Source organism: Saccoglossus kowalevskii, chromosome 16, assembly GCF_978046115.1.
Source record: "Saccoglossus kowalevskii chromosome 16, keSacKowa6.1, whole genome shotgun sequence".
NCBI lineage: Eukaryota > Metazoa > Hemichordata > Enteropneusta > Harrimaniidae > Saccoglossus > Saccoglossus kowalevskii.
In genome coordinates, this window is record NC_140656.1 from 20,662,331 (window position 1) to 20,886,713 (window position 224,383).

The 224,383-nt window shown below is 36.0% G+C and overlaps 4 protein-coding genes across 6 annotated transcripts; 2 read left to right on the forward strand and 2 right to left on the reverse strand.

Moving 5' to 3' along the window:
• Window positions 1-71,634: 71,634 nt before the first annotated feature.
• Window positions 71,635-159,290, reverse strand: LOC100371574 (putative RNA-binding protein 19). Of its 2 annotated transcripts, none has more exons than XM_085491202.1 (27): window positions 159,138-159,290; window positions 157,365-157,547; window positions 156,663-156,803; window positions 155,781-155,816; window positions 155,492-155,672; window positions 154,773-154,852; window positions 154,311-154,433; window positions 151,488-151,571; window positions 147,612-147,690; window positions 145,683-145,754; window positions 141,271-141,365; window positions 140,378-140,422; window positions 139,454-139,529; window positions 138,645-138,775; window positions 137,232-137,353; window positions 136,043-136,139; window positions 134,836-134,946; window positions 134,166-134,366; window positions 132,858-132,977; window positions 132,508-132,636; window positions 129,481-129,547; window positions 128,522-128,660; window positions 128,093-128,209; window positions 127,083-127,182; window positions 126,095-126,221; window positions 125,795-125,883; window positions 71,635-71,994 (listed from the first exon to the last, which is right to left on the reverse strand). In XM_085491202.1, the coding sequence occupies exons 1-26, from the start codon at window positions 159,171-159,173 to the stop codon at window positions 125,804-125,806; spliced, it is 2,772 nt and encodes a 923-aa protein (XP_085347328.1). In that variant the 5' UTR covers window positions 159,174-159,290; the 3' UTR covers window positions 71,635-71,994; window positions 125,795-125,803. The 2 variants fall into 2 exon arrangements, with proteins under 2 accessions (XP_085347328.1, XP_085347329.1); XM_085491203.1 differs by lacking the exon at window positions 71,635-71,994 and adding an exon at window positions 107,289-108,486.
• Window positions 159,291-159,484: 194 nt separating this feature from the next.
• On the forward strand, window positions 159,485-199,534 carry LOC102802899 (ubiquitin-protein ligase E3B-like). The gene is made up of 29 exons (XM_085491204.1): window positions 159,485-159,622; window positions 167,975-168,120; window positions 168,881-169,004; window positions 169,359-169,423; window positions 174,017-174,076; window positions 179,458-179,562; window positions 180,539-180,638; window positions 181,243-181,411; window positions 182,393-182,498; window positions 182,721-182,841; window positions 183,557-183,591; window positions 184,011-184,040; window positions 184,883-184,995; window positions 187,095-187,270; window positions 187,816-187,980; window positions 188,172-188,337; window positions 189,200-189,318; window positions 189,412-189,523; window positions 189,820-189,919; window positions 190,167-190,286; window positions 190,590-190,667; window positions 191,596-191,694; window positions 192,018-192,128; window positions 193,239-193,376; window positions 193,833-193,957; window positions 194,915-195,097; window positions 195,262-195,373; window positions 195,928-196,020; window positions 197,473-199,534. Exons 2-29 carry the CDS (start codon window positions 168,007-168,009, stop codon window positions 197,662-197,664), a joined length of 3,231 nt encoding a protein of 1,076 aa, XP_085347330.1. The 5' UTR covers window positions 159,485-159,622; window positions 167,975-168,006; the 3' UTR covers window positions 197,665-199,534.
• Window positions 199,535-202,189: 2,655 nt separating this feature from the next.
• Window positions 202,190-208,222, reverse strand: LOC102807180 (coiled-coil domain-containing protein 86-like). Its single transcript, XM_078010300.2, has 4 exons — window positions 207,869-208,222; window positions 205,068-205,197; window positions 203,125-203,199; window positions 202,190-202,300 (listed from the first exon to the last, which is right to left on the reverse strand). The coding sequence occupies exons 1-4, from the start codon at window positions 208,120-208,122 to the stop codon at window positions 202,211-202,213; spliced, it is 549 nt and encodes a 182-aa protein (XP_077866426.1). The 5' UTR covers window positions 208,123-208,222; the 3' UTR covers window positions 202,190-202,210.
• A 217-nt stretch (window positions 208,223-208,439) lies between these two features.
• Window positions 208,440-224,039, forward strand: LOC100371416 (uncharacterized). Of its 2 annotated transcripts, XM_002735934.4 has the most exons (10): window positions 208,440-208,575; window positions 215,168-215,951; window positions 216,362-216,423; window positions 217,339-217,443; window positions 218,431-219,479; window positions 219,794-219,990; window positions 220,272-220,360; window positions 220,570-220,695; window positions 221,545-221,731; window positions 222,527-224,039. In XM_002735934.4, the coding sequence occupies exons 1-10, from the start codon at window positions 208,456-208,458 to the stop codon at window positions 222,676-222,678; spliced, it is 2,871 nt and encodes a 956-aa protein (XP_002735980.3). In that variant the 5' UTR covers window positions 208,440-208,455; the 3' UTR covers window positions 222,679-224,039. The 2 variants fall into 2 exon arrangements, with proteins under 2 accessions (XP_002735980.3, XP_085347332.1); XM_085491206.1 differs by lacking the exon at window positions 217,339-217,443 and having other exon boundaries at window positions 208,441-208,575.
• The last annotated feature ends 344 nt before the right edge of the window (window positions 224,040-224,383 follow it).

Genomic DNA, 224,383 nt, shown 5'->3' on the forward strand with positions numbered 1-224,383 from the left:
AGGGCGAATATTACGTAGCACGACTGGTGGCGGAAACAGTCGAATTGTGGCCACGCGAATGGCGTTATTGATGAGCACTGTCATAAAAAAGTAAAATGTATAAACAAAAATTAAAACGAGTCTTTGGTAGGGGTTCATCCCTTGCTGACTAGAACTTTATCTGATCTAGTTTCTTTTCTTTCTTTCTTTTAAAAAAAAATCCTCTTGAATATCGATAAAGGTTGATATTATTGGGGCATCTATCATTATAAGGAATACAATCTACATAGCATTATGTATGGGTAACGGCCAGCACTGTATCCACAAATTGCCTACTGCCCCCTCTTTTGTTCCCTCTAATGGCGCTGATAAATCATTCCTGTACGAAGGGGGTGTATTGGAGAGAGTTCGCTAACATGGAAACTCTGCTCTGCGTCCAACAGCCACTTGACAGGTATGCTGCGCACTGACGATTGGACCCCGATCACATTTAATATGTCCGACTTGACGGGTCATCCCAAAATTATGTATTAACATACATGGAGTTGGTTGGCAGACAATAGAAAGAACAAAAACGTATATAGTGTGTTATATTTAGTAGCGGGAAATTGTATGTTACTGCCGTCGGATTTCCTCGGAATGTTTTTTTTTTTTAGAATATATATGTGTTTTTTTTTTTCATTTTTGGCGGGAATGAATAACAGCTATACGTATGAGTGGTCACAGTGACCACAACTGTGTAACGAAAATATTGGTAAAATCTCGAGTATTGGTCGATTGAGGGCCTTTAGTGGTGAATAATGTTGAAAAACAATGCTCACGGTCACGGATAGTTCATATTGAAATACATTTGTTCAAAGCTGGTGTCCGTTCTGTCGTGAACCAGACTGCCTTGTTGTTCATACAAAATGACCACTAGATCGGGCAGCGGTACTATCGGGGAAAAAAGACGAATAAAACCTTATATATGTAAACCAGTGGGGCAATAAATAAATAAATAACTCTTCTGTTTAAACTGAAACGCAAGTGGGCGGAGGACTGAAGTGTCTAGCTTTTAAACAGTTCCCAATGCACCGCCAAGCGTGGTGAGGTGCCAAGTGTCGTTTTGAATGTCCCTGCGAACGGTGGTCGTTGTCACCTCGTCGGGTGTCAATCGGTGTCTGGCGAGATATTGGCGATACCCAGTTTAGTGTGAATTTGTTGGAAAACAATTCAAAACACGCATTCAACAATAAAAACAGAACTCGTGTCCATAACCGAATTTGTACTCCCACGTCATCAGGGGAACACTTGAGACGATGTTGAGACTCACGCTTAGGTGTATGCCCGACGACAGTAGCCGTTGGCCGCGATTGTTACATCGATCCGGTCGACTAAGACCGTAAGTAGGAATTAAAAGTCGAAGAAATATCAGTCCTTTGGTGCTCTGCCTTCACAATAAAAAGCGCCACTGACAGCACAAACAGCATTGTTCGTTTGTGGTATTAGCATTTGAGCGCGTTGTGAATGGCCTGTTATTTCGATACTGTTAAAGCAGCTTACGATCGTCGCTGTCAGCTATCAACGAAAGATACATACGATTGCGTAAACTGAATTACACATTTAAACATTTCGGTGCGAACTCCGTGCGCTGTGTTGAATAATAATATCTCCACTCAGCAAACATTTCTCTGTGCATCTGGAATGGCGACTCCATACCAATAAGAAACAAAGCAAAACAATAAACACGAGCGATTATTTAGTTTAAATACTACTGATAAGTGCCATTGAAATGCAATACCAAAACAACATTATTCGAAGCCAGACGTGCAGCAACGCGAAACCACCGTTTACGAAATCCTTTGGCATGCCCTGCAGGCTTGAACCTCAAGGTCGCGTTACGTTTGGGGGAAACCTTGGGCCAACGTGGTGGGTCCGTTCGTGGCGAGGGATCCTACCCAACGCATGCGAAACGGACGGACATTTTACATTCATATTCATACTATAGGTGCGCGCTTGAATTATCGTTGTATGTACCACGTACTCATTGCAGCTTTTTGTCAACTATTGTTGTAAACAATTTTCACTGGTATGTTACTTGTCTAAAGCAAACAGATCCAACTCGCTGTTGTTTTTGTTGTATCCATTATATAAGCCAGCGTTGTTTTTCTTGGTATCTCCTTTGAGTGACCGAATCTCCGCCAAGATGCGCATAACAGTGAGATGAAAATGATCATCTTCGCGGTTGTTTTGTACCACGTGATGTCACGCCTCTGTTCCACTCGTCCCGTCGCCCCCAGATTTCACCGCGCATAAATGCTAAAAATAATTTTAATAAGATCACGCATCGACCACGGACAGATTAACTACATCGCCGATTTACACGCGGTACAGATGAGAGATTATCCCCCCGCGAACAACATGTCGCTACTACGCTGTGGTACCGGGATTCGAGCTGGCTAATCCGGGGATGAATGCCAATATCACTGGGCAACCGGAGTGGGAGAGAGAGATAGAGCAGGGGTAGACTACCTCAGCGTCGCCATGCCAACCGTTTGCAAAACCCGGTTTTTTCATGTAAACACCCGTCACGAAAATACTGTGCATTTTAGTGACTCTTTCTGCCTAAGCAGCCACTCTAGAATATATGGACTTTAATAGTAATAGCAACTTTTTTTTTCACCGTCTCCCAGAATATGGCACAATTCATGTCCATGATATCCAGCTGGGCGATGTGTCTGGAAACTTCAGTGTGCAATTTTTATTACACTATGTATGTATCTTTTCCCAAACCTTGGAGAACCATCGCGTAATAATGTTCACTGAACTCGGGGTTATAAATGATCAAAATATTGTAACTTGCCTAATGACTGAAATGAAACATACTAGTAATTAAATTTAAAAAAAAATACATAGATGAATACAAAGATTGTGATTTATTCATACAATTGTGATTGTCGCCGAATATTGGATACTAGTATATTGTGTTGATGGTTGAACGCGGATTAAACAATAGAAACCAAGCAAGGTAAAAATCGCTCGTACATAAACACTTGACAGCACTAACTACGGTAAACATTCTAAACCAATGAAGGAAAAGCTGTAAACAATTTGCACCTTCTTAAAATGTTCTAAAACGGAGAGTATTGAATGCGTTTTGTTTTTGTTTTCTAGCATTTCGGATTTGAGAATTGCCTTGTTGATTGTAACTATATATTTTAATCGATCGTGTTTAACACCTCTGGATGTGACCAGCTGATTTATTTGTATGACTTCTCGGCAAATATTTCTCCACACGTCCTGGCTGTGCCACAAACATGATTATTTCACTGATGAAAAGGTATAAACATGTACATGTATTTTGAAAACGTAATTATAACATGAAAAAGTTTATTTTACGCACCTATCGGAGGCACGTTTCTTATTAGCATAATGGTAATCTTGACACAAGGTCCATGGTGTGTTCGCTTGGTCTGTACACAGTCCCTCTGTAGAGGGACTGTGGTCTGTACATAGTGATAGACTGGCAAAATCATACTCAACTACAGACGATTATGGGCCACGGGGAAGGTTTAATCAACGCGAATTATATACCACTCAATATTTGGCACGGGTAATCAGTGTAAGCTCACTTCTAAGAACACAGACCAGTTGCCTAGCACCAAAGCAACAGTGGACATAAAATGCAGGATCTTCCATCTGTTTTAATGTTCACAATCTCGGCGACAACGGGGTTGATTGACAGCTAGTGGATTTGACATGATGTTATTTATAACGTAAACACATTATAGCTAACAACAACACGGCGATAAGGCCCGACCAAAATGTTAAGGCAATGTTTCTCAAACTGGATGGACCAGACCAACTGGAGACGAGATGGTCAATGAATAGATCAAGTCTGGTAGTACACGCTAGTATGTGCCGTTTAATCGGGTTTAAATTTGTTTACCAAACACACGCAAGGTAGCCGGCGTAACTTTGTGTGATAACATGGTAAATATGGTGTGAAGGTTTTACATGGAATATGTGTCAATAATCCAACGCATTGCATTATGGGACATTGTCTACACTTATAATCGTGTTTTTCTCAAATCCTTTGTTTCGAGTTTGATACTAGTATTACACACATCTGAATACAAGACAGCAACACTTCTTTCCAACGGAAAATAATTTTTGATTGTTTTTGTTGTCATTGTTTTTTTCACTCGTTCTATTGTTCATCGCGGTATTATTAGAAGAGTTATGTATTTTGTTATTGTGTATATTTCACTGTGGTTTTTAACAGCTCAAATCACAGTTTAAAATTGTTATTATTATAAGTAGATAGCGAACTTGCACCTTTGAAAAAAAGTCTTCTTTTTATCAAAAACAAATATTCCATTTTAACGACGTATGGTTTCCCTGCATGTTTATTTCATGAAACCGACACGGGATTCGTGACAATAACCATGAAACTGAACAAAGGCAACCATGTGATGCAATATTGAAGCACGTGTCGTCGTTTTAAGTAATGCTGACCCAAGATAAAAAAAAATACCCGGACATCGTAATGAGATGGTTTGTCGAGCCATGGACGTACCAGCTCAACCCTGCTACTGCAACAAGTATTACTTTACCACACTACTAGAGTGGGTGTTTTACCTTCATACTATAGTTCGAAGATAGGTACATTGTTTTTAGCTCCGTGATATTACAATTCGTTAAAAACAAAATAACCAAAAATAGAAGACGATGATCCAAAACTTGACAATGAAGACGTAATGCAAGGTGTTGGTGTCTCAATAACATGTTTTTTTTGTGAATTCAGCCAGTGAAACGAGTAAATCAGTGTTATTGACTTTTATTGTCATTGCAAATTTTAATTGGTCGTTTAGATGTAAATCTGTATTGTATCAAGCTGTTTCGTCAAACAAATCTTTTTTTCTGCTTTTTGTAAAGGGGACATTACGTAACAAGTCAATATTAGTCATCAGCCTGGTCTCAGCAAAACGTGAATTATATGATTAGCGACAAGTGATAGGACAAGGTGAACTGCCAATCACGTGCCTAGGTTCGCAAGTCATCTATTCGATTTGCATACTGAACAAGTGCTACTCTCTTAAAGGCGCAAATGACTTCAAACTCACGTCGTGGTCTAGGTGGAAAAGTCAGAAATAGCATACCATTCCCGATATTAGATAACACTTACAATAAGCTCACTGTTCCTCTAGAGTCATAGTAGAGGGCGGTGATATTCCGAATGATTTACCCACTCGGTCGACTTCATGATAACACTCCTTCCCCATCCCGTAAAACGTAATACTATTGTCTGTCATCGTACTATTGACCATACAAAGTGTGTGTATTTAATGGCACTGTACGTACAACGCGTGGTAAGTGTTCTCAACTCATAAAAAAAACACACAAACTAACACATAAATTTAATTTCTATAAAACATTCTTATGATATGACCATAAACATAAAACTGAGACACAACTGTTATAGTTATAATATGTCTCCTCCCAATCTTCGCAATAAAAAAAAAAACAGACAAATAATGTTAACAATGTCGTCATTATGTGGTTCCTTGATGAGACCACGTGGTATGGGCACCAAGCACTTGAAGTTAAAACTACTGTCATAATTCCCTGGTTTTAGTGAGAAAAATGCAAACTAGACGGACGTATCTTCTATAAATACGAACAATATTTACTTTTTGGCGAGGTGCAAATAACCGAAAGTATAACCTAGTGGCCTTTGACTCAAGAGACATAAATACAAACTAAAGACAAAAATAAATTGTATTTACCACAATCCCTCAAGGTGTTAGTGTTAGTGTATATATTAATCTTAATTGTGGATTTCTACCAAAATTAACCTCAATTTTGATTCCCAAATGTGACAGTGGGTTAGGCGTTTGCAGTTTTAAAAAATTAGAAGAACAATAACGAAGCAGAGGGTAATGTTTTATTGACCAATATTGGCATTGAATTGGTGAAGGTATCTATGATGACGTAGATGCTCTAACAATAGCCATTGAGTGGTCGTAGTAATGAACGTGAATCCCACGCTCCGTGTGGAAATATTGTATTCGTCAAACAATAAAACAGTTGACACCAAATAAACTACGTCACATCCTACAACTTAACCGATACAACAAAGATCGGTATTAGCTGAAAAGACGGCTTTTTTGTAGTAATTAAGGTTCAAAGCACACCCGGGGTTTAGCCACGCGACTTGCCACGGTAAACAAAGAAAAATGACGCGTTTGTGTCGATGAAAAGAAATCGACAACGATTAAAACGAAATTAACAATGATTGTATAAATTACTTACATTCATGTTTTTTTTTTATTTACTGGTAAAGAGGGTCCATTAACTTCAGTCCAGAATAACCACGAACACTAATTAATGACAAGTCCCAGTAATTTATTCACAATCTCGACAATTTGACTGTTGGATAATGTTCATTTCGTTGGTAAAATTAAAATATCGTTTGTGGCGTTTTCCTTCCTCGCGCACAATTATTTTTATTCAATTTTGAGACAACCAACATCGATCACCATCACCGTCATAAACACTGACACACGTGACAATTATTTTCCAGTGCGGGTACATGCTGTTATCCGGCTATCAATAAAATACACATATCTTGACATTTTTAATTAAAGTTGTACTTTTTTGTATGATCCACTGAAAACCATTCTTTGAGAACTTTGAGTGCAGTTCATGGTGAATCAAATCTAAGAGAATCAAGTGTTTTCTATGATTATACAGGAATTACAAATGATGTATGATTTGGTGACACGTCCAGTGCAAGCTAGCTCCAGTGCTGCGATATTTAGGAATTTGTGGTCACATAAACTAATTTTATCATTTTTCATCGTGGTCAATATAATTGGGATTCTGCATATGATACAAAGGGTGAAGCCAATGTTACTATATAACTGTACTGTACTATAACTGTACTGTAGAACATGGCTTTTGCTTTTTTTGGAGATGAAGTTTTGAAGTAACGAGATCTAATTATATAGGAAATATTACACATTACAAGGCCTACTCCAAACCTTTCAGCGGGCAGATTGCCTGTTCAATAACGACAAACAACAAGAGAAACCATCGCTAATGAAGTACTGCCCCTCTTGTGAAATTTGGGCTTTTATTTGGCGTGGTGACACTGACATGGAGCTTTTCTCTATCCTAGACTATTCCAATAGCTAATTCTGTATGTAATTCGGTAAGCGTCACTTGGAATGGTACCAGGATGTATGCTCACTCGGGAAATGTTTTTACTAAAAACACAGTTTAAACTTGCAGTGGTTTGAGCGAAGAACAATGCCCCTATATCGGTTCAAGAGTTCACATTGCTTACGTTCATATTTAAACACAAGACACCCAGATTATGTGGTGTAATTGGTCAATTGTCATGATTTTTTTTTAATAAAATCAAATCAAATTTTAGTTTTATGGTACATTTTCATGTAGACACATAGTAGTTTTGATGGACTATTGCCATATCCTATCAAAGGAATGTTAATATTGAATCCCATCAACAGGCAATGGCTTTTTATAATGCTTAGTTTTAACCAATGTCAGCTGAGGGCATGTCCCATAAAACCGAAAATCGCGGTTCAGATTACTCGATAATTAGACTTATTACTCAGAGTCAATGATACAATCCACTTTGGGAGGATATTTTGTCTTTAGTTCTCCATGTCAAATTTACTAGAATTTTTTTCACGTGTAAAAAATGAAAGTCTGTGCAAAGTGTATTTAGCGTTACGCCAGCATCTTCTTGCTTTCTGTCAATAGTGAACGACTGACCTGCCAAATATGGTTTTTGAGGCAAATTTAACGATATATTTATTCCTGTCGTAAATTGTGTTTGATACACTTTTATCACGAGATTTTGTTGTCGAATGCGCGAATGTCCCAAACGTGTAATGATCTCGATAATTAATCAGTTACTAGTACTCCGAGATATATCAGCTAAGAACAAAAGAAAATTGTATACGATGATTGAAGTGACGTCATCATGATTGAACAAACAATGATATTCAATATATATTTCAATATGACGCCAGAGACAAATCATAGGTACGTGTGTCTTAAAGCGTCACCTGCGCATGCGTCAGATGGTCATAGCGCGTCACTGTTTACAAACAAGCGTCTACCCATGAGCCTTTGCGTTTTTAGCGTGTGTTGTTATCGTCGCTTGGGACTCAATTCCTGCGCGTAAAAACGGTGCCAGTCATAGCCGAGCTACTCACGTAAAACCCCTGCCCGGTGCATCCAACAGCACATTGAAAGATGTGTGTAAAAGTGTTGGGTAGAGGGCACCCAAGCACTGTGCCGTCACCAGTTGGTATTCTCAATGTGACGCCAAGATCTGCACAGGCGGTTATTATTTAAACGAAAACAAATCTACGATATTTCTGCAAAACAATGCCGTGTATCGTAGCAACCAAATGCACTCTCTCGGAGAGAGGGGAGAGGATATATAACACCCTTTCGTAAAGATTATTTGGCAATCTTCGAGACCGGTTTTTGCAGAAATTTCTATGAAATTGTATTCCATCAAAGTCGCCGAAAATATTATCGTTTTAAACAATACTATGGATTGGGATACACGGGGGAACGCGCTCTAAGAGATAGTCCAAGATATAGGAGACCTTTCACATATAGAAAAGCAATAAAAATATTTTCAACATGAATTATCGATCTATCGAGTATCTCGTTTTTTCATTTTTTATTTTTTTTTCATTCATGCATATCAAAAATTAGGTAATAACATCTCGAGCTTTTTTTTATTTAATTTAATTACATTTTATTGTGAATTCAAGTCGGAAGTGGAAGCCCAGTGGACTCGTTACCCGTGTAATATTGGCCAACCTAAGTCTTCCTATTGTACATGGGCCCACGTAGTATTCTCAGTTTTACCCGTGTATATACATAGGTTAATATATATGCATGTATATTGCGTTGCTTACTTTACACGGAAGTTGATCACGGCGCGATGCAACGCATGTGCTGACTTAGCTATACATCTTAGACATTTTCTGATTTACTGTTTACTCTAAAATCTAACTTCTAAGCAGTAAAACACATCCCTCTTTGCCCGCCTCTCTTCAAGCTACGATGTCGCATGCATTAGGATACGTACCTGTAAGCTCACCAAAGAGCATATATGTGATTACTGCGCATGCGCATAAACAGGCCTTAGAAATAAATGATCAACGAGATCTCGCTAAGTGCGAGAGAAACATGAATTTCACAATATGGTTTTATTCTATGCTCTTGCCCACAAAATGCAGATGAAATAGTTGGTCACCAAATTACTTTTTGTTCAAGACTCAGGAAAATTGTGATTTGTTTGTCATTTACCCTTGTCTGATACCTATGTCACAAAATTACGTTTTTGGTTACTTGTGTTTATTCATTCGGTAGCTCTGTATTAAAAAGAACAAGAACGGAAGCTAAATGTTCAGCTTTGATTGAACATATGGCACATTTTGTCCTTTTTATGTTTCTGTGTAGAAATATTTCAGTTTACCCAAACATGTTTACCAATTGTACGTGATAACCCGCACTGCTTTATGGGTAATCGAGGCTTATTGAACACTTGTTTTTATTTTAACTGGCGCTACCATAGTGTAAAATCGTATTGTTCTAAACGTATACAATGCAGTAACTGTAAGTTTGTTTTGTATTGAACATATCGGTATTCTGCGACTGAATTCAAATCGGCTTTTTGTCATTGGTCCTAATAAATAAGCGTAATACAATTTGGCAATACATATTGCAGGATTGAATTTGGCACACGGCCAATATGAACAATTGTTATTTTTTTTTCCTTTCAACAATGATTATTTTTATGGTTTATAAACTATTATTATTGTTCAATGAAATGAACTACGCGGTCACGTGTTTGGTAAAACAGTTAAGTACCAATTGTGTACATCTAACGTTTTATTGTGCGATACCAAAATAAACTGTTTAAACTTACGGAACAGCATAATCCAGTTAGCGTATTTACCCCCTCAAAACATTGTAACATTACCCGGGGTAATGACTTGTTTTGGTTCATAAGTGTCCACCCTCACATGAACAAAAATAGATTTATTAATAACCGATGTCTAATAATGAACTGGCAGACATAAATAGAACATGCGACAAATGTACACACAAAAATGTTGAAGATAAAACAAACATTTTGTTACGAGTTGCATAGCTTACAGGGAACACAGATTGTCATTACAAATCGGAATAACATTATAATAATAATAGTTTTGCGACCAGTAATGACAGTGATATCATTATTTCTATTATAAGCAGAAGACACATAACCCAATTCATTAAGCCCATCTTTCTTTGCTTACGAAGTTTTTATTAGTGTTTTTGCCATTTTTTGGTTCTGTTTTCAAGTTGTAAAAACTTTTTTATCTTATCCGGGAGATATTATGAGTTAATAAATAATTTTAATTAATATGTGACAGTAGAAAATGTCACGTAAAACAGAGAATTGTCACGAAAAAGCATAGTAAAAAAAAGGGACATAATGCTTCGTTTCTCTGTCTGTCCTTGAGAATGTAATCAGGAACATAAACAAGGGCACCATTACGTACATTCACGACAAAGTGACAATCAATGAACGCCACCAGCGCCTATAGCAACAAGGTATCAAGGTATGAAATGACAACCGGTGAAAATAATACTCCTACCTAACGTCAAATACAAAACTAGACACATCCGGTGCTTAACCGATGACATTTCACTGAGCGCCGATTTTTAAATTTCTATATCGAACAAACAAGCCCTAGTCACCAAATCATTAATATGACACCATCCCTGTAAATATAATCAGAATTTGACTGATCAATAACTTATTCTTATTAATAACTTCTTGATTTCTCCCTTTAAATATAGGCCATTTAGTTATCTTGAATTGGATCGCGAAGTAGAAATACAGATCTTGGACTGCAATCATTAAAAAACTGTGACAATGTCTGCCAGTCGGCCATTGTGAATCAGATCTGAATTCCAAAATGACGTGCTAGTACACTGAAGGCTTATATTATGTTCAATGTGTGTAACATTTTTGATAAAATCTGTTTCTGCATGACGGAGATTCGGTTCTAGGATTATGCCAGTAATGCTCGATTTGATATTCATTGAAGCCAAATGGCCACAAGTCGATAAATTTGAATCCGATCTGCAAATCAAGGTTTCATTCATCAAGGATCCATACTATCCTATGTGTGTACAACGTTTTAATGAAATCCATTCATGTACCGTACTACGGCAATAACAGAAACGATTTTGATGAATTGTTAGCATTAAAACTGATATCATTCGGTCATTTTGATTTGAAAAGTTTGAATGTGACCAGTCAGGACATGTCAGGCTCTGGCACATCACTTGTTAAAGAACGTGACCGCCAGTCGGCCATTATGAGTCAGATCTACAAAACAGAAGCAAGTGCAATCATGACCAATGTACTTTGAACAACATCCGTCCAAACTAAACCGAGATTGTTATCGCCAAAATTTTTATCACTATAATGGCCGCCATTAGGCTTTGAACCGGATCACTGAAAATAATACACGTGCATATGTATCCTAAGAAAAGTTCAGCGAGCAAAATCAGCTGTACGGTAAGTTAGGTTTTCTAATGAACCAGAATAATAGTTGACGTTATGTGATCGAGGAGGGGGGTTCACTTATACGTGCATCCACAACTTTTTGTTTGTAGGAGTAAAATTTAAAATTCCTGTTTCTTTTTTCTAGTATGTCAAAGAAAACAAACCATTGTAGACAAAATCGCATAAGCCAAGCGCGAGTTACACAGAATTGCTGTAACAAGAAATGTACGTATGTTTCTGGATACATTCCGGGAAATACTTACGCTGGGTACCACAGTGTAGCGTTTGCGTGTCGGCGCAGCTAGGTCGCCATTTTTTGTATTTCTTGGTTAGGTACACCCGGGGTGTTAGATATATGCTTCTAAACAAATTATGTTGTAACATTTATATACCGCGTCACCGACGCGGTCGAATTACCTAGCTCGTTATGCGATACGTATCTACTTATTCGACGAAATCATTATTAACCAGTATAAGCAGCTAGTGATTTCACAATATTAGATCGTATTGAATTTATATTCTGGAATTGCTCTCGTACGTAAGTGCATCCTCATCCATTTCCCATTTTGACGGTTCGCTACGATGTGCCAATTGATCAGTGGTGATTTATCGCTGTCAATAAAGTCGACAGTCTTTTGCCAATTACTATATAAATACAACATGAGAGGGGGCTTGATCGTTTCCCTCTGGTTTTCTCGCTGTGAAATAGCCTGCCGTTATTCGCTATGCATGGCCGCGTCTCTCAGTGCATCCCATTTCAGATCGGTGACGATCGGTCCTGTTTCAGTGGACACGACAGTCTCTTATCGGTAAAAAATTAATGATGTTCATGAAAGTTTTAATAACTATTAAGTGCTCTACTAGTGGCCCATAACAAGGAAATGCGCGTACTGATAGGTCTTTCGCGCCAGTCTGCCCATGCGTGACAACCCAGTTGTCGATTTCCCAGACATAGGTTCGTGTTACACGCTACAGTACACCGTCGGGGATACTCGGAATGTCAGCACGTTGAACACGACGAGAGGTCAGAGGTCAGCGTATTATGCAATATTTCCCCCCCCCCGGAAATATTTATTTAATGCGTTTGGCGCCCATACTGACTTCAGAAAGCGGGACGCAACAATATTTACTGACGAGGTGCGCATTTCAAACAATAATCACCCCCATTCCGCCAAATTACCACCTACATTCTGGACTATACAATTTGGTCATATAGTCGAATAATATGCAAAAGCTCACTTATATTATATTTTATCCGGCGAAATATGGTCTTTTGTGTTCTGCTTGTTTACGATTCTATGAAACAATACACACAACGCACGCATTCCGATAACCAAATATGGCACCGACCTATTTGTACAAACATCCGGTGTTGTAGTCTGCTGCAATCCGACGTGCCCTCACAACCTGCTTCCAGACGTTTACCCACAATGCTTTGTAAACATACGATACAGATATTCGGGGTATACAATTAGAGGGGCGGTCATATGGTTGAACACGGTTTGCGCCAATAACATCAAAAATATTATGCGCGTATTACCAAATCAGCAACGTTCGTTCCCATGGCAACGCATGTGTTTACGGTAGTGTTGAATGATACATGTATATTTGAAGAAGAAAAAAAACAAGCGCGGTGGCATCCGTATGGTGAGGTATTTGTGTGCGAGGGGGGGTTCTGTGGTGAGCAACGACACCTTATTTGTTGGTATGTAGTGAAGGTTAGAACTTATAACATTAGAATGAAATGCGATATTGTATTTAAAGTTCAATCGCCAGTAAATGAGTGTTTTGAGTCGAATTTGATGCATGAAATATGAGTATTTAGTCTTAGTAGTACGCCGGCAATGCTCTAAGTGCCGTTAACTGGATGCAGACATGAGCCCGAGAAAGCGAAATGTAGGAGTTGAATAAACGAATAATCTTAGAATTAACCCGTACAATTTGTTAAAAGATGCACGGAATCTCCGACCTTTTCTACTACTAATACTAATACTACCCCCCCTATCCCCAAGCTTTTCTACGTCGACTCTAATTGTGCCAAGAACATGCAATCAGTTTTTTCATCACAGTAGGAAACACAAAAAATCAGACTTTGAAGTTGGACTTTTTCGTGAAAAGTTCATCATGATGAAGCATCGTGGAACGGTCATGAACCAATCCGGTATTCTGTTGGCTGACACCATTTACGCTCGTTTGACCTAATTCAAAAAGATAAACAGTTACAAACCACGTAGAGAAAATAACCCTTTTTTTAGATTTTTATCTCAGTCAATAGGCTGCAGCCAACGGGGTTATGTAGGGAAGTCGGAAGTGATTTAGATACAAGATTGACTCTGATTGACAACAAGTTTGCCAAATAATCCTAATCAAAGTTGAACGTCCAATCAAAATCCAGCTAGAGTCATACAAAAACAATATTCCACATGTATCATCACTCCCGATATTTCTGAAATACAGGCAAGGTAGGTGCTCACAAGAAATAAATATTCAGTCACGTATACACGCGGTGCTTTGCTTTATTTCAGGGTTCCAAATAATGAAACAAAGTGGCTCAAAAGTCGCGATTTAGCTAGCGCTCACTATGTCTCAGCTTATTAAATCGTTCACAGAAACTTACATTTTCACAAATTTCGGCGAAGTGTTCTTTTCACCAAGCAACTTACAGTTGTGCGTCGCAACGCTAAAAACGCCCCGATATGATCGCCTGGACGAAGCCATCATTCAAGTTGTCACGATTGATCGTATCTCTTGACATGGGTGGATGACGTTGCAGACACAATAAAGGGGACAATAAAAAGCAACAACTATACAGAAAGCAGAAAACACTAATGGACCCCCACCGAGACGTCGAGGGACCTCTTCCCCCCTAGCTGGATTCGAACCACGTTTTTATTTCAATTTGGATAATCAACAAAAAAACTTATGTGCTTTTACTTTAGCGCGCGGTGAATCATTCAATCGCGTTTTGTTTTAGCGGCATCTTCCCAATGAGTGACGTCTACACGAACATTATGTAGTAAACCCTTGACTTTATATTCGCTATCCGCCCGGTGCTGATTTCTGGAGATTAGAAATTTATATTATAATTCATCTATTAAAGTATTATTTTATAATATCGAGGACAATACGTATCATATGCTTCGTGTGTATCGTATTTAACGCAATGCGGTGTCGGTTCCATTGATGTGCACCGTTAATACCGCTATCACCCGCAAGTAGTCCACATGCTTTCAATAAAAGGGAGGACGCTGACACCAAATACAGTCAACCGTTTCACTCTCTTTGCTGGTACGGTAGTAATTGTATAACCCATGTTTCGAAAATCTGTCTCATTGAAATATGTAGTGTTAAATTGGATTTGGATGTAATCGTTAGCGTCAACTGGAACCTCATTTGACCGTGAAGCCGGCGGGCTGCTGATTAGATTTATTTTTTTCTTTTGGTGTCCCGTTAGTCGTTTATTTTAGAACTAACATAGTAACGCATCTATCAGCGATTTCTACCTGGGGGAGAAAAAATGTGGAGCAACAGGGGAGGTTGACCACAAAGAGTACCCCCGCACTGAAGATTTTGATAACTTCGATATTCCCAGCATGGGGGATTTGCGCTCAATTTCTCAGATGTAGTACTGTATTTTGTGCTTTGCCTTCTGCTACCCGTGGATATATGGCGTGTTTTAGCCTGTGAAGGTGTTATTTGGCATGGTTATTATCCCGATGAGTGCGTATTTCCATGTAACTATAAATGGTTTATATGGTATTACATACCTGGTACGAGGGGGCACACTCGATACACTCGAAGAAAGTCGTACTGAAAGCTCTGAACTCTTTGGTCAATCACAGGCAGCAGTGAACGTTCTATCTGTGATGACTCTAATATTATAGTTGAGAAAATTACTGAAAAGGCTGTTTGAAAATGAAACCAAAAAATTGTAGGGAAACAAATCAAATAGTAGTAGTCCCCACTTAATAATACCCATAGAGATGGCCAGAAAACGGCAAAAGGCCGAGTTTGATAGCAAAGAATCGCTGCAGTCGTATGCCCCAAAGAAGATGAATGAATGCATGGATGCTGATACAAGCAAATGCTTATAACATAATCGTAGCATTGACTATCTGTGTTAGCTCAATGGTTCTGTGATGGCGGTCCAGATACGTCCACATCGAAGAACACCACATGTGTGTATTATTTGTATTTATTATCTACTGACGATGTTGAATTAAATTGATATTATCTACCGTACCAACGTGTCACGGCTGTCCTTTTCTATACAGACGATCCTATCAGAAGATTAAGAATACCTGTTTCATAAAAGGACATTTTCTTCTCCAAATCTCACTGCCTTCGTTTAAAATACATAAAAATATAAAGATATTATAAATATATTACTGTGACCGGGTGACTCGCTTCTAAACCATGAGTGGATGCCATTGTTGAGGACACGATGTACATCGTCGACGATTATTGCTAACAAATGGTAGGAGCGTGACATCGCAGCTGCACCTACACGTGCTGGGAGCAAAACGGTGTAGGGATAGCACAATAAGGTAAGTGGAATAAACAATGGGAGACCAGTGCCCCGACAAATGACAACACGTCGGATTTCTTGGCCGCTCTATTGACGTACTCGTACGACACTCTATTGGTGAGAATAACGTACCCGTCGTCTCTCTTCTTCGTCCGGCTACGCCAGCCAAATTGTGATATTGTTTTTGATCTCTACTAAAATTCATAACAAAAACGAAACGACTATTTTGATTTTGTGTGCATTAATTATTTTATTCAATTATTTACTTAACCTAACGGAAGAATGATTTATGAAATATTTTCAAAGTCTTTATAAACATGACTTTTGTTCATTTTTTTTTACAAAACAATGCAATCTCAATCCCATCATTATTTCTGTTATTAACCAGTGTTTTTTGTTTTTGAATTTGTTTAATTTCTTTTCGGTATTCCATGTTTCAACATCCCCGATTACCTACCAGGAAACCCCACAACGTCTTTGTTTTCATCTTTTTATTGTGACTTTTTTAAAAATAATTTATTATTATCACTATCACACGAGTAGTGGGATCTCAGTGCGTGTTTCCGGAATTCTAACAATGGAGTATTGGGGGAAATAAAACGACCAGTGAAGTGGTGTATGTGCATTGAACCATCGCATGCGTCCATGTTCCAAGTGCTACTGCGCTGACGGTGACATGCTGTCTTTGTGCCAATCACTAAAAGGGTCTAGTTGTCACAAAGCGCCGGCATGGGGACAAAAGGCAACGTAGAATGACACAATGGCTATTGTCATTACTGCCGAAACGGCCGGAATACAACATCCTTCCCAAAGGAACGCATATTATACGCCGTCGGTGGTGGTCTTTTTACAACATCGCGTCGAATGCCCCATGTCTCTCCGTATTTTGCGATATATCTCGCAACAAAACCACGAGCACACATGACACATGACACCAAGCTCGACTTGGATATTAAAAATGACATTTCACAGTTTCGCCGTTTTTTTTTTCACAATTATACTGGTAAGAACACTATATAATACACCAAAAACGCACTGATGAGAATGATCGCAAATAAAATTTGATATTTCCCAGTTTCAATTCCAGTATTTCCTTTAAATTGAAATTCAATAAATTCTCGTCTCAATATTACGACAATGTAATATCGGGTCTAGTAACAAGATGGAGGTTTTGTCAAGACGGACATGAAATCGACGTATAATAAATAATAATGTAAGCATGGGCGTGCATGATATATAATTAATGCGGAAGATTATTAATTAATGAACCGGAGATCATTATCAGTGTATACGAAATCAATGAACTCCAGTATCAGATCTTGTTTACCACCATGCAAGCGAGAATGGTATATTTTTTGTTCAATCTAACATACATATCCACAGAATGCAGGGGTAAATTGTCATGTGTGCTACGTATTTCAAATAGCACTGGAGAGAAAGTTATATATAAACCACGGTCAACACACCAATATGCTTCATATGGGAATTGTTGACTCGTAACAGCAACAATTTCCAAATATCACCGGGGTATATGTTAATATTTAAAAAGTTGGTGAACTTCGGTGACAACTGGGAAAATTGATAGTGAATCTGCCGTGGTCATATGTGACGTTTTGGATGCAATGCATACGGCTTATTGGACAGTAGAGGAATAACAAAAGACATCGATGTAACGTAGTGGCAGACGCAACCGTAAAACGATTCCTTACTTGACACAAGAAATATGGAAATATAATAACCATCAACAGACGATACAGCCGAGAGAGGCTGAAATTGCCTGCAGCGCGTATCATGTGGTTTTAAATGCGTATTTCTGTGTAGGTCATTCGTAGGTAAAATGAGGAAACAAATTTATAAAACTTCACAGTTTCCAAATTTCGTGATCTTTTTAAAATTCCAGAACAGTCAGGTCACCTTGAAAAAAAACGGGTTAATAGGCAAGCCTATACGACAAACAACCATAGGACCATCCGCTTAGTACTGCCATGTACGTATGCATATACGTAACTTATCCTCTTGTACTTAAGCGAATTGTCACTGATGGGCGCGGTATTAGTATTTATTTTCATTGTTTGTAAGTTTTCTATGGCAATAATATGAGACGACATTTCCTCTAACTGATCACCTGGTATACAGTAGCTTGATATGTTTGACATTTGTGTGGTACAAAATATTAACAAAGTTTAAAGGGTCGGGTTCGTCGCGCAGGGCGTCTTCGAATTTCATTCAAACAAAAAATGTATTTTACACGCGTTGTTTTCGACCACCGCCCTTCCTCAATGTATCTGGGTAAAGTTTTTTTCTATTGGAGGACGTGTAAATGACGGACAACTCCGTAGTCTGACATATATCTTAAAGTTTTCGCTGAAGACTAACTCGTCACATTTTTCGATATTTAAAAGTCTAACTTCCACCCATCCCACCTTCGATTATGAGGATCGACCATTTGCAATCATGGGGGTGGAAGATTTGTTGAAAAAAAGAAACACCGAAAGAAACAAAATTGCATCGCGGCGTATAAAAATGGACTCGTGATGGTCTTCCAGTCACCCCCATGACTCCATGTTTAACCCCTAAGACAAATAACTTGATTTTCTCCGGTCCATTCAGACCTACTCTTAGTGAAAACCATGCTAAACGAATGTGATTCCAACATTCACTCCCCTGAAAGTTGAAAACTAAATTGCCTCGGAATTTCGTTTGCTTACTTCTTTTAGACGTTCTGACTCAAGGCGAAGGCTTGTAGTAAATACATTTATAGAAGTTGCATCTTGGAACTTGACTATATAGTGTTTTAGCATTTTTGTTGTAAGTCTCTCAACTGTTTGGTGTTAAACGACAAAATATTACAGAAAGTGCTGAGTTACTCCTGCTGTCTTGTCTCAACGTAAAGTATTTTCATGCGACGCCATCTTGTTTTGTTTGTTTGTTTGTTTTCAGGATCTCTACCTTATTATTTCTAAACACCTGTATATGACCATTCACTACGATAAAACTCCTGTGTCCGACCAAAACAAATAAATGCCGTTTCATACTACATTTCCCTTCGAATTTTACTTGTGAATGAATGAACAGCAACGTGTCGCAAAAGGGCATGAAGCTGCAAAAAAGTTCATCAAATACGACGAAAACGCCGAAGGCACATTTGAGCTAGAGGTCAAACTTACAGCAAAACAATTTATATGCGGATAGATTAAATCAGATTCAGTTAACTTAATATTATCTTCGTGAAAAATCATTTTCAACATTACTTGTTTTAGGTGGTCGTGAAAAGATGACGATTCTAGCGCACGACAGACTAAGCAGGAAAATTAGCAGTTGTGTTCGTTAGAAAGACAAACATAATATCATGACTATAACATAATATATCACTAGTGATGTCGAGTTAAAACATGGTATCCAAAGCGGTGTTGCCTGGTTACGAGACGCATGCACAGTTTAGAGAAGATTCGTCTTAGAACTTTCCTAAAAACCTGGCCATATTTTCATCTGTTCAATAAAAGCAAGGTGACCCCTCAGTTTGGTATAAAATTGGCAGCACCGACAGTATAAATTCAGGTGCATGCACGAAACGGCGATGTGTGGAGTGTTTCCAATTACCAGTCAACTTTACACCTAAACAGCCATTGTCGAATTTACATGAATTTTTAATAAGCGTTTTCTCTCTCTTCGTTCCCTTTTAGTGGGCGGCTTCTCTGAAGTAGGCGAGGAACAAAAATATGACGAAGAAAGAAGCCCGGAAAAGGATCGCTTCTAGCTAGCCATGAGCACGTGACTTAGTAAATGTATCAAAGTGAGGCATGGAGTTTGTGTGCACTAAAAATGGACTAATTAACACGCGGTGCGTGCAATATATAGTGGTGATGATACGGGGCAGTAACCAAAGCTCTACGACAACGCACGATTTTTAACCGTGTTCCAATGTGAAATGTAGCTTGGTGTAATTCGGATTTAGTTGCGAACAAATAATAACTGTATGCAGATCAACTCAGTGTCGGCTAAAACACGACGACGCGTTCTGTTCGATGTGGGTCCCATGCGACGAAAACAAAATAAATTAAATTGTAAAATAAATTCGTTATTTACACAAAAGTCCGAACGCGCGCCTGGTAACTTGTCTTAGATGTTTTGATTGTTTCGAATTGTCCCACTAAAAGGTCGATTTCATCATGAACCCCGATCGAACCGACGTATCAGTTTCACGCGCACACTTACAACTGAAACTTTAGATTCTGTATTTTGAGCACAATGGCCATTACATCTCCGACGGAAACGCTTGTCCCCACTCTTAACACCTCCATTCTAAGATACTAACCCTATGTAACAGACAATACAGTGGCCCTGAACAATACTCTGGATGCTCTCTCACGTATTCTCTTTTTTTTTTTATAAGAAACACATCCACTGATGTCAAAGCGCTTCGCCCCATTACCCCAGATACTTGGGATTAGAGAGATACTTCACATATCCACTCAACAATGTGTATTACATATTTTATTGTGTGCGTGTTTTTGCGTGTAGTATTTCATCACTGTATCCACGTGGCTTCGGGGCATGTTGTGCGTCTTGCGCCATTCAGGGGAGGTCGTTGAACACCAGAAAGATAACAGTTTTTTTAGGAATACACAGGCAATTGCGGCCGTCGTGATTATTTATGTAACGGTGACATCGAAAGATTGATAAAGGTTAGATCACTCCGGCTAAACCAGACCCCATATCAAACTACGGATTATTTTACCTTCAGGTGACTGTGATATTCGACATGATAACGAATCAAACTTATTCAGGAATCATCTCATACTTATTCGATGTCTTCAATAAAACACGTATTCATTTCTTTGTATCAGTACTCGATCGCCATGCCTCGATCTGTTAAACCATTTTTTGTTTAGTCCTTTCAAGTTTTTCCTGCCATTAAATACCACAAGCAAAATTAAAATATGAATTTTAAATAGAGCGACCGCAAAATTAAACCTCCAGCGAAAAAAAAACTTAATCAACTTGTTCGTCATATGCATAGATTATATTTTTGCTTTCAAACGATTACCGGGACCGTGGCGTAGACATTGACACCATTAACAGAGCTGGTCACGCTTAATGGTCCCATTATACGAGTGTATCTAAAACCAGTGAATTACTGAGAATATATTTCTAATGTTTATGATTATTAATTACGACTGCGTACTAATCACATGTTTGGATCCAATTATTCAAGTTCATGTACCGATTACGGGATTTGTACTTCGACAATAACGCGTGGCCCGACACCTGCGAAAAACCGATAAAAGTTAAATTCATAGCAAAATCCGTTCCGAGTAAACGACATTGTTTTAACTGCCCAGTTAGCGTCTTGATGTCAAAAGAAGTCAAATCAAAATCGCAATTTACAAGAAAAATCTGATAAAAAAACTCTACCCAAAAACAAAGTAGTATACGACCGAGAAATAATGGTATGACGTCACTTGTACTTTTCGAATAAAATAAAATTATTTTAAGCACATCGACTGCCCCGAAATTGCCACAATATCAATACTATGCGTTAATTGCTTTAATATTTTTGTTTCCATCATAGACACTATAGGTCTATACCGTCTATATTCCCATCATAGACACTATAGGTCTATACCGTCTATATTCCCATCATAGACACTATAGGTCTATACAGTCTATATTCCCATCATAGACACTATAGGTCCATATCGTTTATAATTCCACCATAGACAATATATATGTAGGTCTATACCGTCTATATTCCCATCATAGACACTATAGGTCTATATCGTTTATAATTCCACCATAGACAATATATATGTAGGTCTATACCGTCTATATTCCCATCATAGACACTATAGGTCTATACCAACTATGTTTCTATCATACACACTATAGGTCTATACCGTTTATATTTCATTCATAGACACTATAGGTCTATACCGACTATGTTTCTATCATACACACTATAGGTCTATACCGTCTATATTCCCATCATAGACACTATAGGTCAATACCGTCTATATTTCCATCATAGACACTATAGGTCTATACCGTCTATATTCCCATCATAGACACTATAGGTCAATACCGTCTATATTTCCATCATAGACACTATAGGTCTATACCGTCTATATTTCCATCATAGACACTATAGGTCTATACCGACTATATTTCCATCATAGACACTATAGGTCTATACTGTCCACTTTTCCATCATAGACACTATAGGTCTATACTGACTTTATTTCCATCATAGACACTATAGGTCTATACCGTCTATATTTCCATCATAGACACTATAGGTCTATACTGTCCACTTTTCCATCATAGACACTATAGGTCTATACTGACTTTATTTCCATCATAGACACTATAGGTCTATACCGTCTATATTTCCATCATAGACACTATAGGTCAATACCGTCTATATTTCCATCATAGACACTATAGGTCTATACCGTCTATATTTCCATCATAGACACTATAGGTCTATACCGACTATATTTCCATCATAGACACTATAGGTCTATACTGTCCACTTTTCCATCATAGACACTATAGGTCTATACTGACTTTATTTCCATCATAGACACTATAGGTCTATACCGTCTATATTCCCATCATAGCCACTATAGGTCCATATCGTTTATAATTCCACCATAGACAATATATATGTAGGTCTATACTGTCTATATTTTCATTATAGACACTATAGATCTATACTGTCTATATTCAAACCATAGACACTATAGGTCTATACCGTCTATATTTCCATCATAGACACTATAGGCCTATACTGTCAATTTTTCCATCATAGACACTATAGGTCTATACTGACTTTATTTCCATCATAGACACTATAGGTCTATACCGTCTATATTTCCATCATAGACACTATAGGTCAATACCGTCTATATTTCCATCATAGACACTATAGGTCTATACCGTCTATATTTCCATCATAGACACTATAGGTCTATACCGTCTATATTCCCATCATAGACACTATAGGTCTATACCGTCTATATTTCAATCATAGACACTATAGGTCTATACTGTCCACTTTTCCATCATAGACACTATAGGTCTATACTGACTTTATTTCCATCATAGACACTATAGGTCTATACCGACTATGTTTCTATCGTACACATTATAGGTCTATACCGTTTATATTTCATTCATAGACACTATAGGTCTATACCGACTATGTTTCTATCATACACACTATAGGTCTATACCGTCTATATTCCCATCATAGACACTATAGGTCTATACCGACTATGTTTCTATCATACACACTATAGGTCTATACCGTCTATATTCCCATCATAGACACTATAGGTCTATACCGACTATGTTTCTATCATACACACTATAGGTCTATACCGTCTATATTCCCATCATAGACACTATAGGTCAATACCGTCTATATTTCCATCATAGACACTATAGGTCTATACCGTCTATATTCCCATCATAGACACTATAGGTCTATACCGTCTATATTTCCATCATAGACACTATAGGTCTATACCGTCTATATTCCCATCATAGACACTATAGGTCTATACCGTCTATATTTCAATCATAGACACTATAGGTCTATACTGTCCACTTTTCCATCATAGACACTATAGGTCTATACTGACTTTATTTCCATCATAGACACTATAGGTCTATACAGTCTATATTCCCATCATAGACACTATAGGTCTATATCGTTTATAATTCCACCATAGACAATATATATGTAGGTCTATACTGTCTATATTTTCATTATAGACACTATAGATCTATACTGTCTATATTCAAACCATAGACACTATAGGTCTATACCGTCTATATTTCCATCATAGACACTATAGGTCTATACTGTCAATTTTTCCATCATAGACACTATATGTCTATACTGACTTTATTTCCATCATAGACACTATAGGTCTATACCGACTACGTTTCTATCATGAACACTATAGGTCTATACCGACTATGTTTCTATCGTACACATTATAGGTCTATACCGTCTACATTCCCATCATAGACACTATAGGTCTATACCGGCTATATTTCCATCATAGACACTATAGGTCTATACTGTCCATTTTCCATCATACACACTATAGGTCTATACCGACTATATTCCCATCATAGACACTATAGGTCTATACCGACTATGTTTCTATCATACACACTATAGGTCTATACCGTCTATATTTCCATCATAGACACTATAGGTCTATACTGTCCACTTTTCCATCATAGACACTATAGGTCTATACTGACTTTATTTCCATCATAGACACTATAGGTCTATACCGTCTATATTCCCATCATAGCCACTATAGGTCTATATCGTTTATAATTCCACCATAGACAATATATATGTAGATCTATACTGTCTATATTTTCATTATAGACACTATAGATCTATACTGTCTATATTCAAACCATAGACACTATAGGTCTATACCGTCTATATTTCCATCATAGACACTATAGGTCTATACTGTCAATTTTTCCATCATAGACACTATAGGTCTATACTGACTTTATTTCCATCATAGACACTATAGGTCTATACCGACTATGTTTCTATCATGAACACTATAGGTCTATACCGACTATGTTTCTATCATACACACTATAGGTCTATACCGTCTATATTCCCATCATAGACACTATAGGTCTATACCGTCTATATTTCCATCATAGACACTATAGGTCTATACTGTCCATTTTCCACCATAGACACTATAGGTCTATACTGACTTTATTTCCATCATAGACACTATAGGTCTATACCGACTATATTCCCATCATAGCCACTATAGGTCTATAGCGACTATGTTTCTATCATACACACTATAGGTCTATACCGTCTATATTCCCATCATAGACACTATAGGTCTATACCGTCTATATTTCCATCATAGACACTATAGGTCTATACCGACTATGTTTCTATCATGAACACTATAGGTCTCTACCGTCTATATTCCCATCATAGACACTATAGGTCTATACCGTCTATATTTCCATCATAGCCATTATAGGTCTATACCGTCTAAAATTCCACCATAGACAATATAGGTCTATGCTGTCTATATTTCTATCATACACACTATAGGTCTATTCCGTCTATATTCCCATCATAGCCACTATAGGTCTATACCGTCTATATTTCCATCATAGACACTATAGGTCTATACCGTATATATTCCCATTATAGACACTATAGGTCTATACCGACTATGTTTCTATCATACACACTATAGGTCTATACCATCTTTAATTCCACCATAGACACTATAGGTCTATACCGTATTTATATTCCATCATAGACACTATAGGTCTATACCGTACATATATTCCATCATAGACAATATAGGTCTATACTTTATATATTTCCATCATAGACACTATATGTCTATACCGACTAAATTTCCGTCAAAAACACTATATGTCTATACCGCCTAAATTTCCATCATAGACACTATATGTCTATAGCGCCTAAATTTCCACCATAGACACTATATGTCTATAGCGCCTAAATTTCCGTCATAGACACTATATGTCTATACCGACTATATTTCCACCATAGACACTATATGTCTATACCGCCTATATTTCCACCATAGACACTATATGTCTATACCGCCTATATTTCCACCATAGACACTATATGTTTATTCAGAATAAGATACCAACAACCTGGCCTTAGCTTAGACACTTTTCAATTGTGAATGCGTTTTTGTGTTTTTTTTGGGGGGGGTATTGTAGAAATAACTACTAATTTTTATGTAAATCTTCTTTTTTCACGAGTCAAACAAGAAAAGGGATTAGTTACTACGTTTTGACATAAGCACTTTCGTAAAAACCCCACATGAAGCAGTAACATCACTTTGTAATGTATTCCACGAGCGATAACGTTTCACAGAGCACTTAAAATGTTTCCAAAACACGCGATAACATTTGCATAACAATGAGAGAAGGCAAACTTGCCTAAGAGATGATACGAGACACAACAATAGAAGAATGAGTCGCGCTGCCCGCCTTATCTCTGAAATACACATATACGATGGAAGGGAAATTCCATCTTTTATTATGGGTGTCACTGTTATCATCGGGTCTCACCATATGAAAACAGTGTTGACAGAACAAATCACAGGGCGTATATCAATGGACCGCAACTACAGCCTTCGTCCATAATATCGTCCCAATTTTTTCCCGACTTTCTTTTTCAAATCGACATGCCTTTTGACTTTTTCAAAATAACACACATTTCATTTTGATAACGAAATCTTAGACATGCTAATTATAGACAAAAAGTCCAGTAATCATATAATATTGCGAAAACTATGCACGTATATTTCCTCTCGCTACAACATGACGTTGGACTGCTGACGCCCCGCAACAACTGAGACTCCGACAAACCGTCGTTTATTGATCAACGAAAGTCTGAATCTACATTTTACAATAATCAACGTGACTGTACAATTCTAACTTTGCAACAATTTCAAAAAATAAGACAAAGTGCAAAATGGGTTAGATACTTTTGACTCGGTACCACCGCAGCATCACGTGACGTACATACTCCAATATACATACATAATCGTACCAGAACGTTGCTGGTTTCTACGGTATTTAAAAATAACACATAACACATAATTGCGTTACTGTATTATAATGCAAGTAATTAGCCAGTACGTAATCAGTGTGTAAGTAGACGTGTTTTATTCAGTACCGGTTTTGCGTCACCGAGCCGTGATTTGTCTGCACTGCTGCATTTTTCAAAAGCTCGCATATTTTTTTTCGCATTCACGGTTGTTTTATCTTTTTTCATCTATTGATTATACCCCTCTATTAACAAATGGTGTATTCCATTAAAGACTATGGCTGACTGAGCGGTATATTGCCCATGAAATATGACATCAATTATTCAGAAGAATTTTTAGAGTCGTAATACTTCACTAGAAATAGATTTACAAGTGTTCGTACCAAGAAGGAGAGTGGAGGGGCCCCGAGATACGTTTTTTTTGAAAAATACTGAAACGTTATAACATCAACAGAAAACGATTTCTCAGATTGGGCGGCTATTTAATTGATGGTAATTGAGTCAAGGAATTGGTCCGCTCTGCGTCCTGCGTGGGAGCTGTACGTGATCTCCATGCGGTTAAAGAAACTCGGAGGTCATTGTAACATCACTGCCATCGAGATTTGTCAGACCTATAGTCATAGTGTCACAGATGAAGTTCAAATCCTGTTTATATAAAGGCGTATTCTGGGCATTATTACGTGCACAAAATATTTAGGCGTTTTTTCTTTTACATTTTTATTCATGCTTTTGTCGGGTTATGTGTGTGAAAAGGGCACAACGTATGAATAAGTACTGTTGTTTCGTCATTGTGTTTCGTCGTTTTTTTAAAAACAAAAATTACCCGCTCGATATTCACGGTGTCATCGCCTGGTTCGGTGCGAACCACTTCTTCAACTTGCGCTTGCGCTAAAACTAGCCAGTAGCGAAAAAAAATAAATCCAATTCATAGAAAAGCGTTCAACAGAAAAGACATTTACAAGGCATGAAATGTTGTGTACTGAGGGAACGAGAGACTATAGAGCTCCGCAAAGTACTTTAATCGATCCTCTATTCAGAACTCCGGGGCGCGTGTATGTTTCTTTGAAATGTGCAAGAAAAGGGTGAAGGGTGTTACAGTGCGCTTAATAAGAGGATGAAATCTGACATCCATTAGAGTTTTGAAACACAACAACAACAACGATATGGACAATAGAGCCACTAATCCGTTCCTCTCACTGTTTAACACACACGCTGTAAGTGTACGCCTCGCAGCAGGCCAATGAAATCGAGCGTTGAGTTACATTTTTTTTGTTTGGTGCTGCGACAGATTTCGATGAAGTAAGAACAGGCATCGCCTCGCACAAACTGGAATGTGTGAGCATTGTAAGAGGGATAATAGCTCGACTCTTGCTATGAAAGCGCGTAATAGGAGTCGAAGTCGACGAGCTTTCAGTCCTGTGTCGCGGGGCACGCAACTTAAAGTGTGAGTTTATCGCAGTGACGCAGCCATTAAAATATCAAATATCCGATGGTACTAATTGTCTTCGAGGTGCTTATCACGGAGACAACGGCTCGATAGAACAATGTTTCACGAATACGTCACCGCCATGGGTACGTTGTGAATTGAACACTCGTGGCAATGCACTAGGGGGAGGGCTTCTCCGACGATGGAGTATCGTTGTTGAAATTTGATGGATAATACCATGGTCGTCATGACAACACCGAATTCGATCCCAAGATTCCAAGAAGATAATGGATTTATGACAAGTTTAATGCGTAACCTGGGCGTCTACGAGGCCCAGTCGGACAATATGTCCTGCGGATCTTTACCAAGCCCCCACCCCTAAAGTTCCATCTGTTACTGCCACCTCATTTAGTCTGGTTTATGCAGTTGGGTATTTTTTGTGTGTTTAACTCCAAGCAGGATTGAACTTCAACGGAATGTTAATGTTTTGCTTATAACTCTACTTTCAAAATAGAATTTGATAATTTATCTTCATCTCATTAGCCCCGGACTATATTCCCAAGATGCATCTGACTTCTGACGTGCATTTTTTTACTGTAGCGTCACCAACTGAACGATGCCTGGTAAACATCTCTTACAAATAGATTTCGATAAACAAGTTCGATTTTTATTCGTTCAACATATTTTGTAGCAATACGCAGTTTTTGAGCCAGAACTTTTTTTGCGCGCAGATGGACATTCATGGCGATGAATGGGTTACCGATACTGTGTCAAATATTGCGCGTGTGCGGTATATTCTCAAATACGTAAACAACAATTAGAACTTCAAAACTTGTTGTTCAAAATAGTTGTCATTTGGTCGTTAACGCCATGATAGGGGTGATATTAAAATGCAATTTCTTCTGTAAGGAATTTGGTGACCTATGTTTTTTTTCCTCAGTTCCAACCTGGTTAACATTTAAAGAAGAGGCAATGATGATAACGATGCGCATTGCTCGCACGCCCGGATTTACTTATGTGCACACGTGATTCAAAGCCTACATGAGCACGTTATTTTCATCATTTCAAATTTACTGCCAAAATAAGATAAATTATGCTCTTATGTTTTTATAAAAAAAAATAGTGACGATGATTTTCCCCGTGACATTTATAGTGTGTAAGCAGCTGGGTTAAAAGGCGGCAGTCGTCGCGCCGCGTCCTGTTTGATATGGGACTCATAGCGACGTATACAACGCGCGTAAAATACATTGTTTATTTACATGAAATTTGAACACGCGCTGCGCAACGACCACCGCGCTTTAACTAGTTCAGTTTTTCGAGAACCAATGTGAATTGGTTTCAATACGTGAGATTTTCAGCAGCTGAGATTATTTAATATATGATTTTTAAAAAAACTATACAAATATTGTTAATCATTTTAAAATCGGGGATACTTGACTCGTTGGCTATTTGTTATATATATTCTTTTCAAATTGTTACATTGTCGCCGACGGATAGTTTAATTGTAACCCATTCTGACATGTATGCGTAATATACCCACAATAAATGAATCAAATCGATATGATTGGAATTCGAGTTTTGTTTACATTGCATAATAATGGAAGCGTGGAAGTATTTCTAAAGTATGTACGTCCTGAAAAAAAGAACGATCGTGTGACAGTTGTTCAGCACGACCACAATCCTAGTCACGCTTCGGAAAAGGGTGAAAGGCCGCCGGCTCACTCGGGTGAAAGCACAAACTACGGGATTATATAAGTGAACACGTACAAGTAACACGTAAACATGTCCACGTTGTTAGTCTGTGTGAAAAGTAGGGGGTCTTTCAACAGTCGCATTTCCAGACACGTATAAGAGAATCACTCCCGTAACTCACAAAAGTAAAGCACCGCAGTCGTTTCACCGCAGTTTCGTAACAAGCGATACATACTAGTACCACGCATGCGTCATACATCGTTTGTTTACTCGAAATTGGAGCGCACGCCTGCGTGGTGAACGTGGCGTTTTGAAAGGGAGTCCCGATCATTGCTATGGTACCACAGTACAAGAAACGATGTTGCCAATACTATGTGTTATGACACGCGATTTCATTCAACAAACACGTGTTCACGTAGCTTCTCCGCGTGAATTATGTTTACTTTGTCATGCTTCATCGCATGTTTGTTGATCGTGTCTCCCATCATGCATCATTCAGTAATGTCTAAAGTGAGATATCAGCCTGCCATGGTCATAACTGGTGAAGTGTGGCTTTAATTGTGAACCAGGGGACATTCGGAAAGTACTAGTACATGTAAATGTGAACAAAAATAAAGTTGTTTCTTACTTCTTACTAACAATCATCTATTCGTTTAAGGTAGAGATGCAGGTTGGGAGACTATATTTTTAATTGGTTCTAGTTACTGTAATTACACGAGTAAAATATAATTTGTACCCATCAAGTTATATATTATTTTAAAGAGTTTTATTTAAACTTTCGGGTTTTATGGTTTACAAAGATGTACTATGATACCATATTAAGTGGTGTGAATTTTGGGTTAAAATCATGCATTTTAGGTGAAAGTGCACTTAAAACTATTTAACTTTTGAATGCATACCCTGATTTTGATTTCAAAACACTTATTTAAATCTTCTGTTTACTAGGAACATAATGGCATATTTATTAGTGTTTCCATTGTTTTTACATAGTGCTCTTTGAAACATTCAAATTTTATGAATGTTCACTATTAACAGAGCCGCTAATTGGCAGCTCTATTGTTTCTGTTCCAGTGAAGACAGTGAAACCATACGAAGCCATTTACTTAGGATAGACCTGAATAATCACAGAATGCTATTTGTGGGTACTTTTTGTTTATATTTTTGTTTATATTTTTGTTTATATTATAGCGCATATAGTAGCAGTGACAATATTTCATGTCAAAATCTGTCTACGATTATTTGTTTTACTATTAGTCAACAGTATGTGACTTGTTTGGTTGACTGTTAATCTGTTGTTTTTTTTTGTTGAGAAAAATGGTAAATATTATGCACACGGGCCACAACGAAACACGTTTTCTCGTTAAAACCCCACTATTTTTTTGTTATACTTTTAAGCATAAAAAAGTTCCTTTATCCTTTTTTCACCACGTGACACTGAGGAATATTTTGAAATATATCCTTGCCATAGAGAAAATGACCTAAAACAGACAAAAAAAAATATTTTCACTGTATTTTTTATCGATAATCACTGAATTGTATATTTTCAATTACCAGTAATTGTCTTCATTTTTGTAACATGATAGTAAATCAAATAAGTTACCGTGGTTACAGAACACAATATTGCATTGTTTAGTAGTAGCAAAAATCGGAATTCATTTTAGCCGCTTCCACCAAAAAAGCACAAACAATATGACCTACGAGCTTCGTAAATCAAAAATCGATATGGAGTACCACCATGCACACTCGACGATGTACGGGTAAAATTACTAATTTAATTTTTTTTACTGCAAAAATCAAATCAAGTTTACTCATGGGTAAATAAAGACGGCATTTCCAGGCCAAATCATTACGAAGACGACATACAAATGAATATTCACGAAGCAGAAAGGGGAAGTTGAGCGACTCAATATGGCAATGACATCGCAACCTCAAGTAGGCTCATGGAATTCGGGAAGTATCAGGTGCATTAGGATCGAGAGACTCACATGTTTTTATTCGCTCCACGGAACGAAAATAAAAGAAATCGCCAAAATCTTATACAGGCAAAAATCCCACGAGTTCTATTTAGTTTTTACGACATCGCATAAAGCGTAGAACACAGTCGCGCGAGTCATGCCGGTTTAACGGAATTATTAAGCTGATTTTGATAAAATGCATTTGTCGATAGATGCGATGAGCATGTGGATAATACTATTAGTAGTGTTTGTCGTCACAGACGCGTCTAATCTTTCATCATTGGCAAGCATCCTATTTTTTCCAGAAAATACTGAGTGTTTACATTTTAGGGAGTGGCAACCAGTTTGTCGGTATTATAAGCCCTTATACCATTATGTCATATCTCGAATTGTTGGCTAGTGACTTTTTGTTAAACAATTATATATCGTTACTTAGAGTGGACAAGTCGTCACCTGCGCACGCGAGGGAATTGAGTCCCAAGCGACAATAATAACGCACGCTAACAACGCAAAGACTCATGGGTAGACGCTTATTTGTAAACAACGACACGTTCGCTATATATGGCCGTCTGATTAGCCGGCGTCAGTTGGGCACGTTTTAAAATTGTCTTCTATAGAATTATACAAAAATTTGCAATTTTTTAATAATATTTTGCACATTTTCAGAAAACAGAGACAGAGAACCGTATGGCTCTTTATAAAATCATAAACCAACGAAAATTGTTATGCGATTGATGACCAATTCCCGAAAATTATAAGTAAGCTTCTACGTTGAAAATGTGTCTTCTGTTGCGGCTTCTTCCTTATTGAAAATCACGTGACATCAGTAATTTGTTTTATCGGAATGGAAGTTGTTATCACATTGATAATTTGGATGTGGGGTACCAGCTCTTCTACTTTGATTTTGAGGTATCAACATGAAAATACTTATTTGTACCAATTAGCGTTTCAATATATGAGTAAGCATGAAACTTTAGTTAGGCAACTTGTGCAACCTTCTTAAAGGTGTTATCCATCTAACAACAAACACATAGACTCACTACCATCTCAAAAACGACATGACTTCAACACAGGCGGCTTCGTGATTCATTTCGTATTCGCATTCGAAATATGATATTCATCATCAAATGGCTCATTCATTCGACGCTCGGAAGGGCGTATCTGCGTGCATGGGATATGGTTTCTCCGATAAAAAAAAAATGGCATATTTTGGCCCGTGAAGAGAGACAACGGCCCTGGTCGGTGTCGGTTTCAACTCGTATCTAATCTCCCATCTTTTGAAAGATTTCAAAAGAACACAATTTTAGAAGAGTCGTTGGAACCGATCGCCCTTCTGTTCTCGTGTGGCAGTGTGTCGAATTTCCTTAATTGACATCATATTTGTAATTATTCTCGCCCAATGTACCTGTCAGTTTCACTATAACAGTTGGGAGAGCTAAACGAGTTGACATATATAGATATACGGCGAGAAATAGACGAGCTGTATGTCACCTGATTTACATTGGCAGTGTCAATTCCTTCAGTTCATTCTGGGAGAAATGTGACAATACCCTATAAAAGAAGAAGATGATGATCGCTTCTTTTCCATCTCAACAGTCGTATATCAACGTAGGAACTTGCAATCATGAGGTGAACGAACAAAGAGGGATGTTGAAATTCTAATTACTGTATCCATCCATCCATGAAACGTCCCCTATTGTCCGTTTCGTGAAATGTACGATGCATCCCGTATGGGGAAGCGTAGAAGGGGGACACAAATTGACAACACTGTATTTTTTTTAGTTATATTTTGTTCGTATTGATATCACCTCTTAGACAGACCGGGCTGATCTGCTTCCCAAATTAAAAGTAATTTTTATTTCATTCCCCTGAAATAAACCGATAATTGAAACGTCTAATCCGTTTCTACTGGGAAGGCTTACTGAACACGTACACATGTTTTTCTTTTTTTTCTCTCTCTCTTTTTGTATTGAAAAAAACACACGAATGAAAAGGATTTATTTTTTATTTTTAGCAATTTGTACTGTTTCATTTGGCACGGACCTTATGTGCAATTACAGAAAAGAACATTTCCTTTTGTTCATGTGCAATATTTGTTTTCGTTTCCATCTGTACACTCATATTCAGGTGTTCAATATTCAAGCTAGTACGGAACTTCTTTTTAGGGATTGAGGTCTGGTATGATTTTATCAGTAGTGTGCACTGTTTTTTTGTTGGAAATATCTTAAACAATCAAAAAGTGGAATTTGAATCACCATAGTTACGTTGCGTGCGCGGACTTGGTTGTGGATGGATGGATGGATGGATGCTGATCCTGCCCTTAATGTTTCTCATAATTATGGATAAGGCTATATGTTCCAATGATGTCAGTATAGACACACTCCGCGACGATTCGAACGTTTCATAGATACACGGTCAACCCGCAGCTACACACTCATTAACGAGCAAAGAATCGCAGCGTCTGGAATAATGACTTTTAATGGATGTTTGGAGAGCCCCGGAACGGATCGGTACACATTCCCAGCTAGTGGGGCAACGTGGATTTGCAGCGATCGTAAACTCTTGATCTTTCCAATTCTCACTCCGGTCATTTATTTGCGTTAATGCATGACGAAAAACCCACTGTGAAGAAACTCTTAATTCCTCTGCTAACACACGAGTTTTTTTATGAGCCTATTGCACACAGTCCCTATCATCCTAACCAGATACCCGCACGTGTTCGGATGTTTCTGTAGTTGATTTTTAGAGTCTCGGCCGTGCAATTAATAATAATACTAGGCAATGATGACAAGCGATGATTACGTGTGTGATATAGAGGAAGAAATCCAATTCACATTTAATCAAACGTTATGCCCCGTACGTGATGTTCATTTCGTTCCTGGTGCTTATTTCGTAGTTATTGTTTTTTTATTATGTGTACCGAATATACCCGGATGTTCATTTCACCATCTTCATCATATCTGATTCAGTTAAGGCAGCTAGCTCCATCATTTTATGTCCGCCGATTTTTCCAAGTTTAATCTTTTTTTCTTCTAGAAATTATTCTCGCCACGCAGAATATTAGAAAAAAATGTTAAAATTAAAGATACAAAGTGATATCAAGAATGCGAAATAAATTCCATCTTCAGTTTATTGTCCGTACTGAAAAAACAAAACAAACAACACTTTTCGGTAATGAGATAGGTAAAAAACGGTTGAATTTTGCGATTACTGTACTTGATTCATTTCACGGCGTCGTCAGGGTTACGAAGTATTTGAAGTAACGGTGTCAGCGGATCCACTTCAGCGAAAATGCTCACTGGTAATTATTACTAATCAAATTGACAAGCTTGTACACTGTGGTGACGTGGCCGGTCGAGCGAGACAACAGCACAGGTACATCAGTAATGGGTCGGAATGGCACTCGGTGAGCACCACGTGTTTCACCTTAGATGTTATAGCCATATCTAAGTACGAAGCTCGAGTCGGGTGTGAAGCTCACTCACTGTCCACGCTCCATTAAAAACTACATGCGGGTTCGTTAAAATTAAATAACCCATAAATTACATTTGTGTAACATTTCTCCGATATCTATGCTCTACAAGTGTGATTAGCTGCGGGCAAACTTATATCCTGTTTTTTTGAAAAAGATCGCTTTGAGTGCCAGGTTTGATAGTGTATTATTGTGTAAGCGTTAACAACGGTGTTCTGAACGTACTCCGCGACCATCGACGTTGTTGCGCACATCAGCATTGTCATGCAAAGTTTGGAGGGACGCTGACGGGGCGTCTCGCATTGTTGATTTGTTTGTACGGATGTGTTCTCAGTTCTCTTTGAGAAACGAATAAAGACGGAAAAGGCACGTCCGAAGCCAGGGTGGCGAGGTGCGGAAATCGATTACTACGATCACTGATTCATCTCCCGATTCGGCTAAACACAATGTTTTCGAACAACATCATAATTTTCTATCAGAAAGGAATCTTTATAACATGATTCATTGCCACTCCCAAATTTTGCTAAATTTGTAAATTTTTAAATCATTCAAAATACCGAGTAGCGTGAACCGAATTCAACGTTTATGGTCATCAATGAAAAAAGACAAATAATAGGTGCATTGTTTAATTTAAAAAAGCGTGATCACTGTAATACAACCCATGATGAATTATTTCACGTAATGCCATTACAGAGCTCATGGTCAATAATAGTTTCAATCCGCTGATTTATGAACCAGATTATAAACACATCTCTAAAGATGCCTCATTTGTGAATCTCTTCTCCAACAAAGGAGGGTTTATTTATTATAAGGGCTGATATCGTTTTATTTCAATTGTTTTAGTGTACTTGGTATTGTTTTGTTGTGATTTTGATGTGTTTGTGCAAATTAAAAGCATTCTATTCTATTCTATTCTATTCTTGTCCAGTCTATGTTCCTCTAGAAAGCAGTATTTCGACATAATATCCACCGTGGCAGTATTCGAAACAGACGCGCCCCGTGTAACAACAAAATATAATACTATTTTCGTACGTACGAGAACGGAATTACGTTCAAATTACAATTTTAGAACCATTCAGTGATTTGGGACAATTTGGTCGTACATGGAAGCTAGTATATTTATATTTAAGTTTAACAAAATATTTTTCCTCAAAATAAATTTTCCATAAATATACTAAATAATCATCCATTTCAAAACAATTAACCCAAAACAACAGAATTCATTCTTCTTTTGAAACTGTCAATGCTTTTATAATGACCAGATATATGTTCAACTATATGCTTAACGTAATTTTAATTTTAATAGAAGACTATGCAGACATACATATTTTGCCAAAACTTACGAACTCTAGAGTTTGAAACGAGCTTTCCTTGTTGGTTACTAATGTTCTGAGACTCAACTGGAGACTTATATTGAAAAAAAATCAAGTGATTAACAAATTTAAAACTAGTAATTATGACAACCAAGTCTGTCGCCTACATGTTCAGAACAACGGAGGTAAATGACATAGAATCGTTGAGGGTCATGACATCGTCGACGACGTGCAGCGTGGATACGAGAGGGGGAGGGAAAACGCATATGGTGATAGAATACCTTTGAATCCACACACATCAAACCCCCATAAAGAGTTCCCCCGTACGCTGTACATCTGTTTGACCGAATCAACCGACGATGACTCTATAATCACCGTTGTGTTGCGAGTTTTCTATTTCAGTTGAAAGGTGAAACTGATCGTGGCATTTGTGGTGCATATTATATTTTATTTACATTGCGTAGAAATTGCACATATGTCCACACCAATAAGGTGTATATTTATTTAATAAGTAATAAAGCCAATTTTCATCAACACATTGCTCAAAAAACAATATTGTGGCAAATGATCGTACGAGTTCAAAGTTGGTCCTTATTTCCGTATTTTCGTTCACATATGGATATTGCTTACGGGCACACGGTGATGATCGATGGCGGGTGACACGTTTTTTTTTTGTTTTTTTTTTACGTTTTTTTTTTCATACTGAAACTCGTTACATTTAGGTAAAATTATTATATTTGTCCTTATGCGAAGATGGTGCGTTCATCGCATAGCTTATTTAAAGTATGACGACATATGCGTACACGCGTGAACCTTTCAGGTTCTAATGTCTTGTATTGTTTTCAGGGTAACGTTAATAGTTAAAGTTTTATCATCAAACCAAGACTTATGCCATGTCTACATTGGTTACATCCGCTATTTTGACCCGCAAAGAAAAAAATGAGATCCCTCCGGGGTCGAGTACTTTGCTGTCGCTGTTACTTTAGCTGGCATTGACGGCATCGGTTTACCGCCTATCTCTAACACAAAAACGTGTTTCTGTAACAATTACCAAGTCTATCCTAGAAACCCCTGGGCGAAAAACATTATAATTTGCAGAAAGTGGCGTATCGCGTGGTTTACTTAGGAATGTAGCCAGAACATCTGAGATACGGGCGCAACTTTCGGCCTTCTTTATACACTGAAACAGTATACGGCGCAAGTCGCTCTGCGATACTGTCTCCCGTCGAGAGAGAGCGAACCGATTACCAACTCTACGCACGTCGATCCCTGTAGTTTTTCGATCCATCAGAAAGTAGCCCAGTTACGCCGCGGGGTGCTCGAGTCTGATTACGCTATAAACTGATACATTTAAAGTGGAAAACAAAACGCAGCTGAAGCGAGGGGATGTTGGAAACGGACTTTCTAAAAGGCAGCAAAAAAATGGGAAAGGCTGGTCTGGTTGTGTCTGAGTACTGGGGCGACGATTCAGATAACAACGCGCCGAATCGCGCACATGTCGCATATTAAACAGGAACCTTTGAAAACTATAGTGGCTGGCCCTGTTCTCATAACGTATAAGTGAACCTGTCGAATTCTATCGACGGGTTTTCCGGCAAGGTTCTCGAGTGTCGTCTCACCTTGAATATATCGCAGTGCACCGGCGACATGTGTGCTCACATATAATCAGTTGGTCGGTCGAGGCGTGGATTGCGCTTACCTATACGTGAATACAGTATTATCGAGCCAACGCCCGAACGCTAGAAATACATGTACTAGTAATAACTCTTATTTCACTACGAATTTATTATACTGCATGGAAGGGAGGAGGGGGGTCAGGGGTAGTAGACAACATTATGCGCTGTTGAATATCGTCATTCCGTACCATGTGTACACGAAGCCCTATGTCGCAATGTTTGGTCAATGGAAATCACGTGCATTGTGGTCGGTGTGAAATCTATATTGGCAATACCTCAACAAGCTACGAATCGCCTAATCGGCAATTGTACATGAAAGAGTTATTATGTCAACGATTTGAACAAATCTGATTCCCCGTGTACACACATCTCCAGGTCAAATGTATAAGCCTTGTAAATTGCGACTTTTGAAAAACGCGAAAACACCCGTACCACTGGCATTCATCACTTCGTACGGTGTGTTTATTGATATTTGCCTTTCTCGAATTGAAGCCTTATTAGTCTTGTCCCCGACGTACGATTTTTCCCATATCGTAACACATTCACCTTGCATAATCGTGATGCACTGTGGGATGTTGGGATAACCGGACCCCCTCCCCCTCTCCAACTTGTCAGACATGATTGATGTTACGGAGGTGAAAGTTGACGGGAAATCACAAAAGCTTCAATCCTCAAAACGATATTTATTAAACACAGATTTACATCCGAGACGCTGAACGATTGCGACTTGAACGGTACAACAAGTTCTCCCGTAATGGGCAGTACATGGTCAAGTTCGGCGGGGGACTACGTTCATGTAGTAGCGTGAAATTAAAATTTTCAATTATAATACTTTTATCCGCTTCCGCAGCGAAGAAAAATTGTTTTATCGCCATACAAATTCATAGCAGACGCGACGGTTGAACCAGTTAAGGTATTGTGTTACCCAAGTATGATCACAAACCCCGGGAATCGGGAATAACTGGTGACCTTTAACCTCGGGTGTTGTGAAGGTTAATCAAGAATGTACGACGTTTGTTTATTTCATTTCCCAGTGCGATATGCAATATCGCGTCTTCAAGAGTGTGACGGATTTGCCGGCGTTTTCTCCCGCAGTTGGGAAATTGCGATTAGGCTATATTTCACCACATTATACCCGATATCACAAGTTCTCGTCATCTTGTATAGACTATTTGCAGATGCTATACATTTTTTTGAGTTGCCATGGCAATACGCCGCCGTTAACCGAACGCGTAAATCGGGACATTACATAAATTTCTGTTGATTTTTAATGCGAAAATTGTATGATGTACTGTGTATATCGGGGTCAGGTTTTCCAACCTAAAAATAAAGTTAACGGGGACATATTAAGATGAAACACGCGTTTATACAAATACATGTATGCATTGGAAAAGTCGAAAAAATGTTTGGTATTACTCTACTCCAGTACTTGACATCATGGACGGCATGTCCCCCCCCCCCCTTGTCTGTGTTGTTTATTGAATCTCTGCTGGATAGCCATTGAAACAACAAATACAATATTCAATACACATGCACATCGTAGCAGTGAATATTACGAGAAATATACATGTGCACTTATGGAGTACTTCATTTCGGAAGGCGCGCGGAACGACACCGGGGAACAACACGCTATGTTCCCAATGTCTTTGGGAATAAAGCGACATATTTGTTTCTCTTCTTATCCCTACATGTCGGCGAGGTGTTTGTGAATGAAATTAACTCAGGACATTTGAAAATGAACACACCGGCCACGCTCAGATGTGATGTAATAAACTCTATACCCCAACTGTATACGTGTACAACTTGACAACGGCAACTCAGGCGCGCGTGACATTGGTATGATCGGTTTCAGTAGTGCGTCACATACGGCTAGTTTAGCGCGAATAATCAGGCTAGTTGGAACCAGCGTAAACACCCTCTCCATATCGGCACGGTCTTTACACAGCGATAGAGTAGCTAACTACGCACCGTGCTTTGTTTTAAATTGGACTTATTTCTTTTCGTCAGGCGTGATGTTCGCTTGCTTGGGTCTGAATAAAGTTGGTCTGTTTGATGGTAGCCGCATTGTCGTACCAGTACCATGAGATGAAATCGGCTCTACGTAAAACCACTCGAGGCTGTTGTACGTATATCAAAACGAGAGTGACACCCCCAACTGAAAAAAGTCACACACCGTACTATTTCGTTGTGGCGTTGTATCGGATTAGATTGTGTGCGTGTTTTCAGTGAGCACATACGGTTGATTGCGGATGAAGGCAAGGGAGTGAGGTCATGTATGTGGGTGTGTAACGCCGCCTCATTCAAAACGTTTATATATTACCAAATGGTACAAGCGAAGCACACACACATACACTTCTAATGTGAACTCTTCAACTAGAAAGTGCATATTCCAAACCCCCGATTCAGTGGGCTTTCTCAGACGTTGTTGGACTATATGCGGAGAATTGGACAGAATTGTGCCAACAGGAAGCCCAAAAACGTATATTGTCCCGATATTAAGTTTTAACAGACTTTCGTTTTGAGCACGAGTTACATATATGGTATTATGATCATGGGTCATATTCTGTGAGTGAACCTAGCAACGCTCGTAACTAGGGTGCTGATGTATTACATCGCTATGAAATCTGTCGACGAACTTCAGCATAGTATCATCGCGGTGGCTGCTGGTTCAAGCACGATTCACGCTTCTTCTCACATCGTTCGACATGGCCAAGTGCTCCACCTATCATGATGAAAATTTGTTTTACTATTAATAGTATTGGTATAATTAACATATATGCAAATGACGTGTACGTGTGCGCGCGGTTATTCTTAGTTTAGTTTTAGGGTGAGTTTCCATGTAAACTGAGGATACGTAGTACCTGTGTTCGAATCTGCTGACTCGAGGGCATGGATAAAGAACGGGGCACTCAGACATCATTTCCTTGATTTCGTTCGCCCCTGGCAAAGAGTTCGGCTCTATCTTCGCTGATCTGCGACGGGGGCTCGGAACCAGTCGCCATTGAAAAACAAAAACGGGAACACGTAATAAAGACTATTAAAATGTAGCATATTTTGGTGCGCACGTGGGGAGGCAGGAGGAAGGAGGAGGGGAATTAACCCGGGTATCAGGGCACTAAAATATCTGAGTCAATCGAAAAGGAATTTCATTTCACTCCACAAGTCATGTAATTAACTGAAAGCTTTAACGTACCGTGATTTTTTTTTATTGGGAATTGATTTTTTTTCACGAAGACAACGCCGTTTGCAAAACTGATCGTGTTTTTTATTGCCACTATAAAAGCCGCCTCTGTATTCGAAATGATCACAGGTGTAGGCAACTTAATCGAGCAGAAACGAAAACTGGCGGGGCGCTTCCCTTTAAAATGCATGAAGACAATTCTGTCATAAACTGCATCACAAACATATAGATTCTATTTTAATCGGAGAGTTTCTTCTTTCGGGAATTTGTTTTGCTTGCCATGGACCCCCAGTGTGACAATACATCTCTCACGCGTTTTCCGTTTTTCAGTCGGTGGTTTCATATTTTCCGAATGACAAATCTGGTGCCTTTTTATAGAGAGTCACATGTTAATGGATGCCCCTAAATACCGCTCTCACTTCCACTCGCATTTTAGCGAATACTGTGTTAGCCCCAGGAGCTGGGTAAACACACTCCTCGATAACGCGGTAATGGTCGACTCCTGTGGGGTAAATTGGTCCGTATCTATGGCGACAGCGACGTTGCGCAGACGATTCGACTGGCTACCTGTCAGGCGAACAATTGAGGAAAGTTTAATGCACAGCACTGCAGGCGACCGGCGCTTGTCCGGCCTCCCCTAGTGGGAGTCGGGTCTGACGAAGCATTGCACTATCGCGCACTTTCGGGGCATTAGTCGCACAGCGGGATTAGAAGCGAAAGAAACGTAGTAGCGGAAACGACTTGGCAGGAGCTGTATTAATAGGTCAAGGGTGAGAATTAAGGTGTTATTGGTAATACCGTCGTCATAACTTCAGTGTTGCGTTTTCCACGATTCTAGGAAATGCCCAGATCGTTCGCGCCGATTAAAATGGAAATTCCGTCTCACCTATCCCAACCTTTCGCTTGCACAGGAAATGAACGGGTTGCGATCTCCATAGCAACGGGGAAAGAAATGGCGTAAAGTGCACCGCCTTTGCTCTGGGAAGCGACCAGCCGTAAATGAGAGGGTCTCTATGCAGACGGATTGTCGTCAACTCACAGTGGCAAATTCAAATAACCCGTATGGCACAGACATTAATGTCACAAACTATAGCTACTATCTCACGTCAAACAACATTCGATGTAAGTTCAATAATGCGAAACGTAAAGAGATCGGAAATTGAACTGGAGACGTGGCGTGGAATGATACTTCACAAATCGTTCTTTTATTCAGTTTCAATTTCACCGTTTTTACTGTAAGACGACACTCACTCGGCCCACATCACTTTCAGTTCGCTTCTGACATGACTGTACCGCCATCCCGGCCCCCTCCGATTTGTGTAACAGAGGTTTCGGTCTTCTCTCACTGATATAATAACAACTCCAGTTTTGTTATGATGGGGTCGTCGTGTACATACTACATAATATAACCATTCCATCTCAACATCTATGTTGGCCATATAAAAAGCAAGCTACGAACATCGTCACGGTGGGCTTTTTTTTTTATTCAGCAGCACACAATTTGGTGAAAAGTCATAAATTGAGTATTTTACTTAAATAAAATATATACATCCACACACGTTAGCGTTGTCAACACGAGTCCGACACAGATCACGAGCACAGAGCTATTAGTTGCGATTCAGTTTAAATTTTAGGGATTTCGCATTTTATTTTTAAAAAATCAGTAACAAAAAAAGAAAACATACATTTAAAAAAAAAATCATAATGCGCTTTGTATGACTACTCTAATCCAAATCTGATGGGGCAGCTTGTGTTGCTGGCGGACCCGGGTCCCTGGACTGGAAGATGTCCGTACTTCGGTGGTGAATTCGACATCATCCGAATATAATACTTCTAAGTCATGTGACTTCAAAGCTTGTTTATAGGACGTGTCACGTGATTCATTTCTAATTCCCACGTACTCCCGTCGGATGACGTCACTATTTCTACACGAACTGAATTACGTAATTTAGTGTGACTGACAGCGAGGATAGTTTGAAATTTAGTTTGGGGGAAATTATATCTAATTACGGAACGGCTAAACCGATCCCGCGTTTGACGAACAGTGCCACTGGTTTCAACAACGTCACATCAAAAAATAATTATAGTAGAATTTTAAAATAAAAAAAAAATACAATTTGTTTGTACTTGAAAATATATCGATATATTTACTCGGCGGCGGAACACAAAACACCATATCATGCGCTGTCTGTTTGGAGGCTCAACAGCTGAGTCCATCGGAGCACGGCAGCTTCTCATAAATAGTGTATAGATTAAACTACTCTCAGCTTACTAGTGTTTTTTCTATCAGAAGTCAATCGATACCGTGTTTCTACTAATGTATTCTATGTTGCCAAACACTCACAATAGGAGACGTCAGCAAATGCAAGGTTAGACTCGTACCCTGCCTCTGAATATATGCAGACAGGGACAAGTTACAAATCAAACTACGATATACTGACGGGACAAGGCACAGGCCAGCGCGTAAAACAAAATTCGGTTACATACGATAGTTGAAGCAATATTTTCACGACTTAATAAACAAACCTGACTCGTGAAAATTCTCCAACACACAAAATAATCCCCGACGGTGTCTTTGTTTTTAATATTTGTCGTATATGGTATCTCGACGCCACTACTTTGGAGACCGTACGTCCGCGTCTACAAGACAGTGATTTTACGACATAGTTTGAGTTTTCAAAATTACTGTACGCTAACTTTTTCATCGTAACCGTAAACGACGAAACCACTAGGCCATTCAGCACGGCGGGCAATGCGAAAATAGCCGATGTAAACTAATACGTATGATGTTAATAGTTTTTAAGCTCAGATCACATACGACCCCCCCCCCCCCAAACAAACAAACTTCGTTGTCTACGCATCAGAGATGGGGTGGATTGGGTGTACAACGTGACAGATAAAGGTCTCCGCTACGTGTCATCAATCAAACTCAGCCAATAACGCTAATTATGCCAATTGGAGGAGAGAGAGGGAAAACTCTCAACGGTTTGGTTTATATAGATAGGAAGGAGAGAAGTAAGTACACAGAAAACTTCCGTTGGCATTGTCTTACTGCCCTAGAGACTGGCTTCCAACCAGTGCTGCGTACACAATCCCGCCAAAGTGCCTGTTTGCTTGTATCACGTGCACATGTGTGGCTTCACCGCCACCGCCGCCATGGCGCTTTCTTTTCGGTACTTCATCAAGGCCGCCGCTGCGCACTTGCGTCCCTACGTAATCACGGGTGATGATGATGATAATAATAATAATAATGATGGCGACTCAAGTAGACAAGTGCGTTCGGACCAAATGCGTAAATAAATGACCTGTGAAAGTTTAACGAGAGAATGATGGAGCAAAAAAGGGGGCTGGAGATTCAACAGCGCGTGACAGTAATGTGCATTTGATGAATGACGTTTCCACTTAAAAACACCGCCGCATACGGAGGGGCCGCGCCGTTAAACTATAGAACACCACCCTGTTAAATACTGGAGTGATACAAGAAATGTTTGCACAAGAAAGATCGTATATTAATATCAGTGTTAAACGTTCGTGATAATGAATACAGGTGGATATTATTCAGAGCGGGGGGGGGGTTGATAGTTTGCTGACGAAAGATTTCAGGAATTGCCTCGGAAACGTACTTGTACGCAATTCCACGGTGACGTCACTCTTAAGGTGTATGTCTCTGCGCACCGTACTAAGGGGTTAAAAAACTCGGGAACACGGCGTGTTTTGATAAGCACCTGGCTGTGATATAAATATTTACAATGGTTTTGGGGAGAAATCTCACGAAACTATTCAAAATATTTATTATTTCTGGTTCCGTTATTACTAGGCCAATAAACCAAGCGTCTTCTTGTATACATTTATAAATCGCACGAATTTAGAAAGGGGGACAAAATCCTACGATGATGTGTTTTCGGTATTATTTGACTTTTCAGTTGTATAGAGACCCGCCGCGTTGCAGCTGGTTGCCGGATAAGCCCATTGACGCAGCGTGTTTCACTCCCCAAGTCCTTTTCGCTTCCTCGCTCCCCCCTCCTCTCCCTCTCTCGGACCGTTTCCTTTGTGTAGAGGCCTTGTCTGCTACCGCTTCTTGATACAAATCTTTGTGAAATTCGCTCGGGATCAAAATTAAAGCAAATCGTGCTATGCGTGGTTGGGCAATAATTTTCCGTTTCACTGACCCCATTCACAAGGACCATTCGCTCTTTTTGCTTACATTGGGCACAAATGTATTCTTTTTTTTACCGACCAATGAAGGCGACTTTTCATTCCTCACCTCTATCTCAATATAATGACGGCTTTCAAATGAAGAATTGTCGGTGAAAGAGAAGTGGGACGTAAAAACAGTTTAATTCAACTGTTAAAGCGTCGATTCGTCAGTCGACAAGCTGTCGGCTGATAAGCTTCTCTCGTTTTTTTTTTTAGTTTTTTTTTTTTTTTCGGATCCCCATTTTTGCCAAAGCCAAGCGCGTGCACCACAATATCGGTGGGACGGCTAATGTAAACATCTCGCCGACCACCACTTTGTTGAGCATGTAAGCACTTTCTCCTTGTTGAAGTTTCCCCGTTACACATCAATGGCTTTACTGTTACTTGGCACTCTGTTCGGCAATAGTGAGCCTTTTGTCCGCTTGCACAAACTTTCCCACCTTCGTGGCATAACTAATAGTACTTAACAAGTTTGACCCCTGCCGGTAGTGCCGACAACAATTGCCGTTTCGTGAAAAAAAGTAACGAGTCAGCAGTTGATGTTGCATCTGAAGCTTCGAGAAGTGTTTCGGGATTTGAAGTCGTTTGATTTATTTCCCCCCATCCCATAAAAACGTTAATTTGCCTTTGTTACGCGACAGGCATTTGTTTTGACTGTCAATCACAGGCGAGTCTCGTCAGTCTGTTTAGTTTGCGCAAGCAACCAGAACATCTTACGGTTGACCGCACATGGGCGGCTCGAAAGTGCATTTCCCATAATCGTTCCGCACTTTAAAAACATCGGTCGTTTACCCACTCACAGCCAAATGTTCTGACACGTACACCTTTTTTGCAAATGTTTATTTTAAAAGTATCAGCTGCATTTGTACGATGAGTTTCGCTAGTTTGATAAACTTTCGCTTAAATTGCGACATTACTTGGCAACATTTTTCATAGAGAACTATCCGATTCCAGTAACACACATATCTTATATGTATTTTGCATTGGTTTCAAATAAACAACCGAAGCTTGTAAAAGATAAACTTCATATATAACTTTTTGGGCGTTGTCGGGCTCTAATCACGATGTTGATAGAATATGCTTCTTACCTGTACTATCAGCTGTTCATCTGAAAGCCAACGGTAAAGGGTTCGAAATATCGGCGATGATGGGGGGGGGGGGTATAATTACTTTTGACGGGCGAAACTATCTAACGGACCCTCAATGAATACATGTAGTATTTTGCAGCTTCTGATTGCCTGCTTCGTGTATTAACGTGGCTGTCACGTACAAATTTCATTGGAACACATTCTCCCAGAACTCATACCCTAATTATGTAAATGAAACATCTTCCATATCTCTACTCGAAGTCAACTTTTATTTTTAAGAATAGAAATCAAAATTTAGTCAATTTTATGTATAAGATTTCACAAATTTCTTCGAGTGCGCACAATGATCATAACACTCGTTCTTTCACATTGTTTCATTAACATGAATAGTTTCATATCAGTTATCTCGAGTCGGTGAAAGTGCGCGCATAGTTTTTGTTTTGCTTGTTTTCATGTATAAACAAACCGTGACTCCCGATAAAAGTCCAAATCGCCGAGAAGTCGCATTCGATCACGCATATGCGACAATCACATTTAAGCATTACGAGGGGGAGGGATGTCTTTTGTAGCGGCTTTGATGAATGGCAATGGTCCACTTCTTTGCAAAGGCACCGACACCGGGACACACTGTGGATTATACCCAACAGTTTTAACGTCCAGTAATTTCAAATCGTTCGGACGTATTTGAAAGCGGTATTATAAATACATTTGACGGTTCAGTAAAATGTCAACTCTTTGTCTGTTCTCGATGAACCGAAAAGATCAACAGGACTGACTTCGTCTGCGTTACCCGAGGGTGTTGGTGACCGGAATTTTAAAAGCGAATCGTTCGTCTCTCCTGTCATGTTGGGCCGATCCCGGCCGCCCATCATGGTGGCCAGGCCCTCGGCGCCTGAAGGCAACCGGTGCAAATGATGTGTTTAAAGTTACCGGCCGCTGATGAGCAACGTGAGACAACTCATATTTATTACCAAAGCTGTTATTGTTTCTTTTTTTTAAAATTGAGGGCATGCCAGTTGATGTGTCGATTTTAACTTTCAACAAATGCATATAATAATTTCCGTTGCGCAAGTTGTGCGTGACGCAATAAATAAATAAATAAATAAATAAATAAATAAATAAATAAATAAATAAATAAATAAATAAATAAATAAATAAATAAATAAATAAATAAATAAATAAATAAATAAATAAATAAATAAATAAATAAATAAATAAATAAATAAATAAATAAATAAATAAATAAATAAATAAATAAATAAATAAATAAATAAATAAATACGTTAAATTGTTCAAATTTATATATCGCTGAATTCAACTACTAGTAGTATCTTGTGTCTTGTAAGTATCATGGGAAAAATTAAGAATTACATATATATGTATTTTGTTTATATTTGCCTTCACCTATCCCGTGTAATGCTTCTAAAATAGTATTGATTGTTTTATATGTGGACGGAGTTGGCTAAAATAGAGCACAGATAAACGGCTGTATCTAAGTAGCAGTGTTACTGAAAGTATAAATGAACAATGTCTGCGCACATTTGGAGCTAGGCAACCACCTGTGGAGACAGTACTTTCTACGTTCCCACGTTGGTTTTAGCTGTATTAAGTACAGCGAGTATAGCGATTCGCACCGACGCAAATCATCATCATCATCATCATCATCATCATCATCAAACTTCATCAAACTTCACCTACAACGAACAACATGTGTTTGTCATCATCGTTAGTCGATTTAAAACAGCATCGTCGTATGTTGTTTCGAACAGCCGGGTGTGATTGAATGCATATTTTCCCCATTTGATGAAGATAGTTAACATTTCAACTCAATTCGTGCGCTAGGTAACACCACACCTTGCTGTATTAGTAACTCAACGCCTTCATTGGTGTACGTTTAATACATATCAACTTCTAACGCCTGCTTCCCATGCAGTCGTTGTAGCTTGGAGGGTGTATACGATTCCGATGGTCGGAGGGCGAGTAATTTTATATCATAAATTCCCGCCGCCTTCAAATCGGCCCACCATTATTGCCATCATGATGACGCAATTTCGGGTCAATGCAGGTAATTATAGGATCGTCATGGGAGCTAATTTGGAAATAAACATTGTTCATAGAGACCCCCTCCCCAAAGGAGTCCTGACATAGTTGTCACCGTCTTGCATTCCAAACCATGGGAGTCTTACAGGTTACGTATAATAGGGATCACTTTAATTGAGCTATTATCTACGGAGAATCGTTCAATAGGCTTAGTCAGTCATTTTCTCCTTACCAATTCTATTGAGAAAAAAAAACACTTGTCTTGAGATAGAATACTCTGATGCCTGGAATAACTGCGCAGCAGATTACTGCCGAGTTTTGTTCATAGCTTGATCCAGCGGTGGTAACACCTACATCATAGTAACCAGTCCGAACACTGGCGGGTCATTATGAATCTATGGATGGATATTGCAATTGGGCAGTGGGCAACAAAAAGCCATCTATCTATCGGCCAATTTAACATTTCTTCGGCATAACTTAGCTGATTAGCGTTGCCCTGCTCGGATCGCAGGGAGAAAATAAAGTGTTATTCATGGTGTTTCGAATGGAGGTCATTAGCCCCAATGATGCGAGAGAAAGGAGAACAAACACAGAAGGTGAAAACGATTAGAACGTCCGTCAGTTTGGTGACAGCGTTGTTAATTACATCGCCGAAACGAAACACAGTATCCACTCATATTAGGGTGGTTCGCAACGAGTTACCGGGGGGGGGGATGTTGGTCTTTGTTCGTTAAGATGAAGCGGGTGCGATCAATTATGGTAGCGGAAATGGACTGGCTGCACAGGCTACAACGAGCGAGCGTGCCCCCCCCCGAAAAACGAATTGTGTCTATCTACCGCCATGTACACCGTAAAAGCGACGAAAGATCAAAGTGGTAATTTCCGTCAACGGGAATTGGGATGTGGTAGGCACGATTTCTGCTCCAAAAAACAGGGTATATAATTTTTTTTGGAAAACATCTTAAATAACCTTGTTTATGCGTAGACTATATAAAACTATAGCCTGTGGTTAGTACGTAGTATTTATTGCACAATTCCATTTATTCTACGATGAGTGAAACATAATTTTTGCTATCGGTTGAAAATTCTTCCCAGAAATAGTGCCCGCGGTATTAGCGACATGGTTTCGGGTTCGTCGTACGTTCACGTTCACAATGTGGAAACTTGGCGTGCGTATGGGCACCGCACTCAATAGAACAGGACCATAAGTCACCAAAGTTTGAGTACGCTATGGGTATTTATCTTGGGTTTGTCAAGCCGGGCCCACTCAGGCGCCGGCTCTGCTGATGTCACCTTGACCACAAAGTCAAATATAGTATTAGTATCATCACGAATAGCAAATATGTTTACGTAAATGACCAAATGCCCGCAGCCATTGGGCAGTTAAGCGGATTTTCGCACCGATGTTACCATCTCAAGCATATACAATTACCGTGCTTGTTCATTTCAAGTGTGTGTGTGAAATGTACTAGGGTATATGGTGGTACCATGGAACTACAGTAATTTTAGTTAGGAATGGGGAAAACAAACTTGCAAAGAGCACATCCACCAAATTACACACCATACAATACAGACGAAAAGACCATATTATTGTATTGTTGTATTGAAGTACTGTATATGGTTATCTTCGTAAAACTCTTTAAAGGCGGCAGTCGTCGTGCCGCGTCCTGTTCGATATGGGACTCATAGCGACGTATACAACGCGCGTAAAATACATTGTTTATATACATGAATTTCGAACACGCGCTGCGCGACGACCACCGCGCTTTAAGCTATGTACATATGAAGGATTTTGGTTGGCCAAGCAGGGTATGTGTGTTTTGTACGGCGTGAATTTAATAATACGTCGGTAACGCGACCCTTTTAGTCACATGACTACGCATCCTTCAAAAAAGTCAAGTCCTGAAATCGAGCCAAGTACTATTGTACGTTGAAGATGTACAAAACAAACGTGGTTACTGTTTTTGTTGTACTTGCCTAAAGACACACCATTGCATAGAATGGCGAGGCGTTATTTTGGGACCGCGGCCACAACAAACAACGTACTTCAAAGGGTCGTTTTAATTGATCTTTTATCTTTAGCTGCCGGGGTATTGAATTGGGGCATGAATTGAATTTTAGTGGGCCACATTATGCACATTGTGGGTAATGGTGAACGGCGTCCCAACTAGTTTTAAAAACTGTATCTTAATTAAGCAAATAATTATCTCATTAAAGGTAATACAGGATATGGCTCTAAGGAGTGTCGTGACCCGATGAAGTGTTATGGCCATATGAAGGGAAATGGATCTATGCAGAAATAGTCACATGAAGTTATATGGGTCTATTACGGAAGTGATATGTCCATATGAAGCATATGTGAATCTATGAAATGGTACATCTTACATGATACACCCAGCCGCTTTCTGGGAACCATGCACACATATTGGTATAGCGGTATGTCCACATGAAGCTATATGGATCTATGAAATGATACATCTTCGGCTTAGGACTTTACACAAATCACACCCCGCCGCTTTCTGGGAACCACGCACACATGTTGGTATAGCAATACATGCTCGTCAAAGTAGTCAGGACACCGCTCAACACACGCCCCATGACATTTTAGGGTAGTTGGATATCATTAAAACTTATCACAACATTTTCTTGACTTATACCGTACGGCTTCTATTTTATGCTAGGGACAAAATCCGGATAACAAGTATTATCACCGAACTATTTTTCCCCAATGAAAAATACGTCATGAAAATTGCGATTTTGAACAATTAACAGTTGATTTCTGTGGTAAAAATATATTCGCCATAACACGGTACATATGGTGAAAAACCACATGCAATTATATAATGGGTCGAATGCCCGCGAACGAACGACCTTAATATTAATACATCCACATAGTGCGTTTACCAAGTTTCATTTCACATGTGGTCGGATAGAAGTTGAGCTCGCTGATTAGAATAAATATATCGGATGGTTCTAGCATGGAAGGTACTAACGTTAATACTTTCCATGGTTCTAAAGAGACACACAAGTCACCGTTCTCGTGGTCGCGCCGAAAAAAAAAACGTATGCTTGGTGTATGTTGAAATTGTACATTATGTTAATGTAATGTACATGGACAGGACACGGTGAAACTTGGTAGTCAACTTCATTGCTGACAGTACTTTTTTTATACGAGCTACAACCAGGGCATTTATGAAATGTTCACGCGCGGGGTTATTGGCAACTGTGGGTATTCTACAGAACTGTGAACTGCAGAAGAAATATATTTATGCATATTTGATAGAAAGCTACAAATCAGTTTACAGCAGTGTCATCAAACTAAAAAATATAAATAAATAGATAATTGAAGAGTTTCCAAAAGTTTGCCGAACTTACAAGATTGAAAGAGGCGGAGGTAAGAGAAACCGTATTAATATAGCCGGGTGTCGGCTTTTTAAATTTCGAATTGGCAACTTGACAAATACCATATTCTCTGGCTTAGCCTTACCATGGAGGTAATCTCTTTTTACCTCCATTGCCTTACCAACAAGTATTTATATGTACTACATTGGTTTCGTTCAAAATTGTGTACTGGCGTATCTGTTCCTGCCATCGAGTGCACAATTCGGCGGACAGGTGTGACTTAAGGATTCGTGTGAAATATGGCTGTGTTGTTAACGGCAGCCGCAAAGACACCCGCAATCGTTGCGCGCTTGGCCAAATCTTATAAAAAGATAAACTCCTAAATAGTTTAACAGAAACCCCCTCTGTTTGTGCTTTGACGTGTTTTGTGTTATGAAAGCTTAAATCGCTAGTATTTTGTTCAATCGCTGTTTTGTTTACGGATTTGTCTTGGCCGCATAGCCAAAACAATGAAGGCACCCCTGCCCTATCCAACTATCGGCCTACTCAAAGGACGATTGTCTTTAGAAGTCCGCCCTATCAAGACCCAGCCTGTCTGTTTATCGGCAATTGTGCGATGGTTTATTTGGACAAGTAGTCACTCATGAATGAAAATACTGTGTGAGTTGCTTTGTGGTGTATTGTTACGGTTTCTTTTCGCTAACCCCGGTGCCAGGAGGCTGCCAGAGGGGGCTATATCCCCTATATCGTCCGACCATAGAGCTGTATGTTTCGAAAGATGATCAGATAACATGATTGGGCAGCTGTGAAGGAGATACTGAGAAAGAAAGAAAAACGAATGGGAGAACAAGGAAGAGAGGGTAGCACTTGACGATGAGAATTCGATCACTGTTGAGGAATTTATCACACAAAGTCAGACGGGATCAGTACAACATTCCAATAACACATTATTGAGTTTTCGGTAGCCAAGTGGTGGTCGACTAGCCTGGAATCCAGCCATTCAGAGCAGACCCAAAAATTATATTATATACGGCATTCAGTCTAGTGATTTACAAATGCTAACGGACTTTGTTAACAACAGCGCGAGTTGGACGATACTCTCCGGTTGTACATGGGCATTTAAGCCTTATGCAAGTGTGACAAGAAAGCCTAGAGCTCAGACTAGTAGTACTAGTCTGAGCCTAGAGTATTCCCAGTCACATATCTTTGATATATCAATGTCTTTTGACTGCTCAAATTAGTATGACCAGTGAGCAACACCTAACCATCGTTTGTTTTCGCTGAGTTTCGAGTGTTTCCGACGAGTGTCGAGTGTTTCCGACAAGTTCCGGATGTTCACGAATTGTTCGGAAAAGTTTACGCTTTCACTAGAGCCACCAAGGCAATATTTCACGAATCTGATTATTCAAGCCAAATCCGTTATTTAAAGTTGCATGCACATAAGATAAAGTTCATAAACAATGAAAATTATTTTTTTAAATGCACAAAATAAATGCTAAATGTTAAAGAGAAATTAAATATTGTTGACTCAATACAGTAGGTTGTCACTATTGGGAATTTGAACACGCCCAACATTTTCTTGTTAGTTCTGACACCTGCACGAAGCTGAACCATTGCGATATACGACTTCGTCAGACATTTACACTGCAGTTGAAGCCACGCGACACTATGACGTCACATTACGTCCAAGACGCGAACAAAATCTGTCTGGTCACTGGCATGTTGCAAATGAATAGCATGTAGCTCAAAATTTGTAAACCAATTTGTCTAGCGACTTTCCACAACAACAACAAAAAACACACCGTTAACTAAGAAAAGTCTAATGGCTATTACTTTATGTCGTTAAGTTTCCAAGGCCGGTATCACACCCGAAAATTCGACAAAATCAAACGAGGCAGACACCCTAACTGGCACCGCAAAACGATAACGACGGTAAAATTAGTTTGATGAGAGACTGAAGCTTCAACGAGGTCTGTAGACTTGTCAAAAATTGATGAGAAAGAAGGTCGCGCGCCACAAAGGAGTGATATATCAACGTTTTGACAAATTTTTGCACGGATTGAAGTGTTGGTGCGTAATCTAGCCGGGGAAATTTCCCGTCCCGCAGACGACATGTTGATCTCACGGGGGAGACTAACAGTGTCGATTTATGTCAACACAATGCCGGTATATTACCTTCTACGATCATAGTGGACGGACGGCTGCCCAATGTGTATTCCATGTTCATTTAATCAAAACGACAAAGAATATTCAGGTAGGGAATGTTTGTGAATTTCGGACAAACACAATCCCGGCAAATATCATACATGTATCTATAAAATACATCATGAATATAAATATGGCGATAAACACGAACATCGTCTAGACCACAAAATAAATTATTATATTTTTTTAAAATAAATTTGGAAACACGAGATTTTTACATTATTCGAATTATTACATTATTTCATGTATATCATGTGCAAATAAAACAACAACAACAGTCCACACGTTTTGTTTGAGAACGAGGCCGACCCAGAAACTGGAGTACAGACGACGCTTAGATAGTCTAATAGAACCTCCGAAATGACAAATTGAATTTATCCAAACCTTAAGAAACACATCTAACATGCTCGTCTGAAATTGAGAATTATGAGCAGTGTTTGAAACAAGTAGACACGCCTAATGAAATAAAGCTATAAAACTCCACGCACAAAAGGTCTCACTGGAATATTTAAACAGAAAAATTCATGGCGGGAAAACGACCGAATGACGTCATCGTTTATTTCAGCTAACATTTTCGAGTAATTGACATTTCTGTGCAAATTTGAACTTTCTGAATTTCAGATGATGAGAATAAGTGAGAAAATTTTCAAAAGAAAAAAAATACAGACTCATTTCGTGGAGTTCAATGAAACATTGTCTCACGAGGAATCAGTTCCAAGCCGTGAATGCCAATATCTCATCAATGCGATCAGCAATGACATCGTCACGCTTTTGTTCAGTACTTCCGGATTTCGTTTACAGGAAGGGGAATTTTTATCAGCATTTCCCGGGGAACGGTGAGTTATTTTGTGAATTCCTCGAATACAAATATGGAATTGTATGAACTAGGAATTGAACGTCGAGGAAAGGCTTGGCTTGGATAGGTATATAAAGTATATTTTGAACAGCCATTTTCTGTAGAGTAACTGGTAGATAACATCACGCTTTTGTTGAGTTTTCACTTTCGGTGGGCGCCCAATGCAAATGCTTGAAGCCAATATAGAGATTGTCGGGGTGAAGCCAAGCATAACAGAGAGCCGTTACGCCAACCAAAAGAAGAATGATGTCATCAACAACAACGCAAAACACTTGCAACAGCCTCGCCATCAGCCTAGTGAGCACGGTAGTATGGCTGGCGATGTAGTCAAACTATAATGTAATCGACTGCCAGTCACAAAATGCAAATGCGATTCACTGAACAACTCGTTCAGATCTTGCCTTGATTGTGTGCGGGGTCCTAAAATGGTGTGGAGTATCTTCCGTTCCATCCGCGCATTATGCGATGATCAATGTAGTATTGCAACTTACATATCGGGAAGTTTCATCGCAAAACATGTTTTCCCATTTACTATCATAATCCGGGCATTTAAACTTAGCTTGTCTGTCGATTGTCCCTTGAAACACATAACACGTATTCACTAGGGGGTTCTGCTTTGAGCCCCCTAGAAGAACGATATTTATCACATCTATGTATTTCGTTTTGTTACACAATTAAGATTCACTGCTAAACATGTCGACAAATTCATATAAAAACATACATGTATGTATTCATTTATTGTTTGTGAACAACTTCGTTATTCTGTCACGGTAACTTGGATAGACTGCTATACTGTTAAAACGTGTGTTTTCTTTGAACAGCTTAAGGGATCTAATCGTGGCAATAAAATTAGCTTTCTGCTTTTCCTCTTTGTTTTGCTTCAGGGAATTGCCCGCGATCTCATCTTTGTTTGGCAAACTCAGCAAACGAGATCAAATTGGCAACGCCCGTCGGGAGTACGGTCAGCCATGTTTTTTTTTTTCTCCGTGTTCCATTATAATCACAAGAGTGATGTATGTGTTGGGTGACACTCTGTATATGTCTTCGGCCTGGGCATTACAGGTGTGTCATCGGCGCATCAAAGCATCCATACGCCATCTGTGACTCACATCTAAGGGTGTGACGTTCATTAATGTTTGAAAACAAGTTTATAAGTAAATGTTCAGGCGACAGCTCTTGGTGGTCAGCCAGTCTTCGGCGTTCAGTTTGCTCCATCTCTTTCTCACTCTCTCTCTCTATATATATATTAATAACGACACCGTTGATTTAAGTATACTGGATAACAACGGCGATCCTGTCAAGCACAGTGTTGAATTAAGATCGTGTATTATAATTGTTATTTTAGATCAACATCTGGATTTTCAATATAATAAAAATGTTAATGATTGTCATAAAAATAAGGGATATTGTTACATCTTTAAAATATCAATAACAACTGATTCTTATTCAAATTGTGTGTGATGAGAAGAAAGGGCGTAAAATTCAATGATAAATACCAAATGTTAAAAATGATTTCCCATATATTAATTTATCTTTCCCTTTACATAATTACATTTAACAGTAACAAATAAAAATAATATTTTTAAAAACAATAGACGATAACAACCAATCATCGATATGCTCATTTTTGCGAGCAGCAAGGGGTTCCGGTTACGCTCAATGCATCACTGCCACACGATCCGTGAGGTATTGGAATTGGGAAAGGTAAAACTATAAAAAGGAAACAAATAATTTAAATATAAATCAGATAGAATTGTTTCAAGAAGAGTATGTGTGTGAAAGCTACACGATTTTAGTGGCGAAGGACACCGGAACCGAGGGACATAGAATTGGACCGAATACATTTGAATGAACCAATTGTATCTATTCACTAAGTTTTCTCTTTTCTCTTCGACTTCCGTATGAAGAGCACAAACGGAAGACCAATGTCATACCGATGTATGGATGAATATATGTGTCAAAACTTGTTCCGAATATCTCAAGAACTACAGGGAGGTTTGGGATGCAGTTTAGTACACACGCATTGTAATGAACTCCAAACCTGGTTAGATATTTGTTCAAATTCATGCATATTAATTGGAATTTTTTCATAATAATTAACTACTACATAATAATTGAACAAATCTCAAATGGGTTAAAACTTGGTACATAATTACTGTTTCTGTGGTTTAATGTCTAACACTATTTTATAATTAATTTGCATACGCTAATTTGGCTAATTTCTGAGAATATTAAATAACTATTTTCAGCTTTTATTTTATCCTAACAACAGTTGGATCAAATGGATTGACTCACTGTGTGTCATTATTGTACTATCATTCAATTAATCTATAAAGCAGCATGAGCTATGCCGAGGAAGAAATCGTTGTATGTTAGAAACATCAGAGATTATTGAATTCACTGGACACAAGGGCTTTTTCTTGCATATTTTGTATTTCTTGAAGCCGCTCCTCGCGAATGCCAATCGGCCATCTATTCTCAACACATGGTGAGTGAGTGTGTAGCAGTCAGGCGAGTGAGCGAGTGAGTGAGTGAGTGAGTGGATGAATTGGTATATCGTAGTGGTTGGGTGTTTCGTATTGGTGCGCATATTGCTGATTACGCAAATACGGTTGAGTCAGACAAGCCTTGTCAATTTATCCCGCAAATGTTACCCATTTCCGCATGTACCACGGCGTGTTGGCATAGTAACTGTTTCCGTCGAGTCGGAAACAGTGTAGTATAAAGCTCGCGTCAAGCAAAGAAATTGAACCACAATACGCACAACTCCGGTGATTGTCATGTCATTTTACACGGACAGAAATATTGAAGGAGGTATAAAAGGTCATAGTGTACGTATTCCGTAATTTCAATCATAACGCTACCAGACTCAATCCAACACGAAATTATTGCTTGATGCGTTTAAGTGGAATTTATGATTCCTAAAGTGGAAAAACTTGTTGTAGCTAATCAATTGGAAAAATCACCCAAAAAACCTGGTGATTTGGTCGTGAAATATTTCTCCATGATGACAGCTATTAAGAATGAATCTTCATTTGAACGAAATCTCCGAAGAGATAAGCAAAAATTAATTGTTTATTTAGCGACGAAATTGATGGATTGCATTTCACACTTTAGGCAATTTCCATCTTTGTGTTTCAAAAATGACCGTGATGATATTGATAGTGACAGTACCAAACGGGGAATAACTTAACAGTAGTAAGTCTCTAGAGAGATCGCAAACTTTTCGAGGGCCGGATATTAGGGTATAAGGGTCAACAAGAGGACTTCTATAGTGTCATCTCTGGCGCAATTACCGAAACACGCAGTGCTAGGCAAGAGTCAGGGCAGGTAGTGAACGTTGCCACTCGTCCGTCTGCGGCTTGTTTACATTTCTTGTAATTCGATTCACCACACTTCTTACTACTGTTCCACGATGGGTGTTTTCATCTCGATCTTTAATTGCCAGTGTTACAACATAGACTCTTCTAAGGTCGATGGTTATAGCGAATATGGATACAATCATACTTTGTTAGTCAATGCTATGAATCACAACTCTCCACCACTCCGTCGATATATGGTGTCAATATATATAATACGATAGAAATTTCGCTATATATTCGCGAATGAAGTTTCAACGGCGAATAGTGACGGCGGTCGCCGCTACCACCTTCAGCTGTACTGTGCCGATACGGTTTTCGTCGTGCTCCGAGAACAAATATTGACTACATCTTTTAAAAATGTGTATTTTGTTTCTCCTCTCCCTTTTTACCGCTCTCGTATCACAAATGAATTCATGTAAGCTGTTGTTGGCATCGCGACGCAATCTATACTATATCGACCCATCATTCAACTTATCATGCATCATATAATAATAAAAAATGGCGTCGCTCCCTAAATTTGCGTTGCTCATGGCAACGAACACATATATCACCGCCATCATATCATGAATAGAAGCGCGGATGCGAAGTTTGAATCGCGGTAATTAAGAATCTGTTTTATTTGTAAAAGTGAAAATCTATCATTTTCATGCAAGAGATAATTAAAGTACGTTTTCGTTTGTGATGGCGACGAAAGATATGGCGTGAGAAGCGCCCCATATAAACCAGGACGATATCGTCATGCGCATGGATACGTCAAATCGACGATTAATTGCCGGTTTAGCGTTTCGGGCCAATAAAACCGGCATTTAAAGATTTGAAGAGGTCAACTGATCCCAGTTTGATTCCTAATAATTCTAACAGGGAGAAGTTTTTTACGATAACACTATAAAATGACGCCTATCTGAAATTCAACACAAGAATTATCACCTTGATCAATAAATAAATCAAGGCGATGACACATCGAAGAAGAAAAAAAACATTTCCCACTCGACGCGAGCAACTTCTCTAAATTCAAGCCTCGATTTCCTGGCAGTAAAAAATAAAATCCATAGGTCATGGAGAAAATTACTCGCAAAATAAGGAGAGTTCGAATGGTGTGTTAAAACTAGCGACGAGGTCGTGGCACGGAATATAAAAACTCTACTTAGCTCGTACTGAGTTGATGAATACTCTACGTTTCGAAAAGAAATCTCAGCTTTGATGCCCTTTTCTTTGCCCTCAGTAATAGAAATGAAATAGAAACTCAATAGGACAAATTATCTAAATGCAACTTATTTGGAGAGTATTTTCACACCAATTAAGTGTGTCCGTATACCGCGCCATTTTGCAGTGATTGTCTGCGCCCAGGGCACGGTGCGTTTTGTTTACTAAACGGTTCCTCCCGATAAAGTAATACAGCCATTTATCCAAACCCATCCGTTGTATAATAATTGTAAGTGTTGTATAAAAAGAGTTTCGTCGAATGTGCCTCTGTAAATCTATAACCATGCAATTAGTGCGATATTTATTTCTTAAATCCCAGTCCCTGAACGAGGGGCTGTGCTTACATGTATATTTAATCTCTGTCCATTTCAACTCAACTCCGAGTCAGGAAGGAAACATTGCAAAATGTATTCAAATCAGAGTTCATGATCGTTATCATATACTACTTTGACCGGCCTACAGATATGAATTTTTCACTGAACTGATAAACTACTAGTATCTTTTTTTAAAATGACACAAACAAACCGTATTTTGACGAACGAGGTTCGGCTCCGGCTCACCCACTTTACATATCACAACACTGATTACCAAAACCATATTACGAAATCGATAACGCTTTCTGTCCCGGATTCAATATATTTTTCAACACAATTACAATCTCCTTCAACGCAAATACAAGTGAATATTTGATTTTTTTTTTGTTTTTTTCGCAACGTATAAAAGCGAATGACTAAAACTCCCGTACTGAACACTTTTAATCGCTCTAGCGAAGATCGGTAAACCACCCACATTCTCTGCAATAATCCCCGAATGAATTTTTTATCGTGTTCTATTGTGAAAAAAATGAAGTGTGCACTTTATCTTTCGACTACTAGAATACCACCGATGCGACATGGCTTTTAGCAGTTAATAAAATCCGTGAGCCGCGCACTCGGATTGTGACTTTCGGCGACTTCTTTAATAATTCACGACACAGCGCGCGATGTGCAAGATAAGACCAGACACCCCATTATTCATATGTTAAGTACAGTTACTTGAGCACATATGCTTGTTTGCACTGATAGGGTAAATGAGAGGGAAAATAATTACTACTTAAAAAACACAGATCACGGAAAGGATAGCCACGGATTTAGTGCGCGCTACACGTCAAGAAAGTTAAAATTGCTTGCCGGCGATAACATGAGAAAAAAATAAATGTTTCGATTTATAAAGTTACTTGTTAGTTATTTTGTAATGTAATATTCGCTTTCGGGGACCGACATGTTATTAGCAACCTATTTGGTGAAAGTAAGGCAAGTTTATGTGCGTGAAATGTTGTCGAACCGATACGAATATTATCGGCCGACTTTAAACGTTGTCTGTATCATCAAATTCACTGTTGGGTAACACTCACTCATACTAACGGATATACTCAGGCGGGAAATGTTTTTCAGATGACAATGGGTTTTAGTGTGATTCCATCGCAGAACATTTCCTCGGCGTCAGAAGTTGAAAATCAAACGTAAATTCTAAAGTCAGGAGGAGCACACTTTAACTTTGTGAAATCAGTTTAATTATGAAACCATTCACACCCTGCTATATGGACACATTCAATCAATGCGTGACTCGCAACGCGCGTGAAATACACGCGCCGAGGAAACGGAACATGTAAAAATGGCGGGCTTTCACGGACGTCCGGCAGTACGACCAGACGATAACGTCAGAAATAACAATTCACACCTAAACGACAACATTGCCATTAAATATGAGTTCAACTAAAATTTGACCTCATCGTTTGAGCATTTTTTTATGAGAATTTTTACAGCCGCTTTGTGGGAGTTGTGAAATGGTGAAAATATACTGGTAGCAGTTCACGTCACGAACGCTTGCCAGCAACGCTGACAATGGGCAGTTTAGCTGTCGTGATTGATTGCATATCGGAAAGCCCGAGAATACATGAGCGCAACACATCATGGCTATTCAAAGAGTCTTTTGTATTTTAATACGCCAATAAAAAATAGCCGTGAAATATATAAAAAAAATTACGAAGAAAAAGTACGCCTTTTATTATTCCCTAGCGTTTTATTATGGAGTAGAATACTGGTACCGAAAAACACATTTTTCTTCAAATCGCATTTTCCACGTATGTTGAGCTACCCGCAGAAGTTTTTTCATCATTTTTTTTTCATTTAAGAGTTATAACAAGGAGCAGTGACGTATCGTCGAGTGCATGGGTGGATGTCATCGGTACTGGCAATGTAAGAAAATTGTCCAGCGGTTGAGGGCCCCCTCTTCTCAGGGACGTCTCAATATTTTATATGAGTTACATCATTCTCGGACACGGCACTTGATCGCCGACGTCTGACGTGGGCTGTTGATTTTGACTCGCTAGGCTCCCCTTTGCCCATCATTCTATATGCCCGTTCGTCAGAGATATTCAATCTGACAACCACAAACACTGATAAATTCGTGCTACAGAGTCACAACAGTCTTGAATCTGTGGAAACTTCAAAGAAATAGTTGTTCAACTTTTTACTGTGATACACGCCTGATTTCACACAGACGCCATTGGCATGAATAACGATTAGACCGAAAAAATACAAAAAAACACTACATTTCATGTATGATAGAACACAAACCAAAAAACAACAGAAAACAAAAATAGAGACGACCCCTTGAAACATGACGCATATATCACGCCGCTCCATCTATTGTGGACGTGCCTTACTCTAGGGCCCTGCTCCCAATTACACCCTTACCTTGCTTTCGATGCTATCTGCGTACGTTTTGTCCTGTATTTATCCCCCCCTCGATCACTAGGTTTTCGTTAATAAAATCCCAATATTATGCTTCTGACAATTGTACGAATGTAGTTTTTGTGTACAAAAACAAAACAAAAACATGTTCGACGTCTGTATTACTGAAGCATCGTTTCACACTTATTTCGTTTTGAATCAAACATGGAAAACTGAGGATTAACTAAATACTTCGTTCTGGCTCAGATAACTCCTTGAAAACAAATTGTAGGGATCATTAAAGCGGGAGGGTCGTCACCTGCGCACGCGCGAGAATTGAGTCCCAAGCGATGATAACAACACACGCTAAAAACGCAAAGGCCCATGGGTAGACGCTTGTTTGTAAACAATGACACGCTATGGCCATCTGACGCATGCGCAGGTGACGACTCCCCCGCTTTAAGTCTTCTTGTAGAGGTAGAGGGGTAATTTTTTTCAGATCTGTCGTTGCTGCTCCCGCCTAAAGCTGCTTACATGTCATCCCCGCGTTTCCCCGCAATGCAGATAATTCAATCTTTGTCCTGTCAAGCCCACAATAAACATTGGTCTTACACTAAACAAAGACAATAGAAAAGAGATTTTTTCTTTGCACTAATATTATTCATCTCATTAGTATTCACAACGCACGAGCATAATTGGTGCAAATAATACGACCTCAAAAACTGTAAAAGTCTCCTGTTATCCTTTTAAAATCATTGAATAATATAAACAACCAAATTTGTGTCTTGAAGGATTAGGTGAAAAAATATATTTTGACGAAAAAATATCAGCTACGAACAGAAACTTCAGATATTGTCATGCGGTAAACAAAGTTGAAATTGTTCAATTTATGACAAGTAAACAACTAATATTGAAGAGCAGAAATGGTTTCGAAATGAACTAGGCTGCATGACGTCAGCCATCACATCGCCTGACTTGGGATCCACACAATCATCTTATCTTCGGTACTTCCGCTCTTGGCTAATATTTGATTGAAATTATTGTTGTTATTATTATTATTAATATTATAAAGTTTAATTTTAACATATATCACTCATCGTTAATGAAAATGTGTCAAAGTCAAAAAGAAACAGTGAACTAGTGTACACAACAAGTAACCTGGCGATGGGAATTAAAGGAAACCTCAATCCAAACAACATAATGACCCCCTAAAGAAAAAGCTCCACAAATGTAGGAGAATGCAATTTACAGTTTTTTTGTATCACTTTTCATTCGCTAGATATTCCACTTTTCATCAGTATTATGTAGTCAGCCATATTGATTTCAAGCAAAGAATTATGGGTAAAGTATGACATCATAGAATCTGTTGTCAGAAATTGAGAAAATGATTTCATCTATAACTTCAAAAGGTGAACTTCAAATTGGCTGAAAGTTTATAAATTGGTAGCATACATGTACTGGTGCCATCCATGCTTATAAAATAGTTGTCATGGAAACAGAACTGAAAATATTTATTTTTATGTTTTTCTACCAAATGCTAAAATTTCCTTATATTGTATACAATTTACCAACGTGAGTAGGTTATATAGGTGATATATTACATGTTGAGCACTAGGGGACAAACAATGACATTCAATGACAATCAACTAAAATATTGATTTTTATTTTTTTAACGTTTTTAACAATATCTTCACTTTATGTGTATTTGTAATATTCCAATTTCCATTACTATAATTATATACATGATAATATGCTAATTGAGCTAATTCGCATCAGTATTTCTCATGTTATAGATGAAATAATTTTCTCAATTTCGGACAACAGATTCTATGATGTCATACTTTACCCATAATTCTTTGCTTGAGAATCAAGATGGCTGACTACATAATAACGATGAAAAGTTGAATATCTAGAGAATGAAAACTGATATATAAAAAGTGTAAATTGCATTCTCCTACATTTGTGGAGCTTTTTCTTTAGGGGTCATTATGTTGTTTGGATTGAGGTTCCCTTTAAGAGAAATGCATGTGGCTGACAGGTAAACGGGTGACTGATAGGAATATGGAAAGGAGAAGTAACACAATGACGAAGATAGAGAGTAATACATGTATGTACTAGAAAAAGTAACCCAGTGACTGATGTGAATATGGAATAGAGAGGCTTACAAGTATGTACTAGAAAAAAGTAACCCAGTGACTGGTGGGAATATGGAATAGAGAGGGTTACAAGTATGTACTAGAAAAAAGTAACCCAGTGACTGGTGGAAATATGGAATAGAGAGGAATACAAGTATGTACTAGAAAAAAGTAACCCAGTGACTGGTGGGAATATGGAATAGAGAGGGATACAAGTATGTACTAGAAAAAAGTAACCCAGTGACTGGTGGGAATATGGAATAGAGAGGGTTACAAGTATGTACTAGAAAAAAGTAACCCAGTGACTGGTGGGAATATGGAATAGAGAGGAATACAAGTATGTACTAGAAAAAAGTAACCCAGTGACTGGTGAGAATATGGAATAGAGAGGAATACAAGTATGTACTAGAAAAAAGTAACCCAGTGACTCGTGGGAATATTCAATAGAGAGGAATACAAGTACGTACTAGAAAAAGTAACCCAGTGACTGGTGGAAATGCGGAATAGAGAGAAATACAAGTATGTACTGGAAAAAGTAACCCATTGACTGGTGGGAATATGGAATAGAGAGGGATACAAGTATGTACTAGAAAAAGTAACCCAGTGACTGATGGGAGTATGGAATAGAGAGGAATACGAGTATGTACTAGAAAAAGTAACCCAGTGAATGGTGGGAGTATGGATTAGAGAGGGATACAAGTATGTACTAGAAAAAGTAACCCAGTGACTGATGAGAGTATGGAATAGAGAGGAATACAAGTATGTACTAGAAAAAGTAACCTAGTGACTGGTGGGAATATGGAATAGAGAGGAATACAAGTATGTACTAGAAAAAGTAACCCAATGACTGGTGGGAGTATGGAATAGAGAGGATTACAAGTATGTACTAGAAAAAGTAACCCAGTGACTGGTGGGAGTATGGAATAGAGAGGATTACAAGTATGTACTAGAAAAAGTAACCCAGTGACTGGTGTGAGTATGGAATAGAGAGGAATACAAGAATGTACTAGAAAAAGTAACCTAGTGACTGGTGGGAATATGGAATAGAGAGGGATACAAGTATATACTAGAAAAAGTAACCCAGTGACAGGTGGGAATTTGGAATAGAGAGGAATACAAGTATGTACTAGAAAAAGTAACCCAGTGACTGATGGGAGTATAGAATAGAGAGGAATACAAGTATGTACTAGAAAAAGTAACCCAATGACTGGTGGGAGTATGGAATAGAGAGGGATACAAGTTTGTACTAGAAAAAGTAAACCAGTGACTGGTGGGAGTATGGAATAGAGAGGGATACAAGTATGTACTAGAAAAAGTAACCCAGTGACTGGTGGGAATGTGGAATAGAGAGAAATACAAGTATGTACTGGAAAACATAACCCAGTGACTGGTGGGAATATGGAATAGAGAGGAATACAAGTATGTACTAGAAAAAGTAACCCAATGACTGATGGGAGTATGGAATAGAGAGGAATACAAGTATGTACTAGAAAAAGTAACCCAGTGACTGGTGGGAATTTGGAATATAGAGGAATACAAGTATGTACTAGAAAAAATAACCAAATGACTGATGGGAGTATGGAATAGAGAGGAATACAAGTATGTACTAGAAAAAGTAACCCAATGACTGATGGGAGTATGGAATAGAGAGGAATACAAGTATGTACTAGAAAAAGTAACCCAGTGACTGATGGGAGTAAGGAATAGAGAGGAATACAAGTATGTACTAGAAAAAATAACCCAGTGACTGGTGGGAGTATGGAATAGAGAGGAATACAAGTATGTACTAGAAAAAAGTAACCCAGTGACTGGTGGGAGTATGGAATAGAGAGGAATACAAGTATGTACTAGAAAAAGTAACCCAGTGACTGATGGGAGTATGGAATAGAGAGCAATACAAGTATGTACTAGAAAAAGTAACCCAATGACTGATGGGAGTATGGAATAGAGAGGAATACAAGTATGTACTAGAAAAAGTAACCCAGTGACTGATGGGAGTATGGAATAGAGTGGAATACAAGTATGTACTAGAAAAAGTAACCCAATGACTGATGGGAGTATGGAATAGAGAGGGATACAAGTATGTACTAGAAAAAGTAAACCAGTGACTGGTGGGAGTATGGAATAGAGAGGGATACAAGTATGTACTAGAAAAAGTAACCCAGTGACTGATGGGAGTATGGAATAGAGAGCAATACAAGTATGTACTAGAAAAAGTAACCCAGTGACTGATGGGAGTATGGATTAGAGAGGAATACAAGTATGTACTAAAAAAAGTAACCCAGTGACTGATGGGAGTATGGAATAGAGAGGGATACAAGTATGTACTAGAAAAAGTAACCAGTACAAGATTGTACTAGAAAGGTAAACCATAGAATAGATGTTCAGCAGAAAACTCTAGCAACTGAAGCAATGTTAGTGAATGAACCTTAATCTAGTTTTCCCCTTGATTGTCATACAATAGTTAACACTACTGAAACGAGTCAGCGATTTAGAATTTATTCAGTGTTTATCTTATGTGTAAAGTTTTGGTCATAAAGTTGGATTTTGATGATTTTTAAACTTAAAATGGATCTTATAGAAGTATGCACGAAGTTTCAACATGACCATTCAAGACATCTTTGAGATATGACAACAGAACAGCATTGAATAAAACCAAATGGCTTCCAGCCATTCAATCTATAAAACAAAATGATGTGTATCAAGGTCCTATTATGTGCAATATATATACAAGTTTGAATAAAATCTGTGCATATATGACTGTGAATGAATGACAGAAATGCTTGATTTGGCAATCTGAATTACGACACGATTACAGTACATATATATCCCACGATTTAGTTATAATGTACATGTAAACATAATCAGAAAGATCCATGTGTGGACTTGGGTGACGACAATTCCCCGTTTTCGGTGTTTAGTCCGTTGTCAATGTGAGATTACAAATGTTCCAGATATAGAGTTGAACTACTACTGCCAAGATCGACGAGCAAGCATAGAGTAAACCTATACTGATTGACACTGAGTCACGAATATCAGTGGCATTGTTGACAAGACAAAGAAGAGGACTGAACAAATAGGGTCACCCCAGCAAATGTTGAATGTCTGGTGCGGAGGTATATATGGGTGAGTGTCATTTAAAATAAGTGGAGCCAATGTACATCCTGAATCGAGTGACTAATGTACCGTGCCGTAACATCTTTAACAAGTCCACTTTGAGGTTTGTTTGACAGGGGTGAGTTTACTTGCTGCAGGTGTACCTGAAATCAAATATGTGAGGACTATTAAATGGTACCTTACTTTAGTAGAGTGATGAACCTGCAGCAGATAAAGCATGGAGACTGTAGACCAGTAGCCATGCCTGCCCTTTCAAAGAGCTTTGAAATAACACATGTAGAAGTCACATGATTTACTGGTCTCCTTGGATAGTGCGCAAGTGAAAAGGAAATTCACACACAATTTTGTTCATAGCAGGAGTACTACTTTTTGGCTGTTCTTACAATCCACTATCCTTTGATAAACAACAGTTTTCATTCATTTCATTTGTTAGCATTTGCAAGGAAAGTACTCCTTTTTGTTTCAAACAGTTCATGTTTACCAGTTTTCAATGCCTTTTTACTAAATCGATCGTATTGGTTACATGATTTCTTGCCACGATTTCTTTTTAATAATCCAGCATTTGGCAGCACAGTTTTTATTATGTTTTTTATGGCATCATTTGATCTGCCACGAGAAACTCAATGCTTCAATGTAGGTGTCATTTGTCAAAGATCTTAGGTTGGTAGATAAAATGGTTGTCCACACATGGCTGTTGAAACCTTATCCATGTCAACAAGGCAGAATCTGTACATCTTTCACGAGGCACACCTTGGGTCTGTGCAATCAATGGCAAGACATTTAGCTGGTACTTCCTCTTGGAAGGGTGCAAGGTAAATATTACACACAAATCATTATTCACTAGTTTGGAGGGGTAATTCTGTCAACTCGATCAAGCCTAAACTTTCCTTCCCAAACAGAAGAACAACATTCAGTCCAGTTTATGGCACAGGGACTCGGACTCAATGAGGACGTTGACAATTCAGAACGAAATCACATTCTTTCTACTAGCCAGGGGAGCAATCAGTGGTTTCTTATGCTCACCTGGTTTATATTAACATGGATTATTTGCTACTTTTCAATCCATTTTCAATTAAGAAGTTTGATTGTCGCCCTACTGAATTATGTAGGTTGTGAAATAAGCTTACGGTGACTTTGAAGTTATACAAGACAGTTGCAATGTAACTCCATGCAGACACATCTCTGGTGAAGGAAACATTGTTAAAGTATCTGCAGTTAACACTAACTACTGAAATGGCTAGGGTCAAGATAACTCTGACTTGTATGATAGATACAATGAAGCTATCTTCCATGTAGATGGCGAGTACTGTATTGCATGCATCATTGTCTTTCAAAGCTCTGATCTTCCAATACAGGTGTTTCTAAAGAAATGTACATGTCTCATCAAGTTTCTTGATACTTATTCTGAAGAGGCTGATCATCATTGATTGTTAGTTAATCGCACTGCCCTTCATCCCAATCTTACTGATGTTTCATTAATATTAGATGCATCAAATCTACATAGAAGTTCGCTGGGATGCTGGTCATTGAACAAACATCCCCAATAAATGAAATTGGCTCTATGCACTTTATCGTCATCAGTGTTGAACAGAGCGACATCTCAATGACTTTTATCTACCTCGACAAAGGGGGAGGCAACAAACATAGTCACCATATCGTGACAACATCGTAGTTTCAATCCCCATTTGATGTGCTCATCATAACATATAAATCTTGAGTGCAATCTGGAACGACAACAATACAGTATAGAGAAAACACGCCGTCTCAAACAAATTCAACAGCATGGATGGCAGATCTCCCTAATACTGTTCAATCTCTGACGATTGATCTGTTTGCCATAACAACGAACTGTCTAAGTTGGGGACTTGCACGCTGTGTAGTCTAGCCTGGGTATGGTTGTGACACGATTTATATATTTAGGGTATCATGATGTATACGCTTTCCTCAATTTCATAAAATTGCCTTCATCGAACGGATCGACAATGATGTTGATATATATAGTACCATTCAGGGTGATTCAAGGGTGAATCCATTTCATGTGGCTGCTCCTCATACAGCAACCCAGGAGACCACCACATAAGTCACTATCATTGAGGGTGTTCCACAGAGCTGTTCTAACTTCACACTTGAAGGCTATTCTCCAACTCAGATTAGACAAATTAGGCATTTCAGAGGGACCAGTCTATGGAACGCTGTAATCCTCCAGGGACAGTACAATTCGGTTATACTAGAGTCACTGGAAATTGAATAAATCTTTGTACAGTACTGTTGTCCTGGGACTGATGTGCCAGGTTGTTGCACTCTGTGCTGCAGTACTTGCTACTGAAACCATGGACATACAAATCATTACACAAACTTGACAAGTGAACAACAAAACTTGAGATTACAGAGCACTTATTATCTATTTGCTTTGGTGAGACAAGTCTTCATATATCCTTCAGATTAATACAGTTAAGAATTTCCTAATATTCACATTTTAATCATTTTTCCTCAGTTTGAGTGTCTCATACTTAACTAAGTTCAAACTAAACTATCATCAACAATTCAATAGTGTCTATATTTAAATGCGATTATAGCAAGTCAATGTTTTTGGAATGCGTGTTTGTTTGTTCCGGTTACATACAATCTGATGTTAGGTTTCACATTGGAAAATAAGTCAGACCTTAGGCTCACCCAAATTTTAGGCTTGACTAAATTTCAGTATGAACAAGCATTGTATTATGCAATTGCCGATACCCTTGACTAAATATACATATTAGGTTTGTGATCTTTGTTGTGAAACTTTTCACAATTGCAACAATGATGGCCATGAGAGGAAACAAAATCAGTACTTGTAATAAGGAGGGTGGACCAAATTTGAAGAATTCTCAATGATACTTCCGAAGACAGCATTGGAAAGAAAAAGATCACAGTCTGGTGGTTAGTAGATACTGAAATAGACTGAGTAGAAATGCCAAACCTCTGTGGTTAGATTTTAAAGCCACTGTCGCCGAGTTTCAGTTCAACTAAACAAACATATCCAAAATCAAGTTGAACCGATTGTTTGTGCTTACTCTTCCTGCCATCCCGGATTCAAATTAGGTAGGGGAACTACAAGATAATTTAAGACACAATTCTGATGAAGCAAACTACATTTTCAGTGAAATTTGCTACGTAAATACAGAAAAACGCTGAGGAGAAACACCATGTTGAGATTCACCACGTTGCACACTTCTGATCTAAGAAATCTGCATTCCAAAGAAAAGGGGGGGCACTTTGGGTCGGCATAAATAATGACGTTTTGACTTTTGAAAGCAAAGCAAATTTTATTCTTGACGAATATTCAACAAATAAAGAAATTTGAAAATTTGGACCTAAATGTGAAACAGACTGTTTTTTTCTTGATATTAGCAATTAAATTTCAGAAATGCAAAAAAAAAAAAAAAAGAAATATTTTTTACCATTTGTAAGCACAAAATATAAGTTGTTTCTAGGACACATAAATGGTGGCGCAATGTATAGACTTGTGCACAGCTCAGTGACTGTGAAGGACACTCATATGACGGCCATCCAGACGTGCGTGGTAAAGCAAATTAATTTTCCTCATGATCAGCTTGGAGCGATATACTGCACACATTTTTTTTTACATTTTAAAAAGCATGGAAATGGCAATTCAAAAACATTAATTTCATTCATCAAGCAATTTTAAAATTGATAATTCCACATTTCAGCATAATGACCTCTGACCCCTGTCAACACCTCGTACGTTTGTCATTCTGTCACTGTCACCACCGGTAATTGGGAAATTCAAAACATCAATAATGGCAGAAAAAAATAATAACTGCTGCCACTTTAGGTCAATTTAGTTCTGATCTCAACCCAAAGTAAATTGGCAATTTTCGTATAAATGTTCGACTTCCTGACCTCCAGAATTGGGCCCTGTGTTTTCGTTAAGAGCAGTAATGACGGCAAGCAATTAAAACATCATTTATTAATAATAATGTCAAATTTCAGACACCAGTTGTAGCGACAATCGTGAGTTCATATTATGGATTAAAATGAAATATACACTCATACGAAGCGTGCGTTATGAGCTACGTACTCTAGTTCCAATCCAGGATTAAACATTAGTCACACGAGACAGCTGGCATCCGTTTCCCAGAGTTTAAATACAGCCCATAAGTGGAAAACAATTGCTATAAATGCAAAAATTTAATTTTTCAGATTTGATCCATTACAGCAAGGTAGGTCATGGTTTTGTAGTCGTCACGGAAACACCCCGTCATTCAACTTTTATTCCATATGTCTAGCTTCCAACAGTGTCTGAAAAAAGGAAGGGAAAATATTTTAATACTTGTTTTTTTCAAACATTTAACAGTACAAAGATATATAATCATGTATTTGTTACTTTTGTGTGCTGTATGTCATTGTATTCATGAAACATTGTTGAATAAATCAAATTTTGTAGAAAATGTTTCAAAAAAATATGCAGGAAACTATTACACACTGTAATTTTGATAAGCCGACAGGAGTAGACGTTTTGTGTTTTTTCACCTGGTACACCTCATTTTGGCAGGCAGCCTTCATAACCCATAAATTTGTATGTATGTTTCTTTAGTTTTTTTGTTTTGTTTTTTGGATCAAATGAACGTATTTCCTTGGTCATACATTTTGGTCATACATTTTTGAAACAAATAGTGGAACATATTGACTTTGGCATTCAAAGGAGTAAATATACATAATCTAAACTAAAATTATATCTCAAAAATTTCCGGTGATATGGAGGAAATAAAATTCGTTTTTGTTCCCTGAGATTCAAACAAATTTATTGAGAAATATAACAACATAGCTTCAGGAGTTTGCATTACCCTGATATTTAAAGAGCGGTAGTCTTCGTGCCACGTATGCGCAAGATATATGGTGACTTTGACTATTACACAGATCAAGGAGTACAAACTGGGACGTTACCAAGCTTTAATTAGGTATTTTTTAGGTGATTGGAAGATATCAAAGGAGTCACCGGCGGTAATTAGTGCAAGTCGCGCCCAGGTCAAACCTCATATTTGTGATTTCCATTAGAAGAGCGCATTGGATTTTGAGAAAATCAATGTTTATCAACACAAATGTCGCACACGAGCAGCTCGACGACCACCGCCCTTTAATGTTACGTTTCAATATCCAGTTGGGTGCCAACTCCAGTCGCCATGCGTGAATCATTAAGTTATTAATTTGTTATTAAATTTTAAATACCAGATTTACTTTTAAAAAATAGAATGATTACCTGAAATGAACAAAATCTTATATAAACTTGCTACAATATATCTCCAATTTCCCTCATTTTTCGACTATAATCCACCTACACATGGGAGGTTACAAAAGCAACTGATGTTTTAACCATCTGAGAGCCAAGGGCATTTTTTGTCACGATTCACAAAATTAAAACGTTTTAAAATTCAATTCAGATTTTTTCAAAAATTTTGATTTAGAACTGTACCCCCACCCCTAATTCTAACTGTAACCTTACCCTACCCTCCAGTTCCCTCAAATATAGTTGTATAGCTCCTCCTAACGACATCTATTGTTATCTAGAGAGGCATATACAATAGAATTGGGGTAAGGGTTAGGATTTGGGGATGGGGGTACATAAAGAACTCTTTCCCTAGAAAATTGTGAACATTTGGTACAAAATGATCAAAAATATTATGGAAATATACTTAAAAAATAGGCTGCATATGTTGCAAAATGTGGGTTGGAAAAACAATGGCATGTCCCGTTTAATATTGACTCCATATAGTGACATACACAACAAGTGTAAAATGCATTCCACAAACTAATAACAGCTTTTCTGATTGGTTAGACAGTCACAATCAGATGCACATTTTGCAAAATAATTGTTAATGCATTCTGGGTAATTACCGGTAGATGACACTTTTCCACAGACTGATTTCTTTCTTACCCACAATTCAAAGTCAATTTAGAGCCAATAATAGAATATGATACTTTACAGAAAGTTAAAATTTGGACGGCGGCAGGAAAATGGTCAAACTATGCGGAGAGGGATGAGAGGTGAATACAATTTTCAATGGCGACAGAAAAACTATAATTTGGACTTTTATCTATCACATAATATAAAGCTATTAAAGTAATAATGAGGGCATAACAACCGACAAAAGAATTGATAACAATGGTTGGTTAGACAACCCCCCCTATGATACTAAAAAAACGAAGGTCGGCAAACCTCAACAACATGAAAAACACTAATAGGCAGTAGATCACTGATAAGCACTAAATAGATTCCACTTGAGTCCATATCTGTAGTTCAATCTCAAGGTCAAAAACACTGATAATAGAGAATACCATCAAGTTCAATGATGACCACATGAGTTCCTTTGTGTTTGGTGCATTGTAATTCAACTTGAAGCACACGAAGGGAGCGTACCTACTTACCACGATACAACCTGAATATTTCAATTCCAATTACATGGCTTTGAAACGGCTGATAGCAAAACGAAAAAGCAAAATGGACTAATTTTCAGTCAGGAAGATTTTGAAGTGAATATTTGTATACTTTCTAGATCTCTAAGTTATAACAATGATACATACTCTTGAGATCTGCTTGCACAAATTTTATCAATTTTTTCACAAAATATTGATTTTCACATATTTTTTTTTCAAAAAAACTTCGATTTTGTAGCCAATGCTAAATCCTTCCCATTTAAACCAAAAATATGAAAAATATTATAGAAAATTACATAAAAGTGTGCAAAATGCTGTACCAAATTTCGGCGGGAAATTTTATGGCATTTTACGCGATAGTCTAGTGGTGAAACTCTAATTTTGGAGCCAAAAAATTTGAGTAAACTGGTGGCGAAAAGGTTAAGACATAGATGTTTGTGTGATTTATTTGGCATACAGTTTTTTAAGCTGGATTATGCAGATCTTATCTTGCTAATTACAATATTTGTTAAACCGAAGCTCTTCAATCCTTGGGATATGGCACCATGGAATTATGGGATACTATTATTCTTGTTGTTAAAAAAAACTAACCTGTCTATTCTTTTCTATTGTAGATTTAATCCAGTAAGAAATTAAGTGAAAATTAATCCAATAATCAGCCCTGTGGTTTAAAGTATATACTCACAATTCATATAAGTGAGTGAGTTCGTATCACTTGAGACTGTCAATCTGGTTTCAAAACACGACAGGAATGGTTATTACGACACATTTTAACCTTTTATTCAAATTGTCTTTTTTGGCCAAGTGACCCTATGACCCTAAAGTAAAAATAAATTAATTCATCTTTTCATGACAGAATGACATATGTGATTACATAGCTCAAACGCTGCTGTTATGAACAACTTTTTAAAGTTTATAACGTCCATGAGGTGTCAAACCGATCAAATGAGGACAATGTCCGCAGGCGATAGACATTTTCAACTTTAAATGTGTTACTCCATTGCAGCTTTTCTGTGATTTGTTGTAAATCTCTTGATTTTGTTTTTATTTGCCTGAATCAAAATATAGACCTCAGAATGAGATTTAAAGATCTTAAATAATTTACCAGACAACGTTGCTTAGTGACACCATTTGAAATAAAAAATACTTATTACTTAAACTTTGGTGCAGTGATGGTCTATTGTCTTTAATAAATGACAACAGCTTTTGTTTGTTTTTTCTTGAAATATACATAGAGTCCAGGTTAGATTAGTTGGTTTTGTTATTTTGGTCATGTGATGTGATTGTAATCTCATATATTTTGTAAATCTAGTTATCACACTGTTTTTTTGTATGGATCAGAACTTTCACCGTGGTTACAAGTCTTTGCTGAGATGCATCATCTGGAGTTGACGAGGAGATAGAGTACTTTCTTCAGTATTAAAAAAAGATGGCCAGAGGTGGGGCTTAACCACATGGCAACAACCATGAAGTAGAAACCTACCGGTACTCATAATTTTTGACAAAACTGGTTATAAATGGCATGACAATGTTCATTGGTTTTCTTATAAAAAAATCATGAAGTTATTGTCCCATGGCAACATGAAATAGCATTCTTTTGTTTGTTACAATGACGTTTTTTGAGAAACTTGTTCTAATTTTTTTCAAAAAACAATATTTTTAAAACATTTACATTTTTTTGAAACTTTTTAAAACTCAGATATTTGAAACAATTCAGGAAAACGAAATACCCCATCATTCACAATATATAATTTTTTTCCAGCCTATGTCACAAGGCTTCAACTTGAGATTTGACATAATATCATTACCATAGGAGCCTTTGGTAAACCCTATACATGTAATACTGCCAAAATGCCCACTATCCACTAAAAAGCAACCACCATCCTCTCAAAAATTAGGCTGGTGACCGCCAATATTGGGAAATGTAACATTTTCATTTATGAGCAGGCCACGGAAAGACCAACAGCCTAGCCTGAATTTAAAGTGTTATCTGATTTCTTGTGGTATTAATTGATAATTGTACTTATAGTTGTCTTTAAAGTTATATACCTCTTGTCACTAGAGCTTTGGTCTCATGACGAATTACGAAATTCTATCCACAGTAAAGTTTATAATTGTCAATGCAAACAATTACATATACAATTACGTATACTATGAGGTTATTAGGAGGATACTGCAAAGTATGCACAAAGACAGTACAGTATTACAACGCTGACAAACCAAATTTCAACATATACTATCTTTTACTAAGAGTTTTGGGGTTGTGTGTCTACCCTTTTTCTGTTTTTAAATTATGGTTTCCGATTCTGAATTTTGTATACCGATAGTTTTCTCACTGTATAAACATAAATGATTCTGGAATCTCTTATCTTCAAACAAACACTTTCACGCCGAGAGATAATACGCAACTGAGGAAATTTTTCGATTATTTCTGTGATACGTGCCTGACTGATAACAATATATTTTTTATAAAAAAAATCTAAAGTTAAGGGACAGAAATTTAATTAGCCGAGTGATACAAAAGTCATCTAAGGACAGAGCTCAGAATTTAATGAGTAATGAATATTGATGAAACTATCTCAAAGTAACTATTGTTGTGAATGTAATAAACGACATATACCAAGCAGGGATGAATTAATATTCACTGTTATGGGCCCTCTGGTGCTCGTTCCATCAATTGAAAGCCAGATTTGTTCCAGTGTCTGAAACAAATTTATTTCTTTGAATGACAATATGTTTTTTTTTTTGTGCTCACGAGATTGAATTAACCACAGGTTCTAAGTTGTCAATCGCTAATGATTAGTTTCTGATGATGCGTCGGCGCCTGAGGATGTTAGACGCTCCTATGTGGTTGGTGCTGTCATAATTCAACAATAGTTTCTTTGAAATTTATTGAGAAACACTGCCATGTTTTTTTCATAAAATTTAACAATGTGTCATTGTGTGTTCACAGTTGTGGTAATTATATTTTGTCAATTGCTCAACATGTAAACGACCGTCTTTTTTATAATGCTTTGATAGCGACACTTGTGCTTATTTGACGGTAATCTTATTGTTGTTTACCCCTGGGGTGTTACAGGTGTGTCTTGTCTAACGTTGTTTATACAAAATGCTTGCTTCAAATCACGAAAATTGGAAATGAAAATGTCAAGTGCTATATAAAAGTCAAAACGAATTTAATTTCAGATATTCTCTTGTGTTGCTTGAAACAAGTTGCTGTCAATGACACAATTCCTGTCTGTATTTAGATGTTATAGATTTGAGGAAATAATGTGAAGGCAATTTCATTGAGACAAAAACAATTTTGTCTTTGTATCAAATTTTAAAAACAAGCAGCCTATCGGCTGAGATAGCTCCGCTGTTAGCAATGCACATTTCAATTAAAAAACTGAAGACATCATTAGAAAATGAACAATATGAATAGTATCAAAGCAATCGGACTTACAGTTTTTAACAAGAAGTCGAAAATATCACTTTTTACCAAAAATGGCAAAAATATTCACCAAAATTAGAGAACTGAAGATATCATCACAAAATGAACAAATCTGAGAAAGGTCTACATGTAGTATCTATATATGTAATATCAAAGCAATTGAACTATTGATTTTTAACAAAAAGTCGAAAATATCACTTTTTACCAAAAATGACAAAAATATTCACTAAAATTAGAGAATTGAAGATATCAACATGAAATGAACAAACCTAAGAGAGGTCTACCCAAGGTACATATACACCAAGTATCAAAGCATTCAAGCTTGTAGTTTTCAAGAAGAAGTCGAAAAAGTAAAACATTGACACAGACGACGACGGACGTCGACGACGACGGACAATCACTCATATGATAAGCTCCGCTCGACAAAGTCGACAGCGGAGCTAAAAATGGTTGAATGTGTCTGAGTAAAGAGGAGAAAAATACAAAAAAAAGAAATGGGATAGAAATTCAAAAACAAAATTGGGCAAACAGGACAAATGCTAAAAAGACACTTGAAAATTAAATCAACATGGCTGCCAGTCGACCATTTTGAAATAAAAGTCACACATTTTAGTAACTCACGACCAGTGATATGTTAATACCAAGTTTGAATTAAGATCTTGAAATGGTAATTTTCAGTCAAAGGTCTACAGAATGAAAAACAAATCAACCTGTCTGAGAATTGGTTGCCATTTTGAATCAAACCACAAAACCAAGTGATCTGCGTCAGTCACTCATCATGTTTGATGATCATACTATGTTTTTAATAAAATCGGCCAAAGCATGTTTGAGTGGTTGATGACATGTTGAAAATTTGGGATTTGAATTTTTTTTTATATCTGTCGAAGGTGAAAAAAATAAATAAATTGACACGCATATAAGTATACCATCATGTCTGAGAATTGAACCAACTTTTAGTGAAATCAATAAAAGTGTAACTGAGAAATGAAAAAAAAGACATGACAAAAACAAAATGGCCACCAGTCAGCCATTTTGAATCTAATTGCAAAACAAAATGCTTTGGCATGCGTGAGAGATGGTTGATGAAATGCAGAACCAAAAACATATGTACTCAATTCAGACTACCGGTACCATCTGATGGGAACAAATTAACACTGATATTTAAGAGGTGACACAGAAATCAAGAAAAACTAGATTCAGGGAAACCCCAGACAATATGGCAGTTAATGCGTTAAACATTCAGAAGAAATCAAACTCAAAAAAGGTGTCCAGTGTGCTTAGGAATAAGAAATAGAAATATAATATAGCACTCGATCCACAGTACTGAAAGTTTATAGTACTTGCAGAAAACTCTGGAAATATAAGATTATTGGGGTAAAAGTGAGTTTAATTTATGCAAATAGGTAATTAATATGCATGTTTTACAAGCTTAAACTGTGGAATACCCCTAAGCACATGTGTATCAAGTTTCATTGATATCTGATGAATGGTTATAAATAGATACCTGTGGAACAGCTAAAAATTGGCTAATTTGAAATTAGGTTATAAATATGCATGAATTTCAACCCTCTACTAATCCCGTAAGTGGTTATACCGCATTTATGCACCAACAATCATCATCAAAATCTGTTGAAGGGTACTCAAGATATCATTGGATCAGCTGAAAAGTGATTATGCAAATTAGGTAATTAATATGCATGAGTTTTAACCCAAAACTAATCAGGGCTGAGCATTATTATCTCAGAGCATCTATGTACAAAGTTTATCTGAGATTCGTTCAATAATGTGGCATCTTAAATCGTTTGACATTGTCTGGGGTTGTGTTCAATATCGTGACACAGTGAATGTGTGGCATTGCATCGCATAGTTATAAATAATTAAATTCAATCAATAAAATACAAACTTTAACAGTGCAGACTGACGTGGATGGATTGGCCATGTAATTTTTTTTCGGTCAAAGTTTCCAATATGTTAACTCTATTTTTGTATGTGAAAAAAAACAAAATTTTCAAATCAAAGCACAATTATAGTATTTCTTGTCGTATTAATGCGATTGTGATCATTTATAATTTGTAAAATAAGTATGAGAAAAATACTTCACTGAGACTGAAATTGAGACTTTAATTTCGCAAATTTAGTGAGAAAGTGAAAAATTCAGCGACTTTTACATTTTTTTCCTCATAAAATCATCAAATTAAGAAGTTTAAGAATATTATACTGTAGTATATATTTTACAGAATATATAAAATTATAGTTCTTTTTGTTCTCTAATATTATTATCGAGATGTGTGAAGCAACTGCAAATTACTAAAAAAAAAATTATTGTAACATTCTCGGATGGAAAATGTAGTTTTTCAGAATATTACATTCACCTTGAAGAGAGAGACTCAAAATGTAAAATCAGTGTTGGTTTGTGCATGTGTAAAACGACTGGAATGTGTTAGCAGGGGAGGAAGAAGTAACAAAAAATACAAAACATCACGCTGTTCATTCATTCGTGCATGGAAAGTCTCTGAGCAGTCGATCTGAGTGACCAATAAAGATAAGTTCAGTAGGATTTTGGGAGCGATAACTCTTTATATATAAGATGCAGAATCTCAGCGAGTATTTTTATTACTATTTTGGAACGCAGACAGCCCTGAGGAGAAATGTGGCTCCACACACACACACACACAAAAAACAACCTCCCAAGAGGAGAAATGATATGCACAGACGAGCGAAGACGAACAAAAAAAATGGAGATGAATAGGAGTCAGCGATTTTGTCGTCTTGTATCCAGGTGTAGCGCTTGAAGATGATGAATATGTGCGTTGTAAAGTAACGACAACATTGCGTACATAATTGATGTTAATCCAGCGTGGTAATGACTGCCAATTGTACAACTGACGCCCTTTGAGAACTTTTGTCTTAACTATGATGAATGAAAACTGCTCGGCATTCCTCCGGGGAGTCGTTTATCTTTCGACAGGCTGTCATAAAACTGTGAATTCATTTTTCAATTTTCACACACGCACACATAATATTATCGTTTGTATGCATGAACATCAGGGAAAATAGTACTTTGGCTCCAATGCAACGTTGGGTGAAATATACACACATTTAGCTGCACTGAAATTGACCTCACTCCCATTTCCAACCGTAAAATCATTTCTAATATATTCTTTGTGACCATTTTTCCCACTTCCCTTAATTGACATGATTGTTTTTGGAAAATAATGATTATTTTATACCTAGATAAGTGAAGATGAATAAAAAGTTGATTTTTGCCTCAGAATTAGTCTTCCATATATAGAAATGATTTACATATATTAAACTGAATCAGTTAGGGTTTTTCCATATATGGAGTTAATTTGCATAATTCTCATGATGAATGCATTTTAATATACCTAACAAAATAAGACCTGAATCAATTTCACACTGAAACAATGGCACAACAGAATACCCCACTAGTACGGTATCAGAGATGCAAGACAGGAAATGTCAAAGAACAAACATGTACCTGTATAACCATGCAGCTATATGCACGTCTACTGATAAATATTCCGTTCAACACAGAATGATTGAGGGTTATGAAACCCCACCAACAGACCTGTTGTTTATGTTTACTGACCAATCAAATTACTGTCATGTCACATGGCTGTAGAATTCAGAGCCTAATGTAGAGTAAACCGATTTAATTTTGCGAGAGTCCGAATTGCACTGATTACGTGAATCTGGGGAAAATTGCAGTTGAAATTTTGTAGCAGTAAAATTCCATTAAATGTATTCAACATGAACGCCCTCATGTGAGAAAATGCAGTATGATAGCAGTATACTGCAGCTTTATATGTTATGTGAAGTGATTGCAGCAGAATACTGCAGCTTTACGCTAAGTGAAGTGATGACAGCAGTATACTGCAGCTTTATGCTATGTGAAATGATTGCAGCAGTATACTGCAGCTTTACGCTAAGTGAAGTGATGGCAGCAGTATACTGCAGCTTTATACTATGTGAAGTGATTGCAGCAGAATACTGCAGCTTTATGCTAAGTGAAGTGATGACAGCAGTATACTGCAGCTTTATGCTATGTGAAGTGATTGCAGCAGTATACTGCAGCTTTACACTATGTGAAGTGATTGCAGCAGAATACTGCAGCTTTATGCTATGTGAAGTGATTGCAGCAGAATACTGCAGCTTTATGCTATGTGAAGTGATTGCAGCAGAATACTGCAGCTTTACACTATGTGAAGTGATGGCAGCAGAATACTGCAGCTTTACACTATGTGAAATGATTGCAGCAGAATACTGCAGCTTTATGCTATGTGAAGTGATTGCAGCAGAATACTGCAGCTTTACACTATGTGAAATGATTGCAGCAGAATACTGCAGCTTTATGCTATGTGAAGTGATTGCAGCAGAATACTGCATCTTTACACTATGTGAAGTGATGGCAGCAGAATACTGCAGCTTTACACTATGTGAAGTGATTGCAGCAGAATACTGCAGCTTTATGCTATGTGAAGTGATTGCAGCAGAATACTGCAGCTTTACACTATGTGAAGTGATTGCAGCAGAATACTGCAGCTTTACACTATGTGAAGTGATTGCAGCAGAATACTGCAGCTTTATGCTATGTGAAGTGATTGCAGCAGAATACTGCAGCTTTACACTATGTGAAATGATTGCAGCAGAATACTGCAGCTTTATGCTATGTGAAGTGATTGCAGCAGAATACTGCAGCTTTATGCTATGTGAAGTGATTGCAGCAGAATACTGCAGCTTTACACTATGTGAAATGATTGCAGCAGAATACTGCAGCTTTATGCTATTGCTATATGAAGTGATTGCAGCAGAATACTGCAGCTTTATGCTATGTGAAGTGATTGCAGCAGAATACTGCAGCTTTACACTATGCGAAGTGATTGCAGCAGAATACCGCAGCTTTATGCTATGTGAAGTGACTGCAGCAGAATACTGCAGCTTTACACTATGTGAAATGATTGCAGCAGAATACTGCAGCTTTATGCTATGTGAAGTGATTGCAGCAGAATACTGCATCTTTACACTATGTGAAGTGATGGCAGCAGAATACTGCAGCTTTACACTATGTGAAGTGATTGCAGCAGAATACTGCAGCTTTATGCTATGTGAAGTGATTGCAGCAGAATACTGCAGCTTTACACTATGTGAAGTGATTGCAGCAGAATACTACAGCTTTACGCTATGTGAAGTGATTGCAGCAGAATACTGCAGCTTTACACTATGTGAAATGATTGCAGCAGTATACTGCAGCTTTATGTTATGTGAAGTGATTGCAGCAGAATACTGCAGCTTTATGCTATGTGAAGTGATTGCAGCAGAATACTGCAGCTTTATGCTATGTGAAGTGATTGCAGCAGAATACTGCAGCTTTACACTATGCGAAGTGATTGCAGCAGAATACCGCAGCTTTATGCTATGTGAAGTGATTGCAGCAGAATACTGCAGCTTTACGTTAAGTGAAGTTATGGCAGCAGTATGCTGCAGCTTTACACTATGTGAAGTGATTGCAGCACAATACAGCAGCTTTACGTTAAGCGAAATGATTGCAGCACAATACAGCAGCTTTACACTATGTGAAGTGATTGCAGCAGAATACTGCAGCTTTACGCTAAGTGACGTGATGGCAGCAGAATACTGCAGCTTTATGCTATGTGAAATGATTGCAGCAGAATACTGCAGCTTTACGTTAAGTGAAGTTATGGCAGCAGTATGCTGCAGCTTTACACTATGTGAAGTGATTGCAGCAGAATACTGCAGCTTTATGCTAAGTGAAGTGATGGCAGCAGAATACTGCAGCTTTACGTTATGTGAAGTGATTGCTGAGGTATGTTTCAGCTATAAGACTAAGTAACGTGATTGCAGATGAATAATGAAGGATTGTGCTAAATGAACTTATGGCAGAAGAATACTCTGACTGTTAAAGTGAACTGATTGCAGCACAATACTGCAGCTTTATGCATAGTGAAGTGAACTGATTGCAACTATAAATCTCTTACAACTATAAAAAAATATTCAAAACTTACATAGCATTTCAGTGGGAGATTCATAAACAATCATCATGAGGAATGTGGGTGGTGTGCAAAATATAAAAAAATATAGCTAAATATAAACTCATAAAAAATTTTATTGATATAATATTCAAAGAGATCTTCTATTTCTTTTTTAAACATGCTTCTGTACACGTGTACTGGCATTGTAGACCTCAGTTTCACATTTCTCATAAGAAGCAACCAAAAAAGTTCCAACTTATTATCCTTTTTCTAAAATGACTATTGCAACAAGAAAAATTCCATAACATTTTTCATCATCATCAAGTTTTTATTTTTATTTTTTAATGACCAATTAATGAAAGAGATGATTTTTTTTTTTATAAATAAAGTCAAAATCATTCGGTTCCATATGGTAATGTATTATTCAAATACAGGTACATATCGACTGCGGCGTTACAATATTGAGTAAACAATATCCAGCAAGTAGAAATCTTTCAGAATATCCAATTTAATGAAGCGAGTTTGATTTATCACGGTAATGTGTATCATTAGTGCCGAAAGCTGTCACCATGATTGTTTATTCTTTTGATTGTAAAAAGAAATGTTCAATCCATCTAATTCAGACTGGATCATCAAATTTTATGCATGGATGCTACCTTAAAAACACTAGCAAAAATTGCCAAACATGAATAAAATTTTCATTTTTCTTTTAATTTGGACCCTGTACAAGGTATGGGGACTGAACAATGTTCAAACAATTTTAAAAGTCAAATTTTCATTATTTAATTTGATAATTGATAAGTTCTCCAAAACCAAAATAAGCGTAATGAAGTAAAGGAGGACAGGATGGAGAGTGATGGGAACTGACAATTTAGACTCAAGTCAAATTGACATATGATGATATTTCTAGTCAGGTGCTGGCAGATTAATAAAGATAAAAAGTTATCAACTGTTTATTACATACCATTAATCATTTAAAAACTTAAGTTTGGGCGGTGTGTGGTGTTGTGATAAAACAGTTAATCTTATCAAAATCCACCCATACGATAAATTCTGGGAATAGTTGTTGTTAGAATTAATTGAAGAAATTTGTTTATAAGGATTTTAAAAATTAAACTGCTGTTATTAATCTTCAAAAATTCGCCTTTTGATAATTTAACTGTAATTAATTGGTGAAAGTCCTTAATTTGGATTCAAATCGTAATGCACTAAACTGCAATGTACAGAATTCATCGCATAACAATCAAAAACTTAATTCTTAAATGAATACAAATTTAATTTACATCAGTAGTACGCCGTTAACATCCAGCGACTCGTTAATTACGTTATGTAATGCACTGTCACGTTGTTTGAAAGTACAACAATAAATGTACGCCAATATTCACCGAAATGAAGCGTACACAAGGGGTTGGCTACAAATCATCCATGTGGAAATGCCGGCAGCTGGCAAGGGATGAAGCATGCGAAATAGAAACATGAAAAGGTAACTTTTAAGTGGTGTTATATTGTTATGATGGAGGAGCTAGTTGTCACATGGAATGCACTAAAACACACACATCATTGAATTTGACAGCAAAGGAGAACAAATGGCCAATAAATATCACTTGCTAGCTGTTGTTTTTTTTTGATATATTATTTACACATGTACATCTGTTTACCTGACCAAAAAGAATGTAAAACATGTATTTGTTGTGATCAATTCCTATTGAAGTGTTAACCTTTTCACCACCAGACTTTCTCCCTCGAATTTTTCTGTACTTTTTTTTTATATTCTTCAATATTTCCTGAAACGAAACGATTTTGGAGCCAACAGACAAAATTCAAGTAATTTTTTAGTTTTTACTCAAAAAATTAGGATATTTGAAGGAAAGTGCAGACTATAAATGGGAATTTGTCATGAAAAGAGGGAACTGGTGGTGGTGAAAATGTATGAATTAAAATATTTTATCAAGTTTTACCTTCAGATAATTAAAACAAGTCATTAAAACTGTCACAGAAAGAGCATTATAAGTGAAATTTACCTATAGCTTAAAAGAAGTTTTTTTAAAATCAACTTTGTAAATTTCATTCAATTGATTATTCTTAGATGTTAGCACATAGACAATAGACTTCTGAATATTAAATTATCTTTGAAGTTTTTAGTGTTATCGTTAAGTTTGATGAAAAAGCAATTTAAAGGGTGGTGGTCGTCGTGATGCGCCCTGTTAGATATGGGACTCATAGCGTCGTATACAACGCATGTAAAATACTTTGTTTATTTACATCAAATTCGAACACGCGCTGCGAGACGACCACCATTCTTTAAGGTACAGATATTAACAAATTATCAACTTCAATGTTTCAGACAAATATGTTCTGCATTTTTATTCCAAATATGATAAATTGTTGAGATTCCAGAATTTCAAAAATCAGTCAAAGAACTTTTTTTAGTGAAGCTATAAAAATTAGAGCACACTATCAACCATTCAAATATTCATTAACATAAATGGACTGAATTGGGGCATCATTTGCGTATTATGTCGTACTGTAAAATACTTTATTTTCGCTGCAGAAATGAATCAGTGAAAATAAAATCCAGCGAATATAAATAAATTCCATAAAAAACACTCAAAAAGACTTTTCAGCAAAAATTAATTCCAGCTAAAATGAAGTATTTCACAGTATGCTGATTATAAATGGACAGTAGTTGGGTGTCATTTGCATATTATGTTTAGATTTGAATAATATTTAATAATAATACACAAAACATTTTTAATAGTCAAATTCCAAGTTTTCTTGTGGCTATACGTTGTGTGGAGCGCCCACAACCAAAAGAGGGTGATTTTCAGGTAATTAACGTTGACACAAATATACAGGTTTAGGTAGAGTACGGGACGACAATCAAGGAGGTACATGTAACTTGTGAAAAATTGTGGCAAATAAGCTCATTTATGCGTTCGATCCCATTTCTACGTTGGCGGTGCACACTTGGTAATGGACCAAGGAATTCGTAATTTACCACTCGAACACAAGAAATGATTGATTAGTTGAACATTAAAGTCATAGGCTATATACATAAGCTTTTTAACATGCAATAGCTGATTAGTATGCATAGCCAATTAATATACATCGGCTAATTAATAACTGTAAATTTATTAATGTGCATATGGTAATTAATATGCATAAACTAATTAATATGCATCAGGTGGTTTATAAATAACTAAGATTTATTCTGCGTAGTTCAGACATTAAAATATTTAATTTAAATTTGTTTCAGTCTTACATTTTCAAGACGTAATATAATTTATGCAAAATATTAATAAAACTAATCTGATGATGTACACATCCCACAGTAACTGAAGACGTATTAAATTCAAATTCTGACTTCAACAAATAATCATATTTTTTAATCGTTTGATATCTGATTATCAAATTTCAACTGAATCCACCAGTGGAACAACTATTAAATATGCAAAACAAACTTTATTAGTATGTGAATTTATAATAGAAAATAATTGTCCTATATCTGTTGATTGCATCTCGTTGGAATTATTAGTTTACTGCCTTAATGGTATTTGTTCATACCTAACGAATGTACTGTATATCCAGTGGTGGCGGCACTATTTTGATGATATTTACAAAAAAAGAACTAATATTTTTTTTCTACTACTAGATAACCCGCATAAGAAATGTTCAGCATGGCATATGGCAAATTTGATTTTAAAACGAGCCATACAGTAATAATATCTATTGTTTCTGACATAATTAGCTTTACAATATCTAGTTACAATATCAGCGAAATTAGTATCCGGTGACAAAAAAAAAGAAGTCTCTATTCACACCTATTGTCATTCTAATTAAAATAGAGAGAGAAATAATACCAGATTATAGTAAAGCTTACAGGCCTTAAAACAGTAATCTTCCAATATTACTTTTTTTTTTTTTTTAGAATATTTGCTATGTGGATAAATCGGAGATGAAATGTATTAGGATGTTATTAGGTCTTAATCAGCCTTGTAATATGTATTGTAAATATGTATTATTGTTTCAAAGTCTCGTTATGTAGCGAGTCATATAGGTACTTGATTACTCGGTAATTGCATTTTTATGTTGACAGAAAATATAGGCAATTATTTTTGGAGTGCACCGGTAATTAAATTTTTTCGTATATTTATTACCGTGCCTGCTTTTCTTTTTTTCTGTACTACTAGCAACTTGTTGGGGATAAATTAACAGGTCATTCATCCCATATGGTGATATCGTGAGAATTTGGTGTTGAAGTGTGTTTCTGTGCGGTGGCCGTATTACATGCTTTTGATGTTTTTGGAACAAGCACACGACTTTGAACTGAAAACACGTGTTAACATCTGCAGCTAGCCCAATTTGAAAACAATTATTCAACAGCCATCTCGTTTTATGTTAGACTTGCACCAACTTTCTTCTTTTTTGCTAAAAATTTTGTTGAAAAAACAACAACTAAGCCACAAAATATAGCATCAATAATTTAAAAAAGAAAGGGATTACAGATTAAAAAATAAAACAGTTGAAAAAATAGTCTAAGTACACAAATAATTTCAATAACTACTTCCAAAAGAAGAATAACCTTTTGGAAAGCATTATTCAATTAATTATCCAATTAACATGCAAATTACATGACAGCCAATCGTATCATATGACTATGAAGATCCTGAGCATGTGGCAATCATGATGGCTACAAAGATCAGCGTGTTTAAAGGCGGCCGTATTAGCGATTATGTAACAGATTTGGTGCATGCCATTTCAATGATATTTTTGCCGTGTGCAGTCTGGGAGAATTGACAAAAAAAAAAAGTACAAATATATGGTGTTACAATGGTCTACATATGTGTCATGGGAACTCTGCCTAGCAACTGATAGAACTAGTTATAAGCGGCTTTGTTACTTACAAAAATCTAGGGTCAGAATTACTTTTTTGGTTTAATTGGCAAGCACCTTTGCAGAATACTTGTTGTATGGGCTCTGTGCGAGCTGCTGTGGAACACTGGTGAAACCGGTGAAGTCGAGAAAACAGCACAAACACAACTTTGATGTAATTCCGAACAATATATGATATTTTATTTGGAACACAAACAAAAGTAATGTCCAAAAAGTAAAAGACATCACTACAAGGCTAAAACAGATAGATCTAAACTATAAAAAACAAAAAGGAAAATTTGAAAAAATAAACTTGTCTGGACTAGGTAAAAGGAGCAAACTGATTGGCTGAACTGTAGTGATGCAACCAACATATGCTACTTTGTTATAAAATACTTCAAGGTAAAATAAGCTGAAACCTTGAAAATATAAGACCCCCCCTCCCAATAATACAATAATTAGGTAGATAGTTGATTTGATTATAGTTTCTGGGCTCCCTGGGTTGTTTTACCATGAATATGAATCAGTACTTACACATTGCAATATGGTTAATATGCAAATGAGTAAGTTAATATGCACAGATATGCAACATCATAACTTTGCATTTATCTTCACAGGGTGCACTAAATTGAATTAAAGCCAGTCGATTCTATTTTGATAGATTTTGTGTTAATTGTGCAACTATATACATACATACAAATGAATGGACGAATGGAAAGACTGACAGACAGACAGACACACACACACGCAAACAATGGAAGCAACAACTTGACAAAACAATGGAGGATAACTTAAGCATTGTGTTGATTGTTTTTTTCAATTTAAAAACTGCCATTAAGGTAAGGTAAATCCACGATATTGTAAAAACAAAATTATATATTATAAAACCCCAGACCAGATCACAAGTTTATGAGATTAGAACGAATTTTGAGATTCAGCATGTCATTTTGTTATTTTTTCCAATTAAAATAACTCGGCTAAGCTATTAACAAAGATGAGTCGACAAGTTAACTCCAAAGGAAATCCTCGCCATCCCATTACGTTCTGGTTAAGCATCTCTATAAACTGCCCCTGGCACGACCAGTTCCCAATTCACAAAACTATGAATTTGAATTAGATGAAGCTCACAGCGATTCCCGGGGAAGATACAGCCACGGGCAAAAAATGGTTAATTCACTTTCTGAGGAGGCCTCTCTTTTTTTTTTTATTTTTTTTTTTATATTTTTGATATCATGGCAGATGTTGTGATTCTGGGAACAGTCTGCTCCAGTGTATTTACTCTAGGCCAAAATATTCGTATAAGACAACCGAGTAAAGGCGCTGGGAATAAAACGATGCCGAGATTGATGTGGGCCTCAGTGGCGTCAGAGATGCGCAGAAAGCAAAACTGAAATACAAAACAAGATCTGTACATATTTGATGTACTTTGTGTTTGATGTGCGTGAACATAATCTTTGGCAGAAAAGGTAAGAATACCGTTACTGTACTCTGCTCTATAGAAAGCTAATAACATTTTCTTTCTCTAGCGCACACCCGGTAAATATTGAAACATGAGTCAACTACGTAGCTAAAGCGACTCTTTTAGCATATAGCCACAAAAGGGATACAGGATTATTTTATGCAAAGCACAGTAGGATTATTCTTTTTAAATTCCAGATTGTTTTTGAGCTATTGAATATGTCAGACTAACTTTGAAGAGACTTTTTTAAAGTCGGTTTCAATAACAAAAGATCAGAGTCTTTCATAAAATTTTGAAGTTAAAATTTACTTTCGCGTTAAATTTGAATATTTCCGATGTACATGTAAATAGTACTGTAAGTCTTCATTCAAGTATTCGTGAAAAAGTTTTGTTTTAAAAATGTTGCAGATACTTTTATCTGAAGTAAGCCCTACTAAACCAGGAAAATCTAGAATTTGGCACACATTCCACACAAGGCTTAAAAATGTTAAATCTGCTTTCAGACATCTATGTCGGCGTCCTTTCCATCAATTGCTTCGAAGTAAGTAGTTTGCGGGAATTATTGGTATTGAATAAAAATCCATTCCATGAATTGATATCGATCCTCGTGGAGTAGCTGAGAGAGAAACGATTCCATTTTCACATTTCTTGACAAAATTAGTAATTATAGCATTATAGTTATACTTGTCAAATATATTTAGGAAAAAATTATGAAGAGTTTAATACCTGTTAAATTAATACTGATCTGAATTGCAGGCAATGTTGGGACATTCAATGATGAATTGGTTTTTTTTTGAAGACAAATTAATATTTTGATTTATATCGCTAATTCGATTTAAAGAAGACCCACAATGCATTGTTGTATCCCATGATGCATCTCATTTATGTGGAATTATGGAAGGATGTGTTTATTGATTCACTGGAAAGACAATAGACTATATGATGATGTCATTATAAGGAGCACTAAATACCAGGCATGTATGGCTTAATTATGCAGCAGTGTTAATTTCAATATAATTATTCAAATTCTCACTTCATATTGTATCAGACAGTCATGAAACAAAAACTATTTCTGCGTCGTTCTGCATCCAAACCTTGATGAGTGTGCTTATCCAATACTCAACACAGTGACAGGAGACGCCATTTGAACACAGCTAAACCACTGACTGGTAAATTCAATTTTGTGGCTATGATAAAATTTTGAAAAATACGTATTGAATGTGCATAGTTTGAGAGTCAAGAAGAGCATACTCGTAAATCAACCTGTAGTCCAAGGAAGAACAAGTTTAAAAATTCATGTTGACGATATTGCCTGCCGTTTTGTAACTGTTGATAATGCTACATTGATGCGAACAAAATTTTAAATGATTAAATATGCAACAACTGAACAATTGAAATAATTAAATATGCAAGTTTTTTTTGGACACTTATTAATAACTTTTCAACAATATATGATTTTGCAAAATATTTGTTAATTTCCTGAGACATGGAAAATCACAAAATTTCATAATGTGAGGTGAACTTTCACTGGAGATAGACTATTTTGAATTCCATAATATTGCCTTATTTTTGTACATCTTGAACAGTTTTATGTATTTTTCTTAACTTTTTTTGTTTAATTTTGGATCAAATAGACCAAATTACTCATCGGTGTTAGGTCTTGATCAAATTTCTTGAAATAATGAAACAAATCATGCATTATTATTTCGTTTAAAATAAAAAAATTGAATTTGCAGATCAAAGAATAAAAGCAGGATTCACAGCGACTTTTGAGCATTTTAGCAAATTCAAACAAAGTATCATTATTTGTTTTATTGATTTTAACATTTTCATCTCATTTACAAATTTTCCATGTAAATTGAATACCAGACAGCATAAAATTACATTTGATTTTTTCTTGAAATGGTTTTAAATAGGTTGACAATTTTTGATCAAAATCAGAAAACAATATCATATTTGTGACTGCTGAGTTTAATACAAAAATTTGAAAAAGACGACAAACTTGAACATTTCAGATGACAAAAAACATTAAATAAATCTGGAAATATTATTTTTTTGATTGATTTTTTTATGAACAGGTAAAATTGAAGCTCCATAATTATCACAAAAAATAAAGGCAAAGGAAATACTTTTCACAGGAAAAAAATCTTCATACTAAAAATATCAGAAAAACACATTTTGTAAAAATTTGTAAAATTCAGTTCTCATCAAAAGAATTGAAGTACCGGTAATCAGGAATTACGCATAAATTCAAAAAATGTAGATAACAATGCATGTTCCTAAAAAGCACAGATTTTGGAGACAAACACCAACTAAGATTCATCATTGAATAAAAATTAAAAAAAAAAAAGCGAAAAAAACTGAATGAAAAATGTTGACACTTGTGGTTTATAAATTTGGACACAACTCATGAACATAATAGGAAACTAGATACAGTCTGTGATGCATAGATGCAAGAGATTTCGATGTGTTTTCAATTTCCAAAGAAAGTCATGGCAAATTCATAGAAGCTTCGATATAGCAGCGCTTCAAAAGTCAGTACACCTCATTTTTTTTGTTATCTGAAAAACCAATCCTTTTTTGCATATAGATGAAAAGTCTTACAGTACTCATGAATTTCCATGGCGATATATTCTTTTGAGAAATGAGGAAAAATCAGTGAGTCGAACCAAACCATTGAAAAAATAGTGACCTCTGCGGTAAAGAATGTCTTCTTTCCCATCAACATTATTCAGCGACTTTCAAAACAGTTTTACATCTAAATTGAAAATTGTCAATTCGTCTTGATAGAATGCAACATAGAAGATGGAGATTTGTTGCGACGGCAATTGATTCGTCGGGATCTGTTGAGTCTTAAGCTCTCCTTTTTTTTTGACGTAAAGTAGTAACAACATTTGGTTTACATTAGAAAAGCATACAAAGTCTTTTTTTTTCTTATTTGTATGATAATTCTAAATCAGCTTTGTTCGGCTAATCTTTCAGATATGCAAGGCACTGCGATGTTTCTCTGGAAAGGCAGCAAAAAAAAAAAATCATTTAAATATGTGGTTTTCCCAAGAGTGTGTGGAATAGTCATGTCAGCCGGAGGCTTAAGTGTTTTGATGAAGATCATCCAATTTGCATATTTATTGCATTCTAAATTTCTGATTCCTTTCTTCTGCCAGCGTATTTAAAGGCATTTTACAGGGGAGGAGGAAGACTCAAAAACAAACTTCCCAATTTTTTTTTTTTTAAATATTTGATAAAAATCATCTATGCATCAGATACACATCCAACGAGACATTAAAAAAAAAAAAAAATCACCAGGGACTGCGGCACACAAGCAGGCTGCCAACTTGTGCAGGCGGAAATAAGCCATGTTGGAAATTGTATTACCCTAATATACATTTAAATGTAATACAACAGAAAGAAAATTGGCGTAATTTGATAACAATGGCGGAGTGTGAAGGATCGGCAAATTGTCAGTCGTACCCTAGGGGCAGGAAGAGCCAAATTCCGTTATGTCACGACGGACTCTGGCTCGCACACAAGGACCTACAGCACATGCTAATAACAAATCGAAACACAACTGGTTTAAAGATGGAAGAAAACAATAAAATGCAGTTATTATTTTATTTTATACAGATTTGTATTAATTCTATTTTGATATTTGGTTATTGCAAGTAACAAAAGAAATCATCTTATGAAATTATAGAAAACAGTTCACAGTTTTTTCAATAATTCAGTTTTTTGATCAGACTTATTGTTTTATTTTGGAGGAAAAGCATATTTTTGTTTTTTGTGGAAGTGAAAAATATCAATTATGTATTTATTGGTGATGACAACAAGAGTAATGAACTTTTAAATTTAAAAGCAATTATGTCAAATTTAGTTTATACTGCACTCTGAGAAAATGGCGATCAACGTACTAGAATAACATAGCTGAATATAGATGGCGGTATGGTAACACCTATCTTGGTTCTTACGAATGAACTTCCTGTTGCAAAAGACTAAAGAATATTGACCTTCAAATCCAAAAGAACTCTCACGTAAATATTCTTTTCTCTTTCTGAGGAGGGAGATAATCCCCTCAATTGCCCACTGAAGCGAGATGCATCACAGGAGTACCACAATGTAGATATAGAAAATACTATTTTTCCTTTGCTCGTAATATTTGCAGCGTCCAATTGCCTTTACGAAACACTACTATGTACATGTATACCTATATTTGGTCGTTTCAGAAGACATATTTTCATAACCTTGACAATAATTTATCCTTATATGGTGAGAAACTATGAATAAATGAATAATTCAAACTTATCTGAAATACAGACTTAAAAAAAATAGCAAACAGTTCAGTGTTGTTAACAGATTTACAGACAGTGAAAACATTTTTTAATATTAACAATAATTTCTAATAATGACAGACCCTAAAATATGACCACATTACCAACATTTAGAAATATTGTTTTCTAAAAATCTAAATTTTTGATGTATATTTGTTAAAGTCTTACTTGATTGCATCACCCTCACCAATATGCCCCAGCAGAATATGTTCAGTGTGTAGTAATGTGCGCCCTCTCTGGCAATCCAACATCCGTCCATTTTGTTCCGCATTTATTGCCACATGCTACACAAAATCTGATGGAGCAAATATTTCGTCACACGCTTTGAATTGGTTCTATGTAATTCACTAAAGTCGAATACGCTCAGACATGCTTTTGCAAGGAATACATTTAGAATAGTTTTCACATTAAGATATAAAACCATTTTTCATAAACTCTCAACGGCAATAATGTCTATAATTCAAAACTTTGATACAAAACTGAAATAGCTGATGAAACTACGTATTCCTGATCATCAAAAGTGAATTTCGCAAGCTATTTTTTGTTGTTGATGAAAATAAATCAAGTAATCTCACTGTAAATATTACCAGTATACGTTTTTTCAAAACGGCAGTTAAGAATTTTAGTATTTTCTGATGGTAATAAGTTCAGTGAATTGAAATTATTTTGAATGTTTAATAAATTATGCAAAATAAAACTATAGAAATTACAATTAATCATTTCAATATTTGTTTGTAGTTTTAGTTCTTGCATAAAAAAACACACTAACATTAATAAAAAAAAACAGCAAGAGCCCAGGTCTTGGCATCACATCATGCTACTTTCAAAACTGTGTCCTATATAACTAGTTAAACAGCATAATTTATTATGAACACAAACGACTCTTTAAAAAAAAAAAAAAAGCATGCCAAAAGTTCAAGAGAATTAATCATAAAAACAATCTGATTTTATGTCATTTTATTTTTATTTTTTTTGGAGAAAAATTACAGTGATAAATCAGCAAGATTATTCACAGAGTTCCAATTTAAATTTTACAGCCTGACAAAATTAAAAAACAATAAGTTATCGAGAATTTCATTTTTCATTCACTTCTCCTGTCATCACTTGCAAATTAGGATTATGAATGAAATAACATTGTAAATATTATTAATATAGAATTACGTACCAAATTTGCTGTGAACTAGGCCAGTTTTCAGTGAAGATTTCATCTTGTCTAATTGTAACTCTAATTTTAAGGCTAACTCTATTATCAGTAGGTTGCGATAACTGAAACAAGGCATATGACGCATCATTATGTGCAGCTAAATTCAGGGACATCACCCTATACTGCAGTATTTTTTACTGCAGCAAAGAGTACTGCAATAACAGTGTACTACAGTTTATCCTTTTATTAGTAGTCATTACCAGGTATCTGAATATGCTATGTAAAATTTGAAAGTATGCTCCAATGACAAAATTGTTTAAAAAAAAGTGTGCTGCAGCAAAGTATACTGCAGCAAAGTGTGGCTGCAGCAAAGTGTGGCTGCAGCAAAGTGTGCTGCAGCAAAGTATACTGCAGCAAAGTGTGCTGCAGCAAAGTGTACTGCAGCAAAGTGTGGCTGCAGCAAAGTGTGCTGCAGCAAAGTGTACTGCAGCAAAGTGTACTATTAATTCATTGAAAAAAGCTCACCACATGGACTCTAATATATTGCAGCAGAGTATACAGCATCTTTAATAATGGACTGCAACACAATGCACCGTAATAGACCAAAACACTACAACTAACAACACATTAGGTGCAGCATGAATACCAATACTGCATCACATGATATTTGATTGCAACAGACGGTTGGAAAAGCACAGCACACAATAACAGTGAAAATTCACTCAGGATGATGTTTTTGAAAAGGCACGTTTTGTGATGCCAAATGCTACGGCAAAGACTGAGGAAACATTACGTGAACCACAGTATGCAAGTATAGAGTTTATTACATTGGACCACGTACGGCAGGTGAACAATGTCATGCGTCAATGTCAACAATTAATACTGGATTCCGCATACATGCCGCGCTGGTAACACCGACAGCTTCTCTTATCAGTCAGGCTTGGGTGCAGGAAAAGACATTTAACTTAAACTTGAGTAGCCAATTGATTACTTTGTATCACAATATTATCAACTAAACGTGATGATCCATCATGATTAGGAAATCCTCAGAGTTGTACACTGTTCACATTTGGTAAGCATGGTCATTAATAACACCAAATGCGGCCATTTTCTCACCAACATTGAATCATCATTCAGCTCTTAATAATAAAGGGAACTTGCAAGTTTTCGTTGAAGATTATTTGTAATTGTAGAGACAGTGGGACACAATGTCTACATATTTTTTTGATCAATTTTATGTCATTTTCATTTATTAATTGGTGGCAAAAGCAAGAAGGAACAAATTTACCCAGTTTTGGAGGAGCAGTTTCATGAACAAATCCTGCTGTTTCTGGAAATGTTAGTTCTTATCAATAGAGTAAATTATAACTATATTAACCTGACCTAGTTGGCAAATGGTTGAAGAACAGTTACTAAATAATTTACTTTAGTAATTTATCATGACCTACTTTGGCCAAGGTTGAAAAAAAAACAAAAAAAACATTTACTGTATTAATCTAACATGACCTAATTTTACCAAGGTTTTAAACCAATCAGGCTCTGAATGTGTGGCAAAATGAAACTGGAATAAACTGCAGCAGTAAATTTTAATTAGTCTGATTGTAAAATCTACATTCAAGTGCAATATCAACACAAATCTTGAGCTTATCCAGAAGTGGACAATTCAGCAAAAATTACTCATTCAGTGAACACATTGACATTGAGCTTATTTATCATTTTCAATGAAACTTCTGAATGAATACTAATAAAAAATTGGTAATTCCCTTCTACAGTGTGAGACTCCCTAACTCTGTGTCTGATGGTACTTAAAATCAACTATTTTACCCTGAGAAGATTCACAAAGAAAAGTTTAATTAACCAGTTACCTAAGGAGTTCAGCAGAATTTCTGGGGATAGCTTTTCTTTTGGTATATTCTATATATTTATGCTTGGTATTGAACACATACTGCACAATATCCTGTGAAACAATTCTAAATTAATTCATACAAAGTTTGCAAATTTTCAATAACAAAATGAGTAATACTTCAATGGTCCACTATTCAATTAATGCAACTTGAGGCAATGCACCATGGGAATACTCCAATGCACCAAGGAAGTACTCCAATGCACCATGGGAATAACCCCCAATGGGAGTACCAGGATGCACCATGGGAAAACAACAGTGCACCATGGGAGTACCAGTGCACCATGGGAGTACCACAATGTACCATGGGAGTATCATGATGCCCCATGAGAAAGCACCAATACACCATGGGAGTACCACAATGCACCATGGGAGTACCACAATGCAACATGGGAGTACCACAATGCAACATGGGAGTACATATGCACCATGGGAGTACCAATTTACACCATGGGGTATCAAGATGCCCAAAGGGAGAACACCGATACACTGAGGAGTACCACAATACATCATGGAAGTACCAATATACACCATGGTAGTACCACAATACACCATGGTAGTACAACAATACACCATGGTAGTACCACAATACACCATAGGAGTCCCACAGTACATCATGATATACCATGGGATTACAATACATATAATGATTGGATTTATATTTAAAGTAACAATAAATTTCTCCATTGACTGCTTAGACTGGATGCAAGACATCGAAAAATCTATGAATAATAAACTAGTGAATCAGTCTGCTGTGTTGTGGGCAAGCCTTGCAAACGAGTCACTCTTCACATACCGGGGGGTACCTGTTCCCATGGTAATGCACTGAAGTCATGGAGATAGCCAATCATGATGACACAGGATTTTGTGTCAACTACGTTGTTACAGAGCGATTCGTCAGGCTATTCTTGAGCGAACTCGAAATGGCATGATTGCAGGTTATTGGCTGGTGAATGCTCACCTACACACATACGAAAACTAACATTAATAGAACATTGACCCCCCCCCCACTCAAAATGAAAAATTGAATGAATAATAAGTGTACAACTCACAGGTATAAAATTTCAGACACAGAAAGACACCAATAAATAAACAAAAAACCTTTTCTTCTCAGTCTATATACAATTTGAAAAAAAATGAGGAGGTGACCACATGACTGGTAAAGCTATTACCAAGTCAGAAAGATTGTAGAATTTACAGGGTAGGTATTGATACACAATAATTGTGTTTATGAGATTTCAATTTCACCGCAGAGCCTCGGGTATGAATGAAACTCGGTATATCCCTTCACGCAAATTGGTTTTGCACAAACTAGCTAGGGGCTGTGTATATTGATGAAATACTAACATAATACCAGTGTTGATATCTTCCAACGCTATCTTTTATGTTCATTTCAAGTCGTATTTCCTTTGTACGCTTGCAGGCTTGAAATGTACGGAGCCACAGGGATTAAAAAAATAACGCAACATTAAATTTATATTTATATAATAGTTATGAAGGAAACCGTTTATACTTAAGCAGTGATTGTTACATTATTTTAACTACGGCTGTGTTTAAAATTAATGCTTCTTACTGTTAGTGGTTTCCATTTGGGCCGAACTGATTATTAGACATTTCAATAAAAAAAATATGTTTTACAGCAATCGGTTCTTAGCTAAAGTTCATACATGTGACAATTATATTCAGACTGTGATTGGCCGTACTACCTCCTCTTTGTGCAGGGGTAGAATTCTGATATTACAATGACCCTTGACGTATATATTTCTATGTCGACGTAGTGAAAGGTGAGAATACAAACCATGCAGACGTCGCTATAGACATGTACTGTTAGGAGATACGATGTGGCTAGGCATCTGTAAGCCACAGAGTTGATCGATTAAGTCGGTGACCGCAACTTGTATTGGTGATATCGATATTTGCGGGGGTTAGCAAAAATCTTTTTTTTTCTCATTCTTATAAATTATCATTCATGTTTCTCGTCACAAATTGAAGACAGTTAAATAATGATTACAATTTTTATCAACTTTTAAGCGATAAAGTCGACTTCAGACACCATCCACAAAATAGTGTCATTATAGTTTTTTCAGCATGAAATTTTCAAAAAATTTTGATCAAATACATAAAGTAATGTCTGATTTTGTCTTTTTGGTCCAAAATTAGGATTGAATTCAGCGAAAAATACAGAAAATATGAACAAATTTACTCAAATTTAAGGGGGACAAATTTGGCACGAATTTGGACTTTATTCATCCAACTCTGCTCAATGGAAAAATAAAAATAAAAAATTCTATTTTTACACAACTGTTTAGACTGTTACCATAGCTAACAAACTAACTTAACATTCTTAGGTTTTGCCCAACACTTCTGGAAAATGAATGAATTAGTTACCAGCAAGTTTGTCACAAAAAAGTACACATTTCTTAAGTTATCATCGCATGACATGATGTGACACAGGGTCACTGATGAGAATATTGAAATCAACAATGCACATTACTGTAACTTTCAGCGTGTAATTGACTCTCCGTTTATGCCCTCAGAGAATTTAAAGTTGAAGTTCAAACACAATCCATCGTCACAGAAACAGCTAATTCCAAGAGGCATATTAAAAAAAGAAGAAACAATTATATTTCCATGGTAATGAAATACCAGAGATAATAAACACTGCGCGTGAAATACGATGGCATCATAAAAGGTCACGGGAGGTCACCAAAATGAGATTGAAACAATTTTTTGCAATTATGTAAATCAGCAGGCTGGGGTCATACAGGTCACACAATATGCAACTCCGAAGGACTGGTGCAGCTCGTCTTTCATAGGGAAAAAAATTGTTAAAGACCACAACTAATAGATAATAATCTTACCCAGCCATTATTTTGCTTAACTTCTTAAAAAGCTTGTTTTACACTTTCAAAGATAAATTTATACAAGCAGTTCATCATTTTTTGTAAAATTAATTTGTTTTCAGGATAACAGTCTCGGATACATTTTTATGAATAGATTTATGCGATGACACACGAGTCACGACTTCAGTCAAGGTTAAAACACTTTTTTATAATCAATTAGAAAATATGAATAAATATGGAATATACTTGATGTATCACTAGTTTACATGTATGCATTTGTATAGGGAAAAACACAAGTAAATAAATAAATAAACAAACAAATACACACATAGAAGTAAATAAATACCCAATTACATAAACAAATATACAAATAAATAAAAATAAAAAAAACACTGAGTAAATAAACAAACTAATGCACAACAGACAAAAAAACATGAATAAAAATAAACAAATGCACAATACATAAACAAATAATAAAAGTAATAACCAAATAAACGATCGAAAAAACAAATGATTAAAAGACAGAGGTTGTCATGTTGTAAAAAACAATTTATTTTACATATCGAACATGATATCCTGCAACATGGTGACCACCTTTTTTTATATAAAAGGATTTTGAATAAACGACATAATTATTTCGTATGATCCAAAAATAGTCGATAATGTCAGCGTGTACAATATTGCGATGTCATAATCAACTAATACAAAAAAAAAATATATTATTGTTCCACTTTGCAGATAATGGCTATTTTTAAAAAATACTTGCTTTATCTCCCTGGGATATCATCGTCATAAATCAGAATGTAAGTATGCAAACAAACAAAACTGAAATAACACAGCACTGATTATAAGTTTAAAGGGTAGGTATCAGACTAGAGACCGTATCGTCATGTTTTATCTCACGTTAAACTTAAAATTGTCACACTGTATCTTGTCATGAAATCGTACTGAAATGAACAGATTTTCTAACAGTTGATAGTCATCTTGTTTCCTCGTTTCCGATAAGAAAGCATTTACTTGACAGAGAGGCAAAATACAAAGGCCAATCCAGTAGGCATTGTATTTATAAAAATACTCATGCACAGGGAGACACAAGTAATGGGGTCATAAGAAAATCACGAGTATCGCAGTAATAGCGGCAGTTTTTTTTTTTTTTTTTCAAATATGCCTGTATGTTTATGATTATAAGGAGGTTATACTAGAACACAGTGAATGCAGTTCACATTTAATGCAAACCATACTCCCTGAAAACGACGCTTTATTGCGGCTTGGAATTGTCTGCCAAGTATATGGCGTACATCGCGTACGTCCAAGACTCCCTTGCTTCACAGCATCCTTCAAGTAAATTGCTACACTAGGAATGGATTTGCAGTTTATTACTTCCCAAATATTAGGGATAAAATGCAGCCGAGTGCCGTCTAAAACAAATCACAGATACAATATGGTGAGCCCCAAGACCCCACCCCACCACACCACCGCCACCACCACCACCACAATCATGGACAACCGCTTGATAAGCAGGAAGGATTTGTACAAACTGTTATTGAAGCTGGATTTCAAAATAAACAATGTATGAAATTTACCAGAAAACAAATATACTTTGGATAGATAGCTTCGACACGGTATTTTGCAAATGAATTGGAGACATCTTTATATAAATACACATTACAAGGAGTACAATGATTTTAAGCTCATGCACGGACAATGAATTAAACCATGTCTAGTTTCACAGTGTGGTGAATAACAAACCATATGGGTACTAAAGCAGCTGCAATGGAATGTAAAGAAAAATTATTCACAAAAACGTACCACTATTCGAAACAAATATTCATAAATGTAGCAATAAAGATTAGTTGTGATAACTACTACTACAAAAAGAAAGTCAGTTGTTAATAATGGGATAAAGCAAGTGTTACATATCAAAAGGCATTTTTGTTTCTTGATTGAAATGCGTTACGAATATAGTTGCCAATCTTTTTTTATTATTACATCATCTTTTGAAGTCATCAAGAAAAATTAAATTTCTGCAGATCATCCTGTGTTTCTTGTGGAAATGTAATGTCTTGTATGATTTGTTGGCGTATTACTTTATATTGAGAGTGTATCATTCTGTGTATATTGTCTGCAAATTATATTTTCAGTAGATATTTTTGGCTGCACATGTTTTCTTTTTTCTATTGCTAAATTGGGATTACTAGCTCTAAATTTTGTCATTGAAATTCTTTGTTTCAAATTCAACAAATCCAAGTATTTTTCAAAATTATAAGAATATTATAAGAATTTTTCATAAATTCTCAGTTTTGTTTCTTCAGTTATATTTTTGTTTGATAACTTTGTCAATTTGTCTTCTAAGTATTAATTATGCTACAGAAAGTTTTACCTACACAACTAGAAACAGCTATTCCTCTATAATTTCCTGGGTCGGTTTTGTATGAAACAACTGATGGTTCACATCGCATGTAATACAGAAAATGACTCAGGTAACAGTTTATTGACAGTTCACTTTTTGTTTTAAATTATTTTAAGTTACACATTAAATTTAAGTTTCAAACGAACAAAACGGCAATGCACGTCCAGTAATTTCCAAAGGAAAACATTCCATAATGACATTTTACACATACACCCGAAGCAGCAGCAGTCTAGTTTTGAATCCTGACAGAAAACAAACAAAAAAACCAACAGTACCGTACCATAGTGGTCCATCAGAACAGAGCCCTCTTGTGTGAAAGATGAGAAAGTGATCTAGTTTAAGCTGTCAATCATTCAAAAGCAACGCAAAGAACACAAGAATGTCTTTAAATCGATTTTATAGACACACAGATGTTACTTTCAAGACCCATATGTCTGTCTATAAGCTTTAATTATTAATATTCTATGCAATACAGCACAAGCAACTTCAGTCTTATTTTACTTGAGTTGTATTGACAAATGTAATTATTTTCAATTTGCTACAAATTTCCAGTGAATAACTGAAAGTTTTTTTCACAGTACTAGTTATATCTAACCAGCGGCATTTTTCATCGACAAGGAATGTAAAAAATAACCACTGTCAAACTAAATCTGGCCATGATGTGCAGTCACCTGTTGTCACAACAATATGACACGCCAAAATTTCAAATTTGAACACCGCTGTATTTGCAAGGTATACATGGGATAAAAATAAATTCTGCCAGAGTTTAGAAATATAGGAAATAAATTAGGCAAGGCTCGCAGTCAACGTGTTATAAATGCATAGAAAATGCTAAGCAGGGAAGGTGAAATCCCTGGTGAATTTCAACTTTACTCAAAGCGTGTAAAACACAGTGATCCAAACTGACACAGTGGATTTACCTAAAGGTGAAGAAAGGTCAGTGTTGGACTTCCTTTCGGTTTTCCCCAACGCAAATTTATCAACTTTGAGGGTGATTTTCACTGAACGTGTCGGCATTAACCAGATGTCTTTATCAATCAGACTTCAAATCCAATGTGAACTCTGACCTTTAGCCAGTTACATCAAAAGCAGCATCAACACCGTAAATTCCGCAAAAAGTAATTATTTTTACCCATTTATACACAGATTTATAACTCAATACAGGGATTGATAGTTTGTACTTTATTTCTGTAATGTTGGTAATCACTCGTACCTCAAGCAAAAACTTGAACTTAAGTTTAAAGCGCGGTGGTCGCCGCGCAGCGCGTGTTCAAATTTTGTGTAAATTAATGTATTTTACACGAGTTGTATACGTCGCTATGAGTCCCATATCGAACAGGACGCGGCGCAACGACTGCCACCCTTTAAGAGATAATTCAAATAATTTTGATAAAAACAAATTTACATGAATCAGTGACACAAGTCTGCGACACAACGTTCCAGAGACTTTTGTAAAAAAAAATTCACAGAAATGTCATAAAAACCTAAAAAGAACTTGATAATTCTTAGTAATAACTATTAAACAATTACCAGTACAGTATGTAATTATCCACAATAAAAAAAAATCGACTGGGTTTTCATATTTATTCAACTTACAAATCTAAGACTTGGCTATATTCCGGAATCATATTCAATAACACAATTTGAAAAACAAAGCAAGCTGTCTCTTGCTGCCGCACAACAATGTGTTTGAAAAAATAAAACAAAATAAAGGTAATTCGTAAGTTCCTGAAATTTCAGCAGAAACATGTAAGAAATTGTAAAAAAGGAGATCGTGCGTTGAAAATCAGAATATACAAAAGTATATATGGGATGGATCATTTTGTCTCGTGCTGTATTTCGCAATTCCGAATAATTAACAAGTTAATTCAAACGATTTATGTTTTTGACTGGCGAAGAAAAGTCGCATAATTTTCCTTCTCCCCCACGAATATTTCCATTAAAATAGACAGTCAGTTTATTTCTCAAACGCATGACCTTCAATGATTCTACAAAAGATGAGTTTTAAACAAACACATTTCACGTCGACAAACTACAATCAAACAATTTCTGACAATGTTTTTCAGCTTAAATTATTGCGTCAATCAGTATGCCACTTACAATGTTTTCACAAGCAATTTGTACATTCAGACAAGAGAAACGGCACCCCCCCTGTGAAATGAATGCAACTATTTCCGTTCTCATTTACGCTTTGCCCCGACTCACAAGCGCCTTATATATTTCATAAAACATCGATACGTAGATTAATCGCTTGTCATTGCAGCGACTTTTGTTTGCCAATATAAACAAAATTTCGACACCGGCTTCACGGCAACCTAATCTTGTTTTACATTTCTGAGAGCAAATTGCAATTAAATTGGCACAATTTTCTCCCGTGCTGATTTTCGCTAAGCGACAATGTTGCATGGAAAATTGTATAAGGCTGAAATTTGCCACATATGGCAAATTTCTTAGGAATCAACATTCGGGTCAGAGGGATTTAACCCCAATCGCATTCTAGGTTATGAAAATATTATTATGAAAGTGACGAATTTAAATGCATCCATTTCATCGCCAGTAATGAATTTTTTAGTTATTAAATTGTCAAATACAATTGCAGCATACATTTTTCTATGGGGGGAGGGGGGCATCTTGATGATGGACTTATACACAGATTCTGCATTTCAAAGGGGTCGATTATCCCCTCATACCTCTATTTATCGCAGCGATGCGTTAGAGTCAGCTTACATTAGGAGATGAAGCCGACTAACAGTGAAAGAACTATTGTTACTTACGATGTAGCACTGCTATACAACGTACCTCACAAGAGCAAAAAAAAAAAAAAAAACTTTTGATTTCAATTTTGTAAATTCCATGTTTTCAATTATACATTTTTTTTTTAAAAAGTTTATGCTTACAGGTCATAATGAACTTGATTGATGTTTTACATATCACAATGAAAAGACTGGCGTACTAATAGAAAGAGTATCTATTATTTTATTATTGCTTTCATTCTCCAGATGTGTACGATAGTACAAGTACAAGGCTTTGTCCATCATCCACAATACATACAGGAATTATTCAATGTCAAGTCATGTGCGTCTGAAACGAACAAAGTCTCTCCATTTATCACTTAATAAGCCCTATTGTGTTGATAAAATCCAATTGGTCTTTTATTGGTCAGCCGACCTCTTGACCTGTTTTTAGCTCAGGATCAATAGGTAGAGTGCTTTAATTGCCCTCCAGCCGAAATACTTTTATTCTTCAACTCAGACCCAGGTCATGCATTACTGAGCAACGCCGCGTGAATTCAGAATGGCAGTTTATAACGCTGTGGGACCATGAAGCATAAACACGACTGTATTTTCTAATTGCTCATATTCATACGTAGATGCATGGCCACTTCGCTGGTAGTTTCTATTTCTTGATTGAAATTAATTTTAAAATGTGAAAATGATGTACATGTAGTTTACAGTTTCACTACCGATGTATGTCATCGGTAGAAAAATGACCAAATATGGAGGTAACTGTGTATCACCACGAATGGGGGTGGGGGTGCTGGGTGGGGGAAGGGGGGGTGGTGGTGGTGGTGGAGTGGGATTAAGTTGCTGCCGTCACCAAATGTGGGTAGTGGAGGTTGTGCAACAAAATAGGGTGCAAAATAAAGCAATAGGGTGGGGGTGAATATTTCCTATAAGCAGTTTTTTTTTTGTTTTTTTTTCACAAATGTCTAAGAGTCAGCTAAAAAGTAGAAGAAGTGAGTAGAAAGCTTAATCTGTTAACAAATGGAAAACCAAAATCCCTTAAAAGTCACTTTCCAAAGCGAAACAATGAACAAGACATTCACTTTCATGTCGTAAAAGTGACAACGTGCACTAATTATATCAAGCGACAATACCCCACACAATGAAGGCAGTTATAAAGACATTGTCACTAATTTCCGTCGCTACATAAAGACACAGTCCCACACAAAGACCATCCATACATACCCAGCCAGGTTGGCTATTTTGGATACGAACCGTGCGTACGTCAAGTCAAAACCTCTTAATTTGTGGGACTATTACCGCGCTAAAGTGAGAGAAATATGGTTCTTGCGGAGATGAATGCTTTGCAGTAGGGTACCCCTGAAGTGGGGGGACGCCATTGTCAGGAGGAAACTCCATTACAGCTCTGATTAGAATGCTAAGGATTGAATATAGAACCGAACAAATTGCATTACTTACCTCCATTTCAAAAACTCATGCCTGGCTGAAGAAGAAAATTAACCGCCTTAGCGCCTAAACAGGAAACCAAATCAGATTACAGCTCCTAACCTTTGTGCGTTGATAGGATTCTTAACAGAATCATCGGAAATACTGCGGTAAACACGTAGAAAAAAAAAATGGGGGGTGCTGTCACCTGGAAAATCAAAATTATCCCTTGGCTAAGAGAACAGAACGACTGAAGAAAAAATCATCGGATGGGAGATCTTGATATCGAGATATTTTTGATGACAGAATGGAGACATTTGCAAGAACAAATTAGTGCAAAATTTTATCGTACAATGTACATGCAAGTTTCTGCGACATTAAGGTGAAATATATTCACCGATGCCGAATTCTATAATTTTCTATAACAAAATTTGTGTCTGACAGAATTAAAGCGTTTTTTACCTAAACAGAGTAAGAAATGTTTCGACACAGACAGTATACAAACAGCCGTAGAGTATCAAAGATAAATCCTTCTTTTTCTAATTTTCCATCAACAATTTCAAACACAAATAAAAATAAAACTAGCCAACAATCAATGTTTCCAGGGAAGATAACTTTTATTATATTAAACATCACATCACAAAACTGTCAACTTGATACTTGAAACATACTCTTGAGCTTCATATAGGACCTAAGTTTCCATAGTTACACAATAATCAGACCTCACCATACTCTTATCAATTATTCGATCAAATAATTTCTGATTCCAACAATTTGTCGTTTTGAGGCGAATATATCACTTATCGTTTCGAGGAGAATCGATATCGACGATTCAAAGCAAATAATGACAATTAACCTAATGGGTAGAGATTCTTTTTTCGATTGTAAGTAATTTTACTGACTCTGGTGGCGTCATGGCAACCTAATTCAAGCTGTTACAACTGTGACATACGTTGTGTGTTTCATTTTCTTATTTTTTTTTTCTTACATACATAATCAATATTTCATGGAAAGCGAATTGTGATATCGGAACGTTAATATCTGAAATAAGATTTGTAATATTTAATGAAAGATATGTTTAAAACACTAAGTCATATCATTTATTGAGCACCTATAGCGAGTAACAGTTATGTAGTAACATTTTATCTGTTAAAATGTTAAATTACAGCTGCCAAAATGTGTTCTATATTTGACTGTGACACTGTGACAACACACTGTTTAAGTTAACCCAAGTAACATTTTTATTTTTTTTCACTCTGAAAATGCATCTTGCAAAAAAAAAAATGTTTCGAATTTTTGGTCATAATTTACATCTAAGATGGCAAAATTTGACAGTTTTTTTAGACTATACTGCAAATTTGAAATAAACAATTGAAAAGTCATGGAAAATATATAATAAAAGGTTTAAAAATTAAAATAAGAGAGAAATACTAACAAGCTTAAAAACTTTTTGTCCACACAGCCCACGGAATAAATGGTCTACTCCAACCAAAAACTGGTAAGAATGGTAATTTCAACAAAGTACCGGTGAAAAAAAGGGAGTCCAGTTGGGAGCATCAACACATGCTAGGGTGTGGGCAAACAATCCAAATTGCATATTAACGAGAAGACAATGAGAGTTTAATCAAATCAGAGAAGGAATACAAGTCTACCAAATGATGGTGTAATTGGATTGTTGAGTCACAACATCGGGGGATGATACATCAATTGCTGGAGATAGAGAGCTTTCCCGTCCACTGAAGCTGTTCTTTGAATCTTTTTGGCTTGATTTCATGAAATTAGCTCAGTCACTGCATATATATAAAAAAAATCATAATTATCAAACTTTTGACAAGAAAGAGAGAGTAATATAATCCAGAGTAATATGTGGATGAACGGTGCCAGAGATCAACATCTGTAGACGCATAAAATGTGACCATTTAAGAAAATGTGTCGTGAAGACATCAACTAAACCCAAACCTGAAAAACCTTTTCATATAGCAATAAAAAATTAGTTACAACACATTCAGTTTTCTGTGTTTCTTTGTTGATGATTCTGATGAGTCTGACAAGGGTATAAAATATTGAAACTTATTTAAAATGTGATATTATTTTAAAAAAATATTTAAGAATTTAAATCCATATTTATTTATTTATTGACACTAAAAACTACAAGACAAGAAAAAAAAAAAGATTAATAGTAAAAGATAAAATGCAGCCAGAAATTATAAAGTTACATTTCCAAGATTCACTGGCAATACATGCAAAAATTTATCAAAATATATCTGTAATTATACTCCTACTATGGGGTGCTGCTGTCTTTTTTTAATATTGCAGGAATGCTTAATAAACAAAAAATTATTGTTATGCTATGCCAACACGAGGTGTTGCTTGTCTCATGATTTTTCTAAATTTGGCCAATGCAATATTCATAACAATATTTTCAAAAAAATTACAAAGGAATGACTTTGATAAATAAAAAAAAAATAATGCAAATCATAAAATTAAGTTCAAATGAAACAAAACACTGAATTTCTTTATTCTTAATTTGGCGAAAGATTATGTATGGAAAACCTAACTCTGTGAATAACAGAGAGAATACATTACAGATATTAAAGTAAAAATTTCATATCTGTTTCAACTAATAAAACAAGACATTAAAACGTATTTTCAAAAATGAAAAGTCAGTCATACATACGGCATATTATTATAGAATTTAAAAGATATTTTCCGATTGTAAAATATTAATTAATAAGAAGAGACTGAGATATACACATACATATATGCAAAACGTGTAATATTTGTAGTGACCAGGAAGTGGAAATAAACACATGGCCTTCCGATGCAATCAAACAATTGAAAGATATATGTCTATTACCCGGACACTGTGCTATAATTAGGGTCCATGAAGAACACTTGCTGATAATTCCATTACGTTTTAGCGAGGACAATAATTAGGTTTTTAAACGCTCCCTTTTGGGAGTCCGCCAACAGCAAACAGTAATCAAATTTGGTGGGTCAATAGCGAACACACACTGAGCCATTGTTGTTGTAAAGGAGAGGGGTGATTGGCCACCTTTGTTTACGACGATGACCTAACACAAAAGAGCTCTTCACGTGTATCTGTCATACACACGTCTGCCTGCATGTCTGTTCGTCTTGCTCAGCTCGCTTTGTGCAAAAGTCTCTGCTTTATTGTAGTTCATTGAAATATCAATGTTGGACTGACGTCAGGAACCGACAACATCAGTGAAAGATAGTTTTTTCTGTATCAATGGCCTGAACAAAAGATTTTTTTTAAAAACAATTTTAGACTTTTTAAGAAATATATACCAATATAGTTAAACAATTTTAATATAGCTAATTTTTTTTCTTCTATAATTTTGCCACCAAAATTTTCATGACAATTGCAATTTCCCTCCCAAAGTCAAAAGAATAAATTCTGAAAACCCAAGAAGACATAATATGAAATTGTTTTATCTGACATAAGACCTCAAAACATAGCTTGTGAAAACTAAAGATTTTAAACCGGACTCGAAGTTTTGAAAAAGTATCAATAACAAAAATAATTACAAATTGAAGCTGAACTATCAGCAGTATAATCAGTGGGTTGCGATCATTACAAAACATGTATGTCAGTTGCGTATTTCCCAAAAGCGAACAGGATTTGAGCACTGCACATCGCAGATGGGAACCAGGGAAGAGATAGCAATCATGAAGGCAGTTTGTTGCCCTACAAACATGTCTCATAAAAATGGAACAGTCTTCTGGGATTCGGCTGGGACCCTAGTGAGAAATGACGGCTTATAGCAAGTTAGAAGAGATAAAACAAAAACATCTTTTCTGTAGGCGTCTTTCATGTTCAATCCCCAAAGTTTAAGCGTTGTTGTCGACTCAGCACCCACCGGTATAGTCATTAACTCGGCCGTAATCGAAATGTTAATTTCTCATGATGCACGTTTATTTCACTTTCAATGTTAATTTCATTCTCATTAAGATTTATGGGTTGAAGCCATGTCTAAGGAGCGCTACTGTACTAATTTTTGATGTAATAATGTTTCTTCTTCATCAAACATCCACTTAAAACAGATTTCTTCCTGCTCCAAAAAAATCAGACTATGTTAAAAAAAAAACCTTCACCCTAAGGGTAACTTTTCGCTGAACTGCAAAAATATACAAAGTGCCCCCCCCCCCCTCTGCCCCAACTGTTAACAGCACAACCACACATGTATTTGCTTACTAAAACTTACTTTAGAAAACATTCACTTTAGACAATCTCAATTTAATTAATTCTGGCCAAGAACTGTATATAGTTAACACTCGCAAAATGAATTTGAGTCAAAATTAGCATAAATTAGGAGAACGTTATAAAAACACTCACAATCAATAGAAGTATGACCAACCAATCCAGACGACCAACAGAGATGTATAAACCCGGTACAACTAACATCAAAAATAGATAAAATAAAAAACAATATTACTGAATGATCTTCTAAGTTCTACTGTACAAGAGGCAGCTGGAAAATGCTAGGAAGTTTGCCAGAAGGCTGCTTGCAACAAAATTTGTTAAGTGCTTGAAAATGGAATAAAAAATTGATCTAGTGTGGAGCGTGAATCAAAAGACTATTGCCTATTAACGCAGTTTGTTGCTTAAAGCATATGAAACAAGCCACTTCATGTACGTGTGAAAGCAAATGTCGACATTTCTCCCAAGTATTAAACATACATTCACTATATTTCAACTCGGGGGAGATACTTTTTTTTTTTTTCTTCAAAGCATTGGAACATCAACTGTTATGGGAACTGAAGCAAAGAAAAAAAATCCTAATATAAAAGATAAAAACAGTATCATTTTTCAAGTCTCTGTAAAGCTGTTTTTTTTTTTTTTTGCACGATATTCAGGAATAAAAGATATGGATATGATGTTATGCAGATTTTTGGCAAAATTGTTCAATTGTCGGGGGGGGGGGGGGGGCAAAACCTACAAAAGACATTAATTTAACCTCAGACTTTTCATTTTCATTCACCTGCAGGAAAATTTCTTTCTTAGATGCAATATCTAATTTTTAATATTTTTGAAAAAAAAAACTTATTTTCTGCGACATTTATCATAAAAAACGGTACCCTATTTTGCAGCTCATAAAAGTTCAAACTGTCAAATTTTATGCAGATTAGAAGATGAGAAAATTGAAAATGTTAAGCTCAATGTAACCTGTACGTTTGACACCGAAGAGGAAGCACGGATTTTGAAACCCTCTCACATGATTGAAACAACAGTCTCTGATGACTGAGTTAGTTGGACATTTCGGCAGACAGGGGGATCAGATCCCATCATCTAGAAAAACCTTTAAGCCTCATTAAAATTTAAACGTTCTCAGCAACGGCATATGTGGCCGCTTTCTTCTTCTACAGGGATTGCCGTTGCCGCATTTCAATGTAGAAGGCTAATCTTTTCATTCGGGGGACAGAGAATGCAGGAGAAGGCATTGGAGACAGGAAAAAGCAGGTGATTTCAAAAAATTGTTATCTCGGTTAAGCATTATGTATGATGTCACAGTGTTTATAATACGACAGGAAGTCACTGCCGAATATTTTATGAAACTGACTTTTAGTGAGGATGTTAAACGTTCTTTTCATTCGCTTGTCGTTAATGGCCCAACTATTCACACAACGATGCAACTCAAACAATCGCCTATTTGTAGGTTAACATTAAGAGAAGGATGTACTCCACTGCTTCTACCTGCTGTTATTATCAAAGCTGTAACCGTACTTCCCGTCACAGCAATACAGCTCAGATAACTGTCACTGGAGCAAAAACAAAAAACAAAACTTAACTACCGTTTTGCCAACTTGTAATTTGTCATTCGGGATGTCGATATACTGCTTACCGGTATTCTGTCTATCATAGGTATATTTGTGTGTTTGTTAATCCTGATAAGTGATACATGTACGTTTTTTCATTATAAAAACCTGAAAAAAAATTTTTCTAATCTATCTAAAACTCTATTTTGTTACCCGTCATGACCTATACCAACATAATTTATTCGACACAAAAATTACCGAGAAATTATGATTATTTGGTACAAAATTCATCTGAAAATCATATTATAAAATACTTTATTTTTGCTCCAATTAATTTTTACTGAAAAGACATTTTGGCAGTTTTGTTTAAAGTTTATTTTAGCTGATTTAAGTGGAAAAGATGGGAAAAAAAGAAATTGTTGCTGGATTTTATTATTCATCCCAAAAATAAATTCCAAGTGAAAATAAAGTACTTCACAGCAGTTTAAAACATGTTGCATACAAATTCTGGCCACTAGTCGGCCATTTTTAATCAAATTATAAAAAAAAAAACTATATGAAATGCTTAATATGTAATCCACTGAATCAATCAATTGAAACCAATTTGAATGTGACATGTGTCAGCAGAGTGGTTGCTAACAAGTTCAAATCATTGGTTCTGAGCACCAAAATTGTCCCCATTAAAAATTAGGTGATCTGAGAAAAAATTTCAGTTCATATGCACAAAGACAACAGATGGAATTAAGTATTACAACATCATGATTGGAGTCTACAGCTTTTTAAAAAAAAACAAAAAAACTATACATTACAAATTCCCTATATACAGTATTTTCTCTATTAGTAGCATAGATCAGTTGTTTCTATTAGCAAAATAAGTATTTTTACCGATTCAGTATACAACAAACGTAATTTTGGGTTTATATGCGCTTCTATTACAGCAAATACAGTAATTAACCAAAATTTGAACAAAAGAAAAAAATAAGCACTAAGCACAACAGAGGACCAATTGCTTGCTATTCAGTTACCATGACAATGATACAAACATGCATCGACATCAAACTTTGGAATATAGATACTTTTATGCAAAAATGCAACATCATACAAAATGAGAAAAAGGAATTCATCAAAACAAGAAATACTCCATGTGAAAAATACAAGATTGAGTTGATGGGCTAGGATAGAGTAAAAATTTTGAGCAGATCAGAAAAAGTGTATAGAGATTGATTAAATTCCGAATGTGGAGCACATAGATTGGATAGCAGAATACAGAAGGGTTGCAGATGCAGGAGAAGGCTGAAGGCTGAAGGACGGAGGGAAGGAGACAGACAAATTAAAGTTGGGTGGAGGAACAGATGGACAGGGCCAAACGTATGATAAATATAGGATCAGGTGATAGGCAAAGACGGGACAAGAATTGATGTTGAATTGCAGGACATGTTGGAGATATACTCAGGTAGAAATGAAAGATGAATAAGAGGATACATATATGGGGGAAGATATGACGAGGCGGGCGATATAAAGAGACAGGGGAGATAGTATGTGTAAAAAATAAATTAGAGAAAAAAGGCAGATGACAATAAGGAATCCAAAAAGCTAGAAATACATAGGTGATGATGATACAGAAAGAAGGGTAGGAAAAAACTTGGGAATAGATTTGGCAAGGCAGTACACAAGGCTTGGCTTGAAATTTGCAGTAGCCCAAGGCACATAGACTACCAACTCCTATGTCTACTATTTAACAATTACAGGAAATAATGGTTGCCATGGTTGAAACTACCATAGGAGAAGATGATTGCTTAAGATGAAACAACCACAGAAGAGATGGTTGCTAAAAAAACATAGGAGAGATGGTTGCCAAGGATGAAACTACCATAGGAGAGATGGTTGCCAAGGTTGAAACTACCATAGGAGAGATGGTTGCCAAGGATGAAACTACCATAGGAGAGATGGTTGCCAAGGTTGAAACTACCATAGGAGAGATGGTTGCCAAGGTTGAAACTACCATAGGAGAGATGGTTGCCAAGGTTGAAACTACCAAAGGAGAGATGAATTCCAAGGTTGAAACTACCAAAGGAGAGATGGTTGCCAAGGTTGAAACTACCATAGGAGAGATGGTTGCCAAGGTTGAAACTACCATAGGATAGATGGTTGCCAAGGTTGAAACTACCAAAGGAGAGATGAATTCCAAGGTTGAAACTACCAAAGGAGAGATGGTTGCCAAGGTTGAAATTACCATAGGAGAGATGGTTGCCAAGGTTGAAACTACCATAGGATAGATGGTTGCCAAGGTTGAAACTACCATAGGATAGATGGTTGCCAAGGTTGAAACTACCAAAGGAGAGATGGTTGCCAAGGTTGAAACTACCATAGGAGAGATGGTTGCCAAGGTTGAAACTACCATAGGAGAGATGGTTGCCAAGGTTGAAACTACCAAAGGAGAGATGGTTGCCAAGGTTGAAACTACCATAGGAGAGATGGTTGCCAAGGTTGAAACTATCATAGGATAGTAGGTTGCCAAGGTTGAAACTACCAAAGGAGAGATGGTTGCCAAGGTTGAAACTACCATAGGAGAGATGGTTGCCAAGGTTGAAACTATCATAGGAGAGATGGTTGCCAAGGTTGAAACTACCAAAGGAGAGATGAATTCCAAGGTTGAAACTACCAAAGGAGAGATGGTTGCCAAGGTTGAAACTACCATAGGAGAGATGGTTGCCAAGGTTGAAACTACCATAGGATAGATGGTTGCCAAGGTTGAAATTACCAAAGGAGAGATGAATTCCAAGGTTGAAACTACCAAAGTAGAGATGGTTGCCAAGGTTGAAATTACCATAGGAGAGATGGTTGCCAAGGTTGAAACTACCATAGGATAGATGGTTGCCAAGGTTGAAACTACCAAAGGAGAGATGGTTGCCAAGGTTGAAACTACCATAGGAGAGATGGTTGCCAAGGTTGAAACTACCATAGGAGAGATGGTTGCCAAGGTTGAAACTACCAAAGGAGAGATGATTGCCAAGGTTGAAACTACCATAGGAGAGATGGTTGCCAAGGTTGAAACTACCATAGAAGAGATGGTTGCCAAGGTTGAAACTACCATAGGAGAGATGGTTGCCAAGGTTGAAACTACCATAGGAGAGATGGTTGCCAAGGTTGAAACTACCATAGGAGAGATGGTTGCCAAGGTTGAAACTACCATAGGAGAGATAGTTGCCAAGGTTGAAACTACCAAAGGAGAGATGATTGCCAAGGTTGAAACTACCATAGGAGAGATGGTTGCCAAGGTTGAAACTACCATAGGAGAGATGGTTGCCAAGGTTGAAACTACCATAGGAGAGATGGTTGCCAAGGTTGAAACTACCATAGGAGAGATGGTTGCCAAGGTTGAAACTACCATAGGAGAGATGATTGCCAAGGTTTAAACCACCATAGGAGAGATGGTTGCCAAGGTTGAAACTACCATAGGAGAGATGGTTGCCAAGGTTGAAACTACCATAGGATAGATGGTTGCCAAGGTTGGAACTACCATAGAAGAGATGGTTGCCAAGGATGAAACTACCATAGGAGAGATGGTTGCCAAGGGTGAAACCACCATAGGAGAGATGGTTGCCAAGGATGAAACTACCATAGGAGAGATGATTGCCAAGGTTGAAACTACCATAGGAGATATGGTTGCCAAGGTTGAAACCACCATAGGAGATATGGTTGCTAGGGTTGAAACCACCATAGGAGAGATGGTTGCCAAGGATGAAACTACCATAGGAGAGATGATTGCCAAAGTTGAAACTACCATAGGATAGATGGTTGCCAAGGTTGAAACTACCACAGGGGAGATGGTTGCCAAGGTTGAAACCACCATAGGAGAGATGGTTGCCAAGGATGAAACTACCAAAGGAGAGATGGTTGCCAAGGTTAAAACTATCATAGGAGAGATGGTTGCCAAGGATGAAACTACCATAGGAGAGATGGTTGCCAAGGTTGAAACTACCATAGGAGAGATGGTTGCCAAGGATGAAACTACCATAGGGGAGATGGTTGTCAAGGTTGAAACTACCAAAGGAGAGATGATTGCCAAGGTTGAAACTACCATAGGAGAGATGGTTGCCAAGGATGAAACTACCATAGGAGAGATGGTTGCCAAGGTTGAAACTACCATAGGAGAGATGGTTGCCAAGGATGAAATTACCATAGGAGAGATGGTTGCCAAGGTTGAAACTACCAAAGGAGAGATGGTTGCCAAGGATGAAACTACCATAGGAGAGATGGTTGCCAAGGTTGAAACTACCATAGGAGAGATGGTTGCAAAGGATGAAACTACCATAGGAGAGATGATTGCCAAGGTTGAAACTACCATAGGAGATATGGTTGCCAAGGTTGAAACCACCATAGGAGAGATGGTTGCCAAGGATGAAACTACCATAGGAGAGATGGTTGCCAAGGGTGAAACCACCATAGGAGAGATGGTTGCCAAGGATGAAACTACCATAGGAGAGATGATTGCCAAGGTTGAAACTACCATAGGAGATATGGTTGCCAAGGTTGAAACCACCATAGGAGAGATGGTTGCCAAGGATGAAACTAATATAGGAGAGATGGTTGCCAAGGATAAAACTAACATAGTAGAGATGGTTGCCAAGGATAAAATTACCATAGGAAAATGGTTGCCAAGGTTGAAACTACCATAGGAGAGATGGTTGCCAAGGTTGAAACTAACATAGTAGAGATGGTTGCCAAGGATGAAACTACCATAGGAGAGATGGTTGCCAAGGAAGAAACTACTATCGGAGAGATGGTTGCCAAGGTTGAAACTAACATAGGAGAGATGGTTGCTAAGGTTGAAACTAACATAGGAGAGATGGTTGAAACTAACATAGGAGAAATGCTTGCTAAGGATGAAACTACCATAGGAGAGATGGTTGCCAAGGATGAAACTACCATAGGAGAGATGGTTGCCAAAAATGAAACTACCATAGGAGAGATGGTTGCTAAGGATGAAACTACCAAAGGAGAAATGGTTGCTAAGGATGAAACTACCAAAGGAGAAATGGTTGCTAAGGATGAAACTACCAAAGGAGAAATGGTTGCCAAGGATGAAACTACCAAAGGAGAAATGGTTGCCAAGGATGAAACCACCAAAGGAGAAATGGTTGCCAAGGATGAAACCACCAAAGGAGAAATGGTTGCCAAGGATGAAACTACCATAAGAGAGATGGTTGCCAAGGTTGAAACTACTATAGGAGAGATGGTTGCCAAGGACGAAACTACCATAGGAGAGATGGTTGCCAAGAATGAAACTAACATAGGAGCGATGGCTGCTAAGGATGAAACTACCAAAGGAGAAATAGTTGCCAAGAATGAAACTAACATAAGAGAGATGGTTGCTAAGGATGAAACTACCATAGAAGAGATGGTTACTAAGGATGAAACTACCATAGGAGAGTTGGTTGCCAAGAATGAAACTAACATAGGAGAGAAGGTTACTAAGGATGAAACTACCATAGAGATGGTTGCCAAGAATGAAACTACCATATATGTTGCAAACTGTTGCAAAGGCTTTACTACCAATTAATAGACAAACTGTTGTCATGTGTGAAACTCACAAAACTTTAAGGCAGAAAAAACTTGCAGTGGTACGTTACACTTTTTAGGGGGGGTGTCAAAAATCAAGAATCCAATTTGAATCGTAATCTCATGAATGACAGGATTCTCGTTCTAATTGACGACAAGAGAAGGAGGACAAGAAAGATGACGCTTCAACGTGAATAATAAAGTAATTAGAAACACTACCGCATCTCCTCACTGATAAAGTAGTAATCATTGTCGCATAAAATAAAACCAAGACGGCGACAAGGTATTAGTGAAACTTGACAAACCCCTGTCACTATCAATCCCCTATCCATCAAGCGTTGTTGTCGTTTGCTTTGCTTTATCTCGCAAACTGGAGTTTAAGATGCATATCAGCTGGGCTTTTTATTAACCTCACTTACGACTATCCAAGGCTAATGGCCCGGAAAGATAAAAAAAAAAAAATGGTGTGTTGTATGTAGTACCGTTGTCGGTTTGTTATCGCTAAGGTTTCATGATGACGGTAATCAGAAGGTGGAAAAATGGCTGATGGATGGGGCAGGTGTGCTGTACATTTTGTTTAACAAGTCTGTGATCAGAAACCCGGCGGTAAATAATCAAATATTTCTCAGCCGACTGGAAGCGTTTTTTTTTTATCTGCAGTTTAAAAAAATCCTCAGGATGACTAAGTTGTAATGAAGCAGTAAAAAAAAAAAAAAACACTAGGTTTTCAAAAACAATTTTGGTCAGGAATCCCCAGGAGCGATCTAGTGATCATGGTAGTGACCCTTGCGGAGTTTGTCATTCACAGGAGAGAGTAATTATCTTTAGTGTATAGTGACGCATCGTAAATAAGAAGATAACAATCCAATGTTTTGTTGGATAATAGTTGAAAGTCTAATTAATAATTGAAAATTTAAAAGAACAAATTTAAAAATAGTAACAATACGTAAAGTTAAATAATGTATTTATTTATTACTTATTGATTTTTGACAACTGCCTATTAAATTCAAAATCTTAATTAAAAGCTATATTTTAGACAAATTATCTGAAAGTTGCAAGCTATTTTCGTAGTGATTAGAATTTCAGTGAAAAAAAATGTACCGTGAATTTAAAAGACAGTAAATTTTAATTTTCATTCCAAGATGGCTGCCAGCAAGGCGGGCAAAGAATCAGAAGCAATTTGTGGAGGCAATTTGTGTAATCGATTGTTTCCATGGAAATGGGTCACTGCTGCTAATGCTGCTGAAATTTGAGGAGGAAAAAATTCAACGAAATTTGTTGCACCTGTTGAAATATTCCGCTTTGTTCGAAGTTTTTTCCTCCTGTTTCAATTGCAATATTGGATTATGAACAAACCAACTTTTCTGTTTCGAACACTGAAAATAACTGCAAATTTTTCGTTGGACATTATGGTACAGTATTTACTCCATTAGAAGCATAAGAGCATTAAAACATGAATGCGCAAAATATAGATGTCGTATCATATTTGTGCGTCTATGGTCTTTATATACAAACACATCAACTGCAGATTTTGATAACACTTATTTATGGTTACTATAAATTACCAGAATATCAAATGACAACATAATCTGAGTAAGCTTAAAAAATACTTTGTCAATATTGGGGGCATAAAGGGAATTTTGCATTATGAAAAGAAAACTAGTATCTTATGTGAAATATACATCTATAATTAGTGTGGTTTGTGTTTTAAATTTTCCATATTTGTGACCAGTGAAGCGAACTTTGTGAGTTTCACAATCTGTATGACAACTTGGAAATTATTTAGTAATTACTGAGAAAAAATAAAAAAAAAAATCTAAAAATTTGTAAAATTTTGAAATAAACCAGCTAAGGTGTTCACAATGGGGGATACTCCTCCTAATTTGAAAAAAAAAAAATTCTGGCTTTGGGAAATTATTTATTCATTATTTATTTTCATGGCTTTTTTGTTTGTTTCGTCTATTATAACTCAGCTTACAAGACCATACACAGTTCTGAAATTAAAAAGCATTTAAATCCATCCAACAGGAAATGCAATACTGTTGGTGAAGAGGAAGTCTTCAAACAGAAGTAATATGCAGGATTGACTGTTTTCGTATTTATTGTATTTATCATCTTCAACAAGCCCGTTGCCATATGTAGATTTCACATTCATTGAAGGCTGACCAGTACTTGACAGAATGTGACACCCAGATAACATCTCAATCCTCGGTAGAATAACCCGACTAATTACAAATAACACCATTCATGCTTAGTTCCTGGCTTGAAGACGCACAGACATGTATTCTTGGTCCACTAGATATTTTAAGATAAAACATAGCGACAGAGGCAATATCGACCGATATCTCGTGATTGGCTCATTATTTATTTATACAAACTTACTTTAAATCCCAAGCCAATTTGTTTCACTTGGGGGTGAAGTTTACATTGTAATATCACCCTCCCCCCACCTTTTGGCTTGATATGCCAACCAAAGGGTCAGCCACTGCGAAGAAATGAGTGAGGTGCCTGTCACCGGAGGGCAGCATACTGGAGGTGAGTCGTTGGTATCGATAAGCTAATTAATGTCGTGATGAGTTCCTTTGAAAAGAATTTCTGAAAACTAATCATTTGAAGGTGTGTAGTATTTCACATGACGTTTTTTTTAGGTGATAACTATTACAGAAAATATGCATTAGAGTAAGAAAAGCTATTAATTATATAAATGATAAACAATCTAATTTAATAATATATGAAAACAAATTTTGAAAAGCAGAGTTACATGCAACAACTATAATAAGCTCAAGATTATGAATCAGTAAAAATAATTTCAAGAGAAAAAAAACATCACAAATTATTTTTGACCTCTTGAATGCAAAATTTTTCCCGCCAAAATTTGGTATATTTTTCGTATTTTTCTATAATTTCATTGTTAATTGTGAACCAAATTGGCATAAATTTCCATTACCTACTTGTATTGATCAGACAATTTGAAAAAAAAAATTGTAAGTTCATTTTATGAAAGGCAACAAAAATTGCAAAATAGTTGTTAACATTGAAAAAAAACCACAACGAATTGCTCAATGTATGACTGAACAGACTCACTATTCTGAGAGAAGAGTGAAAAAGATCATCATCATCATCATCATCATCATCATCAACGGCAACATCCACCACAGTTCATTATAACTTAAATATTCAAGACACAAGGTGTAATCAGAAAGAAATGAAATGGGTACTTGTTATAAACCAGGAAATGTACACCATGTATATTTCACAAAGCCAGAGAGCGGAAAATACACTCATAAATAATACACTGTGTGTGTGTGTGTGTGTGTGTGTATGCGTGTGTGTGTGTGTGGAGATTATTGCACAATTTTGTTAAAAGATCATCATAACCCATCATTGATGATTGGAGTGGTGAAGCAACAATGAAACAAACATTAGTGCTGTCAAAAGGCGAAACAAATCATAGCGTTAATAGCAATGCTTATACATATTGTATACCACACTGTGTACAAACCGGGCCAATTAAACAATGAAGTCACGATGTCACTGAAATAGATAAGATGAGAAAAAGAAATTGAACACAGGAAATGGTACTGAATAGGACGCAGAGAATAATAATGAAACAAAGTAGTATGTGAAATAGACACAATGTAGCATTTCGTTTTATCTCAAAGCAACAACTACATCTAAGTTTTATATTTTTTCTGTCAGAATTACATAACGAATTTGTATATGTACTACAACTAAGCTCATCTTCTGTCATATTTTGATATAGTTCAGCCAGAATTCACATTAGAAAATTTGGACGAAATATCATGAAATAGTGACCTAAAAGGTCAAGATAAATTTTCTGCTGGAAGCGTGCTTCTAATAAAGGAAATATAGCGCAGTTGGTGAAATGCATACAAATGGAATAAGAATTTTTGAGAGAACAAATTAAACACCAGAAATGTACGAAACATGTGAATTTGTACAGAGGTAAAATAGGAACTTGGTGACAATTTATCAGAAATCAACAATAGGTAGTATAAAAGAAATTTATCAGATACAGTGTTGTTGCAACAAATTTAAAATATAGGGGGGGGGGATTGTTCCATCATTTTAAAAAGTAAGAGACAATCACCCATCCATGTGAAACTAAAGACAGAAATGAAGTATTTGGTTCTCCTTATTGTGGAGACAATGTACTCAAATGTTTATTATGTTTAAATTTTATTCCACACTTATGTCACTTATATTTTCTTACATTTTTGTGAGACAATACGTCTAATGAGAGTAAAAAAAAAAACCTGGGAAAGAAAATGAAACCATGAGGCAAATGTTTCATGTCTGATGAGAACACTGAAAATATATAAAAAATATGGACACTTTGCAACAGAACACATGCACTTGTGCCTGAAACAGACAGTACCAGACAACACAATATTTAAATAGTATGCACATATCTGAAATTCAACACGTATCAGAAATAGACGCTGAGATGAAATGTGCCAATTTAGTCAAGTAATGCATTATAAGCATACATGTATTGAAATAGACATGTAATAGACAATCAACAGCGAAAAGGACATTGAACTGAAATATACACAAAGTAACAGAATAGACAAAAATCTGTAATAGATACAAAATAGACATGCATCTTTCTGCAGCACAATTGACATGTAACTAAAATAGACACAAAGTAGAAAAATAGACAAGTAATTGAAATAGACACATGCAGCAAAAAAAGACACTATCTGACAAAGACAATTTGGAAACACAATGAACGTGTAACTGAAACAGAAAAAAAGTGACAGTATAACCATGCATATGAAATAGACACTTAACACAATGAACAGGTACATGTAGCTGAAACACAAAGAAACAAAATAGACATGCATCAGAAATAGACAATGGGCAACATTAAAGAAATGTACTGGAATAGATGCAAAGTAGCAAAATACACATGTAGCTGAAATAGACACAAAGTAGCAAAATGAACATGTAGCTGAAATAGACACAAAGTAGCAAAATGAACATGTAAAACTGAAATAGACACAGAGTAGGGAATGAACATGTTATTACCTGAAATAGACATAAAGTAGCAGAATAAACATGCATCTAAAATAGACACAAAATAGAGGTGCATGTCTATGAGAGTAAAAGAGATGCTGAGCATCAATAGTGCACAATCTGATGTGAGAAGAGCGCACTCAAGGTGGATTAGGAAAGTTATGCTTGGGTAGGCACATCATTGACAACATAGCCCTTATCACTGACAACTACCTCATTAATATACTGGCTAGAGATTTCAGCAGAATTGAAATGGACATGAACACAAAACATTCAAGCAACGCTGGTGATATATGCAGCTAACTACACGCATGATAGACTTCGCATGGTACGAGATGTGTAATATATTTATGTAGCTATTTACAGTCATACTGAAATACAAAGCGGAAAAGTACGCGATGAGGACACTGATTAAGGAACCCAAGACCCAATTCTGATCAGAAGAATTGTTTTCATGTAACAGTAAGGAGGGTGGGGGCAATTATGGAAAAAAAAAAAGACATACAAGGCAAAATACATATTAAGTTTTATTGCATGTTATATCAAGGCTGTGTTTTTGACATGGGCTCACTTGCTCAGGTGGCCTGATCAGCTGATAATTTTGTATACACCAGAGAGGAGAAAAAATATCCCTAACTCAATAATTATTTTCAAACAAGAAATAAACTGCAAGACAAGTGTTTGGTGAATTTCCTCATTTGGTACATGCAATACGAGAAATTTATGTTGGGCTGCAGTTGCATCGGATCAACGCAGCATACCAACCTGATTAAACGCTCAGAAAATAACAGCAGAACATTTGGAAAAACAATTTCAATTTTTTATGTTTTTTTCTTCATTTCCTTTTTTTCTTTACAAATCCAGTTAATTTAAAAAAAACAATGGTTATTTTCAGCAGTTTGTTTCACCGCTGACCTTCATGAGAATTGAGCACATATCGGCAATGCATATATGCCCGTAGTTCAGCTAAATAGAAGGACCTCTCAGGGCTAACAGATCAATAGTACCAAATAATCAAAAAATACATCAGATTACAGAGCATAAAACTTAAATCTTTAATGTAAAATTGCTTAATACTCGAAACTTAACGCTCTTTTAATATATTTTTTTCCACCTGGATGGACAGAATGTGGAACTAATACTTATTATATGGTTATGTGAGTTATAATTAGAGTTTTGGAATTTCAAAACATGCGTATTAAAATGCAAATTTCTTAAGAATCCAAATTGACATATAGCTAATTGCTAAACATTAATTACATATTTTTCTATTCATTTTTTTTATTTTTCTCCTTGGTCGTAAAATATCAAAAAATAATTAATTCTGTCGTTAAATATAATGTAAAAGATAAAAATTTGGACATATTTTTTTGGTTTTATTTTTGTCGTCAATTGCTGATTTACAACGATAGAGAGAGATATTGACGTGATATCATACAGTAACCTTGGCTTTGCCATCATAAATTACAACTAAAGCCATCAAAATTTACGCTAGGCGATAAAAAATCATGAATAAGTGGGTTGACAATGAAGGGAGACATTACTGCCCACAGTTTGAGGAAATGCCTCCTCCGAGACACACCAGTACATCATGAACTATTCTTTCACAACTGCCTATTAATCTTTGTATTGGAGCTGTAAACATTTAATAGTCAGCCAGTCTGCTGCACTCTAGTGGTGAAATTAGGAAAGTATGGTAATCAGAGCCAAAAAGAGGCACTCTCAACTGATTGACAACAGAGAAGGTCGAAGGTCAATGCAGATCAGCAGTATGCAGTAAGCAATAATGCTGCCACCACTAGTTATTAAAAAAATTACTTTTGTTTTTATTTTATTTTTTTTTATTTAAAAAATATGACATGTTAAACAGATAGAATATAGAAAAAAAATAAATGTGGTAGGATGGTATCAACAATAAAAAAAATTGAATAGAATATTAAAGCAGTATTTCTTTTAAAAATTTCAGGTCATTCTTGGTATAATTTTCAAGGAATGTAGATTTATGTTTTCGATACTTGCAATATTCAAAAAGTAGTTTGATTGACTACCTGGTAATAAATACAACAACCCCATTTGATGATTCAGCAAGCCAACAACTTTAACTGAGCTGTGAATTATTTTCACTATCGACTGCTTAAAATGTCAAAGAAAACAGTCAACCAGGTATAGCGCCACCAAGTGTTCAAAAAAAATAAATTGCATACCAGAGGTTTTATTTTATACTGAGGTTATTATTAATTTTTCTGATGTAATTTGGCATAATTTTCCGCTGATGATCAAAAGGAAACTAAACCATACAAATGAAGCAGTTACATAATAATCATGTGTCTTTAAGATAAGAATGAGTTCGCAGATGAGCGTCCTTGACTCTTTATCAATTCTCAGGGGTGGACATCCAGGCCAAAAACTCACAGAAAACAGTACTTTAGGATGGTTGTTGAGACCCCTTTGAACAGTGTAACAAGATTACACCTGCGTGTGTAACATATATAAAGTTGGTTGCTGAGGATTACTTCAAAGTTGACTTTCTACTGTTTTCTCGAATTTAGCTATTTTCACCGGCTCTTCAACCGACGTTCCACAGCAGCGCGCGCAGAGCCCATAGAATTACATGGTACAGTGGTGTGCGTCTTAACAACGTAGAACTTCTCATGACGCAGCTCCGCCTTTGATACCGGGGGTAATACTTCTGCAAAAAATTCATTCACTCATTACCTCGTTTTGTTAGCTGTCCTCTGTGACTTCACTTGTCTTCAGTAAATCCTCCATCACACTGGATTTCTTGAGTCTTTTATTCGGTAAATCTAAAATGTTTTGACAGACAAACGTAAGAATGTGAGATCACCATGGATACCAATTTATATTGAACTGTTTATGCTTATGACTGAATGCATGTGTGAAGCGCCCTCTATGCCAAAGGACCAAAGTACAACAACCAAGACCCAAGCTTCACTATTAAACTGTCGCAATAGTTGCGTCCCAACTTAAAAAAAAATATTTTTTTTTGTTACTAACCATCATGAAAATGTGCTGCTGTTTTCTTTCTTAGTGCGTCCACAGAGTCGGAGTCAGTATCGGCCCACTCCAAGACGAGCCTCCTTCCGTAAAGATGAGTACTGTGGCAAAGAGCACTAAACGCCCTCTGTGAAGGGAATACATCAAAGAAGACTGTGAATTGTTTTTATTTAAAAAAAGATGAAATTACAAAATAATGTGATTGTGTATGTGATATTTTAGGACTTTCTTTTATGCATCAGAATACATTCTTTTGTAACAGTGTTATATGTCGCCTGGTCACCCAAGTGTATTGATATGTAAAAAGTAGTGCCACTAAGCTCAAATTTAAAATGACTGAATAAACAATATGTCAACTGGTTTTGCGAGTTCCTGAGTCACATCACAGTGAATCCTCAGCACAATAAAAAGTTAACCGTTTCAATAAATAGTAATAACACCAGTCAAGAAATGGAAATTTAAAAATCAGCTCAGCAATTGAATAAGCTCAGTCGATCACATGCGCTATGATGTGAGATATTGAAAAAAAAAAAAGATTTTTAGTTTTGCAGGTTTTGCCATTTTTTTCAGTCTGTTCTTGACAAACCAACTTATAAATATAATTCTGGTAGTATCATGGAAACTTGCTATTGGATCACGATTTTTAACATGAACACTGTGTATATTTTACAAGCATTTGTGACTTGGTCATGTTGTGTGATTTTGGTATCAATTGTGAAAATTGTGACTGTTTCTGAGCCGACTGGAATGTAATAAATTCATGTAATTTCATGTAATATGAGAATGTTCACCAAGTAAAGAAATCAAAGTGATTATGGAACAGGGAAGAACAATAACATCCTCTCTTCTCTCCTATTACCTTCCATGATACAACACATGAAGTGTAAAATAAACATGCAACTGAAATTATAGGAATGTTAAAAATTTTCCTCACAAAAATAACAATCTTTGCAGCAGTAATTTCCCCCTCACCCCTTCATTCCCTCACCTTGGCATCTTGCTTTGTAAGGAAATCAACAAACCCAAATCCTCTGTGTGTACCAGATGCTTTCTTTGGAATACGGATGGATTTAATCTCGCCAAATGTACTACAAAAACAAACATGTAATTATATTATTTAGACTTCATGAGTTATCATTAAGTTTAAAAAATATAAGTTTGAACATATCAAGTTATGTCAGAGATAAGGCTCTGAAAAAGCACTCATTAAATCAAAAAGCCCACCAGTCAGACATTTTGAATCTAATCTGAAAATAAAATATGCGAATCAAGGTTTTTTAAATGTGTAATATAAGTACCAAGTTTTAATGAAATCTGTCCATGTATGACTAAAATCCAGTTCTGCGATGGCAGAAATGCTTGATTTTGATGAGATTTGAACATTAAAATGGTTTCCATTGAACAATCTTGAATTATACCATGAAACAGATACATGTGCATATATGTGTAAATGAAGTTTGAACTTGATTGATGAGAACAAATCAGAGTAGAGTATAGTCCATGGCGCTGCAACATTCATCAAATCAGAATGTCCGCCAGTAGGCCATTTTTAATTTCAATCAAACAAACAAATTGCAGTTCTGGGATGACAGAAATATTTGATTTTGATAATTTTTTTTGCACATAAATGGCCGCCAATAAGCCATCTTGAATTCAGATTGAGAAACAAATGCACATGCATATTTATCGCAAAAAAGCCTATTAAAATGTATGTGTGAAGTTTGAATGTGATTGATCCAAGCATGAATGCATGTACATATGCGCGTTACAGAGCAGGAACTAATGATGTGAAAACAATCTGAACCATTGAGATCAACACTACAGCTAGGCGAAGACAGCTACTGGTAGAATGCCATGACAACGCACTAGTGTCCCAACTCTTTACAATAAATGGGTGAAAAACACATGCTCAATTTAGACATACATACATATCCCAGAATGCATCACGTCTGCAAAATGAGAAGACCTTACTTTTACACGAGGATTCAACGTAAATACCTGAAAAGTTCTTGTATTTCTCTTCTGGTCGCTTCAAATGGCAAGTTTCGAACTAATATTTTAGTGGATTTCTGTTTTTTGGTGACTTGTTTCTTCCTTGTACTCGTTGGCTTTGGTCTATGAAATAATAACAGTGACCTTTGGGGTGAATATACCAAGTCATGACATAACACTTCAACTATTTAACGATTCTATCATTGCTAGTTTATTTTGGATCAGAGATTGATTTAATATGCAGAGGTATAAATCAGTATGTCCAAATGGTTTTAAATTAATTCAGCTTAGTTCATCATCAGCTGTACTGCCCCAATAATAATAGTAATAACCTGTCCCGTCAAGTTTTAGACTTTTTGGTTTATTTTCTAAACAATGACAAAAAAAAAACTATTGTCAATAAGAATTTGTTCAAATGGTGGCAGGATTACTTACTGTACTGTTGCTCTGTTTGACATCTTCAATTCAACTTGGTGGTCATCCAGCATACAGTGTTGTAGTACTTTCAGTGCCTTATTGGCACTTTCTCGGTTCTTATACTCAACAAAACCATATCCCATTGATAAAAACTTGCCTTCAAATAGATAAGTAAAAGTAAAGACAGACAATTCGCAAAAACTTGACTGGAGGCGTGGCCGACTCATGACGTCTCAAGATCTAGGGATAAGAGGTATCTGGTGATGACCTCTTAATTGCAAATGCCAGCAAACTTTTGGATTAAGTCATGGGCGCTAGTTAACAAAGAAGAGCACTTATTCACAGACAATTTTCCTATATTACTAAGGCTGAATTATGATCAAATCTATTCTTGGACCAATCCATATTGCAGCAGGGATGGATGGACAATGCAATGCAACTCAACTCCAACAAGGAGGTGCAACCGCGATAATTTTACAGTGATACTGTGGAATACTTTATTTTCGCTGGAATTAATTTCTGCTGAAAAGGCTTTTTGAGCGTTTTGTATGGAATTTATTTTCACTGATTTTTGATCAGTTTAATGTGAAATATAGGAAAAAAAATATATTCGCTGGATTTTATTTTCACGGAATCATCCCTCCAGTGAAAATAGCGAAAATAAAGTAGTCTACAGTAAAACAAAAACAACAAAATAAATAATCTTTTCCACTAAAATTTGGGAAAAACATTTTGCCTATAGTTATGTATTTTTCATAATTTCCTATTGGCTATGATTCTTGATGAAAAAAAAAAATTGATAAAAATATTGAAAAAATTATGTGGGTTTTTTTTTTTTGAACGGTGAAAAAAGTTGGTGCATCAAGGTTCAATAATCAAAGTTCAATCATAAAACTTTCATACGGAGGTTAATTAAATTAGCAAACTTATTCTGGATGCATATTTATTTTCAAATTTTATTTTCAAATTTGACTCACCCGGTTGCTTCATGTCTTTTTTCTTCGAAATTGACACATGTTTTACTGGACCACAAACTGAAAATTTCTGAGAGGAGACAAAAACAGATGTTACTCAATATCAGGAATGAAAGCTACAAATATATTATCAAATTTAACAATAATATGTTGTAAAGAGTGTGTTACAAACGGCAAAATGTATTTATAACAAGTCATTGAAAATGACACAGTCCCTGTTAAGTTCTCTTTGTGCTCGTCATATTAAAGTGGAGGGGTTGTCGCGAGTGTGTCCTTGAAACTTGAGTTCCAAGTGGCGTATACAACAGATTGTTTATTTACATCAAAACACGTGTTTCGTGTCGTATAATATGGCCAAAATAAAAACAGCCATTATTCAGCCATCTTTGATCTGATTATGAAACACACTGATATGTATGATGTATGTGTCAAATACGAATGAAAATGATACATAAATTGTGGAAATATAGTAGTAAGGCCAAACAGTCAGATGGCTGTCAATCGGCCATCCTTGACCAGATTTTGAAACAAATTGTCATGGACATGCATCCTAACATGTATAAAGTACATGTATGTGCCAAATTTGAATGAAAACTGACAGAGCATGTCCAAGATACCGCATAAAAAAACAAAAACAAGATGCCTGCCAGTCGACCATCTTTGATCCAATTGCGAAATAAATCGTTATGGACATGTATCCTAACATGTATAATCCATGTACCAAGTTTGAATGACAACTGACAAAGCATGTCCAAAATACAACATTTTCAAAAAACAAGATGGCTGCCACATAAGGTACTAAGGACATGCAAAGAATGAACGGAATCGGTCCAAGGGATTCTGAGATATGACTTCGGACGGACGCACGGACGGACGGACACCGAATTATAAGTCCCCGTTTTCGGACTTCGTCCGAACGCGACTAACAAGCAGCCTCTCGGCTGAGATAGCTCCGCTGTTAGCAAGGCACATTTCAATTATAGAACTGAAGATATCATTAGAAAATGAACAATATGTATAGTATGTATAGCAATCGGCCTTGCTGTTTTCAACAGGAATTCAAAAATATCACTTTTTACCAAAAATGACATAAATATTCACCAAAATTAGAAAATTGAAGATATCATCACAAAATGAACAAATCTGAGAGAGGTCCACATGTAGTACCTATATATGTATATTATCAAAGCAATTGAACTTTTGGTTTTTAACAAGTCGAAAATATCACTTTTTACCAAAAATTACAAAAATATTCATCAAAATTAAAGAATTAAAGATATCATCATGAAATGAACAAATCTGAGAAAGAACCATCCAAGGTACTTGCATATCAAATTTAAAAACATTCTGACTTGCGGTTTCGAAGAAGAAGTTGAAATTGTACAAGTCATTGTCAATGACACGTCCCCGTTCTGTTCATATTTGAGTGACATACATGTATACATTCAAAGCAGATCATGACCGAAATGCACCTGCATATGTACAACACATTGTGCTAAATCTGAACAAAATCCATCCATGCATGACTGAGATCCGGTTCTGGAATTGTGAAAATACGTGATTTTGATGCATTTTCGGCCTTAAAATGGCCATCATTTCGCTATTGTTAAGCAGATCATGAAACAAAGGCACATATCTATTTGTGACATGATGTACCATGTGTGTGTGAAGTTTGAACTTGATCAATCCAGACATGTCTTGGATACGGATCCAGAACTGAATTCTTTAACAAAATGGCCGCCAGTCGGCCATTTCGAACTTGATCCGAAAAAAAAAAGATGTGCATCAAGGTCCTATTATGTTTAATGTATGTACCAAATTTGAACAAAATCCATCCATGCATAACTGAGATACGGGTCCGGAATGGTGAAAATGTGCGATTTCAATGCATTTTCGGCCTTAAAAGCAACCGCCATTTGGCTATCGTTAATGAGATCATGAAACAAATGCACATACATATTTGTGACATGATGTACCTTGTGTGTATGAAGTTTGAACTTGATCAATCCAGACATGTCTCGGATACGGATCCAGAACTGAATTGTTTAAAACAAAATGGCCGCCAGTCGGCTATTTCGAACTTGATCCGAAAAAAAAAATGACGTGCATCAAGGTCCTATTATGTTTAATGTATGTACCAAATTTGAATGAAATCCGTCCATGCATAACTGAGATCCGGGTCCGGAATGGCGAAAATGTGCGATTTCAATGCATTTTCGGCCTTAAAGCGGCCGCCATTTGGCTATCGTTAATGAGATCATGAAACAAATGCACATACATATTTGTGACATGATGTACCTTGTGTGTGTGAAGTTTGAACTCGATCAATCCAAGCATGTCTCAGATACGGATCCAGAACTGAATTCTTTAAAACAAAATGGCCGCCAGTCGGTCATTTCGAACCCGATCCAAAAAAAAATGACGTGCATCAAGGTCCTATTATGTTTAATGTATGTACCAAATTTGAACAAAATCCATCCATGCATAACTGAGATACGGGTCCGGAATGGTGAAAATGTGCGATTTCAATGCATTTTCGGCCTTAAAATGGCCGCTATTCGGCTATCGTTAATCGGATCATGAAGAAAATGCATGTGCATATGTCCCATATAATGTGTGATGTATTAGTGAAGTTTGAACTCAATCGGTCCATGCATGTTCGAGATACAGGTGATCACGGACGCACGGACGCACGCACACAGGGCAAAACATAAGTCCCCGTTTTCGGACTGCGTCCGAACGGGGACTAAAAATTTACGACGACAGCGACGGACAATCTGTAATATGAACAGCTTTGCTGAGTCGACATTGTCGACAGCGGAGCTAAAAAATTGATGCACATCTCATACTGAGCAGAAACAAATTATTTATTTTATCTGACCTAACCTCTAATAAGTGTGAGTAATTTGAAATTCAATAGGAGTTGCAGTTCCTCAATATCATTACACATTTGCGCCATAGAGGGAGTACTGTTATTGATAAATGTAATAAATGATGACTTGAAACACAGACTTATTTGGTCATACTTACTTCAATTACTCCCGTTTCTGTTGTCTCAAAATTAAGATTCTTTACAAACAATGTACATCCTTCTTCAATTTCATCTTCTGATGACGACTCTTCATCTTCCTGCTCTGTAACATCCTCTTTTTTCCCTTCCTGTCAACAGAAGAAATAGAAAAATGTAAATTTCAAAAAAACCTATAATATTTGTTTAGATTAAATGCAGTTTTAAAACAATTTGGAAACAAGAAAAAGAAAGAGGAACCGATGGTTTTTACTTTCCATATAAAGTTAAAACAAACATGAATGCCTCAGCAAGGTATATCAAACTCTAAACAAATTGATGAAAAAAATGTGATGAGAATTGAATTGCATACCGTTGTGCTCTGTTCTTTATCAGATGCCATCAGTTCATCTTTGATTCCTTCTTTCTTTTCAGCTGGTGTCGTGAAGATACCTACCGGAGCCCACTCTAGATAGAGAGGTACATGCTGAAACTGCGACAGAAGAAAATCTATGTCAACAATGCAACAGCAATTGCATGCATTTATTTTCAGAGATGAAATTCTCAAAACTTCTCAAAAGTTCTAGACTCTGATGTAATACATGGTTTGTTTAATAAAGACAGCCACTATACAATTCATACAAAAACAAGCAGCCTATCGGCTGAGATAGCTCCGCTGTTAGAAATGCACATTTCAATTAAAGAACTGAAGACATCATCAGAAAATGAACAATATGTATAGTATCAAAGCAATCGGACTTACAGTTTTTAACAAGAAGTCGAAAATATCACTTTCTACCAAAAATGACTAAAATATTCACCAAAATTAGAGAATTGAAGATATCATCACGAAATGAACAAATCTGAGAAAGGTCTACATGTAGTATCTATATATGTAATATCAAAGCAATTGAACTTTTGGTTTTTAACAAGAAGTCGAAAATATCACTTTTTACCAAATATGACAAAAATATTCACCAAAATTATAGAATCCAAGATATCATCACGAAATGAACAAATCTGAGAAAGGTCCACATGTAGTATCTAAATATGTAATATCAAAGCAATTGAACTATTGGTTTTTAACAAGAAGTCAAAAATATCACTTTTTACCAAAAATGATAAAAATATTCACCAAAATTAGAGAATTAAAGATATCATTACAAAATGAACAATTCTGAGAGAGGTCCACATGTAGTACCTATATATGTAATATCAAAGCAATTGCACTTGCGGTTTTTAACAAGAAGTCGAAAATATCACTTTTTACCAAAAATGACAAAAATATTCACCAAAATTAGAGAATTAAAGATATCATTACAAAATGAACAAATCTGAGAGAGGTCCACATGTAGTACCTATATATGTAATATCAAAGCAATTGCACTTGCGGTTTTTAACAAGAAGTCGAAAATATCACTTTTTACCAAAAATGACAAAAATATTCACCAAAATTAGAGAATTGAAGATATCAACATGAAATGAACAAACCTAAGAGAAGTCTACCCAAGGTACATATACACCAAGTATCAAAGCATTCAGGCTTGTAGTTTTCAAGAAGAAGTCGAAAAAGTAAAACATTGACACGGACGACGACGACGGACAATCACTCATATGATAAGCTCCGCTCGACAAAGTCGACAGCGGAGCTAAAAATGAATAAAGTTGTAACCCATTTTACCTTTGTGTATGCTAACTTTCTGAATGCCAGCTTAGCTTCATTCGTTTCTAGAAATTCAACAATTCCCGTTACGCCAGCAGGCGGTAGGAGTATACGTCCCAGTTCACCAAATTTTGAAAACACATGCCGCAGCTCTTCGGGTAACGTTGCAGCTGGTAGATTTTTTACAAGTATCACAGTGGAACTTCGAGGCGCAGCTGCCTACAGTTTGAAAATGGATAACAAATCTATTGAGACCACAAGGATTGTCAACAACACCACCAACGAAGACAAAGTTAACAATATAAATACAGTGTATCCATTATCGCAATAGAAAGTAAAATGCAACTAATTTTTATCATGGACACTCCACTGTCATTTACATAAACATATGAGCTACTAATAGAGCAAATACAGTACAATAATAATAAGACAAAACAAAAATGAAAAATAGAAACTTGTGAAAATTGATATTCAGCATTAACATGTGTGGTTGTTGAGAAGTTTCATGGCACCCCATGAGGTACATACAAACAGTTTCAGGGCACTCCATTTCAACATTTGATGACACTTGCAAAATGCTGATGGTTTTCATTTCAAAATATAATAACAAATTAAAAAGCAGAGACTAGAAACAAATTTGTAAAAGATCTTTCGAGAAAAATTTCAGGCAGTATTTTTACAGTCTTACCTGACTGAATGAGTCTAGGCTGACGCCATTGTCCAATAAAAACTGCCTGGTTTCCGACACAATTTGAGTTTCCCCCAGTGCCATTCTTACGGCTAAACTGTTGGTTCCTTCCTGTAAGGAAAATACAATCATTATCAATTTAATTCATAAAGCCTAACATTGAGAAACCATGGACTGAGAAAAGTTTAGTCTATATTTTGGTAATGTTAACAGTCTGGAAAATGGTGTTTGGTTTACAGAGGTATTCAGTTAACAGAGGTATCTTATACAAGCAAGTCTATGAAGCAGAGACTGGAAAGTAGAAGCCTAGTCATAATTTTTAACAAAATTGGTCATAAATCGCATGACAATGTTCATTAGTTTATTATGTGCAATCATGAAGCTAATCTTCCATGGTACAATGAAATAGAATTATTTTGTGTGTTACAGTTAAGCTTTTTGAGAAAAGTAATCCAATACTTCTTGAAAAGTACTATTTTTAGAACAATTATATAGAACACAATGTTAAAGAAAAATTACATTTTTTGACACTTTTTAAAAATCTAATAATTCAGAACAACAAAAAGTATTCCATCATTAACAATATATGATTTTTTCAGCCTATGTCACCAGGCTAGATTTTGAAATATTGCATAATATCTCTGCCACAGGAACCTGTAGCAAAAGTGTTGTAATAGTGTTAAAATGACGACTTTCCACTAAAATAAAACCATCAATTTCTTGAAAAAAAGGCTGCTGACCCCTAACTTATATTGGCTTGGAGTACAATTTATTGCAAAATGAATAAATTTTGGGTATTTTAATTTATAAGTAGGATTCTACCTTTAATAATAGCTTTTTTCAGACTAATCTTGAGAAATCCACTGATGTTTGGATAAATAATATTTCTGAATATCAAATGTTTTTTTTTAAATTAGTCTGGACATTGTACTGAACATTTTAGTTACCATGGTGAAATATTTTCAAACACAATTTATGTACCAGCAACCCATTTGAATTTGAACTCGTTTTTCCAGCCACTGCTTCAGAGATTTCCTTAAATACGTAGAAAGACTTTTACAAAAGGAACATTTGGCTGAATAGTTGTTGATTCACTAGAGATTATGCAAATATTGACGGTTCACAACTTCCTCAGATAAAATGCATGAAGTCAGAAAACCATTTGCAGATGATTTTTTTTGGAATGTCAGACACTTGTGTTACTTACTGCATCTAGGACATCACTTTTCAACGTGTCGAACTTATCAGCAATGGCGTCTGCTACTGCATTGGCAGCGATAAATAAACTGTTCCAATTGTGAGAACTAGAGTAAGAGAGAGGGTGGTGAAAACGTGGTCAATTCGTACACATATAAATGTTATTGCAACAATGGATTTTCCAAAATTCTTTGAGATCTCAAGTTAGGTGTGAAAGGTGCAGACTGAATGTCTGCCACAAAAGTTGAATAATTTGATTTTGAGATTGAAAATTATTTTTATTGTTCAGTGTCAAAATACAAATATTTCAGAGGGAAACATTGAGATATTTTATAATCAAAATTGACCATTATCAAACATGTATTAAATTGTTATTACATTATTAAATGTGAAAATAGCATATTTTATGTTTGTCAAATCCCACTGGTTGTATTGACCCCTAAATACAACACGATGACCTTTGTTTGTTTTGTTTTGATGTTTAATTTCACGAATAACGTGGGATCTCAAAGAGTTTGAAAAATGGATTGGATTGGATACATTCCAATTTAATTACAAGATGTGAGATAAGAATAAAGCAATGCTACATGCTTTCATGGGAAAAACTGGAATCATTCTGCAGAATTCACAATTTCTTGCGACGAGAATACCTGGATTATTTACCATGTACTGTGAACAGGAACAGCAAACAAGAGCAACAACAGTTTTAATAATTCTCATTTTTAATCAGGATTCCAGGGAACTGAATCGTCACGACCAATTTGGGTAGAATGTACACTGCTGATAGCTCAGTCAGTTGATGGGAGCAAACTCACAGCCTGCCAGGGGTTCAGTTGCCTAAACCATAGCCTAGGGCATTTTTTCATAAAGGTAACTAGTGTCATGAGAAATTATTTGCCATATTTTCGGTGTAAAACAGTAAATTTAACAGAAAACACCTAGACCTTTTGTTTGAAATAATTAAAATTAGGCAGAGGATCATGGGGCTTCCCCTGACCTAGATTTCTCTCTCCGTCATTGGCTGAATAACAGATCAATGCCTACAGTTCAAAATAGTCATTTTGACTGACCAGAGTCTATGGTGGGTAATTGAACGTAGTGAATTTAGGACATTTTGAAAAAAAATCACAGCAAATCGTTGATGTTAGGAGAGCATTCGCATCACTGTCTCCATCCATGTGATGCAGTCGGTCACCTACCTGCCACTTAATGCTTTATCTTTGGCCTTCTTTTTCTTCTTGTAGGACGACTCCCGATCATCGCCATCGTTAGGTTCGTCTATTATCTTCTCCTTTGCAGGTAAAATATGCAGCATCCTGCCCTTTAGAAAGAAACAAATGGTCTTAAAAGTGAAATCAAAACTTTAAACTTGATTTAATCAATATATGTTGTGGTCGTCACGAGCAGAACTAGTTGGTTGTATTTCATATTAAATTCCAGAACAAGCATTGCATTATGGGTGGATTTTTGTTATTTTCTATGGCAGATTTTGAAAATATATCGATGAGAATCCAAATAATGCATTTGCTCTATGAGGAGTCAGGTATCTGAACAAAATAGACAATTGCTACAGTCATTTCAGCTTACACATCGATGGGGTACACAATTACTTTATAGCTTTCAAGAAGACATTTATAAAAATCAAAATGGCAGTTGAGAGCTGGCGGACCAGTCTTGTGCACATGAAAGTAATTTAGAAATGATCAGAGCATTGTACAACCATAGAGGGCGCTGCAAAAGCACATACACATGTACTGTAAAACATATTGAAATAACTACATTGCTCAATCCATGAATAAACAGAATCAGTATTTAGCTAAAGCGTCAACAATCTCAAAACATACTTTATTTCAAATTAGCAACATCTTGTGGATTACTAAATTAGCTATAACACACTAGCTGCTAGCTAAAAAGACATGTTTTATACAGAACCAAATCACAATCTACCTTTTGAATTTGAATCTAGATTTCTAAATATTTACAAGAAAATACAATAAGAACATAAACAGGAAATCAGAAATAAGTGTACCATTTACCAAATTAAAACCATTCTGTAAAAATGTGAAAAAAAATAGGTTAAAAAATTGTTTTCTAAAAACTGAAGTTGTGGCCCTATGCCATGTATATCCATTGTGTATATATATATATACTAAGGGACGACGTCAAAAGATTGCTGTCGGATAAAAAACTTGATTCCTTTAGCGTTTTTCCAAACCCCCCTACCCCCCACTGAAACTTAATTGATAAATATTGGTCATGACGTCAGACTACATTCACCATTACATACAAATTGATAATCGGACAGTAGTACTGCATAGACGTTGGTTGTCGGGTGGGTGTAAAAAGATTTTACAAATGCACCTCATTTGACGCACAGATTTACACTCGAACCAAACCATTTTTTTTTTTTTTTTCCCTTTTTGGTTATTTCTGTCCATGATTGGACAGAAAAAAAACGAACTACAAATACTCCAAGATTTTTTTGACTTCATTAAAAAATAAAATCTTTTTTGTAGGATAGAAAATTTTTGAGGTTAAAACCCCCCACCCCCAAACTAAAGGAAATAAGTTTTTTATCTGACATCGATCTTTTGACGTCGTCCCTAACTTACTTGGAATACCGTTCCATCTAGATTCGTGTAAGCCTTAACAGCGTGTTCCGGCATCATATACGTGATGAAAGCGAAGCCTTTTACTTTTTTTGTCAACGAATCAATCGGTAAATACACCTCAGTCAGGGGACCTATCAAAAATAATATTATAATTACTGTAAAACCATTAATTTTCACTGAAATTTGATTTCAATATTTTGATGTTTTGAGCATATTCACTTAGTTTTAATTTCACAAATTTGTCAAAGAAAACAATGAGTTTTATTGTTATTTTACATGTTCATGTAGATTTAATTAAGCGAATTTTATTTATCGGCAAAAATAGGGAAATTAAAACACAGTGAATAATTAATGCATTAACAGTACTTATGGAGTACATTGAATGAAATAATCTGATCACATCTCTTCAATTTAGATTTTTTTTTTGAAATGTATCAAAAGCAATTTTTTTATCTTAATCAGGATTTTAACAAACACTGAATGTATCAAGGGTGCAAGGACATACAATGTAGAAACCCACAAATAGAATCATCTTTTTTTTTGAAACAACAACGGGAACCTGACTCAATCGTTGGCTTTATGTGTAAGCAACCTTGGTTTTCATGTTTTCGTTATTTAATAATTGTAAAATAGTCCATAATACTAATTTTGTAAGTAATACGTTGTTCATGATTGTTGAACAATGCCAAAATATGTTATTTGTTTGAGAATTTCATCCAAACAAGATGTCAAAGTTACAAACTCTATAAGCAACCATTCCAATAAGGCCGCAATTGTGGACAACATATCAAACAGATAAATATACTTACCAAATTTTGTAAATAATTTTTCCAAGTCATCTTCTACGCACACATAGGCCAGATTTCTGACAAAGAGCCTGCCGGTCTGAATCAGAATGTGAATATTACCAAAAAAAAAGAGAAAAAACAATTAACTTTCCCAGCCAACAACCCCTGGATCATCCAATGAGCAGGGTTTGACAAAGGTCCTCTATCCTCAGTCTAGTAAACTTCATTCAGGACCAGCATAAATGCGTGAGTGGAACTCCGAGAGACTAGTGGTTTTCTCTCATTGTTTTAATAAATGGAAGGATAAAAAATTTTGATCTTTATTAGGAAAGGAAAGGGAAAAATGTTCTGCGATGTGTGTCAAAAATATGACGCAGGCATGTAAGTGACAGGATGTACCAATTTTAAGTTGGATAGCATCAAATCATACAAAATCTTTGCCTGCACCCATACCAGAAATTTTGTAAGAAATACTGTGGCTGAGAAAAACTCATAAATTGTGGTGAATTTGAATACAATACAAAGAAAAGAATTGATTGAGTAATAAAGTTGCTAGTTGTACACAGTTTTGTCAGTTACAACTATCACAGGAGTGCAGACACGTGTCTCAGTACATATACCTATAATAGCTTTCCTATTATCTCCATAATGACTTACTGTTTGAGAGCATTGCTATGTAAATGTTTTCTTTCTTTAATTGCAAAAAGTAGGAGGGCCAGTAAGATTTTAGTTGGGATAGCATTTGTGTGATGAATTTTCTTGACTGTCTAACCCTGATGAGAAAGACAGTGCCTTCTCGTTACTTGAGTGTCAGTATTGCTTTTTTTTTGACAGTAAACAGTGGTTTTCTGGATGGTATTTTTTTCTCCAAAGCGATGTATAAAGATAATATGGAGATATATGTAGCCATTCATGGAAGAGAATAAAAAGACAATCTACGCTCACCTCTGCTATTCTTTCATCTTGATTTTCATCTGCATTTTCAGCCACCTATCAACGAATACAGATATTAATGTCATATTCTACTGTTTATTCTAAGGATATCCTTTCACTCAATTCCACACGAACTGAGAAAAAAAGCACTTGTATAGTAAATATATATTTACTGGTATCATTTGTGTGAAGGCAATTTAATCGATACGAATGAGTAAACATTGTCAAAAAAATACAATAGTCGCTGACGGGTAGGGGAATATATTTTTTCAACCCTGAATTAAAGCGCGGTGGTCGTTGCGCTGCGATGTGCAACATTTGCGTTGATAAACATTGATTTTCCCACAATCCAATGCACTCTTCAAATGGAAATCACAAGTATGAGGTTTGACCTGGGCGCGACTTGCACTGATTACCACCGGTGACTCCTTCGATACCTTCCAATCGCCTGAAAATCACCTAATTAAAGCTTGGAATCGTCTCAGTTTGTACTCATTGAACTGCACAAGAGTCGTCATGTCTGATTATATGAGACCCATATATCTCACGCATGTGTGGCGCGACACCTACCGCCCTTTAATTGAATGTTCATGATTTTCAAAACTTTGTGTGAATAAAACATTGACATCAATGCAATCACACATACATGTATAACACACACAATGATTACGCTTTCAAAATAATCACTTTCCATTATTTTCAGGCATAATATGATTAAAGTACTGTAAAACACATTGAAATACCTACATGCCATTTTAACGAATTTGACTCAAAACATGAATTAACAAAATCTTAATTTAGCCAAAATGCTAACAATTTCAGTGCGAGAATTAGCGAAATTACAGGTTAGCTAAATTAGCTAAAATGAGATGCTAGCTAAAAAGACGTATTTTACACCACACTACCTTTTTCATCCATGGTTTATCATCTCCAGTTTTTACTTTACTGGGATCAAAATCATCTACGGCCTCATAGAGTGCAATTTCTATACACCGCCCCCCTGAAATAAAAAAGAAGGTTACCCTGTCAGATCGGAGGCTTCTTGTAAATAAATCATTTTACAATAAACAAGTTACTTTACTTCACATTATAGTTCGAAGACTGTAAAATATGGCTGGGGAGGAACTGACTTTTGTTGCAATACATGTATTATGATTACAATTTTATAAACTATATACTGTAAAATGATTAATTATTCATTGGGTTTTAATTTTGCTCATTTCACTGCCTGGAAAATGCGCTAAATTAGAACCCAGTGAATATGTCAAATTTAGCATAGAACACATTAGCTAAATGACAAAACCGTGAATTTAAACCCACTGATTACATGTATGCCTGAAATCAGGTATGTACGACCTAGAAATAGTGCCGTATGTGAGTACCAAGTTGCGAGTCGCAAGTAGCAAAATATGCCATATGCTAGTGGTAAAAACGGCATATGCGAGTGGTAAAATGTATCGTTTGCTAGTAGCAAAAAAGCCCTATGCCAGGGGTAATACAAAGGCTTGTAACGTTTGCTTATAATATAACAACGTACGTTCAATTGTGTTTTATCACAGTAAAATCAAATATTTACCATGGTTATGAAATGATGTGTACATGGTTGGTTAAGATTGGCATGATGCTGTATCAAAAAGTTCGTTCAGTCATTTGCATAGAATCGATGTTTGCTCTTCACGAAATTGCACAGGAAACGTGAAAGCACAATAATTTAATAAACTGCCATGACCAGCCAGCACACTCCGCATAACATGTGAAATTTTTTTTCTTTCGGTAAAATTAGTATGAACCCGTGGTCAGCGATTAAAGAATCATAGAATTATAATTGTAGTTAGTAAAAACGGGTGCATGTTCACCAAAGGGTCACAGAATTCTTGTGTCACGCGCCGCCGTTTAAATGAAGACAATGGCAGGTTTCAAAAGTAGTCACACCTCGGAGAGGTGTTAAATTTGCCACAACCCAAGTGTTAACTAGCACACAATTCCATGATACATAGTATATAATAAAGAAATAAAGTGCATGTTGAGTGATAAGACCGCATGTTTACGAGACGTCACTCACACGTGGAATGTATTTACACGCAACCCGGATCAAATTTGAATTGAAACAAAGAAGTGTCTGCCGTTGCTTGGTCAGGATAGAGAGACAATTTCCATGGGTAAATGCTAGTAGAAGACCCTCAATGCCCTAAATACTTCGACCTAACCACTTTATTTGTACAAGTAGAAAAAGTGATATGTTTCGTTAAAACATATACCTTAGAAAAGATAATAACAATAAAAATATACAGTTCACATATATACTCTCAAGCAAAGATCCTGACATAATTATAGAACTTGCCAATTATATTTACACAACACAAAGATTTATTTAACATTTAAATACTAGTTAAGTCCTTTTGTATTGTTTTTTGTACAATTCTTACATATATCTTGTTATTATTTTAAAACTCTTTTTTGGTGTACTTATCCTATGTAAAAAAAATTACACGAAGGCAATAAAGTTATTATTATTATTACTACATGCCCGGGAACTTCACGTTCAAGTATCCAACTTTCCGATTTCTAGACGATCCGGCCCTGGTTTGTTGCGGCCCTGGTAAAAAAAAGACGTTCTGGCCCTGGTTTGGACGTTCCGGCCCCAAAACAGTTTGGTCAATCCGGCCCTGGTATAAATTATATTCGATACGTGTTCATATCTAATGTTAATATATTGAATGCACAACGAATGCTTGACTATCTTGTTTAACAACTATTTTTCGTCTTTTGCAGGGAATTTTCACGATTTCACACTGTGTTTGACAGATGTATGTTCATTTATTCGCCGCCCATGCACGTGAACGGGAGACATTAGATTACACATCTAATACAATCTGTTTTAGTCAGGGTTCGAATGCACAATCGTGGTTTGTCGCGTAATGAACGTCAATATATTAAATGTGTGACTATCTTATCCACAATTTTTTTTCCATCTTTTGTCGGACCTATCAGAGTTCATGTATGTAAGAATTGTACAAAAAACAATACAAAAGGACTTATTAAACTAGTATTTAAATGTTAAATAAATCTTTGTGTTGTGTAAATATAATTGGCAAGTTCTATAATTATGCCAGGATCTTTGCTTGAGAGTATATATGTGAACTGTATATTTTTATTGTTATTATCTTTTCTAAGGTATATGTTTTAACGAAACATATCACTTTTTCTACTTGTACAAATAAAGTGGTTAGGTCGAAGTATTTAGGGCATTGAGGGTCTTCTACTAGCATTTACCCATGGAAATTGTCTCTCTATCCTGACCAAGCAACGGCAGACACTTCTTTGTTTCAATTCAAATTTGATCCGGGTTGCGTGTAAATACATTCCACGTGTGAGTGACGTCTCGTAAACATGCGGTCTTATCACTCAACATGCACTTTATTTCTTTATTATATACTATGTATCATGGAATTGTGTGCTAGTTAACACTTGGGTTGTGGCAAATTTAACACCTCTCCGAGGTGTGACTACTTTTGAAACCTGCCATTGTCTTCATTTAAACGGCGGCGCGTGACACAAGAATTCTGTGACCCTTTGGTGAACATGCACCCGTTTTTACTAACTACAATTATAATTCTATGATTCTTTAATCGCTGACCAGGGTTCATACTAATTTTACCGAAAGAAAAAAAATTTCACATATTATGCGGAGTGTGCTGGCTGGTCATGGCAGTTTATTAAATTATTGTGCTTTCACGTTTCCTGTGCAATTTCGTGAAGAGCAAACATCGATTCTATGCAAATGACTGAACGAACTTTTTGATACAGCATCATGCCAATCTTAACCAACCATGTACACATCATTTCATAACCATCGTAAATATTTGATTTTACTGTGATAAAACACAATTGAACGTACGTTGTTATATTATAAGCAAACGTTACAAGCCTTTGTATTACTCCTCGCATAGGGCTTTTTTGCTACTAGCAAACGATACATTTTACCACTCGCATATGCCGTTTTTACCACTAGCATATGGCATATTTTGCTACTTGCGACTCGCAACTTGGTACTCGCATACGGCACTATTTCTAGGTCGTACATGGTAAATCAGCGAAATTTAAACCCAGTGAAAATTAGTCATTTTACAGTACATACCAGGGGGTATATCAATACAGGAATGTAGCTAGCAGGTTAGATAGCAATACTGCAATAAAGCTTGACGAAATGTTCTGACATCCTTCATAGTAAAAACAGTCAGCACATTATCTTGTATACATTTTCACAAATATTGGTAATATCTCCTCAATTTCTCACTTGCATTTGTAACTGCAATTGTGTGTACAAGGCTTTTTCTAAACCGGAGAACAGGTGTGCAGCGCCCCGATACTCTCAGCTGGCGCCCTCTGTATTGACGATTGAACTTTCAAGTCATAAATATATTTCTTGAGCTGCACACTTCTGTGCTGCCGTACAACATGAAATCTTTCTTAAATATATTTTTCTCTGTGAAAACTTCCCAGCAACACCAGCTGACAATGTGTCTGGACACCAATTCCGATATGGCATTTCCAGATTGATCGCCTGTGTGTGCTCCATCTTGTTTATTTTTTCTAGAAAAACCCCTGTTTGTAAATCACTGCCCAAACCTTTCATGTTTAGATTTCAATCAATATTGGGGATGAAAGTGCAGCAAAGTTCAAAAGGGTAAAATATCTAGAATTATAACATAGATGTATTAATACTAAGGTCAAATTACTACAATCCAGTTTGGAGATATTTCCGTTTATGCTGTATTTTGAAAACTATTGTATAAAACAGTTTCAATTAATTCAAGAGACAACAATTCACGAATTGCAAGAGAGGGGGAATGTTGTAGCCATGAACATTCCAATGAGGTTGCTATGATGGAGATTCACAGAATTTTTTGTAAAATTTCGTCCTATTGAATTGTGAATATTTCAAGCTTATAATATTTTAACGACTTGCAGTAACCAATGATCTTTGAATAGTTTACCACAAAATCACTATTCCATAAAATTCACCGTGTATGCAGAAAATAAACTTTTGTTTCATAATTATTCACAAATTTTATGTAGCATTATCATACACATGTAAGCAACCAATTTGTAAAACATATCTGATGCCGCTTTTCGAACATCAAAGCTTTCAGAATATGACTACGGGTACTTGTCACAGACACATGTTAATTATGTTAATTTCAGAAGGCAATTTAACCGAGAAGAAGATAAAAATCTATAATGAGATTTCCTTGGTTAAAACTGGCCAAACATAGAAGCAAAGTAACTCTGTACAGTCACAAAATGTAAGACATACTCATGTAGTCTTTGTGTCGCGTCATGGCTTCTTTCAGATCATTTTCGTTCTTCAGTTCAACACGAGCAAAACCTGCAAACAAAAGATGTCAAAAATTGGTATTATCCACAATATCAAGATTGTCATTTGAAAACATAACCCTATTTTGAAGTTGTCAACTAAGTCGCTGATATTGTACGAGAATGTCAAAACAGTGACATTCACAACCTTTTGCATAAGGGACCCCTATAAACCGAACACCATTTTGTCTCAGTCTCTGTTCCATAGACTTGCTTGCATAAGAGAACCCTATAAACCGAACACCATTTTGTCTCAGTCTCTGTTCCATAGACTTGCTTGCATAAGAGACCCCTATAAACCGAACACCATTTTGTCTCAGTCTCTGTTCCATAGACTTGCTTGCATAAGAGAACCCTATAAACCGAACACCATTTTGTCTCAGTCTCTGTTCCATAGACTTGCTTGCATAAGAGAACCCTATAAACTGAACACCATTTTGTCTCAGTCTCTGTTCCATAGACTTGCTTGCATAAGAGACCCCTATAAACCGAACACAATTTTGTCTCAGTCTCTGTTCCATAGACTTGCTTGCATAAGAGACCCCTATAAACCGTACACCATTTTGTCTCAGTCTCTGTTCCATAGACTTGCTTGCATAAGAGACCCCTATAAACCGAACACCATTTTGTCTCAGTCTCTGTTCCATAGACTTGCTTGCATAAGAGACCCCTATAAACCGTACACCATTTTGTCTCAGTCTCTGTTCCATAGACTTGCTTGCATAAGAGACCCCTATAAACCGTACACCATTTTGTCTCAGTCTCTGTTCCATAGACTTGCTTGCATAAGAGACCCCTATAAACCGAACACCATTTTGTCTCAGTCTCTGTTCCATAGACTTGCTTGCATAAGAGACCCCTATAAACCGTACACCATTTTGTCTCAGTCTCTGTTCCATAGACTTGCTTGCATAAGAGACCCCTATAAACCGAACACCATTTTGTCTCAGTCTCTGTTCCATAGACTTGCTTGCATAAGAGACCCCTATAAACTGAACACCATTTTGTCTCAGTCTCTGTTCCATAGACTTGCTTGCATAAGAGACCCCTATAAACCGTACACCATTTTGTCTCAGTCTCTGTTCCATAGACTTGCTTGCATAAGAGACCCCTATAAACTGAACACCATTTTGTCTCAGTCTCTGTTCCATAGACTTGCTTGCATAAGAGACCCCTATAAACCGAACACAATTTTGTCTCAGTCTCTGTTCCATAGACTTGCTTGCATAAGAGACCCCTATAAACCGAACACCATTTTGTCTCAGTCTCTGTTCCATAGACTTGCTTGCATAAGAGACCCCTATAAACCGAACACCATTTTGTCTCAGTCTCTGTTCCATAGACTTGCTTGCATAAGAGACCCCTATAAACCGTACACCATTTTGTCTCAGTCTCTGTTCCATAGACTTGCTTGCATAAGAGACCCCTATAAACCGAACACCATTTTGTCTCAGTCTCTGTTCCATAGACTTGCTTGCATAAGAGACCCCTATAAACTGAACACCATTTTGTCTCAGTCTCTGTTCCATAGACTTGCTTGCATAAGAGACCCCTATAAACCGAACACCATTTTGTCTCAGTCTCTGTTCCATAGACTTGCTTGCATAAGAGACCCCTATAAACCGAACACCATTTTCCAGTCCCTGTACTGTAAACTTGTTGGCGTAAGAGACCCCTATAAACTGAACACTTCTGTAAACCGAACACCATTTTCTAGCCCCTGTACTGTAAACTTGCTAGTATATGAGACCTCACTCAATAAACTGAACACCTCTGTAAACAAAACAATGTTTCCAGTTTCTTCAGTTTACACAGGATTGAGTGCATAAAATTATGAATACTTATAGATTCTTAATTATAATTACCATACCTAATTGTTTACCATTCTTATTTTTCACTATGTGTATTGCCACTACCTCAATTGGTGCGAAGAATTCACTGATTTCTTTCTGTAATAAATAAACACAAATTTTAGGTGAAGATATGTGACTATAGACCATTTTCACTGCGAGAATCACGCGTTATGCGTGAAATCGAACGTAAAAACAGGACAAACAAAGGTCATAGCGCCATAGTGGCGTCAAACATCGCCTGGGATTCGACAAATGAGAAAATATTTCGGGGGGCATTTCTATGCTTAATAAAGTGCTGTACACATTTGATGATAGACAATTTCGATTAAGTGAGGGTATTCGAAAGCAATATTCCTCTGTCGAAGATTGGCTGGTCGATGCGAGCTATGAAATAAAGAAATTCAAGTTCAAAATCAAATCGCTAGTTTTTTGCGGCAGACGTTCGACGCGCGTCTTTCATGCATCTCGCGAGATCGCGCAGTTGAATGGAAAATTACCTATTTGCAGTACAATGGTATACATTGAAATGAACGCATTTACGTACTCATATTAGAAATAATGTTAATACTCAATTTTGCAAGAGGCAAATTTATGCAAATTTCGTGACTCCGGGAATAACGTGAAATTTTGCAATAGTGAAAATACTGTTTCGTCAGATTTTGCAAAATTTTGTCTTCACGAATGTCATAAAATCATCCAATATAAAAAATTACAAGCTGTGGTAATTAAACAGTTATTAGTAAACAAGCAATGTTGAGCAGTGAATGAAACATAACAACATAATCAGGTTCATTTAACACCCAACGGAGGCTTTATTATTAATTTTTTTACTTTCCATGCGTGGTAATTCAAAAAACCTTATGAGCATGTAAAATAAAATAAAAATAATGCCTTGCGATATTCATGTAATATTCACGGGAATTGAGTCCCAAGCTATGATTACAACACATGCTAAAAACGCTCATGGACTCATGGGTAGACTCTTGTTTGTAAACAACGACACGCGATGGCCATCTGAGACATGCGCAGGTAACGACTCCCCTGCTTTAAGCTTATTTTTTAATAATTACTTGTAACCTTTCTCACGTTTTAGATTAACAGATTAACAACACGAACCACTGCTGAAAATTGTTTGGAAATTTAACTTTGTACTGGTCAGTTTTATGCAAATTTTTAAATGGTCACAGTGGGAACTGCAAGCAAAGCAGCAACAATTTTGGCTAAACCATACAATTATCACAAATGTACGACTATGAATGAGTGTATGTGACAGACATTTGACTTATTAAACAAGAATGCAATGTCACATCAAACGAGAATGCAATGTCACATCAAACGAGAATGCTATGTCACATCAAACGAGAATGCAATGTCACATCAAACGAGAATGCAATGTCACATCAAACGAGAATGCAATGTCACATCAAACAGCAATGCAATGTCACATCAAACGACATTGCAATGTCACATCAAACGAGAATGCAATGTCACATCAAACGAGAATGCAATGTCACATCAAACGAGGATGCAATGTCACATCAAACGAGAATGCAATGTCACATCAAACGAGAATGCAATGTCACATCAAACGACATTGCAATGTCACATCAAACGAGAATGCAATGTCACATCAAACAGCAATGCAATGTCACATCAAACGACATTGCAATGTCACATCAAACGAGAATGCAATGTCACATCAAACGAGAATGCAATGTCACATCAAACGAGAATGCAATGTCACATCAAACGAGAATGCAATGTCACATCAAACAGCAATGCAATGTCACATCAAACGACACTGCAATGTCACATCAAATGACAATGCAATGTCACATCAAACGACAATGCAATGTCACATCAAACGAGAATGCAATGTCACATAAAACGACACTACAATGTCACATCAAACGAGAATGCAATGTCACATCAAACAACACTGCAATGTCACATCAAATGACAATGCAATGTCACATCAAACGACACTGCAATGTCACATCAAATGACAATGCAATGTCACATCAAACGACAATGCAATGTCACATCAAACGAGAATGCAATGTCACATCAAACGACACTACAATGTCACATCAAACGAGAATGCAATGTCACATCAAACAACACTGCAATGTCACATCAAATGACATTGCAATGTCACATCAAACGACATTGCAATGTCACATCAAACAGCAATGCAATGTCACATCAAACAGCAATGCAATGTCACATCAAACGACATTGCAATGTCACATCAAACGAGAATGCAATGTCACATCAAACGAGAATGCAATGTCACATCAAACGAGAATGCAATGTCACATCAAACAGCAATGCAATGTCACATCAAACGACACTGCAATGTCACATCAAATGACAATGCAATGTCACATCAAACGACAATGCAATGTCACATCAAACGAGAATGCAATGTCACATCAAACGACACTACAATGTCACATCAAACGAGAATGCAATGTCACATCAAACAACACTGCAATGTCACATCAAATGACAATGCAATGTCACATCAAACGACAATGCAATGTCACATCAAACGTAATACAATGTCACATCAAACAAGAATGCAATTTCACATCAAACAGCAATGCAATGTCACATCAAATGACACTGCAATGTCACATCAAAAGACATTGCAATGTCACATCAAAAGATATTGCAATGTCACATCAAACGAGAATGCAATGTCACATCAAATGACAATGCAATGTCACATCAAACAACAATGCAATGTCACATCAAACGACAATGCAATGTCACATCAAAAGACACTGCAATGTCACATCAAAAGACAGTGCAATGTCACATCAAACGACAGTGCAATGTCACATCAAACGACATTGCAATGTCACATCAAACGACATTGCAATGTCACATCAAATGACACTACAATGTCACATCAAATGACACTGCAATGTCACATCAAATGACACTGCAATGTCACATCAAATGACACTGCAATGTCACATCAAAAGACAGTGCAATGTCACATCAAACAACATTGCAATGTCACATCAAACGACATTGCAATGTCACATCAAACAGCAATGCAATGTCACATCAAACAGCAATGCAATGTCACATCAAACGACAATGCAATGTCACATCAAATGACAATGCAATGTCACATCAAACAACAATGCAATGTCACATCAAACGACAATGCAATGTCACATTAAACGAGAATGCAATGTCACATCAAACGACAATGCAATGTCACATCAAATGACACTGCAATGTCACATCAAAAGACAATGCAATGTCACATCAAATGACACTGCAATGTCACATCAAAAGACACTGCAATGTCACATCAAAAGACAGTGCAATGTCACATCAAACGACATTGCAATGTCACATCAAATGACAATAGAATGTCACATTAAATGACAATGCAATGTCACATCAAACGACATTGCAATGTCACATCAAAAGACAGTGCAATGTCACATCAAAAGACAGTGCAATGTCACATCAAATGACACTGCAATGTCACATCAAGACACTGCAATGTCACATCAAATGACACTGCAATGTCACATCCAATGACAATAGAATGTCACATTAAATGACAATGCAATGTCACATCAAACGACATTGCAATGTCACAGAAGCCAGAGATCACGAGTTATAGAAATGTGTACTGTATTTGCTCTATTAGAAGCACATTATATAAATTACAGAGGTGTGTCTTTTTTTTCAAAATTCTAATCATCCAGTATACTGGTAATGCAATTTTTGTCTTATGTGTACTTCTATTAGAGATGCGCTCCTAATAGAGTGAATACAGTATTGAGATTAAATATTCAGGCCAATCAGAATGCCCCATTTGTATCATGTGATATCAAAGTATGACAAAACTAATTTATAATCACCTCACTACAGTAGAAAGGTATGCCTCTCATCTCAATAACAAACTCTCCTTTTGGAATCTTTCCTCGAGCAGCAGCACTTTTGTTCTGTAATGCAATTTTATTAAGAAGTTACTTGCCTTTTACATACATGTAATTAGACACACTTCTCACAAATAATTTTTTGGAAATTTTATTCTCTCTTATTTTACTTAACATCAGTATGGACAATTACACATTCAGTAACCATACAAATGTATTCACTACGTCAAAAATATATTGGTGATCAGTATGACACTATGCGTTTTCGGATGACAAATGGCTTGTGTTCGTTGCTTATTCTGTAAAATTCGTGAGCCCATATTTGGGTGTGTTGTTTGCTACATGTTCCAATGGTTGAGGCATTGCTGCTTTCAATCCATGTATGTATGGGGTCCAAAAACTGACTCTGTGACGCGATTGTGTGGCTCTCCGAATTTCGATTATTGCACTCTGTGACAGAATCGCAGTGTCACTCTGCGAAGAGCACGATTCCAATTGGTTGGTTGATTGGTTGGTCGAACAGCGCAAATCCCAATGGTCGATGTTCACCGCATGCCTTATAAAAAATTAAGTTTTAAATGGTAAAAATGGTACAGTAAAAAAAGTGTCTACCGGCGACATGCCGCACTGTTCGGTGATCGGCAAGCACATGGAAGACAAATTGTGGGACCAAACAAATGACACATGGATTACGGTGATTAGACACATCACACCGCTGGCTAGAAAAATTAAATAGTGTAACGTGCATGTTGGTTTTGACTGCCTATTTATGGTGTAACGTTATCGCCATCTTGGAGTTGTAAGGCTTCGTCCTAACGACTATGCTCATTAGCATAGGCGACAGCTTTAAAGCGAGTGGAACGCGAAGTACTTTTCACGCGTTCTGCAATGAATGTTGTACGTCTGCTTTGACTTTGTTGAGTGCATCAAGGAAAATAATTTGCATGCAGTGAAAAAAAAATCATTCACGATGTGCAACGTTTTGCCATGACAGCAGTTGTTTGCAATCGTCTGCCTTCGTTTAGATCATAAACGGACTCCAAACTTATGGTCTACAATCAATTAGCTAGTATTTTAACCAGAAATGAAAACTTTGTAATAGTTGTGAAAAGTAAACAAAAACGACGTTGGTTTGTGGTATGAATAGAATTATTTTTGTATCATAATTTTCGGTTTAATTTATGGTTTATTTTTTTAAATGAACGCCAAATTTAGGTGGTCCATATTGATCTTAATGTAGCGGGAAGGGAAATATTCTTTTTTTTTGTCTTGATTTTTCAATAATTGATAAAACGGTTACTTTGTACCTTGATTCATCATCCCAGCTTTTTGGTATTTCGGAAAGACCAGTGCTCAAGCGCTAACACTACTACCATTTCATTAATATTTGCATAATGTTTCTAACATGAACATGTATACATTGTACTACCGCACAGAGGGACTGTGACTACCGGTAATACTCTGTTGTTGACGATTCTGATAGAACGAGTGACAAGCTTCCTGTCGCAAACAATGCATATTAATCTAACGTCCATTGTCAGCATTATTATCAGTCAGGACTTCGTCTGAGAAATCGTTTTATTTTCTAAGTCTATATTCTATTTTAATAACACCATCTTACTAACACAATGATGATGTAAAGAAAGAAAGCAAAGACGCCAATGACAGACGAGGCAAAGACAAATCTGCAACTAAGGGTCATATTTACTAATTTAGACTTGCCTACAGCCTGATGTGATTCCGATATAAAATTACAGGACTTTCGCGTTCACCCCTTGTTTACGCAATTTATATTTATTTTTCAAGAATTTTTCATCTAGGTCACATCATGACCAACCTCGCGAGTGGTTCGAAAGGGATGATTAAGCTGAAATATTGGCATCAACGCGAAAAAGTTTCAACTACTTAACCACGATTACTTTTTTTAGTAACCGTGACTTAACCGATGACAACACCGATACTCTAGACAGTTGAGGGTCGGTGGTCAGACGAGGAAGTGAGTACAGGATATCTGTTGCTCGTCGACATCGGCCAAATAAACAAAGCCATCGTTTCCATTTATGCAGAGAGCGTGCATCCATCTAATTTTCCGTTGACGCTGCCGTTTTAGTTTTCTATCTTCAGCAGTAGTTTCAATCCATTCACATAGCTTTATGTTTTGTTTTTCTCTTAATATTCTTAATAAAACGATATTGATTGCCAAGAAACAGTTTTACCCGCTACATGCTTTATTTGTCATAACATATTATACTTGCTAATGAAAAAAAAGAACGTAACATTGTGTGAAACGTACTTCACGCTCTACTCGCTTTAAAGCTGCCGCCTATGCTAATGAGCATAGTTGCGGACGAAGCCTTACAACTTTAAGATGGCGTTAATGTTACCAGCTCCCTGATGTTACACCGTAATAAGGCAGCCAACACCAACGTGCATGTGTTTTGTAACCCCTTTCATCCCCTCCGGGGAATGTTATATATGTTAATTAATCAATGTTTAATACTTGCTGATTACCGTACCGTGCGGCATGTCGTCGGTAAATACTTGTTTACCATAGTTTGCGTGCAGTCGGCGAAATAACCATTTAAAACTAAACATTTCTATAAGGCATGCTGTGTACCCTTACATCGATCGACCATTGAGATTCGCGCTTTTCGACCAACCAACCAATGGGAATCGTGCTCTTCGCAGAGTGACACTGCGATCCTGTCGCAGAGTGCAATAATCGACATTCGGCGAGTCGCACAATCGCGTCGCATAGATTTATGCTACTGCATTCGAGCAATTTGAAAAGAAAGGGTATTATACTTTTTTCTTCCTCTTCTTCTTTTTCTTTTTGCCAGATGGCGGCTTTTTTTCATCTTTTGTTTCTGCATCATCTTCCGATGCATCTTGAACTAAGTCCGACTTCACCATTTTGGATCGCAAATACTGAAAGACAGCGTATAGGATCACATTATGGTATCAGAAAAAATTCATGGTGATCATTTGTCTAAGAATCAATATCAGCAGCAAATAAGACAATGAAACCGTAAATAAATCCTCTGTGTCCACATCCCTGATAAAGCTGTTCCACAACGTAGGATTTAACATTAATTTGTCTGTCACTTTGAAACGCATGCTGTCTCTATATGTACTCACAGTCTGTTATTAAGCCAAGTAAGTTGTCTGAATGACAATTTTATCAAGAACAGCTATGTCATGGTGTAACTCCGGAGACTGTATAAAACTAACCCTGTCAATTTTAGCATACAAACAAGGTGCACTTACATCCATATCTGAAAGGTCCTTTGCTGGTTTAGTCGATTTTTTTTCTTTTTTTGTCTCTTCAACTTTTCCAGCAATTGGATCTGAAATTGAAACATTCATCATTGGGTCAAGAAGATTTTGATTGTTAATCTTACAAACCCAGATGTTGAAGAAGACCTAGCGAGTACATACATTTGTATGCTGTCACCAAATCCAAGACACAAGTACCATCACAATTTTGATGAATGGTTTACCACGAGACACACAGTGATGGCAATTATGGAGTCTTCTATATCATAATTTGCAAAAGCTGATGCAACAGACATAAAACGTTTGAACTCCAAAATTGACTTATCGGTATTTCCCCTTACACAAAATAAAACCCCAGCAACATTTTTTTTTATACATTTTCCTAATTTTAATCAAGACTTGTTAGCTGGTGAAGAGTTGCTCGTTTGGTCCACAATAAATAAAGAAATTATAGAAAAATATAGAAAACAACTATACAAGTTTCTTCTCAAAATCGTTGTGCTGCACCATGTTTTCTCAGTAATTTAATATTTGTTTACTTTATACACAAAGTAATTCAGGAAAAATATCCACATATTTCAGTAATTTCATAAAATTCCAACAAACTAGAAGAATGTCCAGGTTGTATTAATATGTATTAATTATATGCAGATGAAAGTGAAAAAGGAAAAAAAAAATAGAAATAGTATACTTATAATTCCATCCCTTACCGAAAATCTCCTCATCATCACTTTGGACGTCATCATCATACTTAACATCTTTCTGCTTGTTTTCATCTTTAGAGCTTTTTTTATCCTGCGTCGTTACCATGGCATCATTTGTCCAGGCTTGTACAGTACTTCTAGTTTTGTGTGTTTCCAAAAATTCTTGGAAGATTGGGTCTTCGTCCAGCTAAATAGAAGAAAAGATTAAATGGACGAGACAAATAAGGTTATTAATAAGTGTTTATGAGCGAATCACAAGGAAATCTCATGAAATCTCATACTGGTAATATCTTACCTCCTCAAATAATTGAAGTTTCTTTTTAGTTTTTTTCTGTAAAAAAAATAACACGACTTTGATTAAATCGATTATACACTTTACAATAACACAAGTTTAATACATACATATACATGTACAAAATAGAGACAATATTCATGTCAATATTGCTTTCAGTTCGCAGAATTTCAGTAATTTTGTAGCATCAACAATAAATATAGGTCATGTTAGATGTTCAAAGACTACATGTATTTACGGTATCTTTGAATATTACCGACACATGTATCCCACAATGCACTGCTGAGTTTAGTCCTTTTGACACGTGATAAATTGACAAATACATTGGTGACTTTGACTTCATCACATGCACATATCCCAGAATGCATCATGTCTACTGAATGACAAGATGTGTTTTTTTTAATAATTTTGTGCCAGGTGACGATTTGACGATTGAGTCACCACCATTGTCTCTCCTGACGTTTTTTGTCTTTTGTGCAAATTGCTAGTGCACGTGCGAACCAGTCTCCCAAACCCCATACCCCGTTTTCGGAATGCAGGGCAATGTGATTGTCAGTGTGCAGGGCAGATTGTACTCTGATTTATACTGCTGTGTGAACAGCTGCCCCCCCCCCCCCCCGAGAACTGTATCCCCAACCACCCTCAGGCTGTACACGCTGACTACTATACCATCAAAGGTACACATAAAAGAGTAACTAACGGCAAAATAAATAAGACAGCCACAGGCAACAATGTAAATGCAAAACCCGCTATCTCTCACCATTAGTTTATATGACCATTCTATTTGTTCACCCCTGGCCACCCCACTACTGCCCCACACCCTACCCCATCCCACCCCACCCCTACATATTTTCTACATCCAAGAGCCATTTAATATAGTTTCACCGGTTGGTTCTCATCTTGTGATTTCTTGCCAGATTCTTTCTCCCTTTCTTTCGTTATCTTGTCCTGGATTTTCTGTCTCTGCGAGTATTTACTCCATGGTCTGGGTAAGTTATCATCAGTCAGATTCATGGCAATCTGGACCTAAAATGTAATAGTATAAAATATACTACAAGAGTCTAGACACTAGTTTTACAAGTGCCTAGACACAAGTCCTTGCAGTTATATTGCATCAAGCGATGAATGTGAATATAGATATAATATGACAACAATGACAACAGGGAGACTTAATTGATTATACAAAATCCATCTGTAAACAGCCAAAATCCTGTTCCAGAATGCCAGAAATTTATGATATTGATGACTTTTAAGCACAAAAATGGCCGTCATTTGGCCATCTTGAATTAGATCATCAAACAAACTAATGTGCACATGTTTAATATCATGAATGATGTATGTGTGAAGTTTGAATGTAATCGGTCCAGGCATATCTAAGATATAGGTCCGGATGGATGGACGAACGGACACACGCACTCACTAATGCACACACATACTGATATAATTCAAATGAGGACTAAAAAATGTTTGCCACCATTGCTAAAACTATTACGGTAAAGTGTGTGAATGATTCTGAAGAAAAGATCTCAGCCCTATAAGTATTTGGCTGATTTGAATGAATAAGAATAACTAAGTATATTTACTTACACTTATCTTTGATGTGTCTATAAATGTTCCATTGAAGTGTTTCATTGACGACTTTGCCTGCGTTGCCGTTTTATACCCAATAAATCCAAACCGACGGAATATACCATCTTTAGTATATTTCAACTGGACATCGGTAATTTCTCCTCTTTCGGAGAACAGATTCTTAAATTTTTCTTCTTTCATCTGAAAACGCAGTTGAATCAGATATTATTATTGGACCATAGGTTAATTATGCTTTTATTTAGGAGAATCTGTTGTTTGAAAGCACTCAATCATTAATCAACATTGATTCACTTCCAATCAGCATGAATATGTAATTTAATATGTAATGCGGATATTTTAATATACTGGTTAAAGTTTTGTTTAAAACCATTCTGTATTTCAAGTTACCATGTTATTAAAAGAAAAAGAAATGTTTGTTAAAAATATAGATAATGTGCATTTCATTCATACACACACAATGTAGTTTGACAAAATATAATTTACATCATTTTGGTATCTGTCTGTACATTGGTAAGCATTTGTATCAGTAGAAACTATCAGGGAACTAGGTATTTGCAGTCAATAATACTGTTAAGTTAATGAATACACTGTTGTCCAATTTTTAATTAAATAGCATTTATACTTAATCTAGCTGTCATTATTTAACATATCATATTTGTTTATTTTTAAAATTTATTTTCTCTTACATATTTAGTATGTAAATTGTATCGATCATTATTATTAGTGGCTTTTACGTTAGAGATCTTGGCACGTGCCAAGACTTGGGACCGAGTTAGCATGTGCTGAAACGTTTGTGTGAAGATTTTGGACGATAAGTCAAGTCAATATGTGCCGAAAGCAGCCAGATAGATGCTTGGGACCGAAACCAAGATTTGCTGTCTGAATGCTTAGCATGAACCGATATCACACCCTCATATACTGTTTCATACAGCAAATGGATATAATTTCAATATAGCTATTAATTATTATTATCATCATATGCGTATCATTTCCCATGTTTGGATCACATAACAGATCGACGAATGAGGGCATGATTTCGGCATAAGTGGGTCCCAAGTGAGTCCTTACTAACGTGAATGCAACTATCGTAAACAGTCTGCAGACACTAAGAATTAAAAATGTTGGCATGTGCCGAGATCCCATAAAAGTGAACGAAGCAATTACACACATTCAAAGTTATTCACACAAATGATGATTTTTTGATGATGATGAGTAATTATGTAGCGCAAGTCATCGTAATCCCATACTGTGGGATTCTCATTTCTACCCCACTTATTCCTGTAAAAATTTAATGATAACAGGGGCCAATCACTGGTGTTGATTCAGAACTGAAGCCAGTGAAGTAAAGGTATGAAACGACTGTTATGACAAGCCCACACAGCAGAATGTTAACATATTATGAAATTAACTCCATCAGGTTAGAAGTTTGTTGTGACTCTAGATTTGGTTAATATCATATTATTAACAATTCCGACTACCATCACCTTGCTTCTCTCCCTCTCCCATAGCATACATGTATCACAGGAGGGATGACTACCGCCGTGTGTGTCGAATTAGTTCACTGTAGAATTAGCTTCGGCGTAGGACGCTAAAGCACAGAACCTGATGTACACTGAATCATGGAGCTCAATGGTAGTTTACTTTAAAGTCTACCATATCTTGAAGTAGCATATTAATTAATTAAAACCATAAACTGTTACCAAGTTGTGTCACGGCAGACGAGCAATTTCAAGTGTATCTTTCAGCTAGATAACAAAGTTTCTCACTTACCCCTTTCGGGAGATTCTTTACAATGATTCTACTCATAGTAATAGTTTGTCTTGTCGCTGGAATCTGCTACAAAACGTAATATAAACACATGTTTACCAACAAACACGTGCAGTTCTCGATTTTGTAATCATCATATGGCGTAAGACACCCTAACCTATTGTTATTGTTTCTATTCTGACGACTGCACTCAATTTAATTTAATCAATAGTTATTAATATTAGTTGTCTGAGGTTTAAATAATGACGGTAGTGTATAAAGGCTATAATTCTTTCCAAGTCATGTATAGAATATTCTAATTCCGTCTTTTATAAGTTCTTGGAGTGGATAAAATTTAATTTTCAAAGGCGGTTCTTAGAGTTTTGTAACATAAACCTAGGGAGTTATTGTGAAAAAGAAATCAAAATGGCGTATCGCTCCAACGTCAACGAAGAGTAAAAAATGTGTGATTCACCGTAATAACAGTTTGTGTTTTTGAACTGTAAAAGGTGAGTTTGGGTAGATTTATAATTGTGATTTCGAGAAAGATAACTACCATCTATGACATAACCGTACGAGATTAATTTTGCAGAGATGATCGAGCGATCAGCTGCGTTTTCTCAAAACAGCTGACCTTACAAGATTCAGGTGGACAGAACGGCGTTACTTCACAGGGCAGCAGTCACCGGTCAAACTTATATATGAATTTAGTTTCCCCAGGCTGTTCGCCGCCACAAAAATATTTCTCAAGTCTCTGGAACGTTTCGTATGATGCCTGGATATTTTTATTGTATTCATTGACAATGTTTTTACGCACTAGTAATTATTTATTATTACTACCGGAACATGTATATTTCACCAGACACTTCGCGATTGGTGTCCTTCGCGGTCAGCGATGTAGGCGTGAAAATATTTGTTTACAATTGTATAGACCTTTTATACTTGGTTCACACCACAAATTAGATATATTAGCATTTCGGCTTATTATTTTGTTTAGCTTGCATGTGTAAATTTACATTTTTTTGATAATTTTCATGAATTTTAATACATACACGTACACTTGAAATACCCTTTGAATATCAGTGAAAGAATTCATATATAATAACCTGGACAAAGCATTTAATTCATGAATATATGTTTTGTATTACATTTTCATCTATATTGTAGAGTTCATACATCTTTCTCTTACTAATTTGACTATGTGTGTACTTGTCAGTTGTTGGTTTCTCTCATGTACATTGTTTTGTCCATTGCTGTTAGTATTTTTTTTGGTGTTATTGAACTTGTAAATTTTCTTATACAACTTTTACACAAAGGTATACTCCCACTTTGCACTATATAATTATCATATCAATTATCATATCCAATACTTGTATACTGTGTTTTACAGCATAAATTCCGGATTGTTTTAAAGCGAGTGATTGTAATGTGAATTTCATTGTGTAATTTGCATCAATCTCAGGGATGCTGTCTGTATGATCTGTACCTGTTGACTTACTAGTCAGTGTTTGACTGGTATATCGGTAAACAAAATACAACTAAGAAAACATTAGATTAGTGAAAAAACGAAAGTCAATTGTCGGTGACATCAAGAGAGTCGCAGAACTACAACAACCTGTCGCCGTCAACAGCAGTGATATGATTTCACATACCGCAAGAAACTCAAGTGTAGATACATTATATCAAAATGAACGCTAAATACTCCATTCCGAGCTAACAACATTGTAAAATTGTGGGGAGTCCAGGATGATTTATACTAGAGAATTTCCAATATAAACCAATTGTTACAATTCTGTTAAATGTATTCATCAAAAAACAATGTTTATATGTTTCTAGACACACAACTAACTCAAAACAAAAGAAACCATCTGATCCAAACAATCTACTTCCTTTGAAATGGAGTCTTATCACCCAAGTGCGTTTCCAAGCAAAAAACGTCAAGGACAAAAGCGGCCGATTTTCACCCACTCTTCTATGAACTTTTTATAACATCATTAATTCAATTATATAGGTTACTTATTTGAGACGCCTGGAGAACCAAAATTTGAGATGAAAATCGCTAGTGTGGGACTGCATTTCAAAAATATATTTTATATATGGTGTATATAACCAGTGTGTCATGACTGTAAATGCACGTTGTGGATAAATCAACAAAAATATTATTTCGCACTACAAACATAATGTAGAACATTGTGACCATTAGGTGAACAAAATAATTTTATATAATTACTAGTACTCAAATGATACCAACAAATGAAAGATACAATTGTAATGTCTGTTTCTTATTGGCTGATCAATTTCATATACTTTTCTGCACACTCATTGTTAGCCCTTACAATGCTGCATGCCATCATTGTGCTGGTAATCAATGCAGACTGAAATTCAAGGTTGCATGTAAATGGTATAACCTGGTTATCCTGTAAAATGACTTTACATGATATTTCACAGCTGAAATTTTCAAGTTTCACTTAACTATATATTTTGTTGTCTTGCCTATTATTTATTTTCACTGATTATTAGTAATGCCTTGCTTTTAAATTATTTAATGAAATTTTCATTGCATTTTTCATAACTTGCCAATTCTGTATTTTTCAATGTAAACGAATGAAAATACTGGTTTATTTTCATTGACATTTATTAATTTCACTTTTTTGATGTTCTTAGCAATTTCACTTGATTCACAAACTTAAACAATGAGTTCTATCATTATTTTTTATGTTCACATGAATTTAATTTAGCGAATTTCACTCACTTGGGAAAACAGCTTAAATTCAACTTGGCAACCACCTGAAAAATGTGTCTTCTGCAACACCGTACAATCTAGCCTTACTGTTTTAAAGACGTTTATGCATATACATATATTGGTATTGTCTTAAAATATTGGTTTTCCTAAAATTGACAACATTAGAAAATTTTAAAAAAAGAAAAAGTTTTTAAATTTGAGCATGTGAACTTTGAAAACCTCTCAAGCAAAAATAATTAATGTACAGTAAATGGGTGTGGTGATGTTCAATCCTCTTTTGAGCGGGGATAAGCATATAATAAATATGGCATGCCATCTTTCAGTCAATCATGATTATAGTGCATATACACACCCAGATTTTAGGGCAGTTTTTTAATAAGGATATTCCGACTGAATTTAAAATGACATCTAATTTTTTTGATGATAAGAATTTCTTTTTAAATCCAGCATATACTGTGCCTTACTATTATAGTTTTGTTTCTAAATCAAGTAAATATGATAATTGTTGATATTTTTATTAATTTTGGGACGACATTGTTTTACAGTATTTGTGTTCTTAATCTTTTTACCAACAAGGCTTTCTCTCCAAAAACTTTCTGCTCTTTTTTTCTTATATTCTTAAATTTTCAGTTTTACTTAAAAGATTTGGCTATTTTTGTCTTATTCTTCTGAAGGAAAGTGCAGACTATAAATGGGACAATTTTGTGAATTTGTCATGAAAAGGTTAATTCTTTGAAGTGACTTGCTGTTTGTTAGTAATCTGTTATAACCAAGTCATCAACATATACTGTAAAATACTTTATTTTCGCTTGGAATTAATTTTCATTATTTTCGCTGATGGAATGATTCAGTGAAAATAAAATCCAGCAAGTATACCTTTTTTCCTATATTTTACTTTGAACTCGTCAAAAATCAGTGAAAATAAATTTCAAACAAAACACCCAAAAAGTCTTTTCAGCGAAAATTAATTCCAGCTAAAATAAAGTATTTTACAGTATTCTAATAATATTAATGTAAATATACTGTATTTGACTTCAAATTCAGTAGATCCTTTCACACAAAAAATAGATTATATTATCTTTTAAGGTTGCTATTAGTCACACTCTAAATGACTAAGTTCAATACCGTAAATCGCGTTAATTTCAAGTGAGACAAAATTTCACGAATTTTGAAATATGAAAATTTCTCCAGGTTCCTATAACACGGATGTGATTCTAGTTGGCAAATATGGTATTTCGATATGCGCATCGTGTTTAGTGTGAACTTACGGGTGCATGAATCAATTAGTTAAATTAACTCCCATAATTTGAAAATGTATAATACAAGTGTGAATAATATCACATGCCTTTGTGCACATGATGAGGATACGTCTCAGACTGTGACATCCATTATACCATAGGTGAGGCCAAAATGTTATTCATCTTACCGTACTTCGTGTCTGGAACTTCAAATTAACAAGTTGTTACGTATATGTCTTTTTAATTTATTTAATGTAACTGATGCAGCATTATATTCATGACCTTATGCTGACCTTACGAGTACATGTATGATCTCAATTACGTATTTATAGAATTACGAATGTCACCAGCATGGCTGGATTAAACGCTGGGTTTTGACGATTATTACGGATCATTATGATATTTTAACAAATGAAACAAACAGCCATGCTGAGGTATAGCGGTCGACTCACTGAGTGATCATAATTCATTCTTGGTTAATCATCAGCTAATTAATAAAATCAGCAGAGCTCCTCAGTGCTCCGTGGGAGATGAGGTAGCTCCTCCAGGCCGAAAACCACTGGTTTGATTTTGATCACCACCTCTAGTAGGCACGCACCAAATTAAAAAAATTAAATGTCTTCAATACTGTACAGCTCAGATTTTGGGACAGCATTTTTAATAAGGAGATTCTGACTCAATTTAAAAATAAAATCTCATTTTTAATAAAATAAAATGAAATCTTGTGTTTCTAATAATAATAATAATATGGGTCTTTGCCCCATTGTACACAAAATTTGTGATCACTATCTATTACTTTAAGTTTTCATGAAAAATGGGAATTGTTTTGTTTTTTCCATTACTTTTGATGATAAGAATAACTTTTTAACGGTAAATTGTGCATACATACATGTACAATAAATAAAATTTCTGATTTATGTTTATTTCTATTATAGTTTTGCTTCTAAATCATGCAAGTATGATAATAGTTGTTAATTTTATTAATTTTTGGTCAACAACGATTTACAGTATTAGTGTTCTTAACCTTTTTACCAAATTTTTCTGCCTTTTTAGCTCCTCTGTCGACTTTGTCTTATCATATGAGTGATTGTCTGTCGTCCGTGTCAATGTTTTACTTTTTTGACTTCTTCTTGAAAACTACAAGCCTGAATGCTTTGATACTTGGTGTATATGTACCTTGGGTAGACCTCTCTCAGATTTGTTCATTTCATGATCTTATATTCTATTCTTTAATTTTGGTGACTATTTTTGTCATTTTTGGTAAAAAGTGATATTTTCGACTTCTTGTTAAAAACCGCAAGTCCAATTGCTTTGATTTTACATATACAGGTACTACATGTGGACCTCTCTCAGATTTACTGTATTCATTTTGTAATAATATCTTCAATCCTCTAATTTTGGTGAATATTTGTGTCATTTTTGGTAAAAAGTGATATTTTCGACTTCTTGTTAAAAAACCGCAAGTCCAATTGTTTTGATATTACATATATAGGTACTACATGTGGACCTCTTTTAGATTTGTTCATTTTGTAATAATATCTTTAATTCTCTAATTTTGGTGAATATTTTTGTTCGTTTTTGGTAAAAAGTGGTATTTTTGACTTCTTGTTAAAAACCACAAGTTAGATTGCTTTTTATATTACATATATAGGTACTACATGTGGACCTCTTTCAGATTTGTTAATTTCGTGATGATATCTTCAATTATCTAATTTTGATGATTATTTTTGTCATTTTTGGTGAAAAGTGATATTTTTGTATTCTTGTTGAAAACAGTCTACATATTGTTCATTTTCTAATGATATCTTCTGTTCTTTATTTGAAATGTGCATTGCTAACAGCGGAGCTATCTCAGTCGAGAGGCTGCTTGTTTCTTATATTCTTCAATATTTCTGGAGTCCATAGGTTCATTGTACTTCTTTAAAGTGACTCGCAGCTTGTTAGTAATCTGTTATAACTGCTGAGTCATTAACATATATTTTAACATTAATGATATTGTATTAGACTTTGAATTCAATAGATCCTATAAAAAAATAGATCATATTATCTATCATGGTCGGTGTTAGTCACACTCTAATGACTATTAAAGTTAAATACTGCAAATCGCGTTAATTTCATAAGAAACAAATTTTCATGAATTTTGAAAATTTCTCCAGGTTTCTATGTGAGTGACTTTCGCGAAATGATGTCATCACGAATGCTATAACTTCCTGAAATCGAGAAAATGTCTACTAGCAAAAATCAAACATGGTGTACAACTTTATTATTAGCTCCGCTGTCGACTTTGTCGAGCGGAGCTTATCATATGAGTGATTGTCCGTGTCAATGTTTTACTTTTTCGACTTCTTCTTGAAAACTACAAGCCTGAATGCTTTGATACTTGGTGTATATGTACCTTGGATAGACCTCTCTTAGGTTTGTTCATTTCGTGTTGATATCTTCAATTCTCTAATTTTGGTGAATATTTTTGTCATTTTTGGTAAAAAGTGATATTTTCGACTTCTTGTTAAAAAATGCAAGTGCAATTGCTTTGATATTACATATATAGGTACTACATGTGGACCTCTCTCAGATTTGTTCATTTTGTAATGATATCTTTAATTCTCTAATTTTGGTGAATATTTTTATCATTTTTGGTAAAAAGTGATATTTTTGACTTCTTGTTAAAAACCGCAAGTCCAATTGCTTTGATACTACATATATAGGTACTACATGTGGACCTCTCTCAGATTTGTTCATTTCGAGATGATATCTTCAATTCTCTAATTTTGGTGAATATTTTTGTAATTTTTGGTAAAAAGTGATATTTTCGACTTCTTGTTAAAAACCACAAGTCCGATTGCTTTGATATTACATATATAGGTACTACATGTGGACCTCTCTCAGATTTGTTCATTTTGTGATGATGTCTTCAATTCTCTAATTTTGGTGAATATTTTTGTAATTTTTGGTAAAAAGTGATATTTTTGACTTTTTGTTAAAAACCAATAGTTCAATTGCTTTGATATTACATATTTAGATACTACATGTAGACCTTTCTCAGATTTGTTCATTTCGTGATGATATCTTCGATTCTTTAATTTTGGTGAATATTTTTGACTTTTTGTTAAAAACCAATAGTTCAATTGCTTTGATATTACATATATAGGTACTACATGTGGACCTCTCTCAGATTTGTTCTTCAATTCTCTAATTTTGGTGAATATTTTTGTAATTTTTGGTAAAAAGTGATATTTTCGACTTCTTGTTAAAAACCAAAAGTTCAATTGCTTTGATATTACACATATAGATACTACATGTAGACCTTTCTCAGATTTGTTCATTTCGTGATGATATCTTCAATTCTCTAATTTTGGTGAATATTTTGGTCATTTTTGAGAGAAAGTGATATTTTCGACTTCTTGTTAAAAACTGTAAGTTTGATTGCTTTGATACTATACATATTGTTCATTTTCTTATGATGTCTTCAGTTCTTTAATTGAAATGTGCATTGCTAACAGCGGAGCTATCTCAGCCGATAGGCTGCTTGTGTATAAACAGTTTCATTGATTCTAGTACAGCAGATATGATTATTCGATATGCACATCATCGTTAATGTGTGAACCTACGGGTGCGTGAATTAATTATTTAAATTACCGGTACCGTAACTCCCATAATTTGAAAGTGTATAATACAAGTGTGAATAATATCACATGCCTTCGTGCACATGATGAGGATACGTATCAGACTGTGACATCCATCATACCTTAGGTGAGGCCAAAATGTTATTTATCTTGCTTCGTGTCTGGAACTTCAAATTAACAAGTTGTTACGTATATGTCTTTTTAATTTATTTAATGTAACTGACCTTATTTAATTCATGACCTTATGCTGATCTTACGAGTACATGTATGATCTCAATTACGTATTTATAGAATTACGAATGTCACCTGCATGGCTGGATTAAACTCTGGGTTTTGACGGTTATTACGGATCATTATGATATTTTAACCAATTGAAACCTGACAGCCTTGCTGAGGTGTGGTGGTCCACTCACTGAGTGATCGTAACTTCGTAGTGTCAAGTTTCTGCAAGGTTAGCCGGCGCCATGCTGTAGATGCGGAGCTTTCGGTCCGAGCTTGCTGTTGGGTCTTTATTACTGCTGTAGTAAAAACTACTGTGTCATGAATGTCCACGCACAAAGAGCTGATACTAGCAAGGGAGTGTTGGAGAGGGACAGTTATTTACATTGCACTAGTTGTTGCGTGCCATCTTACATGTTGGCCATGCACATTTAGTGTTGTGTTATGTGTACAGATCCATACACAATTTGTACTTGTGTGTCTGGGTGGTAGATTGAAATCATTTTGTCAGTATTAACGTACTTTTACACATAGATGAAATGACTTAATGCTTTCAGTTTTGCATGATTTTTTGTTCGTGAATAAAGTTTTTGTATTGTGCAAGACCTATTGTACACAATAGAGCAGCCATATTTCTATTATAGAAAATGTCTAAACACTGTACAGTATGGACTGTATTATTGTGTGCATAAAGTCTCTTATTTCAATGACATGTATCAGCCGATTTAATCCAAACCATTTTTTTGTTGAAATTGTACTTGGCTCGCTGTAGCTGCGACATATACAGTCAAATTCGATTTGTACTTTGTATAGGAACAAAGGCATCATTGATTTAGACGGGCACTTTTATTTGAAATTCTCAAGCTTGTCTTTAATATGATCTGGCAACTTTTATTTTTAATTAATTCTTGTATGCTGGTATATTGTCACATTCTGTTAAAAAATGGCCGATTGGTGGCCATTTAGTTTTTAGACATACACATTTTGCTGTGATTATCAATATTTTAGTTCTAACATTGAAATATTTTCTCTTGACAGATAATTTAATTTCAACCATACCACATGTTAAAATGTTCAGTAAAGTTGATGCCAAAAAGAAAAATGATCTATTGGATAAGGCTAAGGTCGCCCGTGAAGAGAGGGCACATCAGAAGAACAAAGAAACGGCGATAATAGCCATACAGGTAGGAAGAGGAATAGTTTTTTGGGGAATTCATATGCTCAGGTTCAATTTCTCTTTTGAATAATTAGTTTTATGATAAAGCTAATTTGATTAATGCATATCAATTTTTCAAAATGAACCTGAAAATGAAATATTTGAATGATGATTTTTATGATAAAGCTAATTTGTGTTGATGTTTTAAAATGAAGCTAATTTGATTAATCCATATAAATTTTTCAAAATGAACCTGAAAATGAAATATTTGAATACTGAATTTTATGATCAAGCTAATTTGCATCGATGATGTAAAATGAAGCTAATTTGATTAATCCATATAAATTTTTCAAAATGAACCTGAAAATGAAATATTTGAATGATGAGTTTTATGATAAAGCTAATTTGTATTATCGTTTTAAAATGAAGCTAATTTAGCTGATTTGTATCCATATAAATATTTCATAATGAACATGATTTGTATTATCAATATTCTCCTAGCTAATCTCTGTTACTGATGTTTCAATATGTTTCAAATTTTCAGTGTTTCAAAATGAGCTTAATTTTCATCTAATCTATGTTCTTTACCAAGATGATGCTAAGTTAGCTAATTTGACTCTAGTGTAGCTATTGAATTCATGTTTCACGATAATTTAGCTAATCTGTATCTTTGATGTTTTAAGGTAAAACTGTTTTAGCTCCGAAGTCTGTATTCTGAATATTTCAAGGTTATAATTTCAATAAACCCAATAAAAGTATGTTAATTAATTTTTTTATTTCCGTTTCAGGCTGTTGTAAGAGGATATCTAATTAGATGTCAAATTAGACGTCAAATTACAAGTGAGCTTCAACAAATTGTTGACACTGTTCAACTGGAAGATGGCAAAGTGGCCAAACCCAAATTTAGACCAGGTATTAGGAATTGTTGTATTTTCCAATCGTTGCCAACAGTATTTTGTGGACGACCGATTCACATCAGCAACTTCAAACTTATCGTTATTTGCTGCATTCTGATTCTATTAGACTGTGTCATGCTGGTGATAATTTGTTTCTTAGGCATGTTATTGTTTTGAAATTTGTTCATCCTATAATGTAATTTACTATTTTACTTGATTTTGTACACACGTGATGTAGCTTGTTGTGGAATATTCTGCATAATAATCTTGTAAACATGAGCTTGCATATTGAGCATTCAAAATCACATGGATTCCCAAGAGTTGTCACATGTTTGCATGTTTCTGTATTCTCTATTTTTTTTTTTTACAGCGATTGATCTGTACAAAGCTGTCAAGAAATTTGTTATTATTTTCAATGAGAAGAAAGATAAAGAGGTTAGTTTGAGTTAATAAGAGTAATTTGTCACAATCGTATTTATCACGTGATGTTGCATATGCCCTATTAGAAGCATTTCTCTAGTAGAAGCACACATAGGTCATTAGAAAATATGACTTATTTTGACCATATACTGTGGAATACTTTATTTTCGCTGAAAAGGCTTTTTGGGCGTTTTGCTTGGAATTTATTTTCACTGATTTTTGATAAGTTTAATGTGAAATATAGGAAAAAAAGTATATTCGCTGGATTTTATTTTCACGGAATCATCCCTTCAGCGAAAATAAATTCCAAGCGAAAATAAAGTATTCTACAGTATTGTAGACACACACCTATAATTTATGCGCTACTGACAGACTTGTTCATAATAAGTAATGGTCACCATGGTGTTTGCCTCATCTAAACAATCTTGTCCACCAACACCCAATACAACTTGTGGTGAACACATCATTTCTCATCTGTGTTGTGGACTGCTAATAAAGCGATAATTGAATTTCTGAAACAGTAATTATTATCGTCTTGGTGTAATGATTTCCAGCATTCCCTCAGAACCATGAGATATCTTAAAACGCTTATTAAAAACAACTTTGATCGTACTTTGTCTCAATATTAGCTTCGACCGCATACTCATTATTTCACATGTTCATACTATGTCGCCCGATACCTGATATTGCTTTCAACTTTCCAAAAAAACAAACAACACAGCCTTTGTAAATTAGCCACTTTCATCAAGTGTAACGATAACATTTTCCTCTCCCAAGCTTCCTAACTTCAGTAATTCATCCTAACTTGACTGAAATACTGTGTTACTCTCCTATTTCATTTCATTTTTAAGAGAACACTAATCAAATTGGCAAGATGATTTATAACGTACATTCCATTACAATGAATCATTCAACATTCAACTATTCCTTACTGAATTAAAGTTTCTAAAAAATGAATTTAATTATCCCTGTCTCAAATTATTTTTTACGATCTTGTTTAATTAATCAGCCAAGCAATAATTAACTATAATTTTCTTGTCAATCGCCAAGAGACTGTAATTCAAACTTTAACTACTTGAGCATCATTAATTTTACTCCACAAAATCTCTTTTTTTTGCCTAAATTGCAATATTTTCTGATTAGCTGCATGTCTTAATGAGAATTCACTGAAAAATATAATTAATAAGTAGATTTTATATTTAGAAAATAATTGTTATTGAAGCGAGAGGGCTGTCACCTGCGCACACGCGAGAATTGAGTCCCAAGCGACGATAACAACACATGCTAAAAACGCAAGGGCTCTTGGGTAGACGCTTGTATGTAAACAATAACACGCTATGCCCATCTGACACGCGCGTAGGTGACAACTCCTCCGCTTTAATGTTTCGACTACTTCTATTCAGAAATGATACAAGTGTGGCAGATTGTATTTTGATTGGTTGATAGAAGATATTCACACTATCCTATCTTCCCCCAGAATATTTCCCAATTTGAATATGCAAATGAAAGTTCCCAAGAATGAACTGCCAATGGTGTCCAGTTTAATAAGTAGGAAATGTCGAAGTTGATGTGAATGTTATAGTGAAAGTTTAATAGCGAGAGGGTCGTCACTGCGCACGCATGAGAATTGAGTTCCAAGCGACGATAACACACCCTAAAACGCAAAGGCTCTTGGGTTAGACGCCTGTTTTTAAACAATGACATGCTATGACCATCTGATGCATGCCAAGGTGACGACTAATTTGATCTTTGCATGCCGATTTTTATAGCGATAATGTACTAAATTGTTTTTTGAGAAATTATCGATATAATGATTAGGTCAAACAAAGGTCATCCAGTGATGTTGTAATTTTTGCATCATAACAATAATGACCATTGTTTTTCTTGCTGTGATTCTTATTCAGCATATTATTATTACTATTGCATGTGTCAATATTGCAATAAAAAACTATGCAAAACACAGGCTACAAACTAACATGAATGAACATAGTACATTGTACATGCATGCAAAAACACAGGCTACAAACTAACATGAATGAACATAGTACATTGTACATGCATGCAAAAACACATGCTACAAACTAACATGAATGAACATAGTACATTGTACATGCATGCAAAACACAGGCTACAAACTAACATGAATGAACATAGTACATTTACATGCATGCAAAACACAGGCTACAAACTAACATGAATGAACATAGTACATTTACATGCATGCAAAACACAGACTACAAACTAACATGAATGAACATAGTACATTGTACATGCATGCAAAACACAGACTACAAACTAACATGAATGAACATAGTACATTTACATGCATGCAAAACACAGGCTACAAACTAACATGAATGAACATAGTACATTTACATGCATGCAAAACACAGACTACAAACTAACATGAATGAACATAGTACATTGTACATGCATGCAAAACACAGGCTACAAACTAACATGAATGAACATAGTACATTGTACATGCATGCAAAACACAGGCTACAAACTAACATGAATGAACATAGTACATTGTACATGCATGCAAAACACAGGCTACAAACTAACATGAATGAACATAGTACATTGTACATGCATGCAAAACACAGACTACAAACTAACATGAATGAACATAGTACATTGTACATGCATGCAAAACACAGGCTACAAACTAACATGAATGAACATAGTACATTGTACATGCATGCAAAACACAGGCTACAAACTAACATGAATGAACATAGTACATTGTACATGCATGCAAAACACAGACTACAAACTAACATGAATGAACATAGTACATTGTACATGCATGCAAAACACAGACTACAAACTAACATGAATGAACATAGTACATTGTACATGCATGCAAAACACAGGCTACAAACTAACATGAATGAACATAGTACATTGTACATGCATGCAAAACACAGGCTACAAACTAACATGAATGAACATAGTACATTGTACATGCATGCAAAACACAGACTACAAACTAACATGAATGAACATAGTACATTGTACATGCATGCAAAACACAGACTACAAACTAACATGAATGAACATAGTACATTGTACATGCATGCAAAACACAGGCTACAAACTAACATGAATGAACATAGTACATTGTACATGCATGCAAAACACAGGCTACAAACTAACATGAATGAACATAGTACATTGTACATGCATGCAAAACACAGGCTACAAACTAACATGAATGAACATAGTACATTGTACATGCATGCAAAACACAGGCTACAAACTAACATGAATGAACATAGTACATTGTACATGCATGCAAAACACAGGCTACAAACTAACATGAATGAACATAGTACATTGTACATGCATGCAAAACACAGACTACAAACTAACATGAATGAACATAGTACATTGTACATGCATGCAAAACACAGACTACAAACTAACATGAATGAACATAGTACATTGTACATGCATGCAAAACACAGGCTACAAACTAACATGAATGAACATAGTACATTGTACATGCATGCAAAACACAGGCTACAAACTAACATGAATGAACATAGTACATTGTACATGCATGCAAAACACAGGCTACAAACTAACATGAATGAACATAGTACATTGTACATGCATGCAAAACACAGACTACAAACTAACATCTGCCTACTCAATTTCTGGCAGTGCTAAAGAATTGATACTGCAGGATCTTATTCTTAGAGACATGATGTCACCAGAATTGTAAACTACATCCCAAATATATGCTTGGAAACAAAAATAATGACATGAAAATTCAAATGGCAATGAATCGGCAAGAGGCCATCTTTATTTTGATTGCAAAAAGTACTGCCTAAATATGATACGTATACTGTATATAATATAATAAAACAAGCACAATGAACGGATCCACCAACTACAACTGGGTTTAAGCAATCCACTAAACTAAAAAACATTGATCTTTCTAAAACACATGACGAATAGAAGGGCTCAGTCGGTCAAGGTTGTTAGAAGTGTTCCAAGTTGCAATCCCTGACTGAGTCCCTCAAATGCGATATTCATGAATAATAATGTCAATATGCCACTAATGGAAAGACTTGCCGACTAAAGAATTGTGTTGAGCTTCTAAATCTATATAAAGTATCAAAATATATGTTTTTTTCGGTTGTAAAAACTAGAACATGAAGGGAACAATGAATCGTTCGCTTCAATAGAATGCTCTGATATGCGCGGAAAGCCATACCCAGCGCAGTCCGAGCACAGCAGGTAATTCAGACCTTAGACAATAGCCGTTTCCAGACAGGGGATAGTGGGACTGTGATTACGAGTAGTCAAAAAATGTTAGTTGAGAGTCAAAGTCATTCTGTGTTTAGTACTACTGTGAAATACTTTATTTTAGTTGGAATTAAGTTTTGCTGAAAACTTGTTGGCTGTTTTGTATCAAGTTTATTTTCAGATTTTTTTTGAGTTAAATGCATGTATGATATATTTTATTCTCACTGATTTGTTCTTTCAGCGAAAACTGGTAAAATAATTTCCAAAATAAAGTAATTTACAGTACAGTTACCAACAATTTTTTTTTTACACTTTGCATTTAAACGCTATTTTGTTTTCTTTTTTTAGATGTTCGAGAAATTATGTCGTTATATTATTGCGAGTATGGATAATGGAACAGATCCAAAGGTATTGCATTTGTTAATTATACTACATGTGTAGCTGCGTGGGTGGCTGGGGTGGACCTACTTCCATTGGAAAGACACGTAGAGTTGTGGCAACAGATGGGTTCTCTTTTTTTTCTTTTTTTATAGTGCCTGTAATGGGGTCTTGATTTTGGGAAAGGTGTATGGTAAGGGATCTACAATTTTAGCTTTCTTGATTGAGTTTAATCGACAATAATCATGTTTTTTCAAGTTATAAAATTGGTAATTCAGGTGGGAAAATGATCATTGCATTTTTGAAGTCTAGAAAGGGGTTGGGTTTTATTTGGTGGTATTATTTTTTTTTTGTGGCTAGTTTTGTAGCGATTTTACCTGTTTTTTGTTTTTTGTTTTTCAGTTCTGTAATCAGTTTGCTTGAGTTTATCCTGCACACTTTGAGAAATTTAATCTGTGCTTGCCCAATTCATCCTTGCCTATTTCTCCCGCATACTGAATTAGTTCAAATTTTGTACAAAGGCAAGTCATAATGGTTTTAAAATGCATGCAAATTTTTGGTTTTGATGAAAGCTCCTTTTGATTTCTGTGTCCTCAAATTTGAATTTAGCCTATTAAACACAAAATGGGAACTCTGTCATTGAGTATGACTTCTTGTTGAAGCAGAAGGCATTTTATCAATGAACACATTTTACTTTCTTTCTTAATATATTTCAGTAAGAATATAGTACAGAGTGTTTTAATATATATATATGGTATGAACTAAAATAGTATAAAGTATTAAAATAAAAAAAAATGTCTAAACCATTTGATTGACCAGAGTTTAATACTGTAATAGTGACAGTGACAACGTGGATATCTGCTGAGCAAGTGTACTGTTTTGTAATTATTTTCAGTTCCCTTTAGGCTAATATAATCTATCGTCTGGGAAGCATAAATAGTCTGCTAATTTGTATCCGTGCTTGAGGCGCTGTGATTTATTCCATGAATTCCCCCAATGCTAATTATTCATCAACATCGCTTGGGCTCTGCAGATCTTGTATTACACAGTTCAGTGTCTAGCAGTGTCTAGTACCGTAAAATCTGTATTAGAAGCTGCATCCCTAATAGAAGTCGCATCCATTCTTTTTGAATAATTGAGAGCTAAAAATTCATCATTTCTCATATGTGCAGGTGCTCTAATAGAAGCCACATCCCCTCCATTGCATTGTACCATTTTAATAGAAGCCGCGGTTTCTAATACAGATTTTACAGTAGTAGTGCTGTATTTATTTTATTTTTATCATATGAGTGATTGTCTGTCGTCCGTCGTCCTGCGTCCGTCGTCCGTGTCAATGTTTTACTTTTTCGACTTCTTCTTGACAACTACAAGCCTGAATGCTTTGATACTTGGTGTATATGTACCTTAGGTAGACCTCTCTCAGATTTGTTCATTTCATGATCTTATCTTCAATTCTCTAATTTTGGTGAATATTTTTGTCATTTTTGGTAAAAAGTGATATTTTCAACTTCTTGTTAAAAACCGCAAGTCCAATTGCTTTGATATTACATATATAGGTACTACATGTGGACCTCTCTCAGATTTGTTCATTTTGTAATGATATCTTTAATTCTCTAATTTTGGTGAATATTTTTGTCATTTTTGGTAAAAAGTGATATTTTCAACTTCTTGTTAAAAACTGCAAGTCCAATTGCTTTGATATTACATATGTAGGTACTACATGTGGACCTTTCTCAGATTTGTTCATTTTGTAATGATATCTTTAATTCTCTAATTTTGGTGAATATTTTTGTCATTCTTGGTAAAAAGTGATATTTTCGACTTCTTGTTAAAAACCACAAGTCCAATTGTTTTAATATTACATATATAGGTACTACATGTGAACCACTCTCAAATGTGTTCATTCCATGATATCTTCAATTCTTTAATTTTGGTGAATATTTTTGTCATTTTTGGTAAAAAGTGATATTTTCAATTTCTTGTTAAAAACCGCAAGTCCAATTGCTTTGATATTACATATATAGGTACTACATGTGGACCTTTCTCAGATTTGTTCATTTTGTAATGATATCTTTAATTCTCTAATTTTGGTGAATATTTTTGTCATTTTTGGTAAAAAGTGATGTTTTTGACTTCTTGTTAAAAACCACAAGTCCAATTGCTTTGATATTACATATATAGGTACTACATGTGAACCACTCTCAAATTTGTTCATTTCATGATGATATCTTCAATTCTCTAATTTTGATGAATATTTTTGTCATTTTTGGTAAAAAGTGATATTTTCAATTTCTTGTTAAAAATCGCAAGTCCAATTGCTTTGATATTACATATATAGGTACTACATGTGGACCACTCTCAAATTTGTTCATTTTTATGATGATATCTTCAATTCTCCAATTTTGATGAATATTTTTGTCATTTTTGGTGAAAAGTGATATTTTTGAATTCTTGTTGAAAACAGCAAGTCCCATTGCATTGATACTATGCATATTGTTCATTTTCTAATAATATCTTCTGTTCTTTAATTGAAATGTGCATTGCTAACAGCGGAGCTATCTCAGCCAAGAGGCTGCTTGTTTTCATTTGTTTGTGTGATGTAAATAAATAAATAAATTAGGAATGAGTAAATAAATAAACAAAGAATGTGTAAATAAATAAACCAAAAATTTGTAAATAAATAAACAAAGAATGAGTAAATAAATAAACAAAGAATGAGTGAATAAATAAACCAAGAATGAGTAAGTAAATAAATAAACAATTAATGAGTAGATAAACAAAGAATGAGTAAATAAACCAAGAATGAGTAAATAAACCAAGAATGAGTAAGTAAATAAATAAACAATTAATGAGTAGATAAACAAATTAATAAATGGCTGTCCTTTATTTCTCGGTGAGAATCATATACAGGAAATATTCGTTTTCAAACTCATCTGTTCTGTTTATAAAAAGGGAAACAATAAAACAAAAACTAAGTAAAAACTGAAAATTGTCTCAAATTTTGTCTGTTGGCTTCAAAATTAGGGTTCATCTCCAGAAAAAGGTGCAGAAAAATTTGGGCAAGAAAGTCTGGTGGTGAAACGGTTAAATAAAATACACTTAAAACACGTACTGCTTCGGTAACCAAATTATTAACAACTGAATAACCAGATAATAAATTACTAATTCATTAACTACAGTGCCGTCATAAATTTATATGCATAAATAATTTCAGACAAATTTCCAGGATTGAGGCCCAGTCAGTAGAGACAAGGTTGCTATGAGTGATTTATGGCAATGACTGTGAACAATCTGTTCTGGTAATTGGTGTGTCATTCCTGAGGGATCTACACGGCCATGTGATGGAGACATTTCTATAGTACGTTATTCATTGACATGTGTAAGGACTATCTAGGACCATAGGGTTATATTAATCATTACGCCGGTAGGATGCGTGCCTTATGACGACACAGCAAATGGAAATAGCTCAAACACTAATCATCAACTTTTGTTTCTTCGTACCCAATATGAAATCTTTTCTGAGAAAAAATGTATGAATAAATGTGAAACGGTGTAACGGTACTCGTTAAAAAAATTATTTCATAAAAAATTAATATTATTCATCAGCATTTCTTAATAATTTGTATATTTTTAATCACAACAGCATAAAATACAACCACATTGTAAAATACATGGAAATCTGATATCAATTTTAATGATAGCAGAGCAAGACGCTAAGGGTAGTATTATAGCCAGGGACAAATAGTATACAATGTAGTAAATTTATAGACAACGTTCATTTCAGATGAGTGAGTTTAAAAGTTAACATCAATCTCTGAGTAGCAAACTACATTAATAGTGAGGATGGCTGAGAATGTATGCTGATTTTAATAGGTATCTAGAATTAGGCATTGCAGATGGGACATGTACATTTCAGCTCTTATTCAACATCATAATTATTAGTTAGTTTTTGCACTCGCTTCCAGAGTAACAAATTAACTATTCGTATTGGCATTCAATAATTAATTAATTTATGACCATCGCAAGGAATGTTGATAAAGACAACGCTAGGGAATATAGCATAGTAAAACTATTGTAGCTTTGCCCTCCCAATATTATATACCGGTAGCTCATGTTACAAATGTCTTAAAATGGCCTATGGGCATTATGTAACTGTCATGTTTATAATGTTTTACTCTAAATCTCTGCAAGTATCTTTATATGGACTAGGTCAAATTGTTCTAAACTTTGTGTCAGTTTCATGCTATGCACAAATTCCTCTATTCATGTTGTGGCATACCATTGGCCATATTTGCATGTTGTGTTTGAAGTACGCTATCAGTCAACTAATTTGACTCGGTGCTGAGCAATCTGCATTTAAGATTAACAGCGGCTCTGAGAATTATTCAGACACTTAGTCAGCAAGACTCGGCTTGCAACTTGATGGTGTCGTTTGGCTGATAGCGTGCTGTGTGAGATTCACTATTTTATGGGGATCCTCAAAATATGCTTTGTTAATCTAGTGTATGTATTCAGTAACTATCCATTACTTGAGTGTATACATTGTATGTGATTCACGAAATATTGAAACACTTCTAACAAACGTATATCATTTAGATTACCCTTATCTAGTATGATAATTAAATTATCAGAACTGTGTGTGTGTGTCAATGGGAACCCACTGTCTAGTGTTTTGCAAAGGATGTAAACGTTGTTGCTATTAACTAACTGTCCAAATAATTCTCAGAATAACTGCATTATGTGGAGTTATGAAATAACAGCATATGAATAAACTATAAAGCTAAAAAAAACAAAAAAACTTCACATTCAGAAATGAAATATTTATTCATGAATGATTCCATGTGTCATCTGTTCTAATGAATGTTCCTTGCTTTGGAAATAAAACAAGGCAAATTATTAGTATTCTCTGCATCCTTACATAACATATATTACATATAACTGAACATATATCACGGTATATCATAACAATAATTCAGAGGTGAATGAATCTTTGTCGTAAATAACCACAACCACAACTAACTGCAACAAAATGTGTTCTGTGCTTACATACATGTATGTTTAACCTTTTAACCACTAGACTTTCTTGCCCAAATTTTTCTGCACTTTTTCTTATATTCCTCAAAATTTCTGGAAATGAACCCTAATTTTAAACCCAACAGACAAAATTTGGCTATTTTTGTCCCAATTGTCTGAAGGAAAGTGCAGACTAAAAACGGCACTATTTTGTGAATTGGTGATGAAATGAAGTACAAATGTAACTGGTGGCGAATAAGTTAAACTGGACTTAAATAAACAGTCTGCTCCGGCACAGAGCTGACAATAAAGATATTTTCTCTCAGATGGTCTTTCTTGTTGGGACAATTGAGGTGCATGCCAAAATAACAAAATAATTTTTTTTTTCCTGCTTTTAGATATGGTACATTTCTCTAGCATTGGCTAAAGATCATGTGTTGTCATGGATACAACAGTTGAAAGATATTTTATGGTACTGTTGTCGATATATGAAAGACCTCAAGGTTCGTAACCATAACAATAGTAAAGGATTTATGATCAGATTTGATGCTTCAATTTCAAACAATTTCCTCCGCTTCTTCTTCAGTGAGAAACTGCATTCCTTCTTTTATGTATAGTATTCTACTGTGCATATAGTTTACAATAAAAATAAATGAACTCACAGCGGGGTTCTTTTTTTAATAAAGTTTACGGCACTATTCGAATTTGAATACTGTGCAGTGCATTATGGGAGTGAACCCTCCATTGTATATTATCATGGAAAATTATTATTACACTGAAAATCTACCTAAATTGTAGGTCCATTCGAAATGTTTATTATTGTGGTTGATATCAATAATTGTAATAACATTCGTAATGACATTTTCATCCCATATGTCCTCGAGCAAAATTTACCAATATGAGAAATAATTTCACCATAGAAACCAGTGCAAAAATTCAAATTTGTGTCTACTTCTCTACATGTGTTATACTCTTCCCAAAAGTCAAGGATTTTCTCAAGATGTCTTGCTTGCCTGATTTCTTATATCAGTGCCATCGTAATAAGCAGCGATAAGCTCAAATCATACATAGCACAGACCTTACTTTCTAAGACGAGTGATCACTCACACAAAAAGGAAGATAATTATCACTCTTCCAATCCTTACTACTGTTACTGTGTTTAGGAGATCTATTATTAACTCCCATGTCATTTTCAAAAAGGCCTGATAACTTTTCATCGATAATTAATCCTCTAAACTCCAACATCAACTTTTAACATCGTTTATAAAATGAGCTACTGTATTCACTCTAATAGTAACTCATGCGCTTTAATAAGTTTTTTTATACCTAATTTACAGAGGTCAATATATGTAATATTTTAATAATTATACCAATGTGATTTTTGGTTTACATGCGTTTCTTTTGGTGATGCACTTCAAATAGCGTAAATGCAGTACATTGAACGAACTGACAGTCTTCTTCTTTTTGTGTAATTCACAGCCAGAGTCACCAAAAGATAACAAAGTATTGACACTTTATCTACACATGTTATTTACATTTACTGATACCGCTACATGGAAAATACTGAAGGTCAAAGGTGGTGAGTTAGACTGGCAAAGTCGGGACTTCTTTTTTGTTTTACAAAAAGAAATAATTAATTGTTTTAAGTCTTCTTAGCGTGATCGCGGTCATGTTAGTTAACCCGACTGGACGCATCTGCGGGCATTTGACTGCTATTGATTATTCATGAGTGGGTGTGTGAAAGTAAACATGAACTTTTAAAGGTTGGGTCACATTGCAAATGGCGGTCTAGTCACAGAAACATACAAATGTTCTGCTACTAGTTGTATCTTGTAGTTTAGAACTGAAAATGTAGCTGTCACAAGAAAAGTAATATTATTTTCAGTATTTATGAAGCTAACTCGAAAAATTTGGAGCAGCTATTAAAGAAAAGTAATTAATGTGATTGTTCCTGATTGGCTGTTTAACTTATAAACCCCTAACTGATAAGCCAATCAAAAATCACCTTACATAGTCACTGACTGTGATGCTCTATTGATGATGATGATGATGATGATGATGATGATGACGATGACGATGACGACGACATTGACGACGACAATGATGATAACAACAATTATGATAACAATTATGATAATGATGAAATAATGATAAACACATAACACATTTTGTTTCTCAAATAGGTGAAGCCTTGGCTCCTGGGATGAATCAGCTTTGTGCAAACATCATGGGACATCTCAACACTAAGGGTATATACTTAATATTAAAAGACATATTATTACAAGGACTTGCAAGACCAAAACCTGTTCTCAAACATGCAACGTTGTCAGCAATATTTACAATAACACTCAGGTGAGATCATCTCGTCTTTTATCATTTATTCAGAATATTACTAATGAGATTAAGTAAAATTTACATTGGCCCGAAACTAACTAAAATAGATGAATACAGTTTCACAAAACATGAACAAATTTCTTGTCTTTGATACATTGGAAGATTATTCTTATAATTAGCAAAAATAATAAATGGTGGTCACCGATCTTGTTTCTGGAAAAATCGTGTGTTTATATTGCAGTTTACTAACACACACGCTCTATGATAAAAAATTATTAAAATATGACCTTCAAATATGACCAAATTTGTTTGCGCTGCACTAATATATATGCGTGAAAGAATATTTTCCCATGTGCTTCCCGACTACTTCAAGGATTTTGTGACATTAAACACAGCCAGTGGCTTTTCTCTGTTATCAGAATGTTACAATTCAGTAGTGTAATACAAATAGTGACATAGATGCTTGTGTTTGACCGGGCCTGGTTGATGCCGAGATAGAACATTAAATTACCATTTGAAAAAGAGATGACCGCACAGCCCTGTCATGTAGTCCCAAACATAAATGTGGCATCTGCGACAAAAATGCACTATGTCGCTAGATGCAGCGAGAATGCCAAATATTACCAATAAATACGACTTCTAAATATTTTCTCTGACCAATTAGAGACCGGTACCAGAAAGAGGCTGTCTATCAGTTTCAGCGCATCAACTTTATTACTGTTCGGTTGCGATTTTGTTGTTGAGTTTTCACAAGCTCACGAGTGTATTTTTTTGTATTGTTCTATTAAACTTTAGTCAGTTGACAAATAGTGTTTGACGAGTTACATACTATAAGTCTACAGATTGAACCTGTTCGGCGACGCCTGATAAAATACAACTCTGTCGTCAAGCTACACACTATGTGTCACACTAGCACTTGCAATTTGCTCATAATAAAAGAGTTGGGAGAGACAAAAAAAAATATGTACAAAGGCATCCATCCATGTTTGTTTTTTCTAGACCGCTCATTGCTGGGAAATTTACCGATAATTTGCTGAGTTTATTTTTAGTTCATATCCTATCAGTGCCTGCCATTATTCAACACTTGTCAAGCATAGCACCTGAGGTGAGTAAAGGTCAAAGGTCATGGGTCATATCAGAGCTGTTAAATTTGTTAGGTATATATGTGTGTATATTGCTTAAGGGAATAATTTTGTCACCTACGAATTTGCTGCTTAAAGAAAATACATTTAAGTCAAAGTATATTTTTGTGCTTTTTTATTTTTTTATGGCCAAATAAGTTGAGTTGTTATTCTCATGTTTAATTTAAACTGTGATTTTCTTTTAGTGCTTAGCAGTACTACAGACACATGAAGTATTTAAAAAAAGTTTAAATATGCTTTGTTTGGAACAAAATACGAAAATAGTATTCAACTCTCTGGAAGGAAATTATGCACTGTGTCTTCTAGGTGAGTCATTTTTCAATGAATGTTTCTCAAGCCATTTTAACACACAAAAAATATGTCGTAGATTTGATTTTTGGGTGTTACCAACATCAGATTAGAAAGATGCATGTCAAACAATTTTTTTTTACCAAAATGTGAAAGAAAAAATAGTTCACACGGTTAAAGAATAAAAGCAAATAAAATATGCATTACCGGACTGCTTTTTTCGACACAGGACCAGTAATAATGTTTTTCAGTTGTTACCATATAAAACAGATTCAATTTTATTATTTTAATTCAAGGGAAGGTGGAAAATCATGTCATATACAATTTTTTTCTTTGCTCATGACAAAAAATTAGCTGTTGCGGATTTCACATTTGTTTGTTTTTTTACTGGTAGTTCTTTTTATGGCGTCCAAAACTAGTTAGACTAATTTTGTTCAAGGTACCGGTATAGACTTCTGCTGTACACTCTACGATGTGAATGTGTGTTCGTGACTCTGTTCACAGGCCGATGTCGTTTTTACCTGCGGTCATACCTTTATTTATATTCTAAATTGAACGACATTGCTTACACCGTGATCTACGATATTTTGGCATCATCAAAGCACTTAATCACTAGAGGGTGTAACTCATTAGAACTGCGTATTACCTGTTTATCTAACTGTCAGGATAACAAAACAATAGACACTTCTCACTCTCAATTTTTTTAACTGTATATTTCACTTTGTTCTTGCAGCAAATTTAATACAACTTGGAAATATTGATTCAGAGGTTAGTGTCTCGTACATTTATTACTATCGTTTCATTCATTCTTTGAACGATTATGTTTAACTAAATATTGCTACACTACAGCAAGTTATTATCAACATTGTCGGTAAATATACAGCAATTGCTTCCAATGTTGTTGAAGTTGTTTTGCTACAATAAAGTTTGTTTTGATACATTTGCAACCGAATTGAGTCGCAAACGACGATAACAGCACACGCTAAAAATGCAAAGGCTCATGGGTAGACAGTAGTTTGTAAACAATGACACGCTATAGTCATCTGACGCATGCGCAGGTTATCTGAATACTGCTGCCATTGTTTGACCAGTGTGTGCAAATCAAAGAATCTTTCAGTGTTTTTCAAATATTTTTTTTACATTGATCTACTTTATTTATTTATTTTATTTTATTTTTATTCTTACAGGCACTTACAGCCAATGTTTCATCCTTCAACGTAAGTATAATTCTACCAGTGTTGGTCATGTGACCCTGATGTAAATCTTGTATACTGTAAATGCATTAATTATTCACTGGTTTTTTCCCTATTTTTGCTGATAATTAAAATTAAATCTACGTGAACATGTAAAATAACAATAAAACTCATTGTTTCCTTGACAAATTTTCATTTAAAGCGAGAGGGCCGTCACCTGTCATACCTCAAAGTATGCATGAAGACAGTACAGCAGGAGTAGCGACCGACACGCAACGAGGGTCGATGCGACGCCGTACTGTCTGAGTGCATACCTTGAGGTATCCTCGTAATAACATTATTATGCATCTTTTCCTTCCAAGTATACATCATAGGAATGCCATCATTTCTTTAGCGAAAATACCGAAAATTAATTCCAAGCGAAAATAAAGTATTTTACAGTAATATACATTAAATTTGTTTTTATGTTCCAATTCAAGATGGCCAAATTGCAGCCATTTTAGTGCTTAACATTCATCAAAATTATGTACATGTATGGATATATTTCATTCAAACTTGGTATGTCCTTGCCAAGGGCCTAGAGAGAATGTTCATTTTCAAGTGAAATGACGACAAGGTCACTTATTTTGTTTGATATGTAATTAGAGATGAGTGTAATGAGTGTATAAATATAAATATTAAATGTTGTCCAAGCTATTCACAAAATGACAGCACCCATCATAAAACGTAGTTGTCATGCAATCTGATACATCAGTTTTACAAAGGAAGCGATCACAATTACCTACCATCACGGGTGAGCAAATTTCAAGCAACTGTTTTAGAAATGAGAGAAAATTATGAATGATTATATATTTTTCTATTTTTAGAGAGTGGTCGGTTCCCTTTTATCAAAATGCCAAAGTTACGTGGCTCAGAAAAAATCTAATAATACGCACTGGCATCCAGTGTTTGGTTGGTTTTCACAGACAACTGATCATAGGTAAGTTAAGGTTTTATGATATTACTCACAATCTGACCAAGATATTGTTTATTCGAATTACCCATGGTGCTATGCATATACTGTGGAATACTTTATTTTCGCTGAAAAGACTTTTTGGGCGTTTTGCTTGGAATTTATTTTCACTGGTTTTGAGGAGTTTAATGTGAAATATAGGAAAAAAAAGTATATTCGCTGGATTTTATTTTCACGGAATCATCCTTTCAGTGAAAATAGCGAAAATAAATTCCAAGCGAAAATAAAGTATTCTACAGTATTGGATTACCCATGGTGCTATGCATATCTCACATTACCCAAGGTGCTATGCATATATCGGCCTACCCATGGTGCTATGCATATATTGGATTACCCATGGTGCTATGCATATCTCAGATTACCTGTGGTGCTATGCATATATCGGACTACCCATGGTGCTATGCATATATCGGATTACCCATGGTGCTATGCATATATCATATTACCCATGGTGCTATACATATATTGGATTACCCATGGTGCTATGCATATATCGGACTACCCATGGTGCTATGCATATATCGGACTACCCATGGTGCTATACATATATCGGATTACCCATGGTGCTATGCATATATCTGACTACCCATGGTGCTATGCATATATCATATTACCCATGGTGCTATACATATATTGGATTACCCATGGTGCTATGTATATATCATATTACCCATGGTGCTATACATATATTGGATTACCCATGGTGCTATGTATATATCGGATTCCTGTGGTGCTATGCATATATCGGATTACCCATGGTGCTATGCATATATCAGATTACCTGTGGTGCTATGCATATATTGGATTACCCATGGTGCTATGCATATATCTGAATTACCCAAGGTGCTATGCATATATCGGCCTACCCATGGTGCTATGCATATATCGGATTACCCATGGTGCTATGCATATCTCACATTACCCATGGTGCTATGCATATCTCAGATTACCTGTGGTGCTATGCATATATTGGATTACCCATGGTGCTATGCATATATCTGAATTACCCAAGGTGCTATGCATATATCGGCCTACCCATGGTGCTATGCATATATCGGATTACCCATGGTGCTATGCATATATCGGACTACCCATGGTGCTATGCATATATCGGATTACCCATGGTGCTATGCATATATCGGATCACCCATGGTGCTATGCATATATCATATTACCCATGGTGCTATACATACATGTATATTGGATTACCCATGGTGCTATGCATATATCGGACTACCCATGGTGCTATGCATATATCGGATTACCCATGGTGCTATGCATATATCTGACTACCCATGGTGCTATGCATATATCATATTACCCATGGTGCTATACATATATTGGATTACCCATGGTGCTATGTATATATCGGATTCCTGTGGTGCTATGCATATATCGGATTACCCATGGTGCTATGCATATCTCACATTACCCATGGTGCTATGCATATCTCAGATTACCTGTGGTGCTATGCATATATTGGATTACCCATGGTGCTATGCATATATCTGAATTACCCAAGGTGCTATGCATATATCGGCCTACCCATGATGCTATGCATATATCGGATTACCCATGGTGCTATGCATATATTGGACTACCCATTTTGCTATGCATATATCATATTACCCAAGGTACTATGCATATCTGAATTACCCATGGTGCTATGCATATATCGGACTACCCATGGTGCTATGCATATATCGGACTACCCATGGTGCTATGCATATATCGGCCTACCCATGGTGCTATACATATATCGGATTACCCATGATGCTATGCATATATCGGATTACCCATGGTGCTATGCATATATCGGACTACCCATGGTGCTATGCATATATCGGATTACCCATGGTGCTATGCATATATCAGATTACCCATGGTGCTATGCATATATCATATTACCCAAGGTGCTATGCATATCTGAATTACCCAAGGTGCTATGCATATATCTGATTCCCGTGGTGCTATGCATATATCAGATTACCTATGGTGATATGCATATATTTAACTCTGATGTAAAACCCTGTTAAAACTACAATGATTTATGGGGTTTTTTTTAGATTACATGAAGCCATGCCATTTGTGGTGAAGCAGCTACAATTATTATGGAATCCAAGAACTGTCAAATTATTATTTAACGACATACTCAAGCATTCATCGAGAGCTCCTAATGGATCTCCAGAAAAAATGGCGGCCATGTCATCTCATTCCAAGGATAGCTCATCTGGTCCTAAAAGTAAGTTTTGTTTTGGATAAACTTTCCCATAATGCCCTCACGTTAGCTTTCTTTGGTTACTAATTTCTGTGGTGTTTCTATTAACAAGGTTCACATGAAAATGGCCACCAATTGGCCATTTGTAATCAGATCGCGAACCTCTGCACCTGCAAAACGGTGCATATTTCAGGTGCAGTGTTAAACAGTGGGACTACTAACTTGCGCTCTGTTCATCTGTCCGTCCGTCCGTCTGTCTGTCCGTCTGTCTGTCTGTATGCATGTATGTCATCTGACTGCAATTTTAGCAATTCCTCAGCAACTCTGACGCAAATATTAATTAAATTTACTTGCTGGTGGAAAAATGATGTGTTCGAAACGCTCTTTTTTTCATAATTTTTATTGTTAATCACCTCTCAAAGCAGAAACAATCACACACCTACTCATACACTCAAATCCATAATATTCAGATGCAGTTTAAAATCCATTTCAGTGTTATAATATATTGCTTGCTGCTAATTTATAATAATATTCACTTTTTATCTTATTTTGCTTCTTTCGTTATTTAGATATAATATTGAGAAAATTACAAAGATCAAGTTCAAAATCTAGCTCTAGTAGTCAAAAAGGTTGGAGTATAACTGCACCTGAAGTGAAAACAACATGTGGGGTGTGTGAACTGTACCAGACGTCACTGATGACATTAACTCAACTCAGAATGGATATTTTAACAGGTATTAGAAAATCAGTAAATTCAAGTAAAGACTGAAAGATCAAATACATTTCCCCAAATCCCCAAAAAAGGTTTTCATTCATTACCGCTCGATTCATCATAAAATCCTTCTCGGTGTTCCATCTGGGACAGATTTTACCACGAAAACATATGTTTATGTTACGGTATCATTCTTTTATTGATCTCTGCTAGGTTTGAGTTATCAAGATGTTCTATTATCCAACTTATGGAAATTTATCTGGGAGCTTGGCCCGCATGGCCCGCTGAAATTGTACACAGAGTTACTTCTATCTAATGAAACGCAACCAGTATTCTCAGTGCTGATTCTCTTCTGTGATTGCGCTAGTCATCTTATAACGTGAGTACATATGCTACTTACTTTTTTTTTACTTTTAACAAATGACAATTATGAAATTTTTTCTCCATGTATATTTGCCAATTGTAAATCTGGTATAATGTCACCATCATTGTGTTCACTGGTTGAAGTTTACGATCCATTGAAAAGCTGATCACAAAACATCACACAATCGTAATTTGACTAATTTGCATAAAACATGCATATTTCGCTGTTAAGACCCCCATGGTCTTTTGTCAGCAATTTACAACTAGGAATACCCTAGCACTGAATGTATGTCAAATTTATGATGGTCACCTACACAAATATCAAGATTTCTTTCAAAACATTGTCAAACTTGTGAGTAGACGGGGGGAAAAAGTAAAGGTCGCTTGGGAATAAACATCTGTCAATCACTGCACAATCTGCAAAATCCCAGCAAATGAATCATGAACTACCTTTCGTTGTTAACTAATAGCCACGCCTCCATTTTTCTGCTCACTGCACTTCGCGAAGGTCTGTAAGACTATCTGCTGCTTCAGGGATCTGATGCAGTTTTTTCGTACGCTACTAGACAAAAGTAACATAACCGACTCACATAAGGAACATGAAAGGAAATGGCATGTAAAACCTCATGATAAAGAAATGTGTCCTTCATTTGTGTTTACCCGATGTGAACAACACATGGTGGTTCTACACAATGACTGAAACCTCACTGATTGCACTTAATATATAATGTACTTCATTTCTGAACTAACTGTTCTCTGCTTCTGTAATATGTACAAAACTGTGTGACCAGAGAATGTGTTTTCAAGTGTTCTCTCATCCTTCTGTGTTTAAATTTTTTGTCTGAGGATTTTTTTCTCTCTTTTTTTTTTTAAAACAGTGTGTTAGATGACTTGGAGTTATATGAACAACAACGACCATTCCAAGTTGAAGACTTAGTTTGCATGTCAAAATTCCTCAACGCTTTTATCTACCGTATGATTTGGGATCACAGTTTAGGTCAGTACGCTCACGATCTTGTCTTTTTACGAACTGTTATGCTAATTCTAAATTCAACAGTGTCTTATTGTGTTGGTTTTTTTGTTTCCTCAGACAGCAAATCTAAACATGGTGGTTTGTTGAATTCCACGCATAATTTATTAATGTTACTTTATGACAGAGACTGCAGACGATCATTTACATCAGAAAACCATTGGTTAATAAAGTAAGTGTCATTTACTTCAGGCAATCACTGGCTAATAAGTTATCATTTTACTTCAGACACTTACTGGTTAATAAAGTAAGTGTCATTTTATATCAGGCAATCACTGGTTAATAATTTAAAAGTAAAAATTTAAACTCTTTGAGTTTAAAAAGTGGCAAATAGAACTTAAGCGGCTTTATAACAAGCATATTGCACATGCTGTGTCTGGTGAAGAAAATATTGTCAGCATTGTTTATCTAATATAGTTCCTCTGATCTAAAAGGGTAAATTTATATTTACATGTTTTTTTATCACAGAGAATTGAAACCCAGTGTCTTTAATTCTGAATTAGAAAAGGCCAAGAAAAGAGCACAAGTTGTACTTCAGAAGATACCACATGTTGTACCACATAGAGACGTAAGTTCACTATTAACTGATCATTATTTGCATAGTGATAGTTAGCGACTGCTTCAGACTTTTTTATATGGACAAGTTTTATATTTACCTTCCCATGATCACCCTGTTTTACTATCTGACGAACTTGATATGGTTAAATTGGACGGAATCAGCATGTCGTTATTTATCTTGCAACTCCACATTTTCTTCTCATCTTTAGTCTTCATAGAAGTAATTAGTTGTAAAATGAGGAATTTATTTTTTACAGCGAGTGATCCTTTTCCGCAAACAAGTAGCCAATGAGAATGCAGCTTTGAGTATTACAGAGTCGGTGAGTGCATCACCGGCGTCAACATTAATAACTGTACACCGAGCAAGATTACTTGAGGTGAGTTGTTACATTTTAAATATCATCACTCAATATCATCATCATCATTGTCAATTCACATTTCTCCATCATGTGTCTTCACCTTTCTTCTGAGAATCATTTATGTCTTCTCGTGTCATCTGACAATATGGAATATAAATATTGCGGTATGTGTGGGGTTCAAAATCAATACTTTGTGCCACCTGAATGCGCTGACGCATTTCCCAAATAAACATTGTGCACCCCCTAGTTACGCCATCATTTACTATAATAACCTGCTTACCAAATTATTATGCTCTGAAGTCATTGTGCTTTGTTTTCCAGGATGGATATCGACAACTGGCTTTACTTCCAGCACAGGCTTTGAAAGGGGTTATCAGAGTCAGGTTTGTTAACGAGCAGGTAAGTTATGTGTAACAGATATTTTGTTTCAATTGCTAATTTTGAAAAAAGAACAAAACTGAAAACTGACATGGTTACTGACATGTTCATGCACAGTTACTGACATGTACATGCACGGTTACTGACATATACACACATAGTTACTGACATGTACACACATAGTTACTGACATGTACATGCACGGTTACTGACATGTACAGACACTGTTACTGACATGTAACCACACAGTTACTGACATGTACATGCACGGTTACTGACATGTACACACACAGTTACTGACATGTAACCACACAATTACTGACATGTACAGACACTGTTACTGACATGTACATGCACGGTTACTGACATGTACAGACACTGTTACTGACATGTACATGCACGGTTACTGACATGTAACCACACAGTTACTGACATGTACACACATAGTTACTGACATGTACATGCACAATTACTGACATGTACAGACACTGTTACTGACATGTAACCACACAGTTACTGACATGTACATGCATGGTTACTGACATGTAACCACACAGTTACTGACATGTACATTCACGGTTACTGACATGTACACTCACGGTTACTGACATGTACATTCACGGTTACTGACATCTACACACTCGGTTACTGACATGTAAATGCACGGTTACTGACATGTAACCACAGTTACTGACATGTACACACTTGGTTACAAACATGTACACACTTGGTTACAAACATGTACACACTTGGTTACAAACATATACGCACTTGGTTACAAACATGTACACACTTGGTTACAAACATGTACACACTCGGTTACAAACATGTTACACAATCAGTTACTGACATCTACATGCATGGTTACTTGCATGTACACACGTGTTACACACACAGTTACTGATATGTACAAACATGGTTACTTGGGTTTGTTGTCTGTTTACTCCAGGGTCTAGATGAGGCCGGTATTGATCAGGATGGCGTCTTTAAAGAATTCCTGGAAGAAACCATTAAGACTGTCTTTAATCCATCATTGAATCTATTCAGAGTAAGTGATTTGTACTCAGCATTTGCATTGCGAGAGTTTCCATCCATCCACTCTTTCAGCCTACGTACAGAATATATATCCGCTACTTATTAGTGTTTAATAATGCACGTAGATTGACAGAGCTAACTAGAACTGGGAAAAATGATAATTTCAAAAGCACTACAAATGTTCAGTGAAAGATCCCATCAAATAGATGAAAAAAAGACAAATAAAACTGTAGCTCTGATTTCATCCATAGCATTGAGTCTTATTTTTGTAGTCATTTTGGATTGGGAAATGGGCAGAATTAATGCTTTGATGAATAAATGTAATTCTGTTTTCAGATGACCTGCGGAGAGCAGAGATTGTACCCCAGTCCCACTTCTTATATTCAGGACAACCATCTACAGTTGTTTGAGTTTGTTGGTAGAATGTTGGGAAAAGCCGTGTATGAGGTGACGAAATTCAATTTCTCATTCAATATTACTCTTTGAGGCAGTTTCAACTGAATTCGCATTGTTCACTACTGAGGTCTTACATGCAATGCATTATGGGAAAGAAGTTCCCATAGTTTATACTGTAAACTGAATTATATGTGAATTTTTAGCTCCGCTGTCGACTTTGTCGAGCGGAGCTTATCATATAAGTGATTGTCCGTCGTCGTCGTCGTCCGTGTCAATGTTTTACTTTTTCGACTTCTTCTTGAAAACTACAAGCCTGAATGCTTTGATACTTGGTGTATATGTACCTTGGGTAGACCTCTCTTAGGTTTGTTCATTTCATGTTGATATCTTCAATTCTCTAATTTTGGTGAATATTTTTGTCATTTTTGGTAAAAAGTGATATTTTCGACTTCTTGTTAAAAACCGCAAGTCCAATTGATTTGATACCACATATATAGGTACTACATGTGGACCTCTCTCAGATTTGTTCATTTCATGATGATATCTTCAATTCTCTAATTTTGGTGAATATTTTTGTCATTTTTGGTAAAAAGTGATATTTTCGACTTCTTGTTAAAAACCGCAAGTGCAATTGCTTTGATATTACATATATAGGTACTACATGTGGACCTCTCTCAGATTTGTTCATTTTGTGATGATGTCTTCAATTCTCTAATTTTGGTGAATATTTTGGTCATTTTTGGTAGAAAGTGATATTTTCGACTTCTTGTTAAAAACTGTAAGTCCGATTGCTTTGATACTATACATATTGTTCATTTTCTAATGATGTCTTCAGTTCTTTAATTGAAATGTGCATTGCTAACAGCGGAGCTATCTCAGCCGAGAGGCTGCTTGTTTTTAAATGTTAAAACAATATTAGGATTCATATCAATAATAATAATATCTTATTTTTATTCATCCCATGTCACTGATCAAAACTTTGAGATATGAAGAAACAATATCACCATAGAAACCAGAGTTAAAATGGATTGCAGCAAAATTATTATACTTAACATCTCACGAACATAATATTTATTAGCTTTATCGGGCCTCTATTAGTGATACAATTCTAATACATCACACAGAATCACAAGAACAATGTAAATTCCTCTTTCTCTCCAGGGTATCGTTGTAGAAGTCCCGTTCGCATCGTTTTTCTTGAGTCAAGTATTGGGTCAGCAACACAGTGCTTTGTATAGTCCCATCGATGAGTTGCCGTCGCTCGATCCAGAACTTTATAAAAGTCTAACATTTATAAAGGTAACATCAGTATAAAATTATAATAGATAATCTTAATGGGATGTTAACAGGGATGCAATGCTCAGTGCTGTTTGTGGAATATGCATACTGCTCGTATCCATCTGGTGCATCTCGTGAGAACATTGTGAACTAAAACATACATCTGTCATGTATTTCAAATTATATTACGACCAGCCTAAATAAAGATATTGTCTACTTTCTGGGTAGACCCACAAAACTTCAAAACCAAAATATTGATTCAATATTTTGCCAATTTTCATGTTTCATTTTTTTGTTGTTGATAATTTCTTTGTTGATTTTGGAAATTGAGTCCATATAATGCAGCAAAACCTGGTAGAAAAAGAGGGCATACAAAAAAATGGATGTAATACAAACCTACTTTAATATCTCATGCTAGTCCAATATTATTGTGTCATAGTCAAATGACTAACTCATACGATTCATTCATCTAAACAGCACTATGATGGTGATATAGCTGACTTAGATCTAACGTTCTCTTACGACGAAGACGTCATGGGGAAAGTTGTCACGCATGAGTTGATGCCTGGTGGCAAGGCTATGACAGTCACAAATGAAAACAAGTGAGTATACCATGTATTGTATAATTTCATTTCATGATTGAGAAATACCTTCATAATTAATAGATATAAATATTACAATCTCTCTCACTTACCCAGTACTTACGATGGGACTATAATACCGGTACATCTTCTGAAAACTTAAATATAGAGGACAAAACACACAAATATGTTTTTATATTACTGTAAAATACTTTATTTTCGCTTGGAATTAATTTTCGCTATTTTCACTAAAGGAATGATTCAGTGACAATAAAATCCACCCAATAAACCTTTTTTTCTACATTTTACATTCAACTCGTCAGAAATCAGTGAAAATAAATTCTTACAAAACACTCAAAGATCTTTTCAGCGAAAATTAATTCCAGCTAAAATAAAGTATTTTACAGTACATTGTTTGTTTAACGGATTATTTATAAAAACAGCATAGACTAAATTAAAGATGAAATTTTATTCATATTCACTGGATGTACAAGCTGTCACAGTAGTTTTATGAGATTGTGATCTTAACAAACTGTACTCTGCAAATGTTACCAAATATCCCTGCTTTCCTGCATGTAAGCATTGGTACATTGCTATCTGTACATGTGCAGTAATTTGAAAGGATGGGTGTAATGAAAAAAAAAATCATCATGAGAATCACTGCCTTCTAATATATTGTTAGCCGATATTCAAGAAAAGTGACGTTTCAGACTTGGAATATCACTTGCAAGTTGTTGAAGAATTTCTTGAGTATTTCATTTGATACATTTTAAAAAAAGCACATCTATTTGAAAAAAGTGCTATTTTAGTGACTGCATTTTTTATTAATTTTATGTCTTTGTATTTCTATTATAGGATTAGTTACATTCACTTATTAGGCAAAACCTATACCTTTATAATACATGCTCTGATCACACGGGAGCTATTTACAGTTTAACTTTGATTTATTTATTTTATGTCTTTGTATTCCTAATATAGGATTAGTTACATTCATTTGATGGCACACTTTCGCATGCACGTGCAGATTCGTGAAATGACATTGGCATTCATCCATGGTTTTAAGTCAATCGTCAATCAAGACTGGTTGTCATGGTTTTCTACGCCTGAATTCCAGCGTTTGATATCAGGTGACACCGGTGGAATTGATCTCCAAGATTTGAGGTAATATTATTGTTTTCTTTTTGCTTCTTTTTTATCGTTATGATAAATAGTGAAACCTCTTTTGGTCAAAAAAAATATAATAAAGTTTCTGTCAGTGATTCATCTGTGACTGGAGAATCTTGTTCCAATCTATAACAACTCCCTAACTTACTCATTATTTTCAGAAAGCATACCCAGTACTACGGTGGTTTTCATAATCAACACAGAGTCATAACATGGTTATGGGATATATTAGAGAATGATTTCAGTAAAGACGAGTTAGCTCTATTTCTGAAGGTAATTATTAAAGTCACCTAAATATATTATCTTAGTAGTTAGTCATGGTCACCCTTGAATGGCATCACTATAAACTTCACTATCGCTAGTTATTGTAGTGGTTTTACGTTTAATTGTGAGTGTATCATTGCACTCCAGAAATAGAGAAAGAGAATTTGAATGGGAATGACATCACTGACACTGAAGCACAAATACTGATGACATCACTGATGCTGAAACACAAATATTGATGACATCACTGATGCTGAAACACAAATATGGATGACTTCAACAGCACTGAAACACAAATTGTGATGTCATCAAAATCAGTAATCTCTCCATAGACTTTGTTAGTGAAATGAACCATGAGAGTAGCAATTAAAAATTTCATATCTAGATATTATTATTTTTTTCAGTTTTCCCCCAAAATATGTTTTCAGAATGCATCCATCTGTATTAATAATTCTGTTAATATTTAAACATTTAATGGTTGGATAATCTGTCTGTTTTGTACAACAAAATATATGACACTCTTGTCCCTTCCTGTCATTGCATTATTTTGTGTTTTGTTTCAGTTTATTACGAGTTGTTCAAAACCTCCCCTGCTGGGGTTTGTACACTTGGAGCCACCATTTTCTATTAGATGTGTTGAAGTCAGTGAAGATCAGGTAAACAGTAGTTCACGTACATTGCGCTGAGTGATATTATGAGGTTATTACGAGGATACCTCAAAGTATGCACGAAGACAGTACGGTGGAAGTATTGACCGACACGCAGCAAAGGTCGATGCGACGACTTACTGTCTGAATGCATATTTTGAGGTATACGTAATAACCTTATAATTATACATCTTTTCCTTCCAAGTATACAACATGGGAATGCCGAGATCCAAAAAAGTTTAGAACAGAATCAGCGAACTTCTTTGTGTGGAGTTCGGTCAAACCCTGGTGGCAGCCATGTTTGTTTGTTTTTATTAGAGGACACTTGTGCGCGTAATCATTCCATATTTGGAATTCGCATTTCCTTATATGCTAGGATGAAAATACCCCATAAAATACCGCAAAATTACGACACGCTGTAACTCATGGCGTTACGGTGACATAATAAAGTGTATTATCACATTCATAACTTGCGTATATCACAGGACAAATCAAAAATCTGTATCACCACAGTGTTACGTCACATACTGCTAAACCTTTTTTCATTGTACGGCTCTATGGTTTGATAACTAGGGATTGTGCTAACAATGGTTCATTTTAGCAAGCTCACATGTGTATTTTCAGAATTATTCAGTTCCTCCAAAAAATAAGTTGAAAAGCTTAAAAAATCCTTGCGAAATGGAGCAATAATCAAGAATGAGCAAAATCACCATATATTATGTGTACATTATGAAATTTGCATGAAATGAACACCATTGCGTCAACAAAATCAGCGTTACCAAACGTACACAATGATGCATTTGTATTCTGTGCTATTTAAAGCAAAAGGGTGGTCACCTACGCACGCGCGGGAATTGAGTCCCAACCGACGATAACAACACACTCTAAAAACGCAAAGGATCATGGGTAGACTCTTGTTTGTAAACAATGACACATATGCAATCTGACGCATACGCAGGTGACGACTCCCTCGCTTTAAGCAATAGTTCCACTATAACATTGGTGTTTCATTATGTCATAATAATATACATGGGGATAAATATATAATCCCACGATATTTTCTCTTAGGCTGACATCAGCAAACAATCACCTGCGACTCGGATTGATACAAAACTCTGGCGATAATCACTCCTGTATGCTGACGTCAATCAAAAAGAAATTATCGTGGGATATATAATCATTCTAGGCCTGTACTGCTTACGAGTCAGTCATAGAACATAGTAAAACTATGTAAGCCTTGCCTAGAGTAGATGAATTTGGATTATGAGTTTGAATTCTGCAAAGATGCATTTGACCCAACTGTTTCTATGTAACTTTATGCAGTAATGATCACAATATATATATTTGGGGAAATCTTGTTTACGCTCCACAGGTGATTGAGGATTATTTGGGTTAGAACATTCAAGTAAGACAAAATAGTCTGTTATAATGAGTTGTATTATACATTTTCTTTACCACTAGGACACAGGTGATACCTTGGGAAGCGTACTTCGCGGTTTCTTCACCATTCGGAAAAAGGACCCAGTCGGCCGTTTGCCCACCTCATCAACATGTTTCAATTTACTGAAATTACCGAACTACCAGAAAAAGAGCACGCTTCGAGAAAAGCTTAGATATTCGATCACTAGCAACACTGGGTTCGAACTGTCATAAAGCGGCAGTGTGGATGTTTGTTCCGTCATTGTTACATGCATTATACTGTACCCTTGTGTCATTTCCAAACATTTCTTTTACTCGCAAAGAAAAAATAGTTTGCACGCAAATTTTAGGGGAGAAAATTTCTTGCACATAAATTTGTATGCGAATGCATTATTTGCATGGTTGCCAGGCAACCGAATACATCAATAGGAAATTTGCACTGGCCAAGGTAATTGCTTGGTACGTCGTGATGTGTGAAGATGCCTAGACAATGTGCGGTGATCACAAGTTGTTTTGATTACAACGATGGCTCAACACGGGCAAATGTAATTGTCCTCAAACATGGATTATATGGTCTTTGTAGTTCTGTGACGTTTCTATGGCAATGAATTACATTTACAGTTAGAGGGCCATAAAAGAATTGAACTTATTTAAATGTTTTGCTACAGCGCTCTCTACCAATTTGGTGTAAAAAACTTTCTTGTTATAACATTGTTTGAATTATATGAACATTTAATAGCATGTTTTTTATAAATAGATATTTGCTACAACACAGGATATCAACATTATTAATAGCTCTTTACCAGTATAACCTGAATGCTATTTAACTGCACAGTCAATGTGACTTCAAAGTTTGAAACAGTTGGATGGCGGAAAATACTTGAAAGGGCTTTGGTCGTCGTGGCATGTACGCTTGGGGTACAAGTTCCATACGAACAAAGATGTGACTTTGAGAGTCGCACAGGTAAACACTGTACAAGAAAAAAGACATTACAAAGGTAATTCCTGGGATTCTGGGTATTCACACATTGGGCAAATTTTCGTGCAATGATCACCACCCTTTAAGTCTTTTTCTAGCACCTTGTTAAGAGTATTATTTATGTCATTTGAGGCAAGAGAATATTTGGCGAACACTGTAACTTTAATATGCAAAGTTATTCCTGATTGTTTTTTTAACATTTAACTTGGCCAATCAGAGAATACCTTTCATATATACTTGGGTTTGATGACCAATTGTATAAGAGCTGAATTGTTTGAATTTTTTTTTATTCAGAAGTATAAAAATTTGGAAAAACACTTTTTCCTGAATCTTTGTGGGAAATGTCTGTTGTTGACAGAGTAATCTTGAATTCAGGTTCCTTGTGAAAAGTCGAAATTCTCTGAGTTTGTAGTTTTACACTGCTTGAGGTCATTGGTCATTTTTGAGGGTCAAAAGTTGATCTCATTTGCATAAATCCACACAACTTACACAATATATTATAATACTTTATAAATTGCTGCACTGCTGGCAAGTTTCCAAAGAAAGAAAAAAAAGAAAAATTGTTTTTATATGACAGATGTGTGTATATATCGCTTGTGGAAATGTAATTTGTAGAATTGTTCAAATGAACTTCTTGAACTGTATAGAATTTAAATCAAGTTGTCAACTTTCTTCTGCAGGCTTTTAAATTGTGATATACAGTTCAAGCACACCTCAATGTTTAGCTAGCTTTGAAAACAACAACAACAACAACTTATTTAAATTACGCATAATAATTACGCATAATAATTAGGCTAAATAAGTTTGATAACGGTGTAGTCTGGAAAAAGTTGTCAACATTTAGTGCATTAACCATGTGAATTTTAAATTAAAGGAATGAAATTTATCACTCTTGTCTATTTTTATGTGCTTAAGAATTGTATAATTTATACTTGTAAATATAGTAGTGTTATTACAGTCTATTGGAGTATGTGACCTGTAACCTCATTGTGAAATTAGATGCATAGGAAAATACACCACCATGTCATCGTCATTTCTCCATTCATAGTTTTATGTGCTTTTCAAGACGTGTGGAAAAAATGTAGATATTGTAATAAAGATCCAATAAATTATATATACAGACTATCACATGGTGTCAGTGCATTATATACTCAGTATTAAAGGATTGTTGATACAGGACGACTAATTTTTTGTTTTCCCCTTGGCAACAGACCTTAGATGCAAATAGTCGTTGAGATACACATAACTCGTTTTTGTCTATCATATTTCAGTGGATAGAATGGAACACTATTTCAGGAACTAAAACTATTATCAACGGCTTTATCATCAATTCAAAACGATTGTAAGTTACTAGTCGCCCTGTTATTTCTAAGTAATCTATCTTATTTTTAGTCCCCGTCAGACGTAGTCCGGAACACACTTATGTTGTGGATCAGTCTGTCCATGCGTCATTTTTTAGAGATGACTGGACAGATTTTCTTCAAAGCTAGTACAAAGACAAGTAATAATGGGAGACATGTTCACATCGATTAATTTTTGATTTGGTTGAACCTTGACCGACTGGTGGCTGAATTTGTCCCAAAAATAAATATTTTGACACGTCATCAATCATTTCTCCAACATGCCTTGACCGATTTCATGTAAACTTGGCATTGACATCATTTTTTTTTTCATGATTCGATTCTCAAAATGGCGGACTGGTGGCCATTTAGTTTTTTTTTAACAAGTGTTCTGCTCATTTTACAGAGATGATTGTACAGGTTTGTACAAAGGCAATATATAAAGGGTTAAATGTTGTGTTCAGTTATTTTTTGTTTTCATCAAAATTTAGCCGAATGCACGAACTATTGTAATGTGACCTGATTACATGAACTGTTGTCAAGTGACCTAAATGCGTAAACTCAAATGAGGTGGAACAAAGTGTTGAAAATATCATGCAAAATGCAATGACACCAAAACAGCAAATAATTTTAATTACCAAAGAATTATTACTGAAAATCAAATCGAGTTTTGATGATGCAATGTCATACTTGTTAAGTAAACCAGGCAAATCTATTATGAATAAGATTGTTTGCAAATTTAGACATATTAAGTTTTGTGTAAAATGTACTTGGTAGATGCAAGTACATGAATGAAGCCTTTATAATCATTGGATTGAACAATGGAATGAGAACTTATGTTCAGGGTTTTGTCTGTCAATATCTTTTCTCTAATATGCCAAGACCAAGTGTCAGACCTTGTACTAAAATGAACCATTAAACTGTTGTGCATATTCACATCCATTTGTTTTCAACAGTCTTTGGCCAAGTTTTAACCAATTTTGTTTTCAAGCCAGTTGCTGTTTGTATCATTTTTGAGCACATGATCACCACATCTAATGCACAACTGCTGCCAATCAGTTTTGAAAGTTGATAAATTGCTGACTTTTGGCTGTTTTGTGCAATCTTCTGACCGCCATTTCTCGTGCATGCCTGGACCGATTTTTTTTTTTCAAAGTTGGTACATAACAAGTCGTGATACATGTGAATATCGCTTTGTTTGACTTTGTTGACCTTCAACCGATGGCCATTAATTGTCCCAAAAATCATGTCATTAACACTTCCTCAGGCATGCCTTGACCAATTTCATTCAAACTTTATATAGTCTTTATACCTGTTTCATGCACATGTAGTTAATATGCTAAATACTATCCCAATATTCAAACATAATCTTACAAATAAAGAAGTGTCGGCTCACAGAGGACCAGTTGGTGTCGGCCAATACAAACAGGCTGATCACAGCTTTAACAAATTTCAATAGTACAGATTTTACAAAGGTTGAATCTGTACTGTGTGGCTTTTAGCACGACAAAGACAGAGACGCCTTTATAATTATTTGAAATAGTTATCGTACCATTAAGAAGTATCTTAACGGGAAGTGGCTATTTTTAGGGCCAAGGTCTGGTAGAAGTGAGGCATGAAGTTCCAAGGACATTTACCGAGGCTCCAAAAGTGGCAGTTAATTCCCATTTATGTATGATGAAGTAATACTGAGTTTTAGGTGTTTTTTTCTGCAGCACCATCATGGGTTGTGTGTTGTCACAGTGTACATGTGTTATGCAAATCTATAGTACAGGACAATGAACTGAAGTATTACCGTACACCTCATTGTATCTATGTATTGTAGTAAACTACAGTCCATCACAAACCATCTGCTTTGGAATCCAGAGTGTTGCTGCTGTGAGAGGAAAGTTGTACTTTCCACTTCGATGTGAAAAACTTGTAGAGTACGGACAAGTTTTCAACAAAAACAGTTCTCTCCAGGTAAATGCGCATTGTTAAGAATAAAGAAAGCAACTGCGAACTGTTCAGAACGGGACACACACTGTCCCTAGTAAATGCTGAAAAAGGATGTTGAACGAATAATATCCGTTATTGAATGTGAGCATCATATTTTGGCACAAGACAAATTGTAGTGCAATTGCTGGGGACGCGTACTCAAATTTTGTGCAAATAAACAATGCATTTTTTTTTATGTTGCTATGCATAGCATGGGACTCGTATCAAATGACTACCATTCATTTAAAACAATTTATTTTACAATTATTTTAAATTGTGCCTTACAGTTAAAAATTACACCCGTATTGACTGGATCGCAGGAGGTGGCCCAAGAGATACTCATTAAGGGATGAAAGTACAACGACAGTAACCTTGAATTTGCCACCCTGACACATTAATTTTCATTGTTCTAGGTTAACTGATGAAAAGAACTATGAGGAGAATGAAAACCAGCACTCATGTATTATTTTATAAATAAACCAATTTATTTCTTCAACATCTTGGTTGTATCTCTTTTTTCAATGGCTCTCAACTGCTTCTTTTTCATTCTCTTGATCTTGGCTGTATTTTTTATCTGAAAAAAGAAAAAAGCATAAAATTAATAAAAGGAGGAACAGAAAGACACACCTGAACAAATTGTTCTAAAATATCTTAAAGCACATGCGTCAGATGGTCATAGCATGTCATAGTTTACAAACAAGCGTCTACGCATGAGCCTTTGCGTTTTTAGCTTGGGACTCAATTCCCGTGCATGCGCAGGTGACAACCCTCTCACTTTAATATGTGGGTTTTTTTAGAAGATGGTTGCAGGCTAATTAGCCATGTCCATAACGACTTATTGGCTGCGTATATTTCTAAATCCTGTGTGTGGAAACAAACAAATTTAGATGCCTGCTTTCTTCATTGGTCAAAATCGTAGAGAAAATATTTAATATGCATAAGAAAAGTTTTTGATATGACAGTTTTAAAAGTGTATGTACACCAACAACTGTAATTATTGTACCAGGCGATACTGGATTAGGAATTGCGTTGTCCAGTCACATTTGGCAAAGCAACCATTTCTACTAAAATGCTGACATTTGTCTGACAAGTCATGGCATTCTTTGATGTTTTGTGTTAATCACCCAATCCTAGAATATCATGATTTTCTGTGTCATGGTCAAGTACGGAAATAAGAAAACATGTTTGTAGTTGGAATCCAGCATAAAAAACAGCGAGTGAAACCCAATAACTGAAAACCAGAAATGTCAAGGTGTCGGCTAAGGGAGCCACTGTTTTTAGATATTTCAACTGAACACCACCAGTATGCATGCAACAGACACCGCCACATAGTCATGTGTCACCTTATACCTCCAGGAATGCATATACTGTACGAGAATTTAGAAACAGAATTCTTACCACTTGCACAACTTCAGATTTTCTCTCATTTTCCAATTTCTTATTCCTCTTGTCAGCTTTCTTTTTAAGTCGAATCTGAAAGGTGAATGGAAACATACATGATTGTGTGTGTGTATATATATATATATATATACTACTTTTTGGATTTTGAAGGTGGTACATATACAGTAAGAATCGTAACCTAATATTTAGCCACCTTTAAAGCTTTAAAAGTTAGCTTGGCTTGCATTCACAAGTGCTATGTCTAAAATGTCCAGAGAAATCTGCATAAATATACTGTGGAATACTTTATTTTCGCTGGAATTAATTTTCGCTGAAAAGGCTTTTTGGGGCGTTTTGCTTGGAATTTATTTTTACTGATTTTTGATGAGTTTAATATGAAATATAGGAAAAAAGGATATTCGCTGGATTTTATTTTCACGGAATCATCCCTTCAGCGAAAATAAATTCCAAGCGAAAATAAAGTATTCTACAATAAGTAAAATAGGTAAATACTACAAAAACTAGTTGAAATATGTTATGACAATGATACTCGCTTTAAAAATTATAAGCTGATAGCCAGCTTGGAAGTGTGACTTTGATGGTAAAAAAAAACACAACACAAAAATTATGAGAAAATGGCTTCACCATGAAAACATTAGTACCGGTACTACATCTTAAAGAACTGCCATTATGAAACTTTATACCTACACTCTGTATGCGGCGTATTTGCTCTATTTAAAGCACATCTCTAAATAGAAGTGCAAATATACTAGTATACTAATCAAAGAAAGCTTAGAAAGGACTCTCGTGTGCTGAAGGTATTGGAGGCATGAAGTTAGCGCACATGCTTCTATTAGAGCAAATACTGCATTTAAAAATATAACTGCAAGCAATGATCTGGGAGGTTCCGAGAAGGTAAGGTTTAACAATTATACATATTTAATGAAATAATGACCATACATGTATATTTTGGTCATATATTTTGTCTGACAAAATTATAGCACCAGTTGCATGTCCCTATCAGCAAAGGTACTTATTTCACATTGATTTCAACCCCAAACTAATCAGGTTTGCACATTATCCCAAGGCATCTATGTACCACGTTTCATCAAAATCTGTTGAATGGTACTTAAGAAACAAATGAAAATGCCAAAAATTTGCTAATCAATATGCAAATTAGGTTACTAATATGCACACATTTTTTACCCCAAACTAATCAGGTCTGTGAATAGTCATGGAGCATATATGCACCCAGTTGAAATGTTAAAATTAGTACTTGAAACATCAGCAGGAAAGCTGAAAATTTACTTATACAAATTGGGTAATTAGTATGCACGGATATTAATCCAATACTTGTATTGTCCTATCTATGTACCAAGTTTCATTGTAATGTGATGATTAGTACTCGAGATGTCAATGAAAAAGCTGAAAATTGAAAATTGCTCAGATTTTTAACCAAAACTAATCAGATCTGTGAATAGTCATAGAACATCTATGTACAAAGTTTCATTGAAATGTAATGATTAGTACTTGAAATATCAGTGGAAAGACCAACAAATTTAATTATGCAAATTATGTAATTAATATGCATGGATATTAACCAAAAACTTATCAGATCTCTGCATTGTCTTATTGCATCTATGTGCCAAGTTTCATTGTAAAGTGATGATTAGTACTTGAGATATAAGTAGAAAATTGACAAATCATTATGCAAATTAGATAATTAATATGCATGGCATTTTTATCCAAAACTAATCAGGTCTGCGCATTGCCCCTGAGCATCTATGTACAATGTTACAAATATGTCTTCGTGACCACACAATTTGTTTTTTTGGCCCAACTCAAAATTTGTCAAAAGTAAGTTACCATGACGTTAAACACATTTCTGTCATTTACCTAAGTATGTGCACTACTCATAGAACCAATACGATACTTGAATTGTTGCTTTCTATCAACCTTACCTCCAATTCTTTGGATCTGGCTTCTTTTAATTCTTGTTCATACTTTTTTATATTTTTCTTTTCTGATTTCAATTGCATTTTCTTCTGCCATGTAGAGCGTAGTGGTTTATCTTTTCTGATATCTGAAAATCTGTAGCAAGAGAAATCAAACAAATCAACCAAACATGGATTATTAGTAATATTCAAACCTATGTCTGTATGATTGTGACGTTTTTGGGACTACTTTACTGCATGCGTCAGAATACATACTTTTGTAATGGTGTTATATGTCACCTGATCACCCGAGTTGTCACTTCTGTGATCTCAAGATTTTTTCGTGAAGAAATTTAATTTTTGAAGTCTCGTAGGACTCGCGAATATTTGTTTCGCATCATTATACCAATCGTATTTATCTAAAAGATAAGTTGAATGTTATGTAGTATTATTTTAAGGCAGATTTCATTGCATATCGGTACTTTCTACTAAGCTCCAAGGCAACGACATGTGTGTTAAATTCTCGCTATTATAAAGTCTGGTGATGTCAATTTGTATTCTAATAATTCATACTTCTGAAAAAAACAATAATTTTTGCTCCCACATTATTTTATTTTTTGCAGCATCCAGGCGCTTAATCGCCCATGGGCGATATATTTTCTTGTAAGTGATATTTCAGATAAATCTGCGAATATATGTTGTATATTACAATATATATGCGTGTGTCAGTAGTACACAAATCATAAGCAACTACTGTAGAATACTTTATTTTCGCTTGGAATTTATTTTCGCTATTTTCGCTGAAAGGATGATTCCGTGAAAATAAAATCCAGCGAATATACTTTTTTTTCCCTATATTTCACATTCAACTCATCAAAAATCAGTGAAAATAAATTCCATAAAGAACGCCCAAAAAGCCTTTTCAGCGAAAATAAAGTATTCCACAGTATTACAACTGTTGCAGTGAGCTAGTTCATGCTGTTGTGGATAATCATCAACATAAAATTGCCCAAATCTGCATGCAGATGGTATGACCATTACATCTGACCACTAGAAGGCTTACAATGACATTCAAATAGACTTTGCTGGTACAATCACTTGACAGTTAATCATTTAATTAATTTTGGAAGTCCTACAACATGAGCTCACACAAGCACCATCGAAATAACCCACACACCGATACCAACTCGCCCAATCTCAATTTGTTAAATACTAAACGTGCAACAATACCCAGGTGACAAACTGTATATAATCATGGTCACAAACTCATAACACATACATGTACTAGTACCATACTATTCCATTTATCGTGGACAATGAAATGGGATTGGCGGTAATTTCATTCCAATTTCAAAACTACCGGTAAGTTTTTTTTTTATTTAATACAGGTATACCTGTGGTGAGTTAAAGCACCAGTTGGCAGTTTCCCAACACCCATACCAGACATTAGACATTGTATGCATTTGCAGTATCAGTGCCTGCACAATAGACTATTTTCCATTCACTACGAGATCCCGCGTTATGTGTGAAATCAAACGTAAAAACAGGACAAACAAAGATCATAGCGTCGTAATGGTGACAAACTTCGTGTGGGATTCGACAAATATTTTGTACACATTCAAATGCAATATTCCTGTCAAAGAGTACAAAATCAAATCAAATCGTTTGATTTTTGTGGCAGACGTTCGGCACACGTCTTTCACGCAACTCACAATATCTCGCAGTTGAACAAAAAATCACCTATTAGAAGGACATATTAATGTGTTTTAATAAGGTCATCAAGAAATATCACCTTATTGACTAAATAGACTAGATGATGTCTATTATTGTGAGACTTGTATATATACATGATATACAAGTGGGGGGGGGGGGAGTAAGACATAAGAATACAGTCGAACTCGGTCCGATTCTAAATCTGCCTGATAAAAATAGTCGTACTCGGCCAGTTGTAATTGCCGAAGTGTGAAGTGGTCAGTGACACAAGTTTACAACAACAAAAAGAAACTATATGCCACATAACAGCCCATCTTTACTAGCCAAGGTCGAAGTTTATTTGGCCATGCCTCTAAACAGACCTTGGCAGAACGACCATCAAATGTGCGTATTCTAACAGCGCCCCCAGTAGCCTAATCATTGTCCAATCAGTTTGCGTGTTACAAATCCCTTTTTGGAGTTTCATTTTAAACAAAAGTTTTCGGTGTTGGTGCCCTCAAGCCTCATCAGGTACAGGCAATCGACGCAGTTTTGTGTGGGAAGGATGACTTCATAGCGACAAAAACAGGAAGTGGAATTTTGTTTTATAATTTGGTACGTCCAAGCTGATTGGATGCCTTGTTTCGGAGCGCGCCCAATCACATCTTACTGCTTAATAAGATACGCAATTAGCCTATGCGATCCCGCACGGTATCGTGTAGAGGACAATAGGTCAAAGACAAGGGGCCGTGCGATTCGGACGATGATAACAGCCCAGCAACTGTACTGTTCTCTGACATGTTGTTGATTTCAATAATTCCTGTGCCTGTAGTCGATTTCAGGGACGCAAGTTTACAAAAAGACACAGACATTACACCGGAAACACAGACCGTCTGGCTCTGCTATGTAAAAACACCACGAATAATACTGGTCGCCGTGTATCATACAGTATTTTATTTTTTACAGTGATAATAATGACATAAATCAACAGTCGCAGACCATTAACACTGGCCGACTTCAACCGATGGCCGAATTCTACAGCCGGCCGTGTTCCGCGGACACCTTTACCAAAATCATTCCTGTGAGAAGGCACACTGGATAGATGACAACAAATAAACGGTCTTTGGCTGACATACCTTTTAGTTTGTTCAGTTTTCCATGTTCGCCCGGATTTTGGTCTTCCCTTTGGAATTCCTGTTGAGTGTGTAATTGGTTTGACATTTTTCCAGACATCATCCAAATCGATGGATTTATCATTTTCTGTCCCCGTTTTGCATTTGTTTTCGGTCTCTCTTGGAATATCTTCATTGCCCAGACGTTTTTCAACCTTTGTTACATTCGCTGCAGTTTGACCTGCATCGTCTTGATGTTTTTGTGAACTATGTTTCATTTTGAAAATCACTAGTATTTGGATAAGGTACAATAAACAAAAATCAACAAGCCCTCATGGACTCCAAGGGGGCTGCCATTTTTAGAATGTAGTTGAACTTTGTTATGGGGGGAACTTAAATGCGTATTGAATAAATTTCTTTTTGTTATTCGTCAATGTTCTATATCACTATTACAATTGATAACTGTATTCTATAAATTATTTTTTTCTTGTCAGTCTGTCGGTTTGATTTTTAGATAACAATTATTATTATTACTCAACCAACTTTATTTACCTATAACCACCTCAATACAAATGGCATCTTCCAGTCTCGCGATATCAGAAAAAAACTCGATGCATCCGGGTATTTCCAACATGGACGCATTAACTGGGTACGACACGGAACCGAGCGACGAAGAAAATGACAACATTTTCCGTACAAATAAGTGGAAACCTGCTATGCCAGAACCTAAGGTATATTTTTGGAGCGTGTTGTCGTTATTTGTATTTTGATTTTTTTTAATTTGTCGTATTAAGTTGTGATTGAACGATTGTCTGGTCATTGCACTAAAAATAACCATTATTTGTAATGCTTGGCAGCAAATTAAAATCGGCTGAACGAGCTGTACAAACAGTGTTGCAATAAAGCTGTAAAAATGGCGACGTTCGTAGTCCTTTTTATGACCTATATGGTAGCAGTAACTTAGGTTAATAACAATCAGTAATTGCAACCCTTGCTAATTATTAAGCGCGAATTATCGAAAGGTCGAGGGGGGCTGTGGCCAGGACAGAAGGGACTGTGTTCAAACAAACTATGATGTAAAGGCAAACAAATAGTGATGTCATGTTCAGTTACTTTCTGCTAAATTTTGAATTAGGCCAAACAAATAATGAAAACGTAGGTAGGTTAGACTTTCAATTTTTTTTCTTCATCAGCATCCACCTGCTTTGCTTTAGCTCGTGTAAGGTAGGTTCTCTGGTCAGCAAGTTGACAAAAGACACTAGTCTCCAAATCAATTTAGAAACGTAGCACAGGGCGACCGATGTGTTATTTGGATAACTAAACTAATGCAATGAAGCGTCACACACCACAAGGATTGATCAAGAACAAGACTATGATATGATATATGTCAAAGGTCAATAGCATTTATTCAACCTTGCATGCAAATAGGGAAAATGGATTCCTGTACAGGGTGATACTATGGGGCAACTTCAACATACATTTCAGTTTCAATAATGCACAATGATTATTAACAACAGTCAACAGTAAACAAGAGTCCACTAAGTATCAGAATATGCCAATTATTGACAACAAGAGTTCACTGTTATATGCAATGTCCACGATGTTCTAACAACAGGGCGGTGCTTCGGCGTTGCTAAGGTAATAATGTCGCAACGCGTTGTTCAGCAATGTTGACGTTCACGCGCGGTCACACACATAACGGTCACGCACTCGTAACAAATTCAGGCACAGCCTCCGGCCTCTAGATCAACTTCAGCGAATAATACACACATGGGTTGACGAATATGGACTACAGTCAAACCTCGTTAGTGCGAATATCAAGGCCCCAGGTGAATATATTCGTTATAACCGATGTTCGTAATAACCGATCACCACTAGAGGGCGCTTTACAGAGACAAACTAATTACCATAAGTCAGGGTAAACAAAACTATGGCGCCATTTTTAAACACTAGACCAAACATTAAAAACACACAAATAGTATTGAAATAAACGTTGTCATGTTTATTAAAATAATATTAAAATGGAAAATACAAATGTACTGTTCATTATTCAAAGTACATGTATAAAGAAATGAATAAAGAAATTCTTAGTACGTCCATGCTGGATCGACTGAATTTGTCACGTATGCATACACAAACACACATGTACTCATTGTATTCGTTTCATGATTTCTCAGTCATAAAAAATAAAATTCACATTGCATTCATTACATTTGTAATACGGTAAACAAATCTGTAATGTAAATTGTTCGCTATTAACACGAATGGTTATTTTAAAAAGTCGGTAATTTTGGTTTGACGACGACCAGAACAAATCGATGTGAACAGCATCCTCGATAGTTGAAAGTTGTGAAAAAATCATAGTTTCAACATTTTCACGGGACTGAAGATAAGTGCGTAATTTTACTATGCAATCCATAGCTTCCGACGATGAAGGCAGTTCGATGTCAACAGGAATGTCTGGGCTGACATTTTCGATGTCGTCTTCATCGGTCTCAGCGTTTTGTTCCAAAATGGACGCTATGATTGCATCGTCTGATGGCGATTCACAAACACTAGATTCGTCGTCTGCGCAGACAAAATCCGAAAATGAAATTTCTGGCAATTCGATATGATGGGCTAAATTGTCCCATAAACATTCAACATCACTGGTGTTATCGGCCGTAATGTCTCCACGATCGGCAATGCTGACTTCCTGTTCCACGTCGGGATTTGGCGAATGTACAAACGACGCCTTTCTGAAGCAGTTGGCAATGGTGGTATCGGTAACTTTTTGCCAGGACGAATGAAGCATGTCGATCGCATCTTTGACATTGATCGTGGGTAGGGTTTCACCTGAATCAAGATTCACCAACATTCTTTGAACTACTCGTTGGCGGTAAAAACACTTGAAATTTCTAATCACGCCCTGGTCCATCGGTTGCAGCTTCGAAGTTGTATTAGGCGGGAGAAAGACGAGTTTGATGGCTTTGAGGTTTTTGACAGCATCACAGTCAATCTTTCTTTACTTGTCTTTCCCCCAGAGCATACGTCATTCTTGAATGATAATGTCTTATCGGGCATCAGGCGGAAAAATAACCCAGTTTCGTCGGCATTAAAAATATCTCTGGGAGCGTAGCCATCGATGAGTCCGGGTAATGTTAACGTTACCCAGTCATCAACCATGTCATCGCTGACAGAAGCAGCTTCGCCGCACACGGATTTGAACGTGATACCGTGTCGGGATTTGAATCTCTCCAGCCAGCCATTACTGGCTTTGAATTCGGAATGATTCATTCTCTGTCCTAAATCTTCGGCCTTTGCCTGGAGGATAGGACCGCTGATTGGGACATTCATAGAACGGGCACTGGTAAACCATTTCAGCAATGCCTGCTCAACGTCGTCGACTGCTGAAAACCGCATTCGCTTCCGGCACGGCTCAATTTTGTTGTGTTCGAACATCTTCAAAACATCAGTTTTTTTCTTTAAAATCGTTGACAGTGTACTGGGTTTAACATCAAATTTTCGACAGACATCGCCGTGACGAGTGCCCGACTCAATCGCTTTGATCATTTGGACTTTACAGTCCAACGACAAGGCACGCCGTTTGACACGAGTTGACATTTTGAAGTCAGGACGGAAACTGGCATCTCACTCGTAGTCGCCGTAATTTATCTAAAATATACAGCGTCCATGCTTCACACTTTTTTATTGTGAATCTTAAAATTAAAAACTCGAGCAGCAAAGGCGTCGAAAGTGACTAGACACTGGAAGTCACGTACACAAAAGATTTTCACGCCCAGTGAATGGCTACATTGTTTTTATTTTACGTGCACAGCTCAAGCCCACTGCCAACAGCGGAAGCGTAACACCATGTATTTGGCGGTTCGTTTTAGGATTTCGCAGCTGTTTGAGTGAATGAAATGTTCGCTATAGGTGTTACAGACCATTGTTTTTCAGAGAAAATCCTTTCGTACTAAGCGGGTTTTCGTAATAAACGAGTTCGTTCTAAGCGTTGTCAATTACCATAGGGATAATGGATTTTCAAACGGGACTTCGGTGTTCGTTCGTTGTAACCGGTATTTCGTTGTAACCGAGTTCGTACTAACGAGTTTTGACTGTAGTTGTATTTACTCACGTGTGGTAGAGCACAGTGTTGATGAAGGGTATATTAACTTAAATAAAGTCTCGACCATGCGTTCGTTGAAATCTTCATAAGTAGATTAACGGAGCATAGATTGTTCATTCACTTTCTTTACGATAAGAGGTTCCCAGAGTAATGTCACTCATTGACGATATACACAATATATTAGTATATACATGAGGAATACACAGTACTGTCACTTGTTGACAACGTACACAGCGCGAGGCATTCACGGTAACGTCACTCGTTGACGATAGTCGCACTAAAACTAAGAGGTACTCACGGTAATGTTACTCATCGATAATCTTCGTGATTAAGAGGTACTCGCGGCAATGTCATTCATAGATGATTTCTGGGCGAATGCGAACTTCACATGTAAACAATGCCAGTCCAGCAATACTGCCACTTCTGGGTTCGCAGACAAGTAGTCTCATGGAAAATCGTTCGATCCAATTCGGAGTGATGCCGTCTCACAGTTCAAGTACCCACAACTTCAATTCAGCAACTTCCCAGTGATGAAAGTGCTCTTTTTAGTCAGTGACTTTCAGTTTCTCCAACCGTGTTCTCTCGTCAGTGAATTCTCCTGTCCTGCATGGTTTCCCTTTTTTACCTCCTCTGTCAATCCGCGAGCGTGCGACTCGTTATCTCAAATTGACTAATAACGTGAATGATTCACGTGATAATAAGCAGAATAAACAGATTAATCAGAACAAATAATAGATCACTCATGAATGTGACAAATAAACACTGGGCATGGCGCAATACAATCAGAACTATTTTCTAAGCCGCATCACATGCGCTCCTTGATTGCTAAGTGTAGAACTATTTCATAACGCAACAACTTGTACATGTATGTACCATAATAACTCTATTAGACTGATCAGTCATAAAACAACGTATCCATTATGTTTCGCTAGCATAGAAATCACACATGGTTACACTTGCATATTATGTAACAAAACCACAGTCACTTTTTTTTAAATCATCCGCTATACACATATAAATAAACAAGTTGTGAAATATGGCACCTAGTAAATTGTCACCTTGTCGGCTTCAAATTTCGATTTCTTACCTTAAAATGCGAAACAAAAAGTTTAGAGGGGATCAAGGGGGATTCTGGGTAAATCAAGGAAATACTCGCTATTACGGCACGCCTGATTGACTGAAAATGAGTATGCGCACTTGATTTACCCTGAACTCTATGCGAATCCCCCTTGATTCTAGCTGCTGGCCATTTTCGTTCATGAAATCGTCTGATATCACCAGAAAACGCGGGATGTTCAATGTTTTACATTTAGGTTGTCCTAATTGGTAAAAATTCTGATACCAGTGTTCTCCACGAGGGGTTTAAGAGGGGCGCAGCACCCCTCTTCAATTTGCAGCGCCCCTCTATTTATCTTCAGCGCCCTCCTTTGTTTTCTGTGAACAGCTGTTTCACGAGTCCCGGAAGATGTCATGACGACTTTATTGAGAGACCTCTTATTAATTGACAGGCGATAAAACAAAGAACTAAGAGACAGATAGTGGCATAGGTGACAACTAGGACAATGGATTGGATGTCTCGGGGGGGGGGGGGGAACTGGCTGAATAAATAAACAAAAAACAATGGCTAGATGCGTGAAGTGATTGTCACAAGCATTGCGTTAACCACGCAATGGGAGAGTCAAAACAAGTTCCCTCATCATTCCTGAATTAGAACAGAAAACCAACAACAATTTATTGTTCCAATTGCTTGTTATTTGCCTTTTATTGGCGAAAAGTAAAAAGAATCATCAAAAAATCACCAAAACAAAACGTACGGTAAACACTGAAACAACATGGATGACATGGTATCTGATTTGACCTTTGTCCTCAGTACCCATAATGCAATCAACATAATAATCAATTTATTTACAGTCATCAGATTCGATTTTTCTTTTTTTCTTTTAAACGGTAATTTTGTTATGTGAAAATATTTTTCTTCTTATTACTTGGGTTTTTCAACTATTACAATGTGTCAGTGCATTATAAAACTTATGAAAATGAAAATACTTGAAAGAAATTTAAAAGAAATGAATGAAAGGCTAGAATTTCACAACTTGTTCCATTACAGAGAATAAAATGGATATTCTTCATCTGTCAAAGTTGATATTTTTTTTACATCAAGTGGTTCAATTTATTAATCAAAATAATTCAAAAACATTAATTATAGTACTTGTACACAGTCTTTAAGGTTGATGTAAATATAAAAGTGCTAAGAATTTTCTTTGAAATGTTTGATTAGATATGCTAATTATATGCAAATTAGATATGCTAATTATATGCAAATTAGCGTTTCTCTTCAAATTTTATTTGTTGGAGAACACTGCAGTAGATTCAGTTACATTCAAGACTCATTGAAATCCTGTGTGTTTTGCACCATTTCTTCCTCCTCAGTCCAAAAAAGTTTAGGATAGGCAATACATTTTAAGTGTGGTAATTTCAATCTTCCTGCATAATCACCAAACAGTTTAGACAATATCAAAATATAAAAGTTTCCGTTCTGCAACATGTTTACAATTTTCCCTAGGATAGTTATAGAACAAATATAATTAATAATAATGATATAATTATTTTAATATATAAATATTTTTGTATAATACATGTACAGTTTGTATGTGTAAAATTAGACCTGATAGGTTTCATGTTTAAGAAATGTCCAAATAGTTTAAATTGTACAAATTATACCGAAATATTTTATGATGATATTGCAGTGTCCAGTTACCTATTCAGAAGAGAAAAAAAATCAGTTTACAAAGCCTCACAAAATATCCATATCATATTTGCCATGATATTACAACTAATCCTTTGAACATTTTCAAGGTCAACTTTGTCACCTTTTGTTCAAAACAATCCACATTACTTGTGTGATGTTGGCTCTTTTAATTAGGACTTATCGCTGGGGAGTGGAAAATTGTATATGCATTTGGTTCAAATATAACAAAGAAATAATAGAATAAATAATGCAGGACAAATTAATTTTATCATTTCATTTACTTTTATTTCAATACTGGGATCACCCTCAATAATATATCTAAACTATTTTTCTTGAATTATTCCTAATAATACTAACCTAATAATGCCCATTGCTTCGTGAAAATATTAACTAAAAGGTTCTTCATTTTTGTTTAGTGTAAGACGAGACTGTATGGGTTCAACCATGTTTCTTTTTCTCTTCTTAGGTAAATGAAATTGAAAGTGAAGGTGGAATTGAAGACATGGATTTAGATAGCAATGAAGAAGATTCCACGTCTGAAGCAGCTTTTCACAAATGGTTAGCCAGCTTTGATGGAAGTACTCCTAATCCGACAGTACCTGTACAATTTGTAAATGACAAACATGTGCCTGAAATTGCAGAGAACAAAATTGAGTTTGTTCCTAAATTACCACTTGTCAAACAGTCGGAAAAACCCCCTGTATTAGATATGTTCAGTTCATCTTCTTCTGCAGAGGTCAGGTCAACTCTGCCAACATTGGACAGGACGTCACCACCACTACTTACAGTAGAACAGCCTGCACCTCCATTACAGAAAGAAAAACAGACATTGTCACAAATGGACATATCAACACCTGTGTTACAAAGCTCAAAACCATCAAGAAGGTTTTCAGAGAATCCCACTTCGTCAGATTCAGCTGTGAAACGATCCACATCACGTTCACCTGAGTGTCAAACAGTTGCAGGTTTATCAGACACGATGGTGAAACAGTCCCCATCTAATCCATTCAAGTTTCGGGCAGTTACATCAGATTATGGGTCACTGCGATCCCCTTCCTGCTCACCAGAGCATACTCCTGAGAATGGAACACTTACTAAATCATTGTCCTCCTTTTCAAATAAAAGGGATGAATCTTTAGTAAATAGAAAAAGGTCCAGATCAAGTTCATTGGAGAGGGAGAGAAGAACAAGTTCATCATCTCCAGATGTCAAACTGTCACATTCAAGAGAAAAAAACACGCCATCTAAAGGTCAGAACAATTGTTGATATATTTTATCACCATTTATAGTCTTAAAGTTATTTTCCTATTTCGGGAATTATGACAATTACATTCCCTAATCTACATGAATTTAATTATTAAATAGATTGCGTCCCTAATTCTTATTATATCTAATTTGTAGCAAGATTTTTATATAAGGAAGTCTAACATTGTTAGGGCGTTGAATAAGAAATGCTGTTTGGCATAGACACAAGGTTTTTTTTGTAGATTATAATAATCTTTGCTTATAGCTACACATAGAAAATGGGCACTGGTTCATGTAGAGGTATATCAGTTGGTGATTATTCATGCTACTGATGAAAAGTAAACAAAAAAATGTTGATGGCTTTGTTGTCTATTATTGCAAATTTTCAATTAAACTTTTTTTCATGACTCCATAGATCAAGAAAGAAGATTTTCTGAAGAAAAAAGAGGTAATAGAAGTAGGAGCAGAAGCAAAGAGGTAGGATATTTTGCTGTTTTTGCCTAAATTACTCTATTATTCCAAACAACAAGTATTCATGATCAGTTACACCACTCATAAAGCCCCTTGAAGTAAATCAACATAAATATTACCGTAAAAACTTTTAGGTTTTTCACCTCTGAAAATTTGACCACATAATTATTTGACAGATTTGTTTAATTTAATAAAATTCTGTCTAAAATTGTATTAGTATAATCTATTTTAGTTTTTCTTTGATCCATGCTTCAATATTATTTCACGCTTTAAATAAACAGGACAAATTCGTGTAAAACTGATTTGTTATATTTAGCCATGAGTTTATCCGCCTTGCCATCTATTGGGTCAAGAACATCATTAATCAAACAGAATTGTGTGGCACTTTTTAAAAGGTAAAATGAGTGTTGAAAGAGTTTTCAACAGCATTTGTAGACAGATGAAATGTACACATTTACCTGCTCATGCAATTCAAATCCAAGCGTTTCTATTGTGCTAGCTCATGTTTTTAATGGCAATGAAACATTTACAGAAATGTTTCTTTCCTAACAATAAATGTTACCCAATGTTTTTGTATTCACTTAGTCTTACCCTGAAACAGTTTTTCAGAACTAATTACATGTATTATTTAAATGTGGTCAAAATTTTTGGATTTTTTTTATGGTAATATTTGATAAACAATTAAACTTTTGCTTTAACAATTATCAAAAAGTTGCTGAGGTGATATTTCTGCCCACCACTGACATGTTCTGTTTTGATATTCTGGAAATGTAACTGAGCTAAATATTAACTTCTTTTGATGTCCAAAAATAAGTCAGCACTCAACTTGGTATTTGGCATCTGACGAATCAAAAATTGATGACCAACTTACTTAAGTTCCCTTGATAACACATTTTGTCATACCCACTGTAATACACCCAGCCTCATCCAAGACATGAACGGCCAATCGAAGACTTACAAGTTGGCCATGCAAGTCATGCCTTAGACCATCACCTGCAAAACAGAATGTCCAGTTCTCCACAAAAGGTGAGTAGAAAACATCTGGTGGAAACCTGTACCAATTTTCAGTAGGGTAAATAATATATTGTAATTGGTAGACTTGTGCTGATTTAGTTGGATCCAGGTGGTAATTTGTATCTACTGGTAATAGATTCTTGGACCCCCCAAACTGTAGACCTCAACTTAATTCTAATTCATCCTTTACAACAGCATTCATACATTACTCTAACATTTTTAGAAAATGTAAAATTTTGAATTTGTGTGAGGCTAAGTCATTTGGGGAGCCTAAGAAACTTTTACATGTATCAAGTTTTGTATCCCAACCTCAATCACAAACTGACTAACCATACTTGCTTACAGGTAGAAAAGAGCAGCTCTCCATCTTTTGATTGTTAACTTACATCCTCTCCCGGTATTATATGAAATGAATTTTTTGTTTCTTAAATATTGTCTTTTTTGAATTAGCTCAGGATCAAGCATCTTTTTGAACGTCACCAAACAGGAGAACAGTTAATATTCTTATAATTCAGCTATAATCTGAGTTATAGAATTGTTGCCGGTTAATCCTGTATTCTCCTGGGTGGTATTGGTGTATGCCTCTTTTTTGTTCACTGTCTTTCTTTTGTATATTGAGAAAACTGTTTCTGTGCACTTTAGCTGCGTCTTATATTTTTTACATGCTATTGTATCTGTATTTTTGAAAAGAAATGCATATATGTATATCAAGCAAATGGCGTTGGTGTAGAATAGGGGCATGTAGTAATCTCTTGGTAAAACAATTTTTGTGATACAAATTGTACTTGATGAATAAACTTTACTCAAACTTCAATACCCCAAAAGAGATTTTTACGCATCCCTACTCTAAACCAACACTGAGCAAATAATGTTCTTTGCTCTAAAAAGCCGCCCCATCCACTACTCGCACCACAAATCAATGTGAAAGTTGAGAGTTTTCATTACTAACATGTTCTGTTGGCCATTTTTTCTCTAAGAACCCCATTCTCCCCCAAACAGGATGTGGACAATCGTGGCACGAGGAATGCATCGCCAGTAGAAGATCAGCACCCTCAAAGGTTGTCAACGGAGATGGACAGATCCTGTTCACAGGATATTTCATCAAAACAGAAAACAGTAGACAGATCACCATCTCATGAAAAACATCACAGCAAGTCACCACCTTTTAGGAAAAAATGTAGCAGATCCAAATCCAGAAGTCCGTCAAAATACAGAGCAAGGGAGAGATCGGATGAGAGAAGGCGTAGTAGATCATGTTCACGTGAGAGAAGACTATCTCAGTCTAAGGGTAGAAGATATAGGCCACGTTCAAAGTCAAAGGAAAGACCCATATCTCCATACAAAAGTAGAAGTCATTCACGCTCAAGATCCAAAGAAAAAAATAGAATTAATTCTCCATTCAAAGATAGAAGTCGCTCACAATCAAGATCCAAAGATGTTGGGCAAAATAAATATCCATACAAAAGTAGAAGTCGTTCATGTTCAAGATCCAAAGAATTAAAGTGTGAATCTCCAAACAAAGTTAGAAGTCGCTCGCGTTCAAAGTCAAACCCTAGAAAAAGTACATCTCCTATAAAATCCAGAAGAAGTCGATCACATTCAAGATCAAAGCAAGATCGGTCAAGATCAAGATCTAAAGGCGAGAGAAGAAGTTTGTCACCAATAAAATTCAAACGGAGAAGAAGTTTGTCAAGAGATAGGAGGCGCAGTAGGTCTCGTTCCAGAGGAAAAAGGCACAGTAGGAGAAGCAGGTCTCGTTCAAGGGGAAAGAGAAGAAGCAGGTCTCGTTCTAGGACAAAGCGAAGAAGCAGATCTCGTTCTAGGACAAAGCGAAGAAGCAGATCTCGTTCTAGGACAAAGCGAAGAAGCCGATCTCGTTCTAGGACAAATCGAAGAAGCAGATCTCGTTCTAGAGGAAAAAGAAGAAGCCGGTCTCGCTCTAGAGGAAGGAGAAGTAGGTCTCGTTCTAGAGGAAGGAGGAGAATATCAGGATCCCGTGATAGGGCCAGGAGAAGGAGATCTAGGTCAAGAAGTCCAAGACGAAGAAGGTAGGGATCTTCTCTGCTGTCTAAAATTTATCGTTACCTAAAGGGCTGTAAATCTAAATTTCTTGTGTAGAATTTGATTTTTATCTGAATAATGCAGAATGAACCATTCTGAAGTTCATATTGATTTACATGTATATGTTATCTGCTCTTTTTCCAAAACTTAAATAGCTTTAGCATGGCAGTAACTTGTTCAACATTTAAACTAACATGAACCACTCAGAACCACTTGACTGATATAATTCAAATTACGCTTATTGATCCATGACTTCAATAACCAAAATAATGGAAATGCCGAAATGTATGACTTTATTTAGATCACCTTCGCCAAGATATCGTAGAAGACGTCGCTCCAAAGATAGATCTCGACGGAGTAGCAGCTTTGGCTTTGAAGATGATCCTGCAATGGCTGCCCAGGAAGCTTTAGCACGGCGGTTGGAAAAAGCTAAAGAGAAAGAGAGGGAAAGAATCGAGAGGGAAAAACTTAATCCACCATCAGATGATTTGAAATCATGTGAGTCACTTGGATTTTTCTGCCCAGTACTGTAAAAAGTCTAAAATTATATACATAATGGTGTTATATTTCTTTAATAACAATTTTTCAAGTGATGTTAATTAAGTGTTAATTAAGTATCCTATTGTGTTTCTCGCTCTTTTGAACTGAATGATGGTCAATATATGTTTTACTTGGATGGTTATTGTTTCTTGGTAAATAACATCAAAATACATAACACTTTTGCTCTGTAATGCTGACAGTTGTTACAACTTCCTCATACTTGTTTTGTTATCCCACAGTAAATGCAGCTGTTCTGTTAGCAGACTCCATGGGACAAGTCACACCACAGGAAGCTGTTGCAGCAGCAGCTGCTGCTATGCAAGCCAGGGTAAGGTTTTGTTATATACTTACTTACCTTATATGCTATCACATTGCATTAGGTTCCAAAAATGCACATACAAAAAAAGGCTTGGTTTAGGAAATGTATGTACATTGTAGATGGAAGGCAAAATTACTTATCTTGATGTGTATACTATGTGATGTTTCACTAATGATGCTGTCTGCTGTCCATTAACACTGTTAATCTGTATGCTTCAGGTTTATGCAGAGACTGGTATTGCTGTTCCCAAGTATTACAACCCAACTGCAGTGAATCCTTTACAGTTTGCTGAACAACAGAAGAAGAGAAAACTTCTCTGGGGATCTTCTAAAGATAAAAAAGAAGTGAGAAATTCTTTCAATAATTATTTATTCTCAGTATGAAACAACCATTTTGCTAATCCAACTGAATAGGCAAATATATGTACAGTGAAACCTGCCTAAATTGAACACCATTCTCAGTATCTTCCATGTTCTTGTATGTGTAAAATACCCTGTCCCCTTGTTTTACTGTAGTTTGTTCTTCAGCTTTAGAGTCAACTAATAATCAAATTGGTGCTTATGAGATTGCTACTTGTTATGTTTGTGTATTAAAACGTTTATTCATTTCAAAAATCTAATCCAGTCGTTTCCTTAAACTGGTAATACTATACTTACCATCAATTCATGATTGAAATTTGACATGACCAACTTAAATTGCCAGTTCATCCCACATTCAATAGCTCAAGCTAAGAATATATATCTGGCGCTCAGCATCCAATTAGTGTGAAAGTGGCTTTGTCTGATGTAGACTTGCATGTGATTTCCTGTGCCTAACTGACCTCAAACCCTAACCCTGTACACAATTGAGGCCTGGACTTCAATAATATTAGGTCACCAAATTTCAAGACCATTTTCTTACTTTTAAAGGGCATGAAGTTATCCCAGTAGGGCATCTTAGCAGTGGCATTCACTGTCTTCATGAATTGCAAGCCTTGCAACAGCTGCATATACAATTGTTGTTGAACATTACCAGTAGCAGTAATTATAGATACAACCTTACTTTCTACTCAGTATTCAGTATGGGGATGTTGTCTGGTGACGAAGACTATGTTTCCATTTTTGGTGCTAGGTTTAGGATGCTGAAACTTTTACAATATATTCATTGTTTTTGTGCTATACAGTTGAGAATAAATACCTTCAATTCATTTGCAGCAAGAACAGCAAGCTGCCCAAGCTCAAGCTCAAGCACAAGCTCAAGCACAGGCTCAGGCGCAAGCACAGGCGTCGGCCAACAAATGGGAAAATACCATGTTTAGTGACAATGATCAGCAAGAAAAATTCAGACGTTTGATGGGTATGAAAGGGGACAAAACAGAGCAGGCAGCGGCTGCTGATGGAGGTATGTTTAAAGGAGGGCAGTCGTCGTGCCGCGTCATGTTCGATATTGGACTCATAGCGACGTATACAACGCATGTAAAATACATTGTTTGTTTACATGAAATTCGAACACGCGCTGCGCAACGACCACCGCGCTTTAACAATTGTAACCAGAAAAGCCATAATTATTATATTTGCATTTCATTTATCAGATCCAGATGGACAGATCATAATGTTGTGAGGGAGTAAATTTTTGAATTGTGCATAATTTCCATAGACATCCAAACTTAGCTGATTACCATGGCAATAAGATATTTGAAGCTAAATTTTTTTGTTTTAGTGCAGTTTTTTATCTGTTAAAACGCTATTAGTAGATGTAGTATACATCATAAAAAAATGCATATGAAGTCAATGAAAATTCCTCTGGTATTTGTCCTTGTGTGTTGTTGTCAATCATTTTAAAAATATAAAAATGACAATTAGAACATGATACATGTACATTGCTGTCAAGGATTTGTGGTTCTTTGCAAGTCGCCATAGAAACGGGATAGTCAAAGTGATAGGAAAAGTATCTGTAGCTTTAAACAGTTTCCTGCAATCTAGAAAATGCTCACTAGGTTGCCCATTTTGCTTAGAAATGTTTACTTTTTTCTTTTTTCCTTGTGCGTGGAATAACTGGTCGGCAGAACAAAAACCCCTTGTGAAGAAAAGCCGAATTAATGTTGATGTGTAAGCATTTGATGATTCTTGGCGTGTTGCTTGAAATTACTGTTGTGAATAGAATGTAAATACTTATCTTTTCTTTCTTTTTTATAAGGCAAATCTGAAGAACTTGAGAAACAGCAGCATGAAAGAGCTAAACTTTATCAGACACTGGATGAACAGTATGAAATTGCTAGAGTGAAGACACATACACAGAGGAGTTTTGGTTTAGGCTTTGGTGCATCCAGTAGTGGAGATAATATTTAACAACCAATATTTGTCAATTTCACTACTTTTCATTCAGTACTTTTTTTATAGAAAAATTAATCATGACATTTTATTCACCACATCAGGTTTGTTTGAGGTTTAATTATATCCTTTTGTAGTCTTCACGTTATACCCCAGCTAGTACTGTGTTACTATACTAGTATAGTGTTTTGAGATACCTGTGCTTAAGTTGATAGCAAAAGTGAACAGCAATAACTGTTCTATTCCTGTTTTTATAGCCAAGTTTATGATCAGATCAAGAATCATTTCAGGACTGTTAATTAATATTGAAACATTCCGCTGAATGACTCGAATGTGAAATATTAAAGCTATTTTAATTTTTTTTTTGCTTATTTCCTACTGGTATCTGTTTTACATTCCTTCGTTTATTATCTTTTTTTGCTTTACAGTTACTTTAAAAAAATATTTCAATATTCGACTTCTGTCAAAAGATTCATCATGAAATTAATTCACTTCTTTTGCACGTAATTGGAAATATGACATTTAGCATCTCTTCTGTAGAATAGAATCATGCTCATATTTAGTCGTGAAATTTGTATCAAAACTGCCCTGAAGTACATTGTAAATTGTAAGCTATTAGAATTTCAAATTTGTTGCATTTCCTTTATAGCTCTAGTTATTTAGTGTTGTATTTTACAAGGCCATCACCTGGGATGGCTTGGTTGTAGAGTTGGTTTATACAAGTGACGTTATGAGATAGAATTATTATGAACCCGAAGTTTAGTGGATAATACACACAGCCCATAACAGCTTGAGTTTTGGCCAGCTCTATGGATAGGTGATTTCAGGCGACAACATTTTTATGACAAGAAATAGTTAACGCTTACAAATCATGACATCTAAGCACATTGGAAGTTTTGACTGCAGGCGGCTGCTTATATTTTCACCCTTTTATCAATATTTGTTTGAAATAAATATTTGGTCGATATTATTACAAGTTAGTGTTATTGCACCATTTGAGTACAGGTGATAAAATTCTCGTATTGCATTAAAATTGTTACCGCCACATGATTTGAAACATTAATAAAATGATGACATTTAACTTGATATTGTGACATCTGCCATCCTATATCAGCAGATATTTCACATGTAATATCACAATTGCAAATGATATTCGCCATTGTCGTATGATAAGTGTTTTTGTCCGCTATCCTACTATACTTACCATTAAATCCCTTGTAGAGTTTTGTCATTGAAATTGTGTGATGGTAGTTTTGTTATAGTGTGTTTTTTCACATTTCCATGTTTCACAGATAAAATAATTGAGCATATCCAAGAGTTGTAAACATACACTTGTGTACAAATAAATACTTATGATCTCTGAATTTTAAGCGCTTTAAGATGAGTTGCATAGTCTGGTTATTATTAGTTACCTGTGTCAGCACACAGGGAGAGTGTTGAGTGCAGTATGCATGCATTTCTGTGTTTATAGGGTGAAAAATAGCTAGAGACTTCAAACTTGGCAACAATGTTCCCTGTGGCACCCACAGGACATAATAAAAACATTTAAGTAACTATGAAGAAAAAATAGCTGGTGCCTTCAAATTTGGCATACATGATCAATTTGCAATTCTCAAAATATTATTACTTTTTGAGGTTACAGTACGAGTACCGTAATGCATGTTTTGTATGGGCTTTCAAACTTGGCACACATTCATGTGATCCCAATACGTGGTTATCACGA

Coding starts and splice junctions, on each gene's coding strand:
- LOC102807180 (XM_078010300.2), bottom strand. CDS start 208,122: ATGAAACATAGTTCACAAAAACATCAAGACGATGCAGGTCAAACTGCA. Junction 205,198..207,868: donor AAAACTGAACAAACTAAAAG/GTATGTCAGCCA, acceptor CTCTTGCTACAG/ATTTTCAGATATCAGAAAAG. Junction 202,301..203,124: donor AATCTGAAGTTGTGCAAGTG/GTAAGAATTCTG, acceptor TTCTTTTTTCAG/ATAAAAAATACAGCCAAGAT.
- LOC100371574 (XM_085491202.1), bottom strand. CDS start 159,173: ATGAGTAGAATCATTGTAAAGAATCTCCCGAAAGGG. Junction 141,366..145,682: donor GCGACACAAAGACTACATGA/GTATGTCTTACA, acceptor TTTTTATTTCAG/GGGGGCGGTGTATAGAAATT. Junction 125,884..126,094: donor AGCAGCACATTTTCATGATG/GTTAGTAACAAA, acceptor AAAACATTTTAG/ATTTACCGAATAAAAGACTC.
- LOC100371416 (XM_002735934.4), top strand. CDS start 208,456: ATGCATCCGGGTATTTCCAACATGGACGCATTAACTGGGTACGACACG. Junction 208,576..215,167: donor CTGCTATGCCAGAACCTAAG/GTATATTTTTGG, acceptor TTCTCTTCTTAG/GTAAATGAAATTGAAAGTGA. Junction 219,991..220,271: donor ATCAGATGATTTGAAATCAT/GTGAGTCACTTG, acceptor GTTATCCCACAG/TAAATGCAGCTGTTCTGTTA.
- LOC102802899 (XM_085491204.1), top strand. CDS start 168,007: ATGTTCAGTAAAGTTGATGCCAAAAAGAAAAATGATCTATTGGATAAG. Junction 182,499..182,720: donor TGTCAAGCATAGCACCTGAG/GTGAGTAAAGGT, acceptor ATTTTCTTTTAG/TGCTTAGCAGTACTACAGAC. Junction 189,920..190,166: donor ATGTTGTACCACATAGAGAC/GTAAGTTCACTA, acceptor TATTTTTTACAG/CGAGTGATCCTTTTCCGCAA.